General features: G+C 49.2%; 3 protein-coding genes and 1 pseudogene across 4 annotated transcripts; 3 read left to right on the plus strand and 1 right to left on the minus strand.

Moving 5' to 3' along the window:
• The first annotated feature begins 2089 nt into the window (after positions 1-2089).
• LOC147119574 (uncharacterized) lies at positions 2090-2805 on the plus strand (annotated as a pseudogene).
• Positions 2806-18263: 15458 nt separating this feature from the next.
• Positions 18264-134626, plus strand: LOC147119575 (uncharacterized). The gene is made up of 6 exons (XM_085985127.1): positions 18264-18313; positions 19782-21121; positions 41882-42559; positions 128328-128347; positions 128422-130050; positions 132430-134626. Exons 2-5 carry the CDS (start codon positions 20115-20117, stop codon positions 129336-129338), a joined length of 2622 nt encoding a protein of 873 aa, XP_085841253.1. The 5' UTR covers positions 18264-18313; positions 19782-20114; the 3' UTR covers positions 129339-130050; positions 132430-134626.
• A 64570-nt stretch (positions 134627-199196) lies between these two features.
• On the plus strand, positions 199197-209299 carry LOC147119576 (uncharacterized). The gene is made up of 2 exons (XM_085984120.1): positions 199197-199298; positions 207919-209299. The coding sequence occupies exons 1-2, from the start codon at positions 199197-199199 to the stop codon at positions 208897-208899; spliced, it is 1083 nt and encodes a 360-aa protein (XP_085840246.1). The 3' UTR covers positions 208900-209299.
• A 10191-nt stretch (positions 209300-219490) lies between these two features.
• Positions 219491-224092, minus strand: LOC147119577 (uncharacterized). Of its 2 annotated transcripts, none has more exons than XM_085985154.1 (3): positions 223993-224092; positions 223534-223644; positions 219491-221171 (listed from the first exon to the last, which is right to left on the minus strand). In XM_085985154.1, the coding sequence occupies exon 3, from the start codon at positions 220699-220701 to the stop codon at positions 220051-220053; it is 651 nt and encodes a 216-aa protein (XP_085841280.1). In that variant the 5' UTR covers positions 220702-221171; positions 223534-223644; positions 223993-224092; the 3' UTR covers positions 219491-220050. The 2 variants fall into 2 exon arrangements, with proteins under 2 accessions (XP_085841280.1, XP_085841279.1); XM_085985153.1 differs by having other exon boundaries at positions 223270-223644.
• Positions 224093-288358: the final 64266 nt, after the last annotated feature.

The raw sequence follows: 288358 nt of genomic DNA on the forward strand, positions 1-288358 counted from the left end.
TGAAGGTGCTGACTCTGGCTGGGTTCAGTTCTACACTCACTGGTTTCTCTCCAATATGTGACCCATGTGTCCAATCTAAACGTGTGAACCTCGACAGTGAGTGTCGACAGGCTATTCCACTGTCCTCACCTGATGCCTCGCACGTGCACTTTCCAGCAGGGTTACTTGTCCCTCCTCCCAATGGCCTAGTGGGTAAAGGCACTGCCCAGTGCGACTGAGTCATCGAAACAGGAGAGGCCCAGGATTAATCCTGTCTGCATATCCTCCCCTCCTAATACCCTGTAAAAGCTGTTTACAAAAGTCATCACCGTAAGTAGGAACAGGAGGAGGCCATTCAGCCCATCGAGCCTGTTCCCTCATTCAATTAGATCCTGGCTGATCTTTATCTTAGCTCCATCTACCCGCCTTGGTTCCGTAACCCTTAGTACCCTTGACTAACAAAAATCTAGCACACTCAGTTTGAGATTTTCAATTGACCCCCAGCCGCAGCTGTTTTGGGGGAAGAGAGTTCCAGATTTCCAGTACCCTTTGTGTGAAGAAGTGCTTCCTGACATCACCCCTGAACGGCCTGGCTCTGATTTTAAGGTTATGTCCCCCTTGCTGTGGATTCCCCCACCAGAGGAAATAGTTTCTCTCTGTTTACCCGATCAACTCCTTTAATCATCTTAAACACCTCAATTAGATCACCGCTTAATCTTCTATATCCAAGGGAGTAGAAGCCTAGTCTGTGCAACCTGTCTTCATAATTTACAAAAGTCAGCACTGTCGGTACAGGATAGAAATTCCGAACAGTTCTAGTTTCTCTGGAACATTCTTTCCTCTCTTGCCCCTCCTAATCTGTAAATCCCCCGTCCCACACACTCCCCCTCCTCGCCACATCCTCGCTGTTTGAAATCCAGATTCATCGCAGGCTCGGATTTTTCTCCCTTTCTGTCCTGAAGGATGGATAGAGGATTGGTTAACGGACAGAAAACAGAGAGTAGGGATAAACGGGTCACTTTCGGGTTGGCAGGCTGTAACTAGTCGGGTACGCAAGGATCAGTGCTTGGGCCTCAGCTATTTACATTCTGTATCAATGACTTCGATGAGGGTATCGAGTGTAATGTATCCAAGTTTGCTGACAATACAAAGCTAGGTGGGACAGTAAGCTGTGAGGAGGACACAAAGAGCCTGCAAAGGGATATAGATAGACTAAGTGAGTGGGCAAGAACGTGGCAGATGGAGTATAATGTGGAGAAATGTTAAGTTATCCACTTTGGTGGGAGAAATAGAAAAGCTGAATATTTTTTAAATGGTGAGAGACTCGGAAATGTTGGTGTTCAGAGGGACCTGCGTGTCCTTGCACACGAATCACAGAAAGTTAACATGCAGGTACAGCAAGCAAATGGTAAGTTAGCCTTTATTAGAAATGCATTGGGGTATAAGAGTGAAGAAGTCTTACTGCAATTATATAGGGCCCTGGTGAGACCACACCTGGAGTATTGTGGACAGTTTTAGTCTCCTTACCTAAGGATGGATATACTTGCCATAGAGGGAGTGCAATGCAGGTTCACCAGACTGGTTCCTGGAATGGGGCGGCTTGTCCTATGAGGAGAGATTGAGTAGACTAGGCCTATATTCTCTGGAGTTTAGAAGAATGAGAGGTGATCTCATTGAAACATACAAAATTCTTACAGGGCCTGACAGGGTAGATGCAGGGAGGAAGTTTCCCCTGGCTGGGGAGTCCAGAACCAGGGGACACAGTCTCAGGATAAGGGGTTGGACATTTAGGATGGAGATGAGGAGAAATTTCTTCACTCAGAGGGTGGTGAATCTTTGGAATTCTCTACCCCAGAGGGCTGTGGAGGCTCAGTCGTTGAATATATTCAAGACAGAGATCGATAGATGTTTGGATACTATGGGAATCAAGGGATATGGGGACAGTGCGGGCAGGTGGAGTTGAGGTCGAAGATCAGTCATGATCTTATTGAATGGTGGAGCAGCCTCGAAGGGTGAATGGCCAACTCCTACTCCTATTTCCTCTCTCACCCTCCTGTTTTAAGTTAATTTTGCAGGGTATTAGAAGGGGATGATTTGCAGACGGGGAACTCAAACCAAACATCACTTCAAGATCTGACAGAGTCATTCGATTCATCAGGACCTTTGAACATGGAAGCAGAAAGCACCGCTCAGAGTGGGGAGAAACCGTACACGTGTTCTGTGTGTGGATAAGGCTTCAGCCGATCCTCTAGCCTGTCGCGAAACAAGCGCAGTCACACCGGGGAGAAACCGTGTAAATGTGGGGACTGTGGGAAGCGATTCAACTACCCGTTTGAGCTGGAAACTCATCGGCGAGTTCATAGTGGAGAGAGACCATTCACCTGCTCTGAGTGTGGGAAGGGATTCATGTGTTTATCCCAACTGCTGACACACCAGCGAGTTCACACCGGGGAGAGGCCATTCACCTGCTCCGAGTGTGGGAAGGAATTCACTCAGTCATTCACCCTGTTGAAACACCAGCGAGTTCACACTGACGAGAGACCTTTTAAATGCCCGGACTGCGGGAAGTGCTATAAAAGTTCCAGGGAACTGACATGCCGTCAACGTGTTCACACTCACGAGAGACCATTCAGGTGCTTTCACTGTGGGACTGGGTTCAGGCGATCATCTAACCTCACTGTACACCAGCGCACTCACACCGGGGAGAGGACGTTCACCTGCTCCGTGTGTGGGAAGGGATTCACTCGGTCATCCCACCTGCTGACACACCAGCATGTTCATACTGATGAGAGACCTTTTAAATGTTCTGACTGTGAAGCGATTTAAAAGCAAAATGGATCTGCTGAGACACCAACGAGTTCATACTGGGGAGAGGCCGTTCACCTGCTCCGAGTGTGGGAAGGAATTCACTCAGTCATCCAATCTGCTGAAACACCAGCAAGTTCACAAGTGACTGCAGGGGTTGGATTCTGATGTTATTGCTGCTGTTAATCACATTCAGGACTGAATCATGTTCATTCTGACAGTTGGATGTAGTGTATTTCGACTTCCAAAAGGCATTTGACAAGGTTCCACACAAAAGATTACTGATCAGGATAAAAAATCACGGGATTGGGGGTAATATACTGGCATGGGTGGAAGATTGGCTATCTAACAGAAAACAAAGAGTTGGGATAAATGGTTCGTTCTCGGGCTGGCAATCAGTAACTAGTGGTGTTCTGCAGGGGTCAGTGCTGGGACCCCAACTCTTTACAATCTATATTAACGATTTGGAGGAATGGACCGAGTGCAACATATCCAAGTTTGCCGACGATACAAAGATGGGAGGGAAAGCAGTGAGTGAGGAGGACATAAAAAACCTGCAAAAGGACATAGACAGGCTAAGTGAGTGGGCAGAGATTTGGCAGATGCAATATAATGTTGGAAAGTGTGAGGTTATGCACTTTGGCAGAAAAAATCAAAGAGCAAGTTATTATCTAAATGGAGAGAAACTGCAAAGTGCTACAGTACAAAGGGATCTGGGGGTCCTGGTGCATGAAACACAAAAAGTTAGTATGCAGGTGCAGCAGGTGATCAGGAAGGCCAATGGAATCTTGGCTTTTATTGCAAGGGGGATGGAGTATAAAAACAGGGAAGCCTTGCTGCAGTTATACAGGGTATTGGTGAGGCCACACCTGGAATACTGCGTGCAGTTTTGGTTTCCATATCTAAGAAAAGATATACTTGCTCTCGAGGCGGTTCAGAGAAGGTTCACTCGGTTGATTCCAGAGATGAGGGGGTTGGCGTATGAGGAAAGGTTGAGTAGGTTGGGACTCTACTCATTGGAGTTCAGAAGAATGAGAGGCGATCTTATCGAAACATATAAGATTGTGAGGGGGCTTGATCGGGTGGATGCGGTGAGGATGTTTCCACTGATGGGTGAGACTAGAACTAGGGGGCATAATTTTAGAATAAGGGGCTGCCCTTTCAAAACTGAGATGAGGAGAAACTTCTTCACTCAGAGGGTAGTAAATCTATGGAATTTGCTACCCCAGAGAGCTGTGGAAGCTGCAACATTAAATAAATTTTAAATGGAGATAGACATTTTCCTAGCAGATAAGGGAATTAGGGGTTACGGGGAGAGGGCAGGGTGTAATGATATCAGCAAATAGTGATGGTATTTGCCTGTTTGATTATGATGCCTTACCAGCATAGTTGCCTGATTGATTACTTATGCCTGACCAGCAGAGGGCATGTGACAGAGACAAGCGGTTTAGTTTTGGTTTCGTTTTTAGATGGTGTCTCCTGTAAATGCTGTTAACCAGAGTTGAACAAACTTTAGATTAAAAGACATTCTCTTTCATAAATGTCTCGTCATTGAACCCACAAAGAAATCAATACACAGGGAAGTGGACGTGAGTCTAGATTCAGATCAGCCATGATCCTATTGAATGGCGGAGCAGGCCCAAGGGGCCGTATGGCCTACTCCTGCTCCTATTTCTTATGTTCTTATGTTCTTATGTTTCTGCTGATGCTAATAACCCCTGTAACTGGGCTGGAGTTTGCTTTAAACACATTGTTGTGGATTTTTTTCGTTCCCACCTGAGTGTTTAGCATCACCTGGCTGGAGCTCAGAAAGGACAATCTGGGGGGAGGATCGTACGGTGGGAACAGAACTACAGCCTGGACACAGTCCTTCAGGGCCACACTGAGAGGGGCAAACGGCACTTTGGCCTTTCTCGTCTCTCTTCACTGACAGCAATGTCCCTGTTCAGGTTAATCTTGAGGCCTGTAAGGAATGTCCCAGCCGCTCTCTCCCATGGGTCAGAGCTCCTGGGCACGGAACAGAAGGCTCCTTTACAACTGTGTTTAGAGTCAGGAAGAACAACGGTGAATGCGGGAAACATGCTGTCAAATCAGAGATTGGTGTCAAACTGTGATCTGTTCCTGACTGAAAGTGAAATGGCAGGGTTAAGATTCCAGTCTAAAAATGACTGGTAATTATTCCACGAAGATTTAATATGTGTGTGTGACAGTCCTGAGTCTACCATTTTAAGGCAGGTGTTAGCTCATTTAAAATAAACCTGTTTAAAATAAATTGGTTAAAGTCTGCATTAAAATAGCAGAGGGAGGAGTTCACAGGAGCCTGTAAACTGCTGGTACAATTATACAACAGACATTTGATCTCCAGATAAAGAAAGACCTGCAGCGTGTTTCCAGGAAATCCCTGTTTTATTGATGTGTGCGTGTTAGACACCAGGATAACTAAAAATACATGACCTGGAACATCCACGGGGTGCGATCCCGACAGTTACTCTGGGATCACTCCCGCTGTGGTACTCCACCACTGACCCTGCTGAAAGTTGTAGGCTCAGGGAGTGGGGCCTCCAGGAGTGGACTGTGAGAAAACTGGGGTTCAGTATCCTGACAACTATATGGTGAGGAACCAGAGGAATCCTTACTAAGGAAACATCTGAGGTTTAACCTGTCAGTGTCGGTCTAGGGGTGAATGATGCCTGACTCCCCGAACTGTCTCACATTGAACCCAGTTCAGATCAAGATGGATTCAGTTTACAGGAGAATAGGGAGAAATATCACCCACAATGGAAGGAGACGAAAGCAGCCATTAGAGAAGCTCAGAGATCTTTGGGATACTGATGGTGCCCAATTGTGGTAATAATAACAAAAGCTTTTCCAGCTCCGTCAGGAGTCAGTAGACCGTTAAAGATGGTTTCACATCAGTCAACACTCCTGTGGGTGATGCTCAGATTCCAGCTGTGGGATGTGCTGTTGACAATAACATCATAAATAGAAAGAAAGGCTTGCATTTATATAGCGCCTTTCACGACCACCAGATGTCTCAAAGTGCTTTACAACCAATGAAGTGTAGTCACTGTTGTGATGTGGGAAAAGCGGCAGCCAATTTCTGCACAGCAAGCTCCCACAAACAGCAATGTGATAATGACCAGATAATCTGTTTTAGTGATGTTGGTTGAGGGATAAATATTGGCCAGGACACCGGGGATAACTCCCCTGCTCTTCTTCGAAATAGTTCCATGGGATCTTTTGAATCCACCTGAGAGAGCAGGCGGGGCCTCGGTTTAATGTCTCATCCGAAAGTCGGCACCTCTGACAGTGCAGCGCTCCCTCAGCACTGCACTGGAGTGTCAGCCTAGCTTTATGTACTCCAGTCCCTGGAGTGTGACTTGAACCCACAACCTTCTGACGGAGAGGCGAGTGTGCTACACACTGAGCCACAGTTGACACTGACAATAATAATATAGAAAGAGATTGTCATACAATCATCGAATAGTACAGCACAGAAGGCGGCTATTCAGCCCATCGAGTCTGTGCCGGCTCTTTCGAAGAGCAATCCAGTTAGTCCCACTCCCCCGCTCATTCCCCAAACCCCTGCAATGTTTTCTCCTTCAAGTATTTATCCAATTCTCCTTTGAAGGCTACTATTGAATCTGTATCCACCACCCTATCAGGCAGTGCATTCCAAATCCTGACCACTCGTTGTGTAAAAAGGTTTTCCTCGTGTCGCCTCTGGTTCTTTCCCAATCACCTTCAATCTGTGCCCTCTGGTTAACGACCCTTCAGTCACTGGAAACAGTTTCTCCTTATTTACTCTATCTAAACCCTTCGTGATTTTAAACACCTCTCTCAAATCCACTCTTGGGCTTCTCTGCTCGAAGAAGAACAACCGCAGGGGAGTCAAACTCATTTTCCAAGGTGGGCCTGACCCGATATCCTGGCACTTGGCGAGGGCCACATTCAGCAACAGTTATTACACTAGAAATAGATGAAGATAATCTATATCGGTACTTACTTACATTTTGATTTGATTTACAGCTACTGCTGCTCCCGATCCCTGGCAACTCTGAGCTTGAACCATTGCATCAACATTTGGAGCAAGTGACTGGGCGGGACCTGTCCTGGATAAAAACATGAGGACCACTTGTCACCACAGAACTTTGTTACCCAACCACTGACCCTGGAAGTGAATTCCACAGCCTCACAACTCTCTGTGTAAAGAAGCTTCTCTCGATCACTGTTCTCAATCTCCTATATTTGTATTTGGGGCCCTGGACAGTATTTTATACTGTCCAGGGCCCCAAACACCCCTTCCAGGTGAAACAGCGATTTACTTGTACTTCTTGCAATCTAGTATACTGTATTCGCTGCTCACGATGCGGTCTCCTCTACATTGGGGAGACCAAACGTAGATTGGGTGACTGCATTGCGGAACACCTCCGTTCAGTCCGTAAGGGTGACCCCGAGCTTCCGATCGCCTGTTATTTTAATTCACCGTCCCATTCCCACTCAGACCTCACCGTCCTCGGGCTCTTGCATTGTTCCACGGAAGCTCACCGTAAACTCGAGGAACAGCACCTCATCTTCCGATTAGGCACTCTGCAGCCTTCCGGACTCAATATCGAGTTCAACAATTTCAGATCATAACCTCGGCCCCTATCACACATTTTTTCTTGTAATTTTTCCACTCCTTTCCCCCCCCACTTCCTTTTGTTTTTCTCTCACACCTGGCAGCTACCTCTTGCCCTGCCAGTACACTTTACACCTAATCTCAGCCTATTACCATCTCGTCTAGCTCTTTTGTTTCTTTCACTTCTTTTGTCCGATCGCAGCCCTGCCTTCGATCTAATTTCTTTTCTTTCCACTTTTGAAGAAGGGTTCGACCCGAAACGTCAACTCAAATTTCTCTCCATGGATGTTGCCTGACCTGCTGAGTTTTTCCAGCATTTCCTGTTGTTATTTCTCCTCTATTTAATCTTGTACCTATGGCTCCTCAACCACTGGAAGCAGCCTGCTTCTATCGACCGCATCCCACCTTTCATCATTTTAAACATTTCTATCATGTCCCCCTGGAATATGTGTTGAATATGAGAAGGATGAGTCCTAACAGAACGGACACAGAGTCAGACTGGGCCTGAGACTGAGCCACTGACCATTCTGGTCAGGAATGCACCTGTCTTGTTTGACTTCCTGTAGTCCTGACCTGTTTATAGCCACAACTGGCCACCTCAGTGATTATTATCAATAAACCTCAACCACACAACACTTTCTGCTGCTCACACCTTGTAAACCTTATCTCTGGGCCTCCACACTGGGGAGGAAAACTGCAAGAGGGGAAAAGGGGAGCACTTCCTTCCCATGGTAATCTGTGTGTTTACTCCATAATCTTTACTCTTCAAATAAAGTAACACACACAGAGACTGGGTTCCCCAGGCCCCGCCCCACACGGAGACCGGGTTCCCCAGGCCCCGGCCCACACAGAGCGGGTTCCCCAGGCCCCGCCCCCACACAGAGCGGGTTCCCCAGGCCCCGCCCCCACACAGAGCGGGTTCCCCAGGCCCCGCCCCCACACAGAGCGGGTTCCCCAGGCCCCGCCCCCACACAGAGCGGGTTCCCCAGGCCCCGCCCCACACAGAGCGGGTTCCCCAGGTCCCGCCCCACACAGAGACTGGGTTCCCCAGGCCCCGCCCCACACAGAGCGGGTTCCCCAGGTCCCGCCCCCACACAGAGACTGGGTTCCCCAGGCCCCGCCCCCACACAGAGCGGGTTCCCCAGGCCCCGCCCCCACACAGAGACTGGGTTCCCCAGGCCCCGCCCCCACACAGAGCGTGTTCTCCAGGCCCCGCCCGCACACAGTGCGCGTTCTAGAGGCCCCGCCCCCACACAGTGCGAGTTCCCCAGGCCCCATCCCCACACAGAGCATGTTCCCCAGGCCCCGTCCCCACACAGAGCATGTTCCCCAGGCCCCGCCCCCACACAGTGCGAGTTCCCCAGGCCCCGCCCCCACACAGAGCGGGTTCCCCAGGCCCCGCCCCCACACAGAGCATGTTCCCCAGGCCCCGCCCCCACACAGTGCGAGTTCCCCAGGCCCCGCCCCCACACAGAGCGGGTTCCCCAGGCCCCGCCCCCACACAGAGCGGGTTCCCCAGGCCCCGCCCCCACACAGAGCGGGTTCCCCAGGCCCCGCCCCCACACAGAGCGGGTTCCCCAGGTCCCGCCCCCACACAGAGCGGGTTCCCCAGGCCTCGCCCCCACACAGAGATTGGGTTCCCCAGGCCCCGCCCCCACACAGAGCGGGTTCCCCAGGCCCCGCCCCCACACAGAGCGAGTTCCCCAGGCCCCACCCCCACACAGAGAGTGGGTTCCCCAGGCCCCGCCCCCACACAGAGCGGGTTCCCCAGGCCCCGCCCCCACACAGAGCGTGTTCCCCAGGCCCCGCCCCCACACAGAGCGGGTTCCCCAGGCCCCGCCCACACACAGAGACTGGGTTCCCCAGGCCCCGCCCCCACACAGAGCGGGTTCCCCAGGCCCCGCCCCCACACAGTGCTGGTTCCCCAGGCCCCGCCCCACACAGAGACTGGGTTCCCCAGGCCCCGCCCCCACACAGAGACTGGGTTCCCCAGGCCCCGCCCCCACACAGAGCGGGTTCCCCAGGCCCCGCCCCCACACAGAGACTGGGTTCCCCAGGCCCCGCACCCACAGAGCGGGTTCCCCAGGCCCCGCCCCCACACAGAGCGGGTTCCCCAGGCCCCGCCCCCACACAGAGCGGATTCCCCAGGCCCCGCCCCAACACAAAGCAGGTTCCCCAGGCCCCGCCCTCACACAGAGCGGGTTCCCCAGGCCCCGCCCCCACACAGAGCGGGTTCCCCAGGCCCCGCCCCCACACAGAGAGGGTTCCCCAGGCCCCGCCCCCACACAGAGACTGGGTTCCCCAGGCCCCGCCCCCACACAGAGACTGGGTTCCCCAGGCCCCGCCCCCACAGAGACTGGGTTCCCCAGGCCCCGCCCCACACAGAGACTGGGTTCCCCAAGCCCCGCCCCCACACAGAGCGGGTTCCCCAGGCCCCGCCCCCACACAGAGCGGGTTCCCCAGGCCCCGCCCCCACACAGAGCGGGTTCCCCAGGCCCCGCCCCCACACACAGCAGGTTCCCCAGGCCCCGCCCCCAAACAGAGCGGGTTCCCCAGGCCCCGCCCCACACAGAGACTGGGTTCCCCAGGCCCCGCCCCCACACAGAGCGGATTCCCCAGGCCCCGCCCCCACACAGAGCGGGTTCCCCAGGCCCCGCCCCCACACAGAGCGGGTTCCCCAGGCCCTGCCCCCACACAGAGCGGGTTCCCCAGGCCCCGCCCCCACACAGAGGCTGGGTTCCCCAGGCCCCGCCCCCACACAGATACTGGGTTCCCCAGGCCCCGCCCCCACACAGAGACTGGGTTCCCCAGGCCCCACCCCCAGACAGAGTGGGTTCCCCAGGCCCCGCCCCACACAGAGGGGGTTCCCCAGGCCCCGCCCCCACAGAGAGGGGGTTCCCCAGGCCCCGCCCTCACACAGTGCTGGTTCCCCAGGCCCCGCCCCACACAGAGACTGGGTACCACAGGCCCCGCCCCCACAGAGAGGGGGGACCCCAGGCCCCGCCCTCACACAGAGCGGCTTCCCCAGGCCCCGCCCCACACAGAGCGGGTTCCCCAGGCCCCGCCCCCACACAGACTGGGTTCCCCAGGCCCCGCCCTCACAGAGACTGGGTTCCCCAGGCCCCGCCCCCACACAGAGACTGGGTTCCCCAGGCCCCGCCCCCACACAGAGACTGGGTTCCCCAGGCCCCGCCCCCACACATAGCGGGTTCCCCAGGCCCCACACCCACACAGAGACTGGGTTCCCCAGGCCCCACCCCCACACAGAGCGGGTTCCCCAGGCCCCGCCCCCACACGGAGACTGGGTTCCCCAGGCCCCGCCCCCACACAGTGCACATTGTCCAGGCCCCGCCCCCAAACAGTGCGAGTTCCCCAGGCCCCGCCCCACACAGAGACTGGGTTCCCCAGGCCCCACCCCCACACAGAGACTGGATTCCCAGGCCCCACCCCCACACAGAGCGGGTTCCCCAGGCCCCGCCCCCACAGAGACTGGGTTCCCCAGGCCCCGCCCTCACACAGGGCGGGTTCCCCAGGCCCCGCCCCCACACAGTGGGGGTTCCCCAGGCCCCGCCCCCACACAGAGCGTGTTCCCCAGGCCCCGCCCCCACACAGAGCGGGTTCCCCAGGCCCCGCCCCCACACACAGCGGGTTCCCCAGGCCCCGCCCCCACACACAGCGGGTTCCCCAGGCCCTGCCCCCACACAGTGCGGGTTCCCCAGGCCCCGCCCCCACACAGAGCGGGTTCCCCAGGCCCCGCCCCCACAGAGACTGGGTTCCCCAGGCCCCGCCCTCACACAGTGCTGGTTCCCCAGGCCCCGCCCCACACAGAGACTGGGTTCCCCAAACCCGCCCCACACAGAGCGGGCTCCCCAGGCCCCGCCCCCACACAGAGCGGGTTCCCCAGGCCCCACCCCCACACAGAGCGGGTTCCCCAGGCCCCGCCCCACACAGAGCGGGTTCCCCAGGCCCCGCCCCCACACAGAGCGGGTTCCCCAGGCCCCGCCCCCACACAGAGCGGGTTCCCCAGGCCCCGCCCCCACACAGAGACTGGGTTCCCCAGGCCCCGCCCCCACACAGAGCGGGTTCCCCAGGCCCCGCCCCCACACAGAGACTGGGTTCCCCAGGCCCCGCCCCCAAACAGAGCGGGTTCCCCAGGCCCTGCCCCCACACAGAGTGGGTTCCCCAGGCCCCGCCCTCACACAGTGCTGGTTCCCCAGGCCCCGCCCCACACAGAGACTGGGTTCCCCAGGCCCCGCCCCCACACAGAGTGGGTTCCCCAGGCACCGCCCCCACACAGAGCGGATTCCCCAGGCCCCGCCCCCACACAGAGCGGGTTACCCAGGCCCCGCCCCCACACACAGCGGGTTCCCCAGGCCCCGCCCCCACACAGAGTGGGTTCCCCAGGCCCCGCCCCCACACAGAGAATGGTTTCCCCAGGCCCCGCCCACACACAGAGCGGGTTCCCCAGGCCCCGCCCACACACAGAGCGGGTTCCCCAGGCCCCGCCCCCACACAGAGACTGGGTTCCCCAGGCCCCGCCCCCACACAGAGCGGGTTCCCCAGGCCCCGCCCCCACACAGAGACTGGGTTCCCCAGGCCCCGCCCCCACACAGAACGGGTTCCCCAGGCCCTGCCCCCACACAGAGTGGGTTCCCCAGGCCCCGCCCTCACACAGTGCTGGTTCCCAAGGCCCCACCCCACACAGAGACTGGGTTCCCCAGGCACCGCCCCACACAGAGCGGGTTCCCCAGGCCCCACCCCCACACAGAGCGGGTTCCCCAGGCCCCGCCCCCACACACAGCGGGTTCCCCAGGCCCCGCCCCCACACAGAGTGGGTTCCCCAGGCACCGCCCCACACAGAGCGGGTGCCCCACCCCCACACAGAGCGGGTTCCCCAGGCCCCGCCCCCACACACAGCGGGTTCCCCTGGCCCCGCCCCCACACAGAGCGGGTTCCCCAGGCCCCGCCCCCACACACAGCGGGTTCCCCAGGCCCCGCCCCCACACACAGCGGGTTCCCCCGGCCGCGCCCCCACACAGAGCGGGTTCCCCAGGCCCCGCACCCACACAGAGACTGGGTTCCCCAGGCCCCGCCCTCACACAGTGCGGGTTCCCCAGGCCCCGCCCCCACACAGAGCGGGTTCCCCAGGCCCCGCCCCCACACAGAGACTGGGTTCCCCAGGCCCCGCCCCCACACAGAACGGGTTCCCCAGGCCCTGCCCCCACACAGAGTGGGTTCCCCAGGCCCTGCCCTCACACAGTGCTGGTTCCCCAGGCCCTACCCCACACAGAGACTGGGTTCCCCAGGCAACGCCCCACACAGAGCGGGTTTCCCAGGCCCCACCCCCACACAGAGCGGGTTCCCCAGGCCCCGCCCCCACACACAGCGGGTTCCCCAGGCCCCGCCCCCACAAAGAGTGGGTTCCCCAGGCACCGCCCCACACAGAGCGGGTTCCTCAGGCCCCACCCCCACACAGAGCGGGTTCCCCAGGCCCCGCCCCCACACACAGCGGGTTCCCCAGGCCCCGCCCCCACACAGAGCGGGTTCCCCAGGCCCCGCCCCCACACACAGCGGGTTCCCCAGGCCCCGCCCCCACACACAGCGGGTTCCCCGGCCCCGCCCCCACACAGAGCGGTTTCCCCAGGCCCCGCCCCCACACAGAGACTGGGTTCCCCAGGCCCCGCCCTCACACAGTGCGGGTTCCCCAGGCCCCGCCCCCACACAGGGCGATTCCCCAGGCTCCGCCCCCTCACAGAGCGGGTTCTCCAGGCCGCGCCCCCACACAGGGTGGGTTCCCCAGGCCCCGCCCCCACACAGAGCATGTTCCGCAGGCCCCACCCCCACACAGGGCGGGTTCCCCAGGCCACGCCCCCACAGAGCGGGTTCCCCAGGCCCCGCCACCACACAGGGCGGTTCCCCAGGCCCCGCCCTCACACAGAGCGGGTTCCCCAGGCCCCGCCCCCACACGGAGCGGGTTCCCCAGACTCCGCCCCCACACAGACCGGGTTCCCCAGGCCCCGCCCCCACACAGAGCAGGTTCCCCAGGCCCCGCCCCCACACAGAGCATGTTCCCCAGGCCCCGCCCCCACACAGAGCATGTTCCCCAGGCCCCGCCTGCACACAGAGCTGCTTCCTCAGGCCCCGCCCCCACACAGAGCGGGTTCCCCAGTCCCCGCCCCCACACAGGGCAGATTCCCCAGGCCCCGCCCCCACACAGAGCGGGTTCTCCAGGCCCCACCCCCACACAGAGCGGGTTCCCCAGGTCCCGCCCCCACACAGAGCGGGTTCCCCAGGCCCTGCCCCACACAGAGGGGGTTCCCCAGGCCCCGCCCCCACACAGAGCGGGTTCCCCAGGCCCCGCCCCCACACAGAGCGGGTTCCCCAGGCCCCGCCCCCTCACAGAGCGGGTTCCCCAGGCCCAGCCAGCACACAGAGCGGGTTCGCCAGGCCCCGCCCCCACACAGCGGGTTCCCCAGGCCCCGCCCCTACACAGGGTGCGTTCCCCAGGCCCTGCCCCCACGCACAGCGGTTTCCCCAGGCCCCGCCCCCACAGAGCGGGTTCCCCAGGCCCCGCCCCCACACAGAGCGTGTTCCTGCTGGGTCAGGATATAAAGAGACCGCGCGCTGTTCCTCCTCCCACTGTCTGGGGGAATGGGCCAGATATTTAAAGGGACAGGGACTCACCTTTCTCTGCCTATTTATTGTTAAAGGGACACTCTTGGAGTGTCGGCGGACTTCACTAACAGAGCTCCCATTAACAGTCGCTCCCTTCTGTACTGTGCAGTTATTGTAAACCTGTCTGTTTCAGTGACTTGAGCCTTTCTAAAATGTCTCACTATTTTTGAAGATCCATTTGGCTTGTTTGTTTAATGTTGAAAGTCTTCAGAATTTTGCAGTGTAACGAAGGTTTTGTTTAAAGGTGGAGTGATATTTCTTTCTAAATATTCTTTTCTCACCCTCCCCCTTCCACTTTAAAACACTCTGCACTACTGACTAGGAAGGTACCAAGTTCAATCCTTGGTCTGGGCTGTTAGTTGATCTCTGACAAGGCAGCAGTTCAGGGGCTATAATTATCCTCAGTACCACTGGGCTAACTAAGAGTAAGAATCAGGCACTGCCCCTGCTCTTGATGGAGATCCAGTGACATCAACTGGGAAGTGTGTGGATGTCCATTGAGGGCAGGATTGGACAGCTGTCACTGCTGACACTCACTGAGTCGGCTGATGGTGAGACACTAGAGTTTAGACCCTGCAAATCCGCACCAATGTCAGTGTTCTCACTGAGGCCAACATCCCCAGCATCGAAGCTTTGACCATGCTCGATCAGCTCCGATGAACGGGTCACATTGTCCGCATGCCCGATATGAGACTCCCAAAACAAGAGCTCTACTCGGAACTCCGGCACGGCAAGAGAGCCCCAGGTGGGCAGAGGAAACGCTTCAAGAACACCCTCAAAGCCTCCTTGAAAAAGTGCAACATCCCCACCGACACCTGGGAATCCCTGGCCCAAGACCGCACAAAGTGGAGGAGAAGCATCCGGGAAGGCGCCGAACACCTCGAGTCTCTTCGCCGGGAGCAAGCGGAAGCCAAGCGCAGACAGCGCAAGGAGCGCATGTCAACCCAAGCACCCCACGTCAACCCAAGCACCCCACCCACCTGCCCCTTCAACCACCGCCTGCCCCACCTGTGACAGAGACTGTAGGTCCCGCATTGGACTCATCAGTCACCTGAGAACTCATTGTTAGTGTGGAAGCAAGTCATCCTCGGTTCCGAGGGATTGCCTAAGAAGAAGAAGAAGAGGTTAACTAAAGTCTGTTGGATTGCACCCAGCCAAATTCAGCACCTGGAGAGAAGGGGATAAACAACATCCCAGACAGTGTAATGAATGTTGCTTTTAGACAGTAAGGATGGAGGGAGAGTGTGTAGAATGGGGGATTTACAGTTCAGGAGTGACAGAAGGGAAAAGAATGTTCTATAGAAACTAGAATTGTCTGTTCTGAATTTTTGAATGTTGTAAACTCCATTTGAGGGTATTAGAAGGGGAGGATCTGCAGAAGGAAACTCAAACCAAACATCGCATCAAGATCTAACAGATTCAGTGGATTCATCAGGACCTGAATATCATCGGCCTTTGGATATAGAAGGAAAAAAACACCAATCACAGCGGGGAGAAACAGGATACGTGTTCTGTGTGTGGATTCACCTTCAACCAATCGTCTAGCCTGTGAGACTCGTGCGCCCACCTGAATCAACAGTGTAAATGTGGGGAATGTGGGAACGGATTCAGTTGCCCGTCTGAGGTGGAAACTCATGGATACAGTCACACCGGGGAGAGTCTGTTCACCAGCTGAGTGTGGAAAGAGAGTCACTCGCTTATCACAGATCACAGAAACCCCACAGTGCAGATAGAGGCCATTTCGGCCCATCGAGCCTGCACCGACACATATCCCACCCGATCCCCGTAACCCCTACACCAACACATATCCCACCCTATCCCCAACCCCACGTATTTAATCCCCCTAACACTAAGGGTCAATTTATCATAGCCAATCATCCTAACCCGCACATCTTTGGACTGTGGGAGGAAACCGGAGTACCCGGAGGAAACCCACGCAAACACGGGGAGAATGTGCAAACTCCACACAGTCACCCGAGGCCGGATTCGAACCCGGGTCCCTGGTGCTGTGAGGCAACAGTGCTAACCACTATGCCACCGTATCTCATCTATTAGCACATGAACATGTTTGTAAGGGGGAGAATCCATTCACTGCTCTGTATGTAGAAAGGGATTAAATCGATCATCCCATTTACTGACACACCAGCACAGTCACACCCGAGAGAGACCGTTTAGATACTTCACGTGTGGGAAGGGATTCACTCCGTTGTTCCAACTGTTGACACTCCAGAGTGTCCACATTGAGAACAGTTGCTGTAATTACTCTGACTGTGAGAAAAGCTTTCAAAGTTCAAAGCAGCTGATGCACGATCAGCGCATTGATACTGGAGAGAGGCTGTTTCAATATCCTGTGTGTGGGAAGAAATTCACCCCACCTGCTGAGACTGCAGTGAGTTCACATGTGACTGCAGAGGTTTGGATTCTGTTATTAATCACATCCAGGACTGAACCATGGCAGAGTGTCCATGCACTTGGGTTTCTGTGTGAATTATTGATGAATTTTCTCTCAATCGGATCACAGAAAATCATTCTCCATTCACTAATCTAATTGAATTTTTTGATGAAGTAAATTGATGAAGGGAATGCAATGGATGTTGTCTACATGGATTTTCAGAAGGCGTTTGACAAAGTACCACATAGAAGGCTGGTTAACAAAACTGAGGCTCATGGAATAGGTGGGTCAGTGGCAGCTTGGCTAAGGAATTGGTTTAAGGACAGAAAACAGCAAGTTGTGGTAAATGGCTGTTTTTCAGACTGAAGGATGATAGACAGTGGTGTTCCCCAAGGGTCAGTGCTGGAGCCACTGCTTTTTTTGATATATATAAATGACCTGGATATTGGAATACAGAGTGGAATTTCTAAATTTGCCGAGGACACCAAACTTGGGGCTGTGGCAAACAGTGAGGATGATACCAATTGACTGCAACAGGACATAGAAAGGCTAGCAGAATGGGCAGAGAAGTAGCAGATGGAATTTAATACAGAGAAGTGTGAGGTGATGCATTTTGGCAGAAGGAACAGGGAGAGGCAATATACACTTAATGGCACAGTTTTAAAGCGTGTGCAGGGACAGAGGGACCTGGGAGTTAATGTGCACAGGTCCCTGAAGGTAGCAGGACATATTGAGAGAGTGGTTAACAAAGCATATGGGATCTTGGGCTTCATAAATAGAGGTATTGAGTACAAAAGTAGAGAAGTTATGCTGAACCTTTATAAAGCGCTGGTTAGGCCACAACTGGAGTATTGCGTCCAGTTCTGGTCACCACACTTTAGGAAGGATGTGAAGGCCCTTGAGAGGGTGCAGAGGAGAATGACCAGAATGGTTCTGGGGATTGGGGATCTTAGCTACAAGGATAAGGGGTAAGCCATTTAGGACTGAGATGAGGAGGAATTTCTTCACCCAGAAAGTGGTGAACCTGTGGAATTCTCTACCACACAAGGCAGTTGAGGCCAATTCATTAAATATATTCAAGAAGGAGTTAGATATATTTCTTAAGGCTAAAGGGATCAAGGGATATGGGGAGAAAGCAGGGACAGGGTACTGAATTTGGATAATCAGCCATGATCTCATTAAATGGTGGAACAGGCTCAAGGGGGCGAATGGCCTACTCCTGCTCCTATCTTCTATGTTTGTATGACAGGTTGGAGAAGCTCGATTTATTTTCATTAGAGCAAAGGAGGTTGAGGGGTGATTTGATAGAGGTGTACAAGATTATGACGGTTTGGATAGGCTAGACCGGGTAAGGCTATTCCCACTAGTTGATGGCACAAGGACTAGGGGACACAGATTTAAGGTTTTGGGCAAGAGATACAGGGGGGATGTGAGGAAAAACCTTTTTACGCAGCGAGTTGTGAGGACCTTGAATTCGCTGCTGGCGGAAGTGGTGGAAGCGGGGACACTCAATGTGTTCATGGGGAGACTGGATAGGCGCTTGAGGGAAATACACTTGCAGGACTACGGGGATAGAGTGGGGGAATGGGACTGACTGGATTGCTCTACAGAGAGCCGGCACGGACTCAATGGGACAAATGGCCTCCTTCTGTGCCGTTATGACTCTATGACTCTAATTGGGGCTTTCAATGTCAGGGCTGTTCCCCAGCATGTCCCGCGGGGGAGAATATGGCCTCTTCACACTGGAGGAGCCCAGTGCGCAGGCGCAGTGCCGCCCTGTATTTGGAGCATGCGCAGTGTCATTGTGATCAGTGCCGTGCGAAAGCTGGAAGCAGACAAAGGTTGGAGTCGCGGTTTTGCGCAGTTTACGAATCAGCGGGGCGCAGGGAGGTAACGCACCCGACGGATGGGCTTCATAAGCACCTGGTGTAGGCCGCAAGCCCCGAAAAAGAACCTACAGTTTCCGCGTTTGCAGCTCCGAGGCTTTTTTCCCGGTAACAGGCCCAGGCTAACGGCCGCCATCATTGTAAAGGAAAGCTGAGGTTTTTTTTGCGCCGCCATTTTGATTCAATTTGCGCAATAGAGCGCATGCGCGGCCATCTTTGTAAAGGCGCCAATACTGGACGGGGCTTCCGGGTTCCAGTGAGTGTAGAACTGAAATAAAAACAAAATGCTGGAAACACTCAGCAGGTCAGGCAGCATCTGTGGAGAGAGAAACAGAGCTAACGGCTGAAAGAACAAATGGGAAGGTCTGTGATAGGATGGAAGGCAGGCGAGATTAAGAGACAAAAGGGATAATGGTGCAAGGCAAAATGAAATGGTAATGGGTCAAGTTAAGATGACTAGATGAAGTGTAAATGGCAATGGCAGAATGATCCGACTGCTGCCATGTGAGAGAGAGAGAAAAAAAATGATAGGGGCCGAGGTTATGATCTGAAATTGTGGAACTCGATGTTGAGTTCAGAAGGCTGTAAAGTGCCTAATCGAAAGATGAGGTGCTGTTCCTCGAGCTTACGCTGAGCTTCCGTGGAACAATGTAAGAGGACGAGGATGGTGAGGTCTGAGTGGGAGTGGAGCGGAGAATTAAAGTGACAGGCTACCGGAAGCTCCGGGTCACCCTTACAGATTGAACGGAGGTGTTCCGCAAAGCAGTCATCCAATCTGCGTTTAGTCTCCCCAATGGAGAGGAGACCACATCGTGAGCAGCGAATACAGTATACTAGATTGCAAGAAGTACAAGTAAATCGCTGTTTCACCTGGAAGGAGTGTTTGGGACCCAGGACAGTGGGAAGGGAGGAGGTAAAAGGGCATGTGTTGCATCTTCTGCACTTGCACGTGAAGGTGCCAGGCAATGGGGAAGGGTTGTTGGGGGTGTTAGAGGAGTGGACCAGGGTGTGGCGGGGTGTAGAACTGAACCCAGCCAGAGTCAGCACCTTCAGGGGAGGAGAAGGAGGGGAACCAGTGAGTGTAGAATGAACCCAGCCAGAGTCAGCACCTTCAGGGGAGGAGAGGGAGGGGAACCAGTGAGTGTAGAACTGAACCCAGCCAGAGTTGGGGGGAGAAAACTGGGAGCGGAGGGAATACTAGTTTAAGACATGCAATGGGAATGGATTTCTGCACAGGGAGGTGGGACAATGTGTGGGATCATAGAATCATAGAAATTTACAGCACAGAAGGAGGCCATTCAGCCCATCCTGTCCATGCCAGGATGGGGTTTAGAGCTTTGGGGGAACGAGAGGAAACTAGAATTGTCTGTTCTGAATTTCTACCTGTACTTACAGTGATGAGTTTTGTAAACTCTATTTACAGGGTATTAGAAGGGGAGGGGAAACTAAAACCAAACATCACATCAAGATCTGACAGAGTCACTCGATTCATCAGGACCTGAATATGGAAGGATAAATGTTTTTCTTTTCTGTCTGTGGGAAAAGATTTCAAACGTCAGTGTGACTGGAAAAGCACCAAGACACACACCTGAGTGAGAGTGTTCCAGTGCACTGCCTGTGGAAAGAGCTTTAACCAGCTACACAGCCTGAAAAAACATCGCACCATTCACAGCGGGGAGAAACCGTACACGAGTTCTGTGTGTGACGAGGCTTCAACCGATCGTCCAACTTCGAGTGACACAAGGACACCTGCACCATGGAGAAACCGTGTAAATGTGGGGACTGTGGGAAGGGATTCATTTCCCCGTCCCAGCTGGAAACCCATCGGCGCAGTCACACTGGGGAGAAACCGTTCACTTGCTCTCAATGTGGGAAGGGATTCAGTCAGTCATCCACCCTGCTCACACACCAGCGAGTTCACACTGGGGAGAGGCCGTTCACCTGCTCTGTGTGTGGGAAGGGATTCACTCAGTCATCCAGCCTGCTGACACACCAGCGAGTTCACACTGGAGAGAGACCGTTCACCTGCTCCATGTGTGGGAAGGGATTCACTCGGTCATCTCACCTTCTAACTCACCAGCAAATACACACTGGGGATAGACTGTTCACCTGCTCCGTGTGTGGGAAAGGATTCACTCAGTCATCCAGCCTGCTGACACATCAGCAAGTTCACACTGGGGAGAGGCCATTCGCCTGCTCCGTGTGTGGGAAGGATTTTACTCGGACATCCAACCTGCTGAAACACCATCGCGTTCACACCGGAGAGAGGCCGTTCACCTGCTCTGTGTGTGGGAAGGGATTCGCTCTTTCATCCTACCTTGTAAGTCACCAGCGAGTTCACTCTGGGGATAGTCCGTTCACCTGCTCAGAGTGTGGGAAGGGATTCACTCAGTCAACCAACCTGCTCACACACCAGCGTGTTCACACTGGGGAGAGGCCGTTCACCTGCTCTGAGTGTGGGAAGGGATTCACTCAGTCATCCCACCTGCTGACACACCAGCGAGTTCACACTGGGGAAAAGCCGTTCACCTGCTCTGAGTGTGGGAAGGGATTCACTCGTTCATTCAACCTGCTGACACACCAGCGAGTTCACACCGGGGAGAGGCCGTTCACCTGCTCTGAGTGTGGGAAGGGATTCACTTGTTCATTCAACCTGCTGACACACCAGCGAGTTCACACTGGGGAGAAGCCGTTCACCTGCTCCGTGTGTGGGAAGGGATTCATTCAGTCATCCAATCTGCTGAGACACCAGCGAGTTCACAAGTGACTGCAGGGGTTGGATTCTGCTGTTATTGCTGCTGTTAATCAGATCCCGACTGAATCGTGTTCATTCTGACAGTTGGAGATTGTTTCTGCTGATGTTAAACGCCAGCCCAGTTATAGGGGTTATTGATATTTTGATATTTCAAATAACACAGTGTGTCGATATCTGATGATAAGAGGAGATTAATTGATGTCCCATTAGCACTGCCCCATTTTTGGGCCTTTTCTCCTTCGTAACTAGATTTTTTTCAGTTCTCATACCTTAGAGAGGGGGTTGGAGAGTAGGGATGAAAGGAGTTGGGGTGAGGGGTTGGAGAGTAGGGGTGAAAGGGGTTGGGGTGATGGGTTTGGAGAGTAGGGGTGAAAGGGGTTGGGGTAAGGGGGGTTGGAGAGTAGGGGTGAAAGAGGAGTTGGAGAGTAGGGGTGAAAGGGGTTGGGGTGAGGGGTTGGCGTGTAGGGGTGAAAGAGGAGTTGGGGTGAGGGGTTGGAGAGTAGGGGGTGAAAGGGGTTGGGGTAAGGGGGGTTGGAGAGTAGGGGTGAAAGAGGAGTTGGGGTGAAAGAGGAGTTGGGGTAAGGGGGTTGGAGAGCAGGGGTGAGAGAGGAGTTGGGGTGAAAGAGGAGTTGGGGTGAGGGGGGTTGGAGAGTAGGGGTGAAAGGAGTTGGGGTGAGGGGGTTGGAGAGTAGGGGTGAAAAAGGAGATGGGGTGATAGGTTTGGAGAGTAGGGGTGAAAGGGGTTGGGGTAAGGGGGGTTGGAGAGTAGGGGTGAAAGGAGTTGGGGTGAGGGGTTGGAAAGTAGGGGTGAAAGAGGAGTTGGGGTAAGGGGGTTGGAGAGTAGGGGTGAGAGAGGAGTTGGGGTGAAAGAGGAGTTGGGGTGAGGGGGTTGGAGAGTAGGGGTGAAAAAGGAGTCCTCGACCGTGTACGTTCCATCACCCGCACTACTCTCACCCCTTCCCCTCCCTCCCAGAACCACAATAGGATTCTCCTTGTCCTCACCTTTTACCCCACCAGCCTCCACAATCAACGGATCATCCTCCGCCATTTCCGCCACCTTCAGCGTGATCCCACCACCAAACACATCTTCCCCTCCCCTCCCCTTTCAGCATTCCGAAGGGACTGCTCTCTTCGTGACACCTGGGTCCACTCCTGGTCCACTGCTCAATCATCCCCAGCACCCCATTCCCTTCCCACGGCACCTTTCCATGCAAGCGCCTTCCCTTTTACCTCCTCCCTTCCCACTGTCCAGGGCCCCAAACACCCCTTCCAGGTGAAACAGTGATTTACTTTTACTTCTTGCAATTTAGTATACTGTATTTGCTGCTCACGATGCGGTCTCCTCTACATTGGGGTGACCAAACACAGATTGGGTGACCGCTTTGCGGAACACCTCCGTTCAGTCCGTAAGCGTGACCCTGAGCTTCGGGTCGCTTGTCACTTTAAGTCTCCGCCCCACTCCCAATCAGACCTCTCTGTCTTTGGCCTCCTCCACTGTTCCAACAAAGCTCAGTGTAAGCTCATGGAACAGCACCATAACCCCTGCCCCTATTTTTTCAGATGGCAGCTGTTGATGTTTCTGCCATTCCCATTTACACCTCTTCTAGACCCATCTATTGTTTCTTTATTTGTCCCATTACCATCTCATTTTGCCTTGTACAATCGTACCTTTTGTCATTTAATCTCTCCTTCCCATTTTTCTTTCCTCCCTTCTCCCCTGTCTCTGTTTATATTACTCTAGACCCTGCCTCTGTTTATATTACTCTAGACCCTGCCTCTGTTTATATTACACTGGACCCTGTCTCTGTTTATATTACACAAGATCCTGTCTCTGTTTATATTACACTAGACCCTGTCACTGTTTATATTACACTAGACCCTGTCACTGTTTATATTACACTAGACCCTGTCTCTGTTTATATTACACTAGACCCTGTCTCTCTTTATATTAAACTAGACCCTGTCTCTGTTTATATTACACTAGACCTTGTCTCTGTTTATATTACACTAGACCCTGTCTCTGTTTATATTACACTAGACCCTGTCTCTGTTTATATTACACTAGACCCTGTCTCTGTTTATATTACACTAGACCCTGTCTCTGTTTATATTACACTAGTCTCTGTCTCTGTTTATATTACATTAGACCCTGTCTCTGTTTATATTACACTAGACCCTGTCCCTGTTTATATTACACTAGACCCTGTCTCTGTTTATATTACACTAGTCTCTGTCTCTGTTTATATTACACTAGACCCTGTCTCTGTTTATATTACGCTAGACCCTGTCTCTGTTTATATTACACTAGACCCTGTCTCTGTTTATATTATACTAGACCCTGTCTCTGTTTATATTACACTGGACCCTGTCTCTGTTTATATTACACTGGACCCTGTCTCTGTTTATATTACACTAGACCCTGTCTCTGTTTATATTACACTAGACCCTGTCTCTGTTTATATTACACTAGACCCTGTCTCTGTTTATATTACACTAGACCCTGTCTCTGTTTATATTACACAAGATCCTGTCTCTGTTTATATTACACTAGACCCTGTCTCTGTTTATATTACACTAGACCCTGTCTCTGTTTATATTACACTAGACCCTGTCTCTGTTTATATTACACTAGACCTTGTCTCTGTTTATATTACACTAGACCCTGTCTCTCTTTATATTAAAGTAGACCCTGTCTCTGTTTATATTACACTAGACCCTGTCTCTGTTTATATTACACTCGACCCTGTCTCTGTTTATATTACACTCGACCTTGTCTCTGTTTATATTACACTAGACCTTGTCTCTGTTTATATTACACTAGACCCTGCCTCTGTTTATATTACACTAGACCCTGTCTCTGTTTATATTACACTAGACCCTGTCTCTGTTTATATTACACTAGATCCTGTCTCTGTTTATATTACACTAGACCTTGTCTCTGTTTATATTACACTAGACCTTGTCTCTGTTTATATTACACTAGACCCTGCCTCTGTTTATATTACACTAGATCCTGTCTCTGTTTATATTACACTCGACCCTGTCTCTGTTTATATTACACTAGACCTTGTCTCTGTTTATATTACACTATGCCCTGTCTCTGTTTATATTACACTCGACCCTGTCTCTGTTTATATTACACTAGATCCTGTCTCTGTTTATATTACACTAGACTCTGACTCAGTTTATATCACACTATGCTCTGTCTCTGTTTATATTACACTAGACCCTGTCTCTGTTTATATTACACTAGACCCTGTCTCTGTTAGATAGATAGATAGATAGATAGATAGATAGATAGATAGACAGACAGACAGATAGATAGATCATGTAAATAAAGATATGTATTTGAGTAGGTGGGAGGATGCAATCATTTTCTGGTTTGAAGCATAGGTCTAGTCTTGTAACAATCCCCCAGAGATGAGCTGGGATTGAGGGAGAGGATTTAAGGTGAGCAATAGTGTCCTGCACTTTGCACTAATTAGTGGCAAACTCTGTGTGTTAAAGTTTAATCATTCACACTTTTGTTGCGCTGTGCCAATTGCTCCCAGTTTGTGAATGTTAAGCATTATTTTTGCTGCAGTATTTTCTGTTGAGCTTTGGCGGGACCCACTGATTTAACATTTATTGATAACCCATTGTCTTGTGGGCTGTTGTTTAGAAAGTGATGTCACAATGACCATTCCGTTCCCAAGGTGAGCCTGTCTGTCCGCAGTATTCAGTGGGAAAGGGGATTAAATCACACCGAGGATAATGAGCAGCCGCCCACCAGTCTCTGCACTTTATTGTCCAGTGATCACCTCACCATCACACAGAAGCTCCTGATATAAACCTCCAGTGTGTGGTGATTGGTGCAAGTGATGGTAAAAATGAAACTGTACCTACACCTGACGTGAGTTTAATAAACCTGTAATTCTCCGACTTATTATTTCCCTTGTTTGGAAAGGAATGAAACACAGGTTACTCTCCAGTGAAATTTGCACTATTTCTGTTTCCACAATCTTCTATTTCTTGACTATTACCTCATTAAACACTCCCAGGGCAGGTACATCTCGGGTTAGATACAGAGTAAAGCTCCCTCTACAATGTCCCATCAAACACTCCCAGGACAGGTACAGCATGGGTTAGATACAGAGTAAAGCTCCCTCTACACTGTCCCATCAAACACTCCCAGGGCAGGTACAGCACGGGTTAGATACAGAGTAAAGCTCCCTCTACACTGTCCCATCAAACACTCCCAGGGCAGGTACAGCATGGGTTAGATAGAGAGTAAAGCTCCCTCTACACTGTCCCATCAAACACTCCCAGGGCAGGTACAGCATGGGTTAGATACAGAGTAAAGCTCCCTCTACACTGTCCCATCAAACACCCCCAGGGCAGGTACAGCACAGGTTAGATACAGAGTAAAGCTCCCTCTACAGTGTCCCATCAAACACTCCCAGGGCAGGTACTGCACAGGTTAGATACAGAGTAAAGCTCCTCTACACTGTCCCATCAAACACTCCCAGGGCAGGTACAGCACGGGTACTCTCTTTATTTCTGTGCTGTGGTGGTGGGGACACTATTATTGTGTTTCTGTCACTCAATACTCTAATCTGGGACTCCTATTTCTGTGTTTATCTACATAAACGCCTCACTGGTTTCCATGAAGTATTCATGGCAGCAAAAGCAGATCCAGTAATAATTGACTAGTTTCAACTCACAAGGGTTTATTTTAGGAATATTGACAGTTGGTATAGAATGAATGGACAATCTCGAGCAGTGACATCGGTTTCAGTTTGTTCAATTAGAACAGATGTGATTTATAGCAAAGGGAAAAATATTAAAATTAATAATTCAGTTCTGAAAGTTCTGCTGCTGAAATCAATGGAAGTTCTGTGAACAGGCTGGTGTTCCACTGGATGTCCAATTAGCAGAAGCTTTAACCCATTGAAACTAAATAAGTTAAGACAGTGAGCAGAGGAGAGTCCTACAATCACAGTAATGTCTGAGCTTTTAACATTTGCATTTTGAAATGTTGACATTTAGAAATAACTTATATTTATACAGCGTCTTTCACGGCATCAGGACGTCCCAAAGCGCTTTAGAGCCAATGATGTACTTTTTGAAGTGTAGTCTCCGTTGTAAGTAGGAAACACGGTAACCAAATTGCACACAACTGGATCCCACAGACAGCAATGAGATAATGCCCGTCTGTGGTGGGAACGCATGGATACGGTCACACCGTGAGAGACCGTTCAGCAGCTGAGTGCAGAAAGAGATTCACTCGCTCAACTCACCAACTGACGCACTCGCCTGTTCGCAATGGAGAGAATCCATTCACTGCTCTGTAAACATAGAAACATAGAAGATAGGAGCAGGAGTAGGCCATTCGGCCCTTTGAGCCTGCTCCGCCATTTAATGAGATCATGGCTGATCATCCAAATTCAGTACCCTGTCCCTGCCTTTTCCCCATATCCCTTGATCCCTTTAGCCTCAAGAAATATATCCAACTCTTTCTTGAATATATTTAATGAACTAGCCTCCACCGCCCTCTGTGGCAGAGAATTCCACAGGTTCACCACTCTCTGGTTGAAGAAATTCCTCCTCATATCAGTCCTAAATGGCTTACCCCTTATCCTTATACTATGACCCCTGGTTCTGGACTCCCCGGCCATCAGAAACATCCTTCCTGCATCTAGTCTGTCCAGACCTGACAGAATTTTATAGGTTTCGATGAGATCCCCTCTCAATCTGCTAAACTCCAGTGAGTATAAGCCCAATCGACACAATCTCTCCTCATACGTCATTCCTGCCATCCCAGGTATCAGCCTGGTGAATCTTCGCTGCACTCCCTCCATGGCAAGAACGTCCTTCCTCAGGTAAGGTGACCAAAACTGCACACAATACTCAAGGTGCAGTCTCACCAAGGCCCTGTACAACTGTAGCAAGACATCCTTGTTCCTGTACTCGAACCCTCTTGCTACAAAGGCCAACATACCATTTGCCTTCTTAACCGCCTGCTGCACCTGCATGCTTACCTTCAGCGACTGGTGCACAAGGACACCCAGGTCTCGTTGCACTTCCCCTTCTCCCAATCTATTGCCATTCAAATAATAATCTGCCTTCCTGTTTTTGCCACCAAAGTGGATAACCTCACATTTATCCACATTATAGTGCATTTGCCATGTTTCTGCCCAGTCACCCAACCTGTCCAAATCGTACTAGAGTTTCCCAACATCCTCCTCGCAGCTTACCCTCCCGCCCAGCTTTGTGTCGTCTGCAAATTTGGAGATATTACATCGAATTCCCTCGTCCAGATCATTAATATATATTGTGAACAGCTGGGGTCCTAGGACCGATCCTTGCGGTACCCCACTAGTCACTGCCTGCCACTCGGAAAACGACCCGTTTATTCCAACTCTTTGCTGGAGAGGGATTTAACCGATCATCCCATTTACTGACACACCAGCACAGTCACACCCGAGAGAGACGGTTTAGGTACTTCACGTGTGGGAAGGGATTCACTCCGTTGTTCGAACTGTTGACACTCCAGAGTGTCCACATCGAGAACAGTTGCTGTAAATACTCTGAAAGTGAGAAAAGCTTTTCAAAGTTCAAAGCAGCTGATGCACGATCAGGGCATTGATACTGGAGAGAGGCTGTTTCAATATCCTGTGTGTGGGAAGAAACACCCCACCTGCTGAGACTCCAGTGAGTTCACATGTGACTGCAGGGGTTTAGATTCTGTTATTAATCACATTCAGGACTGAACCATGGCAGAGTGCCCGTGCACTGTGGTTTCTGTGTGAATTATTGATGAATTTTCTCTCAATGGGATCATAGAAACTCATTCTCCATTCACTAATTGGGGCTTTCAATGGCGGGGCTGCTCCCCAGAATGAAGGGGAGAATGTGCCCTGTGCACACTGGAGGAGCCCAGCGCGCAGCCGCAGTGCCCGCCTGTATTTGGAGCATGCGCAGTGTCACTGTGATTAGGGCCCTGCGAGTGCTGGGAGCGGACAGAGGCGGGAGACGCGATTTTGCGCCGATTACGAATCAGCGGGGCGCAGGGAGGTAAAGCACCCGGCGGGTGAGTTTTATAAGCACCTGGTGTAGGCCGCAAGCCCCGACTGAGCACCTACAGGTTCCGCGTTTGCAGCTCCGCGGCTTTTTCCCGCTAACAGGCCCAGGCTAACGACAGCCATCTTTGTAAAGGAAAGTTGAGGGTTTGTGCGCCGCCATCTTGATTCACTGACCAATAGAGCGCATGCGCTACCATGAGAGTGGGCGGGGCTTCAGGGTCCCGGTGACCAGGAGAGACAATCATTGACTCCTTGATTTTACTCTCACCCTGCACACAGGGGCTTTCTCACCATCTCTCCTGAAGGCGCAGGGAAGAATTGTAACAGAAGGGCCCCAGGACCGGTTGGGATGTATCCAAGGATGTTGAGGGAAGTAAAGGTGGAAATTGCGGAGGTTCGTTATAATCTGCCAATCCTCCTTAGATACGGGGGTGGTGCCAGAGGACTGGAGAATTGCAAATATTACACCCTTGTTCAAAAAAGGGTGTAAGGATAAACCCAGCAACTACAGGCCAGTCAGTTTAACCTCGGTAGTGGGAAGCTTTTAGAAACAGTAATCCGGGACAAAAACATAAGAACATAAGAAATAGGAGCAGGCCAATCGGCCCCTCGAGTATTCAATAAGATCATGGCTGATCTGATCCAAACCGCCAATCTACTATCACAGAACCATCTCCTGAATCTAACAGAATTAGACACACGAAATAGGAGCAGGATCAGGCTACACGGCCCCTGGGCCCGCTCCACTACCCACAGGGCCATGACCGATCCGAACCTAGTCTCATGTCCAAATTCCTGCCCGCTCCCCATAACCCTTTATTCCCTTTACTTCTAGGAAACTGTCTATTTCTGTTTTAAATTTATGTAATGATGTAGCTTCTACAGCTTTTTGGGGCAGCATATTCCATGGACCTACCACCCTCTGAGTGAAGTAGTTCCTCCTCATCTCAGTTTTGAAAGAGCAGCCCCTTATTCTAAGACTATGCCCCCTAGTTCTAGTTTCACCCATCATCGGGAACATCCTCCCCGCATCCACCCGATCCAACCCCTTCACAATCTTATATGTTTCAATAAGATCGCCTCTCATTCTTCTGAACTCCAATGAGTAGAGTCCCAATCTACTCAACCTCTCCTCATATGTCCATCCCCTCATCCCCGGGATTAACCGAGTGAACCTTCTTTGTACTGACTCGAGAGCAAGTATGTCTTTTCTTAAGTATGGACACCAAAACTGTATGCAGTATTCCAGGTGCGGTCTCACCAATACCTTGTACAACTGAAGCAATACCTCCCTATTTTTATATTCTATCCCCCTAGCAATGGAAGCCAACATTCCATTGGCCTTCTTAATCACTTGCTGCACCTGCATACTAACCTTTTGAGTTTCGTGCACCAGGACCCCCAGATCCCTTTGTACTTCAGTACTTTCCAGTTTCTTGCCATTAAGATAATAACTTGCTCTACGATTTTTCCTGCCAAAGTGCATAACCTCACACTTTCCAGTATTGTATTCCATCTGCCAAATCTCTGCCCACTTACTTAGCCCGTCTATGTCCCCTTGCAGGTTTTTTATGTCCTCCTCACTCACTACTTTCCCTCCCATCTTAGTATCATCTGCAAACTTTGAGATGTTACACTCAGTCCCCTCCTCCAAATCGTTAATATAGATTGTAAAGAGTTGGGGACCCAGCACCGACCCCTGCGGAACACCACTAGTTACTGATTGCCATTCTGAGAATGAACCATTTATCCCAACTCTCTGCCTTCTGTTAGATAGCCAATCCTCTATCCATGCCAGAATATTACCCCCGATCCCGTGATTTTTTATCTTAAGCAATAATCTTTTGTGTGGCACCTTGTCAAATGCCTTTTGGAAGTCTAAATACACTACGTCCACTGGTTCCCCTTTATCCACCCTGTATGTTACTTCCTCAAAGAACTCCAGCAAATTTGTCAAACATGACTTCCCCTTCATAAAACCATGCTGACTTTGTCTTATTAAATTATGATTATCCAAATGCCCTGTTACTGTCTCCTTAATAATGGACTCCAATATTTTACCTACCACAGATGTTAGGCTAACCGGTCTATAGTTTCCAGCCTTCTGTCTACTGCCCTTTTTAAATAAGGGCGTTACATTAGCAGTTTTCCAGTCTGCCGGGACCTTTGCTGAGTCCAGGGAGTTTTGGAAAATTATTACCAATGCATCCACAATCTCTACCGCCACTTCCCTCAAGACCCTAGGATGTAAGCCATCAGGTCCAGGTGATTTATCTGCCTTGAGTCCCATTATTTTACCGAGTACCACTTCCTTAGTGATTTTGATCGTGTTTAGCTCCTCCCCCCCATAGCTCCCTGTTTGTCCAGTGTTGGGATATTCTTAGTGTCTTCTACTGTAAAGACTGATACAAAATATTCATTCAGTGTTTTTGCCATCTCCATATTTCCCACCATTAATTTCCCTGTCTCACCCTCTAAGGGACCAACATTTACTTTAGCCACCCTTTTTCTTTTTATATAACTATAAAAACTCTTACTATCTGTTTTTATATTTTTTGCTAATTTACTTTCATAATCTATCTTCCCTTTCTTAAATCAATCTTTTTGTTATTTTTTGCTGCCTTTTAAAGTTTTCCCAATCCTCTATCCTCCCACTAGATTTGGCTACCTTATATGCCCTTGTTTTTAGTCGAATACTATCCTTAATTTCTTTACTTAGCCACGGATGGCTGTCTTTTCTTTTACACCCTTTTCTTCTCAGTGGAATATATATTTTTTGGAAGTTGTAAAATAACTTCTTAAATGTACACCACTGATCATGTATCGTCTTACCCTTTAACCTATTTTCCCAATCCACTCTACTCAATTCCGCTCTCACACCTTCATAGTCTCCTTTATTCAAGCTCAGCATGCTTGTTTGAGATCCAACCTTCTCACCCTCTAATTGAATGTGGAATTCAATCATGTTATGGTCACTCATTCCAAGGGGATCCTTTACTAGGACATTTTTAATTAATCCTGTCTCGTTACACAGGACCAGATCTTAGGTTGCTTGCCCCCTGGTCAGTTCAGTTACATACTGCTCAAGAAACCCATCCCTAATACACTCAATGAACTCATCCTCAAGGCAGCCCTGCCCAATTTGATTTGTCCAATTAATATGATAGTTAAAATCCCCCATAATTATCGATGCTTCCTTGTTACAAGCCTCAACTATTTCCTGATTGATACTCCGTCCAACAGAGTTGCAACTGTTCGGAGGCTTATAGACTACGCCCACTAGTGTTTTTTTCCCCTTATTATTCCTTACCTCCACCCAAACTGTTTCATTATCCTGATCTTTTGACCCAATATCATTTCTCTGTATTACAGTGATTCCTTCCTTTATTAACATAGCCACCCCACCTCCCCTTCCTTCCTGATCGTTAAATAACCTGGTATGTTTAATTCCCAGGCATTGTCACCCTGCAGCCATGTTTCTGTAATGGCCACAAGATCATACCCAAATGTAGTTATTTGTGCCATTAACTCGTCTATTTTGTTACGAATGCTACGTGCATTCAGATAGAGAACTTTCAAATATGTTTTGTGACACTTAGTTCCTGCTTTTGCCCTTTTTATTACTTTACCTTTTACTCCATACCTTCTGCCCCTTCCTGACACGCTCTGGTTTTTAATTTCCCCACTGCTACCTAAGTCTATGACCTTCTCTGTTGTCATTTTTATTATTTGCTCTCTAGGAACCTCCCCCCCACTAGTTAGTTTAAAGCCCTCTCTACAGCCCTAGTTATATGATCCGCCAGGACTCTAGTCCCAGCGCTGGCCAAGTGAAGCCCGTCCCAACGGAACAGCTCCCTCCTGCCCCAGTACTGGTGCCAGTGTCCCAGGAAGCTAAACCCATTTCTATCATACCAGTCTTTGAGCCACGCATTTAACTCTCTAATTTTATTTGTCCTAGCCAAATTCGCTCGTGGCTCAGGTAATAATCCAGAGATTACTACCCTTGAGGTTCTGTTTTTTAATTTGACCCCTAGCTGCTCATACTCCTTTAACAGAACCGGCTTCCTAGTCCTATCTACGTCGTTTGTACCAACATGGACCACGACAACTGGATCCACTTTTTAAATGTGATGAGGGTCTCTGCCTCTACCACCCTTTCAGGCAGTGAGTTCCAGACACCCACCACCCTCTGGGTGAAAAACTTTCTCCTCAAATCCTCTAAACCTCTGACCAATTACTTTAAATCTATGTCCCCTGGTTATTGACCCCTCTGCTAAGGGAAATAGGTCCTTCCTATCCACTCTATCTAGGCCCCTCATAATTTTATACACCTCAATTAAATCTCCCCTCAGCCTCCTCTGTTCCAAAGAAAACAACCCCAGCCTATCCAATCTTTCCTCATAGCTAAAATTCTCCAGCCCAGGCAACGTCCTTGTAAATCTCCTCTGTACCCTCTCTAGTGCAATCACATCCTTCCTGTAATGTGACCAGAACTGCACGCAGTATTCTAGCTGAGGCCTAACTAGTGTTTTATACAGTTCAAGCATAACCCCCCTGCTCTTATATTCTATGCCTCAGCTAATAAAGGCAAGTACCCTGTATGCCTTCTTAACCACCTTATCTACCTGTCCTGCTACCTTCAGGGATCTGTGGACATGGACTCCAAGGTCCCACTGATGTTCTGCACTTCTCAGTGTCCTACCATTTAATGTGTATTCTCTTGCCATGTTAGCCCTCCCCGAATGCATTACCTCACACTTCTCCAGGTTGAATTCCATTTGCCACTGTTCTGCCCACCTGATCAGTCCATTGATATCTTCCTGCAGTCTGCAGCTTTCTTCTTCATTATCAACCACACGGCCAATTTTTGTATCATCTGCACTTCTTAATCATACTTCCTACATTCAGGTCCAAATCATTGATATATACCAAAAAAAGCAAATGACCCAGTACTGAGCCCTGCGGAACCCCACTGGAAACAACCTTCCAGTCACAAAAACACCCTTCGACCGTTACCCTGTTTCCTGCCTTTTTTTGATCCAATTTGCCACTTTGCCTTGGATCCCATGGGCTTTTACTTTCATGACCAGTCTGCCATGCAGGATCTTATCAAAAGCCTTGCTAAAATCCATATAGACTACATCAAATGCACTATCTCATCAACCCTCCTTGTTACCTCATCAAAATATTCAATCAAGTTAGTCAGACACGACCTTCCCTTAACAAATCCATGCTGACTGTCCCTGATTAATCCGTGTCTTTCTGAATGAAGATTTATCTTGTTCCTCAGAATTTTTTCCAATAATTTTCCCACCACCAAGGTTAGGCTGACTGGCCTGTAATTATTCGGTCTATCCCTTTCTACCTTTTTAAACAACAGTACCATGTTAGCAGTCCTCCAGTCCTCTGGCACCACACCTGTAGCCAGAGAGGATTGGAAAATGATGGTCAGGGCCTCTGCTATTTCCTCTCTTACTTCTCTTAACAGCCTGCGATACATTTCATCTGGGCCTAGCAATTTATCCACTTTTGAAGATGTTAAACCCCTTAATACTTCCTCTCTCACAATGTTTATTTCATCTAATATTTCACACTACTCCCTGATTGCAATATCTGCATCGTCCCTCTCTTTTGTGAAAACAGACACAAAGTATTCATTAAGAACCATACCCACATCTTCCGCTTCCACACACAGGTTACCTTTATGGTCCCTAATAGGCCCTACTCTTACTTTAGTTATCCTCTTGCTCTTAATGTATTTATGAAACATCTTTGGGTTTTCCTTGATTTTACTTGCCAATATTTTTTCATGCCCTCTCTTTGCTTACACTTCACCTCTGTTACCTCATCAAGTTTCTTGATGAGGTAACAGAGAGGGTTGATGAGGGCAATGCAGTTGATGTGGTGTACATGGACTTCCAAAAGGCGTTTGATAAAGTGCCACATAATACGCTTACCAACAAAGGGAGGCTTTTGGCAGATACAAAGGACTAAAAACCGTGGAGGCCCCAGAGGAGTATAGAAAGTGCAGGGGGATACTTAAAAAAGAAATTAGGAGTGCGAAGAGGGGGCATGAAAAAACACTGGCGGGCAAAATAAAGGAAAATCCCAAGGTGTTTTATAAGTATATTAAGGGCAAGAGGATAACCAGGGAAAGAGTAGGGCCCATTAGGGACCAAAGTGGCAATCTGTGTGTACAGCCGGAAGATATAGGTGAGGTTTTAAATGAATATTTTGCAACTGTGTTCACTATGGAGAAGGATGATGTAGGCATAGAAATCAGGCAGGGGGATTGTGATATACTTGAACAAATTAGCATTGAGAGGGAGGAGGTACTAACGGTTTTAGCGGGCTTAAAAGTGGATAAATCCCCAGGTCAGGACGAGATGTATCCCAGGCTGCTGTGTGAGGCAAGGGAGGAGATTGCAGGGGCTCTGACACAAATTTTCAGAACCTCTCTGGCCACAGGGGAGGTGCCAGAGGACTGGAGAACAGCTAACGTAGTACCATTATTCAAGAAGGGTAGTAGGGATAAACTAGGGAATTACAGGCCAGTGAACCTAACATTAGTGGTAGGGAAATTATTGGAAAAAATTCTGAGGGACAGAATTAGTCTCCACTTGGAGAGGCAAGGATTAATCAAGGATAGTCAGCATGGCTTTGTCAGGGGGAGATCATGTCTAACCAATTTGATTTAATTTTTTGAGGGGGTGACTAGGTGGGTGGATGAGGGTAGTGCAGTTGATGTAGTCTACATGGACTTCAATAAGGCTTTTGACAAAGTCCTGCATGGGAGACTGGTCAAAAATGTGGAGTGGACTACAATCTATTATGGACTACAAAGGGAAACCCAGCTGTGTCATGCCCAGCAATGCCTCTCTCCCGGACGAGCTTAACACTTTTTACGCCCGGTTTGAGGTCAACAACAACTGGCCTGTTACAAGGGCGCCCGCGGCTCAGGACGACTGGGTCTTCTCAATCTCCGTGGCTGACGTGAGCAAGACTTTTAAGAGAGTGAACACCCACAAAGCACCCGGTCCAGATGGAATCCCTGGGCATGTCCTTAGAGCATGCGCTGACCAGCTGGCAGCCGTGTTTACGGATATATTCAACCGTTCACTGTACCAGTCTGTAGTCCCCACCTGCTTCAAGATGACATCGGTTATTCCAGTCCCCAAAAAAACAAAAGTAACCTGTTTAAACGACTACCGCCCCATGGCACTCACTTCTGTCATCATGAAGTGCTTTGAGAGGCTGGTCAAAACCCACATCAACTCGTTACTACCTGACACACTGGACCCACTCCAATTTGCCTACCGCCCAAACAGATCTGGGGATGATGCCATCGTCACTGTACTGCACACTGCCTTATCACACCTGGATAAGAGGAACACCTATGTGAGAATGTTGTTCGTTGATTATAGTTCAGCATTCAATACTATTATCCCCTCCAAGCTTGTCAACAAGCTCAGTGAGCTAGGACTTAACACCTCCCTATGCAACTGGATCCTGGACTTCCTGACGGGCAGACCCCAGGTGGTGAAAATAGGCAGTAACACCTCCTCCACACTGATCCTGAACGCGGGAGCTCCCCAGGGTTGTGTGCTCAGCCCCCTTCTGTACTCCCTGTTTACTCACGACTGCATGGCCACGCACAACTCCAACTCCATCATCAAGTTTGCTGATGACACTACCGTTGTAGGCCTGATCACAGATGGCGACGTGACAGGCTACAGGGAGGAGGTAAGAGCTCTAGCAGAATGGTGCAAGTACAACAACCTCTCCCTCAACATCAGCAAAACAAAGGAGATGATCGTGGACTACAGGAAGCGGCAGGGGGAGGGACACACCCCAATCTACATCGAAGGGGCTGAGGTGGAGAGGGTCAGCAGCTTCAAATTCCTGGGTGTACTCATTACGGAGGACTTAATGTGGTCCCATCACATCGACGTTGTAACCAAGAAGGCATGCCAACGCCTGTTCATCCTCAGGAGACTGAAGACATTTGGAATGGCCCCCCAGATTCTCACCAACTTCCACCGGTGCACCATCGAGAGTATCCTGTCCGGCTGCATCACTACCTGGTATGGCAACTGCACCGCCACAGACCGCAAGGCTCTACAGATGGTGGTGACAGCTGCACAACATACTATAGGAATTAAACTACCTGCTGTGCAGGATATCTACCCCGAGAGGTGCCGGGGGAAGGCCCTGAGAATCATCAAAGACGCAAGCCACCCCAGCCACAACCTCTTCGCCCTGCTCCCGTCCGGTAAGAGATACCGAAGCATACGGTCTCGTACCAGCAGGTTTCAAAACAGCTTCTACCCCCAGGCCATAAGACTCATGAATGAATAATTTATTATTATTTATTACTATTGTTTTATTTATTATTACTGTATTTCTATTAGTATTTTTATCATTGCTATGCCATATTTATTCCAATGTTGGGAGGACTCGTAAAAATCAACATTTCATTGTGCAGTACACACGTCTGCTGCATATATGACAAATAAAATTGAATTGAGTTGAAGAAGGTAAGAGCCCATGGGATCCAGGGCAATTTGGCACGTTGGATCCAAAATTGGCTTAGTGGCAGAAGGCAGAGGGTGATGGTCGAAGGTTGTTTTTGTGACTGGAAGCCTGTGTCCAGTGGTGTACCGCAGGGACCGGTGCTGGGTCCTTTGCTGTTTGTAGTGTACATTAATGATTTAGATATGAATGTGGGAGGTATGATCAGTAAGTTCGCAGTTGACCCGAAAATTGGTGGAGTGGTAAATAGCGAGGAGGGAAGCCTCAGGCTACAGGACGATATAGACGGGTTGGTCAGATGGGCAGAACAGTGGCAAATGGAATTTAACCCTGAAAAGTGTGAGGTGATGCATTTTGGGAGGACTAACATGGCAAGGGAATACAGAATGAATGGTAGGATCCTAGGAAGGACAGAGGATCAGAGGGACCTTGGTGTGCATGTACATAGATCCCTGAAGGCAGCAGGACAGGTAGATAAGGTGGTTAAAAAGGCATATGGGATACTTGCCTTCATTAGCCGAGGCATAGAATATAAGAGCAGGGAGGTTATGATGGAGCTGTACAAAACGCTAGTTAGGCCACAGCTGGAATACTGTGTGCAGTTCTGGTCGCCACACTATAGGAGGGATGTGATTGCATTGGAGAGGGTGCAGAGGAGATTCACCAGGATGTTACCTGGGCTGGAGCGCTTCAGCTATGAAGAGAGACTGGACAGGCTGGGGTTGTTTTCCTTAGAGCAGAGAAGGCTGAGGGGGGACCTGATTGAGGTGTACAAAATTATGAGGGGCATAGATAGGGTAGATAGAAAGGAACTTTTCCCCTTAGTAGAGGGGTCAATAACCAGGGGGGATAGTTTCAAGGTAAGGGGCAGGAGGTTTAGAGAGGATCTGAGGAAAAACCTTTTCACCCAGAGGGTGGTTGGAATCTGGAACTCACTGCCTGAAAGGATGGTAGAGGCAGGAACCCTCACAACATTCAAGAAGCATTTAGATGAGCACTTGAAACGCCATAGCATACAAGGCTACGGACCAAGTGCTGGAAAATGGGATTAGAATAGACAGGGCTTGATGGCCAGCGCAGACATGATGGGCCGAAGGGCCTATTTCTGTGCTGTATAACTCTATGGATTAAAAGGGACAGTGGCTAAGTGACAGGTAACAGAGAGTAGTGGTGAATGGTTGTTTATCGGACTGGAGGAAGGTACACAGTGGTGTTCCCCAAGGGTCGGTACTAGGACCACTTTTTTCTTGATGTATATTAATGACTTGGACATGGGTGTACAGGGCACAATTCCAAAATTTGCAGATGACACAAAACTTGGAAGTATAGTGGACAGTGAGGAGGATAGTGACAGACTTCAAGAGGACATAGACAGGCTGGTGGAATGGATGGACACGTGGCAGATTAAATTTAACACAGAAAAGTGCAAAGTAATACATTTTGGTAGGAAGAACGAGGAGAGGTAATATAAACTAAAGGGTACAATTCTATAGGGGGTGCCTGAACAGAGAGACCTGGGGGTATGTGTGCACAAATCATTGAAGGTGGCAGGGCAGGTTGAGAAAGCGGTTAAAAAAGCATACGGGATCCTGGGCTTCATAAATAGAGGCATAGAGTACAAAAGCAAGGAAGTTATGATGAACATAGAAACACAGAAGATAGGAGCAGGAGTAGGCCATTCGGCCCCTCGAGCCTGCTCCGCCATTCAATGAGATCATGGCTGACCATCCAAGTTCAGTACCCTGTCCCTGCCTTCTCCCCATACCCCTTGATCCCTTTAGCCTTAAGAAATATATCCAACTCCTTCTTGAATATATTTAATGAATTGGCCTCTACTGCCTTCTGTGGTAGAGAATTCCACAGGTTCACCACTCTGGGTGAAGAAATTCCTCCTCATCTCTGTCCTAAATGGCTTACCCCTTATCCTTAGACTGTGACCCCTGGTTCTGGACTCCCCGCCATCGGGAACATCCTTCCAGCATCTAGACTGTCCAGTCCTGTCAGAATTTTATAAATTTCAATGAGATCCCCTCTCATTCTTCTAAACCTTTATAAAACACTGGTTCGGCCTCAACTGGAGTATTGTGTCCAATTCTGGGCACCGCACTTTAGGAAGGATGTGAAGGTTTAGAGAGGGTGCAGAAAAGAGTGACAAAAATGGTTCCAGGGATGAGGGACTTCAGTTACGTGGATAGACTGGAGAAGCTGGGTTTTTTTTTCTTAGCACAGAGAAGATTGAGAGTAGATTTGATAGAGGTGTTAAAAATCATGAGGGGTCTAGACAGAGTAGATAGAGAGAAACTGTTCCCATTGGCGGAAGAGTCGAGAACCAGAGGACACAGATTTAAGGTGATTGGCAGAAGAACCAAAGGCGACATGAGGAAAAAAAATCTTACGCAGCGAGTGGTTATGATCTGGAATGCACTGCCTGAAAGAGTGGTGGAGGCAGATTCAATTGTGGCTTTCAAAAGGGAATTGATAAGTACCTGAAGGGGATTTTTTTTTACGGGGCTACAGGGAAAGGACGGGGGAATGGGACTAGCTGAAGTGCTCTTGCAGAGAGCCGACACAGGCTCGATGGGCCGAATGGCCTCCTTCTATGCTGTAACCATTCTATGATTTGGCTCCCTTGTACTCAGAACTGATCCCTGAGACCAATCTTTGTTCAATGTGGAGTGTGGAAGGAGTTCTGATGAAAGGAAAGCGACCTGAAACATTAGCTCTGATTCTCTCTTCAAAGATGCTGCCTGAGTATTTTCAGCAGTTTCTGTTTTTACTTCAGATTTCCAGCAGTCGGAGTATTTTACTTTTATGCAAGTGTACAACTGAACCCAGCCAGAGTCAGCACCTTCAGGGGAGGAGAGCGAGGGGAACCAGTGAGTGAACAGAACCCAGCCAGAGTCAGCACCTTCAGGGGAGGAGAGGGAGGGGAACCAGTGAGTGTGGAACTGAACCCAGCCAGAGTCAGCACCCTCAGGGGAGGAGAGCGAGGGGAACCAGTGAGTGTCGAACTGAACCGAGCCAGAGTCAGCACCTTCAGGGGAGGAGAGGGAGGGGAACCAGTGAGTGTAGAACTGAACCCAGCCAGAGTCAGCACCTTCAGGGGAGGAGAAGAAGGGGAACCAGTGAATGTAGAACTGAACCCAGCCAGAGTCAGCACCTTCAGCGGAGGAGAGGGAAGAGAACCAGTGAGTGTAGAACTGAACCCAGCCAGATGCAGCACCTTCAGGGGAGGAGAGGGAGGGGAACCAGTGAGTGTAGAACTGAACCCAGCCAGAGCCAGCACCTTCAGGGGAGGAGAGGGAGGGGAACCAGTGAGTGTAGAACTGAACCCAGCCAGAGTCAGCACCTTCAGGGGAGGAGAGCGAGGGGAACCAGTGAGTGTAGAACTGAACCCAGCCAGAGTCAGCACCTTCAGCGGAGGAGAGGGAGGAGAACCAGTGAGTGTAGAACTGAACCCAGCCAGATGCAGCACTTTCAGGGGAGGAGAGGGAGGGGAACCAGTGAGTGTAGAACTGAGCCCAGCCAGAGTCAGCACCTGCAGGGGAGGAGAGGGAGGGGAACCAGTGAGTGTAGAACTGAACCCAGCCAGAGTCAGCACCTTCAGGGGAGGAGAGGGAGGGAAACCAGTGAGTGTAGAACTGAACCCAGCCAGAGTCAGCACCTTCAGGGGAGGAGAACCAGTGAGTGTAGAACTGAACTCAGCCAGAGTCAGCACCTTCAGGGGAGGAGAGGGAGGGGAACCAGTGAGTGTACAACTGAACCCAGCCAGAGTCAACACCTTCAGGGGAGGAGAGGGAGGGGAACCAGTGAGTGTAGAACTGAACCCAGCCAGAGTCAGCACCTTCAGGGGAGGAGAGGGAGGAGAACCAGTGAGTGTAGAACTGAACCCAGCCAGAGTCAGCACCTTCAGGGGAGGAGAGGGAGGGGAACCAGTGAGTGTACAACTGAACCCAGCCAGAGTCAGCACCTTCAGGGGAGGAGGACCAGTGAGTGTAGAACTGAACCCAGCCAGAGTCAGCACCTTCAGGGGAGGAGAGGGAGGGGAACCAGTGAGTGTAGAACTGAACCCAGCCAGAGTCAGCAGCTTCAGGGGAGGCGAGGGAGGGGAACCAGTGAGTGTACAACTGAACCCAGCCAGAGTCAACACCTTCAGGGGTGGAGAGGGAGGGGAACCAGTGAGTGTAGAACTGAACCCAGCCAGAGTCAGCACCTTCAGGAGAGGAGAGGGAGGGGAACCAGTGAGTGTAGAAATGAACCCAGCCAGAGTCAACATCTTAAGTGGAGGAGAGGGAGGGGAACCAGTGAGTGTAGAACTGAACCCAGCCAGAGTCAGCACCTTCAGGGTAGGAGAGGGAGGGGAACCAGTGAGTGTAGAACCGAACCCAGCCAGAGTCAGCACCTTCAGGGTAGGAGAGGGAGGGGAACCAGTGAGTGCAGAACCGAACCCAGCCAGAGTCAGCACCTTCAGGGTAGGAGAGGGAGGGGAACCAGTGAGTGTAGAACCGAACCCAGCCAGAGTCAGCACCTTCAGGGGAGGAGAGGGAGGGGAATCAGAGAGTGTGGAACTGAAACCAGCAAGAGTTAGGGAGGAAACTGGGAGCGGAGGACAAACTGTCTTGTGATGTACAATAGGATTGGATATTAGCACAGGGAGGAGGGATAATGTGTAGGACGGGGATTTACAGCTTTGGAGAAACCTGAGAGGAAAGAATGTTCCAGAGAAACTAGAATTGTCTGTTCTGAATTTCTGTCCTGTACTTACAGTGATGACTTTTGTAAACTCCTTTTACAGGATATTAGAAGGGGAGGATTTGCATATGGATAACTCAAACCAAAAGAATGTGGAAGGAGAAATGTTTGTTCTGTCTGTGGGAAAAGATTTCAAACATCAGTGTGACTGGAAAAGCACCGAGACACACACACCCGAGTGAGAGTGTTCCAGTGCACTGACTGTGGAAAGAGCTTCAGCCAGTTACACAGCCTGAAAAAACATCGCACCATTCACAGCGAGGAGAAACCGTACACGTGTTCTGTGTGTGGACGAGGCTTCAACTGATCATCCAACCTGGAGAGACACAAGGACACCCGCACCACAGAGAAACCGGAGAAATGTGGGGACTGTGGGAAGGGATTCAATTACCCATCTGGTCTGAAAAAACATTGGCGCAGTCACACCGGGGAGAGGCCGTTCACCTGCTCCATCTGTGGGAAGGGATTCACTCAGTCATCCGACCTGCTGAGACACCAGCGAGTTCACACTGGTGAGAGGCTATTCACCTGCTCCGTCTGTGGGAAGGGATTCACTCAGTCATCCAACCTGCTGAAACACCAGCGAGTTCACACTGGGGAGAGACTGTTCACCTGCTCCGTGTGTGGGAAGCGATTCACTCAGAGATCCAGCCTTCGGATACACCAGCGAGTTCACACTGGGGAGAGGCCGTTCACCTGCTCCGTGTGTGGGAAGGGATTCACTCGTTCATCCACCCTGCTGACACACCAGCGAGCTCACACCGGAGAGAAGCCATTCCCCTGCCCCGTGTGTGGGAAGGGATTCACTCAGTCATCCCACCTGCTGACACACCAGCGAATTCACACTGGGGAGATGCCGTTCACCTGCTCCGTGTGTGGGCAAGGATTCACTCGGTCATCCAGCCTGCTGAGACACCAGCCAGTTCACTCTGGGGAGAGGCCATTCACCTGCTCTGAGTGTGGGAAGGGATTCACTGTGTCATACGACCTGCTGAGACACCAGCGAGTTCACACTGGGGAGAGGCCATTCACCTGCTCTGAGTGCGGGAAGGGATTCACTCGGTCATCCCACCTGCTGAGACACCAGCGAGTCCACAAGTGACTGTAGCGGTTGGATTCTGCTGTTATTGCTGCTGTTAATCACATCGAGGACTGAACCATGTTCATTTGAACAGTTGGGGTTTGTTTCTGCTGAAGTTAATAACCCCTTTTACTGGCTGGAGTTTAATATTCTGGATATGTAGCTGATTGTGTTCTCGGGGCTGTAGTTTACCTTTAAGAACTGCTGTCTATGATCTTGTCCCTTAATTCAGGGACTCTCATCAGAAATTAGTTTGCAACAAAATTATGACCTTTTACTTCAATCCTAAATTGATCTTTGGTACAAAATCTGCAATTCAGTGTCTGGAAGGTTTCACTAATTAACATCTCCAATTAATCCTTGCTGACTTGCACATTGCACTCAGTGGCACCGCCATTATCCACCAGAAAGAAGGGGAATGTAAATTGGTGGAGAATCGAGAGTCCCCAAATGTTGCCCCTCCCGTCTGGTACAGCAATCCCCTCGGCACGGAATGGAGACAAGTCCAATCCAAGTAACGGGCTCAGTTTAATCTTTGTGGGCCTATGGGGTTGGTTTATATCAGACGGGAGGAGATTGGTGTCAGTTACTGTGGGGTTAGTTTTTATCAGACAGGAGGAGATTGGTGTCGGTGACTGTGGGGTTGGTTTTTATCAGACAGGAGGAGATTGGTGTCAGTGACTGTGGGGATGGTGTTTATCAGACAGGAGGAGATTGGTGTCGGTGACTGTGGGGTTGGTTTTTATCAGACAGGAGGAGATTGGTGTCGGTGACTGTGGGGTTGGTTTTTATCAGACAGGAGGAGATTGGTGTCAGTGACTGTGGGGATGGTGTTTATCAGACAGGAGGAGATTGGTGTCAGTTACTGTGGGGTTGGTTTTTATCAGACAGGAGGAGATTGGTGTCAGTGACTGTGGGGTTGGTTTTTATCAGACAGGAGGAGATTGGTGTCGGTGACTGTGGGGATGGTGTTTATCAGACAGGAGGAGATTGGTGTCAGTTACTGTGGGGTTGGTTTTTATCAGACAGGAGGAGATTGGTGTCGGTGACTGTGGGGATGGTGTTTATCAGACAGGAGGAGATTGGTGTCAGTGACTGTGGGGTTGGTTTTTATCAGACAGGAGGAGATTGGTGTCAGTGACTGTGGGGATGGTTTTTATCAGACAGGAGGAGATTGGTGTCAGTGACTGTGGGGTTGGTTTTTATCAGACAGGAGGAGATTGGTGTCAGTGACTGTGGGGATGGTTTTTATCAGACTGGAGGAGATTGGTGTCAGTGACTGTGGGGTTGGTTTTTATCAGACAGGAGGAGATTGGTGTCAGTGACTGTGGGGATGGTTTTTATCAGACAGGAGGAGATTGGTGTCAGTGACTGTGGGGTTGGTTTTTTATCAGACAGGAGGAGATTGGTGTCAGTGACTGTGGGGTTGGTTTTTATCAGACAGGAGGAGATTGGTGTCAGTGACTGTGGGGTTGGTTTATATCAGACAGGAGGAGATTGGTGTCAGTGACTGTGGGATTGGTTTATATCAGACAGGAGGAGATTGGTGTCAGTGACTGTGGGGCTGGTTTTTATCAGACAGGAGGAGATTGGTGTCAGTGACTGTGGGGTTGGTTTTTATCAGACGGGAGGAGATTGGTGTCAATGACTGTGGGGTTGGTTTATATCAGACAGGAGGAGATTGGTGTCAGTGACTGTGAGGTTGGTTTATATCAGACAGGAGGAGATTGGTGTCAGTGACTGTGGGGTTGGTTTTTATCAGACAGGAGGAGATTGATGTCAGTGACTGTGGGGTTGGTTTATATCAGACAGGAGGAGATTGGTGTCAGTGACTGGGGTTGGTTTTTATCAGACAGGAGGAGATTGGTGTCAGTGACTGTGGGGATGGTTTTTATCAGACAGGAGGAGATTGGTGTCAGTGACTGTGGGGTTGGTTTATATTAAATCCGTGTGTTAATGGAGACACGGAATGCAGGAGTTGGTTTAACAAGTCTTTACTGAATGGAGACAACCTGGAAACTGAAACTACAGAAGGCTGCTAGCGCCTTTTATACAGGGGAGGTCACTGCCGGTACTGCAGTCTGAGACCAGTTATTCCCTTAAAGCTAAATACACAACAATTCCTCCCCTTTTAGATAAACAGTACATAACATTCATTTAACAACTAAATGATAACTAATTACAATTACAATTACGGTTGCTAGATACATTGGTTGAGGTTAAGCAATTATAAGTTCAGTCTTTGAGGAGGCTTCCTGATTCTGTCTGGATAACGCCTCTTTGGGGTATCAGGTTCTTCTGGTAAAGTTGAGTCGGGATCAGTGTCGTTGTTTGGTTCATCTGCTTCCAATATCACCGATTCTGCGGTGGATGCAATTGGTACGTCGGTTTCATCGCCAGGTGTATCAGATCGTGGTGTGGAGTTGACGTTTTCCAGTGACTCTAGAATCTGGTCAGCATGGCGTCTTACAATGCTCTCTCCAACGTCCACGGTATACATGAGAGGTCCTTGCCGTGTACAGATCGTTCCTGGCTGCCATTTCTCTGTGCGGTAGTCCCGGGCCAAAACTGGTTGACCTATCTTAAAACTCCTGGTCGGCCTTTCATTCATATTCTGAAACTGCCTGTTCTCCACGTCTCTTCTGATGTTTGGCTTAACCAAATCCAAGCGGCATCGTAGTCTTCGATTGAAGAACATCATGGCAGGAGTTTGGTTGGTAACCGCATGTGTCGCATTCCGGTAGGCAAACAAGAAGTTGTCCACCTTGTGTTGTAGGGGTATATCTTCATTACACATTGCCTTGATAGCCTTCTTGAATGTTTGAACAAACCTCTCGGCCAATCCATTAGTGGCTGGATGATAAGGGGCGGATGTGTAATGCTTAACACCATTGTTCTTTAAGAACCTCCGGAACTCTTCAGACACAAACTGTGGTCCATTGTCAGAGCAAATCTGTTCAGGCAGCCCATTCCTGGCGAATATGGTTCGTAAGACTGTGATAGTTTTTTCTGTGGTGGTTGAGGACATTTTTATTACCTCTGGCTACTTTGAATGTGCATCCACCGCAATTAAAAACATCGAGTCCATGAAGGGACCAGCAAAATCAATGTGCACTCTTTGCCATGGAGATGAGGGCCACTTCCATGGATGTAGAGGGGCTTGTGGTGGGGCATTTTGGACCTTCTGGCATCCTGTACAGCTCTTGGTCATCTCTTCGATTTCTCTATCGATTCCCGGCCACCACACAAACGCTCTAGCTAAGTTCTTCATTTTTACCCCTCCCAGATGACCCTCATGAAGCTCATTGAGCACTCTATCCTTCAATTTGGGTGGAATCACTACTCTGGATCCACACATCAAGGTTCCTCTGCACACTGACAGCTGTTCTCGGCGAGAATGCTGGCAGCAGTGGTTCGCCATGTGCTGGCCATCCCTTCACCGTTAAATCATAGACCCGGGATAGTGTCGGGTCATTTCGTGTTTCCTTTTCTATGTTTGCATTCGTCACAGGGAGACATTCGACTATGGTCGAGTGGAATATCTCCATTGGATCCAATGCAAGTTCTTCTTCCACCGTCGGCAACGGTAGGCGCGACAATCCATCAGCATTCCCATGCTGTTTAGTTCCTTTGTACTTGATGTCATATTGGTGTGCCCCTAGGAAAAGGGACCACCTCTGTAGCCGTTGTGCTGTCATTATCGGTACGCCCTTCTGAGGGTTGAAAATGGAGACAAGAGGTTGATGATCAGTTATTAGAGTAAATTTTTGACCGTGCAGGTAGTGATTGAACTTCTTCATCCCCCACACTAGGCTGAGGGCCTCTCTGTCAATCTGGGCGTAGTTACGCTCGGCTGAAGTTAACGAGCGTGACGCAAAAGCTATCGGCCTCTCTAAACCATCAAGGAATTTATGTGACAGTACTGCCCCAATGCCGTAGGGAGACGCATCACACGCCAGTCTTATCGGTAGTGATGGGTTGTAGTGAGCCAATACTTCTCTTGAAGTGATTAAGTCCTTACTCTTCTGAAAGGTCCGCTTACAGTCATTGCTCCATTTCCATGCTACTCCCGTTCGTAGTAGGGCGTTCAGTGGGTGCAGAATTGTGGACAAATTCGGTAAAAACTTATGGTAGTAATTCACCAATCCGAGGAATGACCTCAGTTGCGACACATTTTCAGGCACTGGGGCCTTAACAACCGCTTCAATTTTGTCAGGGGACTTATGTAACCCCTCTTCATCAATCACGTGGCCACAATACGATATCTGTTTCTTAAAAAACTCGCACTTGGGGCGGTTGGCTCGTAGCCCATGTTCACGTAGTCTAGTGAGCACCTGTTCTAGGTTGTTAAGGTGTTCACTGTCATCTTCACCTGTCACTAGGATGTCGTCCAAGTAACACTGAGTCCCCGGAATCCCTTGCAGGACTTGTTCCATCGCTCTTTGCCATATCGCCGGAGCCGATGCTACTCCGAATACCAATCGATGATACTGGTAAAGACCTTTGTGAGTGTTTATCGTGAGATACTTCCTAGCGGATTCTTCAACCTCCATCTGTAAATATGCTTGTGCTAGGTCAATTTTTGTAAAACGCTTCCCTCCAGATAGCGAGGCGAAGATGTCTTCTATCCTTGGAAGAGGATATTGTACTGTGTGAAGGACTGGGTTCACCGTCACCTTGAAGTCCCCACGGATGCGAACCTTCCTTGGCTCCTCAGACTTATTGTTTAACGTTTTCTTCATGACAGGAACGATGGGTGTCGCCCACTCGCTCCAGTCTACCTTAGACAATACGCCTGCATTCTCCAGATTCTCCAGCTCTGCCTCAACGGCTGGGCGAATTGCATATGGTACCGGTCTTGCTTTGAAAAACTTGGGAATTGCATTCTCTTCTATTTTTATCAGGCGGTTACGCCTTTAAGAGTGCCCAGTTCTTGTTGAAATACCTCTTTGGCATCAGCTAAGATTGTTGACAATTGTCCAGGAGTGACGTCGTCATCCTTTTTACCAGCCACCGTCAGTGCCTGAATGGAGTGCCAGTCTAAACTTATCTTTCTGATCCATTCACGTCCCAATAACGGTGGTCCACCATCTTGCAGAATGTAGAGATACAATTTCCGTATTTTCTTGCCGTTGTATTCGACAGGCACCGTTATTTTTCCTCTGGGGTATACTTTTTGCCCCGTATACGTCCTCAAGACAATGGATGTCTCTCTCAAGGGTATGTGTGAGAATAGCCGCTCGTAGTCTCGTCGATTCATGACGGTTAGAGCTGATCCTGTATCCAATTCCATTTTGACTTGGGACCCTGCTATCGTGAGGGTGACCCAAATGGTTCGGTGATCCTCTTTTGCGATTACGTTGTGAAGTTTGAGACAGCTTAGCCTCTTGTTCCCGGATTCACTATCGCTCATCTGGTCTTCGGAACTACTGTCCGTCATCTTTTGTACTTTCCTGTACGGTTCCTTAGTAGCCTTTTTGTTGTCGTTGGTCTTCTTCTCAGACCTGCAAACTCGTGCAATGTGTCCCATCTTTCCGCATTGCCTGCATATTTTGTCCTTGGACCAGCAGTCCTTCTGGTCATGGTTTGTTCTGCCGCAGCGATAACATTTTGCAAATCCCCGTGTCATTTCGTGGGTGTCGTATTCCTGTGGCTTTTGTTGTATTTCCGCAGCTCCCCTTGCTGCTGCTTCGTACGATACTGCCACGCTGAAAGCCTTATCTAGCGTCAGCTCTTTCTCTGAGAGTAACCTCTTCTGGGTTCCTTCACTCAGGAGTCCACAGACAAATTTGTCCCGTAAGGTATCTGCCAGTCCTGCTCCGAACTGGCAGCGCTTTGATGGCTTGCGTAGTTCCGTAAGGTAATCAGCATTGCTCTCATTTTTATGCTGATTTCTCCTGTGGAATTTAAATCTTCCTGCTATCAGCAGCGGTGTAGGATTTAGGTGTTCCTGTAGGATAGCAACAATTTCATTAAAACTCTTTGCCTTCGGTTTGGCTGGAGTAATCAGGTCCCGCAATAGGCCGTACGTTCTTGCGCCCATTAAATTTAGCAATACCGATGCCTTTTTCTCCTCGGCTATTTCGTTTGCCTCGCAATATACCTCGACTCTTTCCACATACGTGGTCCAGTCTTCTATTGCATTATCGAAGGCAGTGATATCGCCAGTCTTTGGCATCTTGAAAATCTAAGATGGCGTCTCCCGCGCTTTTCCTTTGTCCCCGATGGATCAAAATGGCGCCTCCCGCGCTTTTCCTTCTTCCCCGCCGAGTTAAGATGGCGCCTCCCGTGCTTTCCTGCCGCTGCCGCTGCTGTCAACGCCGCTCTCCGCGGTATTTTTATTTTTAACCTGGAGCAGACCCTATGGGACACTTCCCTCGCTCTTCTTAGGTCCGAACGCTGCCTGGCTGCGAAGCACCGGCCGCGCCCTGTGTGCTCCACCCTCTCTCTCTTTGCTTCCTGACTCGCTGCCCGGCCCGTTGCAGAGCCACCCGATCGAGCTCTAGCCCGCCACAGCCCAGGAAGGATCAGTGCACTACCTGCCACCAGCCCAATTAGCTGGGAAACCACAGACTGGGGAACCAAGCCTGGCTCTTGACAGTCTCTCCTGCAAGTTTTCAATCCGATGATTTGGAGGGCGGTTGCCCACGGTCGACACCCGTTTCTCGAGTTTCTTTGGATTATATTTTTTTCTTTCTTCTGGCTTCGACCTTCAATAACGTCGTCTGAGGTGCTGCCGAGTTGCAGGTAAGTTCGTTTCTTACTCGTCGCCAGTATTAAATCCGTGTGTTAATGGAGACACGGAATGCAGGAGTTGGTTTAACAAGTCTTTACTGAATGGAGACACTCTGGAAACTGAAACTGCAGAAGGCTGCTAGCGCCTTTTATACAGGGGTGGTCACTGCCGGTACTGCAGTCTGAGACCAGTTATTCCCTTAAAGGTACATACACAACAGTTTATATCAGACAGGAGGAGATTGGTGTCGGTGACTATGGGGATGGTTTTTATCAGACAGGAGGAGATTGGTGTCAGTGACTGTGGGGATGGTTTTTATCAGACAGGAGGAGATTGGTGTCAGTGACTGTGGGGTTGGTTTATATCAGACAGGAGGAGATTGGTGTCAGTGACTGTGGGGTTGGTTTATATCAGACAGGAGGAGATTGGTGTCAGTGACTGTGGGGTTGGTTTATATCAGACAGGAGGAGATTGGTGTCAGTGACTGTGGGGTTGGTTTATATCAGACAGGAGGAGATTGGTGTCGGTGACTGTGGGGTTGGTTTTTATCAGGCAAGAGGAAATTGGTGTCAGGTACTGTGGGGTTGGTTTATGTCAGACAGGATAAACTAGTCAAAGTTGGAGAAGATACATTTTATATAATATATATAGTGTTATTATTCCTATATTTAATGACTGTGGTAGGAAAGTTTTATTTTTTATTCATTTATGGGCTGTGGGTGTGGTTGGCAAAGCCAGCATTTATTGCCCATCCCTAATTGCCCTTGAGAAGGTGGTGGTGAGCCGCCTTCTTGAACCGCTGCAGTCTGTGTGGTGAAGGTGCCCCCCCAGTGCTGTTAGGGAGGGAGTTCCAGGATTTTGACCCAGTGACGATGAAGGAATGTAGACTTGAGGAAGAGTTCTTAGAGTGTATTCGGGATGGTTTCTTGGAACAATATGTTGTGGAACCAACCAGGGAGAAGACTATTTTAGATCTGGTAATGTGTAACGAGGCTGGATTAATTAATGATGTCGAAGTGAAGGATCCTCTTGGGAAGAGTGATCATAGCATGGTAGAATTTCAAATTCAGTTTGAGGGTGAGAAAGCTAGGTCTCAAACTACTGTCCTGAACTTAAACAAAGGTAATTACAAAGGTATGAAGGCAGACTTGGTTAAAGTGGACTGGGAAAATATATTACAGGGTAAGACTAGAAAAGCAATGGCAAACAGCACGGTGGCATAGTGGTTAGCACTGTTGCCTCACAGCGCCAGGGACCCGGGTTCGAATCCGGCCTCGGGTGACTGTCTGTGTGGAGTTTGCACATTCTCCCCGTGTTTGCGTGGGTTTCCTCCGGGTGCTCCGGTTTCCTCCCACAGTCCAAAGATGTGCGGGTTAGGTTGATTGGCTATGATAAATTGACCCTTAGTGTTAGGGGGATTAAATACGTGGGGTTACAGGGATAGAGTGGGATATGTGTTGGTGTAGGGGTTACGGGGATTGGGTGGGATATGTGTCGGTGCAGGCTCGATGGGCCGAAATGGCCTCTATCTGCACTGTGGGGTTTCTGTGATTCTGTGTGTGATTTAAGGAGCTATTTCATAACTCTCAGCAAAGATATATTCCAGTAAGAAAGAAAGACTGATAGAAGGATGAACCATCCGTGGCTAACTAAGGAAGTAAAGGATGGTATCAAATTGAAAACAAAAGCATACAATTTTGCGAAGAATAGTGAAAGGCCAGAGGATTGGGACATTTTTAAAACCAGTAAAGGACGACTAAAAAAATGATAGAAAGAGAAGATAGCTTATGAGAGGAAGCTAGCAAGAAATATAAGAACAGACAGTAAGAGCTTCCACAGGTATATAAAAAGGAAGAGAGTAGCTAAAGTAAACATTGGTCCCCTAGAGGATGAATCTGGGGAAGGAATAATGGGAAACAGGGAAATGGCAGAGACTTTGAACAAATATTTTGTATCGGCCTTCACGGCAGAACACACTAAAAGCATCCCAATAATGGATAATCAAGGGGCTATTGGGGTGGGGGGGGGGGGCGGGGGGAACTTAAAACAATCACTATCACTAGAGAGAAAGTACGAGGCAAACTAATGGGACTAAAAGTGGACAAGTTCCCTGGACCCGATGGCCTGCATCCCAGAGTCTTAAAAGAGGTGTATGCAGAGATAGTGGATGCATTGGTTGTAATCTATCAAAATTCCCTGGATTCTGGAGAGGTCCCAGCGGACTGGAAAACCGCAAATGTAATGCCCCTCTTTACGAAAGGAGGGAAGACAGAAAGCAGGCAACTATCGACCAGTTAGCCTAACATCTGTCATTGGGAAAATGCTGGAGTCCATCATTAAGGAAGTGGTAGGACATTTAGAAAATCATAACATAGTCAAGCAGAGTCAGCATGGTTTTATGAAAGGGAAATTTGCTGGAATCCTTTGAGGATGTAATGAGTAGGGTGGATAAAGGGGAACCAGTAGATGTGGTGTATTTGGATTTCCAGAAGGCATTCGATAAGGTGCCACACAAAACGTTACCGCACAACAAGAGCTCACAGGGTTGGGGGTAATATTTTGACATGGATAGAGGATTGGCTAACTAACAGAAAACAGAGAGTCAGGATAAATGGGTAATTTTCAGGTTTACAAACTGTAACTAGTGGGGTGCTGCAGGGATCAGTGCTGGGGCCTCGGCTATTTACAATCTATATTAATGACTTTGGATGAAGGGACTGAGTGTAATGTAGCCAAATTTGCTGATGACACAAAGATAGGCAGGCAAGCAACTTGTGTGGAGGACACAAAGAATCTCCAAAGGGATAGAGATAGGCTAAGTGAGTGGGCAAAAATCTGGCAGATGGAGTTTAATGTGGGGAAAATGCGAGGTTATTCACTTTGGTAGGAAAAATGAAAAAGCAAATTATTATTTAAATGCGGAGAGATTACAAAATGCTGCGGTACAGAGGGATCTGGGGGTCCTTGTACATGAATCACAAAAAGTTAACATGCAGGTACAGCAAGTAATTAGGAAGGGAAATGGAATGTTGGCCTTTATTGCAAAGGGAATGGAGAATAAAAGTAGGGAAGTCCTGTTACAATTGTACAGGGCGCTGGTGAGGCCACACCTGGAGTACTGCGTACAGTTTTGGTCTCCTTATTTAAGGAAGGATATACTTGCATTGGAGGCAGTTCAGAGAAGGTTCACAAGGTTGATTCCGGAGAGGAAGGGGTTGTCTTATGAGGAAAGGTTGAGCAGGTTGGGCCTATACTCATTGGAGTTTAGAAGAATGAGAGGTGATCTTATTGAAACATATAAGATTCTGAAGGGGCTTGATGGGGTAGATGCAGAGAGGATGTTTCCCCTCGCGGGGGAATCTAGAACTAGGGGACATAATTTCAGAATAAGGGGGCACCCTTTTAAATCGGAAATGAGGAATTTCTTCTCTCAGAGGGACGTGAATCTTTGGAATTCTCTTCCCCGGAGAGTTGTGGAGGCTGGGTCATTGAATATATTTAAGGTGGCGATAGACAGATTTTTGAACGATAAGGGAGTCAAAGGTTATGGGGAGCGGGGCAGGGAAGTGGAGTTGAGGCCCAGATCAGATCAGCCATGATCTTACTGAATGGCGGAGCAGGCTCGAGGGGTCAAGGTGACCTACTCCTGCTCCTACGTCTTATGTTCTTATGTGATCTATTTCCAAGTCAGGATGGTCTGCGACTTGGAGTGGAACTTGGAGGTGGTGGTGTTCCCATGCGCCTGCTGCCCTGGTCCTTCTCGGTGGAAGAGGTCGCGGGTTTGGGAGGTGCTCCCGGAGAAGCCTCGGCGAGTTGCTGCAGTGCATCTTGTCGATCAGGGGTTCTCAAGCGGTGGGTCTGCGAGAAGGTTTCAGGGGGTCCACCAGAAATTCTCCCCCCCGCTCCCCCCTTCATCCTTTCTCACAAGCAGCCCTCACACCAGGCGCCGGCTCAGTCCCCATTGTGAGAGCAGCCGCGGGGGAAGCGATGTAGGGTGTGATGGGTCGAAGGTTGCGGAAGCCGCCCCTCGCTCGCTGCCAATTCGGTTGATCCAGATTCCCATCGTCTCCATCCAAACCGGTTGCCCCCATATTGCCCTTTCCCCCCCTGCAAATCCAGGGTGGGGTTTATTGGAGGGTGGAGCCATTCCCAATTCCAGGAGCCCAAGCCCGTTGAACACCTTCTCCCACTGGAGCAGGAGCAGTCCGCAGGCGCAGTTTGCAGGACCCCCAGCTCCAGCCGCCGCTCGCCCTCACACCAGGTGGCGCCACTGAGCAGCAAAGCCCCCGGCCTCAGTGATTGGTCCAGTCAAATGTCAATCAAAGGCCAGCAGCCAATCCGCTTGTCCCAAGTCCTGCCTCCGACCGCCATCCATTGTTGGGGCGAAATTCAAAGCGCCGCGAGTGGAAGCTCAAACTGTCAATCAAAGGCCAGCCCCGCCCACTGCACCTGCTCACTCTCCGATTGGTGGCTGCGGGGGGGGGGGTGGGGTGATAAAGGGCCAATCAGTGCACTCCCCGCCTCCGCCTGGAAGCTGGGCTTTGCTCAGGTGAGCAGATCACCTGAGCTGGAAGGACGGGGTCCGCAAGGCAGCTTGTGTGGTCACTGGGCTTTTTGTATTGCAGAATCAAGAAGGAGGGAGCTTAAAAAATACCATTAGCGCACTTAATCCTCAAATAACTATTTATTTCAAAAAATAAACCAGTGATTTAAAATGGAAAGACTTGCAATTATAGAGAGGCTTCCGTGCCCTCAGGAAGTCCCAAAGCGCTTTAGAGCCAATAAACTCTTGCATTGTGTTACAGGGGGTCCCTGGAATTTTTATAACACAGGAGGGGGCCTCGGAAGCAATAAGGTTCTGATCTACACTGTCCCAGCAAACACTCCCAGGACAGGTACAGCACGGGTTAGATACAGAGCAAAGCTCCCTCTGCACTTTCCCATCAAACACTCCCAGGGCAGGTACAGCACATGTTAGATACAGAGTAAAGCTGCCTCTACACTGTCCCATCAAACACTCCCAGGGCAGGTACAGCACGGGTTAGATACAGAGTAAAGCTCCTCTGCACTGTCCCACCAAACACTCGCAGGGCAGCTACAGCAAGGGTTAGATACAGAGTAAAGCTCCCTCTACACTGTCCCATCAAACACTCCCAGGGCAGCAACAGCACGGGTTAGATACAGAGTAAAGCTCCCTTTACACTGTCCAATCAAACACTCACAGGGCAGGTACACTACGGGTTAGATACAGAGTAAAGCTCCCTCTACATTGTCCCATCAAACACTCCCAGGGCAGGTACAGCACGGGTTAGATAGTAGAGCTCCCTCTACACTGTCCCATCAAACACTCCCAGGGCAGGTACAGCAGAGGTTAGATACAGAATAAAGCTCCCTCTGCACTGTCGCATGAAACACTCCCAGGGCATTTACAGTACGGGTTAGGTACAGAGTAATGCTCGCTCCACACTGTCCCATCAAACATTCCCAGGGAAAGTACAGCATGGGTTAGAGACAGAGTAATGCTTCCTCGACACTGTCCCATCAAACACTTTCAGGACAGATATAGCACAGGTCAGATACAGAGTAAATCTCCCTCTACAGAGATCCAACAAACACTGCCAGGGCAGGTGTAGCATGGGTTAGATACAGAGTAAATCTCCCTCTACACTGTCCCAACAAACACTGCCAGGGCAGGTACAGGTTAGATACAGAGTAAAGCTCCCTCTACACTGTCCCATCAAACACTCCCAGGGCAGGTACAGACAGGTTAATACAGAGTAAATCTCCCTCTACACTGTCCCAACAAACACTGCCAGGGCAGGTACTGCACGGGTTAGATACAGAGTAAAGCTCACTCTACACTGTTGCATCAAACACTCCCAAGGCAGGGACAGCACGGGTTAGATACAGAGTAAATCTCCCTCTACACTGTCCCATCAAACACACCCAGGGCAGGGATAGCATGGGGTAGATACAGAGTAAAGTTTCCGCGACACTGTCCCATCAAAGACTCCCAGGGCAGGTATAGCATGGGGTAGATACAGAGCAAATCTCCCCCTACACTGTCGCATCAAACACTCCCAGGGCAAATACAGCCCGGTTTAGATACAGAGTAAAGCTCCCTCTACACGTTCCCATCAAAGAGTCCCAGGGCAGGTACAGCATGGGGTAGATACAGAGTAAAGTTCCCGCTACACTGTCCAATCAAACACTCCCAGGGCAGGTACAGGAAGGGTTAGATACAGCGTAAAGCTCCCTTTACATTGTCCCATCAAACACTCCCAGGGCAGATGCAGTACCGGTTAGATACAGAGTAAAGCTCCCTCGCCACTGTCCCATCAAACACTCCCAGGGCATGTACTGTACGGGTTAGATACAGAGTAAAGCTCCCTCTACACTGTCCCATCAAACACTCCCAGGTCATTTACAGTACGGGTCAGATACAGAGTAAACCTCCCTCTACACTGTCCCAACAAACACTACCAGGGCAAGTACTGTACGAGTCAGATACAGAGTAAAGCTTCCTCTACAATGTCCCAACAAGCACTACCAGGGCAGGTACTGTACGGGTCAGATACAGAGTATAGCCCCGGCTAAACTGTCCCAACAAACAGTCCCAGGCCGGGTACAGCACAGGTCAGATACAGAGTAAAGCTCCCCCTACACTGTCCCATCAACCATTCCCAGGGCGGATACAGCACGGGTTAGATACAGAGTAAAGCTCGCTCTACACTGTCCCATCAAACATTCCCAGGGAAAGTACAGCACGGGTTAGAAATAGAGTAATGCATCCTCGACACTGTCCCATCAAACACTTCCAGGGCAGATATAGCACAGGTCTGATACAGAGTAAATCTCCCTCTACACAGTCCCAAAAAACACTGCCAGGGCAGGTGTAGCATGGGTTAGATACAGAGTAAATCTCCCTCTACACTGTCCCAACAAACACTGCCAGGGCAGGTACAGCACGGGTTCGAAACAGAGTAAAGTTGCCGCTACGCTGTCCCATCAAACACACCCAGGGCAGGTATAGCATTGGGGTAGATACAGCGTAAAGCTCCCTCTACATTGTCCCATCAAACATCCATGGGCAGGTGCACTACGGGTTAGATACAGAGTAAAGCTCCCTCGACATTGTCCCATCAAACACTCCCAGGGCATGTACTGTACAGGTTAGATACAGAGTAAAGCTCCCTCTACACTGTCCCATCAAACACTCACAGGGCAGGTACAGCACGGGTTATATTCAGATTAAAGCTCCCTCTACGCTGTCCCATCAAACACTCCCAGGGCAGGTACAGCCAGGTTAACACAGAGTAAATCTCCCTCTACACTGTCCCAACAAACACTGCCAGGGCAGGTACAGCACGGGTTAGATACAGAGTAAAGTTCCCGCTACACTGTCCCATCAAACACACCCAGGGCATGTAGAGCATGGGGTAGATACAGAGCAAATCTCCCTCTACACTGTCGCATCAAACACTCCCAGTGCAGGTACAGCACGGGTTAGATACAGAGCAAAGCTCCCTCTGCACTTTCCCATCAAACACTCCCAGGGCAGGTACAGCACGGGTTAGATACAGAGTAAAGCTCCTCTGCACTGTCCCACCAAACACTCGCAGGGCAGCTACAGCAAGGGTTAGATACAGAGTAAAGCTCCCTCTACACTGTCCCATCAAACACTCCCAGGGCAGCAACGGCATGGGTTAGATACAGAGTAAAGCTCCCTTTACACTGTCCAATCAAACACTCACAGGGCAGGTACACTACGGGTTAGATACAGAGTAAAGCTCCATCTACATTGTCCCATCAAACACTCCCAGGGCAGGTACAGCACGGGTTAGATAGTAACGCTCCCTCTACACTGTCCCATCAAACACTCACAGGGCAGGTACAGCACGGGTTATATTTAGAGTAAAGCTCCCTCTACACTTTCCCATCAAACACTCCCAGGGCAGGAACAGCACGGGTTAGATACAGAGTAATGCTCCCTCTACACTGTCCCATCAAACACTCCCAGGGCAGGTACAGCACATGTTAGATACAGAGTAAAGCTGCCTCTACACTGTCCCATCAAACACTCCCAGAGCAGGTACAGCACGGGTTAGATACAGAGTAAAGCTCTCTCTACACTGTCCCATCAAACACTCCCAGGGCAGGGACAGCACGGGTTAGATACAGAGTAAAGCTCCCTCTACACTGTCCCATCAAACACTCTCAGAGCAGGTACAGCACGGGTTAGATACAGAGTAAAGCTCACTCTACACTGTCCCATCAAACACTCCCAGAGCAGGTACAGCACGGGTTAGATACAGAGTAAAGCTCCCTCGACATTGTCCCTTCAAACACTCCCAGGGCATGTACTGTACGGGTTAGATACAGAGTAAAGCTCCCTCTACATTATCCCATCAAACACTCCCAGAGCAGGTACAGCACGGGGTAGATACGGAGAAAAGCTCTCTCTACACTGTCCCATCAAACACTCCCAAGGCAGGTACAGCACAGGTTAGATACAGAGTAAAGTTCCCTCTACACTGTCCCATCAAACACACCCAGGGCAGGTATAGCATGGGGTAGATACAGAGCAAATCTCCCTCTACACTGTCGCATCAAACACTCCCAGGGCAGGTACAGCACGGGTTAGATACAGCGTAAAGCTCCCTCTACATTGTCCCATCAAACATCCATGGGCAGGTGCACTACGGGTTAGATACAGAGTAAAGCTCCCTCGACATTGTCCCATCAAACACTCCCAGGGCATGTACTGTACAGGTTAGATACAGAGTAAAGCTCCCTCTACACTGTCCCATCAAACACTCACAGGGCAGGTACAGCACGTCAGATTAAAGCTCCCTCTACGCTGTCCCATCAAACACTCCCAGGGCAGGTACAGCCAGGTTAACACAGAGTAAATCTCCCTCTACACTGTCCCAACAAACACTGCCAGGGCAGGTACAGCACGGGTTAGATACAGAGTAAAGTTCCCGCTACACTGTCCCATCAAACACACCCAGGGCATGTAGAGCATGGGGTAGATACAGAGCAAATCTCCCTCTACACTGTCGCATCAAACACTCCCAGTGCAGGTACAGCACGGGTTAGATACAGAGCAAAGCTCCCTCTGCACTTTCCCATCAAACACTCCCAGGGCAGGTACAGCACGGGTTAGATACAGAGTAAAGCTCCTCTGCACTGTCCCACCAAACACTCGCAGGGCAGCTACAGCAAGGGTTAGATACAGAGTAAAGCTCCCTCTACACTGTCCCATCAAACACTCCCAGGGCAGCAACGGCATGGGTTAGATACAGAGTAAAGCTCCCTTTACACTGTCCAATCAAACACTCACAGGGCAGGTACACTACGGGTTAGATACAGAGTAAAGCTCCATCTACATTGTCCCATCAAACACTCCCAGGGCAGGTACAGCACGGGTTAGATAGTAACGCTCCCTCTACACTGTCCCATCAAACACTCACAGGGCAGGTACAGCACGGGTTATATTTAGAGTAAAGCTCCCTCTACAGTTTCCCATCAAACACTCCCAGGGCAGGTACAGCACGGGTTAGATACAGAGTAATGCTCCCTCTACACTGTAATCAAACACTCCCAGGGCAGGTACAGCACATGTTAGATACAGAGTAAAGCTGCCTCTACACTGTCCCATCAAACACTCCCCGAGCAGGTACAGCATGGGTTAGATACAGAGTAAAGCTGCCTCTACACTGTCCCATCAAACACTCCCAGGGCAGGTACAGCACGGGTTAGATACAGAGTAAAGCTCTCTCTACACTGTCCCATCAAACACTCCCAGGGCAGGGACAGCACGGGTTAGATACAGAGTAAAGCTCCCTCTACACTGTCCCATCAAACACTCTCAGAGCAGGTACAGCACGGGTTAGATACAGAGTAAAGCTCACTCTACACTGTCCCATCAAACACTCCCAGAGCAGGTACAGCACGGGTTAGATACAGAGTAAAGCTCCCTCGACATTGTCCCTTCAAACACTCCCAGGGCATGTACTGTACGGGTTAGATACAGAGTAAAGCTGCCTCTACATTATCCCATCAAACACTCCCAGAGCAGGTACAGCACGGGGTAGATACGGAGAAAAGCTCTCTCTACACTGTCCCATCAAACACTCCCAAGGCAGGTACAGCACAGGTTAGATACAGAGTAAAGTTCCCTCTACACTGTCCCATCAAACACACCCAGGGCAGGTATAGCATGGGGTAGATACAGAGCAAATCTCCCTCTACACTGTCGCATCAAACACTCCCAGGGCAGGTACAGCACGGGTTAGATACAGCGCAAAGCTCCCTCTGCACTTTCCCATCAAACACTCCCAGGGCAGGTAGAGCACATGTTAGATACAGAGTAAAGCTGCCTCTACACTGTCCCATCAAACACTCCCAGGGCAGGTACAGCACGGGTTAGATACAGAGTAAAGCTCCTCTGCACTGTCCCACCAAACACTCGCAGGGCAGCTACAGCAAGGGTTAGATACAGAGTAAAGCTCCCTCTACACTGTCCCATCAAACACTCCCAGGGCAGCAACAGCACGGGTTAGATACAGAGTAAAGCTCCCTTTACACTGTCCAATCAAACACTCACAGGGCAGGTACACTATGGGTTAGATACAGAGTAAAGCTCCCTCTACATTGTCCCATCAAACACTCCCAGGGCAGTTACAGCACGGGTTAGATAGTAAAGCTCCCTCTACACTGTCCCATCAAACACTCCCAGGGCAGGTCCAGCAGAGGTTAGATACAGAATAAAGCTCCCTCTGCACTCTCGCATGAAACACTCCCAGGGCATTTACAGTACGGGTTAGATACAGAGTAATGCTCGCTCTACACTGTCCCATCAAACATTCCCAGGGAAAGTACAGCATGGGTTAGAGACAGAGTAATGCTTCCTCGACACTGTCCCATCAAACACTTTCAGGGCAGATATAGCACAGGTCAGATACAGAGTAAATCTCCCTCTACACAGTCCCAACAAACACTGCCAGGGCAGGTGTAGCATGGGTTAGATACAGAGTAAATCTCCCTCTACACTGTCCCAACAAACACTGCCAGGGCAGGTACAGGTTAGATACAGAGTAAAGCTCCCTCTACACTGTCCCATCAAAAACTCCCACGGCAGATACAGCCGGGTTAATACAGAGTAAATCTCCCTCGACACTGTCCCAACAAACACTGCCAGGGCAGGTACAGCACGGGTTAGATACAGAGTAAATCTCCCTCTACACTGTCCCATCAAAAACTCCCACGGCAGGTACAGCCGGGTTAACACAGAGTAAATCTCCCTCTACACTGTCCCAACAAACACTGCCAGGGCAGGTACAGCACGGGTTAGATACAGATTAAATCTCCCTCTACACTGTCCCAACAAACACTGCCAGGGCAGGTACAGCACGGGTTAGATACAGAGTAAATCTCCCTGTACACTGTCCCATCAAACACACCCAGGGCAGGGATAGCATGGGGTAGATACAGAGTAAAGTTTCCGCTACACTGTCCCATCAAACACTCCCAGGACAGGTATAGCATGGGGTAGATACAGAGCAAATTTCCCTCTACACTGTCGCATCAAACACTCCCGGGGCAGGTGCAGCATGGGTTAGATATGGAGCAAAGCTCCCTCTGCACTTTCCCATCAAACACTCCCAGGGCAAATACAGCCCGGTTTAGATACAGAGTAAAGCTCCCTCTACACTTTCCCATCAAAGACTCCCAGTGCAGGTACTGCATGGGGTAGATATAGAGTAAAGTTCCTGCAACACTGTCCAATCAAACACTCCCAGGGCAGGTCCAGGTAGGGTTAGTTACAGCGTAAAGCTCCCTTTACATTGTCCCATCAAACACTCCCAGGGCAGGTGCAGTAGGGTTAGATACAGAGTAAAGCTCCCTCGCCACTGTCCCAGCAAACACTCCCAGGGCATGTACTGTATGGGTTAGATACAGAGTAAAGCTCCCTCTACACTGTCCCATCAAACACTCACAGGGCAGGTACAGCACGGGTTATATTCAGAGTAAAGCTCTATCTACACTTTCCCATCAAACACTCCCAGGGCAGGTACAGCACAGGTTAGATACAGAGTAATGCTCCCTCTACACTGTCCCATCAAACACTCCCAGGGCAGGTACAGCACATGTTAGATACAGAGTAAAGCTGCCTCTACACTGTCCCATCAAACGCTCCCAGGGCAGGTATAGCACGGGTTAGATACAGAGTAAAGCTGCCTCTACACTGTCCCATCAAACACTCCCAGGGCAGGTACAGCATGGGTCAGACACAGAGTAAAGCTCTCTCTACACTGTCCCATCAAACACTCCCAGGGCAGGTACAGCACGGGTTAGATACAGAGTAAAGCTCCCGCGACACTGTCCCATCAAACACTCCCAGGGCATGTAGAGCACGGGTTAGATACAGAGTAAAGCTCCCGCTACACTGTCCCATCAAACACTCCCAGGGCAGGTACAGCACGGGTTAGATACAGAGTAAAGCTCCCTCTACATTGTCTCATCAAACACTCCCAGGGAAGGTGCAGGACGGGTTAGATACATAGTAAAGCTCCCTCGACATTGTCCCTTCAAACACTCCCAGGGCATGTACTGTACGGGTTAGATACAGAGTAAAGCTCCCTCTACATTGTCTCATCAAACACTCCCAGGGCAGGTGCAGGACAGGTTAGATACAGAGTAAAGCTCCCTCGACATTGTCCCTTCAAACACTCCCAGGGCATGTACTGTACGGGTTAGATACAGAGCAAAGCTCCCTCTACACTTTCCCATCAAACACTCCCAGGGCAGGTACAGCACGTGTTAGATACAGAGCAAAGCTCCCTCTACATTGTCCCACCAACACTCCGAGGGCAGGTACAGCATGGGTCAGATACAGAGTAATGCTCCCTCTACACTGTCCCATCAAACACTCCCAGGGCAGGTACAGCACATGTTAGATACAGAGTAAAGCTGCCTCTACACTGTCCCATGAAACACTCCCAGGGCAGGTACAGCACGGGGTAGATACAGAGTACAGCTCCTCTACACTCTCCCACCAAACACTCGCAGGGCAGCTACAGCACATGTTAGATACAGAGTAAAGCTGCCTCTACACTGTCCCATCAAACGCTCCCAGGGCAGGTATAGCACGGGTTAGATACAGAGTAAAAGCTCCCTCTACACTGTCCCATCAAACACTCCCAGGGCAGGTACAGCATGGGGTAGATACAGAGTAAAGTTCCCGCTACACTGTCCAATCAAACACTCCCAGGGCAGGAACAGCACGGGTTAAATACAGAGTAAAGCTCCCTCTGCACTGTCCCATCAAACACTCCCAGGGCAGCAACAGCACGGGTTATATTCAGAGTAAAGCTCCCTTTACACTGTCCAATCAAACACTCACAGGGCAGGTACACTACGGGTTAGATACAGAGTAAAGCTCCCTCTACGTTGTCCCATCAAACACTCCCACGGCAGGTACAGCACGGGTTAGATACAGAGTAAAGCTCCCTCTACACTGTCCCATCAAACACTCCCAGGGCAGGTACAGCAGAGGTTAGATACAGAGTAAAGCTCCCTCTGCACTGTCCCAACAAACACTCCCAGGGCAGGTACAGATTAGATACAGATTAAAGTTCCCTCTACACTGTTCCATCAAACACTCCCTGGGCAGGTACAGCATGGGTTAGATAGTAACGCTCCCTCTACACTGTCCCATCAAACACTCCCAGGGCAGGTACAGCAGAGGTTAGATACAGAATAAAGCTCCCTGTGCACTGTCCCATGAAACACTCCCAGGGCAGTTGCAGTACAGGTTAGATACAGAGTAATGCTCGCTCTACACTGTCCCATCAAACATTCCCAGGGAAAGTACAGCACGGGTTAGAGACAGAGTAATGCTTCCTCGACACTGTCCCATCAAACACTTTCAGGGCAGATATAGCACAGGTCAGATACAGAGTAAATGTCCCTCTACACAGTCCCAACAAACACTGCCAGAGCAGGTGTAGCATGGGTTAGATACAGAGTAAATCTCCCTCTACACTGTCCCAACAAACACTGCCAGGGCAGGTACAGGTTAGATACAGAGTAAAGCTCCCTCTACACTGTCCCATCATACGCTCCCAGGGCAGGTACAGCCGGGTTAATACAGAGTAAATCTCCCTCTACACTGTCCCAACAAACACTGCCAGGGCAGGTACAGCATGGGTTAGATACAGAGTAAAGCTCCCTCTACACTGTCGCATCAAACACTCCCAAGGCAGGGACAGCATGGGTTAGATACAGAGTAAATCTCCCTCTACACTGTCCCATCAAACACTCCCAGGGCAGGTATAGCATGGGGTAGATACAGAGCAAATCTCCCGCTACACTGTCGCATCAAACACAATATGCCCTGAATTCAGAAATTTGAATGACGACCAAAAACTCCCATACCTACAAGGGGAACAGAGAAACTGTATAACCTTAGTGGCACACTATGTTACAGCTTGCCATAAACAGAGGGACAACCAGTAAACCTAAGAAAAGAGTATATACAAATTATACGAATGTATATTTATACACTCGGATATATCTGTTTATACACTGTATGAATAGATCTGCGTTTATGTGTTCAACTATAAATGTTTTTCGATGCTTTGGCAACATAAGATGTACCTTATCATGCCAATAAAGCGATTTGAATTGAATTGAATTGAATTGATACAGAGCAAAGCTCCCTCTACACTTTCCCATCAAAGACTCCCAGGGCAGGTGCAGCATGGGGTAGATACAGAGTAAAGTTCCCGCTACACTGTCCCATCAAACACACCCAGGGCAGGTATAGCATTGGGGTAGATACAGCGTAAAGCTCCCTCTACATTGTCCCATCAAACATCCATGGGCAGGTGCACTACGGGTTAGATACAGAGTAAAGCTCCCTCGACATTGTCCCATCAAACACTCCCAGGGCATGTACTGTACAGGTTAGATACAGAGTAAAGCTCCCTCTACACTGTCCCATCAAACACTCACAGGGCAGGTACAGCACGGGTTATATTCAGAGTAAAGCTCCCTCTACGCTGTCCCATCAAACACTCTCAGGGCAAGTACAGCCAGGTTAACACAGAGTAAATCTCCCTCTACACTGTCCCAACAAACACTGCCAGGGCAGGTACAGCACGGGTTAGATACAGAGTAAAGTTCCCGCTACACTGTCCCATCAAACACACCCAGGGCAGGTATAGCATGGGGTAGATACAGAGCAAATCTCCCTCTACACTGTCGCATCAAACACTCCCAGGGCAGGTACAGCACGGGTTAGATACAGAGCAAAGCTCCCTCTGCACTTTCCCATCAAACACTCCCAGGGCAGGTAGAGCACATGTTAGATACAGAGTAAAGCTGCCTCTACACTGTCCCATCAAACACTCCCAGGGCAGGTACAGCACGGGTTAGATACAGAGTAAAGCTCCTCTGCACTGTCCCACCAAACACTCGCAGGGCAGCTGCAGCAAGGGTTAGATACAGAGTAAAGCTCCCTCTGCACTGTCCCATCAAACACTCCCAGGGCAGCAACAGCACGGGTTAGATACAGAGTAAAGCTCCCTTTACACTGTCCAATCAAACACTCACAGGGCAGGTACACTACGGGTTAGATACAGAGTAAAGCTCCCTCTACATTGTCCCATCAAACACTCCCAGGGCAGGTACAGCACGGGTTAGCTGGTAAAGCTCCCTCAACACTGTCCCATCAAACACTCCCAGGGCAGGTACAGCAGAGGTTAGATACAGAATAAAGCTCCCTCTGCACTGTCGCATGAAACACTCCAAGGGCATTTATAGTACGGGTTAGATACAGAGTAATGCTCGCTCTACACTGTCCCATCAAACATTCCCAGGGAAAGTACAGCATGGGTTAGAGACAGAGTAATGCTTCCTCGACACTGTCCCATCAAACACTTTCAGGGCAGATATAGCACAGGTCAGATACAGAGTAAATCTCCCTCTACACAGTCCCAACAAACACTGCCAGGGCAGGTGTAGCATGGGTTAGATACAGAGTAAATCTCCCTCTACACTGTCCCAACAAACACTGCCAGGGCAGGTACAGGTTAGATACAGAGTAAAGCTCCCTCTACACTGTCCCATCAAAAACTCCCACAGCAGTTACAGCCGGGTTAATACAGAGTAAATCTCCCTCTACACTGTCCCAACAAACACTGCCAGGGCAGGTACAGCACGGGTTAGATACAGAGTAAATCTCCCTCTACACTGTCCCAACAAACACTGCCAGGGCAGGTACAGCACGGGTTAGATACAGAGTAAAGCTCCCTCTACACTGTCGCATCAAACACTCCCAAGGCAGGGACAGCATGGGTTAGATACAGAGTAAATCTCCCTGTACACTGTCCCATCAAACACACCCAGGGCAGGGATAGCATGGGGTAGATACAGAGTAAAGTTTCCGCTACACTGTCCCATCAAACACTCCCAGGGCAGGTTTAGCATGGGGTAGATACAGAGCAAATCTCCCTCTACACTGTCGCATCAAACACTCCCAGGGCAGGTACAGCATGGGTTAGATATGGAGCAAAGCTCCCTCTGCACTTTCCCATCAAACACACCCAGGGCAAATACAGCCCGGTTTAGATGCAGAGTAAAGCTCCCTCTACACTTTCCCATCAAAGACTCCCAGGGCAGGTACAGCATGGGGTAGATATAGAGTAAAGTTCCTGCAACACTGTCCAATCAAACACTCCCAGGGCAGGTACAGGTAGGGTTAGTTACAGCGTAAAGCTCCCTTTACATTGTCCCATCAAACACTCCCAGGGCAGGTGCAGTAGGGTTAGATACAGAGCAAAGCTCCCTCGCCACTGTCCCAGCAAACACTCCCAGGGCATGTACTGTATGGGTTAGATACAGAGTAAAGCTCCCTCTACACTGTCCCATCAAACACTCACAGGGCAGGTACAGCACGGGTTATATTCAGAGTAAAGCTCTCTCTACACTTTCCCATCAAACACTCCCAGGGCAGGTACAGCACAGGTTAGATACAGAGTAATGCTCCCTCTACACTGTCCCATCAAACACTCCCAGGGCAGGGACAGCACATGTTAGATACAGAGTAAAGCTGCCTCTACACTGTCCCATCAAACGCTCCCAGGGCAGGCATAGCACGGGTTAGATACAGAGTAAAGCTGCCTCTACACTGTCCCATCAAACACTCCCAGGGCAGGTACAGCACGGGTTAGATACAGAGTAAAGCTTTCTCTACACTGTCCCATCAAACACTCCCAGAGCAGGTACAGCACGGGTTAGATACAGAGTAAAGCTCCCGCGACACTGTCCCATCAAACACTCCCAGGGCATGTAGAGCACGGGTTAGATACAGAGTAAAGCTCCCGCTACACTGTCCCATCAAACACTCCCAAGGCAAGTACAGCACGGGTTAGATACAGAGTAAATCTCCCTCTACATTGTCCCATCAAACACTCTCAGGGCAGGTACAGCACGGGTTAGATACAGAGTAAAGCTCACTCTACACTGTCCCATCAAACACTCCCAGGGCAGGTACAGCACGGGGTAGATACAGAGTAAAGCTCCTCTACACTCTCCCACCAAACACTCGCAGGGCAGCTACAGCACGGGTTAGATACAGAGTAAAGCTCGTTCTGCACTGTCCCATCAAACACTCCCAGAGCAGGTACATAACAGGTTAGATACAGAGTAAAAGCTCCCTCTACACTGTCCCATCAAACACTCCCAGGGCAGGTACAGCATGGGGTAGATACAGAGTAAAGTTCCCGCTACACTGTCCAATCAAACACTCCCAGGGCAGGAACAGCACGGGTTATATTCAGAGTAAAGCTCCCTTTACACTGTCCAATCAAACACTCACAGGGCAGGTACACTACGGGTTAGATACAGAGTAAAGCTCCCTCTACGTTGTCCCATCAAACACTCCCACGGCAGGTACAGCACGGGTTAGATACAGAGTAAAGCTCCCTCTACACTGTCCCATCAAACACTCCCAGGGCAGGTACAGCAGAGGTTAGATACAGAGTAAAGCTCCCTCTGCACTGTCCCAACAAACACTCCCAGGGCAGGTACAGATTAGATACAGATTAAAGTTCCCTCTACACTGTTCCATCAAACACTCCCTGGGCAGGTACAGCATGGGTTAGATAGTAACGCTCCCTCTACACTGTCCCATCAAACACTCCCAGGGCAGGTACAGCAGAGGTTAGATACAGAATAAAGCTCCCTGTGCACTGTCCCATGAAACACTCCCAGGGCAGTTGCAGTACAGGTTAGATACAGAGTAATGCTCGCTCTACACTGTCCCATCAAACATTCCCAGGGAAAGTACAGCACGGGTTAGAGACAGAGTAATGCTTCCTCGACACTGTCCCATCAAACACTTTCAGGGCAGATATAGCACAGGTCAGATACAGAGTAAATGTCCCTCTACACAGTCCCAACAAACACTGCCAGAGCAGGTGTAGCATGGGTTAGATACAGAGTAAATCTCCCTCTACACTGTCCCAACAAACACTGCCAGGGCAGGTACAGGTTAGATACAGAGTAAAGCTCCCTCTACACTGTCCCATCATACGCTCCCAGGGCAGGTACAGCCGGGTTAATACAGAGTAAATCTCCCTCTACACTGTCCCAACAAACACTGCCAGGGCAGGTACAGCATGGGTTAGATACAGAGTAAAGCTCCCTCTACACTGTCGCATCAAACACTCCCAAGGCAGGGACAGCATGGGTTAGATACAGAGTAAATCTCCCTCTACACTGTCCCATCAAACACTCCCAGGGCAGGTATAGCATGGGGTAGATACAGAGCAAATCTCCCGCTACACTGTCGCATCAAACACAATATGCCCTGAATTCAGAAATTTGAATGATGACCAAAAACTCCCATACCTACAAGGGGAACAGAGAAACTGTATAACCTTAGTGGCACACTATGTTACAGCTTGCCATAAACAGAGGGACAACCAGTAAACCTAAGAAAAGAGTATATACAAATTATACGAATGTATATTTATACACTCGGATATATCTGTTTATACACTGTATGAATAGATCTGCGTTTATGTGTTCAACTATAAATGTTTTTCGATGCTTTGGCAACATAAGATGTACCTTATCATGCCAATAAAGCGATTTGAATTGAATTGAATTGAATTGATACAGAGCAAAGCTCCCTCTACACTTTCCCATCAAAGACTCCCAGGGCAGGTGCAGCATGGGGTAGATACAGAGTAAAGTTCCCGCTACACTGTCCCATCAAACACACCCAGGGCAGGTATAGCATTGGGGTAGATACAGCGTAAAGCTCCCTCTACATTGTCCCATCAAACATCCATGGGCAGGTGCACTACGGGTTAGATACAGAGTAAAGCTCCCTCGACATTGTCCCATCAAACACTCCCAGGGCATGTACTGTACAGGTTAGATACAGAGTAAAGCTCCCTCTACACTGTCCCATCAAACACTCACAGGGCAGGTACAGCACGGGTTATATTCAGAGTAAAGCTCCCTCTACGCTGTCCCATCAAACACTCTCAGGGCAAGTACAGCCAGGTTAACACAGAGTAAATCTCCCTCTACACTGTCCCAACAAACACTGCCAGGGCAGGTACAGCACGGGTTAGATACAGAGTAAAGTTCCCGCTACACTGTCCCATCAAACACACCCAGGGCAGGTATAGCATGGGGTAGATACAGAGCAAATCTCCCTCTACACTGTCGCATCAAACACTCCCAGGGCAGGTACAGCACGGGTTAGATACAGAGCAAAGCTCCCTCTGCACTTTCCCATCAAACACTCCCAGGGCAGGTAGAGCACATGTTAGATACAGAGTAAAGCTGCCTCTACACTGTCCCATCAAACACTCCCAGGGCAGGTACAGCACGGGTTAGATACAGAGTAAAGCTCCTCTGCACTGTCCCACCAAACACTCGCAGGGCAGCTGCAGCAAGGGTTAGATACAGAGTAAAGCTCCCTCTACACTGTCCCATCAAACACTCCCAGGGCAGCAACAGCACGGGTTAGATACAGAGTAAAGCTCCCTTTACACTGTCCAATCAAACACTCACAGGGCAGGTACACTACGGGTTAGATACAGAGTAAAGCTCCCTCTACATTGTCCCATCAAACACTCCCAGGGCAGGTACAGCACGGGTTAGCTGGTAAAGCTCCCTCAACACTGTCCCATCAAACACTCCCAGGGCAGGTACAGCAGAGGTTAGATACAGAATAAAGCTCCCTCTGCACTGTCGCATGAAACACTCCAAGGGCATTTACAGTACGGGTTAGATACAGAGTAATGCTCGCTCTACACTGTCCCATCAAACATTCCCAGGGAAAGTACAGCATGGGTTAGAGACAGAGTAATGCTTCCTCGACACTGTCCCATCAAACACTTTCAGGGCAGATATAGCACAGGTCAGATACAGAGTAAATCTCCCTCTACACAGTCCCAACAAACACTGCCAGGGCAGGTGTAGCATGGGTTAGATACAGAGTAAATCTCCCTCTACACTGTCCCAACAAACACTGCCAGGGCAGGTACAGGTTAGATACAGAGTAAAGCTCCCTCTACACTGTCCCATCAAAAACTCCCACAGCAGTTACAGCCGGGTTAATACAGAGTAAATCTCCCTCTACACTGTCCCAACAAACACTGCCAGGGCAGGTACAGCACGGGTTAGATACAGAGTAAATCTCCCTCGACACTGTCCCAACAAACACTGCCAGGGCAGGTACAGCACGGGTTAGATACAGAGTAAAGCTCCCTCTACACTGTCGCATCAAACACTCCCAAGGCAGGGACAGCATGGGTTAGATACAGAGTAAATCTCCCTGTACACTGTCCCATCAAACACACCCAGGGCAGGGATAGCATGGGGTAGATACAGAGTAAAGTTTCCGCTACACTGTCCCATCAAACACTCCCAGGGCAGGTATAGCATGGGGTAGATACAGAGCAAATCTCCCTCTACACTGTCGCATCAAACACTCCCAGGGCAGGTACAGCATGGGTTAGATATGGAGCAAAGCTCCCTCTGCACTTTCCCATCAAACACACCCAGGGCAAATACAGCCCGGTTTAGATGCAGAGTAAAGCTCCCTCTACACTTTCCCATCAAAGACTCCCAGGGCAGGTACAGCATGGGGTAGATATAGAGTAAAGTTCCTGCAACACTGTCCAATCAAACACTCCCAGGGCAGGTACAGGTAGGGTTAGTTACAGCGTAAAGCTCCCTTTACATTGTCCCATCAAACACTCCCAGGGCAGGTGCAGTAGGGTTAGATACAGAGCAAAGCTCCCTCGCCACTGTCCCAGCAAACACTCCCAGGGCATGTACTGTATGGGTTAGATACAGAGTAAAGCTCCCTCTACACTGTCCCATCAAACACTCACAGGGCAGGTACAGCACGGGTTATATTCAGAGTAAAGCTCTCTCTACACTTTCCCATCAAACACTCCCAGGGCAGGTACAGCACAGGTTAGATACAGAGTAATGCTCCCTCTACACTGTCCCATCAAACACTCCCAGGGCAGGGACAGCACATGTTAGATACAGAGTAAAGCTGCCTCTACACTGTCCCATCAAACGCTCCCAGGGCAGGCATAGCACGGGTTAGATACAGAGTAAAGCTGCCTCTACACTGTCCCATCAAACACTCCCAGGGCAGGTACAGCACGGGTTAGATACAGAGTAAAGCTTTCTCTACACTGTCCCATCAAACACTCCCAGAGCAGGTACAGCACGGGTTAGATACAGAGTAAAGCTCCCGCGACACTGTCCCATCAAACACTCCCAGGGCATGTAGAGCACGGGTTAGATACAGAGTAAAGCTCCCGCTACACTGTCCCATCAAACACTCCCAAGGCAAGTACAGCACGGGTTGGATACAGAGTAAATCTCCCTCTACATTGTCCCATCAAACACTCTCAGGGCAGGTACAGCACGGGTTAGATACAGAGTAAAGCTCACTCTACACTGTCCCATCAAACACTCCCAGAGCAGGTACAGCACGGGTTAGATACAGAGTAAAGCTCCCTCGACATTGTCCCTTCAAACACTCCCAGGGCATGTACTGTACGGGTTAGATACAGAGTAAAGCTCCCTCTACATTGTCCCATCAAACACTCCCAGGGCAGGTGCAGGACGGGTTAGATACAGAGTAAATCTCCCTCGACATTGTCCCTTCAAACACTCCCAGGGCATGTACTGTACGGGTTAGATACAGAGCAAAGCTCCCTCTACACTGTCCCATCAAACACTCACAGGGCAGGTACAGCACGGGTTATATTCAGAGTAAAGCTCCCTCTGCACTTTCCCATCAAACACTCCCAGGGCAGGTACAGCACGAGTTAGATACAGAGTAATGCTCCCTCTACACTGTCCCATCAAACACTCCCAGGGCAGGTACAGCACGGGTTAGATACAGAGTAAAGCTCCCTCTACACTGTCCCATCAAACACTCTCAGGGCAGGTACAGCACGGGTTAGATACAGAGTAAAGCTCCCTCGACATTGGCCCTTCAAACACTCCCAGGGCATGTACTGTACGGGTTAGATACAGAGTAAAGCTCCCTCTACATTGTCTCATCAAACACTCCCAGGGCAGGTGCAGGACGGGTTAGATACAGAGTAAAGCTCCCTCGACATTGTCCCTTCAAACACTCCCAGGGCATGTACTGTACGGGTTAGATACAGAGTAAAGCTCCCTCTACATTGTCTCATCAAACACTCCCAGGGCAGGTGCAGGACGGGTTAGATACAGAGTAAAGCTCCCTCGACATTGTCCCTTCAAACACTCCCAGGGCATGTACTGTACGGGTTAGATATAGAGCAAAGCTCCCTCAACACTTTCCCATCAAACACTCCCAGGGCAGGTACAGCATGGGGTAGATATAGAGTAAAGTTCCTGCAACACTGTCCAATCAAACACTCCCAGGGCAGGTACAGGTAGGGTTAGTTACAGCGTAAAGCTCCCTTTACATTGTCCCATCAAACACTCCCAGGGCAGGTGCAGTAGGGTTAGATACAGAGCAAAGCTCCCTCGCCACTGTCCCAGCAAACACTCCCAGGACATGTACTGTATGGGTTAGATACAGAGTAAAGCTCCCTCTACACTGTCCCATCAAACACTCACAGGGCAGGTACAGCACGGGTTATATTCAGAGGAAAGCTCTCTCTACACTTTCCCATAAAACACTCCCAGGGCAGCGATAGCACAGGTTAGATACAGAGTAATGCTCCCTCTACACTGTCCCATCAAACACTCCCAGGGCAGGTACAGCACATGTTAGATACAGAGTAAAGCTGCCTCTACACTGTCCCATCAAACGCTCCCAGGGCAGGCATAGCACGGGTTAGATACAGAGTAAAGCTGCCTCTGCACTGTCCCATCAAACACTCCCAGGGCAGGTACAGCACGGGTTAGATACAGAGTAAAGCTCTCTCTACACTGTCCCATCAAACACTCCCAGAGCAGGTACAGCACGGGTTAGATACAGAGTAAAGCTCCCGCGACACTGTCCCATCAAACACTCCCAGAGCATGTAGAGCACGGGTTAGATACAGAGTAAAGCTCCCGCTACACTGTCCCATCAAACACTCCCAAGGCAAGTACAGCACGGGTTAGATACAGAGTAAATCTCCCTCTACATTGTCCCATCAAACACTCTCAGGGCAGGTACAGCACGGGTTAGATACAGAGTAAAGCTCACTCTACACTGTCCCATCAAACACTCCCAGAGCAGGTACAGCACGGGTTAGATACAGAGTAAAGCTCCCTCGACATTGTCCCTTCAAACACTCCCAGGGCATGTACTGTACGGGTTAGATACAGAGTAAAGCTCCCTCTACACTGTCCCATCAAACACTCACAGGGCAGGTACAGCACGGGTTATATTCAGAGTAAAGCTCCCTCTGCACTTTCCCATCAAACACTCCCAGGGCAGGTACAGCACGAGTTAGATACAGAGTAATGCTCCCTCTACACTGTCCCATCAAACACTCCCAGGGCAGGTACAGCACATGTTAGATACAGAGTAAAGCTGCCTCTACACTGTCCCATCAAACAGTCCCAGGGCAGGTACAGCACGGGTTAGATACAGAGTAAAGCTCCCGCTGCACTGACCCATCAAACACTCCCAGGGCAGGTACAGCACGGGTTAGATACAGAGTAAAGCTCCCTCTACACTGTCCCATCAAACACTCTCAGGGCAGGTACAGCACGGGTTAGATACAGAGTAAAGCTCCCTCGACATTGTCCCTTCAAACACTCCCAGGGCATGTACTGTACGGGTTAGATACAGAGTAAAGCTCCCTCTACATTGTCTCATCAAACACTCCCAGGGCAGGTGCAGGACGGGTTAGATACAGAGTAAAGCTCCCTCGACATTGTCCCTTCAAACACTCCCAGGGCATGTACTGTACGGGTTAGATATAGAGCAAAGCTCCCTCAACACTTTCCCATCAAACACTCCCAGGGCAGGTACAGCATGGGGTAGATATAGAGTAAAGTTCCTGCAACACTGTCCAATCAAACACTCCCAGGGCAGGTACAGGTAGGGTTAGTTACAGCGTAAAGCTCCCTTTACATTGTCCCATCAAACACTCCCAGGGCAGGTGCAGTAGGGTTAGATACAGAGCAAAGCTCCCTCGCCACTGTCCCAGCAAACACTCCCAGGACATGTACTGTATGGGTTAGATACAGAGTAAAGCTCCCTCTACACTGTCCCATCAAACACTCACAGGGCAGGTACAGCACGGGTTATATTCAGAGTAAAGCTCTCTCTACACTTTCCCATCAAACACTCCCAGGGCAGGTACAGCACAGGTTAGATACAGAGTAATGCTCCCTCTACACTGTCCCATCAAACACTCCCAGGGCAGGTACAGCACATGTTAGATACAGAGTAAAGCTGCCTCTACACTGTCCCATCAAACGCTCCCAGGGCAGGCATAGCACGGGTTAGATACAGAGTAAAGCTGCCTCTACACTGTCCCATCAAACACTCCCAGGGCAGGTACAGCACGGGTTAGATACAGAGTAAAGCTCTCTCTACACTGTCCCATCAAACACTCCCAGAGCAGGTACAGCACGGGTTAGATACAGAGTAAAGCTCCCGCGACACTGTCCCATCAAACACTCCCAGGGCATGTAGAGCACGGGTTAGATACAGAGTAAAGCTCCCGCTACACTGTCCCATCAAACACTCCCAAGGCAAGTACAGCACGGGTTAGATACAGAGTAAATCTCCCTCTACATTGTCCCATCAAACACTCTCAGGGCAGGTACAGCACGGGTTAGATACAGAGTAAAGCTCACTCTACACTGTCCCATCAAACACTCCCAGAGCAGGTACAGCACGGGTTAGATACAGAGTAAAGCTCCCTCGACATTGTCCCTTCAAACACTCCCAGGGCATGTACTGTACGGGTTAGATACAGAGTAAAGCTCCCTCTACATTGTCCCATCAAACACTCCCAGGGCAGGTGCAGGACGGGCTAGATACAGAGTAAATCTCCCTCGACATTGTCCCTTCAAACACTCCCAGGGCATGTACTGTACGGGTTAGATACAGAGCAAAGCTCCCTCTACACTGTCCCATCAAACACTCACAGGGCAGGTACAGCACGGGTTATATTCAGAGTAAAGCTCCCTCTGCACTTTCCCATCAAACACTCCCAGGGCAGGTACAGCACGAGTTAGATACAGAGTAATGCTCCCTCTGCACTGTCCCATCAAACACTCCCAGGGCAGGTACAGCACATGTTAGATACAGAGTAAAGCTGCCTCTACACTGTCCCATCAAACACTCCCAGGGCAGGTACAGCACGGGTTAGATACAGAGTAAAGCTGCCTCTACACTGTCCCATCAAACACTCCCAGAGCAGGTACAGCACGGGTCAGATACAGAGTAAAGCTCCCGCTGCACTGTCCCTTCAAACACTCCCAGGGCAGGTACAGCACGGGTTAGATACAGAGTAAAGCTCCCTCTACACTGTCCCATCAAACACTCTCAGGGCAGGTACAGCACGGGTTAGATACAGAGTAAAGCTCCCTCGACATTGTCCCTTCAAACACTCCCAGGGCAGGTACAGCACGGGTTAGATACAGAGTAAAGCTCCCTCTACATTGTCTCATCAAACACTCCCAGGGCAGGTGCAGGACGGGTTAGATACAGAGTAAAGCTCCCTCAACATTGTCCCTTCAAACACTCCCAGAGCAGGTACAGCACGGGTTAGATACAGAGTAAAGCTCCCGCTGCACTGTCCCATCAAACACACCCAGGGCAGGTACAGCACGGGTTAGATACAGAGTAAAGCTCCCTCTACACTGTCCCATCAAACACTCTCAGGGCAGGTACAGCACGGGTTAGATACAGAGTAAAGCTCCCTCGACATTGTCCCTTCAAACACTCCCAGGGCAGGTACAGCACGGGTTAGATACAGAGTAAAGCTCCCTCTACATTGTCTCATCAAACACTCCCAGGGCAGGTGCAGGACGGTTTAGATACAGAGTAAAGCTCCCTCGACATTGTCCCTTCAAACACTCCCAGGGCATGTACTGTACGGGTTAGATATAGAGCAAAGCTCCCTCAACACTTTCCCATCAAACGCTCCCAGGGCAGGTACAGCACGTGTTAGATACAGAGCAAAGCTCCCTCTACATTGTCCCACCAACACTCCGAGGGCAGGTACAGCACGGGTTAGATACAGAGTAAAGCTCGCTCTACACTGTCCCATCAAACACTCCCAGAGCAGGTACATAACTGGTTAGATACAGAGTAAAAGCTCCCTCTACACTGTCCCATCAAACACTCCCAGGGCAGGTACAGCATGGGGTAGATACAGAGTAAAGTTCCCGCTACACTGTCCAATCAAACACTCCCAGGGCAGGAACAGCACGGGTTAAATACAGAGTAAAGCTCCCTCTGCACTGTCCCATCAAACACTCCCAGGGCAGCAACAGCACGGGTTATATTCAGAGTAAAGCTCCCTTTACACTGTCCAATCAAACACTCACAGGGCAGGTACACTACGGGTTAGATAGAGAGTAAAGCTCCCTCTACGTTGTCCCATCAAACACTCCCAGGGCAGGTGCAGCACGGGTTAGATACAGAGTAAAGCTCCCTCTACACTGTCCCATCAAACACTCCCAGGGCAGGTACAGCAGAGGTTAGATACAGAGTAAAGCTCCCTCTGCACTGTCCCAACAAACACTCCCAGGGCAGGTACAGATTAGATACAGATTAAAGCTCCCTCTACACTGTTCCATCAAACACTCCCAGGACAGGTACAGCAGAGGTTAGATACAGAATAAAGCTCCCTGTGCACTGTCCCATGAAACACTCCCAGGGCATTTACAGGACAGGTTAGATACAGAGTAATGCTCGCTCTACACTGTCCCATCAAACATTCCCAGGGAAAGTACAGCACGGGTTAGAGACAGAGTAATGCTTCCTCGACACTGTCCCATCAAACACTTTCAGGGCAGATATAGCACAGGTCAGATACAGAGTAAATGTCCCTCTACACAGTCCCAACAAACACTGCCAGAGCAGGTGTAGCATGGGTTAGATACAGAGTAAATCTCCCTCTACACTGTCCCAACAAACACTGCCAGGGCAGGTACAGGTTAGATACAGAGTAAAGCTCCCTCTACACTGTCCCATCATACGCTCCCAGGGCAGGTACAGCCGGGTTAATACAGAGTAAATCTCCCTCTACACTGTCCCAACAAACACTGCCAGGGCAGGTACAGCATGGGTTAGATACAGAGTAAAGCTCCCTCTACACTGTCGCATCAAACACTCCCAAGGCAGGGACAGCATGGGTTAGATACAGAGTAAATCTCCCTCTACACTGTCCCATCAAACACACCCAGGGCAGGGATAGCATGGGGTAGATACAGAGTAAAGTTTCCGCTACACTGTCCCATCAAACACTCCCAGGGCAGGTATAGCATGGGGTAGATACAGAGCAAATCTCCCGCTACACTGTCGCATCAAACACAATATGCCCTGAATTCAGAAATTTGAATGACGACCAAAAACTCCCATACCTACTAGGGGAACAGAGAAACTGTATAACCTTGGCGGCACACTATGTTACAGCTTGCCATAAACAGAGGGACAACCAGTAAACCTAAGAAAAGAGTATATACAAATTATACGAATGTATATTTATACACTCGGATATATCTGTTTATACACTGTATGAATAGATCTGCGTTTATGTGTTCAACCATAAATGTTTTTCGATGCTTTGGCAACATAAGATGTACCTTATCATGCCAATAAAGCGATTTGAATTGAATTGAATTGAATTGATACAGAGCAAAGCTCCCTCTACACTTTCCCATCAAAGACTCCCAGGGCAGGTACAGCATGGGGTAGATACAGAGTAAAGTTCCCGCTACACTGTCCAATCAAACACTCCCAGGGCAGGTACAGGAAGGGTTAGATACAGCGTAAAGCTCCCTTTACATTGTCCCATCAAACACTCCCAGGGCAGGTGCAGTACGGGTTAGATACAGAGTAAAGCTCCCTCTACACTGTCCCATTAAACACTCCCAGGACAGGTACAGCATGGGGTAGATACAGAGTAAAGCTCCCTCTACACTGTCCCATCAAACACTCACAGGGCAGGTACAGCACGGGTTATATTCAGAGTAAAGCTCCCTCTACACTTTCCCATCAAACACTCCCAGGGCAGGTACAGCACGGGTTAGATACAGAGTAAAGCTGCCTCTACACTGTCCGATCAAACACTCCCGGGGCAGGTACAGCGCGGGTTAGATACAGAGTAAAGCTCCCTCTACATTGTCCCACCAACACTCCGAGGGCAGGTACAGCATGGGTCAGATACAGAGTAATGCTCCCTCTACACTGTCCCATCAAACACTCCCAGGGCAGGTACAGCACATGTTAGATACAGAGTAAAGCTGCCTCTACACTGTCCCATCAAACACTCCCAGGGCAGGTACAGCACGGGTTAGATACAGAGTAAAGCTCCTCTACACTGTCCCACCAAACACTCGCAGGGCAGCTACAGCACGGGTTAGATACAGAGCAAAGCTCCCTCTGCACTTTCCCATCAAACACTCCCAGGGCAAATACAGCCCGGTTTAGATACAGAGTAAAGCTCCCTCTACACTGTCCCATCAAACACTCCCAGGGCAGGTACAGCATGGGGTAGAGACAGAGTAAAGTTCCTGCTACACTGCCCAATCAAACACTCCCAGGGCAGGTACAGGAAGGGTTTGATACAGAGTAAAGCTCCCTCGACATTGTCCCATCAAATACTCCCAGGGCATATACAGTACGGGTTCGATACAGAGTAAAGCTCCCTCTACACTGTCCCATCAAACACTCAGAGGGCAGGTACTGCACGGGTTATATTCAGAGTAAAGCTCCCTCTACACTTTCCCATCAAACACTCCCAGGGCAGGTACAGGACGGGTCAGATACAGAGTAATGCTCCCTCTACACTGTCCCATCAAGCACTCCCAGGGCAGGTACAGCACGGGTTAGATGCAATCTAAAGCTCCTCTACACTATCCCACCAAACACTCGCAGTGCAGCTACAGCACGGGTTAGATACAGAGTAAAGCTCCCTCTATATTGTCCCACCAACACTCCGAGGGCAGGTACAGCACGGGTTAGATACAGAGTAAAGCTCGCTCTACACTGTCCCATCAAATACTCCCAGGGCAGGTACATAATGGGTTAGATACAGAGTAAAAGCTCCCTCTACACTGTCCCATCAAACTCTCCCAGGGCAGGAACAGCACGGGTTAAATACAGAGTAAACCTCCCTCTGCACTGTCCCATCAAACACTCCCAGGGCAGCAACAGCACGGGTTAGATATAGAGTAAAGCTCCCTTTACACTGTCCAATCAAACACTCACAGGGCAGGTACACTACGGGTCAGATACAGAGTAAAACTCCCTCTACATTGTCCCATCAAACACTCCCAGGGCAGGTACAGCACGGGTTAGATAAAGAGTAAAGCTCCCTCTGCACTGACCCAACAAACACTCCCAGGGCAGGTACAGCACGTGTTGGATACAGCATAAAGCTTTCTCTCCACTGCCCCATCAAACACTCCCAGGGTAGGTATAGCACGGGTTAGATGCAGAGTAAAGTTCCCTCTACACTGTCCCATCAAACACTCCCAAGGGAGGTACAGCACTGGTTCGATACAGAGTAAATCTCCCTCTACACTGTCCCATCAAACACTCCAAGGGCAGGAACAGCACGGGTTAAATACAGGGTAAAGCTCCCTCTGCACTGTCCCATCAAACACTCCCAGGGCAGCAGCAGCACGGGTTAGATATAGAGTAAAGCTCCCTTTACACTGTCCAATCAAACACTCACAGGGCAAGTACCGCACGGGTTAGATACAAAGTAAATCTCCCTCTTCACTGTCCCATCAAACACTCCCAGGGCAGGTACAGCACGGGTTAGATACAGAGTAAAGCACCCTCTTCGCTGTCCCATCAAACACTCCCAGGGCAGGTACAACATGGGTAAGATGCAGAGTAAAGCTCTCTCTACACTGTCCCTTCAAACAATCTCAGGGGAGGTACAGCATGGGTTTGATACCGAGTGAAGCTCCCTCTATATTGTCCCATCATACCCTACCAGGGTAGGTACAGCACGGGTTAGATACAGAGTAAAGCTCCCTCTACACTGTCCCAACAAACACTCCCATGGCAGGTACAGCACGGGTTAGATACAAAGTAAAGCTCCCACTTCACTGTCCCATCAAACACTCCCAGGGCAAGTACAGCACACTTTAGATACAGAGTAAATCTCCCTCTACACTGTCCCATCAAACAGTCCCAGGGCAGCTGCTGCACGGGTTAGATATCGAGTAAAGCTCCCTCTCCACTCTCCCTTCAAACAGTCCCAGGACAGGTACAGCACGGGTTAGATACAGAGTAAACCTCCCTCTACATTGCCCCTTCAAACAGTCCCAGGGCAGGTACAGCACGTGTTCGATACAGAGTAAACCTCCCTCTACATTGTCCCATCAAACACTCCCAGGGCAGGAACTGTACAGGTTAGATACAGAGTAAAGCTCTCTCTACACTGTCCCATCAAACACTCCCAACGGAGGTACAGCACGGGTTAGATACAGAGTAAAGCTCCCGCTACACTGTCCGATCAAACACTCCCAGGACAGGTACAGCACAGGTTAGAGAAAGCTCCCTTCACATTGTCCCATCAAACTCTCCCAGGGCAGCTACTGTATGGGTTAGGTACAGAGCAAAGCTCCCTCTACACGGTCCCATCGAACAATACCAGGCTAGGTACAGCAAGTGTTAGATGCAGAGTAATGCTTCCTCTACATTATCCCATCAGACACTCCCAGGGCAGGTACAGCACGGATCAGATACAAAGGAAAGCTCCATCTACATTGTCCCATCAAACACTCACAAGGCAGGAACACCACGAGTTCGGTACAAAGTAAAGCTACCTCTACACTGTCCGATCTAACACTCCCAGGGCAGGTACAGCATGGGTTAGATACAGAGTAAAGCTTCCTCTACACTGTCCCATCAAACACTACCAAGGCAGGGACAGCACAGGTTAGATACAGAGTAAAGCTCTCTCTACACTGTCCCATCAAACACTACCAAGGCAGGTAAAGCATGGGTCAGATACAGAGTAAAGCTCCCTCTACACTGTCCCTTCAAACAATCTCAGGGGAGGTACAGCATGGGTTTGATACCGAGTGAAGCTCCCTCTATATTGTTCCATCATACCCTACCAGGGTAGGTACAGCACGGGTTAGATACAGAGTAAAGCTCCCTCTACACTGTCCCAACAAACACTCCCATGGCAGGTACAGCACGGGTTAGATACAAAGTAAAGCTCCCACTTCACTGTCCCATCAAACACTCCCAGTGCAAGTACAGCACACTTTAGGTACAGAGTGAAGCTCCATCTACACTGTCCCATCAAACAGTCCCAGGGCAGCTGCTGCACGGGTTAGATATCGAGTAAAGCTCCCTCTCCACTCTCCCTTCAAACAGTCCCCGGACAGGTACAGCATGGGTTAGATACAGAGTAAACCTCCCTCTACATTGCCCCTTCAAACAGTCCCAGGGCAGGTACAGCACGTGTTAGATACACAGTAAACCTCCCTCTACATTGTCCCATCAAACACTCCCAGGGCAGGAACTGTACGGGTTAGATACAGAGTAAAGCTCCCTCTACACTGTCCCATCAAACACTCCCAACGGAGGTACAGCACGGGTTAGATACAGAGTAAAGCTCCCGCTACACTGTCCGATCAAACACTCCCAGGACAGGTACAGCACAGGTTAGAGAAAGCTCCCTTCACATTGTCCCATCAAACACTCCCAGGGCAGCTACTGTATGGGTTAGATACAGAGCAAAGCTCCCTCTACACGGTCCCATCGAACAATCCCAGGCTAGGTACAGCAAGTGTTAGATACAGAGTAATGCTTCCTCTACATTATCCCATCAGACACTCCCAGGGCAGGTACAGCACGGATCAGATACAAAGGAAAGTTCCATCTACATTGTCCCATCAAACACTCACAAGGCAGGAACACCACGAGTTCGGTACAAAGTAAAGCTACCTCTACACTGTCCGATCTAACACTCCCAGGGCAGGTACAGCATGGGTTAGATACAGAGTAAAGCTCCCTCTACACTGTCCCATCAAACACTACCAAGGCAGGTATAGCACAGGTTAGATACAGAGTAAAGCTCTCTCTACACTGTCCCATCAAACACTACCAAGGCAGGTAAAGCATGGGTCAGATACAGGGTAAAGCTCCCTCTACACTGTCCCATCAAACACTCCCAGGGCAGGTACAGTACAGGTTAGATACAGAGTAAAGCTCCCTCTACATTGTCCCATCAAACACACCCAGGGCAGGAACTGTACGTGTTAGATACAGAGTATTGCTCCCTCTACATTGTCCCATCGAACACTCCCAGGGCAGGTACTGTACGGGTTAGAGGAAAGCTCCCTCTACACTGTCCCATCCAACACTCCCAGGGCAGGTACAGCACTGGTTAGATACAGAGTAAAGCTCTCTCTACACCGTCCCATCAAACATTCCCAGGGCAGGTACAACATGGGGTAGTTACAGAGTACCGCTCCTTCTAAACTGTTCCATAAAGCACTCTCAGGACAGGTACAGCATGGGTTAGATACAGAGTAAAGCTCCCTCTATATTGTCCCATCAAACACTCCCAGGGTAGGTACAGCACGGTTTAGATACAGAGTAAAGCTCCCTCTACACTGTCCCATCAAACACACCCAGGGCATGTACAGCACGGGTTAGATACATAGTAAAGCTCCCTCTTCGCTTTCCCATCAAACACTCCCAGGGCAGGTACAGTACGGGTTAGATACAGAGTAAAGATCCCTCTACACTGTCCCATCAAAAACTTCCAGGGCAGGTACAGCACTGGTCAGATACAGAGTAAAGCTTGGACCTGGGAGAGAGCAGCAGCGCAACCGGCGGCAGGTAAAAGCGGCGGCAGCGAACGAGGCATACCAATTCAACAGCAGGGGAGAGAGGTAAAAAGTAATCCAAGTGTGACGTCAGCAGGAAGCAGGTAAGTGATTGGTTGGTGAGTATTTCTTTTATTACAAGCTTAAATTCTGCGGCTTATATTTTCTTGGGTCTCTGTGGTGTAGTGGGGACAGTTGGTAAATAAGCGCCCAAGAGTATATCTTTAACTGGTGGTATTGAATTAATTTAAATTAATTAAAGGGGTAAGTCATGCCAGGAGAGCCCAGCTCCATGTTATGCTCCTCTTGCTCTATGTGGGAATTCAGGGACGTTGCCAGTGTCCCTGATGACCACGTGTGCCAGAAATGCATCCAGCTGCAGCTACTAACGGGCCGTATTGAGGCGCTGGAGCTGTGGATGGATGGGTTGTGGAGCATTCACGATGCTGAGAGGGTCGTGGATTACACGTATGATGAGTTGGTCACGCCGCAGGGTAGGGCTGCACGGGCAGAAGGGAACTGGGTGCCCACCAGGCAGAGCAGTAGAAGCAGTCAGGAAGTGCAGGGTACCCCTGTGGTCATCCCCCTTTCAAACAGGTATACCAATATGGATACTGTTGAGGGGGATGACTCACCAGGGGAAGGCAGCAGCAGCCAACTTCCTGGCACCAGGGGTGCTTCTGCTGCTCAGGAAGGGAGGAAAAAGTGTGGGAGAGCAATAGTGGTCGGGGATTCTATCGTAACGGGAACAGATAGGTGTTTCTGTGGCCGTAGACGTGACTCCAGGATGGTTTGTTGCCTCCCTGGTGCCAGGGTCAAGGATGTCACTGAACGGCTGCAGGGCATTCTGAAGGGGGAGGGTGAACAGGCAGAGGTCATGGTTCACATTGGGACCAACGACATAGGTAGGAAGAGGGATGAGGTCCTGCAGCAAGAATTTAGGGAGCTAGGTAGCAGATTAAAGAGCAGGACCTCAAAGGTTGTAATCTCTGGATTACTCCCGGTACCACGTGCTAGTGAGTATAGGAATAGGAGGATAGAGCAGATGAATGCGTGGCTAAAGAGTTGGTGCAGGAGGGAGGGCTTTAGTTTCCTGGATCACTGGGCCTGCTTCTGGGGAAGGTGGGACTTGTACAAGTCAGACGGGTTGCACCTGAACCAGAGCAGGACAAATATCCTTGCGGGGAGGTTTGCTAGCACTGTTCGGGGGGGTTTAAACTAAAATGGCAGGGGGTTGGGAACCTGAGCAGGGGGACAGAGGAAAGGAAAACACGGATAAATGTAAAAGATAGGAAGGAGAAAAGCAAAAGTGGCAGTCAGAGAAATCAACGGTTTAAATCAAACGTGGCCACAGTAAATAATAATTCTAATAGGTCTAAGAGCGTTAAAAAAACAAGCCTGAAGGCTTTGTGTCTTAATGCGAGGAGCATTTGTAATAAGGTGGATGAGTTGGCTGCGCAAATAGAGGTAAACGAATATGATTTGGTTGGGATTACGGAAACGTGGCTCAAGGATGGCCAAGACTGGGAACTCAACATCCAGGGGTATTCGATATTCAGGAAAGATAGGCAAAAAGAAAAGGGAGGCGAGGTAGCATTACTGGTTAAAGAAGGGATTAATACAATTGTAATGAAGGATATTAGCTCTGATGATGTGGAATCTGTATGGGTAGAATTGAGAAATACTAAGGGGAAAAAAACATTAGTGGGAGTGGTATATAGACCTCCAAACAGTAAGGCGGAGGTTGGGGATGGCATTAAAAGGGAAATTAAAGAAGCGTGCAATAAGGGCACAGCAGTCATCATGGGTGACTTTAATCTACATATAGATTGGGCTAACCAAATTAGTAACAATACTGTGGAGGAGGAATTCCTGGAGTGTTTACGGGATGGTTTCCTGGACCAATATGTCGAGGAACCAACCAGAGATCAGGCCATCTTAGACTGGGTATTATGTAACGAGAAAGGATTAATTAGCAATCTTGTTGTACGAGGCCCCTTGGGTTGGAGCGATCATAATATGATCGAATTCTTCATTAATGTCCAAAGATGTGCGGGGTTAGGTTGATTGGCCATGATAAAAATTGACCCTTAGTGTTAGGGGGATTAAATACGTGGGGTTATGGGGATAGGGTGGGATATGTGTTGGTGTAGGGGTTACGGGGATCGGGTGGGATATGTGTCGGTGCAGGCTCGATGGGCCGAAATGGCCTCTATCTGTACTGTGAGGTTTCTGTGATTTCTGTGATTTCTGTGATTAAGATGGAGAATGAAGTAGTTGACTCAGAGACAAGGGTCCTCAATTTAAATAAAGGAAACTACGATGGTCTGAGGAGCGAGTTGGGTAGGATTGATTGGGGAATGGCATTCAAAGGGTTGACGGTGGATAGGCAATGGCAAACATTCAAAGGCCGAATGGATGAGCTACAGAATTTGTTCATCCCAGTTTGGCATAAAAATAAAACAAAAAAGGTGACTCAACCGTGGCTAACAATGGAAATTAGGGATAGCATAAGATCCAAGGAGAGGACATAGAAATTGGCTAGAAAAAGCAATAATCCTGAGGATTGGGAGCAGTTTAGGAGTCAACAAAGGAGGACAAAGGGATTAATTAAGAAAGGGAGAATAGAATATGAGAGTAAGCTGCAGGGAACATAAAAACTGACTTTAAAAGCTTTTATAGATATGTGAAGAGAAAAAGATTGGTGAAGTCAAGCGTAGGTCGCTTACAGTCAGAATCAGGGGAATTTATAATGGGAAACAAGGAAATGGCAGACCAACTAAATACATACTTTGGTTCTGTCTTCACAAAGGAGGACACAAATAACCTCCCAGAGATGCCGGGGAACATAGGATCTGATGAAAGAGAGGAACTGAAAGAAATCAGTATTTGTAGGGAAATGGTGTTAGGAAAATTGATGGGACTGAAGGCCGATAAATCCCCAGGGCCTGATGGTCTACATCCCAGGGTACATAAGGAAGTGGCCCTAGAGATAGTAGATGCATTACTGGTCATCTTCCAGAACTCGATAGACTCTGGAACGGTATCCATGGATTGGAGGGTAGCTAATGTTACCCTACTGTTCAAAAAAGGTGGTAGAGAAAAAGCGGGGAATTATAGACCGGTAAGCCTGACATCGGTAGTGAGGAAAATGCTAGAGTCTATTATAAAAGATGAAATAGCAGAGCACTTGGAAAGCAGTGACAGGATCGGACAAAGTCAACATGGATTTACAAAAGGTAAATCATGCTTGACTAATCTACTGGAATTTTTTGAGGATGTAACTGGTAAAATAGATAAGGGAGAACCAGTGGATGTGGTGTATTTGGACTTTCAGAAGGCTTTCGATAAGGTCCCACATAAGAGATTAGCGTACAAAATTAAGGCACATGTGATTGGGGGCAAGGTATTGACTTGGATAGAGAACTGGTTGGCGGACAGAAAGCAAAGAGTTGGAATAAACGGGTCGTTTTCCGAGTGGCAGGCAGTGACTAGTGGGGTACCGCAAGGATCGGTCCTAGGACCCCAGCTGTTCACAATATATATTAATGATCTGGACGAGGGAATTGTATGTAATATTTCCAAATTTGCAGACGACACAAAGCTGGGTGGGAGGGTAAGCTGCAAGGAGGATGTCGGGAAACTCCAGTACGATTTGGACAGGTTGGGTGATTGGGCAGAAACATGGCAAATGCACTATAATGTGGATAAATGTGAGGTTATCCACTTTGGTGGCAAAAACAGGAAGGCAGATTATTATTTGAATGGCAATAGATTGGGAGAAGGGGAAGTGCAAAGAGACCTGGGTGTCCTTGTGCACCAGTCGCTGAAGGTAAGCATGCAGGTGCGGCAGGCGGTTAAGAAGGCAAATTGTATGTTGGCCTTCGTAGCAAGAGGGTTCGAGTACAGGAACAAGGATGTCTTGCTACAGTTGTACAGGGCCTTGGTGAGATCGCACCTTGATTTTGTGTGCAGTTTTGGTCACCTTACCTGAGGAAGGACGTTCTTGCCATGGAGGGAGTGCAGCGAAGATTCACCAGGCTGATACCTGGGATGGCAGGAATGACGTATGAGGAGAGATTGTGTCGATTGGGCTTATACTCACTGGAGTTTAGAAGATTGAGAGGGGATCTCATCAAAACCTATAAAAGTCTGTCAGGTCTGGACAGACTAGATGCAGGAAGGATGTTTCTGATGGCCGGGGAGTCCAGAACCTGGGGTCATAATCTAAGGATAAGGGGTGAGCCATTTAGGACTGAAATGAGGAGGAATTTCTTCACCCAGAGAGTGGTGAACCTGTGAAATTCTCTGCCACAGAGGGCGGTGGAGGCCAGTTCATTAAATATATTCAAGAAAGAGCTGGATATATTTCTTGAGGCTAAAGGGATCAAGGGATATGGGGAAAAGGCAGGGACAGGGTACTGAATTTGGATGATCAGCCATGATCACATTGAATAGCGGAGTAGGCTCGAAGGGCCGAATGGCCTACTCCTGCTCCTATCTTCTATGTTTCTATGTTTCTACACTGTCCCATCAAACATTTCCAAGGCAGGTACAGCACGGGTTAGATACAGAGTAAAGCTCCCGCTACGGTGTCCGCTCAAACACTCCCAGGGCAGGTACAGCACGGGTTAGATAGAAAGAAAGCTCCCTCTAAAATGTCCCTTTAAACACTCCCTGGGCAGGTACAGCACAGGTTAGATACAGGGTAAAGCTCCCACTACACTGTCCCATCAAACAATCCCAGGGCAGGTACAGCACGGGTTAGATACAGAGTAAAGCTCCCTCTACACTGTTCCATCAAACACTCCCAGGTCAGGTACAGCATGTGTTAGATACAGAGTAAAGCTCCCTCTACACTGTCCCATCAAACACTCCCAGGGCAGGTACAGCACGGGTTAGATACAGAGTAAAGCTCCTGCTACACTTTCCCATCAAACACTCCCAGGGCAGGTACAGTAGGGGTTAGATACAGAGTAAAGATCCCTCTACTCAGTCCCATGGAACACTCCCAGGGCAGGTACAGCAAGGGTTAGATACAGAGTAAAGCTCCCTCTACACTGCCTTGTTAACACTCCCAGGGCAGGTACAGCATGCGTGAGATACAGAGTACAGCTCCCTCTACACTGTCCCATCAAACACTCCCAGGGCAGGTATAGCACAGGTTAGATGCAGAGTAAATCTCCCTCTACACTGTCCCAACAAACACTGCCAGGGCATGTACAGCACGGGTTAGATAAAGATCAAATCTCCCTCTTCACTGTCCGAACAAACACTGCCAGGGCAGGTACAGCACGGGTTAGATACAGATTAAAGCTCCCTCTACACTGTCCCATCAAACACTTCCAGGGCAGGTACAGCAAGGGTTAGATACAGATTAAAGCTCCCTCTATACTGTCCCATCAAACACTCCCAGGGCAGGTATTGCACGGGTTAGATACAAAGAAAGCTCCCTCTACACTGTCCCATCAAACACTTCCAGGGCAGGTGCAGCACAGTTTAGATACAAAGTAAAGCTCCCATTACACTGTCCCATCAAACACTCCCAGGGCAACTACAGTACGGATTAGATACAGTGTAAAGCTCCCTCTACAATGTCCCATTAAACACTCCCTGGGCAGGTACAGCACAGGTTAGATACAGAGTAAAGCTACCACTACACTGTCCCATCAAACAATCCCAGGGCAGGTACAGCACGGGTTTGATACAGAGTAAAGCACCCTCTGCACTGCACCCATCAAACACTCCCAGGGCAGGTACAGCACGGGTTAGATTCAGAAAAAAGCTCCCTCTACAATGTCCCATTAGCACTCCCTGGGCAGATACAGCACAGGTTAGATACAGAGTAAAGCTCCCGCTACACTGTCCGCTCAAAGACTCCCAGGGCAGGTACAGCACAGGTTAGAGAAAGCTCCCTTTACATTGTCCGATCAAACACTCCCAGGGCAGCTACTGTATGGGTTAGATACAGAGTAAAGCTCCCTGAACACTGTCCCATCAAGCACTCCCAGGGCAGGTACAGTACATGTCAGGTACAGAGCAAAGCTCCATTTACATTGTCCCATCAAACACTCACAGGGCAGGAACGCCACGAGTTCGCTACAAAGTAAAGCTACCTCTATACTGTCCGATCAAACACTCCCAGGGCAGGTATAGCATGGGTTAGATACAGAGTAAAGCTCTCTCTAAACTGTCCCATCAAACACTATCAAGGCAGGTACAACACGGGTTAAACACAGAGTAAAGCTCATTCTACACTCTCCCATCAAACACTCCCAGTGCAGGTACAGCAAGGTTTAGATACAGAGTAAAGCTCCCTCTACACCGTCCCATCAAACATTCCCAGGGCAGGTACAACATGGGTTAGTTACAGAGTAAAGCTCCCTCTACACTGTCCCATGAAACACTCCCAGGACAGGTACAGCACGGGTTAGATACAGAGTAAAACTCCCTCTACTCTGTCCCATCAAACACTCCCACGGCAGGTACAGCACGGGTTGGACACAGAGTAACGCTCCTTCTTCAATGTCCCATCAAACACTCCCAGAGCAGGTACAGCACGGGTTAGATAGCTCCCTCTACACTGTCCTATCAAACACTCCCAGGGCAAACACAGGATAGGTTAGATGCAGAGTAAATCTCCCTCTACACTGTCCCAGAGTAAAGCTCCTTCTACAATGTCCCATTAAACACTCCCAGGGCAGGTACAGCACGGGTTATATTCAGAGTAAAGCTCCCTCTACACTTTCCCATCAAACACTCCCAGGGCAGGTACAGCACGGGTTAGATACAGAGTAAAGCTGCCTCTACACTGTCCGATCAAACACTCCCGGGGCAGGTACAGCGCGGGTTAGATACAGAGTAAAGCTCCCTCTACATTGTCCCACCAACACTCCGAGGGCAGGTACAGCATGGGTCAGATACAGAGTAATGCTCCCTCTACACTGTCCCATCAAACACTCCCAGGGCAGGTACAGCACATGTTAGATACAGAGTAAAGCTGCCTCTACACTGTCCCATCAAACACTCCCAGGGCAGGTACAGCACGGGTTAGATACAGAGTAAAGCTCCTCTACACTGTCCCACCAAACACTCGCAGGGCAGCTACAGCACGGGTTAGATACAGAGCAAAGCTCCCTCTGCACTTTCCCATCAAACACTCCCAGGGCAAATACAGCCCGGTTTAGATACAGAGTAAAGCTCCCTCTACACTGTCCCATCAAACACTCCCAGGGCAGGTACAGCATGGGGTAGAGACAGAGTAAAGTTCCTGCTACACTGCCCAATCAAACACTCCCAGGGCAGGTACAGGAAGGGTTTGATACAGAGTAAAGCTCCCTCGACATTGTCCCATCAAATACTCCCAGGGCATATACAGTACGGGTTCGATACAGAGTAAAGCTCCCTCTACACTGTCCCATCAAACACTCAGAGGGCAGGTACTGCACGGGTTATATTCAGAGTAAAGCTCCCTCTACACTTTCCCATCAAACACTCCCAGGGCAGGTACAGGACGGGTCAGATACAGAGTAATGCTCCCTCTACACTGTCCCATCAAGCACTCCCAGGGCAGGTACAGCACGGGTTAGATGCAATCTAAAGCTCCTCTACACTATCCCACCAAACACTCGCAGTGCAGCTACAGCACGGGTTAGATACAGAGTAAAGCTCCCTCTATATTGTCCCACCAACACTCCGAGGGCAGGTACAGCACGGGTTAGATACAGAGTAAAGCTCGCTCTACACTGTCCCATCAAATACTCCCAGGGCAGGTACATAATGGGTTAGATACAGAGTAAAAGCTCCCTCTACACTGTCCCATCAAACTCTCCCAGGGCAGGAACAGCACGGGTTAAATACAGAGTAAACCTCCCTCTGCACTGTCCCATCAAACACTCCCAGGGCAGCAACAGCACGGGTTAGATATAGAGTAAAGCTCCCTTTACACTGTCCAATCAAACACTCACAGGGCAGGTACACTACGGGTCAGATACAGAGTAAAACTCCCTCTACATTGTCCCATCAAACACTCCCAGGGCAGGTACAGCACGGGTTAGATAAAGAGTAAAGCTCCCTCTGCACTGACCCAACAAACACTCCCAGGGCAGGTACAGCACGTGTTGGATACAGCATAAAGCTTTCTCTCCACTGCCCCATCAAACACTCCCAGGGTAGGTATAGCACGGGTTAGATGCAGAGTAAAGTTCCCTCTACACTGTCCCATCAAACACTCCCAAGGGAGGTACAGCACTGGTTCGATACAGAGTAAATCTCCCTCTACACTGTCCCATCAAACACTCCAAGGGCAGGAACAGCACGGGTTAAATACAGGGTAAAGCTCCCTCTGCACTGTCCCATCAAACACTCCCAGGGCAGCAGCAGCACGGGTTAGATATAGAGTAAAGCTCCCTTTACACTGTCCAATCAAACACTCACAGGGCAAGTACCGCACGGGTTAGATACAAAGTAAATCTCCCTCTTCACTGTCCCATCAAACACTCCCAGGGCAGGTACAGCACGGGTTAGATACAGAGTAAAGCACCCTCTTCGCTGTCCCATCAAACACTCCCAGGGCAGGTACAACATGGGTAAGATGCAGAGTAAAGCTCTCTCTACACTGTCCCTTCAAACAATCTCAGGGGAGGTACAGCATGGGTTTGATACCGAGTGAAGCTCCCTCTATATTGTCCCATCATACCCTACCAGGGTAGGTACAGCACGGGTTAGATACAGAGTAAAGCTCCCTCTACACTGTCCCAACAAACACTCCCATGGCAGGTACAGCACGGGTTAGATACAGAGTAAACCTCCCTCTACATTGCCCCTTCAAACAGTCCCAGGGCAGGTACAGCACGTGTTCGATACAGAGTAAACCTCCCTCTACATTGTCCCATCAAACACTCCCAGGGCAGGAACTGTACAGGTTAGATACAGAGTAAAGCTCTCTCTACACTGTCCCATCAAACACTCCCAACGGAGGTACAGCACGGGTTAGATACAGAGTAAAGCTCCCGCTACACTGTCCGATCAAACACTCCCAGGACAGGTACAGCACAGGTTAGAGAAAGCTCCCTTCACATTGTCCCATCAAACTCTCCCAGGGCAGCTACTGTATGGGTTAGGTACAGAGCAAAGCTCCCTCTACACGGTCCCATCGAACAATACCAGGCTAGGTACAGCAAGTGTTAGATGCAGAGTAATGCTTCCTCTACATTATCCCATCAGACACTCCCAGGGCAGGTACAGCACGGATCAGATACAAAGGAAAGCTCCATCTACATTGTCCCATCAAACACTCACAAGGCAGGAACACCACGAGTTCGGTACAAAGTAAAGCTACCTCTACACTGTCCGATCTAACACTCCCAGGGCAGGTACAGCATGGGTTAGATACAGAGTAAAGCTTCCTCTACACTGTCCCATCAAACACTACCAAGGCAGGGACAGCACAGGTTAGATACAGAGTAAAGCTCTCTCTACACTGTCCCATCAAACACTACCAAGGCAGGTAAAGCATGGGTCAGATACAGAGTAAAGCTCCCTCTACACTGTCCCTTCAAACAATCTCAGGGGAGGTACAGCATGGGTTTGATACCGAGTGAAGCTCCCTCTATATTGTTCCATCATACCCTACCAGGGTAGGTACAGCACGGGTTAGATACAGAGTAAAGCTCCCTCTACACTGTCCCAACAAACACTCCCATGGCAGGTACAGCACGGGTTAGATACAAAGTAAAGCTCCCACTTCACTGTCCCATCAAACACTCCCAGTGCAAGTACAGCACACTTTAGGTACAGAGTGAAGCTCCATCTACACTGTCCCATCAAACAGTCCCAGGGCAGCTGCTGCACGGGTTAGATATCGAGTAAAGCTCCCTCTCCACTCTCCCTTCAAACAGTCCCCGGACAGGTACAGCATGGGTTAGATACAGAGTAAACCTCCCTCTACATTGCCCCTTCAAACAGTCCCAGGGCAGGTACAGCACGTGTTAGATACACAGTAAACCTCCCTCTACATTGTCCCATCAAACACTCCCAGGGCAGGAACTGTACGGGTTAGATACAGAGTAAAGCTCCCTCTACACTGTCCCATCAAACACTCCCAACGGAGGTACAGCACGGGTTAGATACAGAGTAAAGCTCCCGCTACACTGTCCGATCAAACACTCCCAGGACAGGTACAGCACAGGTTAGAGAAAGCTCCCTTCACATTGTCCCATCAAACACTCCCAGGGCAGCTACTGTATGGGTTAGATACAGAGCAAAGCTCCCTCTACACGGTCCCATCGAACAATCCCAGGCTAGGTACAGCAAGTGTTAGATACAGAGTAATGCTTCCTCTACATTATCCCATCAGACACTCCCAGGGCAGGTACAGCACGGATCAGATACAAAGGAAAGTTCCATCTACATTGTCCCATCAAACACTCACAAGGCAGGAACACCACGAGTTCGGTACAAAGTAAAGCTACCTCTACACTGTCCGATCTAACACTCCCAGGGCAGGTACAGCATGGGTTAGATACAGAGTAAAGCTCCCTCTACACTGTCCCATCAAACACTACCAAGGCAGGTATAGCACAGGTTAGATACAGAGTAAAGCTCTCTCTACACTGTCCCATTAAACACTACCAAGGCAGGTAAAGCATGGGTCAGATACAGGGTAAAGCTCCCTCTACACTGTCCCATCAAACACTCCCAGGGCAGGTACAGTACAGGTTAGATACAGAGTAAAGCTCCCTCTACATTGTCCCATCAAACACACCCAGGGCAGGAACTGTACGTGTTAGATACAGAGTATTGCTCCCTCTACATTGTCCCATCGAACACTCCCAGGGCAGGTACTGTACGGGTTAGAGGAAAGCTCCCTCTACACTGTCCCATCCAACACTCCCAGGGCAGGTACAGCACTGGTTAGATACAGAGTAAAGCTCTCTCTACACCGTCCCATCAAACATTCCCAGGGCAGGTACAACATGGGGTAGTTACAGAGTACCGCTCCTTCTAAACTGTTCCATAAAGCACTCTCAGGACAGGTACAGCATGGGTTAGATACAGAGTAAAGCTCCCTCTATATTGTCCCATCAAACACTCCCAGGGTAGGTACAGCACGGTTTAGATACAGAGTAAAGCTCCCTCTACACTGTCCCATCAAACACACCCAGGGCATGTACAGCACGGGTTAGATACATAGTAAAGCTCCCTCTTCGCTTTCCCATCAAACACTCCCAGGGCAGGTACAGTACGGGTTAGATACAGAGTAAAGATCCCTCTACACTGTCCCATCAAAAACTTCCAGGGCAGGTACAGCACTGGTCAGATACAGAGTAAAGCTTGGACCTGGGAGAGAGCAGCAGCGCAACCGGCGGCAGGTAAAAGCGGCGGCAGCGAACGAGGCATACCAATTCAACAGCAGGGGAGAGAGGTAAAAAGTAATCCAAGTGTGACGTCAGCAGGAAGCAGGTAAGTGATTGGTTGGTGAGTATTTCTTTTATTACAAGCTTAAATTCTGCGGCTTATATTTTCTTGGGTCTCTGTGGTGTAGTGGGGACAGTTGGTAAATAAGCGCCCAAGAGTATATCTTTAACTGGTGGTATTGAATTAATTTAAATTAATTAAAGGGGTAAGTCATGCCAGGAGAGCCCAGCTCCATGTTATGCTCCTCTTGCTCTATGTGGGAATTCAGGGACGTTGCCAGTGTCCCTGATGACCACGTGTGCCAGAAATGCATCCAGCTGCAGCTACTAACGGGCCGTATTGAGGCGCTGGAGCTGTGGATGGATGGGTTGTGGAGCATTCACGATGCTGAGAGGGTCGTGGATTACACGTATGATGAGTTGGTCACGCCGCAGGGTAGGGCTGCACGGGCAGAAGGGAACTGGGTGCCCACCAGGCAGAGCAGTAGAAGCAGTCAGGAAGTGCAGGGTACCCCTGTGGTCATCCCCCTTTCAAACAGGTATACCAATATGGATACTGTTGAGGGGGATGACTCACCAGGGGAAGGCAGCAGCAGCCAACTTCCTGGCACCAGGGGTGCTTCTGCTGCTCAGGAAGGGAGGAAAAAGTGTGGGAGAGCAATAGTGGTCGGGGATTCTATCGTAACGGGAACAGATAGGTGTTTCTGTGGCCGTAGACGTGACTCCAGGATGGTTTGTTGCCTCCCTGGTGCCAGGGTCAAGGATGTCACTGAACGGCTGCAGGGCATTCTGAAGGGGGAGGGTGAACAGGCAGAGGTCATGGTTCACATTGGGACCAACGACATAGGTAGGAAGAGGGATGAGGTCCTGCAGCAAGAATTTAGGGAGCTAGGTAGCAGATTAAAGAGCAGGACCTCAAAGGTTGTAATCTCTGGATTACTCCCGGTACCACGTGCTAGTGAGTATAGGAATAGGAGGATAGAGCAGATGAATGCGTGGCTAAAGAGTTGGTGCAGGAGGGAGGGCTTTAGTTTCCTGGATCACTGGGCCTGCTTCTGGGGAAGGTGGGACTTGTACAAGTCAGACGGGTTGCACCTGAACCAGAGCAGGACAAATATCCTTGCGGGGAGGTTTGCTAGCACTGTTCGGGGGGGTTTAAACTAAAATGGCAGGGGGTTGGGAACCTGAGCAGGGGGACAGAGGAAAGGAAAACACGGATAAATGTAAAAGATAGGAAGGAGAAAAGCAAAAGTGGCAGTCAGAGAAATCAACGGTTTAAATCAAACGTGGCCACAGTAAATAATAATTCTAATAGGTCTAAGAGCGTTAAAAAAACAAGCCTGAAGGCTTTGTGTCTTAATGCGAGGAGCATTTGTAATAAGGTGGATGAGTTGGCTGCGCAAATAGAGGTAAACGAATATGATTTGGTTGGGATTACGGAAACGTGGCTCAAGGATGGCCAAGACTGGGAACTCAACATCCAGGGGTATTCGATATTCAGGAAAGATAGGCAAAAAGAAAAGGGAGGCGAGGTAGCATTACTGGTTAAAGAAGGGATTAATACAATTGTAATGAAGGATATTAGCTCTGATGATGTGGAATCTGTATGGGTAGAATTGAGAAATACTAAGGGGAAAAAAACATTAGTGGGAGTGGTATATAGACCTCCAAACAGTAAGGCGGAGGTTGGGGATGGCATTAAAAGGGAAATTAAAGAAGCGTGCAATAAGGGCACAGCAGTCATCATGGGTGACTTTAATCTACATATAGATTGGGCTAACCAAATTAGTAACAATACTGTGGAGGAGGAATTCCTGGAGTGTTTACGGGATGGTTTCCTGGACCAATATGTCGAGGAACCAACCAGAGATCAGGCCATCTTAGACTGGGTATTATGTAACGAGAAAGGATTAATTAGCAATCTTGTTGTACGAGGCCCCTTGGGTTGGAGCGATCATAATATGATCGAATTCTTCATTAATGTCCAAAGATGTGCGGGGTTAGGTTGATTGGCCATGATAAAAATTGACCCTTAGTGTTAGGGGGATTAAATACGTGGGGTTATGGGGATAGGGTGGGATATGTGTTGGTGTAGGGGTTACGGGGATCGGGTGGGATATGTGTCGGTGCAGGCTCGATGGGCCGAAATGGCCTCTATCTGTACTGTGAGGTTTCTGTGATTTCTGTGATTTCTGTGATTAAGATGGAGAATGAAGTAGTTGACTCAGAGACAAGGGTCCTCAATTTAAATAAAGGAAACTACGATGGTCTGAGGAGCGAGTTGGGTAGGATTGATTGGGGAATGGCATTCAAAGGGTTGACGGTGGATAGGCAATGGCAAACATTCAAAGGCCGAATGGATGAGCTACAGAATTTGTTCATCCCAGTTTGGCATAAAAATAAAACAAAAAAGGTGACTCAACCGTGGCTAACAATGGAAATTAGGGATAGCATAAGATCCAAGGAGAGGACATAGAAATTGGCTAGAAAAAGCAATAATCCTGAGGATTGGGAGCAGTTTAGGAGTCAACAAAGGAGGACAAAGGGATTAATTAAGAAAGGGAGAATAGAATATGAGAGTAAGCTGCAGGGAACATAAAAACTGACTTTAAAAGCTTTTATAGATATGTGAAGAGAAAAAGATTGGTGAAGTCAAGCGTAGGTCGCTTACAGTCAGAATCAGGGGAATTTATAATGGGAAACAAGGAAATGGCAGACCAACTAAATACATACTTTGGTTCTGTCTTCACAAAGGAGGACACAAATAACCTCCCAGAGATGCCGGGGAACATAGGATCTGATGAAAGAGAGGAACTGAAAGAAATCAGTATTTGTAGGGAAATGGTGTTAGGAAAATTGATGGGACTGAAGGCCGATAAATCCCCAGGGCCTGATGGTCTACATCCCAGGGTACATAAGGAAGTGGCCCTAGAGATAGTAGATGCATTACTGGTCATCTTCCAGAACTCGATAGACTCTGGAACGGTATCCATGGATTGGAGGGTAGCTAATGTTACCCTACTGTTCAAAAAAGGTGGTAGAGAAAAAGCGGGGAATTATAGACCGGTAAGCCTGACATCGGTAGTGAGGAAAATGCTAGAGTCTATTATAAAAGATGAAATAGCAGAGCACTTGGAAAGCAGTGACAGGATCGGACAAAGTCAACATGGATTTACAAAAGGTAAATCATGCTTGACTAATCTACTGGAATTTTTTGAGGATGTAACTGGTAAAATAGATAAGGGAGAACCAGTGGATGTGGTGTATTTGGACTTTCAGAAGGCTTTCGATAAGGTCCCACATAAGAGATTAGCGTACAAAATTAAGGCACATGTGATTGGGGGCAAGGTATTGACTTGGATAGAGAACTGGTTGGCGGACAGAAAGCAAAGAGTTGGAATAAACGGGTCGTTTTCCGAGTGGCAGGCAGTGACTAGTGGGGTACCGCAAGGATCGGTCCTAGGACCCCAGCTGTTCACAATATATATTAATGATCTGGACGAGGGAATTGTATGTAATATTTCCAAATTTGCAGACGACACAAAGCTGGGTGGGAGGGTAAGCTGCAAGGAGGATGTCGGGAAACTCCAGTACGATTTGGACAGGTTGGGTGATTGGGCAGAAACATGGCAAATGCACTATAATGTGGATAAATGTGAGGTTATCCACTTTGGTGGCAAAAACAGGAAGGCAGATTATTATTTGAATGGCAATAGATTGGGAGAAGGGGAAGTGCAAAGAGACCTGGGTGTCCTTGTGCACCAGTCGCTGAAGGTAAGCATGCAGGTGCGGCAGGCGGTTAAGAAGGCAAATTGTATGTTGGCCTTCGTAGCAAGAGGGTTCGAGTACAGGAACAAGGATGTCTTGCTACAGTTGTACAGGGCCTTGGTGAGATCGCACCTTGATTTTGTGTGCAGTTTTGGTCACCTTACCTGAGGAAGGACGTTCTTGCCATGGAGGGAGTGCAGCGAAGATTCACCAGGCTGATACCTGGGATGGCAGGAATGACGTATGAGGAGAGATTGTGTCGATTGGGCTTATACTCACTGGAGTTTAGAAGATTGAGAGGGGATCTCATCAAAACCTATAAAAGTCTGTCAGGTCTGGACAGACTAGATGCAGGAAGGATGTTTCTGATGGCCGGGGAGTCCAGAACCTGGGGTCATAATCTAAGGATAAGGGGTGAGCCATTTAGGACTGAAATGAGGAGGAATTTCTTCACCCAGAGAGTGGTGAACCTGTGAAATTCTCTGCCACAGAGGGCGGTGGAGGCCAGTTCATTAAATATATTCAAGAAAGAGCTGGATATATTTCTTGAGGCTAAAGGGATCAAGGGATATGGGGAAAAGGCAGGGACAGGGTACTGAATTTGGATGATCAGCCATGATCACATTGAATAGCGGAGTAGGCTCGAAGGGCCGAATGGCCTACTCCTGCTCCTATCTTCTATGTTTCTATGTTTCTACACTGTCCCATCAAACATTTCCAAGGCAGGTACAGCACGGGTTAGATACAGAGTAAAGCTCCCGCTACGGTGTCCGCTCAAACACTCCCAGGGCAGGTACAGCACGGGTTAGATAGAAAGAAAGCTCCCTCTAAAATGTCCCTTTAAACACTCCCTGGGCAGGTACAGCACAGGTTAGATACAGGGTAAAGCTCCCACTACACTGTCCCATCAAACAATCCCAGGGCAGGTACAGCACGGGTTAGATACAGAGTAAAGCTCCCTCTACACTGTTCCATCAAACACTCCCAGGTCAGGTACAGCATGTGTTAGATACAGAGTAAAGCTCCCTCTACACTGTCCCATCAAACACTCCCAGGGCAGGTACAGCACGGGTTAGATACAGAGTAAAGCTCCTGCTACACTTTCCCATCAAACACTCCCAGGGCAGGTACAGTAGGGGTTAGATACAGAGTAAAGATCCCTCTACTCAGTCCCATGGAACACTCCCAGGGCAGGTACAGCAAGGGTTAGATACAGAGTAAAGCTCCCTCTACACTGCCTTGTTAACACTCCCAGGGCAGGTACAGCATGCGTGAGATACAGAGTACAGCTCCCTCTACACTGTCCCATCAAACACTCCCAGGGCAGGTATAGCACAGGTTAGATGCAGAGTAAATCTCCCTCTACACTGTCCCAACAAACACTGCCAGGGCATGTACAGCACGGGTTAGATAAAGATCAAATCTCCCTCTTCACTGTCCGAACAAACACTGCCAGGGCAGGTACAGCACGGGTTAGATACAGATTAAAGCTCCCTCTACACTGTCCCATCAAACACTTCCAGGGCAGGTACAGCAAGGGTTAGATACAGATTAAAGCTCCCTCTATACTGTCCCATCAAACACTCCCAGGGCAGGTATTGCACGGGTTAGATACAAAGAAAGCTCCCTCTACACTGTCCCATCAAACACTTCCAGGGCAGGTGCAGCACAGTTTAGATACAAAGTAAAGCTCCCATTACACTGTCCCATCAAACACTCCCAGGGCAACTACAGTACGGATTAGATACAGTGTAAAGCTCCCTCTACAATGTCCCATTAAACACTCCCTGGGCAGGTACAGCACAGGTTAGATACAGAGTAAAGCTACCACTACACTGTCCCATCAAACAATCCCAGGGCAGGTACAGCACGGGTTTGATACAGAGTAAAGCACCCTCTGCACTGCACCCATCAAACACTCCCAGGGCAGGTACAGCACGGGTTAGATTCAGAAAAAAGCTCCCTCTACAATGTCCCATTAGCACTCCCTGGGCAGATACAGCACAGGTTAGATACAGAGTAAAGCTCCCGCTACACTGTCCGCTCAAAGACTCCCAGGGCAGGTACAGCACAGGTTAGAGAAAGCTCCCTTTACATTGTCCGATCAAACACTCCCAGGGCAGCTACTGTATGGGTTAGATACAGAGTAAAGCTCCCTGAACACTGTCCCATCAAGCACTCCCAGGGCAGGTACAGTACATGTCAGGTACAGAGCAAAGCTCCATTTACATTGTCCCATCAAACACTCACAGGGCAGGAACGCCACGAGTTCGCTACAAAGTAAAGCTACCTCTATACTGTCCGATCAAACACTCCCAGGGCAGGTATAGCATGGGTTAGATACAGAGTAAAGCTCTCTCTAAACTGTCCCATCAAACACTATCAAGGCAGGTACAACACGGGTTAAACACAGAGTAAAGCTCATTCTACACTCTCCCATCAAACACTCCCAGTGCAGGTACAGCAAGGTTTAGATACAGAGTAAAGCTCCCTCTACACCGTCCCATCAAACATTCCCAGGGCAGGTACAACATGGGTTAGTTACAGAGTAAAGCTCCCTCTACACTGTCCCATGAAACACTCCCAGGACAGGTACAGCACGGGTTAGATACAGAGTAAAACTCCCTCTACTCTGTCCCATCAAACACTCCCACGGCAGGTACAGCACGGGTTGGACACAGAGTAACGCTCCTTCTTCAATGTCCCATCAAACACTCCCAGAGCAGGTACAGCACGGGTTAGATAGCTCCCTCTACACTGTCCTATCAAACACTCCCAGGGCAAACACAGGATAGGTTAGATGCAGAGTAAATCTCCCTCTACACTGTCCCAGAGTAAAGCTCCTTCTACAATGTCCCATTAAACACTCCCAGGGCAGGTACAGCACGGATTAGATACAGAGTAAAGCTCCCACTACACTGTCCCATCAAACAATCCCGGGGCAGGTACAACACTGGTTTGATACAGAGTAAATCTCCCTCTACACTGTCCCCATCAAACACTCCCAGGGCAGGTACAGCACGGGTTAGATACAGAGTAAAGCTCCCTCTACAATGTCCCATTAAACACTCCCAGGGCAGGTACAGCACGGATTAGATACAGAGTAAAGCTCCCACTACACTGTCCCATCAAACAATCCCGGGGCAGGTTCAACACTGGTTTGATACAGAGTAAAGCTCCCTCTACACTGTCCCCATCAAACACTCCCAGGGCAGGTACAGCACGGGTTAGATACAGAGAAAAGCTCACTCTACACTGTCCCATCAGACACTCCCAGGGCAGGTACAGCTTGGGTCAGATACAGAGTAAATCTCCCTCTACACTGTCCCATCAAACACTACCAAGGCAGGTACAGCATGGGTCAGATACAGAGTATATCTCCCTCTACACTGTCCCATCAAACACTACCAAGGCAGGTACAGCTTGGGTCAGATATAGAGTAAAGCTCCCTCTACACTGTCCCATCAAACACTCCCAGGGCAGGTACAGCACGGGTTAGATACAGAGTAAAGCTCCCTCTACACTGTCCCATCAAACACTCCCAGGGCACGTACAGCACAGGTTAGATACCGAGTAAAATTCTCTCTACTCTGTCCAATCAAACACTGCCAGCCCATATTGAGCAGTGCTCAGGGAAGTTGGTTGCCGGGCACTGCAGTGATGACATAAAGCCGGGCATTCAGCCCAGCTGGTCGTCTTTGCAGTGGGGAAAGCGTTAAACGGACATTGCTGGCAGTTTCACTGAATGGTGTAATAAAGGCAATAATCTCAGTAGTAAGATTTTTCTAAGTTTCTGAACTGGCAGTTGAGATAACCTAGCCGGATGTGGAACCATAAGAGGCCTAAGAGGATGTAAGTTCTGTTCTGGCAGGAAAGTAAAACAATGAGTTGGAAGTAAAAGAGACCTAGAGAGGCAGGAAAGGAGGGCAACGAGTCAGAAGTACAATGTTGATGAGACCCCATCTGGCATAAACAAAGGTCATAGGTGCAACAGCAGCTTGGGGGATAACGGACATACACTTTTCCAATATTAAAGGCGGTACTTTAATGTAACGCGGCATAGGCAACCAATCAGGGAAGATGCATGCGGGCCAAGGTCCAATCAGGTGGCAGGAATGAATTTTGAATGAACTGGACATATGTGTTGTAATGTATAAGAGTGTAGTGTTTGCTGTACCAATTTGGAAAAAGTCTGGCTAAGACAGAGCAGACTGTTTCCCCACCGGTGCAATAAAGACAACTTGACTATCGACCTAAAACCTTGCGTCGAGTGTTGGTTTAAAATACTCCACAACACTCTCCTTGTCCCTTTAAAGGAGGAGAGCGGGGACACCCTGTCTCCAAACACATCCCACCTGTTCATACTGAGAATTCCCGGGCGAGGCCCAAGGCCCAGAGTGTGGAACACAACCAAGGGGGAAAAGAGGAGAGCGGGGACACCCTGTCTCAAAACACACCCCACCTGTTCATACTGAGAATCCCCGGGCAAGGCCCAAGGCCCAGAGTGTGGAACACAACCAAGGGGGAAAAGAGGAGGAGAGCGGGGACACCCTGTCTCCAAACACATCCCATCTGTTCACACTGAGAATCCCCGGGCAAGGCCCAAGGCCCAGAGTGTGGAACACAACCAAGGGGGAAAAGAGGAGGAGAGCGGGGACACCCTGTCTCCAAACACACCCCACCTGTTCATACTGAGAATTCCCGGGCGAGGCCCAAGGCCCAGAGTGTGGAACACAACCAAGGGGGAAAAGAGGAGAGCGGGGACACCCTGTCTCCAAACACACCCCACCTGTTCATACTGAGAATCCCCGGGCGAGGCCCAAGGCCCAGAGTGTGGAACACAACCAAGGGGGAAAAGAGGAGAGCGGGGACACCCTGTCTCAAAACACACCCCACCTGTTCATACTGAGAATCCCCGGGCGAGGCCCAAGGCCCAGAGTGTGGAACACAACCAAGGGGGAAAAGAGGAGAGCGGGGACACCCTGTCTCCAAACACATCCCACCTGTTCATACTGAGAATCCCCGGGCAAGGCCCAGAGTGTGGAACACAACCAAGGGATATCCTGGAAAAGGGGAATAAAGTCCCACAGCCTCCCCTGGCCCCAGGGTCTGAACACGGGACTGGAGAAGGGGAATAAAGCCCCACAGCCTCCCCTGGCCCCAGGGTCTGAACACAGGACTGGAGAAGGGGAATAAAGCCCCACAGCCTCCCCTGGCCCCAGGGTCTGAACACGGGACTGGAGAAGGGGAATAAAGCCCCACAGCCTCCCCTGGCCCCAGGGTCTGAACACGGGACTGGAGAAGGGGAATAAAGTCCCACAGCCTCCCCTGGCCCCAGGGTTTGAACAAGGGACTGGAGAAGGTGAATAAAGCCCCACAGCCTCAGGGGCCCAACGCGCAGGCACAGGGGTGGATGATTGACAGGCCCAGGGCGCGTGTCCTGAGTAGACGCGGTGCGGACCGAGAGGGCGGAGCCATGTGGCGCATGCGTGGTGTCACAGAGCGGGATTAAACAGAGTGGACTTGAACAGAGTGCTTTATTTGGGAATTGGGAAAGAGTGGGAATTCGGAGAAGAGGGGAAGGAGTTGTTTCTTTTTGCCTACACTACTTGTAGTGCTTTGTATTACAGGTAGATAATTAATTGTAGTACCCTTAACTTAAGCTGGATCAAGTAAGTAGTCATGTAACTCCACTGTGAACTAAGTTACCTAGATACAAATTTAATTAAATAAAACAAGGTTATATAGGGATGGCAGTGCAGGCGATGGGCCGCAACTGCAGCATGTGGGAGTTTGTGGCGAGCATTGTGATCACGGACAACCACGTTTGCAGCAAGTGCCTGCATCTTGAGGAACTTCAGCTCAGAGTTTTTGAGCTGGAGTCTGAGGTGCAGACATTGCGGGGCATCAGGGATGAGGAGAGTTACCTGGACACTTTGATCCAGGAGGCAGTCACACTCCTTAGGTTAGGTAGCGGTACAGCCCTGGTTAGTGGTCAGGGACAGCAGGGTGTGACTGCAACTCAGGCAGGTAAGGGGACCCCAGGTGCAGTGCTGGAAGAGCCTCAGCCTTTGCCCTTGTCCAACAGGTATGAGGTTCTTGCTGCCTGTGTGGATGAGGGAAAAGCCTGCAGGATCGATGAGCAAGCTGACCATGGCACAGGAGGCCAATCAAGTGGGGGGAGTGAAAGGGAATGTAGTTGTGGCAGGGGACAGTATAGTCTGGGGGATAGATACTGTTCTTTGCAGCTGCGACTGAGAGTTCCAAAGGTTGTGTTGCCTGCCTGGTGCCAGGATTAAAGACATCTCTTCACGGCTGGAGAAAAACTTGGAGTGGGAGGGGGAGGATCCAGTGGTCGTGGTCCATGTAGGAACCAACGACATAGGTAGAACTAGGAATGAGGTTCTGCTGAGGGAGTTTGAGGAGCTTGGATCCAAATGAAAAGGCATCACCTCAAAGGTAATAATTTCTGGATTGTTACCTGAGCCACATGCAAATTGGCATAGGGACAAACAGATTAGAGGTTTAAATGCGTGGCTCAAAGAGTGGTGTGGGAGGAAGGGGTTTCAGATCATGGGACACTGGCACCAGTACTGGGGAAAGAGGGAGCTCCTCCATTGGGATGGGCTCCTCTTAAACTGGGCGAACCGAATAACTAGAGCAGTAGACAGGGCTTTAAACTAATGAAGGGGGTGGGGGAGGATTCAGGAAAGATTAAATTTAAAAGCAGCGGGAGAAATGTCAAGGCTCTGGAGCAGAATTCTGGGTAAAAATAAGCAGAGTGGGTCAGGAAGGGACAGAGAGAGTAACAAAGGTAATAAGGCATCAGTGACTAAGGTGACATCAGGGAAAAATAGAAATAAGTCAAAGCTAAAGGCACTATATCTGAATGTGTGAAGCATTCGCAACAAAATAGATTAATTAATAACGCAGATAGAAATTAACAGGTTTGATCGAATAGCCATAAAGGAGACATGGTTGGAAAGTGGCCAAGGTTGGGAACTAAATAGTCCAGGATACTTAACTTTGGGAATTTCTTGCCCAAAACTTTAAATCTGTGTCCCCTAGTCCTTGTACCATCAACTACTGGGAACAGCCTTTCCCGGTCTAGCCTATCCAAACACATCATAATCTTGTACACCTCTATCAAATCACCCCTCAACCTCCTTTTGCTCTAATGAAAACAAATCCAGCTTCTCCAACCTGTCCTTGTAGCTAAGATCCCCCCTCCCCAGAACCATTCTGGTAAATCTCCTCTGCACTCTCTCAAGGGCCTTCACATCCTTCCTAAAGTGTGGTGACCAGAACTGGACGCAATACTCCAGTTGTGGCCTAACCAGCGCTTTATAAAGGTTCAGCATAACTTCTCTGCTTTTGTACTAAATCTTTGGAATTCTCTACCGCAGAGGGCTGTGGAGGCTCAGTCGTTGAGTATATTCAAGGCTGAGATCGATAGATTTTTGAATATTAAGGGCATCAAGGGATATGGGGATATTGCAGGAAAGTGGAGATGAGGGAGAAGATCAGCCATGATCTTATTGAATGGCGGAGCAGGCCCGAGGTGCTAAACGGACATTGCTGGCAGTTTCACTGAATGGTGTAATAAAGGCAATAATCTCAGTAGTAAGATTTTTCTAAGTTTCTGAACTGGCAGTTGAGATAACCTAGCCGGATGTGGAACCATAAGAGGCCTAAGAAGATGTAAGTTCTGTTCTAGCAGGAAAGTAAAACAATGAGTTGGAAGTAAAAGAGACCTAGAGAGGCAGGAAAGGAGGGCAACGAGTCAGAAGTACAATGTTGATGAGACCCCAACTGGCATAAACAAAGGTCATAGGTGCAACAGCAGCTTGGGGGATAACGGACATACACTTTTCCAATATTAAAGGCGGTACTTTAATGTAACGCGGCATAGGCAACCAATCAGGGAAGATGCATGCGGGCCAAGGTCCAATCAGGTGGCAGGAATGAATTTTGAATGAACTGGACATATGTGTTGTAATGTATAAGAGTGTAGTGTTTGCTGTACCAATTTGGAAAAAGTCTGGCTAAGACAGAGCAGACTGTTTCCCCACCGGTGTAATAAAGACAACTTGACTATCGATCTAAAATCTTGTGTCGAGTGTTGGTTTAAAATACTCCACAACACTCTCCTTGTCCCTTTAAAGGAGGAGAGCGGGGACACCCTGTCTCCAAACACACCCCACCTGTTCATACTGAGAATCCCCGGGCAAGGCCCAAGGCCCAGAGTGTGGAACACAACCAAGGGGGAAAAGAGGAGAGCGGGGACACCCTGTCTCCAAACACATCCCACCTGTTCATACTGAGAATCCCCGGGCAAGGCCCAAGGCCCAGAGTGTGGAACACAACCAAGGGGGAAAAGAGGAGAGCGGGGACACCCTGTCTCCAAACACATCCCACCTGTTCATACTGAGAATCCCCGGGCAAGGCCCAAGGCCCAGAGTGTGGAACACAACCAAGGGGGAAAAGAGGAGAGCGGGGACACCCTGTCTCCAAACACATCCCACCTGTTCATACTGAGAATCCCCGGGCAAGGCCCAAGGCCCAGAGTGTGGAACACAACCAAGGGGGAAAAGAGGAGAGCGGGGACACCCTGTCTCAAAACACACCCCACCTGTTCGTACTGAGAATCCCCGGGCAAGGCCCAGAGTGTGGAACACAACCAAGGGATATCCTGGAAAAGGGGAATAAAGTCCCACAGCCTCCCCTGGCCCCAGGGTCTGAACACGGGACTGGAGAAGGGGAATAAAGCCCCACAGCCTCCCCTGGCCCCAGGGTCTGAACACGGGACTGGAGAAGGTGAATAAAGTCCCACAGCCTCCCCTGGCCCCAGGGTTTGAACACAGGACTGGAGAAGGGGAATAAAGTCCCACAGCCTCCCCTGGCCCCAGGGTCTGAACACAGGACTGGAGAAGGGGAATAAAGCCCCACAGCCTCCCCTGGCCCCAGGGTCTGAACACAGGACTGGAGAAGGGGAATAAAGTCCCACAGCCTCCCCTGGCCCCAGGGTTTGAACAAGGGACTGGAGAAGGTGAATAAAGTCCCACAGCCTCAGGGGCCCAACGCGCAGGCACAGGGGTGGATGATTGACAGGCCCAGGGCGCGTGTCCTGAGTAGACGCGGTGCGGACCAAGAGGGCGGGGCCATGTGGCGCATGCGTGGTGTCACAGAGCGGGATTAAACAGAGTGGACTTGAACAGAGTGCTTTATTTGGGAATTGGGAAAGAGTGGGAATTCGGAGAAGAGGGGAAGGAGTTGTTTCTTTTTGCCTACACTACTTGTAGTGCTTTGTGTTACAGGTAGATAATTAATTGTAGTACCCTTAACTTAAGCTGGATCAAGTAAGTAGTCATGTAACTCCACTGTGAACTAAGTTACCTAGATACAAACTTAATTAAATAAAACAAGGTTATATAGGGATGGCAGTGCAGGCGATGGGCCGCAACTGCAGCATGTGGGAGTTTGTGGCGAGCATTGTGATCACGGACAACCACGTTTGCAGCAAGTGCCTGCATCTTGAGGAACTTCAGCTCAGAGTTTTTGAGCTGGAGTCTGAGGTGCAGACATTGCAGGGCATCAGGGATGAGGAGAGTTACCTGGACACTTTGATCCAGGAGGCAGTCACACTCCTTAGGTTTGGTAGCGGTACAGCTCTGGTTAGTGGTCAGGGACAGCAGGGTGTGACTGCAACTCAGGCAGGTAAGGGGACCCCAGGTGCAGTGCTGGAAGAGCCTCAGCCTTTGCCCTTGTCCAACAGGTATGAGGTTCATGCTGCCTGTGTGGATGAGGGAAAAGCCTGCAGGATCGATGAGCAAGCTGACCATGGCACAGGAGGCCAATCAAGTGGGGGGAGTGAAAGGGAATGTAGTTGTGGCAGGGGACAGTATAGTCTGGGGGATAGATACTGTTCTTTGCAGCTGCGACTGAGAGTTCCAAAGGTTGTGTTGCCTGCCTGGTGCCAGGATTAAAGACATCTCTTCACGGCTGGAGAAAAACTTGGAGTGGGAGGGGGAGGATCCAGTGGTCGTGGTCCATGTAGGAACCAACGACATAGGTAGAACTAGGAATGAGGTTCTGCTGAGGGAGTTTGAGGAGCTTGGATCCAAATTAAAAGGCATCACCTCAAAGGTAATAATTTCTGGATTGTTACCTGAGCCACATGCAAATTGGCATAGGGACAAACAGATTAGAGGTTTAAATGCGTGGCTCAAAGAGTGGTGTGGGAGGAAGGGGTTTCAGTTCATGGGGCACTGGCACCAGTACTGGGAAAAGAGGGAGCTCCTCCATTGGGATGGGCTCCTCTTAAACTGGGCTGGGACCAGTATCCTGGCGAACCGAATAACTAGAGCAGTAGACAGGGCTTTAAACTAATGAAGGGGGTGGGGGAGGATTCAGGAAAGATTAAATTTAAAAGCAGCGAGAGAAATGTCAAGGCTCTGGAGCAGAATTCTGGGTAAAAATAAGCAGAGTGGGTCAGGAAGGGACAGAGAGAGTAACAAAGGTAATAAGGCATCAGTGACTAAGGTGACATCAGGGAAAAATAGAAATAAGTCAAAGCTAAAGGCACTATATCTGAATGTGTGAAGCATTCGCAACAAAATAGATTAATTAATAACGCAGATAGAAATTAACAGGTTTGATCGAATAGCCATAAAGGAGACATGGTTGGAAAGTGGCCAAGGTTGGGAACTAAATAGTCCAGGATACTTAACTTTGGGAATTTCTTGCCCAAAACTTTAAATCTGTGTCCCCTAGTCCTTGTACCATCAACTACTGGGAACAGCCTTTCCCGGTCTAGCCTATCCAAACACATCATAATCTTGTACACCTCTATCAAATCACCCCTCAACCTCCTTTGCTCTAATGAAAACAAATCCAGCTTCTCCAACCTGTCCTTGTAGCTAAGATCCCCCATCCCCAGAACCATTCTGGTAAATCTCCTCTGCACTCTCTCAAGGGCCTTCACATCCTTCCTAAAGTGTGGTGACCAGAACTGGACGCAATACTCCAGTTGTGGCCTAACCAGCGCTTTATAAAGGTTCAGCATAACTTCTCTGCTTTTGTACTAAATCTTTGGAATTCTCTACCGCAGAGGGCTGTGGAGGCTCAGTCGTTGAGTATATTCAAGGCTGAGATCGATAGATTTTTGAATATTAAGGGCATCAAGGGATATGGGGATATTGCAGGAAAGTGGAGATGAGGGAGAAGATCAGCCATGATCTTATTGAATGGCGGAGCAGGCCCGAGGTGCTGAATGGCCGACTCCTGCTCTTATTTCTTATGTTCTTATCGAAACATAGAAGATAGGAGCAGGAGTAGGCCATTCGGCCCCTTGAACTTGTTCTGCCATTTACTGAAATCATGGCTGATCATCCAAATTCAGTACCCGGTCTCTGCTTTCTCCCCATATCCCTTGATCCTTTTAGCGTTAAGAAATATATCTAACTCCTTCTTGAATATATTTAAAGACTTGGCCTCAACTGCCTTCTGTGGTAGAGAATTCCACAGGTTCACCACTCTCTGGGTGAAGAAATTCCTCCTCATCTCTGTCCTAAATGGCCTACCCCTTATCCTTAGACTGTGACCCCTGGTTCTGGACTCCCCGACCATCGGGAACATCCTTCCTGCATCTAGTCTGTCTAGTCTTGTTAGAATTTTATAAGTTTCAATGAGATCCCCTCTCATTCTTCTAAACTCTAGCGAATATAAGCCCAATCGACCCAATCTCTCTTCATACGTCATTCCTGCCATCCCAGGTGTCAGACTGGTGAATCTTCGCTGCACTCCCTCCATGGCAAGAACATCCTTCCTCAGATAAGGTGACCAAAACTGCACACAATACTCAAGGTGTGGTCTCACCAAGGCCCTGTATAACTGCAGCAAGACATCCTTGTTCCTGTACTTGAACCCTCTTGCTACGAAGGCCAACATACCATTTGCCTTCTTAACCGCCTGCTGCACCTGCATGCTTAACTTCAGCGACTGGTGCACAAGGACACCCAGGTCTCATTGCACTTCCTCTTCTCCCAATCTATTGCCGTTCAGATAATAATCTGCCTTCCTGTTTTTGCCACCAAAGTGGATAACCTCGCATTTATCCACATTATACTGCATCTGCCATGCAACTGCCCAATCACCCAACCTGTCCAAATCATTATGTCAGCGGCAGCCGGAGTGCTTTTTGGACTTGTGGGTATTGCAGCCGCCATTACTGTTGGTCCTTTCAACCAACCTGGGCAGCAGCTGGGCCTGAAATTCAGCTTCACTGCCCCTGGGCTGGGAAAGGGGGACATGAGACAGCTTTCTCCCTCTTACCCCTCTCTCAATTCGTTTTACAGGGTTTTTAGAAGTGGAGCCTTTACAGACAGGAAGCTCAACCCAAACATCAGGTCAAGATCTGACAGAGTCACTCCATTCCTCAGGACCTGAACATTATCGGTCTTTGCCCATGGTAGGAGAGAGCCGCAATCGCAGCACAGACAAACCGCACGCGTGTTCCGTCTGTGGACACGGATTCAGCCGATCGCCTGCCTGTCATTTTAACATTTTTCGACATCTTAACATTTTTTTGTACTATGGCGCTATTTGTATTATTAGCATTTTTTCTTATCCTATTTGTTAGTGCACTCCTTTGTTTGTACGCTCTGTCCCTTTCTGACACAATGTGGTTATCCTTACCCCAATCACTTTCCTGCACTGATCCTTGTCTTTTCTCTTTAGCATCTTCAGTCACTTGCTTATCTCATCTATTCCCACACTAACATATTTGTAAGGGGGAGAATCCATTCACTGCTCTGTATGTGGAAAGTGATTCAATCAATCATCCCATTTACTGACACACCAGCACAGTCACACCGGAGAGAGACCGTTTAGATACTTCAGGTGGGGGAAGGGATTCACTCGAAAGGTATTAATCTCAGGATTGATACCAGTGCCATATGCTACTCAGTGTAGAAATAGAAGGATATTTCAGATGAATACGTGGCTAGAGGAATGGTGCAAGGGGGAGGGATTCAAATTCCTGGGACATTGGAAACGGTTCTGGGGAAGGTGGGATCAGTACAAAATGGACGGTTTGCACCTGGGCAGGACTGGGACCGATGTCCTAGGGGGAGTGTTTGCTAGTGCTGTGGGGGAAGGTTTAAACTAAAATGGCAGGGGGTTGGGAACCTGTGCAGGGAGATAGAGGAAAGGGAAACAAGGATAGAAGCAAAAGATAGGAAGGAGAAAAGCAAAAGTGGCAGTCAGAGAAATCAAGGGTTTAAATCAAACATGGCCACAGTAAATAATAATTCTAAAAGGTCTAAGAGTGTTAAAAAAACAAGCCTGAAGACTTTGTGTCTTAATGCGAGGAGCATTCATAATAAGGTGGATGAATTAGCTGCACAAATAGATGTAAACGGATATGATATAATTGGGATTACGGAAACATGGCTCCAGGGTGACCAAGGCTGGGAACTCAACATCCAGGTGTATTCAATATTCAGGAAAGACCGGCAAAAAGGAAAAGGAGGTGGGGTAGCATTGCTGGTTAAAGAGGAGATTAACACAATTGTAACAAAGGATATTAGATCTGCTGATGTAGAATCTGTATGGGTATAGCTGAGAAATACCAAGGGACAGAAACCGTTTGTGGGAGTTGTATATAGACCCCCAAACAGTAATGTGGAGGTTGGGGATGGCATTAAATGGGAAATTAGAGATGCGTGCAATAAAGGCACAGCAGCTATCATGGGTGACTTTAATCTACATATAGATTGGGCTAACCAAATTAGTAACAATACTGTGGAGGAGGAATTCCTGGAGTGTATACGGGATGGTTTCCTGGACCAATATGTCGAGGAACCAACTAGAGATCCGGCCATCGTAGACTGGGTATTATGTAACGAGAAAGGGTTAATTATCAATCTTGTTGTGCGAGGCCCCTTGGGGCATAGCGATCATAATATGATAGAATTCTTCATTAAGATGGAGAGTGAAGTAATTGACTCAGAGACTAGGGTCCTGAATTTAAATAAAGGAAACTACGATGGTATGAGGCGTGAGTTGGGTAGGATTAATTGGGGAATGTTACTCAAAGGGTTGACGGTGGATAGACAATGGCAAACATTTAAAGATTGCATGGATGAACTACAGAATTTGTTCATCCCTGTTTGGAATAAAAATAAAACAGAAAGGGTGAATCAACCGTGGCTAACAAGGGAAATTAGGGATAGCATAAGATCCAAGGAGAGGCTATAAAAGGCTCCCGAGACCAGGTAAGGCCTCAGAGCGTCGGCAGGAAACTCAAGCGGCAAAGCAGGGCTATAAAAGGCTCCCGAGACCAGGTAAGGCCTCAGAGCGTCGGCAGGAAACTCAAGCGGCAAAGCGGGGCTATAAAAGGCTCCAGAGACCAGGTAAGGCCTCAGAGCGCCGGCGGGAAACTCGAGCGGCAAAGCAGGGCTATAAAAGGCTCCAGAGACCAGGTAAGGCCTCAGAGCGCCGGCGGGAAACTCGAGCGGCAAAGCAGGGCTATAAAAGGCTCCAGAGACCGGGTAAGGCCTCAGAGCGCCGGCGGGAAACTCGAGCGGCAAAGCGGGGCTATAAAAGGCTCCCGAGACCCAGGTAAGGCCTCAGAGCGTCGGCGGGTGTTTCAGCAGCAGAGCGGGGCTATAAAAGGCTCCCGAGACCAGTCTCCGAACTCGGAACACAGAGGGAAGGAGAGAGGTAAAAAGAAATCGAAGTGTGCCGTCACCAGAAAGCAGGTAAGTGATTGGTTGGTGAGTATTTCTCTCTTTTTAAGCTTAAACTCTGGTTTATAGTTTCTAAGGTGCGATATTCATCATCTAGAATCGGGGCAGAGGGTATTTAAAAATAATATTAATAAATTTAATTAATTACATAGAATGGGAGATGTGTTACTGCTGCAATATGTGGGGGCTGGTGGAGACCATTGATGCTCACGGTGATCACATTTGCAGTAAGTGTTGGCTGCTCGAGGAATTCCGGCTCCGTGTTGAAGAGCTGGAGTCTGAGCTTCAAATACTGAGACACATCAGGGAGGGGGAGAGTTACCTGGACTCTGTGTTTCAGGAGGTAGTCACACCAATTAGATTAATTAATTCAGATGTAGTCCGTGGCCAGGGTCAGGATGGTGTGACTAGAAGTGAGGCAGGTACGGGGATCCAGGAGGTAGTGTTGGAGGAGCTGCAGCCCTTGCTCTTGTCCAACAGGTTTGAGGCTCTTACTCCCTGTGAGGATGGGAACGGGGACTGCGGGGAGGATGAGCAACCCGGCCCCAGCACCGTGGAGCGGGGGGCCATTCAAGTGGGGGGAGATAAAAGAAATGTTGTAGTGGTAGGGGATAGTATCGTGAGGGGGATAGATAGGGTTCTTTGCAGCTGAGAGCGAGAGTCCCGAAGGCTGTGTTGCCTGCCAGGGTTAAGGACATCTCCTCTGGGCTGGAGAGAAACTTGGAGTGGGAGGGGGAGGATCCAGTTGTCGTGGTCCATGTTGGTACCAACGACATAGATAGGACAAGAAAAGAGGTTCTGCTGAGGGAGTTTGAGCAGCTAGGGGCCAAATTAAAAAGCAGAACCACAAGGGTAATAATCTCTGGATTACTACCTGAGCCACATGCAAATTTGGCTAGGGTAAATAAAATTAGAGAGTTAAATGCGTGGCTCAAAGACTGGTGTGGGAGAAATGGGTTTTGCTTCTTGGGACACTGGCATCAGTACTGGGACAAGCGAGAGCTGTTCCGTTGGGACGGACTTCACTTGGCCAGTGCTGGGACTAGAGTCCTGGCGAATCGAATAACTAGGGCTGTAGAGAGGGCTTTAAACTAATTAGTGGGGGGGAGGTTTTAAGAGAGCGAAAAATAAAAATGACAGCGGAGAAGGCAATAGAGCAAGGTAGCAGTGGGGGAATAAAAACCAGAGCGTGTCAGGAAGGGACAGAATGTATAATGGTAAAGTAGTAAAGGGGGTAAAAGCAGGAATAAATTGTCAGAAAACATATTTGAAAGTTCTTTATCTGAATGCACGCAGCATTCGTAACAAAATAGACGAGTTGATGGTACAAATAACTACACATGGGTATGATCTGGTGGCCATTACGGAAACATGGCTGCAAGATGATCATGACTGGGAACTAAACATACAAGGGTATTTGACAATTAGGAAGGACAGACAGGAAGGAAAGGGAGGTGGGGTTGCGATGTTAATCAAGGATGGAATCACTGCAATAGTCAGAAATTATATTTGGTCAAAGGATCAGGATAGTGAAACAGTTTGGGTGGAGATAAGGAATAATATGGGGAAAAAGTCACTAGTGGGCGTAGGCTATAGGCCTCCTAACAGTTGCAACTCTGTTGGTCGGTGTATAAATCAGGAAATAGTTGGGACTTGTAATAAGGGAACAGCTATAATCATGGGGGATTTTAACTTTCATATTGACTGGACTAATCAAATTGGGCATGGCAGCCTTGAGGAAGAGTTCATAGAGTGTATTAGGGATGGGTTCCTTGAGCAGTATGTTACTGAACCAACCAGGGGGCAGGCAATCTTAGATCTGGTCCTGTGTAATGAGACAGGATTAATAAAAAATGTCCTAGTAAAGGATCCCCTTGGAATGAGTGACCATAATATGGTTGAATTCCAAATTCAGTTTGAGGGTGAGCGAGTTGGATCTCAAACCAGCGTACTGAGCTTAAATAAAGGAGACTATGAAGGTATGAGAGTAGAATTGACTAAAGTGGACTGGGAAAACAGATTAAAGTGTAAGATGGTACAAGAGCAGTGGTCTACATTCAAGGAGATATTTCACATCTTTCAAGATAAATATATTCCACTGAGGAAAAAGGGCAGTAAAAGAAAAGACAGCCATCCGTGGCTTAGTAAAGTAATAAAGGATAGTATCCGACTGAAAACAAGGGCATATAAAGTAGCCAAATCTAGTGGGAGGATAGAAGATTGGGAAGCATTTAAAAGCCAGCAAACAATAACTAAAAGATTAATTAAGAAAGGGAAGATAGATTATGAAAGTAAACTAGCACAAAATATAAAAACAGATAGCAAGAGTTTCTACAGCTATATAAAAAGAAAAAGGGTGGCTAAAGTGAACGTTGGTCCCTTAGAGGATGGGACCGGGAAACTAGTGGTGGGGAACATGGAGATGGCAAAGACGCTGAACAAATATTTTGTATCATTCTTTACAGTAGAGGACACTAAAAATATCCCAACACTGGACAAACAGGGGGCAATGGGGGGGGGGGGGTGTGGAGGAGCTAAACACGATTAAAATCACTAAGGAGATGGTACTCGGTAAAATAATGGGACTTAAGGCGGATAAATCCCCCGGACCTGATGGCCTACATCCTAGGGTCTTGAGAGAAGTGGCGGTAGGGATTGTGGATGCATTGGTGATTATTTTCCAAAACTCCCTGGACTCAGGAAAGGTCCCGGCAGATTGGGAAACTGCTAATGTAACACCCTTATTTAAGAAGGGAAGTAGACAAAAAGCCGGAAACTATAGACCAGTTAGCCTAACATCTGTGGTTGGCAAAATGTTGGAGTCCATTATTAAGGAAACAGTAACAGAGCATTTGGATAAACATAATTTAATAGGACAGAGTCAGCATGGTTTTATGAAGGGGAAGTCATGTTTGACAAATTTGCTCGAATTCTTTGAGGACGTAACATACAGGGTGGATAAAGGGGAACCAGTGGATGTAGTGTATTTGGACTTCCAAAAGGCATTTGACAAGGTTCCACACAAAAGATTACTGATCAAGATAAAAAATCACAGGATTGGGGGTAATATACTGGCATGGGTGGAAGATTGGCTATCTAACAGAAAACAAAGAGTTGGGATAAATGGTTCATTCTCGAGCTGGCAATCAGTAACCAGTGGTGTTCCGCAGGGGTCAGTGCTGGGACCCCAACTCTTTACAATCTATATTAACGATTTGGAGGAAGGGACCGAGTGCAACATATCCAAGTTTGCTGACGATACAAAGATGGGAGGGAAAGCAGTGAGTGAGGAGGACATAAAAAACCTGCAAAAGGACATAGACAGGCTAAGTGAGTGGGCAGAAATTTGGCAGATGCAATATAATAATGTTAATAAAAGCCTGTTAATTACTCGCTTAATCTCAGTCTTTTGAGTTATTGATAGCGCATCAGCAAGTTATTATCTAAATGGAGAGATACTGCAAAGTGCTACAGTACAAAGGGATCTGGGGGTCCTGGTGCATGAAACACAAAAAGTTAGTATGCAGGTGCAGCAGGTGATCAGGAAGGCCAATGGAATCTTGGCTTTTATTGCAAGGGGGATGGAGTATAAAAACAGGGAAGTCTTGCTGCAGTTATACAGGGTATTGGTGAGGCCACACCTGGAATACTGCGTGCAGTTTTGGTTTCCATGTTTAAGAAAAGATATACTTGCTCTCGAGGCGGTTCAGAGAAGGTTCACTCGGTTGATTCCGGAGATGAGGGGGTTGACGTATGAGGTAAGGTTGAGTAGGTTGGGATACCTATCAATTCGTCCAATAAAAAGCGACGAGTTAGGAACGTAACTAAAGGTTGTTTATTGACTAAATAACAGAGCCCACCCTCGTGGGTGATCGGGTCCAACAAGGAGGAATACCAGCCAGTCGACTACCTTTATACCTGGGCAGGTAGGTGGAGCCATGGGCGGAGTCGGAGGTGGTCAGCCCAGGTATAACAGCGCGACAAGAGGCGACCTCGTATAGTGATACAACAGTGAGAACAGTGATAACAATACAACAGTGATAACTATAGTGTAACGATAGTGAACGATAAAAGTGGTTTACCACATTCACCCCTTGTTTAGATTTGAGTCCGGCGGGGTGAAGTGTACTACCAGTTCTGGTATGTCAGTCTGTCCGGAGGCCTCGTAAGCCTCTCCGATCGTCGCAGCGGCGGTGCTGCATTATCCGGTGTTAATGCTGGTGTCTGCGTGGTCAGCGAAGGCTCGTGGGGTTCCGGCATGCCGTCTACCTGGGCTGGAATTGGGGGGGTGGTGGGGGGGGGTAAAGGTGGTGTCTCCGGAGTGCCCGAGGGTGCGAGGTCTCGTAAGGAGACAGTGTCCTCCCGCCCGTCTGGGTAAGCCACGTAGGCGTACTGGGGGTTGGCGTGCAGGAGGTTCACCCTCTCGACCAGGGGGTCCGTTTTATGGGCCCTCACGTGCTTTCGCAGCAAGACGGGCCCCGGAGAGGTCAGCCAGGTTGGTAGAGTGGTTCCCGTAGTCAACTTCCTGGGGAAAACAAACATTCGTTCATGGGGGGTGGCGTTAACGGCAGTGCAAAGTAGTGACCGAATGGAGTGCAGCGCTGTCGGGAGGACTTCCTGCCAGCGGGAGGTTGGGAGGCCCTTAGACTTTAAGGCTAAGAGGACGGCCTTCCATACTGTCGCGTTCTCTCTTTCCACCTGGCCGTTCCCTCGGGGGTTGTAGCTGGTGGTCCTACTTGCTGCAATACCTCTCGCTAGTAGGAACTGACGGAGTTCCTCGCTCATGAAGGAGGAGCCCCGGTCACTATGTATATAGTTCGGGAACCCGAACAAGGCGAAGAGGTCGTTCAGGCACTTGATGACCGTGGTACTGGTCATGTCTGGGCAGGGGAAGGCAAAAGGGAAACGGGAGTACTCATCAACGATGTTGAGGAAGTACACATTGCGGTCAGATGACGGTAGAGGCCCCTTAAAGTCGATGCTCAGGCGCTCGAAGGGGCGGGTGGCCTTGATCAGGCTTGCTCTGTCCGGCCTATAGAAGTGCGGTTTGCACTCGGCGCAGGTCTGGCAGTTCCTGGTCATGGTCCTGACCTCCTCGATGGAGTAGGTCAGGTTGCGGGCCTTAATGAAATGGTAAAGTCTGGTGACCCCGGGGTGGCAGAGGTCGTTGCGGAGGGTCTGAAGTCTATCAATATGCGCGCTGGCGCATGTAATTCGTGAAAGAGCATCAGGGGGTTCGTTCAGCTTGCCTGGCCGGTACAAGATATCATAATCGTAGGTGGATAGCTCGATTCTCCACCTCAAGATCTTGTCATTCTTGATTTTGCCCCTCAGCTTGTTATTAAACATGAAAGCAACCGAACGTTGGTCGGTGAGGAGGGTAAATCATTTGCCTGCCAGGTAATGCCTCCAGCGCCGTACCGCCTCCACAATTGCCTGGGCTTCCTTCTCGACCGACGAGTGTCGGATCTCGGGGCCCTGTAGGGTCCTTGAGAAGAAGGCCACCGGCCTCCCCTCCTGGTTAAGGGTAGCGGCTAGGGCGAAGTCGGATGCATCGCTCTCCACTTGGAAGGGGATGGACTCATCCACTGCGTGCATTGTGGCCTTGGCTATGTCTCCCTTGATGAGGGAGAAGGCCACGCACGCTTCCTCCGTGAGGGGGAAGGATGTGGACTTCATGAGGGGCCTGGCTTTGTCCGCATAATTGGGCACCCATTGGGCATAGTAGGCGAAGAGCCCCAGGGTTCTCTTAAGTGCCTTAGGGCAGTGGGGGAGGGGTAGCTCCATGAGGGGGCGCATTCTTTCGGGGTCGGGGCCGATGAGTCCGTTCTCTACTACACAGCCAAGGATGGCAAGGCGCGAGGTGTTAAACACACATTTCTCCTTATTGTAGGTGAGGTTCAGCCGTGGGGCCGTACGGAGGAATTTCTCCAGATTCACGTCATGGTCCTGCCGGTCGCGGCCGCAGATGGTGACGTTATCTAGATAGGGGAATGTGGCCTGCAGTCCGTTCTGGTCAACCATCCGGTCCATCTCCCTTTGGAAGACCGAGACCCCGTTGGTGACACTGAAGGGGACCCTAAGGAAGTGGTATAGGCGCCCATTCGCCTCGAAGGCGGTGTACTGGCGGTCCTCGGGGTGGATAGGGAGTTGGTGGTAGGCCGACTTAAGGTCGATGGTCGAGAATACGCGGTATTGTGCAATCTGATTGACCATGTCAGATATGCGGGGAAGGGGGTATGCGTCCAGCTGGGTGTATCTGTTTATGGTCTGGCTGTAGTCGATGACCAGGCGATTTTTATCGCCGGTCTTAACGACCACGACCTGGGCACGCCAGGGGCTGTTGCTCCCCTCGATAATGCCCTCTTTCAGGAGGCGCCGCACCTCAGAGCTAATGAAGGCTCTGTCCCCAGCGCTGTACCGCCTGCTCTTGGTAGTGACGGGTTTGCAGTCGGGGGTGAGGTTAGCGAACAGGGAAGGTGGCGGCACCTTGAGGGTGGATAGGCTGCAGGTGTTACGCGGTGGGCGGTTTAACATTCGCTGGTTGTCGACTGTGAGTGGGGGAAGGGGTCCACCGTATGCTAGGGTTACACTTTGGAGGTGGGATTGGAAGTCCAGCCCTAGTAGGACGGCAGCGCAGAGCTGGGGGAGGACGAGGAGTTTAAAATTTTTATACTCCGTACCCTTAACCGACAAGGTCACAACACAGTAGCCACTAATGTCCGTGGCGTGGGACCTCGATGCCATCGAGATTCGGTTGCGCGTTGGCAGGACAGGGAGGGAGTAGTGGCTCACCGTGTCTGGGTGGATGAAGCTCTCCGTGCTTCCGCTGTCGAACAGGCAGGTCGTGGCGTGGCCGTTTACTTTGATGTCCATCATCAACTTGGACAGGTGGTGTGGGCGGGCTTGATCCAGAGTGACGGAGGCTAGTGTGTAGGTAAGCGAGTCGTTGTCGTCTGCGGGCGAGGCGGTCGTCGGGTCCGGAGGCCCGGTGGCAGTCGGGCGTGGTGGGTAAAATGGCGTCTCCCATGAGGTAGGACAAAATGGCGGAGAAGATGGCTGCTCCCATAACTCACATGAGGCACTATTGGGGTCGGTTGCCTTGATCAAAGATGGCCGCCCCATGACTCACGTGTGGGGATGCTGGCCTCAGTTGCCTTGAAAGAAGATGGCCGCCCCCACAGTTCGCATGAGGCACTGCTGGCCTCTGAAGATCCGCTCCTGCAGGCCTTAGAGAAGTGGCCTTTCTTCCTGCAGGTTGAGCAGGTAGAGTTCCTGGCTGGGCAGCGCGACCTCGGGTGCTTCTCCTGGCCGCAAAAGAAGCAGCCGGCGGCCCGATCGCGGGTGCCCGATGTCGGAGCCGGTACCGGGGGTGGCGGTCCCGGTCGGGTCCGGGACGCCGACGCTGAGGTAGGTCCCGGGGGCGGCGCTGCGAAGGGTATTGCGGTAGGAGTCGGGCCCGAGTCCCAGGGTCGTGAGCAGTACCTGGAAAACGCCTCCTGGTCCTGATGGGCCACCTCTAGGGAGAGAGCGAGGGCTTCAGCTTTGTCCAGGTCGAGGTCTTTAGCTTCAAGCAGTCTTTGCCGTGAGTGGTCGGACCGTAGGCCTTTCACAAAGGCATCGCGGATATTATCTTCCGTATTTTCAACAGCCGTCACCGCTTTAAAGTCACAGTTCCTGCCGAGTGCTCTTAGCGCCCGTAAAAATTCAGCTACAGACTCTCCTGGCTGTTGCGGGCGGGATCTTAGGAGGTGCCTGGTGTACATGTAATTTACCGGGCTCCGGTACTGCTGTTTCAGTCGGTTGATAGCGGCCTCGTATGTAGTCGTGTCCTGGATGAGTGCGTATACTCTCGGGCTCGCTTGGGCGTTCAGAACTCTTAGTTTGGATCTCTGAGGGACGCCGGATTCTTCCAGGTAGGATTCGAAGCAGCCCAGCCAGTGTTTGAAGTTGAGGGCTGAGTTTGCTGCCTGTGGGTTTAGATCCAGGTACGGTGGTTTGAGGGCTTGCAGCCAAGCCGGCTGGTGTGGCTGGTGTAGCCCGGTGTCTGAAAGCTGCTGTGGCTGTGCTTCTGGGAGGGCTTCTAGCTGGCCAGTAGTAGACATCTTTAAAATTTAGTCAATAAAATTGATATACCTATCAATTCGTCCAATAAAAAGCGACGAGTTAGGAACGTAACTAAAGGTTGTTTATTGACTAAATAACAGAGCCCACCCTCGTGGGTGATCGGGTCCAACAAGGAGGAATACCAGCCAGTCGACTACCTTTATACCTGGGCAGGTAGGTGGAGCCATGGGCGGAGTCGGAGGTGGTCAGCCCAGGTATAACAGCGCGACAAGAGGCGACCTCGTATAGTGATACAACAGTGAGAACAGTGATAACAATACAACAGTGATAACTATAGTGTAACGATAGTGAACGATAAAAGTGGTTTACCACACTCTACTCATTGGAGTTCAGAAGAATGAGAGGCGATCTTATCGAAACATATAAGATTGTGAGGGGGCTTGATCGGGTGGATGCGGTGAGGATGTTTCCACTGATGGGTGAGACTAGAACTAGGGGGCATAATCTTAGAATAAGGGGCTGCCCTTTCAAAACTGAGATGAGGAGAAACTTCTTCACTCAGAGGGTAGTAAATCTATGGAATTTGCTACCCCAGAGAGCTGTGTAAGCTGCAACATTAAATCAATTTAAAATGGAGATAGACAGTTTCCTAGCAGATAAGGGAATTAGGGGTTACGGGGAGAGGGCAGGGAAGTGGATGTGAGTCTAGATTCAGATCAGCCATGATCCTATTGAATGGCAGAGCAGGCCCGAGGGGCCGTATGGCCTACTCCTGCTCCTACTTCTTATGTTCTCATATTCTTATGTTCTTATATAAATTGGCCAGAAAAAGCAGCAAACCTGAGGATTGGGAGCAGTTTAGGATTCAACAAAGGAGGACAAAGGGATTAATTAAGAGGGGGAAAATAGAGTATGAGAGTAAGCTTGCAGGGAACATAAAAACTGACTGTAAAAGCTTCTATAGATATGTGAAGAGAAAAAGATCGGTGAAGTCAAGCGTAGGTCCCTTGCAGTCAGAATCAGGGGAATTTATAATGGGGAACAAAGAAATGGCAGACCAATTAAATACATGCTTTGGTTCTATCTTCACAAAGGAGGACACAAATAACTTCCCAGTGATGTCGGGGAACATACAGTCTAATGAGAGGGAGGAACTGAAAGAAATCAGCATTTGTAGGGAAATGGTGTTAGGGAAATTGATGGGATTGAAGGCCGATAAATCCCCAGGGCCTGATAATTTACATCCCAGGGTACTTAAGGAAGTGGCCCTAGAAATGGTAGATAGACTGCTGGTCATCTTCCAAAATTCTATAGACTCTGGAACAGTTCCCATGGATTGGAAGGTAGCTAATGTTACCCCACTATTCAAAAAAGGTGGTAGAGAAAATGAGGAATTATAGACCGGTAAGCCTGACATCGGTAGTAATAATAATAATAATAATAATTCAACTTTATTGTCATTGCACAAGTACATGAACAACGAAATGTGATCTTGCAAGCTCCCATGACTGGGAGAAGCAAAGTGGCATGACTGGGAGAAGCAAAGTGGGGAAAATGCTAGAGTCCATTATAAAAGATGTAATAGCAGAGCACTTGGAAAACAGTGACAGGATCGGACAAAGTCAACATGGATTTACAAAAGGTAAATCGTGCTTGACTAATCTACTGGAATTTTTTGAGGATGTAACTGGTAAAATTGATAAGGGAGAACCAGTGGATGTGGTGTATTTGGACTTTCAGAAGGATTTCGATAAGGTCCCGCATAAGAGATTAGCATGTAAAGTTAAGGCACATGGGATTGGGGGCAAGGTACTGACTTGGATAGAGAACTGGTTGGCAGACAGGAAGCAAAGAGTTGGAATAAACGTTTTTTTTTCCGAGTGGCAGGCAGTGACTAGTGGGGTACCGCAGGGATCGGTCCTAGGACCCCAGCTATTCACAATATATATTAATGATCTAGACAAGGGAACTAGATGTAATATCTCCAAGTTTGCAGACGACACAAAGCTGGGTGACATGTGTGCTGCGAGGACGATGCCGAGAAACTCCAGTATGATTTGGACAGGTTGGGTGATTGGGCAGATGCATGGCAGATGCAGTATAATGTGGATAAATGCGAGGTTATCCACTTTGGTGGCAAAAACAGGAAGGCAGATTATTATCTGAACGGCAATAGATTGGGAGAAGGGGAAGTGCAACAAGACCTGGGTGTCCTTGTGCACCAGTCGCTGAAGGTAACCATGCAGCAGCAGGCGGTTAAGAAGGTAAATGGTATGTTGGCCTTCGTAGTGAGAGGGTTCGAGTACAGGAACAAGGATGTCTTGCTGCAGTTGTACAGGGCCTTGGTGAGACCACACCTTGAGTATTGTGTGCAGTTTTGGTAGCCTTATCTGAGGAAGGATGTTCTTGCCATGGAGGGAGTGCAGCGAAGATTCACCAGACTGATACCTGGGATGGCAGGAATAGCGTATGATGAGAGATTGGGTCGATTGGGCTTACACTCGCTGGAGTTTAGAAGAATGAGCGGGGATCTCATTGAAACTTATAAAATTCTAACAGGACTAGAGAGACTAGATGCAGGAAGGATGTTCCCGATGGCCGGGGAGTCCAGACCCAGGGGTCACAGTCTAAGGATAAGGGGTAAGCCATTTAGAACTGAGAGGAGGAGGAATTTCTTCACCCAGAGAGTGGTGAACCTGTGGAATTCTCTACCACAGAAGGCAATTGAGGCCAATTCATTAAATATATTCAAGAAGGAGTTAGATATATTTCTTAAGGCTAAAGGGATCAAGGGATATGGGGAGAAGGCAGGGACATGGTACTGAATTTGGATGATCAGCCATGATCTCATTGAATGGCGGAGCAGGCTCGAGGGGCTGAATGGCCTACTCCTGCTCCTATCTTCTATGTTTCTATGAAATTTCCAACTGTTGACACTCCAGAGTGTCCACATTGAGAACTGTTGCTGTAAATACTCTTAAGAAAAGCTTTTCAAGTTCAAAGCAGCTGGTGCACTATACAGGGCACTGATACTGGAGAGAGACTGTTTCAATATCCTGTGCGTGGGAAGAAACACCCCACCTGCTGAGACTCCAGTGAGTTCACATGTGAGTGCAGGGGTTTAGATTCTGTTATTAATCACATCCAGGACTGAACCATGGCAGAGTGCCCATGCACTTGGGTTTCTGTGTGAATTATTGATGAATTTTCTCTCACTCAGATCACAGAAACTCATTTTCAATGCACTAATTGGGGCTTTCAATGGCGGGGCTGTTCCCCTAAATGAAGGGGACATTGTGCCCTGTGCACACTGGAGGAGCGTAGCGCGCAGGCGCAGTGCTGCCCTGTATTTTGAGCATGCGCAGTGTCACTGTGATTGGAGCCCTGCGAGTGCTGGGAGCGGACAAGGTTGGAGCCGCGGTTTTGAGCCGATTACGAATCAGCGGAGCGCAAGGCAGGCAACGCACCCAGCGGGCGGGCTTCATAAGCACCTGGTGTAGGCCGCAAGCCCCGAATGAGAACCTACAGGTTCCGCGTTTGCAGCTCCGGGGCTTTTTCCCGGTAACAGGCCCAGTTTGACGGCCGCCATCTTTGTAAATGAATGCGGTTAGTTTGTGGGCCGCCATCTTGATTCAACGAGCAGTAGAGCGCATGCGCGGCCATCTTTGCAAAGGAACCAGCAGCGGTCGGAGCTTCAGGGTCCAAGTGAGTGTACATATTTGATGCACACGAAAACAAATAAACTGTAACTAATAAAACTTAAATTAAAATGTGGTTGGAGAGAGAGAGAGGAACCAGTGACTGTAGAACTGAACCCAGCCGGAGTTAGCACCTTCAGGGGAGGAGAGGGAGGGGAACCAGTGACTGTAGAACTGAACCCAGCCAGAGTCAGCACCTTCAGGGGAGGAGAGGGAGGGGAACCAGTGAACCTAGCCAGAGTCAGCCCCTTCAGGGGAGGAGAGGGAGGGGAACCAGTGAGCGACCAGGAAAAGCTTGCGGTGCAGACGGCATACCAAGCGCGATGATTAAACACACAGACGATAAAATGAAACTGGCTATCCTAAAACTCTTCAACTTGGTTCTGAGTGTCGGTTACTTCCCTGATACCTGGAACAAAGGACTCATAACGCCCATATACAAAAGTGGGGACAAAGTCGACCCAAATAACTATCGAGGCATCTGTGTAAACAGTAACCTGGGGAAGGTATTCTGTAGTATCATAAACAAAAGACTTATAAACTTCCTTGAGGAACACAATGTCTTGAGTAAAAGCCAAATTGGATTCCTGCCAAACTATAGAACATCAGATCATATCTTCACCCTACAGACCCTAATTGACAAACACGTTCATCAAAACAAAAGCAAAATCTACGCATGCTTTATAGATTTCCAGAAGGCTTTCGATTCCATCTGGCACGACGGTTTATTCCTGAAACTTATCGAAAGCGGGGTAGGTGGAAAAACATATGATGTAATTAAATCAATGTATACAAACAACAAATGTGCAGTTAAAATTGGAGACAAACAAAATACTTCCCACAGGGGCGGGGGGTGACGCAGGGCTCGCCCATCTCACCGACACTCTTTAATATGTACATAAATGAATTGGCAAAACTACTTGAACAATCTACAGCACCCGGCCTCACCCTATATGAATCCAAGGTTAAATTCCTCCTCTATGCAGATGACCTGGTTCTGCTGTCACCAACTAAGGAGGGTCTACAGCAGAACCTGGATCTGCTGGAGTCGTTCTGCCAGACCTGGGCCCTGACAATAAATCCCCAAAAAACCAAAGTCCTTGTGTTCCAGCAAAGATCCAGACATCAGGGACCCAAAATAAATTTCACACTAGGAACAACCAAAATTGAACAAACCACTAACTACACATACTTGGGCTTAAAAATCAGTTCTACGGGAAATTTTCATCAGGCTGTGAATGAACTGAAAGAGAAAGCAAGAAGGGCTTTCTATGCCATGAAAAAATCAATCCAAATAGAAATCCCAATTAGCATTTGGCTCAAAATTTTCAAATCAGTAATTGAACCAATTGCACTCTATGGCAGTGAGGTGTGGGGACCGCTAACACAACAAGAATTTGCAAAATGGGACAAACACCCAATTGAGATCCTACATGCAGAATTCTGTAAAAGTATCCTCCGGACTCAAAGGAAAACCGTAAACAATGCATGCAGGGCAGAACTAGGCCAATATCCATTAATAATCACTATCCAAAAAAGAGCCACCAAATTTTGGAAACACCTAGAAATGAGCAACCCCTAATGCTATCATTACGAAGCCCTGAAATGCCAAGAGAGGACCATAAAGAAGAATACCCTCAGTCAACTAGTCCTGGGACTCAGTGAAGTAACTACTAACACTACTAACAATAACCAGCCCCAGGACAGTGACAGCGTAACACAAAGAATTCGACCTAACACAATCGTCGCTAAGCAAAAGGAAAAATATCTGTCATATTGGGCAGAAACAACAAAAACCCAAAGCAAACTCAATTGCTACTTGGCCCTAAACAGACAATACAACATGGCTGATTACCTGACCAGGGTAAAGGATAGCAAACTGAGAAAAACCTTGACAATGTACAGACTTAGTGAACATAGTCTGGCGATCGAAAAAGGTAGACACAGGCAGACCCGGCTACCAAGAGAGGACAGGATATGCTCTCACTGCAGTCAGGGAGTGGTGGAGACAGAGATGCACTTCCTCACAGCTTGTAGAAAATATCAGGGCATAAGGGAGAATTTCTACCCAAAATTCACAAAAATATGCCCGGAATTCAGAAATTTGAATGACGACCAAAAACTCCCATACCTACTAGGGGAAGAGAGAAATTGTGTAACCTTAGTGGCACACTATGTTACAGCTTGCCATAAACAGAGGGACAACCACTAAATATAAGAAAAGAGTATATACAAATTATATGAATGTATATTTATACACTCAGGGATATATCTGTTTATACACTGTATGGATAGATCTGTATTTTTGTGTACAACCATGAATGTTTTTCGATGCTTTGGCAACATAAGATGTACCTTGTCATGCCAATAAAGCGATTTGAATTGAATTGAATTGAATTGAGTGTAGAACTGAACCCATCCAGAGTCAGCTCCTTCAGGGGAGGAGAGGGAGGGGAACCGTGAGTGTAGAACTGAACCCATCCAGAGTCAGCACCTTCAGGGGAGGAGAGGGAGGGGAACCAGTGAGTGTAACATAGAAACATAGAGAAATAGGTGCCAGGAGTAGGCTATTCGGCCCTTCGAGCCTGCTCTGCCATTCAATATGATCATGGCTGATCCTCTATCTCAATACCATATTCCTGCTTTCTCCCTATACCCTTTGATGCCTTTTGTGTCTAGAAATCTATCTATCTCCTACTTAAATATATTCAGTGACTTGGCCTCCACAGCCCTCTGTGGTAGAGAATTCCACAGGTTCACTACCCTCTGAGTGAAGAAATTTCTCCTCATCTCAGTCCTAAATGTCCTACCCCGTATCCTGAGACTGTGACCCCTCTCATTCTTCTAAACTCGAGTGAATACAGGCCTAGTTGACCCAATCTCTCCTCATACGACAGTCCTGCCATCCCAGGAATCTGTGTGGTGAACCTTCGCTGCACGCCCTCTATGGCAAGTATATCCTTTCTTAGGTAAGGAGACCAAAACTGCACACAGTACTCCAGACCCTCTACAACTGTAGTAAGACATCCTTGCTTCTGTACTCAAATCCTCTTGCAATGAAGGCCAACATACCATTTGTCTTCCTAACTGCTTGCTGCACCTGCACCTGTGTACAACTGAACCCTGCCAGAGTCAGCACCTTCAGGGGAGGAGAGGGAGGGGAACCAGTGAGTGTAGAACTGAACCCAGCCAGAGTCAGCACCTTCAGGGGAGGAGAGGGAGGGGAACCAGTGAGTGTAGAACTGAACCCAGCCAGAGTCAGCACCATCAGGGGAGGAGAGGGAAGGGAACCAGTGAGTGTAGAACTGAACCCAACCAGAGTTAGTGGTGAAAACTGGGAGTGGAGGACAAACTGTCTTGAGACGTGCGATGTGTTTGGATTTGAGCACAGGGAGGAGGGAAAGTGTGCGTGACGGGGATTTATAGCTTAGGAGGAACAAGAGAGGAATGAATGTTCCATAGATACTAGAATTGTCTGTTCTGAATTTTTGTCCTGTACTTACAGTGATGAGTTTTGTAAACTCCTTTTACAGGGTATTTGAAGGGGAGGATTTGCAGAAGGGAAACTCAAACCAAGCATCAGTTCAAGATCTGACAGAGTCACTCGATTCATCAGGACCTGAATATCATCGGTCTTTCAATGTGGAAGGAGTAATGTTTGCATGTTCTGTCTGTGGGAAAAGATTTCAATCATCAGTGTAACTGGAAAAGCACCGAGACACGCACACCCGAGTGAGAGTGTTCCAGTGCACTGCCTGTGGAAAGAGCTTCAACCAGTTACACAGCCTGAAAAAACATCGCACCATTCACAGCGGGGAGAAACCGTACACGTGTTCTGTATGTGACGAGGCTTCAACCGATCGTCCAATCTGGAGAGACAGAAGAACACCCGCACCACGGAGAAAGCGTGGAAATGTGGGGACTGTGGGAAGGGATTCAATTACCCGTCTGAGCTAGAAGTTCATCATCGCACTCACACTGGGGAGAGGCCATACACCTGCTCTGTGTGTGGGAAGGAATTCACTCAGTCATCCACCCTGCTGACACACCAGCGAGTTCACACTGGGGAGAGACCGTTCACCTGCTCTGAGTGTGGGAAGGGATTCACTCGGTCATCCGACCTGTTGACACACCAGCGAGTTCACACTGGGGAGAGGCCGTTCACCTGCTCCGTGTGTGAGAAGGGATTCCCTTCGTCATCCAACCTGCTGAAACACCAGCGAGTTCACACTGGGGAGAGGCCATTCACCTGCTCCGTGTGTGGGAATGGATTCACTCAGTCATCCACCCTGCTGAGACACCAGCGAGTTCACACCGGGGAGAGACCGTTCACCTGCTCCGTGTGTGAGAAAGGATTCCCTTCGTCATCCAGCCTGCTGACACACCAGCGTGTTCACACTGGGGAGAGGCCGTTCACCTGCTCCGTGTGTGGGAAGGGATTCAATTGTTCATCCCACCTTCTAACTCACCAGCGAGTTCACACTGGAGAGAGGCCGTTCACCTGCTCTGAGTGTGGGAAGGGATTCACTCGGTCATCCAACCTGCTATCTCACCAGCGAGTTCACACTGGGGAGAGGCCGTTTACGTGTTGTGAGTGTGGGAAGGGATTCACTCATTCATCGAGCCTGCTGACACACCAGCAAGTTCACACTGGGGAGAGGCCATTCATCTGCTCTGAGTGCGGGAAGGGATTCACTCGGTCATCTGACCTGCTATTACATCAGCGAGTTCACACTGGGGAGAGGCCGTTCACCTGCTCCATGTGTGGGAAGGGATTCACTCGGTCATCCCACCTGCTGAGACACCAGCGAGTTCACAAGTGACTGCAGGGGTTGGATTCTGCTGTTATTGCTGCTGTTAATCACATCCCGGACTGAACTATGTTCATTCTGACAGTTGGAGCTTGTTTCTGCTAATGTTAATAAACTCCAGCCAAGTTACAGGGATTAATATTTTGATATTTCAAATAAGACAGTGTTGCGATATTTGATGTCTCTGACCTAAGAGGAGACTAATTGATGTCCTGTTACCGACTGCTCCATTTTTGGGCCTTTTCTCCTTTCTAACTCGAGATTATTTCAGTTCTCGTCCATGAGAGTAACCGAAGATACAAGTCCCAGCTCCCCATACCTTCCAGAGAGCCTCTCCTAGCCTTGGTATCCAGGAAAGGTCTCAGGAACACACCCGGGATCACTGAACACAAAACCCAGTCTGTTAATCACTTTCAGCTACTGGACTTAGCGTGTGTTCCACAGCATCTCTCTCACCTTCGATGTGTGAATAGAGCATCACGCCTGCAAACCTGCTTTCAATTTAAATTTGAATCCACTCAGCAAGTGTATTTAAAAAAAATACGTACAAGTAAACAGATCATATCAAATAATTGTCAAAGTTTTAGAGTCAACAAGATGAACAAGTAAACACACCATGGCCCAATACCCCAGCTCTATATTCACAGGAGAAAGTCTGTTATTTAACTCCTCGAGTGGACAGAATAGAGAAAGATCCCAACTCCAAGAACATCTAGAATCTGTTGTAAATATCTTTCAAATCCTGACTGGTTCAATCTGTCGGTTTCCTTTCAATTGAAGTGAATGGAAGATGAGAGGGTTTCGGAGAGTAGGGGTGAAAGAGGAGTTGGGGTGAGGGGGTTGGAGAGTAGGGGTGAAAGAGGAGTTGGGGTGAGGGGGATTGGAGAGTCGGGGTGAAAGAGGAGTTGGGGTGAGGGGGGTTGGAGAGTAGGAGTGAAAGGAGTTGGGGTGAGGGGGGTTGGGGAGTAGGGGTGAAAGGAGTTGGGGTGAGGGGGGTTGGAGAGTAGGGGTGAAAGGAGTTGGGGTGAGGGGGGTTGGAGAGTAGGAGTGAAAGGAGTTGGGGTGAGGGGGGTTGGGGAGTAGGGGTGAAAGGAGTTGGGGTGAGGGGGGTTGGAGAGTAGGGGTGAAAGGAGTTGGGGTGGGAGGTTGGAGAGTAGGGGTGAAAGAGGAGTTGGGGTGAAAGAGGAGTTGGGGTGAGGGGTTGGAGATGCAAGAAAGGGGGAAGTCTTAGTTTCTGAGTCTCCCTACTAACTAACATAAACTAAATCAGTTGTTTCTCTTATTAATTGTAGTTTAAAGATTTCATTGTCTCATTGCTGCCCTTATAATCGTGCTTTTAAAACCAATGTAACCTGCCCTGGGTAGATGCGGTTAGATTTTAAATGCAGGCCTTGGGCCTCCCTTGACTCAGATTTTAAAGTGAGAAACAGACAGCTTGTCTGTGGGAACACATCTGTCAAGGTCATATGTGACTGCCACTGTGTGGAATGTTAAATCTGCAGTGAATTAAAAAGATAGGCAAACAGCAAGGACACCATGGGGGAGAAATTCGGTATCGCCCCGTTTGGGGCGCAATTATCAGCCGGGCACAAAGATTAGCGCCTGGTGCTAATTAGCGCCTCCGACTGCAAACTTGGCTTCTATTGCCCCTGGAGGTGATTGGAGCGCTAAATCAGGCACTACACACCTCTCTTAAGGCGCAAAGGCCGAGGAGCGAGGCGCGGCCGAGGAGCGAGGCGCTACCTCAGCGCACTGGCGAAGTTCATGTGATGTCATTCAGCAATGGAACACAGACACACTGGCGCCGGCCAGTTCTTAAAGGGGAGGGTCGATCTTGCTCTCCATCCACACCCTGCTCATTGCAGCCTTGAATCTAGGCCTGGAGAGACCTGGACATCAAATTTGCTGGAAAGAACAATGGAGAGGCCCAGGGAAAGAGCTCAGAGTGCAGCCCCCACAGTCTCCTAAATCGATGCAAGGAAGGTCAAATCAAAATGAACCTGCAAAGTGCTGCTCAGTACCCAAAACTCCTTCACCCAGCGTTGAATCTCTCCAGAAGTGTCTCTCTCAGAATGCATGGTGCAAAAATGTCGCCGACAAAAAAAGGCAGGAAGCGGTCGCCTTTAAATAGCGTTTCCCCAGTCCCTTCCCGACTGCAAAACGCTCCCCTCAACCTGTCGTTGCTAACGGCAGGCGGCACCACTCAATGTCCGGGGCATTGCACGCTTGACTGACGTCACGATCTGCGGGCGCAGGAGATCGTGGCGGTAGTGTTTAGCACCGCCGTAAAATGTCTGGCCAATTTCGCGAGTGGCGCAAACATCGCCGCGCCCGGGCGCTAGTTGCTTTGTGCCCCATTAGTGCCCTCGGGCGCTAATGGGAGGTGCAAAGCAACCAAATTTTTCCCCCCCATATCTCTACCGATGGAGACATGTTCCATTTGTGTTGCCGTAACTCTTCTTAGGCAGTCCCTCGGAACCGAGGATGACGCTTCCACACTAAAAATGAGTTCTCAGGTGACTGATGAGTCCAATGCGGGACCTATAGTCTCTGTCACAGGTGGGGCAGACGGTGGTTGCAGGGACGGGTGGGTGGGGTGCTTGGGTTGACGTGCGCTCCTTCCGCTGCCTGCGCTTGGCTTCCACTTGCTCGCGGCGAAGAGACTCGAGGTGCTTCTCTTCCACTTTGTGCGGTCTTGGGCCAGGGATTCCCAGCTGTCGGTGGGGATGTTGCACTTTTTCAAGGAGGCTTTGAGGGTGTCCTGAAGCGTTTCCTCTGCCCGCCTGGGGCTCTCCTGCCATGTCGGAGCGCTGAGTAGAGCGCTTGTTTTGGGAGTCTCGTATCGGGCATGTGGACAGTGTGATCCGTCCATCGGAGCTGATCGAGCGTGGTCAAAGCTTCGATGTTGGCCTGAGTGAGAACACTGACGCTGGTGCACTAACTACCCCAGATATGGGTCTTGATGGTCAGAAACAGCTGATGTCAGGGTGTTGTGAGATGAGGAGCTGACGGGCAGGCGGAATCATTAGGTATGGGGCATCCCTGTGATTGGACAGGGGGGTTTCAGGTCTGAGTTAATGATTGGGTTAACTGGTCCCTACAGGCTTTGCTGGGAAGAAGAAGTATAAGAAGGGCTCTCTCAAACACTGACGTTGTCGAGGCATTCGGCCTGAAACTTGGGAACATCCACCAGACGCGCCGAGGATGGTTTCAGGTTGTCGGAGGACCCACACCCGCCACGCCAGGCGGATGAGCAAGCCTAGAGACCAGGTCCGATGGGGGTTGACCTGTGGCGATCGTGTCTTCTACCCAGGGCCCAACAGGTAATATAAACCTTGATTGCGCCTTGTTTAACTACTGCTCTGATGTTGTAATGTATAGAGTCTCACTTTCGCTTAATAAAATATAATTACTGTCACCAGTACGGGTCAAGTCGAATCTTTGGGAACTTAGGAGTGAAAGGGTTAATTGGCACAGACCCAGAAACTCAACATATTGGCGACCGCGGCAGGATGACTTGACAGACAGTAATCAATAAACATTTTGTTCAGTGGCGCTGGGCTCCTGAGATCTGTGGCCCAGTAATTTTTCTTGGCCAGGCTATCAATCCAGGAAGGAGAATCTCGGGGGGGGTGCAGGACTAATCTCCTACCAGTAGTTGAGCGATCGGTTTGCTGAGCATGGCTAACCTGACAGAGCGTGCCGGGGACAAGGAACATGGGAAGCTGCTCCCTGCAACTGACTTGGTATCATTCCTCGCGAGTCCAGAAGGCGACTCGTACTGAAAAGCGGTCGATTGGGTCCAAACTCAAATTGACGAGGGCAAGTTCAAATTGGACAAAGGGAAGCGTATATTGGCTTACGCAACCCACCTCTGCACGCAGACTAGAGAAACAAACAGGTGAGAGGGGAGAAGCATAAAGAGCAGGAGAAGCAGTGAGAGTGAGAGAGGTGAAAAAGATCTAAGGTGTAAGCTAACTCAGCAAAGGGAAAAAACAGCGAATTAGGGAATAAGTTGCTGAGACGACAATTTAAAAGGCAAGAGAAAAACCTTAAAGTTCAAACCGACACTGAAGCTGTCCGCTTCGGTGCCAAGAAAAATAAAGCTTACTGAGTGAAAGGAACCTTAAAGGATGCTGGAATTTCAGTTTGTGTGAAGGTGTGTGTTAAAAGTTTTCCTGACCATGAATGTTTTAAGAAGTTACAGTATTCTTTTTAAAGACAGACTTTCAGACAAAAGGAAGTGTCTCGAGGAACAGCACCTCATCTTCTGATTAGGCACTTTACAGCCTTCCGGACTCAATATCGAGTTCAACAATTTCAGATCATAACCTCGGCCCCTATAATATTTTTATATATTTTTTATCCACACTTTTGGTTTGTGCCTTTTCCTTTTTCTCTCTCTCCCACACGGCGGCTGTCCTTCACTCTGCCAGCGCATTTCACACTTCACCTAGAGCCATCCTTTGTCTCTTTACCTGTCCCTTTACCATCTCGTCTCACCTTGAATATCTCTTAATGTCTCTTCACCTCTCCCAGACCTTCCCTTTTGGTCTTTCATCCCCTCCCCCATTTCCCAGCCCCCAAACTGCTTTTTAATCCGTTTCATTTCCTGTTTTTTTCCAGTTCTGACAAAGGGTCGACCTGAAACGTTAACTCTGTTTCTCTCTCCACGGGCGTTGCCTGGCCTGCTGAGTTTTTCCAGCGTTTTCTGTTGTTATTTCGGATTTCCAGCATCCGCAGTCTTTTGCTATCGTATAAAAAGTGTCTGGTGTTTGTTTTAGCTCCGCCCACTTTTCTGTGCACTGAGCTAAAAGCCGTTTAACCCTTTGTCGTCTTGTCTTGGATGTTGGGACTTTTAAGCAAGTGTGAATATGTTGAGTTTGTTCATTCCAATTTCAGATTGTGGGACTAGAAGCAGGGGGAGGCTTTGTGATTTACATTAGAAGTTAAAGACACTGCTGTGGATATATTGTGACTGGGGCAAGTTGGGCCACTCTGAAAGCCCGGCAAGAGATTGTTTTACAAAAGATAAGCTTCAGCCTTGGCGTTACGGTCACCATGTGCCTGATCCTTGGTTTGAAATTTCCAAAGCCCTTGGATTTAATTTGTTTAAATGTGAAAAGCCAATTTTTCTCCAGTTATATTCAGTATTTTTGGTCATTTGGGAAAGTGCCTGAAGGTAACGATGAGGTAATTCACTGTTATCTCTCAGCGTGTGCTATTTTGTTTCATTTTATCTGTTCTGTATTGTGTTTAGTTCATAAAATATTGGTCTGAATTAAATTGGAATTATTGAAGTTAACGGAGCTCTGTTTTATTCACAGTTAATAATGAAGCTTTACTAATGATTTCTGCTGTTTTAACGGATTTTTAATTCCTAAGGAAGTTTTGAAGTTACAAAGACTTCAATAAAAGAACCAAGTGTTGATTTAAAACAAACTTCTGTTTGATCACTTGAGCAGTAACGAATTCAGTCTTCTGTTTCTAATCATTTTATTCTTCAAATTCAGTGTAAAAAGCAATTTACAAGCGGAGTCCAGTCCCAGGTGGAGCCCGTGTACCTAGGCCTGGGGATCTCCGTGCTCCCGAACAAAGGACAAAGCTGACATTTATAGACTGTTTTCTGATCAAACTGGAGCAGGCATTGCCTAATATGGTCGCCTCTGGCTCCTGCATAGCCCAGAGACACACGTCCACATCAACAACACACATAGTACCATAGTGGTAATGTCACTGGGCTAGTAATCCAGAGGCCTGGACTAATGACCCAGAGACGTGAGTTCAAATCCCACCACGGCAGCTGGGGAAATTAAATATATGTTTTTGTGACTGGAAGCCTGTGTCCAGTGGGGTACCGCAGGGATCGGTGCTGGGTCCCTTGCTGTTTGTGGTCTACATTAATGATTTGGATGTGAAAAAGTTCTTCCTCAAATCCCCTCTAAACCTCCTGCCCCTTACCTTGAAACTATGCCCCCTGGTTATTGACCCCTCTACTGGGGTGGTAAATAGCGAGGAGGGTAGCCTCAGTCTGCAGGACGATATAGATGGGTTGGTCAGATGGGCGGAACAGTGGCAAATGGAATTTAACCCTGAAAAGTGTGAGGTGATGCATTTTGGAGGGACTAACAAGGCAAGGGAATACATAATGAATGGTAAGACCCTAGGAAAGACAGGATCAGAGGGATCTTGGTGTGCATGTACATAGATCCCTCAAGGCAGCAGAACAGGTGGATAAGGTGGTTAAAAAGGCATATGGGATACTTGCCTTCATTAGCCGAGGCATAGAATATAAGAGCAGGGAGGTTATGATGGAGCTGTACAAAACGCTAGGTAGGCCACAGCTGGAATAGTGTGTGCAGTTCTGGTCGCCACACTATAGGAAGGATGTGATTGCTTTGGAGAGGGTGCAGAGGAGATTCACCAGGATGTTACCTGGGCTGGAGTGCTTCAGCTATGAAGAGAGACTGGACAGGCTGGGGTTGTTTTCCTTAGAGCAGAGAAGGCTGAGGGGGGACCTGATTGAGGTGTACAAAATTATGAGGGGCATAGATAGGGTAGATAGAAAGGAACTTTTTCCCTTAGTAGAGGGGTCAATAACCAGGGGGCATAGTTTCAAGGTAAGGGGCAGGAGGTTTAGAGGGGATTTGAGGAAGAACTTTTTCACCCAGAGGGTGGTTGGAATCTGGAACTCACTGCCTGAAAGGGTGGTAGAGGCAGGAACCCTCACAACATTCAAGAAGCATTTGGATGAGCACTTGAAACGCCACAGCATACAAGGCTACGGACCAAATGCTGGAAAATGGGATTAGATTAGACAGGGCCTGATGGCCGGCGCAGACGCGATGGGCCGAAGGGCCTCTTTCTGTGCTGTATGACTCTGACTCCAGACCCACAGCAATGTGGGTGACTCTTAACTGCCCTCTGAAATGGCCTAGCGAACCGCTCAGTTGTAACAAACTGCTACGAAACACAATAATAAGAATGAAACCGGACGGACCACCCGGCATTGACCTCGGCACCGGTTACGGACACGGCAACAGCACACCCACCTCAGTCAACCCTGCAAAGTCCTCCTCACCAACATCTGGGGACTTGTGCCAACATTGGGAGAGCTGTCCCACAGAGTAGTCAAACAACAGCCTGACATAGTCATACTCACAATCATATCTTTCAGCCAGTGTTCCAAACTCCTTCACCATTCCTGTGTATGTCCTGTCCCACCAGAGGAGGTGGCACAGTAAGGAAGGAGTGGCCCTGGGAGTCCTCAACATTGACTCCGGACCCCATGAAGTCTCATGGCTTCAGGTCAAGCATGGACAAGGAAACCTCCTGCTGATTACCACCTACCGCCCTCCCTCAGCTGATGACTCAGTATTCCTCCATGTTGAACACCACTTGGAAGAAGCACTGAGAGTAGCAAGGGCACAGATGTACTCTGGGTGGGGGACTTCAATGTCCATCACCAAGAGTGGCGGGGTAGCAACACTACTGACCGAGCTGGCCAAGTCCTGAAGGACATAACTGCCAGTCTGGGCCTGTAACAGGTGGTGAGAGAACAAACACGAGGGGAAAAACCTACTTAACCTCGTCCTCACCAATCTACCTGTCGCAGATGCATCTGTCCATGACAGTATTGGTAGCAGTGACCACTGCACAGTCATTGTGGAGATGAAGTCCCGTCTTCACACTGAGGACACCCTCCATCATGTTGTGTGGCACTACCACCGTGCTAAATGAGATAGATTCAGAACAGATCTCGCAGCTCAAAACTGGGCATCCATGAGGCTGTGGGCCATCAGCAGCAGCAGAATTGTATTCCACCACAATCTGTAACCTCATGGCCTGGCATATCCCTCACTCTACCATTACCATCAAGCCAGGGGACTAATCCTGGTTCAATAAGGATTGTAGAAGAGCATGCCAGGAGCAGCACCAGGCATGCCTAAAAATAAGGTGCCAACCTGGGAAAGCTGCAACACAGGACTACATGCATGCTAAAAAGCGGAAGCAGCATGCTATAGACAGAGCTAAGCGATCCCACAACCAACAGATCAGATCAAAGCTCTGCAGTCCTGCCACATCCAGTCGTGAATGGTGGTGCACCATTAAACAACTAACAGGAGGAGGTGGCTCCATGAATATCCCCATCCTCAGTGATGGTGGAGCCTAGCACGTGAGTGCAAAAGACAAGGCTGAAGCGTTTGTAACCATCTTCAGCCAGAAGTGCCAAGTGGATGATCCATATCAACCTACTCGAGGTCCCCACCATCACAGAAGCCAGTCCTCAGCTAATTCGATTCACTCCATGTGATATCAAGAAACGGCTGAGCGCACTGGATACAGCAAAGGGTATGGGCCCCGACAACATCCCAGCTATCGTGCTGAAGACGTGTGCTCCAGAACTAGCCGCGCCTCTAGCCAAGCTGTTCCAGTACAGCTACAACACTGGCATCGATCTGACAATGTGGAAAACTGCCCAGGTATGTCCTGTCCACAAAAAGCAGGACAAATCCAATCCGGCCAATTACTGCCCCATCAGTCTACTCGATCATCAGCAAAGTGATGGAAGGTGTCATCAACAGTGCTATCAAGCGGCAGTTACTCACCAATAACCTGCTCACTGATGCCCAGTTTGGGTTCCGCCAAGACCACTTGGCTCCTGACCTCATTACAGCCTTGGTCCAAACATGGACAAAGGAGCTGAATTCCAGAGGTGAGATGAGAGTGACTGACCTTGACATCAAGGCAGCATTTGACCGAGTCTGGCATCAAGGAGCCCTAGTAAAACTGAAGTCAATGGGAATCAGGGGGCAAATTCTCCACTGGCTGGAGTCACACCTAGCACAAAGGAAAATGGTTGTGGTGGTTGAAGGTCAATCATCACAGCCCAGGACATCGTTGCAGGAGTTCCTCAGGGCAGTGTCCTAGACCCAACCATCTTCAGCCGCATGCAACGAGATCTGGACGGCGTTCAGGCTTGGGCTGATAAGTGACAGGTAACATTCGCCAGGCAATGACTATCTCCAACAAGCGAGAGTCTAACCACCGCCCCTTGACATTCAACGGCATTACCATCGCCGAATCCCCCACCACCATTGACCAGAAACTTAACTGGACCAGCCACATAAATACTGTGGCAACAAGAGCAGGTCAGAGGCTGGGTATTCTGACTCCCCAAAGCCTTTCCACCATCTACAAGGCACAAGTAAGGAGGGTGATGGAATACTCTCCACTTGCCTGGATGAGTGCAGCTCCAACAACATTCAAGAAGCTCAACACCATCCAGGGCAAAGCAGCCTGCTTGATTGGCACCCCATCCACCGCCTTAAACATTCACTGCTTCCACCACCAGCGTACTGTGGCTGCAGTGTGTACCATCTACAAGATGCACTGCAGCAACTTGCCAAGGAATCTGCGGTAGCACCTCCCAAACACGCGACCTCTACCACCTAGAAGGACAAGAGCAGCAGACGCATGGGAACACCACCACCTCCAAGTTCCCCTACAAGTTACACATCATCCTGACTTAGAAGTATATCGCCGATCCTTCATCGTTGCTGGGTCAAAATCCTGGAACTCCCTCCCTAACAGCACTGTGGGAGTACCTTCACCACACGGACTGCAGCGGTTCAAGAAGGCGGCTCACCACCACCTTCTCAAGGGCAATTAGGGATGGGCAATAAATGCTGGCCTTGCCAGCGACGTCCAGATCTCATAAACGAATAAAAACATATATAAACATCGTGCCCTTGATACAGTGAGCATAAATCACTAGTTCTGAACTTTCCTTATCCTAACATATTTCTAATCTAAACATTCTATTATGAATATCGAAGGCTGGTTGGTTGCCAAACACCAACTGTTGCTCAGTGAAATCTCTCTCTAATGATACGAACCACATTTTTTTCCTCTATCAAATGAATTAAACATGAACCCCTTTCAGAAGCTGAATTAACCGGGGTCCATATGCCAACATGTCCCACTTTTTTTTGTTTTTTATGGGTTATGTTACCTCTTGGCAAAGTGTTTGATATCCTTCTTTGCCTTTAAAAATCCTGGCTTCCTCTTAGTGCCCTTGCTATCTCCTTACCTTTCATGATATTTTCTATGTCCCTTATCGACCTCCTTACACAGCAGACCGCAATGACCAGAATGCTCTCAGCAATCCCATCGGGAACAATCTAGCCCAAGGATGTAGTTCCACACTAGATACTACTTCCCACTATTCATGATTCCCAAGTCTGGGGATTGCCTGTTCTGTCTCTCTATTTGTCTATCCTTTGCACTGTGTGTTTCTGGGATGTCCTAATTCGCTCAGTTTTGCCCTTTAAAGCCAGAGACAGGGGAGGTATATAGTGTCCCATATGTGGAATGGCTCGAATGGCTTCATCCTCCAGAGGCAGTCTCATCTGCAGATAAGTGGCGTTATGATGATGGACCAGTCCCAGTGTTTTAGCACCGATACGCCTGTTTCTCGCTGGAATCAAACAAAAGTGATGTTCTAGTATGGGGCATCGGGGTGAACCCACAGTCATATCAGTGGCAGTAGTAGTCACACAATCCTATCCTTTTCCTTTATACACGCTATCAGTTTGGTCTTCGCCCCATTTACTTATTGCATCTGGCATTTTGGTGATTCTTTGTCGAGGGTGAACCCACAAGCTGGAACAGTCTGTTGATGGACTACATCACATCTACAAACCCATGTTGTCCCTTTCAGAGTACAACACTGCAGATCTGGTGCTATCCAAGTTCCCCCCTTCTTAATCAGATATCTTGGCTATTCCTCATTCTGTTTATGGATCGGACCAAACTCGGAGTCTTCCCCCATTCCAACCCATTCTACCCGATACAGCTTCCAAGGGTTCGTTTCATTTCCATTTCTCCTTAACAACGACAAGACCAATCCCACTGGCCCAATATCTTCATTTCAATCCCCTTCCCTCGGAGCCAGAAACACCATTCCCATTGGCTGCCTCACATCATCGTCTATGTCTTGGTTCCTTTAAACCATTTTCTCTGTTGTTCTTCATGAATAAGCAAAGGGATTTGATTACCCTCGATGTTGTCCAGTCCCTTCTGTACCACATTCATCACAAATGTCACACAGAGGCTACACACGATGCCTCGAGTAAGGCCTTGATTCTGGTTAGCCTCATTGTTTGACAATAATCTTTTTCATTGCCTCTACATTACCTCATCGTGTTCCCACATACTTTCTATATCTATTCTGTTTACTCCTGCTAACCTTGCCGTGGCTCCTATTCCCAGCTATCCTGTCAGCTCTCGCTTTCTTTGTGATTTAAACAGATTCTCCTGATGTTCCCCATCTTCCTCAGCCCTTGGTTCCTGTTTTCTATTCTTTACTAACACATCCTTTACTAATTCTCCGACCATGTTGTCTATTAATTGTGAATCTCTCCCTTCACATAATCTAATTGACAGATTCAAGCTCATGTTTAACACTTTCGATTTCAAAATGCACATCTTTATATAATACATTTCCTGATTCAATTACTTCTAGTCTATATAATCAATTTTAATTTCACAAACAAATTATGCCCAGACTATGTGATTTTACAAAGAAGACAAAAGTAACAATTGTGTTTGGATCTGAGTCATTTATCCTCCCCTTCGAGCAATGTGTCTTGGAAAATAGGATTACATAGGATATACGGCACAGAAACACACCATTCGGCCCAACCAGTCCATGCCGGCATTTATGCTCCACTCGAGCCTCCTCCCATCTTTCCCCATCTAAATCTATCAGCATAACCCTCTGGGGAGCTGAGACTTGTCCATGAGAGTAACCGAAGGTACTAGAACTGAAATAATCTCGAGTAAGAAAGGAGAAAAGTCCCAAAAATGGAGCAGTCGGTAACAGGACATCAATTAGTCTCCTCTTATCTTGAAGACGTCAAATATTGACACACTGTTATTTGAAATATCAAAATACTGAACTCCAGCCCAGTTACAGGGATTATTAACATCAGCAGAAACAAACCATTACTGTCAGAATGAACAAGATTCACTCCAGGCTGTGATTAACAGCAACAATAATAGCAAAATCCAACCCAGTCACTTGTGAACTCGCTGGTGTGTCAGCAGGTCAGATGACCGAGCGAATCCCTTCCCACACACGGAGCAGGTGAACGGCCTCTCCCCAGTGTGAACTCGCTGGTGTATCAGCAGGTCGGATGACTGAGTGAATCCCTTCCCACACTCAAAGCAGGTGAACGGTCTCTCCCCAGTGTGAACGCGCTGGTGTATCAGCAAGTGGGATGATGAAGGGAATCCCTTCCCACACTCAGAGCAGGGGAACGGCCTCTCCCCAGTGTGAACTCGCTGGTGTATGAGCAGGTCGGATGACCGAGTGAATCCCTTCCCACACATGGAGCAGGTGAACGGTTTCTCCCCGGTGTGAACTCGCTGGTGTTTCAGCAGATCGGATGACCGAGTGAATCCCTTCCCACACACGGAGCAGGTGAACGGTCTCTCCCCAGTGTGAACTCGCTGGTGTATCAGCAGATCGGATGACCGAGTGAATCCCTTCCCACATTCAGTACAGGTGAACGGCCTCTCCCCGATGTGACTGCGATGATGAATTTCCAGTTCAGATGGGTAATTGAATCTGAGCACTTCTCCACGGTGCGGGCGGACTTGTGTCTCTCCAGATTGGATGATCGGTTGAAGCCCCTTCCACACACGGAACACGTGTACGGTTTCTCCCTGCTGTGAATGGTGCAATGTTTTTTCAGGCTGTGTAACTGGTTAAAGCTCTTTCCACAGGCAGTGCACTGGAACACTCTCACTCAGGTGTGCGTCTTGGTGCTTTTCCAGTCACACTGACGTTTGAAATCTTTTCCCACAGACAGGACAGACAAACATTTCTCCTTCCACATTCAAAGGCTGATAATATTCCGGTCCTGAGGAATCGAGTGACTCTGTCAGATCTTGATGTGATGCTTGGTTTGAGTTTCCCGTCTGCAAATCCTCCCCTTCTAATACCCTGTAAAAGGAGTTTACAAAACTCATCACTAAGTACAGGACAGAAATTCACAACAGACAATTCTAGTTTCTATCGAACATTCTTTCCTCTCTTGTTCCTCCAAAGCTGTAATTCCCCATCCCACACATTGTCCCTCCTCCCTGTGTTAAAATCCAAACACATCACACGTCTCAAGACAGTTTGTCCCTGCTCCCAGTTTTCTCCGCCAACTCTGGCTGGGTTCAGTTCTACACTCACTGGTTCCCCTCCCTCTCCTCCCCTGAAGGTGCTAACTCTGGCTGGGTTCAGTTCTACACTCACTGGTTCCCCTCCCTCTCCTCCCCTGAAGGTGCTAACTCTGGCTGGGTTCGTATCTACACTCACTGGTTCCCCTCATCTCCTCCCATAAAGGTGCTGACTCTGGCTGGGTTCAGTTCCACACTCACTGGTTCCCCTCCCTCTCCTCCCCTGAAGGTGCTGACTCTGGCTGGGTTCAGTTCACTCACTGGTTCCCCTCCCTCTCCTCCCCTGAAGGTGCTGACTCTGGTTGGGTTCAGTTCTACACTCACTGGTTCCCCTCACTCTTCTCCCCTGAAGGTGCTGACTCTGGCTGGGTTCAGTTCTACACTCACTGGTTCCCCTCCCTCTCCTCCCCTGAAGGTGCTGACTCTGGCTGGGTTCAGTTCTACACTCACTGGTTCCCCTCCCTCTCCTCCCCTGAAGGTGCTAACTCTGGCTGGGTTCGTATCTACACTCACTGGTTCCCCTCATCTCCTCCCATAAAGGTGCTGACTCTGGCTGGGTTCAGTTCCACACTCACTGGTTCCCCTCCCTCTCCTCCCCTGAAGGTGCTGACTCTGGCTGGGTTCAGTTCACTCACTGGTTCCCCTCCCTCTCCTCCCCTGAAGGTGCTGACTCTGGTTGGGTCCAGTTCTACACTCACTGGTTCCCCTCCCTCTTCTCCCCTGAAGGTGCTGACTCTGGCTGGGTTCAGTTCTACACTCACTGGTTCCCCTCCCTCTCCTCCCCTGAAGGTGCTGACTCTGGCTGGGTTCAGTTCTACACTCACTAGTTCACCTCCCTCTCCTCCCCTGAAGATGCTGACTCTGGCTGGGTTCGTATCTACACTCACTGGTTCCCCTCCCGCTCCTCCCTTTAAGGTGCTGACTCTGGCTGGGTTCAGTTCTACACTCACTTGTTCCCCTCTCTCTCCTCCCCTGAAGGTGTTGATTCTGGCTGGGTTCAGTTCTACACTCACTGGTTCCCCTCCCTGTCCTCCCCTGAAGGTGCTGACTCTGGCTGGGTTCAGTTCCACACTCACTGGTTCCCCCCCCTCTCCTCCCCTGAAGGTGCTGACTCTGGCTGGGTTCAGTTCCACACTCATTGGTTCCCCTCCCTCTCCTCCCCTGAAGGAGCTGACTCTGGCTGTGTTCGTATCTACACTCACTGGTTCCCCTCCCTCTCCTCCCCTGAAGGTGCTGACTCTGGCTGGGTTCAGTTCCACACTCACTGGTTCCCCCCCCTCTCCTCCCCTGAAGGTGCTGACTCTGGCTGGGTTCAGTTCCACACTCATTGGTTCCCCTCCCTCTCCTCCCCTGAAGGAGCTGACTCTGGCTGTGTTCGTATCTACACTCACTGGTTCCCCTCCCTCTGTCCCCTGAAGCTGCTGACTCTGGCTGGGTTCAGTTCTACCCTCACTGGTTCCCCTCCCTCTCCTCCCCTGAAGGTGCTGACTCTGGCTGGGTTCAGTTCTACCCTCACTGGTTCCCCTCCCTCTCCTCCCCTGAAGGTGCTGACTCTGGCTGGGTTCAGTTCTACCCTCACTGGTTCCCCTCCCTCTCCTCCCCTGAAGCTGCTGACTCTGGCTGGGTTCAGTTCTACCCTCACTGGTTCCCCTCCCTCTCCTCCCCTGAAGCTGCTGACTCTGGCTGGGTTCAGTTCTACACTCACTGGTTCCCCTCTCCTCCCCTGAAGCTGCTGACTCTGGCTGGGTTCAGTTCTACACTCACTGGTTCCCCTCTCCTCCCCTGAAGGTGCTGACTCTGGCTGGGTTCAGTTCTACACTCACTGGTTCTGCTCCCCTGAAGGTGCTGACTCTGGCTGGGTTCATTTCTACACTCACTGGTTCCCCTCCCTCTCCTCCCCTGAAGGTGCTAACTCTGGCTGGGTTCGTATCTACACTCACTGGTTCCCCTCATCTCCTCCCATAAAGGTGCTGACTCTGGCTGGGTTCAGTTCCACACTCACTGGTTCCCCTCCCTCTCCTCCCCTGAAGGTGCTGACTCTGGCTGGGTTCAGTTCACTCACTGGTTCCCCTCCCTCTCCTCCCCCGAAGGTGCTGACTCTGGTTGGGTTCAGTTCTACACTCACTGGTTCCCCTCCCTCTTCTCCCCTGAAGGTGCTGACTCTGGCTGGGTTCAGTTCTACACTCACTGGTTCCCCTCCCTCTCCTCCCCTGAAGGTGCTGACTCTGGCTGGGTTCAGTTCTACACTCACTGGTTCCCCTCCCTCTCCTCCCCTGAAGGTGCTGACTCTGGTTGGGTTCAGTTCTACACTCACTGGTTCCCCTCCCTCTCCTCCCCTGAAGGTGCTGACTCTGGCTGGGTTCAGTACTACACTCACTAGTTCACCTCCCTCTCCTCCCCTGAAGGTGCTGACTCTGGCTGGGTTCGTATCTACACTCACTGGTTCCCCTCCCGCTCCTCCCTTGAAGGTGCTGACTCTGGCTGGGTTCAGTTCTACACTCACTTGTTCCCCTCTCTCTCCTCCCCTGAAGGTGTTGATTCTGGCTGGGTTCAGTTCCACACTCACTGGTTCCCCTCCCTCTCCTCCCCTGATGGTGCTGACTCTGGCTGGGTTCAGTTCCACATTCACTGGTTTCCCCCCCCCCCTCTCCTCCCCTGAAGGTGCTGACTCTGGCTGGGTTCAGTTCCACACTCATTGGTTCCCCTCCCTCTCCTCCCCTGAAGGTGCTGACTCTGGCTGTGTTCGTATCTACACTCACTGGTTCCCCTCCCTCTCCTCCCCTGAAGGTGCTGACTCTGGCTGTGTTCATATCTACACTCACTGGTTCCCCTCCCTCTCCTCCCCTGAAGGTGCTGACTCTGGCTGGGTTCAGTTCTACACTCACTGGTTCCCCTCCCTCTCCTCCCCTGAAGCTGCTGACTCTGGCTGGGTTCAGTTCCACACGGACCTTGAAGCCCCGTCCACTAGTGATCCCTTGACAAAGATGACCGCGCATGCGCATGAAGCAAAATATTGGCGCACAAATCTTCAGCTTTCCTTTACAAGGATGGTCGCCATTAACCTGGGCCTGTTATCGGGAAAAAGCCCCAGAGCTGCAAACGTGGAACTGTAGCTCCTCATTCGGGGCTTGCGGCCTACACCAGGTGCTTATAAGAACATAAGGAACAGGAGCAGGAGAATCGGCCCCTCGATCCTGCTCCGCCATTCAATAAGATCATGGCTGATCCAATCTTGGCCTCAACACTACTTTCCCGCTCTCTCCCCAAACCCCTCGACTCCCCTGTATTTCAAATGTCTGTCGATCTCCGTCTTGAATATATTCAGTGACTCCGCCTCCACAGCTCTCTGGGGTAGAGAATTCCAAAGAAACATCCTCTCAGCATCCACCCTGTCAATCCCCCTCAGAATCTTATATGTTTCAATAAGATCACCTCTCATTCTTCTAAACTCCAATGAGTATAGGCCCAACCTTTCATCATACGTCAACCCCTTCATTCCAGGAGTCAACCTAGTGAACCTTCTCTGCACTGCCTCCAATGCAAGTATATCCTTCCTTAAATATGGAGACCAAAACTGTACGCAGTACTCCAGGTGTGGTCTCACCAACGCCCTGTAAAGTTGCATCAAAACTTCCCTACTTTTATACTCCATCCCCCTTGAAATAAAGGCCAACATTCCATGAGCCTTCCTAATGACTTGCTGTACCCACATGCTCACTTTGTGTTTCATGTACGAGGACCCCCAGATCCCTTTGTACCGCAGCATTTTGTAGTCTCACTCCATTTAAATAATAATTAGCTTTTTCATTCTTCCTTCCAAAGTGGATAACCTCACATTTTCCCACATTATACTCCATCTGCCAACTTCTCGCCCACTCACTTAATCTATCTGTATCCCTTTGCAGACTCTGTGTCCTCCTCACAATTTGCTTTCCCACCTATCTTTGCATCATAAGCAAATTTGGCTACAGTACACTCGGTCCCTTCATCCAAGTCATTAATATAGATTGTAAATAGTTGAGGCCCAGCACCGATCCCTGCGGCACCCCACTAGTTACTGGTTGCCAACCAGAAAATGACCCATTTATCCCGACTCTCTGTTTTCTGTTTGTTAACCAATCCTCTATCCATGCTAACATATTACCCCCAACCCTGTGCGCTCTTATTTTGTGCAGTAACCTTTTACGTGGCACCTTATCGAATGCCTTCTGGAAATCCAAATACACCACATCCACTGGTTCCCCTTTATCCACCCTGCTCATTACATCCTCAAAGAACTCTTAGCAAATTTGTCAAACACGATTTCCCTTTCATAAAAAGATGTCGACTCCGCTTGCTTGTCTTATGTCTTATGATTGTCTTGAAGTTTTATGAAGCCCACCCACCGGCTGCGTTACCTCCTTTCGCCCTGCTGATTCGGAATCGGTGCAAAAATCGCGTCCCCAGCCCCTGTCCGCCCCCAGCACTCATTGGGCTCTGATCAGTGACACTACGCATGCTCCAAATACAGGCGGGCAGTACACCTGTGCGCTGGGCTCCGCCAGTGTGAATAGGGCACATTCTCCCCCGCGGGGCATGCTGGGCAACAGCCCCACCATTGAAAGCCCCAATTAGTGAATGGAGAATGAGTTTCTGTGACCCCATTGAGAGAAAATTCATCAATAATTCACACAGAAACCCAAGTGTACGGGCACTCTGCCATGGTTCAGTCCTGGATGTGATTAATAACAGAATCCAAACACCTGCAGTCACATGTGAACTCACTGGAGTCTCAGCAGGTGGGGTGAATTACTTCCCACACACAGGATATTGAAACAGTCCGTCTCCTGTATCAATGCACTGATCGTGCATCAGCTGCTTTGAACTTTAAAAGCTTCTCTTACAGTCAGCGTTTTGGTCTCCTTATCTAAGGAAGGATATACAGGTACTTGCCTTGGAGGTGGTGCAACGAAGGTTCACTGGATTGCTTCCTGGGATGAGAGGGCTGTCCTATGATAAGAGATTGTGTAGAATGGGCCTGGGGTCGAGGGGCCGAATGGCCGACTCCTGCACCTATTTCTTATGTTCTTGACACTCTAGAGTGTCCACCTTTAGAATAGTTAACAGTTGGGACATTGGAGTGAATCCCTTCCCACACGTGAAGTATCTAAACGTTCTCTCTCAGGTGTGACTGTGCTGGTGTGTCAGTAAATGGGATGATCGATTGAATCCCTTTCCACATACAGAGCAGCGAACAGATTCTCCCCATTATGAACTTGCTGGTGTGTCAGTAAGTGAGATGAGCGAGTGAATCGCCTTCCACACTCAGCAGGTGAATGGCCTCTCCCGGTGTCAACTCGCTGGTGTGCCTTCAGCTCCCAGCTTTTAGAGTTCTTCCCATAGTCAGAACATTGAAACGGTCTCGCCCCAGTGTGAACTCGCTGGTGTCTCAGCAGGTGGGATGGGTGAGTGAATCCCTTCCCACAGACGAAGCAGGTGAACAGCCTCTTCCCAGTGTGAACTCGCTGGACTGAGTGGAGTGAAACCCTTCCCACAAATGGAGCAGTGTCAGCAGGCTGGTGATTCGTCAGATTCCCAGAGGTTTTAAAGCTTTTTCCACAGTCAGAACATTTAAACAGTCTCTCACCAATGTGAACAAGCGGATGTGTCAGCAGGATGGATGTCTGACTGAATCCACCACACGGAGCAGGAGAACGGACTGTCCCCTTGAGTGACTGCGCCGATGAACGTCCCACCTAGACGGGGAAGTGAATTCCTGCCCGCCGTCCCCCACCTTTACCCAGTTTCTCCTCGGTTTGACGGTACACGTGCCTCGCCAGGGCAGACGATCGGCAGAATCTGCGTCCACACCCGGAACACGTGTGTGGTCTGTCCGCGCTCTCTCCTACCATGGGCAAAGGCCGATGATATTCAAGTCCTAATGAATGGCGCGACTGTCAGATCTTGACGTGATATTTGGTTTGAGCTCCCTGTCTGTAAATGCTCCACTTCTTAAAAACCTGTAAAAGGAGTTGAGCGAGAAGTAAGAGGGAAAATGTTGTCTCATGTCCCCCTTTCCCAGCCCAGGGGCAGTGAAGCTGATTTTCAGGCCCAGCTGCTGCCCAGGTTGGTTGAAATACCCACAAGCCCCCGCACTCCGGCCGCAGTTGATACCGCGCATGCGCCACATAGCCCCGCCCACTCACGCTCGGCCCGCACAGCGCATGCACCACGTGGCCACGCCCACACCCAGACCCACGCATGCTCGGGCGCCCGCCACCTGAGAGCCCGGATCACCAGTGGAAAGTGAGTTTTTAAAAAAATATACCGCGGAGAGAAACGCGGGTGGGGAGCTAAATCAAAAGAAAATACAAACCGGAGCATCCGAATGCCTGCGCGCACCCACCCTCCGACACCGAGCGGACGGATCGAGCGGCCGTTGCCGGACTGGATACGTGACCAACCCGCGGCCATGACTGACGTGAGCTCCGACCAATAGGGAGAGAGTGGGCGGAGCCTGGAGGGCTGAGGCGGCTGTGGTTCTTCCAACCAATCGGGGAGCCCAAGGGGCGGGGCCATGTGGCGCATGTGCGGTATCATCTGCGGCCGGAGCGCGGGGGCTTGTGGGTATTTCTTTCCCTGTGCCTCTTCAGTCTTGACTAGCGCGCGCGGGGGGCTGCTCCGTGTCTCGCGGTTGTGAGGCTCGGCCGGAGTGACCCCAACTCACCTCCCGCTCAGGCGGGCCGCCGCAGCAGCTGCCCCGCTCGCTGTTGAGGAAAAGCAGGGGAAAAAATGGCGGCTACGTTTCGGGAGGCTGCAGGATTAGGTCCCGCCCGTGACGCACCGATTGGTCAACCATCAGGTCACTGAAGTGTAGGATTGGTCAACCATCGTCTGGGCTTTTTTCTTCCCTCCCACATGGCAGCTGTCCTTCATTCTGCCAGGGCCATTCACACTTCATCTAGAGCCATCTTTTGTTCCTTGAATATCTGTTAATGTCTCTTAATCTCTCCTGCTTTCTATCCTATCACTGACCGTCCCTTTTGTTCTTTCATCCCCTCCCCCTTTTCCCAGCCCCCACTTGCTTTAAAATCTATCCCTCTTCCTGCTTTTTTTTCCAGTTCTGACGAAGGGTCCTCGACCTGAAACGTTAACTCTGTTTCTCTCTCCACGGATGCTGCCCTGGCCTGCTGAGTTTTTCCAGCGTTTTCTGTTATTTTGGATTTCCAGCATCCGCAGTATTTTGCTATCGAAATGCGGCAGAGGGCGCTCTCCTCAATTTAGGGCTCAGGCAGGTTGGAGCAGAACATAAGAAATAGGAGCAGGAGTTGGCCATTCGGCCCTTCGAGCCTGCTCCGCCGTTCAATGAGATCATGGCTGATCTTCTGCCTCAACTCCATTCACCGGCCCTATCGCCATATCTCTTGATGTCCTTACTAGTCAGAAATCTATCGACTTCTGTTTTGAATATACCCAATGACTGAGCCTCCACAGCCCTCTGGGGTAGAGAATTCCAAAGATTCACCACCCTCTATGTGAAGAAATTTCTTCTCATCTCAGTCCTGAATGGCCTACCCTTTATCTTGAGGCTGTGGCTCCTGGTTCTAGACTCCCCAGCTAAGGGAAAGTTCTCCCAGCATCCATCCTATCAAGCCTTGTGATAATTTTGTATGCTTCAATGAGATCCCCTCTCATTCTTCTGAATTGAAGAGAATACAGGCCTAGTTTACTCAATCTCTTCTCATACGACAGTCCCGCCATCCCAGGAATCAATCTCGTGAACCTTCGTTATACTCCCTCTATGGCAAGTATATCCTTCCTTATGTAAGGAGACCAAAATTGTACACAGTACTCCAGGTGTGGTCTCACCAAGGCCCTATATAATTGGAGTAAGACCTCTTTACTCCTGTACTCAAATCCCCTTGTAATGAAGGCCAGCATACCATTTGCCTTCCTGTGGCTTGCTGCACCTGCACATTCACTTTCAGTGACTCATGTACAAGGACACCCAGGTCCCTTTGAGCATCTGCATTCCCCAATCTTTCACCATTTAGGAAATACTCTGCCTTTCTATTTTTTCTACCAAAGTGAAAAACTTCACATTTATCCACACTATATTCCATCTGCCATGTTCTCGCCCACTCACTGAGCCTGTCGAGATCCCCTTGAAGCCTCTTCACATCCTCTTCGCACCTGACACTGCCACTTAGCTTTGTGTCATCAGTAAATTTGGAAATGTTACATTTAGTCCCCTCATCCAAATCACTGATATAGATTGTGAATAGCTGGGGCCCAAGCACCGATCCTTGCAGTACCCCACTAGTCAAATCCTGCCATCCTGAAAAAGACCCGTTTATCCCTACTCTTTGTTTTCTGTCTGTTAACCAATTCTCAATCCATGCTAGTATATTACCCGCAATTCCATGTGCCCTAATTTTGTTCACCAACCTCTTGTGTGGGACCTTATCGAAGGCCTTCTGAAAATCCAGATACACCACATCTACCGGTTCCCCTTTGTCTACTCCACTAGTTACATCCTCAAAGAACTCCAATAGGTTTGTCAAACAGGATTTCCCTTTCATAAATCCATGTTGACTCTGCCCAATCTTACTATTAGTTTCTAAGTGCCCAGTTATTGCATCCTTTATAATAGATTCCAGAATGTGATGGAATACTCCCCACTTGCCTGGATGAGTGCAGCTCCAACAACACTCAAGAAGCTCGACACCATTCAGGATAAAGCAGCCCGCTTGATTGGCACCCCATCCACCACCTTCAACATTCACTCCTTCCGCCACCGGCGCACTGTGGCTGCAGTGTGTACCATCTACAAGATGCACTGCAGCAACTCGCCAAAGCTCCTTCAACAGCACCTTCCAAACCCGCGACCTCTACCACTTAGAAGGACAAGGGCAGCAGACGCATGGGAACATCACCACCTACAAGTTCACCTCCAAGCCACACACCATCCTGACTTGGACCTGTATCGCCGTTCCTTCACTGTCGCTGGGCCAAAATCTTGGAACTCCCTTCCTAACAGCATTGTGGGTGTACCTACACCATATGGACTGCAGCGGTTCAAGAAGGTGGCTCACCACCATCTTCTCAAGGGCAATTAGGGATGGGCACTAAATGCAGGCCTAGCCAGCGACACCCACATCTCATCAATGAATTTTAAAAAAATTAAAAAAATTTCCCAACTACTGATGTGAGGCTAACAGGTCTGTAGTACCCCGTTTTCTCTCTCCCTCCTTTCTTAAATACAGTAGTGGGGTTACATTTGCTATCTTCCAATCTGCAGGAACCATTCCAGTATCTATAGAATTTTGGAAGATGACAACCAATGCGTCCACTATTCCAGTGGCCACCTCTTTCAAAACCCTAGGATGTAGGTCATCTGGTCCTTGGGTTTTGTCGACATTTAGTCCCATTAATTTTGCCAGTACTGTTTTTTTACTGATAATTTCTTTAAGTTCCTCATTCTCATCACACCCTTGGTTTTCTCGTATTTCTGGGAGCTTTTTGTGTCTTCCTCGGTGAAGACAGAATCAAAGTATTTATTTGATTTCTCTGCCATTTCCTCATTCCCCATTATAAATTCTCCCATCTATGACTGTAAAGGACCTACATTTACCTTCGCCAGTCTTTTCCTTTTCACATACCTATAGAAGCTTTTACAATCCGTTTTTATATTTTTCGCTAGTTTGTGCTCATATTCCATTTTCCCTTTCTTTATCAATTTCTTTGCTGATTTCCAAAAAGATCCCAATCCTCAGGCTGACCGCTTTTTCTGGCAACTTTATAAGCTTCCTCCTTTGACTTAATACTAGCTTTAATTTCTTTTGTTAGCCATGGTTGGATCGCTTTTCCTCTTGGGTTTTTATGCCCTAGAGGAATATATGTTTGTTGCAAATTATGCATTACAGTATTTCCTTGAATGTTAGCCATTGTATGTCCACCTTCATACCTTTTAGTGTAGCCTCCCAATCTACCAGGCCAACTTGTCCCTCATACCCTTGTAGTTTCCTCTGTTTAGATTGAAGACCTTAGTTTCGGATTGGACTAATGGGACTAAAGGTAGACAAATCATGCTCGTTACATCCTCAAAGAACTCCAACAAATTTGTCAAACATGATTTCCCTTTCATAAAACCATGCTGACTCTGCTTGACTATATTATGATTTTCTAAATGTCCTATCACTTCCTTAATGATGGACTCCAGCATTTTCCCAATGACAGATGTTAGGCTAACTGGTCAATAGTTGCCTGCTTTCTGTCTCCCTCCTTTCTTAAAGAGGGGCATTACATTTGCGGTTTTCCAGTCCGCTGGGACCTCTCCAGAATCCAACGAATTTTGATAGATTACAACCAATGCATCCACTGTCTTTGCATACACCTCTTTTAAGACTCTGGGATGCAGGCCATCAGGCCCAGGGGACTTGTCCACTTTTAGTCCCATTAGTTTGCCTCGTACTTTCTCTCTAGTGATAGTGATTGTTTTAAGTTCCCCCCCACCCCAATAGCCCCTTGATTATCCATTATTGGGATGCTTTTAGTGTCTTCTACCGTGAAGACCGATACAAAATATTTGTTCAAAGTCTCCGCCATTTCCCTGTTTCCCATTATTACTTCCCCAGACTCATCCTCTAGGGGACCAACATTTACTTTAGCTACTCTCTTCCTTTTTATAAACCTGTAGAAGCTCTTACTGTCTGTTTTTATATTTCTTGCTAGCTTACTCTCATAAGCTATCTTCTCTCTTATTTTTTTAGTCGTCCTTTGCTGGTTTTTTAAAAATTCCCAATCCTCTGGCCTTTCACTATTCTTTGCAACATTGTATGCTTTTGTTTTCAATTTGATACCATCCTTTACTTCCTTAGTTAGCCACGGATGGTTCATCCTTCTCTTAGAGTCTTTCTTTCTCACTGGAATATATCTTTGCTGACAGTGATGAAATATCTCCTTAAATGTTTGCCACTGCTTTTCCTGTAATATATTTTCCCAGTCCACTTTAACCAAGTCTGCCTTCATACCTTTGTAATTACCTTTGTTTAAGTTCAGGAAACTAGTTTGAGACCTAGCTTTCTCACCCTCAAACTGAATTTGACCATGCTATGATCACTCTTCCCAAAAGGATCCTTCACTTCGAGATCAATAATTAATCCAGCCTCATTACACATTACCAGATCTAAAATAGTCTTCTCCCTGGTTGGTTCCACAACATATTGTTTTGTTGTGGAGTATTTTAAACCAGCAGTTGACACAAGGTTTTCAGATCGATAGTCAAGTTGTCTTATTATACCGGTGGGGAGACAATCTCTACTGGCGTGCCAGGAGACTTCTCCAAATTGTTACAGCAAACACTACATTTTTATACGTTAAAATACACATGGCCACCTCATGCACAATTCATTCCTGCAACCTGATTGGATCTTGGCCCACATGCACCTTCACGGATTGGTTACATGTCCTAAGGTAAACATGTGTAAGCTGCCTCCTCAATCAATCACTCAAACTGCTGAACGCTGATCAAAAGATAATTTGGAATGTGACCCAGATAATAAAGTTAAGGGCAGTTGAAATGCTGGCCATCCTGCCTCCACTTAATTGTTTTAGTCTTCAAAGGTCAGCTATCTTGGCCGCATCTTTGGATGTGGCCTTTCATGTTAGCAACTGTCTTTCTTACACCATTCTGTGAACTACCAGCGATGTCATTTTAACTCTTTCCCCACTTCAGTTCCAAGAAACCATCCCGTATACACTCTAAGAACTCTTCCTCAAGTCTACCTTTGCCAATTTGCTCTGTCCAATCAATATGAAGATTAAAATCTCCCATGATTATAGCTGTACCTTTCTTACAAGCCTCTATTATTTCTTGATTTATTCTCTGTCCGTCAGTGTGGCTACTGTTTGGGGGCCTGTAGACCACCCCCACCAGTGACTTCTTACCCTTATTATTTCTTCTCTCCACCCAAACTGATTCTACGTCTTGATCTTCTAGGCCAATATCATTTCTCATTACTGCACTGATCTCATCCCTTATTAACAGAGCTACACCACCTCCTTTTCCTTTCTGCCTATCCTTACGAAATGGCAAATACCCCTGAATATTCAGTTCCCAGCCTTGGTCACCTTGCAATCACGTCTCTGTCATGGCCATCAGATCGTACCCATTTATTTCTATTTGTGCTGTCAACTCATCTACCTTGTTAGGAATGCTGTGTGCGTTCAGATTTAGAGCTTTTAATGTTGTCCTTTACCATTTTTCCCTACTCTGACCCTTCTTTCTGATGCACTCTTATGTGTATACACTCTGTCCCTTCCTGTCACACTCCGGTTATCATTACTCCTATTGCTACCCTACACTTTTGCCTTCTCATATTTCTTTGACTTTTTAAATTTCCACTCAGCGTATCCCCCTCCCCCTACTATTTAGTTTAAAGCCCTATCTACAGCCCTAGTTATTCGATTCACCAGGACACTGGTTCAAATGAAGCCCATCCCGGTGGAACAGCTCCTTCTTATCCCTGGTACTATTGCCCTAGGAATCGAAACCCATTTCTCCCACACTAATCTTTGAGCCACTCGTTCATCTCTCTGATCTTATTTACCCTATACCAATTTGTACGTGGCTCAGGTAGTAATCCAGAGATTATTACCTTTGTGGTTCAGTTTTTTAATTTAGCCCCTAACTGCTCATACTCCCTCAGCAGAACCTCTTTCTTTGTCCTACCTATGTCGTTGGTACCTACATGGACCACGACAACTGGATCTTTCCCCTCCCGCTCTAAGTTCCTCTTCAGCCCAGAGGAGATGTCCTTAACCCTGGCACCAGGCAGGCAACACGGCCTTCAGGACTCACGCTCTTGGCTGCAGACAACAGTGTCTGGTCAGGGAGCATCTGTAAATGAAGGAGAAATTACTATTTTTAGTTAAAAAACATATGACTGATTTTAATGAGACTCTTTTCCGTGTCCCAGCTCTTGTAAATACGAGTGTAAAGGGGCCGGACTCTCAGGAGGCTCCACACCATGGGCTGCTCGTGTGTAGTGATCTACCATCAGATTAATGTGCTGCTCCTGTGTGTGTGTTTAACAACGGAACTTCACGAAAAGTGGGGAACCAGTGAGTGTAGAACTGAACCCAGCCAGAGTCAGCACCTTCACGGGAGGAGAGGGAGGGGAACCAGTGAGTGTAGAACTGAACCCAGCCAGAGTCAGCACCTTCAGGGGAGGAGAACCAGTGAGTGTAGAACTGTACCCAGCCAGAGTCAGCACCTTCAGGGGAGGAGAGGGAGGGGAACCAGTGAGTGTAGAATTGAACCCAGCCAGAGTCAGCACCTTCATGGGAGGAGAGGGAGGGGAACCAGTGAGTGTAGAACTGAACCCAGCCAGAGTCAGCACCTTCAGGGGAGGAGAGGGAGGGGAACCAGTGAGTCTAGAACAGAACCCAGCCAGAGTCAGCACCTTCAGGGGAGGAGAGGGAGGGGAACCAGTGAGTCTAGAACTGAACCCAGCCAGAGTCAGCACCTTCAGGGGAGGAGAACCAGTGAGTGTAGAACTGAACCCAGCCAGAGTCAGCACCTTCAGGGGTGGAGCCGGAGGGGAACCAGTGAGTGTAGAACTGATCCCAGCCAGAGTCAGCACCTTCAGGGGAGGAGAGGGAGGGGAACCAGTGAGTGTAGAACTGAACCCAGCCAGAGTGAGTACCTTCAGGGGAGGAGAGGGAGGGGAACCAGTGAGTGTAGAACTGAACCCAGCCAGAGTCAGCACCTTCAGGGGACGAGAACCAGTGAGTGTAGAACTGAACCCAGCCAGAGTCAGCACCTTCAGGGGAGGAGAGGGAGGGGAACCAGTGAGTGCAGAACGGAGCCAGCCAGAGTGAGTACCTTCAGGGGAGGAGAGGGAGGGGATCCAGTGAGTGTAGAACTGAACCCAGCCAGAGTCAGCACCTTCAGGGAAGGAGAACCATTGAGTATGGAACTGAACCCAGCCAGAGTCAGCACTTTCAGGGGAGGAGAGGGAGGGGAACCAGTGAGTGTAGAACTGAACCCAGCCAGAGTCAGCACCTTCAGGGGAGGAGAGGGAGGGGAACCAGTGAGTGTAGAACTGAACCCAGCCACAGTCAGCACCTTCAGGGGAGGAGAGGGAGGGGAACCAGTGAGTGTAGAACTTACCCCAGCCAGAGCCAGCACTTTCAGGGGAGGAGAGGGAGGGGAACCAATGAGTGTAGAACTGAACCCAGCCAGAGTCAGCACCTTCAGGGGAGGAGAGGGAGCAGAACCAGTGAGTGTAGAGCTGAACCCAGCCAGAGTCAGCACCTTCAAGGGAGGAGACGGAGGGGAACCAGTGAGTGTAGAACTGAGCCCAGCCAGAATCAGCACCTTCAGTGGAGGAGAGACAGTGGAACTAGTGAGTGTAGAACTGAACCAAGCCAGAGTCAGCACCTTAACGGGAGGAGAACCAGTAAGTGTAGAACTGAACCCAGCCAAAGTCAACACCTTCAGAGGAGGATATGGAGGGGAACCAGTGAGTGTGGAACTGAACCCAGCTGGAGTCAACACCTTCAGTGGAGGAGAGGGAGGGGCACCAGTGAGCATCGAACTGAACCCAGCCAGAGTCAGCACCTTCACGGGAGGAGAGGGAGGGGAACGAGTGAGTGTAGAACTGAACCCAGCCAGAGTCAGCACCTTCAGGGGAGAAGAGGGAGGAGAACCAGGGCGTGTAGAAGTGAACCCAGCCAGAGTCAGCACCTTCAGGGGAGGAGAGGGAGGGGCACCAGGGAGCATCGAACTGAACCCAGCCAGAGTCAGCACTTTCAGGGGAGGAGAGGGAGGGGAACCAGTGAGTGTGGAACTGAACCCAGCCAGAGTCAGCACCTTCACGGGAGGAGAGGGAGGGGAACCAGTGAGTGTAGAACTGAACCCAGCCAGAGTCAGCACCTTCAGGGGAAGAGAACCAGTGAGTGTAGAACTGAACCCAGGCAGAGTCAGCACCATCAGGGGAGGAGAAGGAGGAGAACCAGGGCGTGTAGAACTGAACCCAGCCAGAGTCAACACCTTCAGGGGAGGAGAGGGAGGGGAACCAGTGAGTGTAGGACTGAAACCAGCCAGAGTCAGCAGCTTCAGAGGAGGAGAGGGAGGGGAACCAGGGAGTGTAGAACAGAACCCAGCCAGAGTCCGCACCTTCAGGGGAGGAGAACCAGTGAGTGTGGAACTAAACCCAGCCAGAGTTCGCACCTTCAGGGGAGGAGAACCAGTGAGTGTGGAACTAAACCCAGCCAGCGCCAGCGCCTTCAGGGGAGGAGAGGGAGGAGAACCAGTGAGTGTAGAACTGAACCCAGCCAGAGTCAGCACCTTCAGGGGAGGAGAGGGAAGGGAACCAGTGAGTGTAGAACTGAACCCAGCCAGAGTCCGCACATTCAGGGGAGGAGAAAGAGGGGAACCAGTGAGTGAACTGAACCCAGCCAGAGCCAGCACCTTCAGGGGAGGAGAGGGAGGGGAACCAGTGAGTGTAGAACTGAACCCAGACAGAGACAGCACCTTCAGGGGAGGAGAGGGAGGGGAACCAGTGAGTGTAGAACTGAACCCAGCCAGAGACAGCACCTTCAGGTGAGGAGAGGGTGGGGAACCAGTGAGTGTAGAACTGAATCAAGCCAGAGTCAGCACCTTCAGGGGAGGAGAACCATTGAGTGTAGAACTGAACCCTGCCAGAGTCAGCACCTTCAGGGGAGGAGAGAGAGGGGATCCAGTGAGTGTACAACTGAACCCAGCCAGAGTCAACACCTTAAGGGGAGGAGGGGGAGGGGAACCAGTGAGTGTAGAACTGAACCCAGACAGAGTCAGCACCTTCAGGGGAGGAGAGGGAGGGGAACCAGTGAGTGTAGAACTGGACCCAGCCAGAGTCAGCACCTTCAGGGGAGGAGAGGGAAGGGAACCAGTGAGCGTAGAACTGAACCCAGCCAGAGTCAACACCTTAAGGGGAGGAGGGGGGTGGGAACCAGTGAGTGTAGAACTGAACCCAGCCAGAGTCAGCACCTTCAGGGGAGGAGAGGGAGGGGAACCAGTGAGTGCAGAACGGAGCCAGCCAGAGTGAGTACCTTCAGGGGAGGAGAGGGAGGGGATCCAGTGAGTGTAGAACTGAACCAAGCCAGAGTCAGCACCTTCAGGGAAGGAGAACCATTGAGTATGGAACTGAACCCAGCCAGAGTCAGCACCTTCAGGGGAGGAGAGGGAGGGGAACCAGTGAGTGTAGAACTGAACCCAGCCAGAGTCAGCACCTTCAGGGGAGGAGAGGGAGGGGAACCAGTGAGTGTAGAACTGAACCCAGCCACAGTCAGCACCTTCAGGGGAGGAGAGGGAGGGGAACCAGTGAGTGTAGAACTTACCCCAGCCAGAGCCAGCACCTTCAGGGGAGGAGAGGGAGGGGAACCAATGAGTGTAGAACTGAACCCAGCCAGAGTCAGCACCTTCAGGGGAGGAGAGGGAGCAGAACCAGTGAGTGTAGAGCTGAACCCAGCCAGAGTCAGCACCTTCAAGGGAGGAGACGGAGGGGAACCAGTGAGTGTAGAACTGAGCCCAGCCAGAATCAGCACCTTCAGTGGAGGAGAGACAGTGGAACTAGTGAGTGTAGAACTGAACCAAGCCAGAGTCAGCACCTTAACGGGAGGAGAACCAGTAAGTGTAGAACTGAACCCAGCCAAAGTCAACACCTTCAGAGGAGGAGAGGGAGGGGCACCAGTGAGCATCGAACTGAACCCAGCCAGAGTCAGCACCTTCACGGGAGGAGAGGGAGGGGAACGAGTGAGTGTAGAACTGAACCCAGCCAGAGTCAGCACCTTCAGGGGAGAAGAGGGAGGAGAACCAGGGCGTGTAGAAGTGAACCCAGCCAGAGTCAGCACCTTCAGGGGAGGAGAGGGAGGGGAACCAGTGAGTGTGGAACTGAACCCAGCTAGAGTCAGCACCTTCAGTGGAGGAGAGGGAGGGGCACCAGGGAGCATCGAACTGAACCCAGCCAGAGTCAGCACTTTCAGGGGAGGAGAGGGAGGGGAACCAGTGAGTGTGGAACTGAACCCAGCCAGAGTCAGCACCTTCACGGGAGGAGAGGGAGGGGAACCAGTGAGTGTAGAACTGAACCCAGCCAGAGTCAACACCTTCAGGGGAGGAGAGGGAGGGGAACCAGTGAGTGTAGAACTGAACCCAGCTAGAGTCAGCACCTTCAGGGGAGGAGAACCAGTGAGTGTGGAACTAAACCCAGCCAGAGTTCGCACCTTCACGGGAGGAGAACCAGTGAGTGTGGAACTAAACCCAGCCAGAGCCAGCGCCTTCAGGGGAGGAGAGGGAGGAGAACCAGTGAGTGTAGAACTGAACCCAGCCAGAGTCAGCACCTTCAGGGGAGGAGAGGGAAGGGAACCAGTGAGTGTAGAACTGAACCCAGCCAGAGTCCGCACATTCAGGGGAGGAGAAAGAGGGGAACCAGTGAGTGAACTGAACCCAGCCAGAGCCAGCACCTTCAGGGGAGGAGAGGGAGGGGAACTTGTGAGTGTAGAACTGAACCCAGCCAGAGACAGCACCTTCAGGGGAGGAGAGGGAGGGGAACCAGTGAGTGTAGAACTGAACCCAGCCAGAGACAGCACCTTCAGGTGAGGAGAGGGAGGGGAACCAGTGAGTGTAGAACTGAATCAAGCCAGAGTCAGCACCTTCAGGGGAGGAGAACCATTGAGTGTAGAACTGAACCCTGCCAGAGTCAGCACCTTCAGGGGAGGAGAGAGAGGGGAACCAGTGAGTGTAGAACAGAACCCAGCCAGAGTCAGCACCTTCAGGGGAGGAGAGGGAGGGGAACCAGTGAGTGTAGAACTGATCCCAGCCAGAGTCAGCAACTTCAGGGGAGGCGAGGGAGGGGAACCAGTGATTGTAGAATTGAACCCAGCCAGAGTCAACACCTTCAGGGGAGGAGAGGGATGGGAACCAGTGAGTGTGGAACTGAACCCAGCCAGAGTCAGCTCCTTCATGGGAGGAGAGGGAGGGGAACCAGTGAGTGTACAACTGAACCCAGCCAGAGTCAACACCTTAAGGGGAGGAGGGGGAGGGGAACCAGTGAGTGTAGAACTGAACCCAGCCAGAGTCAGCACCTTAAGGGGAGGAGGGGGGTGGGAACCAGTGAGTGCAGAACTGAACCCAGCCAGAGTCAGCACCTTAATGGGAGGAGAACCAGTGAGTATCGAACTGAACCCAGCCAGTCAGCACATTCAGGGAGGAGAAAGAGGGGAACCAGTGAGTGAACTGAACCCAGCCAGAGTCAGCACCTTCAGGGGAGGAGAGGGAGGGGAACTCGTGAGTGTAGAACTGAACCCAGCCAGAGTCAGCACCTTAATGGGAGGAGAACCAGTGAGTGAACTGAACCCAGCCAGAGTCAGCACCTTCAGGGGATCAGAGGGTGTGGAACCAGTGAGTGCAGAACTGAATCAAGCCAGAGTCAACACCTTCAGGGGAGGAGAACCATTGAGTGTAGAACTGAACTCAGCCAGAGTCAGCACCTTCAGGGGGGGAGAAGGAAGGGAACCAGTGAGTGTAGAACTGAACCCAGCCAGATTCAGCACCTTCAGTGGAGGAGAGGGAGGGGAACCAGTGAGTGTAGAACAGAACCCAGCCAGAGTCAGCACCTTCAGTGGAGGAGAGGGAGGGGAACCAGTGAGTGTAGAATTGAACCCAGCCAGAGTCAGCACCTTCAGCGGAGGAGAGGGAGGGGAACCAGTGAGTGTAGAATTGAACCCAGCCAGAGTCAGCACCTTCAGGGGAAGAGAGGGAGGGGAACCACTGAGTGTAGAACAGAACCCAGCCAGAGTCAGCAGCTTCATGGAAGGAGAGGGAGGGGAACCAGTGAGTGTAGAACTGCACCCAGCCAGAGTCAGCACCTTCAGGGCAGGAGAGGGAGGGGAACCAGTGAGTGTAGAACTGAACCCAGTCAGAGTCAGCACCTTCAGGGGAAGAGAGGGAGGGGAACCACTGAGTGTAGAACAGAACCCAGCCAGAGTCAGCACCTTCAGCGGAGGAGAGGGAGGGGAACCAGTGAGTCTATAACAGAACCCAGCCAGAGTCTGCACCTTCAGGGGAAGAGAACCAGTGAGTGTAGAACTGAACCCAGCCAGAGTCAGCACCTTCAGGGGAGGAGAGGGAGGAGAACCAGGGCGTGTAGAACTGAACCCAGCCAGAGTCAGCACCTTCAGGGGAGGAGAGGGAGGAGAACCAGGGCGTGTAGAACTGAACCCAGCCAGAGTCAGCACCTCCAGGGGAGGAGAGGGAGGGGAACCAGGGAGTGTAGAACTGAACCCAGCCAGAGTCAGCACCTTCAGGGGAGGAAAAGGGAGGGGAACCAGTGAGTGTAGAACTGAACGCAGCCAGAGTCAGCACCTTCAGGGGAGGAGAGGGAGGGGAACCAGTGAGTGTAGAACTTACCCCAGCCAGAGCCAGCACCTTCAGGGGAGGAGAGGGAGGGGACCCAGTGAGTGTAGAACTGAACCCAACCAGAGTGAGTACCTTCAGGGGAGCAGAGGGAGGGGAACCAGTGAGTGTAGAACTGAACCCAGCCAGAGTCAGCACCTTCAGGGAAGGAGAACCATTGAGTATGGAACTGAACCCAGGCAGAGTCAGCACCTTCAGGGGAGGAGAAGGAGGGGAACCAATGAGTGCAGAACTGAACCCAGCCAGAGTGAGTACCTTCAGGAAGGGAGAGGGAGGGGAACCAGTGAGTGTAGAACTGAACCCAGCCAGAGTCAGCACCTTCAGGGAAGGAGAGGGAGGGGAACCAGTGAGTGTAGAACTGAACCCAGCCAGAGTCAGCACCTTCAGGGAAGGAGAACCAGAGAGTGTGGAACTGAACCCAGCCAGAGTCAGCACCTTTAGGGAAGGAGAGGGAGGGGAACCAGTGAGTGTAGAACTGAACCCAGACAGATTCAGCACCTTCAGCGGAGGAGAGGGAGGGGAACCAGTGAGTGTAGAACTGAACCCAGCCAGAGTCAGCACCTTCAGGGGAGGAGAGGGAGGAGATCGAGTGAGTGTAGAACTGAACCCAGCCAGAGTCATCACCTTCATGGGAGGAGAGGGAGGGGAACCAGTGATTGTAGAACTGAACCCAGCCAGAGTCAGCACCTTCAGGGGAGGAGAGGGAAGGGAACCAGTGAGTGTGGAACTGAACCCAGCTGGAGTCAACACCTTCAGTGGAGGAGAGGGAGGGGCACCAGTGAGCATCGAACTGAACCCAGCCAGAGTCAGCACCTTCACGGGAGGAGAGGGAGGGGAACGAGTGAGTGTAGAACTGAACCCAGCCAGAGTCAGCACCTTCAGGGGAGAAGAGGGAGGAGAACCAGGGCGTGTAGAAGTGAACCCAGCCAGAGTCAGCACCTTCAGGGGAGGAGAGGGAGGGGAACCAGTGAGTGTGGAACTGAACCCAGCTAGAGTCAGCACCTTCAGTGGAGGAGAGGGAGGGGCACCAGGGAGCATCGAACTGAACCCAGCCAGAGTCAGCACTTTCAGGGGAGGAGAGGGAGGGGAACCAGTGAGTGTGGAACTGAACCCAGCCAGAGTCAGCACCTTCACGGGAGGAGAGGGAGGGGAACCAGTGAGTGTAGAACTGAACCCAGCCAGAGTCAACACCTTCAGGGGAGGAGAGGGAGGGGAACCAGTGAGTGTAGAACTGAACCCAGCTAGAGTCAGCACCTTCAGGGGAGGAGAACCAGTGAGTGTGGAACTAAACCCAGCCAGAGTTCGCACCTTCACGGGAGGAGAACCAGTGAGTGTGGAACTAAACCCAGCCAGAGCCAGCGCCTTCAGGGGAGGAGAGGGAGGAGAACCAGTGAGTGTAGAACTGAACCCAGCCAGAGTCAGCACCTTCAGGGGAGGAGAGGGAAGGGAACCAGTGAGTGTAGAACTGAACCCAGCCAGAGTCCGCACATTCAGGGGAGGAGAAAGAGGGGAACCAGTGAGTGAACTGAACCCAGCCAGAGCCAGCACCTTCAGGGGAGGAGAGGGAGGGGAACTTGTGAGTGTAGAACTGAACCCAGCCAGAGACAGCACCTTCAGGGGAGGAGAGGGAGGGGAACCAGTGAGTGTAGAACTGAACCCAGCCAGAGACAGCACCTTCAGGTGAGGAGAGGGAGGGGAACCAGTGAGTGTAGAACTGAATCAAGCCAGAGTCAGCACCTTCAGGGGAGGAGAACCATTGAGTGTAGAACTGAACCCTGCCAGAGTCAGCACCTTCAGGGGAGGAGAGAGAGGGGAACCAGTGAGTGTAGAACAGAACCCAGCCAGAGTCAGCACCTTCAGGGGAGGAGAGGGAGGGGAACCAGTGAGTGTAGAACTGATCCCAGCCAGAGTCAGCAACTTCAGGGGAGGCGAGGGAGGGGAACCAGTGATTGTAGAATTGAACCCAGCCAGAGTCAACACCTTCAGGGGAGGAGAGGGATGGGAACCAGTGAGTGTGGAACTGAACCCAGCCAGAGTCAGCTCCTTCATGGGAGGAGAGGGAGGGGAACCAGTGAGTGTACAACTGAACCCAGCCAGAGTCAACACCTTAAGGGGAGGAGGGGGAGGGGAACCAGTGAGTGTAGAACTGAACCCAGCCAGAGTCAGCACCTTAAGGGGAGGAGGGGGGTGGGAACCAGTGAGTGCAGAACTGAACCCAGCCAGAGTCAGCACCTTAATGGGAGGAGAACCAGTGAGTATCGAACTGAACCCAGCCAGTCAGCACATTCAGGGAGGAGAAAGAGGGGAACCAGTGAGTGAACTGAACCCAGCCAGAGTCAGCACCTTCAGGGGAGGAGAGGGAGGGGAACTCGTGAGTGTAGAACTGAACCCAGCCAGAGTCAGCACCTTAATGGGAGGAGAACCAGTGAGTGAACTGAACCCAGCCAGAGTCAGCACCTTCAGGGGATCAGAGGGTGTGGAACCAGTGAGTGCAGAACTGAATCAAGCCAGAGTCAACACCTTCAGGGGAGGAGAACCATTGAGTGTAGAACTGAACTCAGCCAGAGTCAGCACCTTCAGGGGGGGAGAAGGAAGGGAACCAGTGAGTGTAGAACTGAACCCAGCCAGATTCAGCACCTTCAGTGGAGGAGAGGGAGGGGAACCAGTGAGTGTAGAACAGAACCCAGCCAGAGTCAGCACCTTCAGTGGAGGAGAGGGAGGGGAACCAGTGAGTGTAGAATTGAACCCAGCCAGAGTCAGCACCTTCAGCGGAGGAGAGGGAGGGGAACCAGTGAGTGTAGAATTGAACCCAGCCAGAGTCAGCACCTTCAGGGGAAGAGAGGGAGGGGAACCACTGAGTGTAGAACAGAACCCAGCCAGAGTCAGCAGCTTCATGGAAGGAGAGGGAGGGGAACCAGTGAGTGTAGAACTGCACCCAGCCAGAGTCAGCACCTTCAGGGCAGGAGAGGGAGGGGAACCAGTGAGTGTAGAATTGAACCCAGCCAGAGTCAGCACCTTCAGGGGAAGAGAGGGAGGGGAACCACTGAGTGTAGAACAGAACCCAGCCAGAGTCAGCAGCTTCATGGAAGGAGAGGGAGGGGAACCAGTGAGTGTAGAACTGCACCCAGCCAGAGTCAGCACCTTCAGGGGAGGAGAGGGAGGAGAACCAGGGCGTGTAGAACTGAACCCAGCCAGAGTCTGCACCTCCAGGGGAGGAGAGGGAGGGGAACCAGGGCGTGTAGAACTGAACCCAGCCAGAGTCAGCACCTTCAGGGGAGGAGAGGGAGGAAAACCAGGGCGTGTAGAACTGAACCCAGCCAGAGTCAGCACCTTCAGGGGAGGAGAGGGAGGAAAACCAGGGCGTGTAGAACTGAACCCAGCCAGAGTCAGCACCTCCAGGGGAGGAGAGGGAGGAGAACCAGGGCGTGTAGAACTGAACCCAGCCAGAGTCAGCACCTTCAGGGGAGGAGAGGGAGGAAAACCAGGGCGTGTAGAACTGAACCCAGCCAGAGTCAGCACCTTCAGGGGAAGAGAACCAGTGAGTGTAGAACTGAACCCAGCCAGAGTCAGCACCTTCAGGGGAGGAGAGGGAGGAGAACCAGGGCGTGTAGAACTGAACCCAGCCAGAGTCAGCACCTTCAGGGGAGGAGAGGGAGGAAAACCAGGGCGTGTAGAACTGAACCCAGCCAGAGTCAGCACCTCCAGGGGAGGAGAGGGAGGGGAACCAGGGAGTGTAGAACTGAACCCAGCCAGAGTCAGCACCTTCAGGGGAGGAAAAGGGAGGGGAACCAGTGAGTGTAGAACTGAACGCAGCCAGAGTCAGCACCTTCAGGGGAGGAGAGGGAGGGGAACCAGTGAGTGTAGAACTTACCCCAGCCAGAGCCAGCACCTTCAGGGGAGGAGAGGGAGGGGACCCAGTGAGTGTAGAACTGAACCCAACCAGAGTGAGTACCTTCAGGGGAGCAGAGGGAGGGGAACCAGTGAGTGTAGAACTGAACCCAGCCAGAGTCAGCACCTTCAGGGAAGGAGAACCATTGAGTATGGAACTGAACCCAGGCAGAGTCAGCACCTTCAGGGGAGGAGAAGGAGGGGAACCAATGAGTGCAGAACTGAACCCAGCCAGAGTGAGTACCTTCAGGAAGGGAGAGGGAGGGGAACCAGTGAGTGTAGAACTGAACCCAGCCAGAGTCAGCACCTTCAGGGAAGGAGAGGGAGGGGAACCAGTGAGTGTAGAACTGAACCCAGCCAGAGTCAGCACCTTCAGGGAAGGAGAACCAGAGAGTGTGGAACTGAACCCAGCCAGAGTCAGCACCTTTAGGGAAGGAGAGGGAGGGGAACCAGTGAGTGTAGAACTGAACCCAGACAGATTCAGCACCTTCAGCGGAGGAGAGGGAGGGGAACCAGTGAGTGTAGAACTGAACCCAGCCAGAGTCAGCACCTTCAGGGGAGGAGAGGGAGGAGATCGAGTGAGTGTAGAACTGAACCCAGCCAGAGTCATCACCTTCATGGGAGGAGAGGGAGGGGAACCAGTGATTGTAGAACTGAACCCAGCCAGAGTCAGCACCTTCAGGGGAGGAGAGGGAAGGGAACCAGTGAGTGTTGAAATGAACCCAGCCAGAGTCAACACATTAAGGGGAGGAGGGGGGTGGGAACCAGTGAGTGTAGAACTGAACCCAGCCAGAGTCAGCACCTTAACGGGAGGAGAACCAGTGAGTATCGAACTGAATCCAGCCAGAGTCAGCACATTCAGGGAGGAGAAAGAGGGGAACCAGTGAGTGTAGAATTGAATCAAGCCAGAGTCAGCACCTTCAGTGGAGGAGAGGGAGGGGCACCAGTGAGCATCGAACTGAACCCAGCCAGAGTCAGCACCTTCACGGGAGGAGAGGGAGGGGAACCAGTGAGTGAACTGAACCCAGCCAGAGTCAGCACCTTCAGGGGAGGAGAGGGAGGGGAACTCGTGAGTGTAGAACTGAACCCAGCCAGAGTCAGCACCTTTAGGGAAGGAGAGGGAGGGGAACCAGTGAGTGTGGAACTGAACCCAGCCAGAGTCAGCACCTTTAGGGAAGGAGAGGGAGGGGAACCAGTGAGTGTGGAACTGAACCCAGCCAGAGTCAGCACCTTTAGGGAAGGAGAGGGAGGGGAACCAGTGAGTGTGGAACTGAACCCAGCCAGAGTCAGCACCTTTAGGGAAGGAGAGGGAGGGGAACCAGTGAGTGTGGAACTGAACCCAGCCAGAGTCAGCACCTTTAGGGAAGGAGAGGGAGGGGAACCAGTGAGTGTGGAACTGAACCCAGCCAGAGTCAGCACCTTTAGGGAAGGAGAGGGAGGGGAACCAGTGAGTGTGGAACTGAACCCAGCCAGAGTCAGCACCTTTAGGGAAGGAGAGGGAGGGGAACCAGTGAGTGTGGAACTGAACCCAGCCAGAGACAGCACCTTCAGGGGAGGAGAAGGAAGGGAACCAGTGAGTGTAGAACTGAACCCAGCCAGAATCAGCACCTTCAGGGGAGGAGAGGGAGGGGAACCTGTGAGTGTAGAACTGAATCCAGCCAGAGTCAGCACCTCCAGGGGAGGAGAGGGAGGGGAACCAGTGAGTGTAGAACTGAACCCAGCCAGAGTCAGCAGCTTCATGGAAGGAGAGGGAGGGGAACCAGTGAGTGCAGAACTGCACCCAGCCAGAGTCAGCACCTTCAGGGCAGGAGAGGGAGGGGAACCAGTGAGTGTAGAATTGAACCCAGCCAGAGTCAGCACTTTCAGGGGAAGAGAGGGAGGGGAACCACTGAGTGTAGAACAGAACCCAGCCAGAGTCAGCACCTTCAGGGGAGGAGAGGGAGGGGAACCAGTGAGTCTAGAACAGAACCCAGCCAGAGTCAGCACCTTCAGGGGAGGAGAGGGAGGAGATCCAGGGCGTGTAGAACTGAACACAGCCAGAGTCAGCACCTTCAGGGGAGGAGAGGGAGGAGATCCAGGGCGTGTAGAACTGAACACAGCCAGAGTCAGCACCTTCAGGGGAGGAGAGGGAGGAGAACCAGGGCGTGTAGAACTGAACCCAGCCAGAGTCAGCACCTCCAGGGGAGGAGAGGGAGGGGAACCAGGGAGTGTAGAACTGAACCCAGCCAGAGTCAGCACCTTCAGGGGAGGAAAAGGGAGGGGAACCAGTGAGTGTACAACTGAACCCAGCCAGAGTCAGCACCTTCATGGGAGGAGAGGGAGGGGAACCAGTGAGTTTAGAACTGATCCCAGCCAGAGTCAACACCTTCAGGGGAGGAGAGGGATGGGAACCAGTGAGTGTGGAACTGAACCCAGCCAGAGTCAGCACCTTCATGGGAGGAGAGGGAGGGGAACCAATGAGTGTAGAACTGAACCCAGCCAGAGTCAGCACCTTCATGGGAGGAGAGGGCGGGGAACCAGTGAGTGTAGAACTGAACCCAGCCAGAGTCAACACCTTAAGGGGAGGAGCGGGAGGGGAACCAGTGAGTGTAGAACTGAACCCAGCCAGAGTCAGCATCTTCATGGGAGGAGAGGGAGGGGAACCAATGAGTGTAGAACTGAACCCAGCCAGAGTCAGCACCTTCAGGGAAGGAGAAACATTGAGTATGGAACTGAACCCAGGCAGAGTCAGCACCTTCAGGGGAGGAGAGGGAGGGGAACCAATGAGTGCAGAACTGAACCCAGCCAGAGTGAGTACCTTCAGGAAGGGAGTGGGAGGGGAACCAGTGAGTGTAGAACTGAACCCAGCCAGAGTCAGCACCTTCAGGGAAGGAGAGGGAGGGGAACCAGTGAGTGTAGAACTGAACCCAGCCAGAGTCAGCACCTTCAGGGAAGGAGAACCAGAGAGTGTGGAACTGAACCCAGCCAGAGTCAGCACCTTTAGGGAAGGAGAGGGAGGGGAACCAGTGAGTGTAGAACTGAACCCAGACAGATTCAGCACCTTCAGCGGAGGAGAGGGAGGGGAACCAGTGAGTGTAGAACTGAACCCAGCCAGAGTCAGCACCTTCAGGGGAGGAGAGGGAGGGGAACCAGTGAGTGCAGAACGGAGCCAGCCAGAGTGAGTACCTTCAGGGGAGGAGAGGGAGGGGATCCAGTGAGTGTAGAACTGAACCAAGCCAGAGTCAGCACCTTCAGGGAAGGAGAACCATTGAGTATGGAACTGAACCCAGCCAGAGTCAGCACCTTCAGGGGAGGAGAGGGAGGGGAACCAGTGAGTGTAGAACTGAACCCAGCCAGAGTCAGCACCTTCAGGGGAGGAGAGGGAGGGGAACCAGTGAGTGTAGAACTGAACCCAGCCACAGTCAGCACCTTCAGGGGAGGAGAGGGAGGGGAACCAGTGAGTGTAGAACTTACCCCAGCCAGAGCCAGCACCTTCAGGGGAGGAGAGGGAGGGGAACCAATGAGTGTAGAACTGAACCCAGCCAGAGTCAGCACCTTCAGGGGAGGAGAGGGAGCAGAACCAGTGAGTGTAGAGCTGAACCCAGCCAGAGTCAGCACCTTCAAGGGAGGAGACGGAGGGGAACCAGTGAGTGTAGAACTGAGCCCAGCCAGAATCAGCACCTTCAGTGGAGGAGAGACAGTGGAACTAGTGAGTGTAGAACTGAACCAAGCCAGAGTCAGCACCTTAACGGGAGGAGAACCAGTAAGTGTAGAACTGAACCCAGCCAAAGTCAACACCTTCAGAGGAGGATATGGAGGGGAACCAGTGAGTGTGGAACTGAACCCAGCTGGAGTCAACACCTTCAGTGGAGGAGTTGGAGGGGCACCAGTGAGCATCGAACTGAACCCAGCCAGAGTCAGCACCTTCACGGGAGGAGAGGGAGGGGAACGAGTGAGTGTAGAACTGAACCCAGCCAGAGTCAGCACCTTCAGGGGAGAAGAGGGAGGAGAACCAGGGCGTGTAGAAGTGAACCCAGCCAGAGTCAGCACCTTCAGGGGAGGAGAGGGAGGGGAACCAGTGAGTGTGGAACTGAACCCAGCTAGAGTCAGCACCTTCAGTGGAGGAGAGGGAGGGGCACCAGGGAGCATCGAACTGAACCCAGCCAGAGTCAGCACTTTCAGGGGAGGAGAGGGAGGGGAACCAGTGAGTGTGGAACTGAACCCAGCCAGAGTCAGCACCTTCACGGGAGGAGAGGGAGGGGAACCAGTGAGTGTAGAACTGAACCCAGCCAGAGTCAGCACCTTCAGGGGAAGAGAACCAGTGAGTGTAGAACTGAACACAGGCAGAGTCAGCACCATCAGGGGAGGAGGAGGAGGAGAACCAGGGCGTGTAGAACTGAACCCAGCCAGAGTCAACACCTTCAGGGGAGGAGAGGGAGGGGAACCAGTGAGTGTAGAACTGAACCCAGCTAGAGTCAGCACCTTCAGGGGAGGAGAACCAGTGAGTGTGGAACTAAACCCAGCCAGAGTTCGCACCTTCACGGGAGGAGAACCAGTGAGTGTGGAACTAAACCCAGCCAGAGCCAGCGCCTTCAGGGGAGGAGAGGGAGGAGAACCAGTGAGTGTAGAACTGAACCCAGCCAGAGTCAGCACCTTCAGGGGAGGAGAGGGAAGGGAACCAGTGAGTGTAGAACTGAACCCAGCCAGAGTCCGCACATTCAGGGGAGGAGAAAGAGGGGAACCAGTGAGTGAACTGAACCCAGCCAGAGCCAGCACCTTCAGGGGAGGAGAGGGAGGGGAACTTGTGAGTGTAGAACTGAACCCAGCCAGAGACAGCACCTTCAGGGGAGGAGAGGGAGGGGAACCAGTGAGTGTAGAACTGAACCCAGCCAGAGACAGCACCTTCAGGTGAGGAGAGGGTGGGGAACCAGTGAGTGTAGAACTGAATCAAGCCAGAGTCAGCACCTTCAGGGGAGGAGAACCATTGAGTGTAGAACTGAACCCTGCCAGAGTCAGCACCTTCAGGGGAGGAGAGAGAGGGGAACCAGTGAGTGTAGAACAGAACCCAGCCAGAGTCAGCACCTTCAGGGGAGGAGAGGGAGGGGAACCAGTGAGTGTAGAACTGATCCCAGCCAGAGTCAGCAACTTCAGGGGAGGCGAGGGAGGGGAACCAGTGATTGTAGAATTGAACCCAGCCAGAGTCAACACCTTCAGGGGAGGAGAGGGATGGGAACCAGTGAGTGTGGAACTGAACCCAGCCAGAGTCCGCACCTTCATGGGAGGAGAGGGAGGGGAACCAGTGAGTGTACAACTGAACCCAGCCAGAGTCAACACCTTAAGGGGAGGAGTGGGAGGGGAACCAGTGAGTGTAGAACTGAACCCAGCCAGAGTCAACACCTTAAGGGGAGGAGGGGGGTGGGAACCAGTGAGTGTAGAACTGAACCCAGCCAGAGTCAGCACCTTAATGGGAGGAGAACCAGTGAGTATCGAACTGAACCCAGCCAGTCAGCACATTCAGGGAGGAGAAAGAGGGGAACCAGTGAGTGAACTGAACCCAGCCAGAGTCAGCACCTTCAGGGGATCAGAGGGTGTGGAACCAGTGAGTGCAGAACTGAATCAAGCCAGAGTCAACACCTTCAGGGGAGGAGAACCATTGAGTGTAGAACTGAACTCAGCCAGAGTCAGCACCTTCAGGGGGGGAGAAGGAAGGGAACCAGTGAGTGCAGACCTGAACCCAGCCAGATTCAGCACCTTCAGTGGAGGAGAGGGAGGGGAACCAGTGAGTGTAGAACAGAACCCAGCCAGAGTCAGCACCTTCAGTGGAGGAGAGGGAGGGGAACCAGTGAGTGTAGAATTGAACCCAGCCAGAGTCAGCAGCTTCATGGAAGGAGAGGGAGGGGAACCAGTGAGTGTAGAACTGCACCCAGCCAGAGTCAGCACCTTCAGGGCAGGAGAGGGAGGGGAACCAGTGAGTGTAGAATTGAACCCAGCCAGAGTCAGCACCTTCAGGGGAAGAGAGGGAGGGGAACCACTGAGTGTAGAACAGAACCCAGCCAGAGTCAGCACCTTCAGGGGAGGAGAGGGAGGGGAACCAGTGAGTCTAGAACAGAACCCAGCCAGAGTCAGCAACTTCCGGGGAGGAGAGGGAGGAGAACCAGGGCGTGTAGAACTGAACCCAGCCAGAGTCAGCAGCTTCAGTGGAAGAGAACCAGTGAGTGTAGAACTGAACCCAGCCAGAGTCAGCACCTTCAGGGGAGGAGAGGGAGGAGAACCAGGGCGTGTAGAACTGAACACAGCCAGAGTCAGCACCTTCAGGGGAGGAGAGGGAGGAGAACCAGGGCGTGTAGAACTGAACCCAGCCAGAGTCAGCACCTCCAGGGGAGGAGAGGGAGGGGAACCAGGGAGTGTAGAACTGAACCCAGCCAGAGTCAGCACCTTCAGGGGAGGAAAAGGGAGGGGAACCAGTGAGTGTACAACTGAACCCAGCCAGAGTCAGCACCTTCATGGGAGGAGAGGGAGGGGGACCAGTGAGTTTAGAACTGATCCCAGCCAGAGTCAGCAACTTCAGGGGAGGCGAGGGAGGGGAACCAGTGAGTGTGGAACTGAACCCAGCCAGTGTCAACACCTTCAGGGGAGGAGAGGGATGGGAACCAGTGAGTGTGGAACTGAACCCAGCCAGAGTCAGCACCTTCATGGGAGGAGAGGGAGGGGAACCAATGAGTGTAGAACTGAACCCAGCCAGAGTCAGCACCTTCATGGGAGGAGAGGGCCGGGAACCAGTGAGTGTAGAACTGAACCCAGCCAGAGTCAACACCTTAAGGGGAGGAGCGGGAGGGGAACCAGTGAGTGTAGAACTGAACCCAGCCAGAGTCAGCATCTTCATGGGAGGAGAGGGAGGGGAACCAATGAGTGTAGAACTGAACCCAGCCAGAGTCAGCACCTTCAGGGGAGGAGAGGGAGGGGAACCAGTGATAGTAGAACTGAACCCAGCCAGAGTCAGCACCTTAACGGGAGGAGAACCAGTGAGTATCGAACTGAACCCAGCCAGATTCAGCACATTCCGGGGAGGAGAAGGAGGGGAACCAGTGAGTGAACTGAACCCAGCCAGAGTCAGCACCTTCAGGGGAGCAGAGGGTGTGGAACCGGTGAGTGTAGAACTGAACCCAGCCAGAGTCAGCACCTTCAGGGGAGGAGAAGGAAGGGAACCAGTGAGTGTAGAACTGAACCCAGCCAGATTCAGCACCTTCAGGGGAGGAGAGGGAGGGGAAGCAGTGAGTGTAGAACTGAACCCAGCCAGAGTCAGCACCTTCAGGGGAGGAGAAGGAAGGGAACCAGTGAGTGTAGAACTGAACCCAGCCAGAGTCAGCACCTTCAGGGGAGGAGAAGGAAGGGAACCAGTGAGTGTAGAACTGAACCCAGCCAGATTCAGCACCTTCAGGGGAGGAGAGGGAGGGGAACCACTGAGTGTAGAATTGAACCCAGCCAGAGTCAGCAGCTTCATGGAAGGAGAGGGAGGGGAACCAGTGAGTGTAGAACTGCACCCAGCCAGAGTCAGCACCTTCAGGGGAGGAGAAGGAAGGGAACCAGTGAGTGTAGAACTGAACCCAGCCAGATTCAGCACCTTCAGGGGAGGAGCGGGAGGGGAACCAGTGAGTGTAGAATTGAACCCAGCCAGAGTCAGCAGCTTCATGGAAGGAGAGGGAGGGGAACCAGTGAGTGTAGAACTGCACCCAGCCAGAGTCAGCACCTTCAGGGGAAGAGAGGGAGGGGAACCACTGAGTGTAGAACAGAACCCAGCCAGAGTCAGCACCTTCAGGGGAGGAGAGGGAGGGGAACCAGTGAGTCTAGAACAGAACCCAGCCAGAGTCAGCAACTTCCGGGGAGGAGAGGGAGGAGAACCAGGGCGTGCAGAACTGACCCCAGCCAGAGTCAGCACCTTCAGGGGAGGAGAGGGAGGAGAACCAGGGCGTGTAGAACTGAACCCAGCCAGAGTCAGCACCTCCAGGAGAGGAGAGGGAGGGGAACCAGGGAGTGTAGAACTGAACCCAGCCAGAGTCAGCACCTTCAGGGGAGGAGAGGGAGGAGAACCAGGGCGTGTAGAACTGAACCCAGCCAGAGTCAGCACCTTCAGGGGAGGAGAGAGAGGGGAACCAGTGAGTGTACAACTGAACCCAGCCAGAGTCAGCAGCTTCAGGGGAGAAGAGGGAGGGGAACCTATGAGTGAACTGAACCCGGCCAGAGTCAGCACCTTCAGGGAAGGAGAGGGAGCAGAACCAGTGAGTGTAGATTGAACCCAGCCAGAGACAGCACCTTCAGGGGAGGAGATGGAGGGTAACCAGTGAATGTAGGAATGATCCCAGCCAGAGCCAGTGCCTTCAGGGGTGGAGAGGGAGGAGAAACAGTGAGTGTAGAACTGAACCCAGCCAGAGTCAACACCTTCAGGGGAGGAGGGGGATGGGAACCAGTGAGTGTAGGACTGAACCCAGCCAGAGTCAGCAGCTTCAGGGGAGGAGAGGGAGGGTAACCAGTGAGTGTAGAACTAAACCCAGCCAGAGTCAGCACCTTCAGGGAAGCAGAACCAGAGAGTGTGGAACTGAACCCAGCCAGAGACAGCACCTTCAGGGAAGGATAGGGAGGGGAACCCTGGGAATGTACATTGGGATTCCAACCCTGGAACAGTTCATGGGGATTCCAACCATGGGACTGTACATGGGGATTCCAACCCTGGGACTGCACATGGGGTTTCCATCCCTTGGACTGTACATGGGGATTCCAACCCTGAGACTGCACATGGGGTTTCCATCCCTGAGACTGGACATGGAGATTCCAACCCTGGGACTGTACATGGGTATTCCAACCCTGGGACTGCACATGGGGTTTCCATCCCTGAGACTGTACATGGAGATTCCAACCCTGAGACTGTACATGGTGACTCCAACCCTGGGACTGTACATGGGGAGTCCAGCCCTGGAAATGTACATGGAGTTTCTAACCCTGGGACTGTACATGGGGATTCCAACCCTGGGACTGTACATGGGGATTTCAACCCTGTGAATGGACTTGGGAATTCTAACTCTGGGACTGTACATGGGGATTACAAAGCTGGGACTGTACATGGGGATTCCAACCCTGTGACTGTACATGGGGATTCCAACCCTGGGATTGTAGATGGGGATTCCAACCCTGTGTCTGTACATGGGGATTTCAACCCTGTGAATGTACAAGGGGATTCCAACCCTGGTACTGTACATGGGGATTCCAACACTGGGAATGCACATGGAGATTCCATCCCTGGGACTGTCCATGGGAATTCCATCCCTGGGACTGTACATGGGGATTCCTACCCTGTGATAGTACATGTGGATTCCAACCCTGGGACTGTACATCGAGTTTCCAATTCTGGGACTGTACATTGGGATTCTAACCCTGAGACTGTACATGGACATTCCAACCCTGGGACTGTACATGGGGATTCCAGCCCTGGGAATGTACATGGAGATTCCAACCCTGGGCCTGTACATGGAGATTCCAACCGTGGGACTGTGCATGGGGATTCCAACTCCGGGACTGTACAAGGGGATTCCAGCCCTGGGACTGTACGTGGAGATTCTAACCCTGGAACTGGACTTGAGGATTCTAACCCTGGGACTGTACATGGGGATTCTAACCCTGGGACTGTACATTGGGATTCCAACCCTGTGACTGTACATTGGGATTCCAACCCTGTGATTGTACATGGGGATTCCAACCCTGTGATTGTACATTGGGATTCCAACCCTGTGACTGTACATTGGGATTCCAACCCTGTGATTGTACATGGGGATTCCCACCCTGTGACTGTACATTGGGATTCCAACCCTGTGACTGTACATTGGGATTCCAACCCTGTGATTGTACATGGGGATTCCAATCCTGGGACTGCACATGGGTATTCTATCCCTGGGACTGTACTTGGGGATTCCAATCCTGGGACTCTACATGGGGATTCCAATCCTGGGACTGTACATGGGGATTCCAATCCTGGGAATCTACATGGGGATTCCAAACCTGGGACTGTACATGGGGATTCCAACCCTGAGACTGTACATGGGGATTCCAACCCTGGGATTGTACATGGGGATTCCAACCCTGAGACTGTACATGGGGATTCCAACCCTGGGATTGTACATGGGGATTCCAAACCTGGGAATGTACATCGGGTTTCCAGCCCTGGGACTGTACATGGGGATTCCTATGCTGAGACTGTACATGGGGATTCCAACCCTGGGACTGTACATGGGGATTCCAACCCTGAGACTGAACATGGACATTCCAACCCTGGGACTGTACATGGGAATTCCAGCCCTGGGAATGTACATGGAGATTCCAACCCTGGGACTGTACATGGAGATTCCAACCCTAGGACAGCACATGGGGATTCCAGCCCTGGGACTGTACAAGGAGATTCCAACGCTGGGACTGCACATGGGGATTCCAGCCCTGGGACTGTACATGGGGATTCTAACCCTGGGACTGTACATTGGGATTCCAACGCTGTGACTGTACATTGGGATTCCAACCCTGTGATTGTACATGGGGATTCCAATCCTGGGACTGTACATGGGCATTCCAATCCTGGGACTGCACATGGGGATTCTATCCCTGGGACTGTACTTGGGGATTCCAATCCTGGGACTCTACATGCGGATTCCAATCCTGGGACTGTACATGGGAATTCAAACTCTGGGACTGTCCATGGGTATTGAAACCCTGGGAATGCACATGGAGATTCCAACCCAGGGACCTTACATGGGTGTTCCATCTCTGGTACTGTACAAGGGCGTTCCAACCCAAGGACTGTACTTGTGGATTCCTACGCTGGGACTGTACATGGCGATTCCAATCCTGGGACTGTACATGGGGACTCCAACCCTGGGACTGTACATGGGGATTCCAACACTGGGACTGTACATGGGGATTCCAACCCTGGGACTGTACATGGGGATTCTAACCCTGGGACTGTACATGGGGATTCTAACCCTGGGACTGTACATGGAGATTCAAACCCTGGGACTGTACATGGGGATTCCAACCCTGGGACTGTACATGGGGATTCCATCCCTGGGACTGTACATGGGGATTCTAACCCTGGGACTGTACATGGGGATACTAACCCTGGGACTGTACATGGGGATTCCAACCCTGGGACTGTACATGGGGATTCCAACCCTGTGAATGGACTTGGGAATTCTTACTCTGGGACTCTACATGGGGATTCTAACCCTGGGATTGTACATCTGGATTCCAAAGCTGGGGCAGCACATGGGGATTCCAACCCTGGGATTGTACATGGGGATTCCAAACCTGTGACTGTACATGGAGATTCCAACCCTGGGACTGTACATGGGTATTCCATACCTGGGACTGTACATGGGGATTCCAACCCTGGGAATGCACATGGAGATTCCAACCCTGGGACTGTCGATGGGGTTTCCATCCCTGGGACTGTACATGGGGTTCCAACCCTGGGACCTTACATGGGGATCCCATCTCTGGGACTGTACTTGGGGATTCCTACCCTGGGACTGTACATGGGGAATTCAACCCTGGGAATGTACATGGGGATTCCAACCCAAGGAACTGTACATGGGGAGTCCAACCCTGTGAATCTACATGGATTTCCAACCCAAGGAACTGTCCATGGGGATTCCAACCCTGGGAATCTACATGTGGATTCCAACCCTGGGAATCTACATGGGGATTCTAAACCTGGGACTGTACATGGGGATTCTAACACTGGGACTGTACATGGGGATTCCAAACCTGGGATTGATCATTGGGAATTACAACCCTGGGACTGTACATGGGGATTCCAGCCCTGGGAATGTACATGGATATTCCAACCCTGGGACTGTACATGGAGATTCCAACCCTGGGACTGTAAATGGGGATTTTAACCTTGGGACTGTACATGGGGATTTCAACCCTGTGAATGGACTTGGGAATTCTAACTCTGGGACTGTACATGGGGATTACAAAGCTGGGACTGTACATGGGGATTCCAACCCTGTGATTGTAAATGGGGATGCCAACCCTGGGATTGTACATGGGGATTCCAACCCTGTGACTGTACATGGGGATTCCAACCCTGTGACTGTACATGGGGATTCCAACCCTGGGAATGCACATGGAGATTCCATCCCTGGGACTGTCCATGGGAATTCCATCCCTGGGACTGTACATGGGGATTTCTACCCTGGGATGGTACATGGGGATTCCAACCGTGGGACTGTACATTGGGTTTCCATCCCTTGGACTGTACATGGGGATTCCAACCTGGCGACTGTACATGGCGATTCCAAACCTGGGATTGTACAGGACGTTTCCAACCCTGGGACTGTACATGGGGATTCCAACCTTGAGACTGTACATGGACATTCCAATTCTGGGACTGAACATGGGGATTCCAGCCCTGGGAATGTACATGGAGATTCCAACCCTGGACCTGTACATGGAGATTCCAACCCTGGAACTGTGCATGGGGATTCCAGCCCTGTGATTGTACAAGGGGATTCTCACCCTGGGACTATACATGGGGATTCCAACTCCGCGACTGTACATGGGGATTCCAGCCCCGGGACTGTACGTGGAGATTCTAACCCTGGAACTGGACTTGGGGATTATAGCCCTGGGACTGTACAAGGGGTTATTAACCTTGGGACTGTACATGGCCCTGGAACAGGACTTGGGGATTCCAACCCTGCGACTGTACATGGGCATTTTAAACCTGGGACTGTACATGGGGATTCCAACCCTGGGACTGTACATGGGGATTTCAACCCTGTGAATGGACTTGGGAATTCTAACTCTGGGACTGTACATGGGGATTACAAAGCTGGGACTGTACATGGGGATTCCAACCCTTTGACTGTACATGGGGATGCCAACCCTGGGATTGTACATGGGGATTCCAACCCTGTGACTGTACATGGGGATTCCAAACCTGTGACTGTACATGGGGATTCCAACCCTGGTACTGTACATGGGGATTCCAACCCTGGGAATGCACATGGAGATTCCATCCCTGGGACTGTCCATGGGAATTCCATCCCTGGGACTGTACATGGGGATTCCAACCCTGGGACTGTACATTGGGTTTCCATCCCTTGGACTGTACATGGGGATTCCAATCCTGGGACTGTACATGGGGATTCCAATCCTGGGACTGCTCATGGGGATTCTATCCCTGGGACTGTACTTGGGGATTCCAATCCTGGGACTCTACATGGGGATTCCAATCCTGGGACTGTACATGGGAATTCTAACCCTGGGACTGTACATGGGTATTCAAACCCTGGGAATCCACATGGAGATTCCAACCCAGGGACCTTACATGGGTATTCCATCTCTGGGACTGTACATGGGCGTTCCAACCCAAGGACTGTACTTGTAGATTCCTACGCTGGGACTGTACATGGCGGTTCCAACCCTGTGACCGTACGTGGGGATTCTAACCCTGGGACTGTACTTGGGGATTATAACCCTGGGACTGTACATGGGGATTCCAACCCTGGGACTGTACATGGGGATTCCAACCCTGGGACTGTACATGGGGATTCCAACCCTGGGACTGCATATGGGGATTCCAACCCTGGGACTGTGCATGGGGTTTCCAACCCTGGGACTGTACATGGGGATTCCAATCCTGGGAATCTACATGGGGATTCCAAACCTGGGACTGTACATGGGGATTCCAACCCTGAGACTGTACATGGGGATTCCAATCCTGGGAATCTACATGGGGATTCCAAATATGGGACTGTACATGGGGATTCTAACCCTGGGACTGTACACGGGGATTCCAACCCTGGCACTGTCCATGGGGATTCCAACCCTGGGACTGTACATGGGGATTCCAACCCTGGGACTGCATATGGGGATTCCAACCCTGGGACTGTGCATGGGGTTTCCAACCCTGGGATTGTACATGTGGATTCCAACCCTGGGAATGTACATGGGGTTTCCAGCACTGGGACTGTACATGGGGATTCCTATGCTGGGACGGTACATGGGGATTCCAACCCTGGGATGATACATGGGGATTCCAACCCTGAGACTGAACATGGACATTCCAACCCTGGGACTGTACATGGGAATTCCAGCCCTGGGAATGTACATGGAGATTCCAACCCTGGGACTGTACATGGAGATTCCAACCCTGGGACTGCACATGGGGATTCCAGCCCTGGGACTGTAGAAGGGGATTCCAACCCTGGGACTGCACATGGGGATTCCAGCCCTGGGACTGTACAAGGGGATTCTAACCCTGGGACTGTGCAAGGGGATTCCAACCCTGGGACTGTACAAGGGGATTCCAACCCTGGGACTGTACATGGGGATTCCAACCCTGGGACTGTACATGGGGATTCCAACCCTGGGGCTGTACAAGGGGATTCCAACCCCGGGACTGTACATGGGGATTCTAACCCTGGGATTGTACATGGGGATTCTAGCCCTGGGACTGTACTTGGGGATTCTAACCCTGGGACTGTACATGGGAATTCCAGCCCTGGGACTGTACATGGGGATTCCAACCCTGTGAATGGACTTGGGTATTCTAACTCTGGGACTGTACATGGGGATTCTAACCCTGGGACTGCACATGGAGATTCGATCCCTGGGACTGTCCATGGGGTTCCAAACCTGGGACTGTACATGTGTATTCCAACCCTGAGACAGTACATGGGGATCCCAAAGCTGGGACTGTACATGGGGATTCTAACCCTGGGATTGTACATGGGGATTCCAATCCTGGGACTGTACATGGGGATTCCAACTCTAGGGCTGTACATGGAGATTCGAACCCTGGGATTGTACATGGTGATTCCAATCCTGGGACTGTACATGGGGATTCCAATCCTGGGACTGTACATGGGGATTCCAACTCTAGGAATGTGCATAGGGATTCCAATCCTGGGACTGTACATGGGGACTCCAACCCTGGGACTGTACATGGGGATTCGAACCCTGGGATTGTACATGGAGATTCCAACCCTGGGACTGTACATGGGGATTCCAACTCTAGGACTGTACATGGGGATTCCAACCATGGGACTGTACATGGGGATTCGAACCCTGGGACTGTACACAGGGATTCCAACCCTGGGACTGTACATGGGGATTCTAACCCTGGGACTGTACATGGGGATTCTAACCCTGGGACTGTACCTGGGGATTCTAACCCTGGGACTGTACATGGGGATTCCAACCCTGGGACTGTACATAGGGATTCCAACCCTGTGACTGTACATGGGGATTCCAACCCTGGGATTGTACATGGGGATTCAAACCCCAGGTCTGTACATGGGGATTCCAACCCTGGGACTGTACATGGGGACTCCAACCCTGGGACTGTACATGGTGATTCCAACCCTGGGATTGTACATGGGGATTCAAACCCCAGGTCTGTACATGGGGATTCCAACCCTGGGACTGTACATGGGGACTCCAACCCTGGGACTGCAAATGGGTATTCGAACCCTAGGATTGTATTTGGAGATTCCAACCCTGGGACTGTATATGGGGATTCCAACCCTGGGATGTACATGGGGATTGGAACCCTGGGATTCTATATGGGGATTCCAACCCTGGGACTGTACATAGAGCTTCCAACCCTGGGACTGTACATGGGGATTCCAACCCTGGGATGAACATGGGGATTCCAACCCTGGGACTGTACATGGGTATTCCAACCCTGGGACTGTACATGGGGATTCCAACCCTGGGACTGTTGGGGATTCCACCCCTGGGACTGTACATGGGGATTCCAATCCTGGGACTGTACATGGGGATTGCAACCCTGGGACTGCACATGGAGCTTCCAACCCTGGGACTGCACATGGGGATTCCAACCCTGGGACTGTACATAGGGATTCTGACCCTGGGACTGTATATGGAGATTCTATCCCTGGAACTGTACATGGGGCTTCCAACCCTGGGACAGTACATGGAGATTCTAACCCTGGAACTGTAAATGGGGATTCCAACCCTGGGACTGTACATGGGGATTTCAACCCTAGGACTGTACATGGGGATTCCAACCCTGGGACTGTACATGGGGATTCGAACCCTGGGATTGTACATGGAGATTCCAACCCTGGGACTGTATATGGGGATTCCAATCCTGGGACTGTACATGGGGATTGCAACCCTGGGACTGTACATAGGGATCCAACCCTGGGACTGTACATGGGGATTCCAACCCTGGGACTGTACATAGGGATCCAACCCTGGGACTGTACATGGGGATTCGAACCCTGGGATTGTACATGGAGATTCCAACCCTGGGACTGTAAATGGAGCTTCCAACCCTGGGACTGCACATGGGGATTCCAACCCTGGGACTGTACATAGGGATTCCAACCCTGGGACTGTGCATAGGGATTCCAATCCTGGGACTGTACATGGGGACTCCAACCCTGGGACTGTACATGGGGATTCGAACCCTGGGTCTGTACATGGGGATTCCAACCCTGGGATTGTACATTTGGATTCCAACTCTGGGACTGTACATGGGGATGCCAACCCTGGGACTGTACATGGGGATTCCAACCCTGGGACTGTACATTGTGATTCCAACCCTGGGACTGTACATTGGTATTCCAACCCTTGGGCTTTATATGGGGATTCCAACCCTGGGACTACACAAGGGGATGTGAACCATGGGACTGTACAAGCGCAGGTCAGAGGCTAGTTATTCTGCGGCGAGTGTCTCACCTCCTGACTCCCCAAAGCCTTTCCACCATTTACAAGGTGTAAGTAAGGAGTGTGATGGAATACTCTCCACTTGCCTGGATGAGTGCAGCTCCAACACCACTCAAGAAGCTCAACACCATCCAGGACAAAGTAGCCTGTTTGATTGGCACCCCATCCACCTCATTAAACATTTGCTCCCTCCACCACCAGTGTACTGCGCTTGCAGTGTGTACCATCTACAAGATGCACTGCAGCAACTCACCAACGCTTCTGCGGCAGCACCTCTTCCACCTCGAATGACAAGGGCAGCAGGCGCATGGGAACACCACCATATCCAAGTTCCCCTCCAAGTCACACACCATCCTGACTTAGAAGTATATCGCCGATCAGTCAACGTCGCTGGGTCAAAATCCTGGAACTCCCTAACTAACAGCACTGTGGGAGTACCTTCACCACACAGACTGCAGCGCTTGAAGAAGGGAGCTCACCACCACCTTCTCAAGGGCAATTAGGGATGGGCAATTAATGCTGGCCTTGCCAACGACGCCCTGATTTAATCTCTTGTTACTAACACACCTAGCACTATTTCTTTAATCGAGATGTTTCAAATACTTCCTTTATCAGGCCTTTAGCACTTCCATTGATCCCTGTCAGTAATCCTTGGTTAGGGTTTAGGGGCTGAGGTTCGGGTTAGGATGTTAGGCTATGAGACAGTGATTCGGGATAGCAACCACTATTGACAACGCCAGTGTCACTCGATGGGTCCTCTTTCATTTCATGGTGTTTTAACCTCACGCAGATGAATCAGAAAAGCCTCATGAATTGATCATTCAAGGAACCTTCTTTCTGGCCTGATTTCCTCCCTTCTTTCACATTTCTACATTTGCCACAGAAAAAGACATCAGGGTCATTAGACTTGGGGACAAGAACAGGCAGATCCAGGTGTTGTTCTGGTTACATCCAATCATTGACCTGCCTGAAAAGGGCTTGTGAGAATAACCTGTCACCGGGCCCCACCAGTCGCCATTTGATTCCACCATCATATCTTCATCCAATACCCGCCTTTCACCCTCACTGGAGCTGATTTCACCTCCATGACCATTCCCCATACGGAGGCTTTCTGATTCACATTTTATAGACTCAGTGTAAGTGGTCCCTGGATTTGGTGTCTCAGTGCAAGTGGTCCCTGGATTTGGTGTCTCAGTGCAAGTGGTCCCTGGTTTGGTGTCTCAATGTAAGTTGTCCCTGGATTTGGTGACTCAGTGTAAGTGGTTCCTTCACAGAACGCTTTCCCCAGGCACTGCCCCCACACAGGGCGGGTTCCTGCTGGGTCAGGATATAAAGAGACCGCGCGCTGTTCCTCCTCACACTGAATTGGGGAATGAGGCAGATATTTAAAGGGACAGGGACTCCCCTTTCTCTGCCTATTTATAGTTAAAGGGACAGTCCAGTTTATCTTGGCTTGTCAGCCGACTTCACTAACAGAGCTCCCATTAACAGTCGCTCCCTTCTGTACTGTGCAGTGATTGTAAACCTGTCTGTTTCAGTGACTTGATTGATTCTAAAATGTCTCACTGTTTTTGATGATCCATTTGACTTGCTTGTTTAATATTGGAAGTCTTCAGAATTTTGCAGTGTGACGAAGGTTTTGTTTAAAGGTGGAGTGATATTTCTTTCTAAATATTCTGTTCTCACCCTCCCCCTTCCATTTTAAAACACTCTGCACTACTGACTAGGAAGGTACCAAGTTCAATCCTTGATGTGTGCTGTGAGTTGATCTCTGACAAGGCAGCAGTTCAGGGGCTATAATTATCCTCAGTACCACTGGGCTAACTAAGAGTAAGAATCAGGCACTGCCCCTGCTCTTGATGGAGATCCAGTGACATCAACTGGGAAGTGTGTGGATGTCAATTGAGGGCAGGATTGGACTGCTGTCACTGCTGACACTCACTGAGTCGGCTGATTGTGAGGTTCTAGAATCATCGAATCATAGACTCGTTAGAGCCCAGCAGGAGACCCATCGAGCCCGTGCCGGCTCTCTGCAAGAGCACTTCAGCGAGTCCCACTCCCCCGCCCGTTCCTCGGAGCCCTGCCAACATTTTTCCTTCAGGTACTTATCCAATTCCCTTTTGAAAGCCACAGTTGAATCTGCCTCCACCACCCTTTCAGGCAGTGAATTCCAGATCCCAACCACTCGCTACGTAAAAAGGTTTTTCCTCTTGTCACCTTTGGTTCATCTGCCAATCACCTTAAATCTGTGTCCTCTGGTTCTCAACCCTTCCGCCAATGGGAACAGCTTCTCTCTATCTACTCTGTCTAGACCCCTCATGATCTTGAACACCTCTATCAAATCTCCTCTCAACCTTCTCTGCTCCAAGGAGAACAACCCCAGCTTCTCTAGTCTATCCACTTAACTGAAGTCCCTCATCCCTGGAACCATTTTTTCTGGAACAAATCTTTTCCGCACCCTCTCGAAGGCCTTCACATCCTTCCTAAAGTGTGGTGCCCAGAATTGGACACAATACTCCAGCTGAGGTCATAAGAAGATAAGAACATAAGAACTAAGAGCAGGAGTAGGCCACACGGTCCCTCGAGCCTGCTCCACCATTCAATAAGATCATGGCTGATCATCGACCTCAACTCCACTTTCCCGCCTGATCTCCATATCCCTTGATTCCCCTAGAGTCCAAAAATCTATCGATCTCAGCCTTGAATATACTCAAAGACTCAGCATCCACAGCCCTCTGGGGCAGAGAATTCCAGAGATTCACAACCCTCTGAGTGAAGAAATTCCTCCTCCTCTCGGTCTTAAATGACCGACCCCTTATCCTGAGACTGTGCCCCCTAGTTCTAGACACTCCAGCCAGGGGAAACAACCTCTCAGCATCTACCCTGTCAATCCCCTTCAGAATCTTGTATGTTTCAATGAGATCACCTCTCATTCTTCTAAACTCCAGAGAGGTCGGACCAGTGTTTTATAAAAGTTCATCATAACTTCCTTTTTTCTGTACTCTATGCCTCTATTTATGAAGCCCAGGATCCCATATACTTTTTAAACTGCTTTCCCAACCTGCCCTGCCACCTTCAGTGATATGTGCACATAAACCCCCAGGTCTCTCTGTTCAGGCACCCCCTATAGAATTGTACCCTTTAGTTTATATTGCCTCCCCTCGTTCTTCCTACCAAAATGTAGAGGGTAACTAATTGCACCCAGCCAGATTCAGTTCCTTCTGGAGAGAAGGGGAGACACAAAATCCCAGACGATGTAATGAATGTTGTTTTTAGACAGTAAGGATGAAGGGAGAATGTGTAGAATGGGGAATTTACAGCTTATGAGGGACAGGAGGGAAAATAATGTTGATAGAAACTAGATTTGTCTGTTCTGAAGTTCTATCCTGTTGTAAACACCATTTGAAGGGGAGGATCTGCAGATGGAAACTGAATCCAAACATTGCGTCAAGATCTGAGAAATTGACCGGATTTATCAGGACCTGAATACCATCGGACTTTGGATATAGAAGGAAAAAGCACCAATCACAGTGTTCTGTGCCTGGATCCACTTTTAACAAATCGTCTAGCCTGTGAGACTAGTGCGCCCACCTGAATCAACAGTGTAAATGTGGGAAAGGGTTCAGTTGCCCGTCTGAGGTACAAACTCATTGATACAGTTACACCGGGGCGAGGACGTTCACCAGCTGAGTGTGGAAAGAGAGTCACTCACTTATCTCATCTATTCCCACACTAACATGTTCGTATGGGGGAGAATCCATTCACTGCTCTGTATGTGGAAAGTGATTCAATCAATCATCTCATTTACTGACACACCAGCACAGTCACACTGGATAGAGACATAGAAACATAGAAGATAGGAGCAGGAGTAGGCCATTTGGCCACTCGAGCCTGTTCCGCCATTTAATGAGATCATGGCTGATCATCCAAACTCAGTACCCTGTCCCTGCTTTCTCCCCATATCGCTTGACCCCTTTAGCCTTAAGAAATATATCTATCTTCTTCTTGAATATATTTAATGAATTGGCCTCAACTGTCTTCTGTGGTAGAGAATTCCACAGGTTCACCAGTCTCTGGGTGAAGAAATTCCTCCTCATCTCAGTCCTAAATGGCTTACCCCTTATCCTTAGGCTGTGACCCGTGGCTCTGGACTCGCCCGCCATCGGGAACATCCTTCCTGCATCTAGTCTGTCTAGCCCTGTTAGAATTTTATAAGTTTCAATGAGATCCCCTCTCATTCTTCTAAACTCTAGCAAATATAAGCCCAATCAACTCAATCTCTCTTCATACGTCATTCCTGCGATCCCAGGTATCAGTCTGGAGAATCTTCGCTGTACTCCCTCCATGGCAAGAACATCCTTCCTCAGATATGGCAACCAAAACTGCACACAATACTCAAGGTGTGGTCTCACCAAGGCCCTGTACAACTGCAGCAAGACATCCTTGCTCCTGTACTCGAATCCTCTCGCTATGAAGGCCAACATACCATTTGCCTTCTTAACCGCCTGCTGCACCTGCATGCTTACCTTCAGTGACTGGTGCACAAGGACACCCAGTTCTCATTGCACTTCCCCTTTTCCCAATCTATTGCCATTCAGATAATAATCTGCCTTCCTGTTTTTGCCACCAAAGTGGATAACCTCACATTTATCCACATTATACTGCATCTGCCATGCATCTGCCCAATCACCCAACCTGTCCAAATCATCCTGGAGTTTCTCGGCATCCTCCTCACAGCACACACGCCCACCCAGCTTTGTGTCGTCTGCAAACTTGGAGATATTACATCTAGTTCCCTCGTCCAGATCATTAATATATATTGTGAATAGCTGGGGTCCAAAGACCGATCCCTGCGGTACCCCACTAGTCACTGCCTGCCACTCGGAAAAAGACCCGTTTATTCCAACTCTTTGCTTCCTGTCTGCCAACCAGTTCTCTATCCAAGTCAGTACCTTGCCCCCAACCCCATGTGCCTTAACTTTATACGCTAATCTCTCATGCAGGACCTTATCAAAAGCCTTCTGAAAGTCCAAATACACCATATCCACTGGTTCTCCCTTATCTATTCTACCAGTTACATCCTCAAAAAATTCCAGTAGATTAGTCAAGCACGATTTACCTTTTGTAAACCCATGTTGACTTTGTCCGATCCTGTCACTGTTTTCCAAGTGCTCTGCTATTACATCTTTTATAATGGACTCTAGCAATTTCCCCACTACCGATGCCAGGCTTACTGGTCTATAATTCCCCATTTTCTCTCAACCACCTTTTTTGAATAGTGGGGTAACATTAGCTACCCTCCAATCCATGGGAACTGTTCCAGAGTCTATAGAATTTTGGAAGGTGACCAGCAATGCATCTACTATTTCTAGGGCCACTTCCTTAAGTACCCTAGGATGTGGATTATCAGGCCCTGGGGATTTATCGGCCTTCAATCCCGTCAATTTCCCTAATGCCATTTCCCTACAAATACTGATTTCATTCAGTTCCTCTCTTTCATCAGATCCTATGTTCCCCGGCATCTCTGGGAGGTTATTTGTGTCCTCCTTTGTGAAGACAGAACCAAAGTATGTATTTAGTTGGTCTGTCATTTCTTTGTTCCCCATTATAAATTCCCCTGATTCTGACTGCAAGGGACCTACACTTGACTTCAACAATCTTTTTCTCTTCACATATTTATAGCAGCTTTTAGAGTCAGTTTTTATGTTCCCTGCAAGCTTACTCTCATATTCTATTTTCTCCCTCTTAATTAATCCCTTTGTCCTCCTTTGTTGAATCCTAAACTGTTCCCAATCCTCAGGTTTGCTGCTTTTTCTGGCCAATTTATATGTCCTCTCCTTGGATCTTATGCTGTCCCTAATTTCCCTTGTTAGCCACGGTTGAGTCACCTTTTTTATTTTATTTTTATGCCAAACTGGGATGAACAAATTCTGTAGTTCATCCATGCGATCTTTGAATGTTTGCCATTGTCTAAGCACCGTCAACCCTTTGAGTAACATTCCCCAATCAATCCTACCCAACTCGCACCACATACCATCGTAGTTTCCTTTATTTAAATTCAGCACCCTAGTCTCTGAGTCAAATACTTCACTCTCCATCTTAATGAAGAATTCTATCATATTATGATCGCTCCACCCCAAGGGGCCTCGCACAAGATTGCTAATTATTCCCTTCTCATTACATAATACCCAGTCTAAGATGGCCTGATTTCTAGTTGGTTCCTCGACATATTGGTCCAGGAAACCATCCCGTATACACTCCAGGAATTCCTCCTCCACAGTATTGTTACTTGTGCCTGAGTATAATAAGACACAGACTGCAGGAGAAATGATACAACAGGTGTTTACTCAACGTGGCTCACAGTGGAACTGCCTGTACAGATTACTACTCAGTGCTATATACAGGTGTGGTCACTGCCGGTACTACAGTATACATGAGCTGTACAAAGTAGTTCCCCCCTTAAAGGTACATACATTACAATTCCTCCCCGTTTAGATTAACAGTACCATAACACTCATTTAACAATTAAATATCAAACTAATTACAATTAACACTTTTAACATGCAACATTAGCTGAAAATAGTCTATTTATATATTCAGTTTTTGGGGAGGCTTCCTGATCCTTTCTGGATAGCGCCTTTCCCGAATGTCTTGCTCTTGGTGCGGAGGCGATTCTAGCCCCCTGTCATCGGTTGGTTCATCAGCTTCCGATGCTACTGTTTCTGGGGTAGATGCGACCTGTACGTCGGGTTCATCACCAGGTACGTATGGGCAAGGCATGGGGTTGACTTGTTCCTGTGACTCTAGGATCTGGTCAGCATGGCGTCTCACGATGCTCTCCCCAACGTCCACTGTGTACATTAGTGGGCCCTGCCGTGTGCATATCGTTCCTGGCTGCCATTTTTCTGTTCGGTAGTCGCGGGCCAAGACTGGTTGCCCTACATTGAAGCTCCTTGTTGGCTTCTCATGGATGTGCTGGAATTGCTTACTCTCAACATCTCTTCGTACGTTTGGTCTGAGCAAATCCAGGCGAGATCTTAACCTTCGGTTAAAGAACATCATGGCTGGGGCCTGGTTGGTGACTGCATGTGTCGCATTCCGGTAGGCGAACAGGAAATTGTCCACCTTGTGCTGCAGCGGAATGTTGTCATTGTACATAGCCTTTATTGCCTTCTTAAAGGTTTGTATGAACCTCTCAGCCAATCCATTTGTGGCTGGATGATACGGGGCAGATGTGTAATGCCTTACCCCATTCTTTTTCAAGAACCTCCGGAACTCTTCGGACACAAACTGTGGTCCGTTGTCGGAGCAAATCTGTTCTGGCAAGCCATTCCTGGCAAAAATGGTCTGTAGGACTGCAATAGTTTTCTCCGTGGTGGTGGAGGACATTTTGATGACCTCAGGCCATTTCGAGTGCACATCCACGGCTATTAAAAACATTGAGTCCACGAATGGACCAGCAAAATCAATATGCACCCGTTGCCATGGAGATGAGGGCCACTCCCATGGGTGCAGAGGGGCCTGTGGTGGTGCATTTTGGACTTTCTGGCATCCTGAGCAGCTCTTGGTCAGGTCCTCGATTTGTTTATCGATTCCCGGCCACCACACATAAGCCCTAGCAAGGCTTTTCATTTTTACCCCTCCCAGATGACCCTCATGAAGCTCATTGAGCACTCTATCCCTTAACTTGGGTGGAATTACCACTCGGGATCCACACATCAAGGTCCCCCGGCACACTGACAGCTGTTCTCTCCTTGTCGCGAATGCTGGCAACAGTGAGTCGCCATGTGCTGGCCATCCCTTCACCGTCAAATCATATACCCGAGACAGTGTCGGGTTATTTCGGGTTTCCTTTTCGATACAAGCGTTAGTTACCGGTAGGTATTCAACTATAGTCGAATGGAATATTTCGACAGGATCCACTGCTGGTGCTTCCTCCGCAGTAGGCAGTGGCAGGCGTGATAGCCCATCAGCATTTCCATGCTGTTTCGTGCCCTTATATTCAATCTCATAGTGGCGCGCCCCTAGAAAAAGAGACCATCTTTGTAGTCGTTGCGCAGTCATCACCGGAACGCCCTTCTTCAGATTAAAAATGGAGACAAGAGGCTGGTGATCAGTCAGCAAGGTGAATTTCTGCCCGTGCAGATAGTGATTGAACTTTTTCACTCCCCACACTAGGCTGAGGGCCTCCGTCAATCTGGGTGTAGTTACGCTCGGCTGAGGTTAGTGATCGTGACGCAAAGGCTATCGGCCTCTCTGAGCCGTCCGAGAATGTGTGCAACAGCACCGCTCCAATGTCGTAGGGTGACGCATCACATGCCAACCGAATTGGTAATGCCGGGTTGTAATGGGCCAATATCTCTTTCGATGTGATTAGTGTTTTGCTCTTCTGGAAAGCTCGTCTACATTCATCACTCCACTTCCATGGCACCCCAGTTTGCAGTAGGGTGTTCAGTGGGTGTAGTATTGTGGACAAATTTGGCAAGAACTTATGGTAGTAGTTTACCAGCCCGAGGAACGACCTCAGTTGTGACACATTTTCCGGTGCTGGAGCCTTGACTACTGCCTCAATCTTCTCTGGGGACTTATGTAACCCCTCTTTATCGATAACGTGGCCACAATATGAGATCTGTTTTCTAAAAAACTCGCATTTGGAGCGGTTAGCTCAGAGCCCATATTCCTGCAATCTAGTGAGCACCTGCTCCAGGTTGGCAAGGTGATCACTGTCATTTTCACCCGTGACCAGGATGTCGTCCAAATAACACTGGGTCCCTGGGATCCCTTGCAGGACTTGTTCCATTGCCCTCTGCCAAATAGCCGGAGCTGATGCTACCCCGAATACCAGCCGGTTGTATTGGTAGAGACCTTTATGGGTGTTGATTGTGAGGTATTTTTTTTGATGCTTCTTCTACCTCCATTTGCAGATACGCCTGGGCCAGATCAATCTTAGTGAAGCATTTCCCTCCAGATAGCGAGGCGAAAATATCTTCAATCCGCGGAAGTGGATATTGTACGGTGTGAAGGACCGGGTTCACTGTTACCTTAAAGTCCCCACAGATGTGAACCTTCCTTGGTTCCCCAGGCGTGCTGCTCAATGACTTTTTCATCACAGGGACGATGGGTGTAGCCCACTCGCTCCAGTCTACCTTGGACAGTACACCTGAATGTTCCAGACTCTCGAGCTCTGCTTCGACGGGTGGGCGGATCGCATAAGGTACCGGCCTGGCCTTAAAAAATTTTGGGCTTGCGTTTTCTTCAATTTTAATCGTCGCTGTCATGCCTTTTAGTGTTCCGATTCCTTGCTGGAACACTTCTTTCGCGTCAGGTAGGATCTTTGACAGTCCCCAGGTGTGACGTTGTCATCCTTTTTGTCAGCCACAGTCAGTGCCTGTAAGGAATGCCAATCCAGTTGTATTTTCCGGATCCATTCACGTCCCAGTAATGGTGGTCCTCCATCTTGCAATACATACAGGTCTAGTTTTGGTGTTTCCTTACCGTTATATATAACGGTCACCCTTATTTTTCCTTTGGCGTAGACTTTTTGCCCCGTGTACGTCTTCAAAATAATTTTTGTGTCTCTCAAGGGTATGTGTGAGAATAGCCGCTCATAGTCCCGTCGGTTTATGACTGTTAGGGCTGATCCTGTGTCCAATTCCATCTTTACCTGGACTCCTGCTATCTTGAGAGTGACCCAAATGGTTCGGTGATCCTCCGTTGTAATCACATTATGTAGTTTCAGACAACTCAGTTCCCTGCTTTCGGAGTCGTTATCACTCTTTTGTTCATCTGAACTATTCTCTGTCATCTTATGTACCTTCTTGTACTTTTCTTTGGTAGGTTTCTTATTGCTGGTTTTCTTTCCCGACCTGCAGACTCGTGCTATGTGTCCTACTTTTCCACACTGTCTGCACACTTTGTCTTTGAACCAGCAATCATTCTGGTCGTGTGCTGTTCTGCCGCAGCGATAGCACTTCTCTGTTCCATATGACATTTCGTTTGTGCCATATTCTTGCGGTCTCTGTTGTATCTCTGCAGCGCCCCGTGCTGCTGCTTCATATGATACCGCAATGCTGAAAGCCTTTTCCAGCGTAAGGTCCTTTTCAGATAAAAGCTGTTTCTGGGTTCCTTCACTTTGAAGCCCACACACAAACTTGTCCCTTAAGGTATCTGCCAGTCCCACTCCAAACTGGCAGTGTTTCGATAGTTTGTGCAGTTCTGCTAAATAATCAGCATTGCTTTCATCCTTATGCTGGTTCCGTTTGTGAAACTTGAATCTTTCTGCTATCAGCAGCGATGTGGGGTTTAAATGTTCCTGTAGTATCGTTACTATGTCTTCAAAACTCTTTTCCATTGGCTTCATTGGGGTTACTAGATTTTGTAATAACCCATACACCTTTGCACCCATTAAATTTAACAATACTGACGCTTTCTTGTCATCTGACACCTCATTTGCCTTGCAGTACACCTCTATTCGTTCGACATATGTAGTCCAATCTTCGACTTCATTGTCAAATGCGGTGATACTGCCACTCTTCGGCATTTTGGGTGTGGTTTAAAATGGCATCTCCCAATGGCTTAAAATGGCGTCTCCCGCGCTTTCCTTCCTCCCCCGTTGCTGCCAACGCCGCTCTCAGCAGTCCTCGTGGCAATGGCGGCGCCTTGCGGGTTTCTGCGCGTCTCTCTCTCCCTCTCCTCGACGCTGCTCGGCCCCTGAACACCAGCTGCGCCCTGTGCGCTCTGCCCTCTCTCTCTCGCCCCCGTCGACGCTGCTCGGCCCTTTGCTGTGCCGCTCGGTCGGGCTCTAGCCCGCCGCTGTCCGGGAAGGGTCTGCGCACTACCTGTTGCCAGCCCGTTTCACTGGACCACCTCAACTGGAAAACCAAGCCTGGCTCTCGACAGCCTCCTCCGCAATTCTCGAGTCTCTGCTGGATGACTGGGCGGTTGCCCGTGGTCGACGCCCGAGTCTCTGGCCTTGACCTCCAATCCACTGATTTCCAGGAACGAATCCCCGGGAGGTGATGCAGAGTTGCAGGTAGGTTCGAACTTGCCTTGTCGCCACTGTTGTGTCTGAGTATAATAAGACACAGACTGCAGGAGAAACGATACAACAGGTGCTTACTCAACGTGGCTCATAGTGGAACTGCCTGTACAGATTACTACTCAGTGCTATATACAGGTGTGGTCACTGCCGGTACTACAGTATACATGAACTGTACAAAGTAGTTCCCCCCTTAAAGGTATATACATCACATTACTAATTTGGTTAGCCCAATCTATATGTAGATTACAGTCACCCATGATAACTGCTGTGCCCTTATGGCACACATCTCTAATTTCCCGTTTAATGCCATCCCCAACCTCCGCATTACTGTTTGGGGATCTGTATACAACTCCCACTAACGTTTTCTGCCCCATGGTATTTCTCAGCTCTACCCATTCGGATTCCACATCATCAGAGTTAATATCCTTCCTTACAATTGTGTTAATCTCCTCTTTAACCAGCAATGCTACCCCACCTCCTTTTCCTTTTTGCCTGTCTTTCCTGAATATTGAATTCCCCTGGATGTTGAGTTCCCAGCTTTGGTCACCCTGGCGCCATGTTTCCATAATCCTAATCATATCATATCCATTTCCATCTATTTGCACAGCTAATTCATCCACCTTATTACGAATGCTCCTCGCATTAAGACACAAAGCTTTCAGGCTTGTTTTTTTAACACTCTTAGACCTTTTAGAATTATTATTTACTGTGGCCATGTTTGATTTAAACCCTTGATTTCTCTGTCTGCCACTTTTGCTTTTCTCCTTCCTGTCTTTTGCTTCTATACTTGTTTCCCTTTCCTGTGTCTCCCTGCACAGGTTCCCAACCCCCTGCCATTTTAGTTTAAACCCTCCCCCACAGCACTAGCAAACACTCCCTCTAGGACATCGGTCTCAGTCGTGCCCAGGTGCAAACCGTCCATTTTGTACTGGTCCCACCTGCCCCAGAACCGATTTCAATGTCCCAAGAATTTGAATCCCACCCCCTTGCACCATTCTTCTAGCCATGTATTCATCTGAAATATCCTTCTATTTCTACTCTGACTAGCACGTGGCACTGGTAGCAATCCTGAGATTACTACCTTTGAGGTCCTATTTTTTAATTTACCTCCTAACTCCCTATATTCAGCTTTTAGGATCTCATCCCGGTTTTCACCTATATCGTTGGTACCTATATGCACCACGACAACTGGCTGTTCACCCTCCCCTTCCAAAATGCTCTGCAACTGCTCCGAGACATCCTTGACCCTTGCACCAGGGAGGCAACAGACCATCCTGCAGTCTCGTTTGTGGCCACAGGAACACCTATCTATTCCCCTTACAATAGAATCCCCTATCACTATAGCTCTCCCGCTCGTTTTCCTCCCGTCCTGTGCAGCAGAACCACCCATGGTGCCAGGAAGTTGGCTGCTGCTGCCTTCCCCCGATACGCCATCTCCCTCAACAATATCCAAAGTGGTATATCTGTTTGAGAGGCGGATGGTCACAGGGGACCCCTGCACTACATGCCTGCACCTACTACTCTGCCTGGCGGTCACCCATTCCCTTCCTGCCTGTGCAGCCTTTACCTGCGGTGTGACCAACTGATTAAACATGATATCCACGACGTCCTCAGCATCGCGAATGCTCCAGTATGTATCCATTTGCAGCTCCAGTGCCGCAATGCAGTCTGCCAGCAGCTGCAACTGGATACACTTCCCGCACACATGGTCATCAGGGACACAGGAAGTGTCCCTGATTTCCCATAGTGCAGGAGGAGCATACCATGGCTGCGAGCTGCGCTGCCATGACTTACCCTTTAATTAATTCAAATTAAATTAAATCAAATCAATCCCACCAATTACACTACAGTTAAATGATATACTCAATGGCCCTTGTTTACCAGCAGTCCCCGCTACACAACAGAGGCCATTTAGATACTTCATGTGTGGGAAGGGATTCACTCGTTGTCCCAACTGTTGACGCTCCAGAATGCCCACATTGAGAACTGTTGCTTTGAATACTCTGACATTGAGAAAAGCTTTTCAAGCTCAAAGCAGCTGATGCACAATCAGACTGTTTCAATATCCTGTGTGTGGGAAGAAATTCACCCCACCTGCTGAGACTCCAGTGAGTTCACATGTGACTGGGGGAGATGGAGGAAAGGGAAACAAGGATAAAAGCAAAAGACAGGAAGGAGAAAAACAATAGTGGCAGGCAGAGAAATCAAGGGTTTAAATCAAACATGGCCACAGTAAATAATAATTCTAAAAGATCTAAGAGCATTAAAAAAACAAGCCTGAAGGCTTTGTGTCTTAATGCGTGGAGCATTCATAATAAGATGGATGAATTAGCTGCACAAATAGAGGCAAACGAATATGATATGATTGGGATTACGGAAACATGGCTCCAGGGTGGCCAAGGCTGGGAACTCAACATCCAGGGGTATTCAATATTCAGGAAAGATAGGCAAAAAGGAGGTGGGGTAGCATTGCTGGTTAAAGAGGGGGTTAACACAATAGTAAGGAAGGATATTAGCTCTGATGATGTGGAATCTGTATGGGTAGAACTGAGAAATACCAAGGGGCAGAAAACGTTAGTGGGAGTGGTATTTCGACCTCCAAACAGTAATGTGGAGGTCGGGGATGGCATTAAATGGTAAATTAGAGAAGCGTGCAATAAGGGCACAGCAGTTACCATGAGTGACTTTAATCTACATATAGATTGGGCTAACCAAATTAGTAACAATACTGTGGAGGAGGAATTCCTGGAGTGTATATGGGATGGTATCCTGGACCAATATGTCGACGAACCAACTAGAGATCCGGCCATCGTAGACTGGGTATTATGTAACGAGAAAGGATTAATTAGCAATCTTGTTGTACGAGGCCCCTTGGGTCGGAGCGATCATAATATGATAGAATTCTTCATTAAGATGGAGAATGAAGCAGTTGATTCAGAGACTAGGGTCCTGAATTTAAATAAAGGAGACTACGATGGTATGAGGTGCGAGTTGCGTAGGATTGATTGGGGAATGTCACTCAAAGAGTTGACGGGGGATAGGCAATGGCAAACATTCACAGATCGCATGGATGAACTACAGAATTAGTTCATCCCAGTTTGGCATAAAAATAAAACAAAAAAGGTGACTCAACTGTGGCTAACAAGGGAAATTAGGGATAGCATAAGATCCAAGGAGAGGACATATAAAGTGGCCAGAAAAGGCAGTAAACCTGAGGATTGGGAGCAGTTTAGGATTCAACAAAGGAGGACAAAGGGATTAATTAAGAGGTGAAAAATAGAGTATGAGAGTAAGCTTTCAGGGAACATAAAAACTGACTGTAAAAGCTTTTATAGATATGTGAAGAGAAAAAAATCGGTGAAGTCAAGCGTAGGTCCCTTGCAGTCAGAATCAGGGGAATTTATAATGGGGAACAAAGAAATGGCATATCAATTAAATACATACTTTGGTTCTGTCTTCACAAAGGAGGACACAAATAACCTCCCAGAGATGTCGATGAACATAGGCTCCAATGAAAGGGAGTAACTGAGAGAAATCAGTATTTGTAGGGAAATGGTGTTAGGGAAATTGATGGGATTGAAGGCCGATAAATCCCCAGTGCCCGATAATCTACATCCTAGGTTACTTAAGGAAGTGGCCCTAGAAATAGTAGATGCATTGCTGGTCATCTTCCAAAAGTTGATAGACTCTGGAACAGTACCCATGGATTGGCGTGTAGCTAATGTTACCCCACTGTTCGAAAAAGGTGGTAGAGAGAAAATGGGGAATTACAGACCAGTAAGCCTGACATCGGTAGTGGGGAAAATGCTAGAGTCCTAGCTGATAAGGGAATTAGGGGTTACGGGAAGCGGGCAGGGAAGTGGATGTGAGTCTAGGTTCGGATCAGCCATGATCGTATTGAATGGCGGAGCAGGCCCGAGGGGCCATATGGCCTACTCCTGCTCCTACTTCTTATGTTCTTATGTTCTTATAAAGGATGTAATAGCAGAGCACTTGGAAAAAAGTGACCGGATCGGACAAAGTCAACATGGATTTACAAAAGGTAAATCGTGCTTGACTAACCTAATGGAATTTTTTGAGGATGTAACTGGTAAAATAGATAAGGGAGAACCAGTGGATGTGGTATATTTGGACTTTCAAAATGCTTTCGATAAGGTCCCGCATAAGAGATAAGGCACATGGGATTGGGGGCAAGGTATTGACATGGATAGAGAACTGGTTGGCAGACAGGAAGCAAAGAGTTGGAATAAACGGGTCTTTTTCCGAGTGGCAGACAGTGACTAGTGGGGTACCGCAGGGATCGGTCCTTGGACCCCAGCTATTCACAATATATATTAATGATCTGGACGAGGGAACAAGATGTAATATCTCCAAGTTTGCAGATGACAGAAAGCTGGGTGGGCGTGTGTGCTTTGAGGAGGATGCCGAGAAATTCCAGGATGATTTGGACAGGTTGGGTGATTGGGCAGAAGCATGGCAGATGATGCAATATAACGTGGATAAATGTGAGGTTATCCACTTTGGTGTCAAAAACAGGAAAGCAGATTATTATCTGAACGGCAATAGATTGGGAGAAAGGGAAGTGCAACGAGACCTAGGCGTCCTTGTGCACCAGTCGCTGAAGGTAAGCATGCAGGTGCAGCAGGCGGTTAAGAAGGCAAATGGTATGTTGGCCTTCGTAGCGAGAGGGATTGAGTACAGGAACAAGGCTGTCTTGCTGCAGTTGTACAGGGCCTTGGTGAGACCACATCTTGAGTATTGTGTGCAGTTTTGGTCGCCATATCTGAGGAAGGATGTTCTTGCCATGGAAGGAGTGCAGCGAAGGTTGACTAGACTGATACCTGGGATGGCAGGAATGATGTATCAGGAGAGATTGGGTCGATTGGGCTTGTACTTGCTGGAGTTTAGAAGAATGAGAGGGGATCTCATTGATCCAGCATCCAGACTAGATGCTGGAAGGATGTTCCCGATGGCCGGGGAGTCCAGAACCAGGGGTCACAGTTTAAGGATAAGGGGTAAGCCATTTAGGACCGAGATGAGGAGGAATTTCTTCACTCAGAGAGTGGTGAACCTGTGGAATTCTCTACCACAGAAGGCAGTAGAGGCCAATTCATTAAATGTATTCAAGAAGGAGTTGGGTATATTTCTTAAGGCTAAAGGGATCAAGGGATATGGAGAGAAGGCAGGAACAGGGTACTGAATTTGGATGATCAGCCATGATCTCACTGAATGGCGGAGCAGGCTCGAGGGGCCGAATGGCCTGCACCTGCTCCTATCTTCTATGTTTCTATGACTGCAGGGGTTTGGATTCTGTTATTAATCACATCCAGGACTGAAACATGGCAGAGTGCCCGTGCAGTTGCGTTTCTGTGTGAGTTATTGATGAATTTTCTCTCAATGGGAATCACAGAAACTGATTCCCTATTCAGTAACTGGGGCTTTCAATGGCGGCACTGTAGCCCAGCATGCCCGGCGGGGGAGGATGTGCCCTATTCACACTGGAGGAGCCCAGCACGCAGGCGCAGTACCCGGCAGTTTTTGGAGCATGCGCAGAGTCACTGTGAACCGGGCCCTGAGAGTGCGACAAACACAGAAAGGTTGTAGACGCGGTTTTTACGCCGATTACGAATCAGCCGGGTGCAGAGAGGTAACGTACCCGGCGGGTGAGCTTCATAAGCACCTGGTATAGGCTGCAAGCTCCGAATGAGAACCTACAGGTTCCGCGTTTGCAGCTCCGGGGCTTTTTCCTGGTAATCGGCCCCGGTTGAAAGCGGCCATCTTTGTAAAGGAAAGCAGGACATTTGTGCCGCAGCGTCATCTTTGTTCCAGTCCTACTCGGGTCCCCTCCCTCACCTCTTTTTCCGATACATTGATGACTGTATCGGTGCCGTTTCCTGCTCTCGCCCCGAACTTGACAATTTCATTCACTTTGCCTCCAATTTCCACCCTTCCCTCACCTTCACATGGTCCATCTCTGACTCTTCCCTTCCCTTCCTCGACTTCTCCGTCTCCATCTCTGGGGATAGGTTATCGACCAATATTTACTACAAGCCCACTGACTCCCACAGCTACCTGGACTACACTTCCTCCCACCCCGCTTCCTGTAAGGACTCTATTCCATTCTCCCAGTTTCTCCGCCTCCGCCGTATCTGCTCCGACGATGCCACCTTCCACACCAGTGCTTCAGACATGTCTTCCTTTTTCCGCAACCGAGGATTCCCCTCTACCGTGGTTGACACTGCCCTCGACCGTGTCAGTTCTATCTCCCGCACCTCTGCCCTCACCCCTGCCCCTCCCTCCCGGAACCACGATAGGGTTCCCCTTGTCCTCACCTTTCACCCCACCAGCCTCCACATTCAACGGATCATCCTCCGGCATTTCCGCTACCTCCAAAGTGATCCCACCACCAAACGTATCTTCCCCTCCCCTCCCCTTTCAGCATTCCGCAGGGACCGCTCTCTCCGAGACACCCTAGTCCACTCCTCTATCACCCCAAACAGCCCTTCCCCTTCGCCTGGCACCTTCCCGTGCAAGCGGAGGAGATGTAACACCTGCCCCTATACCTCCCCCCTCCCCACTGTCCAGGGCCCCAAACACCCCTTCCAGGTGAAACAGCGATTTACTTGTACTTCTCGCAATCTAGTATACTGTATTCGCTGCTCACGATGCGGTCTCCTCTACATTGGGGAGACCAAACGCAGATTGGGTGACCGCTTTGCGGAACACCTCCGTTCAGTCCGTAAGGGTGACCCCGAGCTTCCGGTCGCCTGTCATTTCAATTCACCGCTCCATTCCCACTCGGACCTCACCGTCCTTGGCCTCTTGTACTGTTCCACGGAAGCTCAACGTAAACTCGAGGAACAGCACCTCATCTTCCGATTAGGCACTCTGCAGCCTTCCGGTCTCAATATCGAGTTCAACAATTTCAGATCATAACCTCGGCCCCTATTTCATTTTTACTTATATTTTTCCACTCTTTTCCTCCCCCCCCCCTCTCCTTTTGTTTCTCTCTCACACCTGGCAGCTACCTTTTGCCCTGCCAGTACACTTTACACCTAATCCCAGCATATTACCATCTCGTCTAGCTTCTAATCTCTTTTACTTCTTTTGGGTCTTTTATTCTTTTGTCCGATCGCAGCCCTGCCTTCGATCTAGTTCCTTTTCTCTCCAGTTTTGAAGAAGGGTCAAACCCGAAACGTCAACTCAAATTTCTCTCCACGGATGTTGCCTGACCTGCTGAGTTTTTCCAGCATTTTCTGTTGTTATTACTTAATCCAGGTGTCGCGCGCATCCGCGGCCATCTTTGTAAACGAACCAATAGTGGGCTGGGCTTCAGGATCCAAGTGACAGGAACTGAACCCAGCCAGAGTCAGCACTTTCAGGGTCGGAGAGGAAGGGGAACCAGTGAGTGTAGAACTGAACTCAGCCAGAGTCAGCACCTTCAGACTAGATTGAATCCTGGGATGAGAGGGCTGTCCTATGATGAGAGATTGTGTAGAATGGGCCTATACCCTCTGGAGTTTAGAAGAATGTGAGGTGATCTCATTGAAACATACAAGATTCTGAAGAGGATTGACAGGGTAGATGCTGAGAGGTTGTTTGCCCTGGCTGGAATGTCTAGAAATCAGTGTTTTTTTAATTCTTTGATGGGATGTAGGCGTCGCTGGCAAGGCCAGCATTTATTGCCCATCCCTAGTTGCCCTTGAGAAGGTGGTGGTGAGCCGCTTTCTTGAACCGCTGCAGTCCGTGTGGTGAGGGTATTCCCATAGTGCTGTGAGGGAGTTCCAGGATTTTGACCCAACGACGATGAAGGATCAGCGATATACTTCCAAGTCGGGATGGTATGTGACTTGGAGGGGAACTTGGAGGTGATGGTGTTCCCATGCGCCTGCTGCCCTTGTCCTTCTAGGTGGTAGAGGTCGCGGGTTTTGAGGTGCTGCCGAAGAAGACTTGGCGAGTTGCTGCAGTGCATCTTGTAGATGGTACACACTGCAGCTACGGTACGCCGGTGGTGGAGGGAGTGAATGTTTAAGGTGGTGGATAGGGTGCCAATCAAGCGAGCCGTTTTGTCCTGGATGGTGTCAAGCTTCTTGAGTGTTGTTGGAGCTGCACTCATCCAGGCAAGTGGAGAGTATTCCATCACACTCCTTCCTTGTGCCTTGTAGATGGTGGAAAGGCTTTGGGGAGTCACTCACCACAGAATACCTAGCCTCTGACCTGCTCCTGTTGCCACAGTATTTATGTGGTTAGTCCAGTTAAGTTTCTGGTCAATGGTGACCCCCAGGATGTTGATGGTGGGGGATTTGGTGATGGTAATGCCGTTGACTGTCAAGGGGCAGTGGTTAGGCTCTCGCTTGTTGGAGATCATCCTTGTGTGGCACGAATGCGTGCCACTTATTAGCCCAAGCCTGAATGTTGTCCAGGACTTGTTGCATGTGAGCATAGACTGCTTCATTATCTGAGGATTTGTGATTGGCGCTGAACACTGTGCAGTCATCAGCAAACATCCCCATTTTGACGTTATGTTACAGGGAAGGTCATTGATGAAGCAGCTGAGGATTGTTGGGCCTAGGACACTGCCCTGAGGAACTCCTGCAGCGATGTCCTGGGGCTATGATGATTGACCTTCAATCGCCACAACCATCTTCCTTTGTGCTAGGTATGACTCCAGCCACTGGAGAGTTCCCCCCCCCCCCCCCGCCCCGATTCCCATTGACTTCAGTTTTACTAGGGCTCCTTGATGTCACACGCAGTCAAATGCTGCCTTGATGTCCAAGGCAGTCACTCTCCACTCAGTCTCGGGATAAGAAGTCATTTAAGACTGAGACGAGGAGGAATTTCTTCACTCAAAGGGTTGTGAATCTTTGGAATTCTCTGCCCCAGAGGGCTGTGAATGCTGAGTCTTTGAGTATATTCAAGGCTGAGATAGATAGATTTTTGGATTCTAGGGGAATCAGGGGATATGGAGATCGGGCGGGAAGGTGGAGTTGAGGTCAGTAATCAGCCATGATCTTATTGAATGGTGGAGCAGGCTCGGGGGGCCGTATGGCCTACTCCTGCTCTTATTTCTTATATTCACAGGTGGAGAGGGAGGGGAACCAGTGAGCGAACTGAACCCAGCCAGAGTCAGCACCTTCAGGGGAGGAGAGGGAGGGGAACCAGTGAGTGTAGAACTGAACCCAGCCAGAGTCAGCACCTTCAGGGGAGGACAGGGAGGTTAACCAGTGAGTGTAGAACTGAACCCAGCCAGAGTCAGCACCTTCAGGGGAGGAGAGGGAGGGGAACCAGTGAGTGTAGAACTGAACACAGCCAGAGTCAGCACCTTCAGGGGAGGAGAGGGAGGGGATCCAGTGAGTGTAGAACTGAACCCAGCCAGAGTCAGCACCTTCAGGGGAAGAGAGGGAGGTGAACCAGTGAGTGTAGAACTGAACCCAGCCAGAGTCAGCACAGTCAGGGGAGGAGAGGGAGGGGAACCAGTGAGTGTAGAACTGAACCCAGCTAGAGTCAGCACCTTCAGGGGAGGAGAGGGAGGGGAACCAGTGAGTGTAGAACTGAACTCAGCCAGAGTCAGCACCTTCAGACTATATTGATTCCTGGGATGAATGGGCTGTCCTATGATGAGAGATTGTGTAGAATGGGCCTATACCCTCTGGAGTTTAGAGGAATGTGAGGTGATCTCATTGAAGCATACAAGATTCTTAAGAGGACTGACAGCGTAGATGCTGAGGGGTTGTTTGCCCTGGCTGGAATGTCTAGAAATCGTTGGTTTTTTAATTCTTTGATGGGATGTGGGCGTCGCTGGCAAGGCCAGCATTTATTGCCCATCCCTAGTTGCCCTTGAGAAGGTGGTGGTGAGCCACCTTCTTGAACTGCTGCAGTCCGTGTGGTGCAGGTACTCCTAGTGTTGTGAGGGAGGGAATTCCAGGATTTTGACCCAGCGACGATGAAGGATCAGCGATATACTTCCAAGTCAGGATGGTGTGTGACTTGGAGGGGTACCTGGAGGTGGTGGTGTTTCCATGCGCCTGCTGCCCTTGTCCTTCTCGGTGGTAGAGGTCGCGGGTTTTGGAGGTGCTGCCGAAGAAGACTTGGCGAGTTGCTGCAGAGCATCTTGTAGGTGGTACACACTGCAGCCATGATACGCCGGTGGTGGAGGGAGTGAATGTTTAAGGTGGTGGATGGGGTGCCAATCAAACGAGCCGTTTTGTCCTGGATGGTGTCGAGCTTCTTGAGTGTTGTTGGAGCTGCACTCATCCAGGGAAGTGGAGAGTATTCCATCACACTCCTGACTTGTGCCTTGTAGATGGTGGAAAGGCTTTGGGGAGTCACTCACCACAGAATACCCAGTCTCTGACCTGCTCCTGTTGCCACAGTATTTATGTAGCTTGTCCAGTTAAGTTTCTGGTCAATGGTGACCCCCAGGATGATGATGGTGGGGGATTCGGTGATGGTAATGCCATTGACTGTCAAGGGGCAGTGGTTAGGCTCTCGCTTGTTGGAGATCATCCTTGTGTGGCGCGAATGTTACCTGCCACTTATTAGCCCAAGCCTGAGTGTTGTCCAGGTCTTTTTGCATGCGAGCATAGACTGGAGACATAGAGGCGCGAGTTGGGTAGGATTGATTGGGGAATGTTACTCAAAGGGTTGACGGTGGATAGGCAATGGCAAACATTCAAAGACCGCATGGATGAACTACAGAATTTGTTCATCCCAGTTTGGCATAAAAATAAAACAAAAAAGGTGACTCAACCGTGGCTAACAAGGGAAATTAGGGACAGCATAAGATCCAAGGAGAGGACATATAAATTGGCCAGAAAAAGCAGTAAACCTGAGGATTGGGAGCAGTTTAGGATTCAACAAAGGAGGACAAAGGGATTAATTAAGAGGGGGGAAATAGAGTATGAGAGTAAGCTTGCAGGGAACATAAAACTGACTGTAAAAGCTTTTATAGATATGTGAAGAGAAAAAGATTGGTGCAGTCAGAATCAGGGGAATTTATAATGGGAAACAAAGAAATGGCAGACCAACTAAATACATATTTTGGTTCTGTCTTCACAAAGGAGGACACAAATAACCTCCCAGAGATGTCGGGGAACATAGGGTCTGATGAAAGGGAGGAACCGAAAGAAATCAGTATTTGTAGAGAAATGGTGTTAGGGAAATTGATGGGATTGAAGGCCGATAAATCCCCAGGGCCTGATAATCTACATCCTAGGGTACTTAAGGAAGTGGCCCTAGAAATAGTAGATGCATTGCTGATCATCTTCTAACATTCGATGGAATCTGGAACAGTACCCATGGATTGGAGGGTAGCTAATGTTACCCCACTATTCAAAAAAAGTGGTAGAGAGAAAACGGGGAATTATAGACCGGTAAGCCTGGCATTGGTAGTGGGGAAAATGCTCGAGTCCATTATAAAAGATGTAATAGCAGAGCACTTGGAAAATAGTGACAGGATCAGACAAAGTCAACATGGATTTATAAAAGGTAAATCGTGCTTGTCTAATCTACTGGAATTTTTTGAGGATGTAACTGGTAAAACAGATAAGGGAGAACCAGTGGATGTGGTGTATTTGGACTTTCAGAAGGCTTTTGATAAGGTCCTGCATGAGAGATTAGCGTGTAAAGTTAAGGCACATGGGATTGGGGGCAAGGTATTGACTTGGATAGAGAACTGGTTGGCAGACAGAAAGCAAAGAGTTGGAATAAACGGGTCTTTTTCCGAGTGGCAGGCAGTGACTAGTGGGTTACCGCAGGGATCGGTCCTTGGACCCCAGCTATTCACAATATATATTAATGATCTGGACAAGGGAACTAGATGTAATATCTCCAAATTTGCAGACGACACAAAGCTGGGTGGGCGTGTGTGCTGTGAGGAGGATGCCGAGAAACTCCAGGATGATTTGGACAGGTTGGGTGATTGGGCAGAAGCATGGCAGATGCAATTTAATGTGGATAAATGTGAGGTTATCCACTTTGGTGGCAAAAACAGGAAGGCAGATTATTATCTGAATGGCAATAGATTGGGAGAAGGGGAAGTGCAACGAGACCTGGGTGTCCTTGTGCAGCAGTCGCTGAAGGTAAGCATGCAGGTGCAGCAGGCGGTTAAGGTGGCAAATGGTATGTTGGCCTTCGTAGCGAGAGGATTTGAGTACAGGAACAAGGATGTCTTGCTGCAGTTGTACAGGGCCTTGGTGAGACCACATCTTGAGTATTGTGTGCAGTTTTGGTCGCCTTATCTGAGGATGTTCTTGCCGTGGAAGGAGTTCAGCGAAGATTCACCAGGCTGATACCTGGGATGGCAGGAATGACGTATGAGGAGAGATTGGGACGATTGGGCTTGTACTTGCTGGAGTTTAGAAGAATGAGAGGGGATCTCATTGAAACATATAAAATTCTGACAGGACTGGACAGACTAGATGCAGGAAGGATGTTCCCGATGGTCGGGGAGTCCAAAACCAGGCGTCACAGTCTAAGGATAAGGGGTAAGCCATTTAGGACAGAAATGAGGAGGAATGTCTTCACCCAGAGAGTGGTGAACCTGTGGAATTCTCTACCACAGAAGGCGGTAGAGGCCAATTCATTAAATATATTCAAGAAGGAGTTAGATATATTTCTTAAGGCTAAAATGATCAAGGGGTATGGGGAACAAGCAGGGACCGGGTACTGAAATTGGATGATCAGCCATGATTGCACTGAATGGCGGAGCAGGCTTGAGGGGCCGAATGGCCTACTCCTGCTCCTATCTTCTATGTTTCATTATCTGAGGATTTGTGATTGGCACTGAACACTGTGCAGTCATCAGCGAACATCCCCATTTTTGACCTTATGTTACAGGGAAGGTCATTGATGAAGCAGCTGAAGATGGTTGAGCCTAGGACATTGCCCTGAGGAACTCCTGCAGCGATGTCCTGGGGCTGTGATGATTGACCTTCAATCACCACAACGATCTTCCTTTATTTTGGGTATAACTCCAGCCAGTGGAGAGTTCTCCCCCCCGATTCTCATTGACTTCAGTTTTACTAGGGCTCCTTGATGTCACACGCGGTCAAATGCTGCCTTGATGTCAAAGGCAGTCACTCTGCACTCAGCCTCGGGATAAGAGGTCATTTAAGACCGAGATGAGGAGGAATTTCTTCACTCAAAGGGTTGTGAATCTTTGGAATTCTCTGCCCCAGAGGGCTGTGAATGCTGAGTCTTTGAGTATATTCAAGGCTGAGATAGATAGATTTTTGGATTCTAGGGGAATCAGGGGATATGGAGATCGGGCGGGAAGGTGGAGTTGAGGTCAGTGATCAGCCATAATCTTATTGAATGGTAGTGCAGGCTCGGGGGACCGTATGGCCTACTCCTGCTCTTATTTCTTATGTTCACAGGCGGAGAGGGAGGGGAACCAGTGAGCGAACTGAACCCAGCCAGAGTCAGCACCTTCAGGAGAGGGAGGGGAACCAGTGAGTGTAGAACTGAACCCAGCCAGAGTCAGCACCTTCAGGGGAGGAGAGGGAGGGGAACCAGTGAGTGTAGAACTGAACCCAGCCAGAGTCCGCGCCTTCACGGGAGGAGAGGGAGGGGAGCCAGTGAGTGTAGAACTGAACCCAGCCAGAGTCAGCACCTTCAGGGGAGGAGAGGGAGGGGAGCCAGTGAGTGTAGAACTGAACCCAGCCAGAGTCAGCACCTTCAGGGGAGGAGAGGGAGGGGAGCCAGTGAGTGTAGAACTGAACCCAGCCAGAGTTGGTGGTGAAAACTTGCAGCAGAGGACAAACTGTCTTGAGACGTGTGATGTGTTTGTATTTTAGCACAGGCAGGAGGGACAATGTGTGGGACGGGGATTTACAGCTTTGGAGGAAGAGAGGAAAGAATGTTCTTTCAAAACTAGAATTGTCTATTCTGAACTTTTGTCCTGTACTTACAGTGATGAGTTTTGTAAACCCATTTTACAGGGTATTAGAAGGGGAGGATTTGCAGACAGGAAACTCAAACCAAACACCACATCAAGATCTGACAGAGTCACTCGATTCATCAGGACCAGAATATCATCGGCCTTTGAATGTAGAAGTAGAAATGTTTGTCTGTGGGAAAAGATTTCAAACATCAGTGTGACTGGAAAAGCAACGAGACACACACACCCGAGTGAGAGTGTTCCAGTGCACTGCCTGTGGAAAGAGCTTTAACCAGTTACACAGCCTGAAGAAACATCGCACAGTGGGGAGAAACCGTACACGTGTTTTGTGTGTGGACGAGGCTGCAACTGATCGTCCAACCTGGAGAGACACAAGGACACCCGCATCACGGAGAAACCGTGGAAATGTGGGGACTGTGGGAAGGGATTCATTTCCCCATCCCAGCTGGAAACACATCGGCGCAGTCACACCGGGGAGAGGCCGTTCAGCTGCCCCGTGTGTGGGAAGGGATTCACTCAGTCATCCCACCTGCTGAGACACCAGCGAGTTCACACTGGGGAGAGGCCGTTCACCTGCGCTGAGTGTGGGAAGGGATTCACTCAGTTATCCAGCCTGCTGAGACATGAGCGAGATCACACTGGGGAGAGGCCATTCACCTGCTCTCAGTGTGGGAAGGGATTCACTCAGTCATCCGACCTGCTGATTCACCAACGAGTTCACTCTGGGGAGAGGCCGTTCACCTGCTCTGAATGTGGGAAGGGATTTACTCGGTCATCCAACCTGCTGACACACCAGCGAGTTCACTCTGGGGAGAGGCCGTTCACCTGCTCTGAGTGTGGGAAGGGATTCACTCGCTCAGCCAACCTGCTGACTCACCAGCGAGTTCACTGTGGGGAGAGGCTGTTCACCTGCTCTGAGTGTGGGAAGGGATTCACTCGCTCAGCCAACCTGCTGACTCACCAGCGAGTTCACTCTGGGGAGAGGCCATTCATCTGCTCCATGTGTGGGAAGGGATTCACTCGTTCAGCCAACCTGCTGACACACCAGCGAGTTCACACTGGGGAGAGGCCATTCACTTGCTCTGAGTGTGGGAAGCGATTCACTCGTTCATCCGACCTGCTGACACACCAGCGAGTTCACACTGGGGAGAGGCCGTTTACCTGCTCTGAGTGTGGGAAGGGATTCACTGTGTCATCCGACCTGCTGAGACACCAGCGAGTTCACACTGGGGAGAGGCCGTTTACCTGCTCTGAATGTGGGAACCGATTCACTCGGTCATCCCACCTGCTGAGACACCAGCAAGTTCACACTGGGGAGAGGCCGTTCACTTTCAGCTACTGGACTTAGTGTGTGAATACAGCATCACGCCTGCAACCCTGCTTTCAATTTAAATTTGAATTCGCTCAGCAAGTGTATTTTAACAAAATACGTACCAGTAAACAGATCACAGCAAATAACTGGCAAAGGTTTAGAGTCAACAAGATGAACAAGTGAACACTTCACGATCCAATACCCCAGCTCTATATTCACAAGAGAAAGTCTGTATCTAACTCCTCGAGTGGACAGAATAGAGAAAGATCCCAACTCCAAGAACATCTAGAATCTGTTGTAAAAATCTTTCAAATCCTGACTGGTACAATCTCGTTTTACTTTCAGTTGAAGTGCGTGGAAGATGAGAGGAGGTTCGAGAGTAGGGGTGAAAGAGGAATTGGGGTGAGGGGGTTTGGAGAGTAGGAGTGAAAGAGGAGTTGGGATGAGGGGGGGTTGGGGAGTAGCGGTGAAAGAGGAGGTGGGGTGAGGGGGGGTTGGGGAGTAGCGGTGAAAGAGAAGGTGGGGTGAGGGGGGTTGGATAGTAGGGGTGAAAGAGGAGTTGGAGATGTAAGAAAGGGGAAAATCTTACTTTCTGAGTCTCCCTGCTAACTAACATGAACTAAATCAATTGATTCTATTATTAATTGCAGTTTAAACATTTAATTGTGTTATTGCTTTTAAAACCAATGTAATCTGCCCTGGGTAGAAGCGGTTCGATTTGAAATGCTGGCCTTGGGCCTCCCTTGACTCAGATTTTAAAGTGAGAAACAGACAGCTTGTCTGTGGGACACAACTATCAAGGTCAGATGTGGTGCCACTGTGTGAAATGTTAAATCTGCCCAGAATTAAAAACATCGGCAAACGGCAAGGACATCATATCTCTACCAACGGAAACATGTTCCGTTTGTGTTGCCGTAACTACCCCAGATATGGGTCTTGATGGTCAGAAACAGCTGATGTCAGGGTGTCGTGAGATGAGGAGCTGACAGGGGCAGGCAGGATCTTTAGGTTCGGGGCATCCCTGTAATTGGCCAGGGGTGTTTCAGGTCTGAGTCAATGATTGGGTTAACTGGGCCCCACAGGCTTTGCTGGGAAGAAGAAGTATAAGAAGGGCTCTCTCAAACACTTAGGTTGTCGAGGCATTCGGCCTGAAGCTTGGGAACATCTACCAGAGGAAGGTTTCAGGTTGGCGGAGGACCCACACCCATCACACCGGGCGGATGAGCAAGCCTAGAGACCGGGTCCGATGGGGGTTGACCTGTGGAGATTGCGTCTTGTACCCAGGGTCCAACGGTTAATATAAACCTTGATTGCGCCTTGTTTAACTACTGCTCTGATGCTGTATTTTTTTGAGTCTCGCTGACACTGAATAAAATATAATTACTGTCACCAATACGAGTCAAGTCAAATCTTTTGTAACTGAGGAGTTAAGGGCACAGACCCAGAAACTCAACAAATTGGCGACCGCGGCAGGACGACTTGACAGATAGTTATTAATAAACATTTTGTTCAGTATAACTGGGGTCCTGAGATCTGTGGCCCAGTAATTTTTCTCGGCCAGGCTATCGATCGAGGAAGGAGAATCTCGAGTGGGTGTAGGACTAATCTCCTACCAGTACTTGAGCGATTGGTTTGCTGAGCATGGCTAACCTGACAGAGCGTGCCGGGGACAAGGAACATGGGAAGCTGCTCCCTGCAACTGCCTTGGTATCATTCCTCACGAGTCCAGAAGGTGACTCGTAACAAAAAGCAGTTGGTTGGGTCCAGAATCAAATTGACAAGGGCAAGTTCAAATTGGACAAAGAGAATCGTATATTGGCTTACGCAACCCACCTCTCCACACAGACTAGAGAAACGAACAGGTGAGAGAGAAGCATAAAGAGCAGGAGAGACAGTGGGAGCGAGAGAGGTGAAAAGATCTAAGAGGCAAGCTAACCCATCTGATAACTCAGCAAAGGAAGGGAAAAAACAATTCGGGAATAAATTGCTGAGAGAACAATTTAAAAGATGAAAAAAAGAAACTTGAAGTTGAAACCGACACTGAAACTGTCGGCTTCTGTGCCGAGAAAAATAAAGTCCAAGATTACTGAGTGACAGGAACCTTAAAGGATGGTGGAATTTCAATTTGTGTGAAAGTGTGTGTTAAAGTGTGGAAGTTTTCCTGACCATGAATGTTTAAGAAGTTACAGTATTCTTTTTGTCTGAAAGTCTGTCCTTAAAGAAAAGTGTCTGTTGTGTTTGTTTTAGCTCCGCCCACTTTCCTGTGCACTGAGCTAAAGGCCGTTTAACGCTTTGTTGTCTTGTCTTGGATGTTGGGAGTTTTAAGAAAGTGTGAATATGTTGAGTTTGTTCATTCCAATTTCAGATTGTGGGACTAGAAGCAGGGGGAGGCTTTGTGATTTACATTAGAAGTTAAAGACACTGCTGGGGATATATTTTAGATTTTTTTAGAGTAAATTAAGCTGTTGGGGAGTTTAAACCGGAAGTAGAATCCGGGTATAAAAAGGGGCGGGCTTAGTGCGGTAACGCTGAGTGCGGTCACATTGAGTGTAAGTAGAGTTTGGTAAGTGGGAGAGTTCGGGCAAGTGGGAGGTGAGGGGGTGCTTGTTGCTCTGTTTTGCTTCCCTCTCTCAGGCTAATCCAACACTGTGGACGCGGAGCAGCGAGACAATTCAACCGGACAGGTCCCCCAGACAGCATTCACGAGGGAGGTTGGTGATCAGCTGGTTGGTAGGTTCTCTTCCTTCTCTTCTATACCTTTAAGTTGTTAAGTCCTATTAAATAGTGGTGTAATATTATCATCTATATCGGGGCAGAGGGTCTTCATAACTAATAATAAGAAATTTAATTAATTACACAGATATGGGTGAACAGGTGATGTGTCACTGTTGCGAAATGTGGGAGCTGGTGGTCCCCATTGAGGCTCACGGTGATTACATTTGCGATGTGTTTGCTGCTAGAGGAACTCAAGCTCCATGTTAAAGAGCTTGAGACCGAGCTTCAGACACTGCGACACATCAGGGAGGGGGAGAAGTTCCTGGACTCTATGTTTCAGGAGGTGGTCACACCTATGAAATTAATTACTGCAGATGTAGTCCGTGGTCAGGGACAGGACGGTGTGACTACGAGTGAGGAAGTTACAGGGATCCAGGATGTAGTGTTGAAGGAGCTGCAGCCCTTGCTCTTGTCAAGCAGGATCGAGGTTCTTACTCCCTGTGAGGGCGGGAGCGGGGACTGCAGGGAGGATGAGCAACCTGGCCACAGCGCTGTGGTACAGGGGGCCATTCAAGTGGAGGGAGTAAAAAGAAATGTTGTAGTAGTAGGGGATAGTATCATTAGGGGGATAGGGTTCTCTGCAGTCAAGAGCGGGAGTCCCGAAGGCTGTGTTGCCTGCCTGGTGCCAGGGCTAAGGACATCTCTTCTGGGCTGGAAAGAAACTTGGAGTGGGCGGGGGAGGATCCAGTTGTCGTGGTCCATGTTGGTACAAACGACGTAGATAGGACAAGGAAGAAGGTTCTGTTAAAGGAGTATGAGCAGCTAGGGGTCAAATTAAAAAACAGAACCTCAAGGGTAATAATCTCTGGATTATTACCTGAGCCACGAGCGAATTTGGCTAGGATAAATAAAATTAAAGAGTTAAATGCGTGGCTCAAAGACTGGTGTGGGAGAAATGGGTTTTGCTTCTTGGGACACTGGCACCAGTACTGGAACAGGAGGGAGCTGTTCCGTTGGGACGGACTCCACTTGGCCAGTGCTGGGACTAGAGTCCTGGCGAATCATATAACTAGGGCTGTAGAGAGGGCTTTAAACTAATTAGTGGGGGGGAGGTTTCTAGAGAGCAAATAACAGAAATGACGACGCAGAAGGTCATAGACTTAGGTAGCAGTGGGGAAATTAAAAAACAGAACGTGTCAGGAAGGGACAGAAGGTATGGAGTAAAAGGTAAAGTAGTAAAAGGGGAAAAAACAGGAACTAAGTGTCACAAAACATATTTGAAAGTTCTTTATCTGAATGCACGTAGCATTTGTAACAAAATGAATGAGTTAACGGCACAAATAACTACATATGGGTATGATCTTGTGGCCATTACAGAAACATGGCTGCAGGGTGACCATGACGGAATTAAACATACCAGGTTATTTAACAATCAGGAAGGACAGGCAGGAAGGGAGGGGAGTTGGGGTGGCTATGTTAATAAAGGAAGGAATCACTATAATACAGAGAAATGATATTGGGTCAAAGGAGCAGGATAGTGAAAGTTTGGGTAGAGATAAGGAATAATAAGGGGAAAAAAACACTAGTGGCCTCCGAACAGTTGCAACTCTGTTGGACGGAGTATTAATCAGGAAATAGTTGAGGCTTGTAATAAGGGAACAGCTATAATTATGGGGGATTTTAACTCTCATATTAACTGGACAAATCAAATTGGGCAGAGCAGCCTTGAGGATGAGTTCATTGAGTGTATTAGGGATGGGTTTCTTAAGCAGTATGTAACTGAACCGACCAGGGGGCAAGCAACCTTAGATTTGGTCCTGTGTAATGAGACAAGATTAATTAAAAATGTCCTAGTAAAGGATCCCCTTGGAATGAGTGACCATAACATGGTTGAATTCCATATTCAAGTAGAGGGTGAGAAGGTTGGATCTCAAACAAGCGTGCTGAGCTTGAATAAAGGAGACTGAAGGTATGAGAGTGGAATTGATTAGAGTGGACTGGGAAAATAGATTAAAGGGTAAGACGGTACATGATCAATGGTGTACATTTAAGGAGTTATTTTACAACTTCCAAAAAATATATATTCCACTGAGGAAAAAAGGGTGTAAAAAAGATAGCTATCCGTGGCAAAGTAAAGTAATTAAGGATAGTATCCGACTAAAAACAAGGGCATATAAGGTAGCCAAATCTAGTGGGAGGATAGAAGATTGGGAAGTCTTTAAAAGACAGCAAAAAATAACTAAAAGATTGATTAAGAAAGGGAAGATAGATTATGAAAGTAAATTAGCAAAAAATATAAAAACAGATAGCAAAAGTTTCTATAGTTATATAAAAAGAAAAAGGGTGGCTAAAGTAAATGTTGGTCCCTTACAGGATGAGACCGGGAAATTAATGGTGGGAAACATGGAGATGGCAAAAACGCTGAACAAATATTTTGTATCAGTCTTTACGGTAGAGGACACTAAGAATATCCCAACACTGGACAAACAGGGGGCTCTAGGGGGAGAGGAGCTAAATACGATTAAAATCACTAAGGAAGTGGTACTTGGTAAAATAATGGGACTCAAGCCGGATAAATCCCCTGGACCTGATGGCTTACATCCTAGGGTCTTGAGGGAAGTGGCGGTAGGGATTGTGGATGCATTGGTAATAATTTTCCAAAACTCCCTGGACTCAGCAAATGTCCCGGCAGATTGGAAAACTGCTAATGTAACACCCTTATTTAAAAAGGGTAGTAGGCAGAAGGCTGGAAACTATAGACCTGTTAGCCTAACATCTGTGGTTGGTAAAATGTTAGAGTCCATTATTAAGGAGACAGTAATGGGACATTTGGATGAACTTAATTTAATAGGACAAACTCAGTATGGTTTCATGAAGGGCAAGTCATGTTTGACAAATTTGCTTGAGTTCTTTGAGGAAGTAACATACAGGGTGGATAAAGGAGAACCAGTGGATGTAGTGTATTTAGACTTCCAAAAGGCATTTGACAAGGTGCCACACAAAAGATTATTGCTCAAGATAAAAAATCATGGGATTGGGGGTAATATTCTGGCGTGGGTGGAGGATTGGCTCTCTAACAGAAAGCAGAGAGTTGGGATAAATGGTTCATTCTGAGACTGGCAATCAGTAACTAGCAGTGCTCCGCAGGGGTCAGTGCTGGGTCCCCAACTCTTTACAATCTATATTAACGATTTGGAGGAGGGGACCGAGTGTAACATATCAAAGTTTGCAGATGATACAAAGATGGGAGGGAAAGTAGTGAGTGAGGACGACATAAAAAACCTGCAAAGTGACATAGACAGGTGGGCAGAGATTTGGCAGATGGAATACAATACTGGAAAGTGTGAGGTTATGCACTTTGGCAGGAAAAATCATAGAGCAAGTTATTATCTTAATGGCAAGAAACTGGAAAGTACTGTAGTACAAAGGGATCTGGGGGTCCTGGTGCACGAAACTCAAAAAGTTAGTATGCAGGTGCAGCAAGTGATCAAGAAGGCCAATGGAATGTTGGCTTTTATTGCTTGGGGGATAGAATATAAAAACAGGGAGGTATTGCTGCAGTTATACAAGGTATTGGTGAGACCGCACCTGGAATACTGCATACAGTTTTAGTGTCCATACTTAAGAAAAGACATACTTGCTCTTGAGTCAGTACAAAGAAGGTTCACTCGGTTAATCCCGGGGATGAGGGGGTGGTCATATGAGGAGAGGTTGAGTAGATTGGGACTCTACTCATTGGAGTTCAGAAGAATGAGAGGCGATCTTATTGAAACATATAAGATTGTGAAGGGGCTTGATCGGGTGGATGCGGTGAGGATGTTCCCAATGATGGGTGAAAGTAGAACTAGGGGGCATAATCTTAAAATAAGGGGCTGCTCTTTCAAAACTGAGAGGAGGAGAAACTTCTTCACTCAGAGGGTGGTAGGTTTGTGGAATTTGCTGCCCCAGAAAGCTGTGGAAGCTACATCATTAAATAAATTTAAAACAGAAATAGATAGTTTCCTAGAAGGGAATTAAGGGTTACGGGGAGCGGGCAGGAAATTGGACATGAGTCTAGGTTCGGAATGGTCATGGCCCTGTGGGTAGTGGAGCGGGCCCAGGGGCCGTGTAGCCTGGTTCTGCTCCTACTGTGTTCTAATTCTGTGTTAGATTTCAGGAGATGGTTTTATTCCTGTTCCTGGCTGGGGTGGAGATCGCCTTTACAGAAGGTAAGTACTGTGGAAAATATAGGGACAGTGATCTCCTGGAAGAGTTTCGATCGCCTAGATGGGTCGGAGAGGAATTTCCCAGATTTTTTCTCCCAAATTGGCCATTGGGTTTTTTATCTGGTTTTTCGCCTCTCCCGGGAGATCATATGGGTTTCGGTGGGATGGAGAGTGATAGAAGATTTGAGGTTAGGATCAGATCAGCCATGTCTTATTGAATGGTGGAGCAGGCTCGAGGGGCCGATTGGCCTACTCCTGCTCCTATTTCTTATGTTCTTATATTGTGACTGGGGCAAGTTGGGCCACTCTGAAAGCCCGGCAAGAGATTGTTTTACAAAAGATAAGCTTCAGCCTTGGAGTTACTGTTACCATGTGCCTGATCCTTGGTTTGAAATTTCCAAAGCCCTTTGATTTAATTTGTTTAAATGTGAAAAGCCAATTTTTCTCCAGTTATATTCAGTATTTTTGGTCATTTGGGAAAGTGCCTGAACGTAACGATGAGGTAATTCACTGTTTTCTCTCATGCTATTTTGTTTTATTTGATTTGTTCTGTATTGTGTTTAATTAATAAGATATTGCTCCGAATTAAATTGGAATTATTGAAGTTAACTAAGCTGTTTTATTCACAGTTAATAATGAAGCTTTACTAATGATTTCTGCTGTTTTAACGGATTTTTAATTCTTAAGGAAGTTTTGAAGTTACAAAGACTTCAATAAAAGAACCAAGTGTTGACACAAAGAGTCTGTAAAGGGATGTAGATAGACTAAGTGAGTGGGCAGTAAGGTGGCAGATGGAGTATAATGTAGGGAAATGGGAGGTTATTCACTTTGGTAGGAAGGATAGAAAAACAGAATATTTTTTAAATGGCGAGAAACTTTCAAATGTTGGTGTTGAGAGAGATTTGGGTGTCCTCGTGCAAGAAACACAGAAAGTTAGCATGCAGGTACAGCAAGCAATAAGGAAGGCAAATGGCATGTTGGCCTTTATTGCAAGGGGGTTGGAGTATAAGAGTGAGGAAGTCTTGCTACAATTGTACAGGGCCTTGGTGAGACCACACCTGGAGTACTGGGCACAGTTTGGTCTCCTTATCTAAGGAAGGATATACTTGCCTTGGAGGCGGTGCAACAAAGGTTGACTAGATTGATTCCTGGGATGAGAGGGCTGTCCTATGATGAGAGATTGTGTAGAATGGGCCGATACTCTCTGGAGTTTAGAAGAATGAGAGGTGATCTCATTGAAACATACAAGATTCTGAAGGGGATTGACAGGGTAGATGCTGAGAGGTTGTTTCCCCTGGCTGGAGAGTCTAGAACTAGGGGGCATAGTCTCAGGATAAGGGGTCGGCCATTTAAGACTGAGATGAGGAGGAATTTCTTCACTCAGAGGGTTGTGAATCTTTGGAATTCTCTGCCCCAGAGGGCTGTGAATGCTGAGTCTTTGAGTATATTCAAGGCTGAGATCGATAGATTGTTGGACTCTAGGGGAATCAAGGGATATGGAGACTGGGCGGGAAAGTGGAGTTGAGGTCAATGATCAGCCATGTTCATATTGAATGGCGGAGCAGGCTCGAGGGGCCGTATGGCCGACTCCTGCTCCTAATTCTTATGTTATGTTCTAAAACAAACTTCTGTTTGTTCACTTGAGTAGTAACGAATTCAGTCTTCTGTTTCTGATCATTTTATTCTTTAACTTCAGTGTAAAAAGCAATTTACAAGCGGGGTCCAGTCCCAGGTGGGGCCCGTGTACCTAGGCCTGGGGATCTCCGTGCTCCCGAACAAAGGACAAAGCTGACATTTATAGACTGTTTTCTGATCAAACTGGAGCAGGCATTGCCTAATATGGTCGCCTCTGGCTCCTGCATAGCCCAGAGACACACGTCCACATCAACAACACACAGATAAACATCGTGGCCTTGGTACGGTGAGCAGAAACCACGAGTTCTGGACTTTCCTTATCCGAACATCAGATTTCTAATCCAAACATTCTATTGTGAATATCGAAGGCTGGTTGGTCACAAAACACCAGTTGTTGCTCAGTGAAATCTCTCTCTCTCTAATGATACGAACCACATGTTTCCCTTTATCGAATGAATTAAACATGAACCCCTTTCAGAAGCTGAATTAACTGGGGTCCATATGCCAGCATGTCCCACTTCTTTTGTTTTTTATGGGTTACGTTACCTCTTGGCAAAGTGTTTGATATCCTTCTTTGTCTTTAATAATCCTGGCTTCCTCTTGGTGCCCTTGCTATCTCCTTATCTTTCCTGATATTTTCTATGTCCCTTATCGACTTCCTTACACAGCAGAACGCAATGACCAGAATCCCTAAAGCTATTATCGGTGCTCTCACCAATCCCATCGGGAACAATCTAGCCCAAGGATGTAGTTCCACACTAGATACTACTTCCCACCATTCATGATTCCCAAGTCTGGGGATTGCCTGTTCTGTCTCTCTATGTGTCTGTATCATTTGCACGGTGTGTTTCTGGGATGTGCTAATTCGCTCTATTTTGCCCTTTAAAGCCAGAGACAGGGGAGGTATATAGTGTCCCATATGTGGAATGGCTTGAATGGCTTCATCCTCCAGAGGCCGTCTCATCTGCAGATAAGTGGCGTTCTGATGATGGACCAGTCCCAGTGTTTTAGCACTGATACGCCCGTTTCTCGCTGGAATCAAACAAAAGTGATGTTCTAGTATGGGGCATCGGGGTGAACCCACAGTCATATCAGTGGCAGTAGTAGTCACACAATCCTGTCCTTTTCCTTTACACACGCTATCAGTTTGGTCTTCGCCCCATTTACTTATTCCAATCTGGCATTTTGGTGATTCTTTGTCGAGGGTGAACCCACAAGCTGGAACAGTCTGTTGATGGACAACGTCACATCTAAAAACCCATGTTGTCCTTTTCAGAGTACAACACTGCAAATCTGGTGCTATCCAAGTTCCCCCCTTCTTAATCAGATATCTTGGCTATTCCTCATTCTGTTTATGGATCGGACCAAACTCAGAGTCTTCCCCCATTCCAACCCATTCTACCCGATACACCTTCCAAGGGTTCGTTTCATTTCCATTTCTCCTTAACAAAGACAAGACCAATCCCACTGGTCTAATATCTTCATTTCAATCCCCTTCCCTCGGGGCCAAACACCATTCCCATTGGCTGCCTCACATCATCGTCTATGTCTTGGTTCCTTTAAACCATTTTCTCTGTTGTTCTTCATGAATAAACAAAGGGATTTGATTACCCTCGATGTTGTCCAGTCCCTTCTGTACCACATTCATCACAAATGTCACACAGAGGCTACACACGATGCCTCGAGTAAGGCCTTGATTCCGGTTAGCCTCATTGTTTGACAATAATCTGTTTAATTGCCTCTTCATTACCCCATCGTGTTCCCACATACTTTCTATATCTATTCTGTTTACTCCTGCTAACCTTGCCGTGGCTCCTATTCCCAGCTATCCTGTCAGCTCTCGCTTTCTTTGTGATTTAAACAGATTCTCCTTATGTTCCCCATCTTCCTCATCCCTTGGTTCTTGTTTTCTATTCTTTACTAACACATCCTTTACTAATTCTCCGACCATGTTGTCTATTAATTGTGAATCTCTCCCTTCACATAATCTAATTGACAGATTCAAGCTCATGTTTAACACTTTCGATTTCAAAATGCACATCTTTATATAATACATTTCCTGATTCAATTACTTCTAGTCCATATAATCAATTTTAATTTCACAAACAAATTATGCCCAGACTTTGTGATTTTACAAAGAAGACAAAAGTAACAATTGTGTTTGGATCTGAGTCATTTATCTTCCCCTTCGAGCAATGTGTCTTGGAAAATAGGATTACACAGGATATACAGCACAGAAACACACCATTCGGCCCAACCAGTCCATGCCGGCGTTTATGCTCCACTCGAGCCTCCTCCCATCTTTCCCCATCTAAATCTATCAGCATAACCCTCTGGGGAGCTGAGACTTGTCCATGAGAGTAACCGAAGGTACTAGAACTGAAATAATCTTGAGTAAGAAAGGAGAAAAGTCCCAAAAATGGAGCAGTCGGTAACAGGACATCAATTAGTCTCCTCTTATCTTGAAGATGTCAAATATTGACACGCTGTTATTTGAAATATCAAAATATTGAACTCCAGCCCAGTTACAGGGATTATTAACATCAGCAGAAACAAACCATTACTGTCAGAATGAACAAGATTCACTCCAGGCTGTGATTAACAGCAGCAATAACAGCAAAATCCAACCCAGTCACTTGTGAACTCGCTGGTGTGTCAGCAGGTCAGATGACCGAGCGAATCCCTTCCCACACACAGAGCAGGTGAACGGCCTCTCCCCAGTGTGAACTCGCTGGTGTCTCAGCAAGTCGGATGACCGAGCGAATCCCTTCCCACACACGGAGCAGGTGAACGGCCTCTCCCCAGTGTGAACTCGCTGGTGTATCAGCAGGTCGGATGACTGAGTGAATCCCTTCCCACACTCAGAGCAGGTGAACGGTCTCTCCCCAGTGTGAACGCGCTGGTGTATCAGCAAGTGAGATGATGAAGGGAATCCCTTCCCACACTCAGAGCAGCTGAATGGTCTCTCCCCAGTGTGAACTCGCAGGTGTTTCAGCAAGTGGGATGACGAAGGGAATCCCTTCCCACACTCAGAGCAGGGGAACGGTCTCTCCCCAGTGTGAACTCGCTGGTGTATGAGCAGGTCGGATGACCGAGTGAATCCCTTCGCACACATGGAGCAGGTGAACGGTTTCTCCCCGGTGTGAACTCGCTGGTGTTTCAGCAGATCGGATGACCGAGTGAATCCCTTCCCACATTCAGAGCAGGTGAACGGCCTCTCCCCGGTGTGTACTCGCTGGTGTATCAGCAGATCGGATGACCGAGTGAATCCCTTCCCACACATGGAGCAGGTGAACGGTCTCTCCCCGGTGTGACTGCGATGATGAATTTCCAGCTCAGATGGGTAATTGAATCTCAGCCCACAGTCCCCACATTTCCACGGTTTCTCCGCGGTGCGGGCGTACTTGTGTCTCTCCAGATTGGACGATCAGTTGAAGCCTCGTCCACACACAGAACACGTGTACGGTTTCTCCCCGCTGTGAATGGTGCGATGTTTTTTCAGGCTGCGTAACTGGTTAAAGCTCTTTCCACAGGCAGTGCACTGGAACACTCACTCGGGTGTGTGTGTCTCGGTGCTTTTCCAGTCACACTGACGTTTGAAATCTTTTCCCACAGACAGGACAGACAAACATTTCTCCTTCCACATTCAAAGGCTGATAATATTCAGGACCTGATGAATCGAGTGATTCCGTCAGATCTTGATGTGATGTTTGGTTTGAGTTTCCCGTCTGCAAATCCTCCCCTTCTAATACCCTGTAAAAGGAGTTTACAAAACCCATCACTGTAAGTACAGGACAGAAATTCAGAACAGAGAATTCTAGTTTCTATGGAACATTCTTTCCTCTCTTGTTCCTCCAAAGCTGTAAATCCCCATCCCACACATTGTCCCTCCTCCCTGTGCTGAAATCCAAACACGTCACACGTCTCAAGACAGTTTGTCGCTGCTCCCAGTTTTCTCCGCCAACTCTGGCTGGGTTCAGTTCTACACTCACTGGTTCTCCTCCCCTGAAGGTGCTGACTCTGGCTGGGTTCAGTTCTACACTCACTTGTTCCCCTCTCTCTCCTCCCCTGAAGGTGCTGACTCTGGCTGGGTTCAGTTCTACACTCACTGGTTCCCCTCCCTCTCCTCCCCTGAAGGTGCTGACTCTGGCTGGGTTCAGTTCTACACTCACTGGTTCCCCTCCCTCTCCTCCCCTGAAGGTGCTGACTCTGGCTGGGTTCAGTTCTACACTCACTGGTTCCCCTCCCTCTCCTCCCCTGAAGGTGCTGACTCTGGCTGGGTTCAGTTCTACACTCACTGGTTCCCCTCCCTCTCCTCCCCTGAAGGTGTTGACTCTGGTTGGGTTCAGTTCTACACTCACTGGTTCCCCTCCCTCTCCTCCCCTGAAGGTGCTGACTCTGGCTGGGTTCAGTTCTACACTCCCTGGTTCCCCTCCCTCTCCTCCCCTGAAGCTGCTGACTCTGGCTGGGTTCAGTTTTACACTCACTGGTTCCCCTCCCTCTCCTCCCCTGAGGTGCTGACACTGGCTGGGTTCATCCCGACTCTCTGTTTTCTGTTTGTTAACCAATCCTCTATCTATGCTAACATATTACCCCCAACCCTGTGCGCTCTTATTTTGTGCAGTAACCTTTTACGTGGCACCTTATCGAATGCCTTCTGGAAATCCAATTACACGACATCAACTGGTTCCCCTTTATCCACCCTGCTCATTACACCCTCAAAGAACTCTTAGCAAATTTGTCAAACACGATTTCCCTTTCATAAAAAGATGTTGACTCCGCTTGCTTGTCTTATGTCTTATGATTGTCTTGAAGTCTTATGAAGCCCACCCACCGGCTGCGTTACTTCCTTTCGCCCCACTGATTCGGAATCGGTGTAAAAATCGCGTCCCCAACCTCTGTCCGCCCCCAGCACTCATTGGGCTCTGATCAGTGACACTACGCATGCTCCAAATACAGGCGGGCAGTACGCCTGCGCGCTGGGCTCCACCAGTGTGAATAGGGCACATTCTCCCCCGCGGGGCATGCTGGGCAACAGCCCCGCCATTGAAAGCCCCAATTAATGAATGGAGAATGAGTTTCTGTGACCCCATTGAGAGAAAATTCATCAATAATTCACACACAAACCCAAGTGCACGGGCACTCTGCCATGGTTCAGTCCTGGATGTGATTAATAACAGAATCCAAACCCCTGCAGTCACATGTGAACTCACTGGAGTCTCAGCAGGTGGGGGTGAATTACTTCCCACACACAGGATATTGAAACAGTCTGTCTCCTGTCTTATGTTCTTGACACTCTAGAGTGTCCACCTTTAGAATAGTTAACAGTTGGGACATTGGAGTGAATCCCTTCCCACACGTGAAGTATCTAAACGTTCTCTCTCAGGTGTGACTGTGCTGGTGTGTCAGTAAATGGGATGATCGATTGAATCCCTTTCCACATACAGAGCAGCGAACAGATTCTCCCCATTATGAACTTGCTGGTGTGTCAGTAAGTGAGATGAGCGAGTGAATCGCCTTCCACACTCAGCAGGTGAATGGCCTCTCCCGGTGTCAACTCGCTGGTGTGCCTTCAGCTCCCAAGAGCTTTTAGAGTTCTTCCCACAGTCAGAGCATTGAAACGGTCTCTCCCCAGTGTGAACTCGCTGGTGTCTCAGCAGGTGGGATGGGTGAGTGAATCCCTTCCCACAGACAGAGCAGGTGAACAGCCTCTTCCCAGTGTGAACTCACTGGACCGAGTGGAGTGAAACCCTTCCCATAAATGGAGCAATGTCAGCAGGCTGGTGATTCGTCAGATTCCCAGAGGTTTTAAAGCTTTTTCCACAGTCAGAACATTTAAACAGTCTCTCACCAATGTGAACAAGCGGATGTGTCAGCAGGATGGATGTCTGACTGAATCCACCACACGGAGCAGGAGAACAGACTGTCCCCTTGTGTGACTGCGCTGATGAACGTCCCACCTAGACGGGGAAGTGAATTCCTGCCCGCCGTCCCCCACCTTTACCCAGTTTCTCCTCGGTTTGATGGTAGACGTGGCTCGCCAGGGCAGGTGATCGGCAGAATCTGCATCCACACCCGGAACACGTGTGCAGTCTGTCCGCGCGCTCTCTCCTACCATGGGCAAAGGCCGATGATATTCAGGTCCTAATGAATGGCGCGACTGTGAGATCTTGACGTGATATTTGGTTTGAGCCTCCTGTCTGTAAATGCTCCACTTCTTAAAAACCTGTAAAAGGAGTTGAGCGAGAAGTAAGAGGGAGAATGTTGTCTCATGTCCCTCTTTCCCAGGGGCAGTGAAGCTGATTTTCAGGCCCAGCTTGGTTGAAATACCCACAAGCCCCCGCGCTCCGGCCGCAGTTGATACCGCGCATGCGCCTCATGGCCCCGCCCACTCACGCTCGGCCCGCACCGCGCATGCGCCAAGTGGCCACGCCCACTCACGGACCCGCGCATGCTCGGGAGCCCGCCACCTGAGAGCCCGGATCACCAGCGGAAAGTGAGTTTTATGAGTTTTTTTGAAATATACCGCGGAGAGAAGCGCGGGCGGGGAGATAAATCAAAAGAAAATACAAACCGGAGCCTCCGAATGCCCCTTCGCACCCACCGTCCGACACCGAGCGGACGGACCTGACTGGACACGTGACCAACCCCGCGGCCATGACTGACGTGAGCTCCGACCAATAGGGAGAGTGGGCGGAGCCTGGAGTTCTGAGGCGACGGTGGGTCCTCCAACCAACCGGGGTGCCCGAGGGGCGGGACTTTTGCGGCCCCCGCTGCAGAGACAGGTGAAATGCTCAACATAGAGTTGAACAATTTCAGATCATAACCTCGGCCCCTATCATATATATATATATTTTTCCCGTTCTTTTTTTTTAATCCCTCTTTCGTCTGGGCTTTTTTCTTCCCTCCCACATGGCAGCTGTCCTTCATTCTACCAGGGCCATTCACACTTCATCTAGAGCCATCTTTTGTTCCTTGAATATCTTGTACAATCTCTTAATGTCTCTTAATCTCTCCTGCTTTCTATCCTATCTCCGACCGTCCCTTTTGTTCTTTCATCCCCTCCCCCTTTTCCCAGCCCCCACTTGCTTTAAAATCTATCCCTCTTCCTGCTTTTTTTTCCAGTTCTGACGAAGGGTCCTCGACCTGAAATGTTAACTCTGTTTCTCTCTCCACGGATGCTGCCCTGGCCTGATCAGTTTTTCCAGCGTTTTCTGTTGTTATTTCGGATTCCCAGCATCCGCAGTATTTTGCTATCGAAATGCGGCAGAGGGCGCTCTTCTGCATTTAAGGCTCAGGTAAGTTGGAGCAGAACATAAGACGTAGGAGCAGGAGTAGGTCATTTGGCCCCTCGAGCCTGCTCCACCATTCAATAAGATCATGTAAGAAGTCACACAACACCAGGTTATAGTCCAACAGCTTTATTTGAAATCACAAGCTTTCGGAGCACTGCTCCTTCGTCAGTGCTCCTTCACTGCAGCTGACGAAGGAGCAGCGCTCCGAAAGCTTGTGATTTCAAATAAAGCTGTTGGACTATAACCTGGTGTTGTGTGACTTCTTACATTTGTCCACCCCAGTCCAACTCTGGCATCTCCACACAATAAGATCATGGCTGATCTGATCTTGGCCTCAACTCCACTTCCCTGCCCACTCCCCATAACCCTCGACTCCCTTATCATTCAAAAATCTGTCTATCTCCACCTTAAATATATTCAATGACCCGGCCTCCACAGCTCTTTGGGGAAGAGAATTCCAAAGATTCACGACCCTCTGGGAGAAGAAATTCCTCCTCATTTCCCATTTAAAAGTGTGCCCCCTTATTCTGAAATTATGTCCCCTAGTTCTAGATTCTCCCGCGAGGGGAAACATCCTTTCTGCATCTACCCTGTCAAGCCCCTCGGAATCGGATACGTTTCAATAAGACCACCTCTCATTCTTCTAAACGCCAATGAGTATCGGCCCAACCTGCTCAACCTTTCTTCATAAGACAACCCCTTCATCTCCGGAATCAACCTCGTGAACCTTCTCTGAGCTGCCTCCAATGCAAGTATGTCCTTCCTTAAATAAGGAGACGAAAACTGTACACAGTACTCCAGGTGTGGTCTTACCAATACCCTGTACAGTTGTAACAAGACTTCCCTACTTTTATACTCCATTCCCTTTGCAATAAAAGCCAACATTCCATTTCCCTTCCTAATTACTTGCTGTACCTGCATACTAACTTTTTGTGATTCATGTACAAAGACCCCCAGATCCCTCTGTACCGCAGCATTTTGTAATCTCTCCCCATTTAAATTATAATTTGCTTTTTTATTTTTCCTACCTAAGAGGATAACCTCGCATTTTCCCACTTTAAACTCCACCTGCCAGATTTTTGCCCACTCACTGAGCCTATCTCTATCCCTTTGGAGATTCTTTGCCTCCTCCACACAAATTGCTTGCCTGCCTATCTTTGTATCATCAGCAAATGTGGCTACATTACACTCAGTCCCTTCATCCAAGTCATTAATATAGATTGTAAATAGTTGAGGCCCCAGCACTGATCCCTGCAGCACCCCACTAGTTACTGGTTGCCAACCTGAAAATGACCCATATATCCCGACTCTCTTTTCTGTTAGCCAATCCTCTATCCATGCTAATATATTACCCCCAACCCCGTGAGCTCTTATCTTGTGTAGTAACTTTTTATGTGGCACCTTATCGAATGCTTCTGGAAATCCAAATACACGACATCTACTGGTTCCCCTTTAAAAGAACATAAGAAATAGGAGCAGGAGTTGGCCATTCGGCCCTTCGAGCCTGCTCCGCCATTCAATGAGATCATGGCTGATCTTCTGCCTCAACTCCATTCACCGGCCCTATCACCATATCCCTTGATGTCCTTACTAGTCAGAAATCTATCAACTTCTGTTCTGAATATACCCAATGACTGAGCCTCCACAGCCCTCTGGGGTAGAGAATTCCAAAGATTCACCACCCTCTGTGTGAAGAAATTTCTTCTCATCTCAGTCCTGAATGACCGACCCTTTACCCTGAGGCTGTGGCCCCTGGTTCTAGACTCTCCAGCTAAGGGAAATGTTCTCCCAGCATCCACCCTATCAAGCCCTGTAATCATGTTGTATGCTTCAATGAGATCCCCTCTCATTCTTCTGAATTCAAGAGAATACAGGCCTAGTTTACTCAATCTCTTCTCATACGACAGTCCCGCCATCCCAGGAATCAATCTCGTGAACCTTCGTTGCATTCCCTCTACGGCAAGTATATCCTTCCTTAGGTAAGGAGACCAAAATTGTACACAGTACTCCAGGTGTTGTCTCACCAAAGCCCTATATAATTGGAGTAAGACTTCTTTACTCCTGTACTCAAATCCTCTTGTAATGAAGGCCAGCATACCATGTGCCTTCCTAATGGCTTGCTGCACCTGCACATTCACTTTCAGTGACTCATGTACAAGGACACCCAGGTCTCTTTGAGCATCTGCATTCCCCAATCTTTCACCATTTAGGAAATACTCTGCCTTTCTGAATAGCTGGGACACCAGCACCAATCCTTGCGGTACCCCACTAGTCACAGCCTGCCATCCTGAAAAAGTCCCGTTTATCCCTACTCTTTGTTTTCTGTCTGTTAACCAATTCTCAATCCATGCTAGTATATTACCCGCAATTCCATGTGCCCTAATTTTGTTCACCAACCTCTTGTGTGGGACCTTATCGAAGGCCTTCTGAAAATCCAGATACACCACATCTACCGGTTCCCCTTTGTCTACTCCACTAGTTACATCCTCAAAGAACTCCAATAGGTTTGTCAAACAGGACTTCCCTTTCATAAATCCATGTTGACTCTGCCCAATCTTACTATTAGTTTCTAAGTGCCCAGTTATTGCATCCTTTATAATAGATTCCAGCATTTTCCCAACTACTGATGTGAGGCTAACAGGTCTGTAGTACCCCGTTTTCTCTCTCCCTCCTTTCTTAAATACAGTAGTGGGGTTACATTTGCTATCCTCCAATCTGCAGGAACTGTTCCAGAATCTATAGAATTTTGGAAGTTGACAACCAATGCATCCACTATCCCAATGGCCACCTCTTTCAAAATCCTAGGATGTAGGTCATCCGGTCCTTGGGATTTGTCGACGTTTCGTCCCATTAATTTTGCCTGTACTATTTTTTACTAATAATAATTTCTTTAAGTTCCTCATTCTCGTCACACCCTTGGTTTTCTCGTATTTCTGGGAGGTTTTTTGTGTCTTCCTCCGTGAAGACAGAAACAAAGTATTTATTTAATTTCTCAGCCATTTCCTCATTCCCCATTATAAATTCTCCCGTCTCTGACTGTATAGGACCTACATTTACCTTCGCCAGTCTTTTCCTTTTCATATACCTATAGAAGCTTTTACAATCCGTTTTTATATTTTTCGCTAGTTTGTGCTCATATTCCATTTTCCCTTTCTTTATCAATTTCTTCGCTGATTTCTAAAAAGATCCCAATCCTCAGGCTGACCGCTTTTTCTAGCAACTTTATAAGCTTCCTCTTTTGACTTAATACTAGCTTTAATTTCTTTTGTTAGCCATGGTTGGATCGCTTTTCCTCTTGGGTTTTTATGCCCAAGAGGAATATATGTTTGTTGCAAAATTATGCATTACAGTATTTCCTTGAATGTTAGCCATAGTATGTCCACCTTCATACCTTTTAGTGTAGCCTCCCAATCTACCAGGCCAACTTGTCCCTCATACCCTTGTAGTTTCCTCTGTTTAGATTGAAGACCTTAGTTTCGGATTGGACTAATGGGACTAAAGGTAGACAAATCATGCTCGTTACATCCTCAAAGAACTCCAACAAATTTGTCAAACATGATTTCCCTTTCATAAAACCACGCTGACTCTGCTTGACTATATTATGATTTTCTAAATGTCCTATCACTTCCTTAATGATGGACTCCAGCATTTTCCCAATGACAGATGTTAGGCTAACTGGTCGATAGTTGCCTGCTTTCTGTCTCCCTCCTTTCTTAAATAGGGGCTTTATATTTGCAGTTTTCCAGTCCGCTGGGACCTCTCCAGAAACCTGGGAATTTTGGTAGATTACAACCAATGCATCCACTATCTCTGCATACACCTCTTTTAAGACTCTGGGATGCAGGCCATCGGGTCCAGGGGACTTGTCCACTTTTAGTCCCATTAGTTTTGCCTCGTACTTTCTCTCTAGTGATAGTGATTGTTTTAAGTTCCCCCCCACCCCAATAGCCCCTTGATTATCCATTATTGGGATGCTTTTAGTGTCTTCTACCGTGAAGACCGATACAAAATATTTGTTCAAAATCTCCACCATTTCCCTGTTTCCCATTATTAATTCCCCAGACTCATCCTCTAGGGGACCAATGTTTACTTTAGCTACTCTCTTCCTTTTTATATACCTGTAGAAGCTCTTACTGTCTGTTTTTATATTTCTTGCTAGCTTACTCTCATAAGCTATCTTCTCTCTTTTTAGTCGTCCTTTGCTGGTTTTTTAAAAATTCCCAATCCTCTAGCCTTCCACTATTCTTCGCAACATTGTATGCTTTTGTTTTCAATTTGATACCATCCTTTACTTCCTTAGTTAGCCATGGATGGTTCATCCTTCTCTTAGAGTCTTTCTTTCTCACTGGAATATATCTTTGCTGAGAGTGATGAAATATCTCCTTAAATGTTTGCCACTGCTTTTCCTGTAATATATTTTCCCAGTCCACTTTAACCAAGTCTGCCTTCATACCTTTGTAATTACCTTTGTTTAAGTTCAGGAAACTAGTTTGAGACCTAGCTTTCTCACCCTCAAACTGAATTTGACCATGCTATGATCACTCTTCCCAAAAGGATCCTTCACTTCGAGATCAATAATTAATCCAGCCTCGTTACACGTTACCACATCTAAAATAGTCTTCTCCCTGGTTGGTTCCACAACATATTGTTTTGTTGTGGAATATTTTAAACCAACATTCGACACAAGGTTTTCAGATCGATTGTCAAGTCGTCTTTATTACATCGGTGGGGAGACAATCTCTATTGGCGTGCACGTGGCCACCTCATGCACAATTCATTCCTGCAACCTGATTGGACCTTGGCCCACATGCACCTTCACGGATTGGTTACATGTCCTAAGGTAAACATGTGTAAACATAGAAACATAGAGATAGGAACAGGAGTAGGCCATTCGGCCCTTCGAGCCTGCTCCGCCATTCAATGAGATCATGGCTGATCTCCGTCTGAGATCATAGCTGATCTTACCAGTTCAGTACCCCGTCCCCGCCTTTTCTCCGTAACCCTTAATCCCCTTAGCCTTCAGAAATATATCCAATTCTCTCTTGAAAATATTTATTGAATTAGCCTTCGCAGCCCTCTGTGGCAGGGAATTCCACAGGCTCACCACTCTTTGAGTGAAGAAATTCTTCCTCATCTCTGTTTTAAATGATTTGCCCGCTATTTTTAGACTGTGGCCCCTGGTTCTGTGCTCCCCGGCCATTGGAAACATTCTCTCTGAATTCAGCCTGTCCAGGCCTGCCATAATTTTATATGTTTCGATGAGATCCCCTCTCAATCTTCTAAACTCCAGTGAGTACAAGCCCAAACTATTTAATCTCTCTTCGTAGGTCATTCCCGCCATTCCAGGTATCAGCCTGGTGAATCGCCGTTGCACTCTTTCCATGGCAAGAACATCCTTCCGCAGATGGGGCGACCAAAACTGTACACAATACTCCAGATGCGGTCTCACCAGCACCTTGTACAGCTGTAGTAAGGTATCCCTATTCCTATACTCGAACCCCCTTGATATGAAGGCCAACATACCATTTGCCTTCTTAATCGCCTGTTGCACCTGCATGCTCTCCTTCAGTGACTGGTGCACAAGAACACCCAGGTCCCTCTGCACTTCCCCATCTCCCAATCTATTGCCGTTTAGATAATAATCTACCCTCCTGTTTTTACCCCCAAAGTGGATAACCTCGCATTTATCCACATTATAGTGCATCTGCCACGTATCCGCCCATTCCCCCAACCTGTCCAAATCGCACTGTAGCCTCCTGACATCCTCATCAGAGCCCACCCCTCCTCCTAGTTTAGTGTCGTCAGCGAATTTGGAAATATTGCATCCAATTCCCTGATCCAGATCATTTATATATATTGTGAACAGCTGGGGTCCCAGGACAGATCCTTGCGGCACCCCGCTGGTCACTGCCTGCCACTCCGAAAACGAGCCGTTTATTCCAACTCTCTGTTTTCTATCCGCCAGCCAGTTCTCTATCCACGTTAATACTTTGCCCCCAATCCCATGAGCCTTAATTTTGCATGATAATCTTTTGTGTGGAACCTTATCGAAGGCTTTCTGGAAGTCAAGGTACACCACATCCACTGGCTCTCCCCCATCTATTTTACCAGTTACTTCCTCAAAAAATTCCAGCAGATTAGTCAAACACGATTTACCCTTTGTAAATCCATGTTGACTCTGTCCGATCCTTTCCCCATTTGTCAAGTGCTCCGCTATTTTATCCTTAATAATGGACTCTAGCATTCTGCCCACAACCGATGTAAGGCTTACTGGTCTATAATTCCCTGCTTTCTCTCTACCCCCCTTTTTAAATATTGGGGTAACATTAGCTACCCTCCAATCCACGGGTACTGTTCCCGAGTCAATGGAGTTCCGGAAGATGATCCTTAGAGCATCTGCTATCTCCAGGGCCACCTCCTTAAGTACCCTAGGATGTAGTTTATCAGGCCCCGGGGATTTGTCGGCCTTCAGTCCCCTCAACTTACCCAGCACCATATCCCTAGAGATACTAATTTCTGTCAGCTCCTCCCTCTCATTAGTCCCTATGTTTGCCGATATTCCTGGGAGGTTATTTGTGTCCTCCTTTGTGAATACAGAACCAAAGTATGAGTTTAATTGGTCTGCCATTTCCTTATTCTCCATTATATATTCTCCCGAATCGGACTGCAAGGGACCGACTTGGGATTTTACCAGTCTTTTCCTCCTGATATACCGATAAAAGCTTTTGCAGTCTGTCTTTATGTTTGCTGCAAGTTTACTTTCGTATTCTATTTTCCCCTTCCTGATTAATCCCTTTGTCCTCTTTTGCTGTATCTTGTACTGCCCCCAATCTTCTGGTCTGGTGCTTTTTTTTGCCAGTTGATATGCCCTTTTTTTTGATTTTATGCTGTCCCTAATTTCCCTCGTTATCCACGGTTGAGTCACCTTTTTAGGTTTATTTTTGTGCCAAACCGGTATAAACATGTTCTGGAATTCTTCCATTCTATCTTTGAATGCTTGCCATTGTCTATCCACTGTCAATCCCCCCAGAAACACCACCCAATCAATCTTACCCAATTCCCGTCTCATACCCTCGTAATTCCCTTTATTTAAGTTCTGGACCTTAGTCTCTGATTCAATTTCCTCACTCTCCATCTCGACTGAGAGCTCGATCATATTATGATCGCTCTGACCCAAGGGGCCTCGTACAAGAAGATTGCTGATAAGTCCCTTCTCATTGCACAATACCCAGTCTAAAATGTAGCTGCCTCCTCAATCATTCACTCAAACTGTTGAACGCTGATCAAAAGATAACTTGGAATGTGACCCAGATAATAAAGTTAAGGGCAGTTGAAATGCTGGACATCCTGTCTCCACTTAATTGTTTTAGTCTTCAAAGGTCAGCTATCGACCGCATCTTTCGATTATGGCTCTGGCCATGGAGCTGTGTGCTGTTAATCCAGTCTGGTACCTTGCCTTGCTGTATCTGTGCCAGATTATGTTTTAACTGTCCGGTGATCCATTGGCCATAGGCATGACACAAGCCTTGCCCTACCCCATCTTTTGCCTGTTCCTCATCTCTATGGTTTAGTTTGTTGATAATGCTAGCATGGTCCTCTATAACCTTGATTCCCTCGAGTAATTTCCTTATCGTATGTCCTCCTAACTCTGATCCTTGTCGAACCAAACCAGTTTCCTTCTCTAAAATCTGCTGTATTACCCTTTGTAGTTGTTCCACACTACTTTGGACTCCTTGTATATCTAGGGCATTAATGAATGATGTCCCCGTGTTTATTCCCGTGAGTATATTGGTTCCTAAGCTCATCTTAATCCTTTGGTGGAATGCAGCATGTCCCCTGAAACTAGTGGCCCCTGTCGCATCAGCAGCTTGGTTAATTACATTCTTTATCATATATGCATACAATTCTCTAGTTTTGGTAAACCTTTCACAGTATGCTGGCCATTGTAACATGGTTAAGTTCATTAGCACCGGTACAATTTCGTGTCTCACGTTAGCATACAATTGTTCTCCCTTGGTAAATAATACGAGTCCATTCATGGGTCCAAGTTTCATATCTGGACATTGTAGCATCCTCGGTTCGCTTGTCTCTTCTTTCTGTGTATTGGGAGCCGTGGATGAGACTCCGAATGTGATTGTTCCATTAAAACATGGTGCTTCCTCATCATGTTCTTGTCGTGTAATGTGGGATGTCCCTTCGCTTATTTCGTGTCCCAGCAGTAATCCCACCTTCATGGTGAAGTTTCCCTGTAAATTAAGCAGAAGCCTGGTCGTCACCAGAGGTTAGTTTATCTCTGGTGTTTATTCCATTGTTCCTGTGGGATTTAAGATCAGGTGAGTTATTGCTTTATCGTTTTAATTGGGTTCAATGTTTCCATCTACCCTTTCCCCTCATATCTATACATGCGCACGTATTGCTGGTCATGATAACCTCAAATGGTCCAGTCCATCTAGGTGAGAATCCCAATCTCTCTGGCAATATTTTAACAAATAGCTGCTCGCCCACCTTGGGTAGGGGCTCCGAGGCCCCCTGCTTTTGTGTATTTTTATCTCTGATGTCTTGTTGTTCTTTAACTTCTTGTTTGAGCTCTTTCAATTGATTATCCAATGTTTGTACGTATTTCCTAATTTTATCTTTTAAGGGTCCTAGTCCCTCGCTACCAGATGCTACTTCTCCCGGCAGACACATTGCTCGTCCAGTCATGAGTTCATATCTTCTTCTTCTTCTTAGGCAGTCGCTCAGAACCGAGGATGACTTGCTTCCACATTAAAAATGAGTTCTCAGGTGACTGATGAGTCCAATGCGGGACCTGCAGTCTCTGTCACAGGTGGGGCAGACGGTGGTTGAAGGGGCGGGTGGGTGGGGTGCTTGGGTTGACGTGCGCTCCTTGCGCTGCCTGTGCTTGGCTTCCGCTTGCTCCCGACGAAGAGACTCGAGGTGTTCGGCGCCTTCCCGGATGCTTCTCCTCCACTTTGTGCGGTCTTGGGCCAGGGATTCTCAGGTGTCGGTGGGGATGTTGCACTTTTTCAAGGAGGCTTTGAGAGCCCCGAGACCGGAGAGGCAGCGGACCTGCGAGGGAGCACCAGAGGCGGCGGAGCTACTTAAAGAACAGCCCGAGGCAGCGAGGCCCAGAGCCCCGAGACCGGAGAGGCAGCGGACCTGCGAGCGAGCACCAGAGGCAGCGGAGCTACTTAAAGAGCAGCCCGAGGCAGCGAGGCCCAGAGCCCCGAGACCGGAGAGGCAGCGGACCTGCGAGGGAGCACCAGAGGCGGCGGAGCTACTTAAAGAGCAGCCCGAGGCAGCGAGGCCCAGAGCCCCGAGACCGGAGAGGCAGCGGACCTGCGAGGGAGCACCAGAGGCGGCGGAGCTACTTAAAGAGCAGCCCGAGGCAGCGCGGCCCAGAGCCCCAAGACCGGAGAGACAGCGGACCTGCGAGGGAGTACCAGAGGCAGTGGAGCTACTTAAAGAGCAGCCCGAGGCAGCGAGGCCCAGAGCCCCGAGACCGGAGAGGCAGCGGACCTGCGAGGGAGCAGCAGAAGCGGCGGAGCTACTTAAAGAGCAGAGCGAGGCCCCGAGACTGGAGAGGCAGCGGACCTGCGAGTGATCACCAGAGGCCCGACCAATCCAGGTTCCGGGAGAGAGGTAAAAAGTAATCCAAGTGTGACGTCAGCAGGAAGCAGGTAAGTGATTGGTTGGTGAGTATTTCTCTCTTTTTTAAACTTTAACTCTGTTTTATAGTTTCTAAGGTCTCTCTGGTGTAGCGAGGACTGTTGGTAAACTATTTAACCGTGGTGTAATTAGTGGGATTGATTGATTTAATTTAAACTCAATTAATTAAAGGGTAAGTCATGGCAGGACAGCCGGGCCCTGTGATCTGCTCCTCCTGCGAAATGTGGGAACTCAGGGACACTTCCTGTGTCCCTGACAACTACGTGTGCAGGAAGTGCACCCAGCATTGCGGCACTGGAGCTGCGATTGGATGCATACTGGAGCGTTCACGATGCTCGGGACATCGTGAATAGCACGTTTAGGACACACCACAGGTAGAGGTTGGACAGGAAGAAAGGGAACGGGTGACCAACAGGCAGAGTACTCGGCGCAGGCAGGGAGTGCAGGGGTCCCCTGTGACCATCCCCCTCTCCAACAGATATACCACTTTGAGTACTGTTGGGGGGGATGGCTTATCAGAGGAAGGCAGCAGCAGCCAACTTCCTGGCACCAGGGGTGGCTCTGCTGCACAGAATGGGAGGAAAAAGAGTGGTAGAGCTATAGTAATAGGGGATTCAATTGTAAGGGGAATATATAGGCATTTCTGCGGCCGCAAACGAGACTCCAGGATGGTGTGTTGCCTCCCTGGTGCAAGGGTCAAGGATGTCTCCGAGCGGCTGCAGAACATCTTGGAAGGGGAGGGTGAACAGCCAGTTGTCGTGGTGCATATAGGCACCAACGATATAGGTAAAAAGTGGGATGAGGTCCTAAAATCGGAATATAGGGAGTTAGGAGGTAAATTAAGAAACAGGACCTCAAAGGTAGTAATCTCAGGATTGCTACCAGTGCCATGTGCTAGTCAGAGTAGAAATAGAAGGATACTTCAGATGAATACGTGGCTAGAGGAATGGTGCCAGGGGGAGGGATTCAAGTTCCTGGGACATTGGAACCGGTTCTGGGGGAGGTGGGACCCGTTCAAACCGGACAGTCTGCACCTGGGCAGTGCTGGAACCGATGTCCTAGGGGGAGTGTTTGCCAGTGCTCTGGGGGAGGGTTTAAACTAAAATGGAAGGGGGTTGGGAACCTGAGCAGGGACACAGAGGAAAGGGAAACAAGGATAAAAGCAAAAGATAGGAAGGAGAAAAACAAAAGTGGCAGTCAGAGAAATCAACGGTTTAAATCAAACGTGGCCACAGTAAATAATAATTCTAATAGGTCTAAGAGCTTTAAAAAAACAAGCCTGAAGGCTTTGTGTCTTAATGCGAGGAGCATTTGCAATAAGGTGGATGAATTGGCTGCGCAAATAGAGGTAAACGAATATGATTTGGTTAGGATTACGGAAATGTGGCTCAAGGATGGCCAAGACTGGGAACTCAACATCCAGAGGTATTCGATATTCAGGAAAGATAGGCAAAAAGGAAAGGGAGGAGGGGGAGCATTACTGGTTAAAGAAGGGATTAACACAATTGTAATGAAGGATATTAGCTCTGATGATGTGGAATCTGTATGGGTAGAATTGAGAAATACTAAGAGGAAAAAAACATTAGTGGGAGTGGTATATAAACCTCCAAACAGTAAGGCGGAGGTTGGGGATGGCATTAAAAGGGAAATTAAAGAAGCGTGCAATAAGGGCACAGCAGTCATCATGGGTGACTTTAATCTACATATAGATTGGGCTAACCAAATTAGTAACAATACTGTGGAGGAGGAATTCCTGGAGTGTTTACGGGATGGTTTCCTGGACCAATATGTCGAGGAACCAACCAGAGATCAGGCCATCTTAGACTGGGTATTATGTAACGAGAAATAATTAATTAACAATCTTGTTGTACAAGGCCCCTTGGGTCGGAGCGATCATAATATGATCGAATTCTTCATTAAGATGGAGAATGAAGTAGTTGACTCAGAAACTAGGGTCCTCAATTTAAATAAAGGAAACTACGATGGTCTGAAGAGCGAGTTGGGTAGGATTGATTGGGGAATGGCATTCAAAGGGTTGACGGTGGATAGGCAATGGCAAACATTCAAAGACCGAATGGATGAACTACAGAAGTGTTCATCCCAGTTTTGCATAAAAATAAAACAAAAAAGGTGACTCAACCGTGGCTAACAAGGGAAATTAGGGATAGCATAAGGTCCAAGGAGAGGACATACAAATTGGCCAGAAAAAGCAGTAAACCTGAGGATTGGGAACAGTTTAGGATTCAGCAAAGGAGGACAAAGGGATTAATTAAGAAAGGGAAAATAGAATATGAGAGTAAGCTTGCAGGGAACATAAAAACTGACTGTAAAAGCTTTTATAGATATGTAAAGAGAAAAAGATTGGTGAAGTCAAGCGTAGGTCCCTTGCAGTCAGAATCAGGGGAATTTATAATGGGGAGCAAAGAAATGGCAGACCAACTAAATACATATTTTGGTTCTGTCTTCACAAAGGAGGACACAAATAACCTCCCAGCAATACCGCGGAACATAGGGTCTGATGAAAGGGTGGAACTGAAAGAAATCAGTATTTGTAGGGAAATGGTGTTAGGAAAATTGATGGGACTGAAGGCCGATAAATCCCCAGGGCCTGATAATCTACATCCCATGGTACTTAAGGAAGTGGCCCTAGAAATAGTAGATGCATTGCTGGTCATCTTCCAGAACTCAATAGACTCTGGAACAGTACCCATGGATTGGAGGGTAGCTAATGTTACCCCACTATTCAAAAAAGGTGGCAGAGAAAAAGCGGGGAATTATAGACCGGTAAGCCTGACATCGGTAGTGGGGAAAATGCTAGGGTCCATTATAAAAGATGTAATAGCAGAGCACTTGGAAAGCAGTGACAGGATCGGACAAAGTCAACATGGATTTACAAAAGGTAAATCATGCTTGACTAATCTACTGGAATTTTTTGAGGATGTAACTGGTAAAATAGATAAGGGAGAACCAGTGGATGTGGTGTATTTGGACTTTCAGAAGGCTTTCGATAAGGTCCCGCATAAGAGGTTAGCATGCAAAATTAAGGCACATGGGATTGGAGGCAAGGTATTGACTTGGATAGAGAACTGGTTGGCGGACAGAAAGCAAAGAGTTGGAATAAACGGGTCGTTTTCCGAGTGGCAGGCAGTGACTAGTGGGGTACCGCAAGGATCGGTCCTAGGACCCCAGCTGTTCACAATATATATTAATGATCTGGACGAGGGAATTGGATGTAATATCTCCAAATTTGCAGATGACACAAAGCTGGGTGGGAGGGTATGGTGTGAGGAGGATGTCATGAAACTCCAGTACGATTTGGACAGGTTGGGTGATTGGGCAGAAACATGGCAAATGCACTATAATGTGGATAAATGTGAGGTTATCCACTTTGGTGGCAAAAACAGGAAGGCAGATTATTATTTGAATGGCAATAGATTGGGAGAAGGGGAAGTGCAAAGAGACCTGGGTGTTCTTGTGCACCAGTCGCTGAAGGTAAGCATGCAGGTGCAGCAGGCGGTTAAGAAGGCAAATGGTATGTGTGGTAAACCACTGTCATACCTGTCTGTGTCTGTATGTGTATTCCACTAGGTACAGGTCTGGACATGCCTCGGCTGACTCCTCCCACTATTCCAGGTATATAAGTGACTACCTCCCAGTCCCTTAGTATTCTGGACGGGTCGACCACTCGAGACAAGACCTTCATTCTTTAGTTAATAAAAGCCTGATTGTTACTCGCTCAACCTCAGTCTTTTGAGTAATTGATGGCGCATCAATATGTTGGCCTTCGTAGCAAGAGGGTTCGAGTACAAGAACAAGGATGTCTTGCTGCAGTTGTACAGGGCCTTGGTGAGACCGCACCTTGAGTATTGTGTGCAGTTTTGGTCACCTTACCTGAGGAAGGACGTTCTTGCCATGGAGGGAGTGCAACGAAGATTCACCAGGCTGATACCTGGGATGGCAGGAATGACGTACGAGGAGAGATTGTGTCAATTGGGCTTATACTCACTGGAGTTTAGAAGATTGAGAGGGGATCTCATCGAAACCTATAAAATTCTGTCAGATCTGGACAGACTAGATGCAGAAAGGATGTTTCTGATGGCCGGGGAGTCCAGAACCAGGGGTCATAGTCTAAGGATAAGGGATAAGCCATTTAGGACTGAGATGAGGAGGAATTTCTTCACCCAGAGAGTGGTGAACCTGTGGAATTCTCTGCCACAGAGGGCGGTGGAGGCCAGTTCATTAAATATATTCAAGAAAGAGTTGGATATATTTCTTGAGGCTTAAAGGGATCAAGGGATATGGGGAGAAGGCAGGGACAGGGTACTGAATTTGGATGATCAGCCATGATCTCATTGAATGGCGGAGCGGGCTCGAAGGGCCGAATGGCCTACTCCTGCTCCTATCTTCTATGTTTCTATGTTTCTATGTGTCCTTGAAGCATTTCCTCTGCCCACCTGGGGCTCTCTTGCCATGTCGGAGCTCCGAGTAGAGCGCTTGTTTTAGGAGTCTCGTATCGGGCATGCAGACGATGTGACCCGTCCATTGGAGCTGATCGAGTGTAGTCAAAGCTTTGATGCTGGGGATGTTGGCCTGAGCTGGAGATGTTGGTCCTCTCCAACCTGCCCTCGCCACACAGTACTGCCTCCCGATTATCAAAATCCACGACAAGGCCATGGACAACGTGGACCACTTTCCATACCTCGGGAGCCTACTGTCAACAAGGGCAGACGTCGATGACAAAGTCCAACACCACCTTCAGTGTGCCAGTGCAGCCTTTGGTCACCTGAGGAAGAGAGTGTTTGAAGACCAGGACCTCAAACCCGGCACCAAGCTCATGGTCAATAGAGCAGTAGTAATACCCGCCCTCCTGGAGAGATATGGACCATGTACAGCAGGCATCTCAAAGCACTGGAGAGGTACCAGCAACGCTGCCTCCGCAAGATCCTGCAAATCCATTGGCAGGATAGGCGCACCAACGTCAGTGTTCTCGCTCAGGCCAACATCCCCAGCATCGAAGCTTTGAGTTCATATGGTGTCAGTCCGGTCACTCTGTTTGGGGTGGCTCTCAGCCTCATCAGGAGACACGGAAGGACATCCACCCACCCCTGTCCGGTTTCGGCTATGGCCTTACTTAAGACTGTTTTCAGGGTTCTGTTCATTCGCTCTACCATGCCTGAGCTTTGAGGATGATAGGGGATATGGAACTTCTGTCTTACTCCTAGTAGCTTACAAGCTTCTTTCATTACCTTTCCCGTAAAGTGGGTACCTTGATCTGAATCTATTTGCAACGAGACCCCCCATCTCGGTATCACGTTGTATGCAAATATTCGGGCCACAGTCTGAGCACTACCGTCTCTGGTGGGGAATGCTTCCACCCACCTTGTAAACTGGTCTATGATCACTAGGCAGTATTTCTTCCCTCTGCTGTTATTCTACCTGCTGCTATTGGTGTAGGCATCTCTGTGTCCGCTGCTGCTCTTGCTGCCCGATCAGCTAGCATATTTCCTTTTTGTTGCTCGCTCACTATCCTGCGGTGTGCCTTTATTTTAATCACTGCTACCTCTTCTGCTCCTTTTACCACTTCTACTAGGTCTCTCACTACCTCCTCATGCTGTACTTGTCCTCCTCCGGAGGTTACATATCCTCTCCTATTCCACGCTATCACATAATCATGCACTACCCCAAACGCATACCTACTGTCTGTGTATATATTTACTCGTTTTCCTTTTGCCAATTTCAGTGCTTCCGTGAGAGCCACTAGTTCTGCTACTTGCACTGAGGTTCCTCCTTCAAGCCCTCCCTTTGCGACTGTTTCTCTGTTCTCGGATACTACTGCCCAACCGTGTGTGGCTCCCCATTTATATATCGGTGAGATCCGTCTACATAAAAAGTGTTTTCGGGATTTTCAAGGGGCGATTCTGATAAGGTTCCTCTAACCTCTTCTTTGAATACTAATTGACACTCACGTGCCTCACCCTCTGATAGCATTCCCTCTGCGGGATTGACTCTATGTTCCCTTATAATCTGGACTGATCTGTCCTTGGGTATCAATACTGCTTCCCAAGCCGCCCTCCTTCTGTCTGATACAGCCTTCATTTTACCTGTGTTTAGCAGGTCCACCACTGTGTGTTGCATGTGTAATATCAGCTGTCCTGACATAGTGACCGGCTCGCATATCCGCACCGCCCATGCGGCGCAGTCGAGGGCCGCCACGCATCTCGCCATTCCTTTAGCCACGGGGGTTTGTTGAGTGGAGTAATAGGCAATTGGCCGCATATCTCCCCCGTACTCTTGGGTGACTACGGTGTTATAGAAGTTCCCGTCTATACTATAGTATATATGGAATGGTTTGACTATATTTGGCAATCCTAGTGCGGGTGCGGACGTCAGGGCTGCTTTTAATTTTGCATAAGTCTCGTCCTGCTCCGATTCCCATTCTATCTTATCAGTGGCGGGTCTCCCCCTTTAACTAACCGTTGAATCGGCTCTGCTTTCCCTGGAAAGTCTGATATAAAATTCCTGTAGTAGTTAAATAGTCCCAACACTTTCCTCACTCCCCGGACAGTCACTGGCCTTGGCATGTCTTTTATGGCTGCCTTTCGTTCCTGTGGGAGGGCCTTATACCCCTGGCTCATTTCATGCCCTAGATACTTTACTTTGGACAGTCCAACCTGTGCCTTTTTGGGGTCCAATTTAAAGCCAGCTTTCTTAAGTGTCTGGAGGGTGGCTAGTACTGCTCCCATGTATCCTTTGCCATCCTCTGATGCAATCATTATGTCATTGACATATTGGAGTAGGGCGCTCTGGTACTTTGATAGGTCTAACTCGTCTAGGGCTTGACTCAGTACACGGTGGAATATATTTGGACTATTGTGGAACCCCTGCGGGACCCTGGTCCATGTATACTGTCTATCCCCGACAGTAAAGGCGAATTTCCCTTGTGATTCCTCTGCCAATGGTATGGACCAGAACCCGTTCGTTGTATCCAAGACTGTAAATATCTTAAAGTCTGGTTTCAGACCATTAAATATTGTGGAGGGACTTGCCACTATCGGATGTTCTCGCTGAGTTACTTTATTCAATGCGGTCCACACAAATTTACACCAACCCAGAATTTCACCGTGGCCAGAATAAAAGTCTGGTTTTAATAGGTTAATTAACCTCAATAACTCCAATTTAATCCAGATCAATTTTTTTTAAACTAACCAGTATCACTTGGAAAAGAAAGAAACCATAGCCACATTAACAAAGAAACAATCACCCATGCCTTGTAAACATTCAAATTCATTTTCTTCCAGGCACATTGGCAACTGTGACTTCAAAGCTGAAGCTTATCTTTTGTAAAACAATTAACAAACTTAAAACAGCACATGCTTGTCCATCATTCAAGACAAGTCTTGAAAGGGTTAAACAGCTTTTAGCCCTCTGTACAAAAGAGTGGGTGGAATTAAAACAAACACAACAGACACTTTCTTTCAAAGACAGAAAACTTCCACACTTTTAACACACACTTTCACACAAACTGAGATTCCAGCATTCCTTTTAACATTCCTTTCACTCAGCAAATCCTCTATTTTACTTGTTTTGACAGAAACTGATAGCATCTGTGTCGATAAAACTTTAATTTTTTCCTTATTCCCTTTCTTAAATGGCCTCCACAACTTATTCTCCCAGTCACTATAGTCGGGGTCATATTCAGCTGCCTTTCGGCCTAACACGTCCCAGTTTACCCTGTCCTCATCTACTTTCACCTCTGATGGCGCTACAGGAGCTGTTGCCATTACTGGCACCCATTTTTGGTCCAAACTCGAGTGCGTCTACTCAACTCATAATATGCGTGAGCCACTAAAATGATGGCTTTTTCTTCCTTTAATTTTGTTTCTTTAGCCCACCATTTTCTTTGTTTTGCCAGGGGGTCGTTCGGTTGCCAATCATTTTGAACCATTTTGTCAATTAATCTTCTTTTTTTGTCAGAGATCCCACCGGCCCCCCACTCGAGTTTTTCGCTTCCCATGGTTAATTGTTGTCAGCGGTACGTCCCGTACTTTACTCTCGCAGAGTGAGACCGCACTTGTAACCACAGTTGTCAGCGGTACGTCCCGTACTTTACTCTCGCAGAGTGAGACCGCACTTGTAACCACAGTTGTCAGCGGTACGTCCATTACTTTACTCTCGCAGAGTGAGACCGTACTTGTAACCACAGTTGTCAGCGGTACGTCCCGTACTTTACTCTCGCAGAGTGAGACCGCACTTGTAACCACAGTTGTCAGCGGTACGTCCATTACTTTACTCTCGCAGAGTGAGACCGTACTTGTAACCACAGTTATCAGCGGTACGTCCATTACTTTACTTTCGCAGAGTGAGACCGTACTTGCAACCGCTGTTGTCAGAGGTACATCCCTTACTTTACTCTCGCAGAGTGAGACCGTACTTGTAACCACAGTTGTCAGAGGTACATCCCTTACTTTACTCTCGCAGAGTGAGACCGTACTTGTAACCGCTGTTGTCAGAGGTACATCCCTTACTTTACTCTCACAGAGTGAGACCGTACTTGTAACCACAGTTGTCAGCGGTACGTCCCTTACTTTACTCTCACAGAGTGAGACCGTACTTGCAACCGCAGTTGTCAGAGGTACCTCTCTTGCTTTACTCTCGCAGAGTGAGACCATACTTGTAACCACAGTTATCAGCGGTACGTCCATTACTTTACTCTCGCAGAGTGAGACCGTACTTGTAACCACAGTTATCAGCGGTACGTCCATTACTTTACTTTCGCAGAGTGAGACCGTACTTGCAACCGCTGTTGTCAGAGGTACATCCCTTACTTTACTCTCGCAGAGTGAGACCGTACTTGCAACCACAGTTGTCAGAGGTACATCCCTTACTTTACTCTCGCAGAGTGAGACCGTACTTGTAACCACAGTTGTCAGAGGTACATCCCTTACTTTACTCTCGCAGAGTGAGACCGTACTTGTAACCGCTGTTGTCAGAGGTACATCCCTTACTTTACTCTCACAGAGTGAGACCGTACTTGTAACCACAGTTGTCAGCGGTACGTCCCTTACTTTACTCTCACAGAGTGAGACCGTACTTGCAACCGCAGTTGTCAGAGGTACCTCTCTTGCTTTACTCTCGCAGAGTGAGACCATACTTGCAACCTGAAATAAAGAATAGATTTGCCTTTCTAATCTAGGCTTTATTAACTTTAAAAACCCAGTAGCACATCTTTCAACACCAGTCTCCAACAATGACTAGAGAGAACTGAATTTAAGATGGCCACCACAAATCACCTGACATCCACTACCAATTAGTACAACATATATCTCAAGGTAGAAACAAACAACCAATTACAATACTTCTTACTAATACAGAGAACAACCACCCCATTCACCAATCACAATACTTCTTATTAAACATAGGAAATAATCACCACATTCACCCCTCCTTTTAAAACATGCTCCAACCTAAATAACCTTTACAATTTATAAATAATTTATTTACAACTAAAATACAAATATAGTATTTCAACAACTTTAAAACATTACTATCAATTTAAAAGTCCATTTTCAATCGGTCGACCGGATATCTTCTTCGTGTCGACCTTCTTAACCTTGGTGAAATTCCTTGCCCTCCCACACCCGGAGGCACCGAAGTATCTTCTGCAGACAGGCTATCCATATCCCGATTATCGACGGTTTCCGGATTGGAAATCCCATCAGGAAGTAAACTAGGACGGTCATGAACATCCATCAAAGGCTGACTAATAGAAGTATAATTTTCTGCAATAGGATTGGAAACATTCGTAGTATCTATAACAACATCCACATTATCTGAATCATGACTATTATTAGTATCCTCGGAAGAGGGCTGGCCACCACAAGGAGCCAAGTCTTTAATTGAAACAGTACTTTCTTTCCCATCTTGGAATCGAATATGAGCATATTGGGAATTTGCCTCCAACAGCTCCACCTCCTCCACTAAAGGATCATATTTTGACAATCTAACATGGCGTCGAAGCAACACAGGTCCCTGCATAGTAAGCCATGAAGGTACCGAATATCCCGTAGTAGATCTCTGTGGATAATTAAAGAGCCTTTCATGGGGGGTCACATTAGTAGCCGTTGAAAGCAATGATCTAATGGAATGCAGGGCATCAGGCAGTACCATTTCCCACTGTGTATTCTTAAGATTCCGGGATGTCAAAGCCAACATAACTGCCATCCAGATCACCCCAATGTATCGTTCGCACTGTCCATTACCCTGGGGGTTATACGGGGTAGTTCTACTAGTAGAAATTCCCCGACTCTGAAGGTATTCCTTCAACTGGGAAGACATAAAAGAACTTCCTTGATCCGAATGGATATATGCAGGCATCCCAAAGATGACAAAAAGTTGAGTCAGACATTTGATAACTGTAGCAGCTGATACATCTGCGCAAGGAAAAGCAAAAGGAAACCTTGAAAACTCATCCACAACAGTAAATATGTATCGATTTTGAGTCGTTGAAGGAAGAGGCCCCTTAAAATCAACGCTCAAACGTTCAAAAGGAGAAGTAGCCTTTATAAGATGAGCTCGTTGAGGCTTAAAGAAATTCGGTTTACACCGAGCACAGATAGAACATGATGAAGTCATCCGCTTGACGTCTTCAACTGAAAAGGGCAAATTCTTACTGCGTACGAAGTGTATCATCCTCGTAACCCCAGGATGACATAAAGCATTGTGAAGATTAATAAGCGTATCTCCGTGAATCACAGAACAATAAGCCCTCGACAGTGCATCAGCAGCAACATTATCCTTCCCCGGATGATAAACTATATCAAAATGGTAACATGCCAACTCAATCCTCCACCTCATTATTTTATCATTTTTGATCTTTCCAAAATGTTTAACATCAAACATAAAGGACACAGATTTTTGATCGGTTACCAACGTGAAATGTCGCCTCGATAAATAATGTCTCCATTTACGCAGTGCTTCTACTATTGCATATGCCTCTTTCTCTATTGAAGAATGCCTTTTTTCACTATTGTTCAAAGTACGTGAGAAAAAGGCCACAGGTCTTCCATTTTGGTTCAGAGTAGCCCCAATTGCAAAATCAGAAGCATCCGTCTCAATCACAAAGGGAACCTGCTCATCAATAGAATGCACAACTGCTCCTAGGATATCCTTTTTAAATTTATCAAAACATGTCCTGGCCTCCCATGATAGAGGATATGCCGTAACCCGTATAAGGGGCCGGATCTTCTGCGAAAAGTTTGCAATCCAATTAGAATAGTAAGAAAACATTCCAACAACTCGTTGCAAAGCCTTAGAATTAGTAGGATAAGGTAAATCGATCAATGGTCGCAGACGTTCTGGATCTGGTTTAATCTTATTTCCCCGAGATAATATACCCCAGTAGATTTACCTCAGTAGTCGAAAAGATACACTTCTCTTTATTAAAAGTTAAACCAACTTTTTCCGCAGCTTGAAGGAATCTTTCTAAATTAGAATCATGCTCCACCCTTGATTTACCACACACCGTGATATCATCTAAATATGAAAAGGTGTCAGAGAGAGAGTTATCACTTATAAAAGCATCCATTGCCCGTTGAAAACAAGCAACACCATTAGTAACATCAAATGGTATTCGGCAAAACTGATACAGCTTTCCACCAGCCTCAAAGGCTGTATATGGTTGATCCCTCTTAACAATAGGAATCTGATGATAAGCACTCTTTAAATCAATAGTGCTAAAAAACTTATACTGAGATACTTTGTTGATAAGCTCATCAATTTTAGGCAAAGGGTACGCATCTAATTGAGTATACCTATTAATAGTTTGAGAGTAGTCTATCACCATTCGTTTCTTATGCCTCTCGTTAGTGGTGACAACTACCTGAGCCCGCCAAGGCGAACAACTAGGTTCAATAATTCCTTCCAATAAAAGACGTTGGACTTCAGAATTAATAAATTCTCTATCCTGACTGCTATACCTTCTTGACTTGATAGCAATTGGCTTACATTCCGGCATCAAATTGGAAAAAAGTGATAATGGAGAAATGGATAAAGAAGTTAATCCACAAATAGATAAGGGTGGCTTAGTCCCTCCAAACGAAAGACTAAGACTCTCGTGTAATTTAAGCACATCATGACCAATCAAAATATCCGCACAAAGATTAGGCAAAACAGATAGGCGTATATCAGTATACGTATTACCTAGAAGAATCAATTTCACAAGGCAACAACCAGCTACTTGTGAAGTAAGGGTCGTCTGAGCCATACACACCTGATAAGTAACAGGCAAGATTTTCAAACACTTTTCCTTCACAAACTGAAGACTTATAAAACTCTCGGTACTGCCCGTATCTATGAGAGCCTTCACTTCTAACCCATTAACTTGGGCCATAACTATAGCTTTGTTTAGGCCATGAGCAAATGCAACAGAAATTGATGCAATAAACACCCTCTCTACAGGTTGAATAGTCGCAGAAGAGGAGGTAATTGAACCTAATGATTTACAAACACGTGCATAATGACCTCTCTTGCCGCATTTACTACATACAGCCTCCCGGGCAGGACACTTCAAACGAGGATGCTGGACGTTCCCACAAAAATAACACTTCTGAATCCTAGAGGCAACAGCCGTCGAAGTAAAAGGTGGAGCTGTTGGAGTAGAAACTATTTCAGAATCTAGTAAACCACTCCCATTAAGTCCACCTAATTCCTTTTCGTCCGGAACTGCCGAAACCACAGTCACAGGCCGATTAGAAAGAGCATAAGAATCCGAACTTCTCTGAGCCATATCCAATGTAGAAGCTTGCTCAAAAGCACTCTTGAGATCCAAAGTCTTATTTTCTAACAACCGCTGACGAATTGATCTAGACAGTAGTCCATTAATAAAAGCATCCCGTACCGATTCTTCCTTATATTCTTCGGCCGTCACGGCTTTATAATTACAGTTAGCACCAAGGTGCCGAAGTGCTTGTAAATAAGTATCCAAAGATTCTCCCACCTGCTGCCTACGGGCAGATAGAAGGTAACGTGCAAATACCTCATTCTTTGGTTTAACAAAAATCTTCTCCAATGTAGAAATAGCCAATTCGTAAGTTTTACAGTCCAAAATATACTTATACACATCTGGAGCAATGTAGTTGATCAGCATATTCAGCTTATTCAGAGACTCTTGTTCCAACACGCCCAAAAAGTTTGTAAATGTACAATACCAATGTTTCCATTTATCATCCACTCCTGCAGAATTAGGGTCAGCATTGAATCGTTCCGGTTGAAGATATCGCTCCATTCTGATAAAAAGTTAATAAATTGAAATGAAGAATAGATTTGCCTTTCTAATCTAGGCTTTATTAACTTTAAAAACCCAGTAGCACATCTTTCAACACCAGTCTCCAACAATGACTAGAGAGAACTGAATTTAAGATGGCCACCACAAATCACCTGACATCCACTACCAATGAGTTTACAACATATATCTCAAGGTAGAAACAAACAACCAATTACAATACTTCTTACTAATACAGAGAACAACCACCCCATTCACCAATCACAATACTTCTTATTAAACATAGGAAATAATCACCACACAACCGCAGTTGTCAGAGGTACCTCTCTTGCTTTACTCTCGCAGAGTGAGACCATACTTGCAACCGCAGTTGTCAGAGGTACCTCTCTTGCTTTACTCTCGCAGAGTGAGACCATACTTGCAATAATTTTGTTCGGGTTATTTGTTGTCAGAGGTATGCTTATACTTTACACCAAACTTAACGCACTATTTGCTACTCATACCACGCCTATACATCCACGCGTTTTGCCCTAACCCCAAGACTGCTTGACTTATCGATTCAAACCTTTTAGTTCTTTGATTCCAAAGGGGGCGGTGGACACGAGACGGTGTTGCCTTGCCCTAACTGTACCTGATAGTTTAAAAGTACTCATGTTTTTAGCTCAGCTTCACTCGCCTGCGCCTCCCGTCCATGTGGATCCTGTTCGTGACGCCAATTGTTGTGGAGTATTTTAAACCAGCAGTCGACACAAGGTTTTCAGATTGATAGTCAAGTTGTCTTTATTATACCGGTGGGGAGACAATCTCTACTGGCGTGCCAGGAGACTTCTCCAAATTGTTACAGCAAACACTACATTTTTATACGTTAAAATACACATGGCCACCTCATGCACAATTCATTCCTGCAACCTGATTGGATCTTGGCCCACATGCACCTTCACGGATTCGTTACATGTCCTAAGGTAAACATGTGTAAGCTGCCTCCTCAATCAATCACTCAAACTGCTGAACGCTGATCAAAAGATAATTTGGAATGTGACCCAGATAATAAAGATAAGGGCAGTTGAAATGCTGGACATCCTGCCTCCACTTAATTGTTTTAGTCTTCAAAGGTCAGCTATCTTGACCGCATCTTTGGATGTGGCCTTTCATGTTAGCAACTGTCTTTCTTACACCATTCTGTGAACTACCAGCGATGCCATTTTAACTCTTTCCCCACTTCAGTTCCAAGAAACCATCCCGTATACACTCTAAGAACTCTTCCTCAAGTCTACCTTTGCCAATTTGCTCTGTCCAATCAATATGAAGATTAAAATCTCCCATGATTATAGCTGTACCTTTCTTACAAGCCTCTATTATTTCTTGATTTATTCTCTGTCCGTCAGTGTGGCTACTGTTTGGGGGCCTGTAGACCACTCCCACCAGTGACTTCTTACCCTTATTATTTCTTCTCTCCACCCAAACTGATTCTACGTCTTGATCTTCTAGGCCAATATCATTTCTCATTACTGCACTGATCTCATCACTTATTAACAGAGCTACACCGCCTCCTTTTCCTTTCTGCCTATCCTTACGAAATGGCAAATACCCCTGAATATTCAGTTCCCAGCCTTGGTCACCTTGCAATCACGTCTCTGTAATGGCTATCAGATCATACCCATTTATTTCTATTTGTGCTGTCAACTCATCTACCTTGTTAGGAATGCTGTGTGCGTTCAGATTTAGAGCTTTTAATGTTGTCCTTTACCATTTTTCCCTACTCTGACCTCTCTTTCTGATGCACTCTTTTGTGTATACACTCTGTCCCTTCCTGTCACACTCCGGTTATCATTACTCCTATTGCTACCCTACACTTTTGCCTTCTCATATTTCTTTGACTTTTTAAATTTCCACTCAGCGTATCCCCCACCCCCTACTATTTAGTTTAAAGCCCTATCTACAGCCCTAGTTATTCAATTCGCCAGGACACTGGTTCAAATGAAGCCCATCCCGGTGGAACAGCTCCTTCTTATCCCTGGTACTATTGCCCTAGGAATCGAAACCCATTTCTCCCACACCAATCTTTGAGCCACTCATTCATCTCTCTGATCTTATTTACCCTATACCAAGTTGTACGTGGCTCAGGTAGTAATCCAGAGATTATTACCTTTGTGGTTCAGTTTTTTAATTTAGCCCGTAGCTGCTCATACTCCCTCAGCAGAACCTCTTTCTTTGTCCTACCTATGTCGTTGGTACCTACATGGACCACGACAACTGGATCTTTCCCCTCCCGCTCTAAGTTCCTCTCCAGCCCACAGGAGATGTCCTTAACCCTGGCACCGGGCAGGCAACACGGCCTTCGGGACTCACGCTCTTGGCTGCAGACAACAGTGTCTGGTCAGGGAGCATCTGTAAATGAAGGAGAAATTACTATTTTTAGTTAAAAAACATATGACTGATTTTAATGAGACTCTTCTCCGTGTCCCAGCTCCTGTAAATGCGAGCTGTAAAGGGGTCGGACTCTCAGGAAGCTCCACACCATGGGCTGCTCGTGTGTAGTGATCTACCATCAGATTAATGTGCTGCTGCTGTGTGTGTGTCAGCACCTTCAGGGGAGGGGAGCCAGTGAGTGGAGAACTGAACCCAGCCAGAGTCAGCACCTTCAGGGGAGGAGAGGGAGGGGAACCAGTGAGTGTAGAACTGAACCCAGCCAGAGTCAGCACCTTCAGGGGAGGAGAGGGAGGGGAACCAGTGAGTGTAGAACTGAACCCAGCCAGAGTCAGCACCTTCAGGGGAGGAGAGGGAGGGGAACCAGTGAGTGTAGAACTGAACCCAGCCAGAGTCAGCACGTTCAGGGGTGGAGAGGGAGGGGAACCAGTGAGTGTAGAACTGAACCCAGCCAGAGTCAGCACCTTCAGGGGAGGAGAGGGAGGGGAACCAGTGAATGTAGAACTGAACCCAGTCAGAGTCAGCACCTTCACTGGAAGAGAACCAGTGAGTGTAGAACTGAACCCAGCCAGAGTCAGCACCTTCAGGAGAGGAGAGGGAGGGGAACCAGTGAGTGTAGAACTGAACCCAGCCAGAGTCAGCACCTTCAGGGGAGGAGAGGGAGGGGAACCAGTGAATGTAGAACTGAACCCAGCCAGAGTCAGCACCTTCAGGGGAGGAGAGGGAGGGGAACCAGTGAGTGTAGAACTGAACCGAGCCAGAGTCAGCACCTTCAGGGGAGGAGAGGGAGGGGAACCAGTGAGTGTAGAACTGAAATAACAACAGAAAATGCTGGAAAAACTCAGCAGGTCAGGCAACATCCGTGGAGAGAAATTTGAGTTTACATTTCGGGTCGAACCCTTCTTGAAAACTGGAAAGAAAAGAAAATAGATTGAAGGCAGGTGCGATCAGACAAAAGAAGTAGAAGAGACAATAAAAGGTGTTCGAAGCCAGACGAGATGGTAATAGGCTGAGATTAGGTGTGAAGTGTACTGGCAGGCCAAGAGACAGCTGCCAGGTGGGAGAGTGAAACAAAAGGTAAGGGGTGGGGCGGGGGGGGGGGGCGGGAAGGAGTGGAAAACTTACAGGTGAAAAATTAATAGGGGCCGAGGTTATGATCTGAAATTGTTGAACTCGATATTGAGTCCGGAAGGCTGCAAACTGCCTAATCGGAAGATGAGGTGCTGTTCCTTGAGTTTATGTTGAGCTGTGGATCTAACCCGTGCTGTACCTGCCCTGGGAGTGTTTGATGGGACAGTGTAGAGGGAGCTTTACTCTGTATCTAACACGCGCTGTACCTGCCCTGGGAGTGTTTGATGGGACAGTGTAGAGGGAGCTTTAGTCTGTATCTAACCCGTGCTGTACCTGCCCTGGGAGTGTTTGATGGGACAGTGTTGAGGGAGCTTTACTCTGTATCTAACACGTGCTGTACCTGCCCTGGGAGTGTTTTATGGGACAGTGTTGAGGGAGCTTTAATCTGTATCTAACACGTGCTGTACCTGCCCTGGGAGTGTTTGATGGGACAGTGTAGAGGGAGCTTTACTCTGTATCTAACACGTGCTGTACCTGCCCTGGGAGTGTTTGATGGGACAGTGTAGAGGGAGCTTTACTCTGTATCTAACCCGTGCTGTACCTGCCCTGGGAGTGTTTGATGGGACAGTGTTGAGGGAGCTTTACTCTGTATCTAACCCGTGCTGTACCTGCCCTGGGAGTGTTTGATGGGACAGTGTAGAGGGAGCTTTACTCTGTATCTAACCCGTGCTGTACCTGCCCTGGGAGTATTTGATGGGACAGTGTAGAGGGAGCTTTACTCTGTATCTAACTCGTGCTGTACCTGCCTTGGGAGTATTTGATGGAACAGTGTAGAGGGAGCTTTACTCTGTATCTAACCCGTGCTGTACCTGCCCTGGGAGTGTTTGATGGGACAGTGTAGAGGGAGCTTTACTCTGTATCTAACCCGTGCTGTACCTGCCCTGGGAGTGTTTGATGGGACAGTGTAGGGGGAGCTTTTACTCTGTATCTAATCCATGCTGTACCTGCCCTGGGAAAGTTTGATGGGACAGCGTAGAGGGAGCTTTACTCTGGATCTAACCCATGAGGTAGCTGCCCTGGGAGAGTTTGATAGGACAGTGTAGAAGGAGCTTTACTCTGTATCTAACCCGTGCTGTACCTGCCCTGGGAGTGTTTGATGGGACAGTGTAGAGGGAGCATTACTCTGTATCTAACCCATGCTGTAGCTGCCCTGGGAGTGTTTGATGGGAAAGTGTAGAGGGAGCTTTACTCTGAATCTAACCCGTGCTGTATCTGCCCTGGGAGTGTTTGATGGGACAGTGTAGAGGGAGCTTTGCTCTGTATCTAACCCGTGCTGTACCTGCCCTGGGAGTGTTTGATGGGACAGTGTTGAGGGAGCTTTACTCTATATCTAACACGTGCTGTACCTGCCCTGGGAGAGTTTGATGGGACAGTGTAGAGGGAGCTTTACTCTGTATCTAACCCGTGCTGTACCTGCCCTGGGAGTGTTTGATGGGACAGTGTAGAGGGAGCTTTACTCTGTATCTAACCCGTGCTGTACCTGCCCTGGGAGTGTTTGATGGGACAGTGTAGGGGGAGCTTTTACTCTGTATCTAATCCATGCTGTACCTGCCCTGGGAAAGTTTGATGGGACAGCGTAGAGGGAGCTTTACTCTGGATCTAACCCATGAGGTAGCTGCCCTGGGAGAGTTTGATAGGACAGTGTAGAAGGAGCTTTACTCTGTATCTAACCCGTGCTGTACCTGCCCTGGGAGTGTTTGATGGGACAGTGTAGAGGGAGCATTACTCTGTATCTAACCCATGCTGTAGCTGCCCTGGGAGTGTTTGATGGGAAAGTGTAGAGGGAGCTTTACTCTGTATCTAACCCGTGCTGTATCTGCCCTGGGTGTGTTTGAAGGGACAGTTTAGAGGGAGCTTTAGCCTGTATCTAAACCATGCTGTACCTGCCCTGGGTGTGATTGATGGGACAGTGTAGAGGGAGCTTTAAACTGCATCTAAACCATGCTGTACCTGCCCTGGGCATGTTTGATGGGACAGTGTAGCAAGTGCTTTACTCTGTATCTAACCCGTGCTGTACCTGCCCTGGGATTGTTTGATCGGACAGTGCAGGGGGTGCTTTACTGTGTATCTAACCTGTGCTGTAGCTGCACTGGGTGTATTTGATGGGACAGTGCAGTGAGAGCTATCAAACCCGTGCTGTACATGCCCTGGGAGTGTTTGATGGGACAGTTTAGAGGGAGCTTTACTGTGTATCTAACCCGTGCGGTACCTGCCCTGGGAGAGTTTGAGGTGACAGTGTAGAGGGAGCTTTACTCTGGATCTAACCCGTGCGGTACCTGCGCTGGGAGAGTTTGATGGGACAGCGTAGAGGGAGCTTTACTCTGTATCTAACCCGTGCTGTACCTGCCCTGGGAATGTTTGATGGGACAGTGTAGAGGGAGCTTTGCTCTGTATTTAACACATACTGTATCTGCCCGGGAGTCTTTGGTGGGCCAGTGTAGAGGGAACATTACTCTGTATCTAACCCATGCTTTTCCTGTCCTGGAAGTGTTTGATGCAGCAGTGTAGCAGGTGGTTTACTCTGTATCTACCCCGTGCTGAACCTGCCCTGGGAGTATTTGATGGGGCAGTGTCGAGGGATCTTTACTCTGTATCTAACCCGTGCGGTACCAGCCCTGGGAGTGTTTGATGGGACAGTGTAAAGAGAGCTTTACTCTGTATCAACCTGTGCTGTACCTGCCCTGGGAGTGTTTGATGGGACAGCGTAGAGGGAGCTTTACTCTGTATCTAACCCGTGCTGTACCTGCCCTGGGAGTGTTTGATGGGACAGTGTAGAGGGAGCTTTACTCTGTATCGAACCCATGCTGTATCTGCACTGGGAGTGTTTGGTGGGACAGTGTAGAGGGAGCTTTAACCTGTATCTAACCCATTCTGTATCTGCCTTGTGAGTGTCTGGTGGGACAGTGTAGGTGCAGCTTTACTCTGTATCTAACCCGTGCTCTACCTGCCCTGGGAGTGTCTGGTGGGACAGTGTAGGGGTAGCTTTACTCTGTATCTAACCCGTGCTGTACCTGCCCTGGGAGTGTTTGATGGGGCAGTGTAGAAGGAGCTTTACTCTGTATCTAACCCGTGCTTTACCTGCCCCGGGAGTATTTGATAGGACAGTGTAGAGTGAGGTTTACTGTGATTCTAACCCGTGTTGTACATGCTCCGGTAATGTTTCTGGGACAGTGTAGAGGGAGCTTTACTCTGTATCTAACCCCTGCTGTACCTGCCCTGGGAGTGTTTGATGGGACAGTGTAGAGGGAGCTGTACTCTGTATCTAAACCGTGCTGTAGCTGCCCTGGGAGTGTTTGATGGGAAAGGGTAGAGGGAGCTTTACTGTGTATCTACCCCGTGCTGAACCTGCCCTGGGAGTATTTGATGGGGCAGTTTAGAGGGAGCTTTACTCTGTATCTAACACGTGCGGTACCTGCCCTGGGATTTTTTGATGGGGCAGTGTAGAGGGAGCTTTGCTCTGTATCTACCCTGTGCAGTAACAGTCCTGGGAGTGTTTGATGGGACACTTTAGAGGGAGCTTTACTCTGCATCTAACCCGTGCTGTACCTGCCCTGGGAGAATTTGATGGGACAGTGTTGAGGGAGCTTTACTCTGTATCTAACCCGTGCTGTACCTGCCCTGGGATTGTTTGATGGGACAGCGTAGAGGGAGCTTTACTCTGTATCTAACCCGTGCTGTACCTGCCATGGGAGTGTTTGATGGGACAGTGTAGAGGAAGTTTTAATCAATATTTAACACATGCTTTACCTGCCATGGGTGTGTTTGATTGGACAGTTTAGAGGTAGCTTTACTCTATCTAACCTGTGCTGTACCTGCCCTGGGAGTAAATGATGGGGCAGTGTAAAGAGAGATTTACTCTGTATCTAACCTGTGCTGTGTCTGCCCTGGGAGTGTTTGATGGGCAAGTGTAAAGAGAGATTTACTCTGTATCTAACCTGTGCTGTGTCTGCCCTGGGAGTGTTTGATGGGACAGTGTAAAGGGAGGTTTACTCTGTATCTAACCTGTGCTCCTCCTGCCCTGGGCGTGTTTGATGGGACAGTTTAGAGGGAGCTTTACACTGTATCTAACACGTGCTGTACCTGCCCTGGGAGTGTTTGATTGGACAGTGTAGAGCGAGCTTTCCTCTGTATCTAACTCGTGCTGTACCTCCCTGGGAGTGTTGGATGGGACAGTGTGGAGCGGGCTTTACTCTGTATCTAACCCATGCTGTACCTGCCCTGGGAGTGTTTGATGGGGCAGTGTAGTTGGTGCTTTACTCTGTATCTAACCCGTGCTGTACCTGCCCTGGGAGTGTCTGATGGGACAGTGTAGAGGGAGCTTTACTCTGTATCTAACCTGTGCTGTACCTGCCCTGGGACTGTTTGATGGGGCAGTGTAGAGGGAGCGTTACTCTGTATCTAACCCTTGCTGTACCTGCCCTGGGAGTGCTTATTGGGACAGTGCAGAGGGGGATTTGCTATGTATCTGACACTTGCTGTACCTGCCCCGGGAATGTTTGATGGAACAGTGTAGAGGGAGCTTTACTCTGTATCTAACCTGTGCTGTACCTGCCCTGGGAGTTTTTGATGGGACACTGTAGAGGGAGCTTTAGTCTGTATCTAACCGGTACTGTACCTGCCCTGGAAGTGTTTGATGGGACAGTGTAGCAAGTGCTTTACTCTGTATCTAACCCGTGCTGTACCTGCCCTGGGATTGATGATCAGACAGTGGAGGGGGCGCTTTACTGTGTATCTAACCTGTGCTGTAGCTGCACTGGGTGTATTTGATGGGACAGTGTAGTGAGAGCTTTACTCTGTATCAAACCCGTGCTGTACATGCCCTGGGAGTGTTTGATGGGATAGTGTAGAGGGAGCTTTACTCTGCAGCTACCCGGTGCTGTACCTGCACTGGGAGTGTTTGAATGGACAGTATAGACGGAGCTTTACTCAGTATCTAACCTGTGCTGTACCTGCCCTGGGACTTTTTGATGGGACAGTTTAGAGGGAGTTTTTACTCTGTATCTAACCCGTGCGGTACCTGCCCTGGGAGAGTTTGATGTGACAGTGTAGAGGGAGCTTTACTCTGTATCTAACCCGTGTTGTACCTGCCCTGGGAGTGTTTGATGGGACAGTGCAGAGGGAGCTTTACTCTGTATCTAACCCGTGTTGTACCTGCCCTGGGAGTGTTTGATGGGACAGTGTAGAGGGAGCTTTACTCTGTATCTAACCCGTGCTGTACCTGCCCTGGGAGTGTTTGATTGGACATTGTAGAAGGAGCTTTACTCTGTATCTAACCCGTGCTGTACCTGCCCTGGCAGTGTTTGATGGGATAGTGTAGAGGGAGCATTACTCTGTATCTAATCCGTGCTGTACCTGCCCTGGGAGTGTTTGATGGGACAGTGTGGAGGGAGCTTTACTCTGTATCTAACCCGTGTTGGACCTGCCCTGGGAGTGTTTGATGGGACAGTGTAGAGGGAGCTTTGCTCTGTATCTAACCCGTGCTGTACCTGCCCTGGGAGTGTTTGATGGGACAGTGTAGATGGAGCTTTACTCTGTATCTAACCCGTGCTGTACCTGCCCTGGGAGTGTTTGATGGGACAGTGTAGAGGGAGCTTTGCTCTGTATTTAACACATACTGTATCTGCCCGGGAGTCTTTGGTGGGCCAGTGTAGAGGGAACATTACTCTGTATCTAACCCATGCTTTTCCTGTCCTGGAAGTGTTTGATGCAGCAGTGTAGCAGGTGGTTTACTCTGTATCTACCCCGTGCTGAACCTGCCCTGGGAGTATTTGATGGGGCAGTGTCGAGGGATCTTTACTCTGTATCTAACCCGTGCGGTACCAGCCCTGGGAGTGTTTGATGGGACAGTGTAAAGAGAGCTTTACTCTGTATCAACCTGTGCTGTACCTGCCCTGGGAGTGTTTGATGGGACAGCGTAGAGGGAGCTTTACTCTGTATCTAACCCGTGCTGTACCTGCCCTGGGAGTGTTTGATGGGACAGTGTAGAGGGAGCTTTACTCTGTATCGAACCCATGCTGTATCTGCACTGGGAGTGTTTGGTGGGACAGTGTAGAGGGAGCTTTAACCTGTATCTAACCCATTCTGTATCTGCCTTGTGAGTGTCTGGTGGGACAGTGTAGGTGCAGCTTTACTCTGTATCTAACCCGTGCTCTACCTGCCCTGGGAGTGTCTGGTGGGACAGTGTAGGGGTAGCTTTACTCTGTATCTAACCCGTGCTGTACCTGCCCTGGGAGTGTTTGATGGGGCAGTGTAGAAGGAGCTTTACTCTGTATCTAACCCGTGCTTTACCTGCCCCGGGAGTATTTGATAGGACAGTGTAGAGTGAGGTTTACTGTGATTCTAACCCGTGTTGTACATGCTCCGGTAATGTTTCTGGGACAGTGTAGAGGGAGCTTTACTCTGTATCTAACCCCTGCTGTACCTGCCCTGGGAGTGTTTGATGGGACAGTGTAGAGGGAGCTGTACTCTGTATCTAAACCGTGCTGTAGCTGCCCTGGGAGTGTTTGATGGGAAAGGGTAGAGGGAGCTTTACTGTGTATCTACCCCGTGCTGAACCTGCCCTGGGAGTATTTGATGGGGCAGTTTAGAGGGAGCTTTACTCTGTATCTAACACGTGCGGTACCTGCCCTGGGATTTTTTGATGGGGCAGTGTAGAGGGAGCTTTGCTCTGTATCTACCCTGTGCAGTAACAGTCCTGGGAGTGTTTGATGGGACACTTTAGAGGGAGCTTTACTCTGCATCTAACCCGTGCTGTACCTGCCCTGGGAGAATTTGATGGGACAGTGTAGAGGGAGCTTTGCTCTGTATCTAACCCGTGTTGTACCTGCCCTGGGAGTGTTTGATGGGACAGTGTAGAGGGAGCTTTGCTCTGTATCTAACCCGTGCTGTACCTGCCCTGGGAGTGTTTGATGGGACAGTGTAGATGGAGCTTTACTCTGTATCTAACCCGTGCTGTACCTGCCCTGGGAGTGTTTGATGGGACAGTGTAGAGGGAGCTTTACTCTGTATCTAACTCGTGCTGTACCTGCCTTGGGAGTATTTGATGGAACAGTGTAGGGGGAGCTTTTACTCTGTATCTAATCCATGCTGTACCTGCCCTGGGAAAGTTTGATGGGACAGCGTAGAGGGAGCTTTACTCTGGATCTAACCCATGAGGTAGCTGCCCTGGGAGAGTTTGATAGGACAGTGTAGAGGGAGCTTTACTCTGTATCTAACCCGTGCTCTACCTGCCTTGGGTGTGTTTGATGGGACAGTGAAGAGGGAGCTTTACCCTGTATCTAATACCTGCTGAACATGCCCCGGGAAGGTTTGACGGGACAGTGTATCGGCAGCTTTACTCTGTATCTAACCCGTGCTGTATCTGCCCTGGGTGTGTTTGAAGGGACAGTTTAGAGGGAGCTTTCGCCTGTATCTAAACCATGCTGTACCTGCCCTGGGTGTGTTTGATGGGACAGTGCAGAGGGAGCTTTAAACTGTATCTAAACCATGCTGTACCTGCCCTGGGCGTGTTTGATGGGACAGTGTAGCAAGGGCTTTGCTCTGTATCTATCCCGTGCTGTACCTGCCCTGGGATTGTTTGATCAGACAGTGGAGGGGGCGCTTTACTGTGTATCTAACCTGTGCTGTAGCTGCCCTGGGAATGTTTGATGGGACAGTGTAGAGGGAGCTTTACCCTGTATCTAACCCATGCTGTACCTGCCCTGGGAGTGTATGATGGGACAGTGTAGAGGGAGCTTTACTCTGTATCTAACCCGTGCTGTACCTGCCCTGGGAATATTTGATGGGGCAGTGTAGAGGGAGCTTTACTCTGTATCTAACCCGTGCTGTACCTGCCCTGAGAGTATTTGATTGGACAGTGTACCGGGAGCTTTGCTCTGTATCTAACCCGTGCTGTACCTGCCCTGGGAGTGGTTGATGGGACAGTGTAGAGGGAGCTTTACTCTGTATCTAACCCGTGCTGTACCTGCCCTGGGAATATTTGATGGGGCGGTGTAGAGGGAGCTTTACTCGGTACCTAACCCGTGCTCCACCTGCCCTGGGAGTGTTTGATGGGACAGTGCAGAGGGAGCTTTACTCTGTATCTAACCCGTGCTGTACCTGTCCTGGGAGTGTTTGATGGGACAGTGTAGAGGAAGTTTTGCTCTATATTTAACACATGCTTTACCTGCCATGGGAGTGTTTGATTGGACAGTTTAGAGGTAGCTTTACTCGATCTAACCTGTGGTGTACCTGCCCTGGGAGTAAATGATGGGGCAGTGTAGAGGGAGCTTTACCCTGTATCTTACTCGTGCAGTACCTGCCCTGGGAGTGTTTGATGGGACAGTGTAAAGAGAGATTTACTCTGTATCTAACCTGTGCTGTGTCTGCCCTGGGAGTGTTTGATGGGACAGTGTAGAGGGAGCTTTACTCTGTATCTAACCCGTGCTCCTCCTGCCCTGGGCGTGTTTGATGGGACAGTTTAGAGGGAGCTTTACACTGTATCTAACACGTGCTGTACCTGCCCTGGGAGTGTTTGATTGGACAGTGTAGAGCGAGCTTTCCTCTGTATCTAACTCGTGCTGTACCTCCCTGGGAGTGTCGGATGGGACAGTGTGGAGCGGGCTTTACTCTGTATCTAACCCATGCTGAACCTGCCCTGGGAATGTTTGATGGGGCAGTGTAGTTGGTGCTTTACTCTGTATCTAACCCGTGCTGTACCTGCCCCGGGGAGTGATTGATGGGACAGTGTAGAGGGAGCTTTACTCTGTATCTATCCCGTGCTGTACCTGCCCTGTGAGTGTTTGTTTGGACAGTGCAGAGGGAGCTTTAATCTGTATCTAACCCATGGTCTACCTGCCCTGGGAGTGTTGGATAGGACAGTGTAGAGGGAGCTTTACTCTGTATCTAACCTGTGCTGTACCTGCCCTGGGACTGTTTGATGGGGCAGTGTAGAGGGAGCGTTACTCTGTATCTAACCCTTGCTGTACCTGCCCTGGGAGTGCTTATTGGGACAGTGTAGAGGGGGATTTGCTCTGTATCTAACACTTGCTGTACCTGCCCCGGGAATGTTTGATGGAACAGTGTAGAGGGAGCTTTACTCTGTATCTAACCTGTGCTGTACCTGCCCTGGGAGTGTTTGATGGGACAATGCAGAGGGAGCTTTAGTCTGTATCTAACCGGTACTGTACCTGCCCTGGGAGTGTTTGATGGGACAGTGTAGCAGGTGATTTACTCTGTATCTAACCGGAGCTGTACCTGCCCTGAGAGTGTTTGATGCGACATTGTAGAGGTAGCTTTACTTTGTATCTAACCCGTGCTGTACCTGTCCTGGGAGTGTTTGACGGGACAGTGAAGAGGGAGCTTTACCCTGTATCTAATACCTGCTGTACATGCCGCGGGAAGGTTTGACGGGACAGTGTATAGGCAGCTTTACTCTGTATCTAACCCGTGCTGTACTTGCCGTGGGAGTGTTTGATTGGACAGTGCAGCGGGAGCTTTACTCTGTATCTACCCTGTGCTGTACCTGCCCTGGGAGTATTTGATTGGACAGTGTAGCGGGAGCTTTACTCTGTATCTAACCCGTGCTGTACCTGCCCTCGGAGTGTTTGATGGGACAGTGTAGAGGGAGCTTTACTCTGTGTCTAACCCTTCCAGTTCCTGACCTTGGAGTATTTGATGGGGCAGTGTAGAGGGAGCTTTATTCTGTATCTACCCTGTGCTGTAGCTGCCCTGGGAGTATTTGTTGGGACAGCATAGTGAGATCTTTACTCTGCATCTAACCCGTGCTGCACCTGCCCTGGGAGAGTGTGATGGGACAGTGTAAAGGGAGCATTACTCCGTATCTAACCCGTGCTGTAGCTGCCTTGGGAGTGTTTGATTGGACAGTGTAGCGGGAGCTTTACTCTTTATCTACCTTGTGCTGTACCTACCCTGGGAGTATTTGATCGGACAGTGTAGTGAGAGCTTTACTCCGTATCTAACCCGTGCTGTACCTGCCCTGGGAGTGTTTGATTGGACAGTGCAGCGGCAGCTTTACTCTGTATCTACCCTGTGCTGTACCTGCCTTGGGAGTGTTTGATGGGACAGTGTAGAGGGAGCTTTACTCTGTATCTATCCCGTGCTGTACCTGCCCTGTGAGTGTTTGTTTGGACAGTGTAGCGGGAGCTTTACTCTGTATCTAACCCATGGTCTACCTGCCCTGGGAGTGTTGGATAGGACAGTGTAGAGGGAGCTTTACTCTGTATCTAACTCCTGCTGTACCTGCCTTGGGACTATTTGATGGGAAAGTGTGGAGGGAACTTTACTCTGTATCTAACCCATGGTCTATCTGCCCTGGGTGTGTTTGAAGGGACAGTTTAGAGGGAGCTTTCGCCTGTATCTAAACCATGCTGTACCTGCCCTTGGTGTGTTTGATGGGACAGTGTAGCAAGTGCTTTACTCTGTATCTTACCCGTGCTGTACCTGCCCTGGGATTGTTTGATCAGACAGTGCAGGGGGCGCTTTACTGTGTATCTAACCTGTGCTGTCGCTGCACTGGGTGTATTTGATGGGACAGTGCAGTGAGAGCTTTACTCTGTATCAAACCCGTGCTGTACCTGCACTGGGAGTGTTTGAATGGACAGTATAGACGGAGCTTTACTCAGTATCTAACCTGTGCTGTACCTGCCCTGGGACTTTTTGATGGGACAGTTTAGAGGCAGTTTTTACTCTGTATCTAACCTGTGCGGTACCTGCCCTGGGAGAGTTTGATGTGACAGTGTAGAGGGAGCTTTACTCTGGATCTAACCCGTGCGGTACCTGCCCTGGGAGAGTTTGATGGGACCATGTAGAGGGAGCATTACTCTGTATCTAACCCGTGCTGTACCTGCCCTGGGAATGTTTGATGGGACAGTGTACAGGGAGCTTTGCTCTGTATTTAACCCATACTGTATCTGCCCTGGGAGTGTTTGATGGGACAATGTAGAGGGAGCTTTACTCTGTATCGAACCCATGCTGTATCTGCACTGGGAGTGTTTGGTGGGACAGTGTAGAGGGAGCTTTACCCTGTATCTAACCCGTTCTGTATCTGCCTTGTGAGTGTCTGGTGGGACAGTGTAGGGGCAGCTTTACTCTGTATCTAACCCGTGCTCTACCTGCCCTGGGAGTGTTTGATGGGACAGTGTAAAGGGAGCTTTACTCTGTATCTAACCCGTGCTTTACCTGCCCTGGGAGTATTTGATAGGACAGTGTAGAGTGAGCTTTACTGTGATTCTAACCCATGCTGTACATGCTCCGGTAATGTTTCTGGGACAGCGTAGTGAGAGCTTTACTCTGCATCTAACCCGTGCTGTACCTGCCCTGGGAGAGTTTGATGGGACAGTGTAAAGGGAGCATTACTCCGTATCTAACCCGTGCTGTAGCTGCCTTGGGAATATTTGATTGGACAGTGTCGCGGGAGCTTTACTCTTTATCTACCTTGTGCTGTACCTGCCCTGGGAGTATTTGATCGGACAGTGTAGTGAGAGCTTTACTCCGTATCTAACCCGTGCTGTAGCTGCCTTGGGAGTGTTTGATGGAACAGTGCAGAGGGAGCTTTACTCTGTATCTAACCCGTGCTGTACCTGCCCTGGGAATGTTTGATGGGACAGCGTAGAGGGAGCTTTACTCTGAATCTAACCCGTGCTGTACCTGCCATGGGAGTGTTTGATTGGACAGTGTAGTGGGAGCTTTACTCTGTATCTAACCCGTGCTGTACCTGCCCTGGGAATGTTTGATGGGACAGTGTAGAGAGAGCTTTACTCTGTATCTAACCCGTGCTGTACCTGCCCTGGGAGTGTTTGATGGGACAGTGTAGAGGGAGCTTTACTCTGTATCTAACCCGTGCTGTACCTGCCCTGGGAGTATTTGATTGGACAGTGTAGAGGGAGCTTTACTCTGTATCTAACCCGTGCTGTACCTGCCCTGGGAATGTTTGATGGGACAGTGTAGCGGGAGCTTTACTCTGTTTCTAACCCGTGCTGTACCTGCCCTGGGAATGTTTGATGGGACAGTGTAGAGGGAGCTTTACTCTGTATCTAACGTGTGCTGTACCTGCCCTGGGAGTAATTGATGGGGCAGTGTAGAGGGAGCTTTACTCGGTATCTAACCCGTGCTCCACCTGCCCTGGGAGTGTTTGATGGGACAGTGCAGACGGAGCTTTACTCTGTATCAAACCCGTGCTGTACCTGTCCTGGGAGTGTTTGATGGGACAGTGTAGAGGAAGTTTTACTCTATATTTAACACATGCTTTACCTGCCATGGGAGTGTTTGATTGGACAGTTTAGAGGTAGCTTTACTCTATCTAACCTGTGCTGTACCTGCCCTGGGAGTAAATGATGGGGCAGTGTAGAGGGAGCTTTACTCTGTATCTTACTCATGCAGTACCTGCCCTGGGAGTGTTTGATGGGACAGTGTAAAGAGAGATTTACTCTGTATCTAACCTGTGCTGTGTCTGCCCTGGGAGTGTTTGATGGGACAGTGTAGAGGGAGTTTTACTCTGTATCTAACCCGTGCTCCTCCTGCCCTGGGCGTGTTTGATGGGACAGTGTAGAGGGAGCTTTACTGTGTATCTAACCCGTGCTGTAGCTGCCCTGGGAGTGTTTGATGGGACAGTGTAGAGGGAGCTTTACACTGTATCTAACCCATGCTGTCCCTGCCCTGGGAGTGTTTGATTGGACAGTGTAGTGCGAGCTTTCCTCTGTATCTAACTCGTGCTGTACCTCCCTGGGAGTGTTGGATGGGACAGTGTGGAGCGGGCTTTACTCTGTATCTAACCCATGCTGTACCTGCCCTGGGAGTGTTTGATGGGGCAGTGTAGTTGGTGCTTTACTCTGTGTCTAACCCGTGCTGCACCTGCCCCGGGGAGTGATTGATGGGACAGTGTAGAGGGAGCTTTACTCTGTATCTACCTTGTGCTATAGCTGCCCTGGGAGTGTCTGATGGGACAGTGTAGAGGGAGCTTTACTCTGTATCTAACCTGTGCTGTACCTGCCCTGGGACTGTTTGATGGGACAGTGTAGAGGGAGTGTTACTCTGTATCTAACCCTTGCTGTACCTGCCCTGGGAGTGCTTATTGGGACAGTGTAGAGGGGGATTTGCTCTGTATCTAACACTTGCTGTGAGAATATCATTTCAAGAAAAAGAAACCAGAAACTGTAAAAGCAGCAGAGAAGTAAAAAGGGCTAACCTGATCCCTGATCTTTAATTGTTAACGAGGCTGGCGCCCATGATGTTACCCCTTGCTGATAAGGAACAATGTAGGGCGGCGGGCCGAAACTTTACAGACATTAGGTGATTGCAAACGCATTACCATAATGTTTAGGTGATCATGAACACATTACCAGGATGTTTACTTAGCTGTAACCCATTCAGTAAAATGTGGCTTTTCCAGCTCGAACTGCCAGGCCAGGAAATCAAATTAAAAGTATACGTGCACAGCTCAGGATTGGCTCAGAATGTGCGATGTGTTAATGTCTTCTCAAATGCAAGTATAATAATGTAACACACTGTAGGACAAACTGCTTGCTCTGTTGGATTCGCAGACTCTTGCAGGAGTTGGTGCCGATATACCAGAGTAAGACTCCGCGGATAATAAATCGTTTGAATTCTCCAGTTGTTTGAATCAGTGTTTGCTGAACCAGACTGAGGGTAAAAGAATCCGTTCTAACATTTGGTGTCAGAAGTGGGATCTCAACGGACAGTCACCGAGAGTTTGCGAACTAGGAGCTGAATCGTCCCGGACGTGGAGGGAGGAAATGGGCCCCCGATGTGAGTAATTTTTGTACTGCTTCGGTTTTCCTCCGATTCCGCCAGTCTGACGACGAGTCGGCCAATCGCTAACTCCCGTGTGGTGTCCCGCCGAGATCTAGGTCAGTCTGGCGAATACTGGAAGGGATAGGTGATTAGGTCAGTGATCGGATATCACTGAGGGTCAGTGATCGGATATCACTGAGGGTCAGTGATCGGATATCACCGAGGGTCAGTGATCGGATATCACCGAGGGTCAGTGATCGGATATCACCGAGGGTCAGTGATCGGATATCACCGAGGGTCAGTGATCGGATATCACTGAGGGTCAGTGATCGGATATCACTGAGGGTCAGTGATCGGATATCACTGAGGGTCAGTGATCGGATATCACTGAGGGTCAGTATACGTACTGAGGGAATAACTAGGAACTGTGTAAACTTAGTAATAAGTACTTGTGTCAGGTAAAGCATCGACCTTGTATATCACTTGGCCCGCCTAGGCTCTGAACAAGTTTAAAACGCGACTGTGTAAAGTTCACAAGGGGAGTAAGATGGGCAATTGTTTAGATACCACGACTGAATCAGGTAGCGGTTTGCAGACCGTTTGTGAACAACATCCTGACAAAGCGAAGCAACTCAGACAGTTGTCGGGAGGATTAAATAAGAAATTAGGAAGTGATCAATGGCCACTAGGAGGAACTAAGAATCTAGATGCCGCTAAAAAGGCTCAAGAACTAATTTGGAAAAGTAACAGGGGTACCACAGCCAAAGAACTAATTGCCCTATGGAGACAGTACTGTCAGGAACTGAAAGAAACTTCCTTGTTAGCAAGCTGGCAGGATAATGCCCTAAAATTAGGAATAGGACTTACCGAAAAAGGGGTAGTCAAACCAGTAGAGGTGCTGAAAAAGGAATGTGCTCATGAGAAACGCTCAAAACAAGAGACTGAAAAGACCATGAGCGAGCCTGGAAAGGCTGATAAGAGTGGATTACGTAATCCAATGGTTGGCCTTGCCTTGACAGAGGGAGATTGTGATGATGATTTGGATGAATGGAATCACAGGGCTCATGTTGTTCCCCGCGCTCCCCCCCGTACGTTAACATTTATCCCCCGGTGGCACCACCCGTACCACCCGCGCCGACACCTCAAGTATCTGCCAGTGTCGTTTCCCCGCCGCCGTCAGTCACGGTTCAGATGAACAGTCCCCCGCCGGTCCAGGTGGGAAACCAACCACCGGGTCCCCAGTATACTGACCCCGTAGCTTTCCGTACCCGACACAAGGGAAGGAGAAACCCACTTCCCCCACCTTTAGATAGTCCAGTAGGGACGCGCAGACGAAGAAGAAAGAGACAGATGGTGCTGAGTAAGAAATCAAACAGTCAGGAACAGAGTTCCCTAGAGGCTCCAGACTATAGTGATACTGACGAGGGAGATTCGGGAGACGACTGGTCATCCCTGGAATCAGAATCCAATACCGAGAGACCCGCCAGACATAAACCGACACCCCGGCAGTTGCCGGTGAGACAAATGCCTAACCCTGCCTTTAACGCGAATACTCCAGTGGCCGCCGATAACCCCCGGACCATAGGTATCTTCTACCCCTGGAAACCTAACGAGATAATGGCTATCTTAACCGGGATGCCAGAGAGGAAGAAATCCCCCACCCTGTTTGTAGAATTCCTCCGGACTACTATACTCGTCTATAATGCTGAATCAAGAGACTTATGGGCGTTAGTACAGCAGATCTTGACTCCCGCCGAACATGCAAGGTTTTTGGTTAACCTAGGCTTTGCGGACCATGCCGCATTAGAGGCTCAAAACGCACAGGGCGCTGCTCGTGAACAGGCCATACTCACTGCTTTAACCACCACCCTGCAGAAACCCATTGATATATCCAAGGTGTTGGATACTAAACCACGAAAGGGCGAGGGAGCAGAGGAATTCCTAGAGAGGTTCTCTGAGGTGTATCGGAGTCAGTCAGGAGATGCTAATTACCAGAACAGAGCAAACTCGCCGCAATACTGTGCTATCCTGATAAATTGTCTACCAACCTCGGTGTCTGAAGCAATTAAGACTAACAATATGGACTGGTCAGAAAATAGCCCCAGCCAGATGGCCAGGGCAGTGAAATATTATTGGAAAGAGAGTAAGAGTCAGGAGAGTCAGCCCCAGGTCAAAGTCAAGACCGAGTATGTGATGAAAAAGGAAGAGCCAAAGCCCACCCAAGATGTGATAGGATATCAGATGGAACCCCAGTACTGCGTCCCAGGGTGGGTTGATGGACAGGGGTACAGATATATCAGCCACCCCAACGGACCGACCGCCCCTAGTTATGGCCCACCCTACGCTCCCCCAAGACAAAATTTCGGCGATAGAGGAAGAGGAGGGAGGCAAGCAGGGTCAGATGCCTGTTTCAACTGTGGCCAGCAAGGCCACTGGAGCAGGGAATGTCCCTCCCGAAGACAAGGAAGAGGGGGCCATATGCAAGGACAACGGGGAGGTTGGCAGGGAAATCGGGGACGAGGAAGATATACAGACTTCTCCCAGAATAATCCGTTTCCCCAGTACTGACTAGCCAACCTCGTGGTGAACGGGTTCCAGTCGGACGAGGAGCCCGTTCTATCACTGCTGATTGAAGGGAGCCAGCATACGTTTCTGGTAGACACCGGAGCTGCTATGTCATCTGTCCGATCAGAGCTCAATCTCCCTAAATCCGGGGAAACACAAAGCCTGTCCGGATTCCAAGGACAAGTGTGCCAGTACCCAATATCAGAGCCAGTTGAAGTAACATTTCGAAATGAGTCCGTAAAACACCAATTCGTAATCACAGATGGGCTGGATTGCAATCTCATGGCCAGAGACCTGTTATGCGCATTTCAATTAAGAAGCATTGTACTACTATCAACCCAGCATGTTTTCTCACAGAACCACCCCTCGAACAAACAGACCCCGGACATGATTGTCTATTTTTAATCAAGGAAGATACCTCCGTCAGGGAGGATCTATCTGATGCCCCAATGCAGAGTCCTGACACAACCATGTATGTAGATGGAAGTGCGTCCGTCAGTCCCCTTGGGAAAAGACTTTCTGGATATGCAATCGTAGATCAGGACGGTAACACTTTGGAGTCTGCTGCCTTTGAGTTTCCGTATTCCGCCCAACAAGCAGAACTGTTCGCATTAATACGAGCTTGTATCTTAGGGAAGGACTTAAAGGTTAATGTTTATACAGACTCGAGATATGCCTTCGGAGTGGTTCATGATTTCGGACAATTATGGAACAACAGAGGGTTCCTAACCTCTGCAGGAACACAGATATCCCATCAGAAATTAGTATCTGACTTACTACAAGCCCTCATGCTACCAAAACAGATCTCCGTGATAAAGTGCTCCGCACACACAGCAGGACAAACCCCAGTAGATATAGGGAATAGATGCGCTGACCAGGAAGCTAGGGAAGCGTCCCAGGAACAACGAGTGGTTGTGCCTGGAATGATGAGCCAGACTAAAAGCTCAAATAAAAGCAAGTCTCCCTCGGAAAAGCCAATGCCAACCATCCAAGACGTCATTAAGTTACAGGAGGACGCTCCTGACCGTGATAAGGGACTGTGGAAACAGCTCGGTTGTACATATGATTGTGTGTCTAAATTATGGGTCACCCCTGCCGAGCAAACTTGTATGTCAGATGAGCTAGCATTATGGGTTATTGAATGTATGCACTTTGCAACTCATTGTGGTGCCAGAGCAACTAGTGACACGTTATTAGCTACATGGTGGCATCCTAGATTACAATCTCTGGCTCAAGGTATTAGCAATCGCTGCCTCATTTGTCAGCAGCATAACCCGGGAAAAGGCATACCTTGCGAAATGGGTAAGACGCCGTTACCCACGGGTCCCTTTGAGACCCTCCAGATGGACTATATTGAGTTAGAAAGGTGTCAGTGTTATAAATATGTACTGGTTATTGTTGATGTATTTAGTAAATGGATTGAGGCCTACCCGACTACGGATAACAAAGCCTCCACTGTTGTAAAAGTTTTAATGAGAGAAATTATTCCCAGGTACGGAATTCCAAACCGATTAAGTTCAGACAATGGCCCTCACTTCGTGGGTCAGGTAACCAAGGAATTCTGCGCTCAAATGGGCATCCAACAGCAGCTACATTGTGCTTACAGGCCACAGGCCGCCGGACTGGTCGAACGGGCTAATCAGACCTTGAAAAACAAACTTGCCAAATTACAGGCCGAGACGGGAACTACCTGGCTCAAATTACTCCCCGTGGCCTTGTTCCAAATACGTACTACCCCGGCTGGTGCAGCAAGGTTATGCCCTGCTGAAATCATATATGGCAGACCTCTCAAAACCCCGTGGAACCAGGAAGTCCCAAAGACTGTCCACTTTCACCACATGACGGCAGAAATGACTAACTATATTTTGTCGTTAACCAGGGCATTGAAAAGTTTGCACTCCCGGGTACGCGCTGCCTACATCGACCTCCCCCCTATAGTCAGTCCGTCCAAAATCGAGTCCGGAACGTATGTATTGATCAGGAATTGGACGCGAAAAGGACTGGAACCTCGTTGGGAAGGACCCTATCAAGTCCTACTCACCACCCCAACTGCTGCCAAAGTAGAGGGAAAGAGTGCTTGGGTCCACCTCCACCACTGTAAAATTGTCAGTAATGCTATGCCTAAAACTTAAAGAATGCTAACCTCCCTTGCTTCCAAGAAATCTTTCCTTAAACAGACGTGCCGTGCCGACCAGCCATGCAGACGCCCCTGTGGATCCTCTCCATCAGTGCCCTGATCACCCCTGGAATAACTCAACAGCCCAGAAGAAGGACATGCCGGCGGAACCAACCCAAGCGGATACACCATCTATGCCGAGGAGACGTGCTTCGGTGCAATGATGATAACCCAGGCGGGTTCGGGAAATGGAACGTGATCAACTTGGACACCTACATTGGGCTTATTAGACAGCACCCCGCTCGCTAATGCTGAGAAACGAACACAGAGGAACATTGCCATGCTATTGGACTGAGTGCAAATTTGATTACGTTTGCCGACGCCAGGCGACCAAGTCTGTTACTGCAGGACCATGCAGTATAACTACAGACACCAAAGGACAGAATCGTTGTCTGAAGTTGGCCTCTATTATGAGCAGCTTTGACTATTTTAGGTTAGAAGGTATCCTCACCAAGAAACGTAAACGAGATCTCCAACACATTTTCCCTAAAGAAACCCCGACGGGCAACCTATTCCTCCAGACTCACGCAACCCTATACTCACCAGAGTCAATTGTTTGTTATCCGCCCCTGACCTCTGTGGAGGGGATGTTTGCCCCAACCCCGGTTATTGTTCCCCCGGACTTTCTTTTAGATGCTCACCTCCCCCCTCCCACAACCAATATAACAATACCCTATACCTTAACCCCGCCCGCCAATTGCCTGAGACTAAGCAGGAACCCTGGTGGTTACGAGAATTGTTGGAATGGGACGGGCTATGGTTGTAGGTCAGTATGGGTTAAACAGAACTACACCTGCTTGGTGACGTGCTGCCTCCACCATCAATGTACGATAGGACCTGACACCGGTAGCTGCACATGTGAGCAATCCGTATGTGTGTCAATAACCGAAGGAGTACAAGTTTTATGTGGAGAAGGGGATGGGATAAATCTGAAGGTAGGGGGGGAAACCTTTATGCTAGTAAAAATAGCTAATACCCAGCCCACTGATACTCTTGAGATCCGAGGTTTTGACTATTTCCTTCCCCCGAGCCATTTAAGCACAAGGCAGAAACACATATCCGTGATATATACCAAACCAGGCTACTTTTTCTTGGGCCAAGGAAAAGCCACCAATTTCATGGTAGTAGATACCGCCCCCCAGACTGTAGCCATCGCTACCTTAACCCCTACCACAGTACCTTGCCCCTCCCAATGGGCATCCCACCGAAAAATAGTAGCCAGGGCAGCCTCGAAAGAGTTTTGCTCCAAGTGGAAAGATCCTGAATCCTTAGGAGGACACGGAACCTCTATAGGATATGGATTTGCTGGCCTGTTCTCTATAGGCGATACTGGAGCCTATTTGGCCGCTAATAACCGGAACTACCTTATCTGTGGTCTCACCATCCTGGGTAATGCTACCATGGGGGCCCTCGACGCAGTCACTAAAGAATTGTCGGAACTCAGGTTATTCACTATGCAGAACAGATATGCCCTAGACTACCTGCTGGCCCGAGAAGGTGGTGTCTGTGCAATAGTAAAAGGTAAATGCCTTATGGGAGTCCGAGACCAGACAGAGAACATCACCCGCTTTATCACTAAGGTAAGGGAACAAATGGATAATATGAAGGAAGCAAGTAACTGGGGAGACTGGGGATTTGGAGGATGGTCTGACTGGTTGATAAATATGGCCATGTACTCAGTAGCTGCCATCGTCTGTATTTTCGTTGGACTAGCAATCATGAAATGTGTGTTGGGAAGAATGCAGCTAGCTTTGGAGAAAATAGGTGGCCCGAAGATGTTAGTAGTAAGACAGGCCAGTGAATGTGAAATGAAGGAAGTAAAGTACGATGATAATGAAGAATTTGATCGACTAAATAAGATAGACGTACCCGAATGACGGTTGGTTATCATAGAATGATAAAAGGAGGGAATGAGAATATCATTTCAAGAAAAAGAAACCAGAAACTGTAAAAGCAGCAGAGAAGTAAACAGGGCTAACCTGATACCTGATCTTTAATTGTTAACGAGGCTGGCGCCCATGATGTTACCCCTTGCTGATAAGGAACAATGTAGGGCGGCGGGCAGAAACTGCACAGACATTAGGTGATTGCAAATGCATTACCATAATGTTTAGGTGATGCTGAACACATTACCAGGATGTTTACTTAGCTGTAACCCATTCAGTAAAATGTGGCTTTTCCAGCTCGAACTGCCAGGTCAGGAAATCAAATTAAAAGTATACGTGCACAGCTCAGGATTGGCTCAGAATGTACGATGTGTTAATGCTTTCTCAGTGCAGGTATAATAATGTAGCACGCTGTATGAGAAACTGCTTGCTCTGTTGGATTCGTCAGACTCTTGCAGGAGTCGGTGCCGATATACCAGAGTAAGACTCCGCGGATAATAAATAGTTTGAATTCTCCAGTTGCATTCGACTCAGTGATTACTGAACCAGACTGAGGGTAAAAGAATCCGTTCTATCAGCTGTACCTGCCCCGGGAATGTTTGATGGAACAGTGTAGAGGGAGCTTTACTCTGTATCTAACCTGTGCTGTACCTGCCCTGGGAGTGTTTGATGGGACAGTGTAGAGGGAGCTTTAGTCTGTATCTAACCGGTACTGTACCTGCCCTGAGAGTGTTTGATGCGACATTGTAGAGATAGCTTTACTCTGTATCTAACCCGTGCTGTACCTGTCCTGGGAGTGTTTGATGGGACAGTGAAGTGGGAGCTTTACCCTGTATCTAATCCCTGTTGTACATGCCCCGGGAAGGTTTGACGGGACAGTGTATAGGCAGCTTTACTCTGTATCTAACCCGTGCTGTACCTGCCCTGGGAGTGTTTGATGGGACAGTGCAGCGGGAGCTTTACTCTGTATCTACCCTGTGCTGTACCTGCCCTGGGAGTATTTGATTGGACAGTGCAGCGGGAGCTTTACTCTGCATCTAACCCGTGCTGTACCTGCCCTCGGAGTGTTTGATGGGACAGTGTAGAGGGAGCTTTACTCTGTGTCTAACCCTTCCAGTTCCTGACCTGGGAGTATTTGATGGGGCAGTGCAGAGGGAGCTTTAATCTGTATCTAACCCATGCTCGACCTGCCCTGGGAGTGTTGGATAGGACAGTGTAGAGGGAGTTTTACTCTGTACCTAACCTGTGCTGTACCTGCCCTGGAAGTTTTTGATGGGACAGTGTAAAGGGTGCTTTACTCTGTATCTAATCCGTGCTGTACATGCCCCGGGAGTGTTTGATGGAACATTGTAGAGGGAGATTTACTCTGTATCTAACTCGTGCTGTACCTTCCCTTGGAACGTTGGATGGGACAGTGAACAGGGAGTTTACTCTGCATCTAAACCATGCTGTACCTGCCCTGGGAGTGTTTGACGGGACAGTGTAGAGGGAGCATTACTCTGTATCTAACCCGTGCTCTAACTGCCCTGGGATTGTTTGATGGGACAGTGTAGAGTGAGCTTTACACTGTATCTAACCCGTACTGTACCTGCCCTGGGAGTGTTTGATGGGAAAGTGTAGAGGGAGCTTTACTCTGTATCTACCCTGTGCTGTACCTGCCCTGGGAGTATTTGATGGGACAGTGTAGCGAGAGCTTTACTCTGTATCTAACCCGTGCTGTACCTGCCCTGGGAGTATTTGATGGGGCAGTGTAGAGGGAGCTTTACTCTGTATCTAACACATGCTGTACCTGACCTGGAAATGTTTGATGAGACAGTGTATAGGCAGCTTTACTCTGTATCTAACCCGTGCTGTACCTGCCCTGGGAGTGTTTGATGGGACAGTGCAGCGGGAGCTTTACTCTGTATCTACCCTGTGCTGTACCTGCCCTGGGAGTATTTGATTGGACAGTGCAGCGGGAGCTTTACTCTGCATCTAACCCGTGCTGTACCTGCCCTCGGAGTGTTTGATGGGACAGTGTAGAGGGAGCTTTACTCTGTGTCTAACCCTTCCAGTTCCTGACCTAGGAGTATTTGATGGGGCAGTGCAGAGGGAGCTTTAATCTGTATCTAACCCATGCTCTACCTGCCCTGGGAGTGTTGGATAGGACAGTGTAGAGGGAGTTTTACTCTGTACCTAACCTGTGCTGTACCTGCCCTGGAAGTTTTTGATGGGACAGTGTAAAGGGTGCTTTACTCTGTATCTAATCCGTGCTGTACATGCCCCGGGAGTGTTTGATGGAACATTGTAGAGGGAGATTTACTCTGTATCTAACTCGTGCTGTACCTTCCCTTGGAACGTTGGATGGGACAGTGAACAGGGAGTTTACTCTGCATCTAAACCATGCTGTACCTGCCCTGGGAGTGTTTGACGGGACAGTGCAGAGGGAGCATTACTCTGTATCTAACCCGTGCTCTAACTGCCCTGGGATTGTTTGATGGGACAGTGTAGAGTGAGCTTTACTCTGTATCTAACCCGTACTGTACCTGCCCTGGGAGTGTTTGATGGGAAAGTGTAGAGGGAGCTTTACTCTGTATCTACCCTGTGCTGTACCTGCCCTGGGAGTATTTGATGGGACAGTGCAGCGAGAGCTTTACTCTGTATCTAACCCGTGCTGTACCTGCCCTGGGAGTATTTGATGGGGCAGTGTAGAGGGAGCTTTACTCTGTATCTAACACATGCTGTACCTGACCTGGAAATGTTTGATGAGACAGTGTAGAGGGAGCTCTACTCTGTATCTAACCTGTGCAGTACCTGCCCTGGGAATATTTGATGGGGTAATGTAGAGGGAGCTTTACTCTGTATCTAACCTGTGCTGTACCTGCCCTGGGAGTGTTTGATGGGACAGTGTAGAGGCAGCTTTACTCTGTATCTAACCCGTGCTCTACCTGCCCTGGGAGTCTTTGATGGGACACTGTAGAGGTAGCTTTACTCTGTATCGAACCCGTTCTCTACCTGCCCTGGGTGTGTTTGATGGGACAGTGTAGAGGAGCTTTACTCTGTATCTAACCCGTGCTGTACCTGCCCTGGGAGTGTTTGATGGGACAGTGTAGAGGGGGCGTTACTCTGTATCTAAATCGTGCTCTACCTGCCTTGGGAATGTTTGATGGGACAGTTTAGAGGGAGCTTTACTCTGTATCTAACCCGTGCTGTACCTGCCCTGGGGAGTGATTGATGGGAGAGTGTAGACGGAGCTTTACTCCGTATCTAACCCGTGCTGTACTTGCCCTGCGAATGTTTGGTAGGACAGGGTAGAGGGAGCTTTACTCTGTATCTAACCCGTGCTGTACCTGCCCCGGGAACGTTTGATGGAACAGTGTAGAGGGAGCTTTACTCTGTATCTAACCCATGCTGTACCTGCCCTGGGAGTGTTTGATGGGACAGTGCAGAGGGAGCTTTACTCTGTATCTAACTCGTGCTGTACCTGCCCTGGGAAAGTTTGATGGGACAGTGCAGAGGGAGCTTTACTCTGGATCTAACCCATGAGGTAGCTGCCCTGGGAGAGTTTGATAGGACATTGTAGAGGGAGCTTTACTCTGTATCTAACCCGTGCTCTACCTGCCTTGGGTGTGTTTGATGGGACAGTGTAGAGGGAGCATTACTCTGTATCTAACCCGTGCTGTACCTGCCCTGGGAGGTTTTGATGGGACAGTGTAGACGGAGCTTTACTCTCTATCTAACCCATGATGTACCTGCCCTGGGAGTGTTTGATGGGACAGTGTAGCGGGAGCTTTACTCTGTATCTAACCCGTGCTGTACCTGTGTGTTTGATGGGACAGTGTAGAGGGAGCTTTAAACTGTATCTAAACCATGCTATACCTGCCCTGGGCGTGTTTGATGGGAAAGTGTAGCAAGTGCTTTACTCTGTATCTAACCCGTGCTGTACCTGCCCTGGGATTGTTTGATCAGACAGTGGAGGGGGCGCTTTACTGTGTATCTAACCTGTGCTGTAGCTGCACTGGGTGTATTTGATGGGACAGTGTAGTGAGAGCTTTACTCTGTATCAAACCCGGTGCTGTACCTGCACTGGGAGTGTTTGAATGGACAGTATAGACGGAGCTTTACTCAGTATCTAACCTGTGCTGTACCTGCCCTGGGAGTTTTTGATGGGACAGTTTAGAGGGAGTTTTTACTCTGTATCTAACCCGTGCGGTACCTGCCCTGGGAGAGTTTGATGGGACAGTGTAGAGGGAGCTTTACTCTGGATCTAACCCATGCGGTACCTGCCCTGGGAGTGTTTGATGGGACAGTGTAGCGGGAGCTTTACTCTGGATCTAACCCGTGCGGTACCTGCCCTGGGAGAGTTTGATGGGACAGTGTAGAGGGAGCATTACTCTGTATCTAACCCGTGCTGTACCTGCCCTGGGAATGTTTGATGGGACAGTGTAGAGGTAGCTTTGCTCTGTATTTAACCCATACTGTATCTGCCCTGGGAGTGTTTGGTGGGACAGTGTAGAGGGAACATTACTCTGTATCTAACCCATGCTTTTCCTGCCCTGGGAGTGTTTGATGCAGCAGTGTAGCAGGTGGTTTACTCTGTATCTACCCCGTGCTGTACCTGCCCTGGGTGTATTTGATGGGGCAGTGTAGCGGGATCTTTACTTTGTATCTAACCTGTGCTGTACCTGCCCTGGGAGTGATTGATGGGACAGTGTAGAGGGAGCTTTACTCTGTATCTAACCCGTTATTTACCAGCCCTGGGAGTGTTTGATGGGACAGCGTAGAGGGAGCTTTACTCTGTATCGAACCCATGCTGTATCTGCACTGGGAGTGTTTGCTGGGACAGTGTAGAGGGAGCTTTACCCTGTATCTAACCCGTTCTGTATCTGCCTTGTGAGTGTCTGGTGGGACAGTGTAGGGGCAGCTTTACTCTGTATCTAACCCGTGCTCTACCTGCCCTGGGAGTGTCTGGTGGGACAGTGTAGGGGCAGCTTTACTCTGTATCTAACCCGTGCTGTACCTGCCCTGGGAGTGTTTGATGGGGCAGTGTAGAAGGAGCTTTACTCTGTATCTAACCCGTGCTTTACCTGCCCTGGGAGTATTTGATAGGACAGTGCAGAGTGAGCTTTACTGTGATTCTAACCCGTGCTGTACATGCTCCGGTAATGTTTCTGGGACAGTGTAGAGGGAGCTTTACTCTGTATCTAACCCGTGCTGTACCTGCCCTGCGAGTGTTTGATGGGACAGTGTAGAGGGAGCTTTACTGTGTATCTACCCCGTGCTGAACCTGCCCTGGAGTATTTGATGGGGCAGTTTAGAGGGAGCTTTACTCTGTATCCAACTCGTGCTGTACCTTCCCTTGGAACGTTGGATGGGACAGTGAAGAGGGAGTTCACTCTGTATCTAAACCGTGCTGTACCTGCCCTGGGAGTGTTTGACGGGACAGTGTAGCAGGTGCTTTACTCTGTATCTAACCCGTGCTGTACCAGCCCTGGGAGTCCTTCATGGGACAGTGTAGAGGGAGCGTTACTCTGTATCTAACCCGTGCTGTACCTGCCCTGGGAGTGTTTGATGGGAAAGTGTGGAGGGAGCTTTACTCTGTATCTACCCTGTGCTGTACCTGTCCTGGGGGTATTTGATGGGACAGTGTAGTGAGAGCTTTACTCTGTATCTAACCCGTGCTGTACCTGCCCTGGGAGTATTTGATGGGGCAGTGTAGAGGGAGCTTTACTCTGTATCTAACCTGTGCAGTACCTGCCCTGGGAATATTTGATGGGGTAATGTAGAGGGAGCTTTACTCTGTATCTAACCTGTGCTGTACCTGCCCTGGGAGTGTTTGATGGGACAGTGTAGAGCGAGCTTTACTTTGTATCTAACCCGTGCTCTACCTGCCCTGGGAGTCTTTGATGGGACACTGCAGAGGGAGCTTTACTCTGTATCTAACCGGTACTGTACCTGCCCTGGGCGTGTTTGATGGGACAGTGAAGAGGGAGCTTTACCCTGTATCTAATACCTGCTGAACATGCCCCGGGAAGGTTTGACGGGACAGTGTATCGGCAGCTTTACTCTGTATCTAACCCGTGCTGTATCTGCCCTGGGTGTGTTTGAAGGGACAGTTTAGAGGGAGCTTTCGCCTGTATCTAAACCATGCTGTACCTGCCCTGGGTGTGTTTGATGGGACAGTGCAGAGGGAGCTTTAAACTGTATCTAAACCATGCTGTACCTGCCCTGGGCGTGTTTGATGGGACAGTGTAGCAAGGGCTTTGCTCTGTATCTATCCCGTGCTGTACCTGCCCTGGGATTGTTTGATCAGACAGTGGAGGGGGCGCTTTACTGTGTATCTAACCTGTGCTGTAGCTGCCCTGGGAATGTTTGATGGGACAGTGTAGAGGGAGCTTTACCCTGTATCTAACCCATGCTGTACCTGCCCTGGGAGTGTATGATGGGACAGTGTAGAGGGAGCTTTACTCTGTATCTAACCCGTGCTGTACCTGCCCTGGGAATATTTGATGGGGCAGTGTAGAGGGAGCTTTACTCTGTATCTAACCCGTGCTGTACCTGCCCTGAGAGTATTTGATTGGACAGTGTACCGGGAGCTTTGCTCTGTATCTAACCCGTGCTGTACCTGCCCTGGGAGTGGTTGATGGGACAGTGTAGAGGGAGCTTTACTCTGTATCTAACCCGTGCTGTACCTGCCCTGGGAATATTTGATGGGGCGGTGTAGAGGGAGCTTTACTCGGTACCTAACCCGTGCTCCACCTGCCCTGGGAGTGTTTGATGGGACAGTGCAGAGGGAGCTTTACTCTGTATCTAACCCGTGCTGTACCTGTCCTGGGAGTGTTTGATGGGACAGTGTAGAGGAAGTTTTGCTCTATATTTAACACATGCTTTACCTGCCATGGGAGTGTTTGATTGGACAGTTTAGAGGTAGCTTTACTCGATCTAACCTGTGGTGTACCTGCCCTGGGAGTAAATGATGGGGCAGTGTAGAGGGAGCTTTACCCTGTATCTTACTCGTGCAGTACCTGCCCTGGGAGTGTTTGATGGGACAGTGTAAAGAGAGATTTACTCTGTATCTAACCTGTGCTGTGTCTGCCCTGGGAGTGTTTGATGGGACAGTGTAGAGGGAGCTTTACTCTGTATCTAACCCGTGCTCCTCCTGCCCTGGGCGTGTTTGATGGGACAGTTTAGAGGGAGCTTTACACTGTATCTAACACGTGCTGTACCTGCCCTGGGAGTGTTTGATTGGACAGTGTAGAGCGAGCTTTCCTCTGTATCTAACTCGTGCTGTACCTCCCTGGGAGTGTCGGATGGGACAGTGTGGAGCGGGCTTTACTCTGTATCTAACCCATGCTGAACCTGCCCTGGGAATGTTTGATGGGGCAGTGTAGTTGGTGCTTTACTCTGTATCTAACCCGTGCTGTACCTGCCCCGGGGAGTGATTGATGGGACAGTGTAGAGGGAGCTTTACTCTGTATCTATCCCGTGCTGTACCTGCCCTGTGAGTGTTTGTTTGGACAGTGTAGAGGGAGCTTTAATCTGTATCTAACCCATGGTCTACCTGCCCTGGGAGTGTTGGATAGGACAGTGTAGAGGGAGCTTTACTCTGTATCTAACCTGTGCTGTACCTGCCCTGGGACTGTTTGATGGGGCAGTGTAGAGGGAGCGTTACTCTGTATCTAACCCTTGCTGTACCTGCCCTGGGAGTGCTTATTGGGACAGTGTAGAGGGGGATTTGCTCTGTATCTAACACTTGCTGTACCTGCCCCGGGAATGTTTGATGGAACAGTGTAGAGGGAGCTTTACTCTGTATCTAACCTGTGCTGTACCTGCCCTGGGAGTGTTTGATGGGACAATGCAGAGGGAGCTTTAGTCTGTATCTAACCGGTACTGTACCTGCCCTGGGAGTGTTTGATGGGACAGTGTAGCAGGTGATTTACTCTGTATCTAACCGGAGCTGTACCTGCCCTGAGAGTGTTTGATGCGACATTGTAGAGGTAGCTTTACTTTGTATCTAACCCGTGCTGTACCTGTCCTGGGAGTGTTTGACGGGACAGTGAAGAGGGAGCTTTACCCTGTATCTAATACCTGCTGTACATGCCGCGGGAAGGTTTGACGGGACAGTGTATAGGCAGCTTTACTCTGTATCTAACCCGTGCTGTACTTGCCGTGGGAGTGTTTGATTGGACAGTGCAGCGGGAGCTTTACTCTGTATCTACCCTGTGCTGTACCTGCCCTGGGAGTATTTGATTGGACAGTGTAGCGGGAGCTTTACTCTGTATCTAACCCGTGCTGTACCTGCCCTCGGAGTGTTTGATGGGACAGTGTAGAGGGAGCTTTACTCTGTGTCTAACCCTTCCAGTTCCTGACCTTGGAGTATTTGATGGGGCAGTGTAGAGGGAGCTTTATTCTGTATCTACCCTGTGCTGTAGCTGCCCTGGGAGTATTTGTTGGGACAGCATAGTGAGATCTTTACTCTGCATCTAACCCGTGCTGCACCTGCCCTGGGAGAGTGTGATGGGACAGTGTAAAGGGAGCATTACTCCGTATCTAACCCGTGCTGTAGCTGCCTTGGGAGTGTTTGATTGGACAGTGTAGCGGGAGCTTTACTCTTTATCTACCTTGTGCTGTACCTACCCTGGGAGTATTTGATCGGACAGTGTAGTGAGAGCTTTACTCCGTATCTAACCCGTGCTGTACCTGCCCTGGGAGTGTTTGATTGGACAGTGCAGCGGCAGCTTTACTCTGTATCTACCCTGTGCTGTACCTGCCTTGGGAGTGTTTGATGGGACAGTGTAGAGGGAGCTTTACTCTGTATCTATCCCGTGCTGTACCTGCCCTGTGAGTGTTTGTTTGGACAGTGTAGCGGGAGCTTTACTCTGTATCTAACCCATGGTCTACCTGCCCTGGGAGTGTTGGATAGGACAGTGTAGAGGGAGCTTTACTCTGTATCTAACTCCTGCTGTACCTGCCTTGGGACTATTTGATGGGAAAGTGTGGAGGGAACTTTACTCTGTATCTAACCCATGGTCTATCTGCCCTGGGTGTGTTTGAAGGGACAGTTTAGAGGGAGCTTTCGCCTGTATCTAAACCATGCTGTACCTGCCCTTGGTGTGTTTGATGGGACAGTGTAGCAAGTGCTTTACTCTGTATCTTACCCGTGCTGTACCTGCCCTGGGATTGTTTGATCAGACAGTGCAGGGGGCGCTTTACTGTGTATCTAACCTGTGCTGTCGCTGCACTGGGTGTATTTGATGGGACAGTGCAGTGAGAGCTTTACTCTGTATCAAACCCGTGCTGTACCTGCACTGGGAGTGTTTGAATGGACAGTATAGACGGAGCTTTACTCAGTATCTAACCTGTGCTGTACCTGCCCTGGGACTTTTTGATGGGACAGTTTAGAGGCAGTTTTTACTCTGTATCTAACCTGTGCGGTACCTGCCCTGGGAGAGTTTGATGTGACAGTGTAGAGGGAGCTTTACTCTGGATCTAACCCGTGCGGTACCTGCCCTGGGAGAGTTTGATGGGACCATGTAGAGGGAGCATTACTCTGTATCTAACCCGTGCTGTACCTGCCCTGGGAATGTTTGATGGGACAGTGTACAGGGAGCTTTGCTCTGTATTTAACCCATACTGTATCTGCCCTGGGAGTGTTTGATGGGACAATGTAGAGGGAGCTTTACTCTGTATCGAACCCATGCTGTATCTGCACTGGGAGTGTTTGGTGGGACAGTGTAGAGGGAGCTTTACCCTGTATCTAACCCGTTCTGTATCTGCCTTGTGAGTGTCTGGTGGGACAGTGTAGGGGCAGCTTTACTCTGTATCTAACCCGTGCTCTACCTGCCCTGGGAGTGTTTGATGGGACAGTGTAAAGGGAGCTTTACTCTGTATCTAACCCGTGCTTTACCTGCCCTGGGAGTATTTGATAGGACAGTGTAGAGTGAGCTTTACTGTGATTCTAACCCATGCTGTACATGCTCCGGTAATGTTTCTGGGACAGCGTAGTGAGAGCTTTACTCTGCATCTAACCCGTGCTGTACCTGCCCTGGGAGAGTTTGATGGGACAGTGTAAAGGGAGCATTACTCCGTATCTAACCCGTGCTGTAGCTGCCTTGGGAATATTTGATTGGACAGTGTCGCGGGAGCTTTACTCTTTATCTACCTTGTGCTGTACCTGCCCTGGGAGTATTTGATCGGACAGTGTAGTGAGAGCTTTACTCCGTATCTAACCCGTGCTGTAGCTGCCTTGGGAGTGTTTGATGGAACAGTGCAGAGGGAGCTTTACTCTGTATCTAACCCGTGCTGTACCTGCCCTGGGAATGTTTGATGGGACAGCGTAGAGGGAGCTTTACTCTGAATCTAACCCGTGCTGTACCTGCCATGGGAGTGTTTGATTGGACAGTGTAGTGGGAGCTTTACTCTGTATCTAACCCGTGCTGTACCTGCCCTGGGAATGTTTGATGGGACAGTGTAGAGAGAGCTTTACTCTGTATCTAACCCGTGCTGTACCTGCCCTGGGAGTGTTTGATGGGACAGTGTAGAGGGAGCTTTACTCTGTATCTAACCCGTGCTGTACCTGCCCTGGGAGTATTTGATTGGACAGTGTAGAGGGAGCTTTACTCTGTATCTAACCCGTGCTGTACCTGCCCTGGGAATGTTTGATGGGACAGTGTAGCGGGAGCTTTACTCTGTTTCTAACCCGTGCTGTACCTGCCCTGGGAATGTTTGATGGGACAGTGTAGAGGGAGCTTTACTCTGTATCTAACGTGTGCTGTACCTGCCCTGGGAGTAATTGATGGGGCAGTGTAGAGGGAGCTTTACTCGGTATCTAACCCGTGCTCCACCTGCCCTGGGAGTGTTTGATGGGACAGTGCAGACGGAGCTTTACTCTGTATCAAACCCGTGCTGTACCTGTCCTGGGAGTGTTTGATGGGACAGTGTAGAGGAAGTTTTACTCTATATTTAACACATGCTTTACCTGCCATGGGAGTGTTTGATTGGACAGTTTAGAGGTAGCTTTACTCTATCTAACCTGTGCTGTACCTGCCCTGGGAGTAAATGATGGGGCAGTGTAGAGGGAGCTTTACTCTGTATCTTACTCATGCAGTACCTGCCCTGGGAGTGTTTGATGGGACAGTGTAAAGAGAGATTTACTCTGTATCTAACCTGTGCTGTGTCTGCCCTGGGAGTGTTTGATGGGACAGTGTAGAGGGAGTTTTACTCTGTATCTAACCCGTGCTCCTCCTGCCCTGGGCGTGTTTGATGGGACAGTGTAGAGGGAGCTTTACTGTGTATCTAACCCGTGCTGTAGCTGCCCTGGGAGTGTTTGATGGGACAGTGTAGAGGGAGCTTTACACTGTATCTAACCCATGCTGTCCCTGCCCTGGGAGTGTTTGATTGGACAGTGTAGTGCGAGCTTTCCTCTGTATCTAACTCGTGCTGTACCTCCCTGGGAGTGTTGGATGGGACAGTGTGGAGCGGGCTTTACTCTGTATCTAACCCATGCTGTACCTGCCCTGGGAGTGTTTGATGGGGCAGTGTAGTTGGTGCTTTACTCTGTGTCTAACCCGTGCTGCACCTGCCCCGGGGAGTGATTGATGGGACAGTGTAGAGGGAGCTTTACTCTGTATCTACCTTGTGCTATAGCTGCCCTGGGAGTGTCTGATGGGACAGTGTAGAGGGAGCTTTACTCTGTATCTAACCTGTGCTGTACCTGCCCTGGGACTGTTTGATGGGACAGTGTAGAGGGAGTGTTACTCTGTATCTAACCCTTGCTGTACCTGCCCTGGGAGTGCTTATTGGGACAGTGTAGAGGGGGATTTGCTCTGTATCTAACACTTGCTGTGAGAATATCATTTCAAGAAAAAGAAACCAGAAACTGTAAAAGCAGCAGAGAAGTAAAAAGGGCTAACCTGATCCCTGATCTTTAATTGTTAACGAGGCTGGCGCCCATGATGTTACCCCTTGCTGATAAGGAACAATGTAGGGCGGCGGGCCGAAACTTTACAGACATTAGGTGATTGCAAACGCATTACCATAATGTTTAGGTGATCATGAACACATTACCAGGATGTTTACTTAGCTGTAACCCATTCAGTAAAATGTGGCTTTTCCAGCTCGAACTGCCAGGCCAGGAAATCAAATTAAAAGTATACGTGCACAGCTCAGGATTGGCTCAGAATGTGCGATGTGTTAATGTCTTCTCAAATGCAAGTATAATAATGTAACACACTGTAGGACAAACTGCTTGCTCTGTTGGATTCGCAGACTCTTGCAGGAGTTGGTGCCGATATACCAGAGTAAGACTCCGCGGATAATAAATCGTTTGAATTCTCCAGTTGTTTGAATCAGTGTTTGCTGAACCAGACTGAGGGTAAAAGAATCCGTTCTAACATTTGGTGTCAGAAGTGGGATCTCAACGGACAGTCACCGAGAGTTTGCGAACTAGGAGCTGAATCGTCCCGGACGTGGAGGGAGGAAATGGGCCCCCGATGTGAGTAATTTTTGTACTGCTTCGGTTTTCCTCCGATTCCGCCAGTCTGACGACGAGTCGGCCAATCGCTAACTCCCGTGTGGTGTCCCGCCGAGATCTAGGTCAGTCTGGCGAATACTGGAAGGGATAGGTGATTAGGTCAGTGATCGGATATCACTGAGGGTCAGTGATCGGATATCACTGAGGGTCAGTGATCGGATATCACTGAGGGTCAGTGATCGGATATCACTGAGGGTCAGTGATCGGATATCACTGAGGGTCAGTGATCGGATATCACTGAGGGTCAGTGATCGGATATCACTGAGGGTCAGTGATCGGATATCACTGAGGGTCAGTGATCGGATATCACTGAGGGTCAGTGATCGGATATCACTGAGGGTCAGTGATCGGATATCACTGAGGGTCAGTATACGTACTGAGGGAATAACTAGGAACTGTGTAAACTTAGTAATAAGTACTTGTGTCAGGTAAAGCATCGACCTTGTATATCACTTGGCCCGCCTAGGCTCTGAACAAGTTTAAAACGCGACTGTGTAAAGTTCACAAGGGGAGTAAGATGGGCAATTGTTTAGATACCACGACTGAATCAGGTAGCGGTTTGCAGACCGTTTGTGAACAACATCCTGACAAAGCGAAGCAACTCAGACAGTTGTCGGGAGGATTAAATAAGAAATTAGGAAGTGATCAATGGCCACTAGGAGGAACTAAGAATCTAGATGCCGCTAAAAAGGCTCAAGAACTAATTTGGAAAAGTAACAGGGGTACCACAGCCAAAGAACTAATTGCCCTATGGAGACAGTACTGTCAGGAACTGAAAGAAACTTCCTTGTTAGCAAGCTGGCAGGATAATGCCCTAAAATTAGGAATAGGACTTACCGAAAAAGGGGTAGTCAAACCAGTAGAGGTGCTGAAAAAGGAATGTGCTCATGAGAAACGCTCAAAACAAGAGACTGAAAAGACCATGAGCGAGCCTGGAAAGGCTGATAAGAGTGGATTACGTAATCCAATGGTTGGCCTTGCCTTGACAGAGGGAGATTGTGATGATGATTTGGATGAATGGAATCACAGGGCTCATGTTGTTCCCCGCGCTCCCCCCCGTACGTTAACATTTATCCCCCGGTGGCACCACCCGTACCACCCGCGCCGACACCTCAAGTATCTGCCAGTGTCGTTTCCCCGCCGCCGTCAGTCACGGTTCAGATGAACAGTCCCCCGCCGGTCCAGGTGGGAAACCAACCACCGGGTCCCCAGTATACTGACCCCGTAGCTTTCCGTACCCGACACAAGGGAAGGAGAAACCCACTTCCCCCACCTTTAGATAGTCCAGTAGGGACGCGCAGACGAAGAAGAAAGAGACAGATGGTGCTGAGTAAGAAATCAAACAGTCAGGAACAGAGTTCCCTAGAGGCTCCAGACTATAGTGATACTGACGAGGGAGATTCGGGAGACGACTGGTCATCCCTGGAATCAGAATCCAATACCGAGAGACCCGCCAGACATAAACCGACACCCCGGCAGTTGCCGGTGAGACAAATGCCTAACCCTGCCTTTAACGCGAATACTCCAGTGGCCGCCGATAACCCCCGGACCATAGGTATCTTCTACCCCTGGAAACCTAACGAGATAATGGCTATCTTAACCGGGATGCCAGAGAGGAAGAAATCCCCCACCCTGTTTGTAGAATTCCTCCGGACTACTATACTCGTCTATAATGCTGAATCAAGAGACTTATGGGCGTTAGTACAGCAGATCTTGACTCCCGCCGAACATGCAAGGTTTTTGGTTAACCTAGGCTTTGCGGACCATGCCGCATTAGAGGCTCAAAACGCACAGGGCGCTGCTCGTGAACAGGCCATACTCACTGCTTTAACCACCACCCTGCAGAAACCCATTGATATATCCAAGGTGTTGGATACTAAACCACGAAAGGGCGAGGGAGCAGAGGAATTCCTAGAGAGGTTCTCTGAGGTGTATCGGAGTCAGTCAGGAGATGCTAATTACCAGAACAGAGCAAACTCGCCGCAATACTGTGCTATCCTGATAAATTGTCTACCAACCTCGGTGTCTGAAGCAATTAAGACTAACAATATGGACTGGTCAGAAAATAGCCCCAGCCAGATGGCCAGGGCAGTGAAATATTATTGGAAAGAGAGTAAGAGTCAGGAGAGTCAGCCCCAGGTCAAAGTCAAGACCGAGTATGTGATGAAAAAGGAAGAGCCAAAGCCCACCCAAGATGTGATAGGATATCAGATGGAACCCCAGTACTGCGTCCCAGGGTGGGTTGATGGACAGGGGTACAGATATATCAGCCACCCCAACGGACCGACCGCCCCTAGTTATGGCCCACCCTACGCTCCCCCAAGACAAAATTTCGGCGATAGAGGAAGAGGAGGGAGGCAAGCAGGGTCAGATGCCTGTTTCAACTGTGGCCAGCAAGGCCACTGGAGCAGGGAATGTCCCTCCCGAAGACAAGGAAGAGGGGGCCATATGCAAGGACAACGGGGAGGTTGGCAGGGAAATCGGGGACGAGGAAGATATACAGACTTCTCCCAGAATAATCCGTTTCCCCAGTACTGACTAGCCAACCTCGTGGTGAACGGGTTCCAGTCGGACGAGGAGCCCGTTCTATCACTGCTGATTGAAGGGAGCCAGCATACGTTTCTGGTAGACACCGGAGCTGCTATGTCATCTGTCCGATCAGAGCTCAATCTCCCTAAATCCGGGGAAACACAAAGCCTGTCCGGATTCCAAGGACAAGTGTGCCAGTACCCAATATCAGAGCCAGTTGAAGTAACATTTCGAAATGAGTCCGTAAAACACCAATTCGTAATCACAGATGGGCTGGATTGCAATCTCATGGCCAGAGACCTGTTATGCGCATTTCAATTAAGAAGCATTGTACTACTATCAACCCAGCATGTTTTCTCACAGAACCACCCCTCGAACAAACAGACCCCGGACATGATTGTCTATTTTTAATCAAGGAAGATACCTCCGTCAGGGAGGATCTATCTGATGCCCCAATGCAGAGTCCTGACACAACCATGTATGTAGATGGAAGTGCGTCCGTCAGTCCCCTTGGGAAAAGACTTTCTGGATATGCAATCGTAGATCAGGACGGTAACACTTTGGAGTCTGCTGCCTTTGAGTTTCCGTATTCCGCCCAACAAGCAGAACTGTTCGCATTAATACGAGCTTGTATCTTAGGGAAGGACTTAAAGGTTAATGTTTATACAGACTCGAGATATGCCTTCGGAGTGGTTCATGATTTCGGACAATTATGGAACAACAGAGGGTTCCTAACCTCTGCAGGAACACAGATATCCCATCAGAAATTAGTATCTGACTTACTACAAGCCCTCATGCTACCAAAACAGATCTCCGTGATAAAGTGCTCCGCACACACAGCAGGACAAACCCCAGTAGATATAGGGAATAGATGCGCTGACCAGGAAGCTAGGGAAGCGTCCCAGGAACAACGAGTGGTTGTGCCTGGAATGATGAGCCAGACTAAAAGCTCAAATAAAAGCAAGTCTCCCTCGGAAAAGCCAATGCCAACCATCCAAGACGTCATTAAGTTACAGGAGGACGCTCCTGACCGTGATAAGGGACTGTGGAAACAGCTCGGTTGTACATATGATTGTGTGTCTAAATTATGGGTCACCCCTGCCGAGCAAACTTGTATGTCAGATGAGCTAGCATTATGGGTTATTGAATGTATGCACTTTGCAACTCATTGTGGTGCCAGAGCAACTAGTGACACGTTATTAGCTACATGGTGGCATCCTAGATTACAATCTCTGGCTCAAGGTATTAGCAATCGCTGCCTCATTTGTCAGCAGCATAACCCGGGAAAAGGCATACCTTGCGAAATGGGTAAGACGCCGTTACCCACGGGTCCCTTTGAGACCCTCCAGATGGACTATATTGAGTTAGAAAGGTGTCAGTGTTATAAATATGTACTGGTTATTGTTGATGTATTTAGTAAATGGATTGAGGCCTACCCGACTACGGATAACAAAGCCTCCACTGTTGTAAAAGTTTTAATGAGAGAAATTATTCCCAGGTACGGAATTCCAAACCGATTAAGTTCAGACAATGGCCCTCACTTCGTGGGTCAGGTAACCAAGGAATTCTGCGCTCAAATGGGCATCCAACAGCAGCTACATTGTGCTTACAGGCCACAGGCCGCCGGACTGGTCGAACGGGCTAATCAGACCTTGAAAAACAAACTTGCCAAATTACAGGCCGAGACGGGAACTACCTGGCTCAAATTACTCCCCGTGGCCTT

The sequence above is a fragment of the Somniosus microcephalus genome, chromosome 4, assembly GCF_052327205.1.
Source record: "Somniosus microcephalus isolate GS21.2 chromosome 4, FLI_Smic_1.0, whole genome shotgun sequence".
Lineage (NCBI taxonomy): Eukaryota > Metazoa > Chordata > Chondrichthyes > Squaliformes > Somniosidae > Somniosus > Somniosus microcephalus.

What these genes read in the sequence shown, in the direction of transcription:
- LOC147119575 (XM_085985127.1), top strand. Translation starts at nt 20,115, where the DNA reads ATGGAGAAACCGTGTAAATGTGGGGACTGTGGGAAGGGATTCATTTCC. An exon ending in AGACACCAGCGAGTCCACAA is followed by an intron (nt 42,560 to 128,327) that starts GTGACTGTAGCG and finishes CACCATTCACAG; the next exon opens with CGGGGAGAAACCGTACACGT. An exon ending in CGGGGAGAAACCGTACACGT is followed by an intron (nt 128,348 to 128,421) that starts GTTCTGTATGTG and finishes CCACGGAGAAAG; the next exon opens with CGTGGAAATGTGGGGACTGT.
- LOC147119576 (XM_085984120.1), top strand. Translation starts at nt 199,197, where the DNA reads ATGCGCAGAGTCACTGTGAACCGGGCCCTGAGAGTGCGACAAACACAG. An exon ending in AATCAGCCGGGTGCAGAGAG is followed by an intron (nt 199,299 to 207,918) that starts GTAACGTACCCG and finishes TCCAACCTGGAG; the next exon opens with AGACACAAGGACACCCGCAT.
- LOC147119577 (XM_085985154.1), bottom strand. Translation starts at nt 220,701, where the DNA reads ATGTGTGGGAAGGGATTCACTCGGTCATCCGATCTGCTGATACACCAG.